We start from the raw sequence: 286,029 nt of genomic DNA, 5'->3' as shown, positions 1-286,029 counted from the left end.
GAGAGAGAGAGAGAGAGAGAGAGCGGAAGAGTTGCCGAGCCCATACGGAAAGGAATGGGAGCGAATTTGATTCTTTTCTTGCAAGACGGGGGATTTGGATCTTCCTGGGCAAATTTTTTTCAACCTTGTCATGGATATTTCAGAGATACCGGTGTATATTTTGTCCCTCTCCGTGGCGGCGCAGTAATATTAGGTTACTCCGCCAAGCTCTCGAGAACTGTCGATAGCCGACTATCAGCTGCCGCGTTGCAAACCTTCATTTCGCCCTGAGAATAGCCTCTCCCGTCCACGGATAGGCTTCATAAGTGGCCACAGCTGTTGCCCCGTATATTCGTCGCGCTATGATATAGGGGATTTCGGTCCTGTAGTTCTCTATCTCTCTCTCGATCGAATGGGGAGGAGTGCAGGGGTGTTCCTTACTCCATCGTGAACGGGGAGACAGAGTGAAGCTAAACACCAGTTTTAGTGGTTTAGGCGCTGTGGAGCTTTGCTGCTGTGTTTCACGGCCTCGGCTTATTACCTCTCCGTTTCCAGTCTCTCGTCGTATTGACTAAAGCTCCGTCCAAGGACGGTTCGATTTCGGTCGTTTGTACGTTCTTGGTTGAACCTCTTACAATTTCTCCCGTCCAAACGGTGCACGACTGTGAAGGCTTACAGATAAATGTCTAATATAGTACATTTCTGACAGTCGTTGTGGCGAAAGTTTCATTTAAAGTTCGATGGCATATCTTGTCTTCCTTCCTGAGGGGCTTTGCGTGCCTGGAGGGTCATAACGTTTCTTGGTATAATTGGATTTTTTCTTTGGTGGTCTTCATTCTGTCTCGTAGATATGGATTGAAAGGAAAGAGCAGTTGGAGGAGGGATATTGACCGAGCGCTTCATGCACGTGGCAATTTTGAATGGACCACCGGCTCTTCCTGGCTTTCCAGTAAAATCTGAAGGTACGCTGAAAGCGAGAATCGTCTCCTCCGTACTGCCGAAGTCTCGTCGGTGGTACATGCACGCAGATCCTGTCCCCTATTTTTTTAAAGAACATATTTGAATCCAACTCTTTCCCAGCGAGATTTGCTGGATCTATTCGAGGTTTGGTATTGTGTAACTAGCAAACACGGGGTCAACATATGCCAGTATGGTGCAATTATTGTTGGCGTAAATTATAGCAGTGTTGATTTCTCATTCGCGTCAAGTTGGTGACCTTTTGGAAGAACTATAAGCCGACAGGTTTCCACGGGCGGTCAGACTTTCGACGAGAGTTAGGCCCGAGAAATTGAGCAACGAGTTACTCATCTGAGTATTGCCAGCACCAGGCGCTGTCGTGTGATTCTCGACGTGTGCGCAGGGCGTGCCGATGTGAATTCTCGAGTGATTTATGGGGGTGAGGCCTTCGCCGTGTGACATTTGCAGCCATGGGAGAATATTGTGGCCAAAGAAAGCCAGAACAAGTCCAAAATAGGAAATCAAAATGAAGTAACAGGAGCACAACTCAATTTTTCAGCTAATTCAATTCAACTTTATTGGCGAAGAAAACTTGATAAAATTCGGGTTACTGTAGCACCTGTATATCTTATGAGAATAATATTTATAACACAATAGCTATAGGTCTATAGGAGAACCCACGTTGGGGAACTTAGCTTTGCGCTACAAAGACATTTATTTGATCGCCCTAAATATACAGGAAAGGTGTCATGTATAAGCCAGGTTGGTTATTGTACCTACACACCAAGCTGTGCACGTAATGCTTGATAAGTCGATTCTGGTGACGGGGGGAAATATTGGCTCAAAAGGTATATATGTCGCCTGACCAAATTTTGTCAGACTTTTATTTTTGCGGTCAGAACCCGCATGTGGATTATACATGTTAAAATAAGAACGAGAAGCAGATTTTTGCGTGTGTCAGTTACCAAATGCAGAAAAAAAATCTCTGGCACCGAGGAATCCGTGAAGTTGGTTATGACACACCAAAAATCGTGCAATCATCAATTGCGCACTGAATCCAAAATCAAATGGTTAAAACCCACGATGAGAGAAGCACGCCCAGGCTGCCCCGCCGTTGTTTTCCCACGTTGCCCCGGGCCCACTTCATTTGTAATTTGTTCACGTCTCTTGACTGGGTAATCAGGGTGAGTCAGTATCAGATTTTGGTCAAAGGCGGGAAACTTCCTCGGGTTGATTAGGAAAAAAATCGTTAACAGGAATCGGCCACTCCGATTACAACTTCAGGACTCCGGGACATAAGTTTAATAATAATCGTCTAGGTACGGGAACGAACAAAGACTGCGGGAGCCATCTTTAGAGAAGTCAGGGTGTTGCCTTCATGACTATTCACTATCTAACATTACCTGGTAGTAATTCATTTAGATCCAAACAATATAGGGGGATCTCGTACATGTGCAACTCTACACTGTATATGCAACTAGTGAGTTTTGAAGTGAAAAACATAATATTTACAAATAGGCCATTTGGGAGACATTTTGTGGTAAATTTTTCAGCATTAGGGAGACATTGGCTTCTAGGGAGACATTTCAGTGTCTCCCTATTTTCAAACTACCAGAAGGAGGCCGAATTGTACATTCCATATTTTGAGAGATGATAGTTTAGGGCCTAAAATGAAAACATACAAAGTTTGGTTCAGATCAGATTAGGGAATATTGAATAATGGGACAGTAAAGTTGGAAAAATTTTGCACATTCTTATGGGAATGTCTCCCTAATGACCCATTAGCGGTAAATAATAAACTGCATGATTATATTTTCCTGAACATGGTATTACCCACACACAGTCATTACTGATGAGGATTCAAATGGGAATTATTGCAAACTTTGTTTCCATTCTTTTGAATAAACTGCATGTCTCTGTTTTTTGGTTTTTTATTATCTGTTTATTTACTTGTTTTGGGACCATTTAATGCAGTACCTGTCACGATCGGATTTAAAATGTGTCATTATCATAACATAGACACTGTCAGATTTAGAGCATTATGAGATTTCACACCAGTTTACAAGTAACAGGACTGAACAAAGACAAAGGACGGCCACATATTGACTTGAACAGCCCGAGACTGAAATATTTGACTTCAATACAACGCTTTATTACTCTGAATTATAATTGAACATAGCATAGCAGATTTCCATTTTGTCCGTCAAAAACCTGCGATCCGTTTTCAAGAATTAAAATAATTAGCACTCTCAACATGTCGCCACTTGGAAAGTTATCCTTTTCATTAAACGTTCCATGATGTTCAATTACAAAAGTCAAACTCAAACTAACAATAACGGGGAAATGCGCCCCCGGGGTAGCGGGCGTTATTATGCCGGCATCACACGGGGGAGAAATCGCCGGTCGCCCTGACCAATCCAGGCGGAACGAGACCCGGACGAGTCAGGTGATATTTTTTAATAAACAAAGATCACGATTTGTTAATAACACAAAAGTCAATCCCGCGGGAGGCAGCCAGGCACACCGTAATCGTTCATTCTGCTCAACGAGTCGGTTGGGAAGTTGGGAAAGAAATGGAGACGCGGTGTTGATGGGAGAAAAGGTAAAAAAAAGTGCACAGGGAAAGGGTGACGACGCTGTGGAGGCGGCAGTGAACTTCATCGCATCCAAACCTTCCAAAAATAACCAATTCTGATCCATATATTAGAAACGATCTTATTTCATAGTCTAAATTTTGTGGAAAGGTGATTTTAACGATTTCATTTTTCTTGTCAAGTTTAAACTTTGTCTTACTGCTATACTCCAAGCTTTAATTTTTCGATTTTGTGGAAACAGGCCTCTTCAGATTTGCACAACTCATAGATACGATCAGTTCTTTTTCCATTGGAGAAAAACTCCCTTCCCAACATAACTTTGTTTAAGGCGGGGGTCGCGCTTTTGCGAGGGAGGGTTATTCAGAATCGCAAACCTTTGGGAACACTTATCTTGAATTGTTAAAAAATTCCGCTTTAAACATGTGGATTATATACATCTGGACAGTTTCCAATGTTTTTGTGTGGCCGGTGTTAGCAGAAGATTTGCAACTGTCTAAACATACAAGTATGACAACTAAATTTCGGCGTGTTTTCCTTCCTCGAGGAGTAACTCTAGCTGCGAAGAGGCTGCAATTCCGGTGAAAGCTTTTAAGGCCGACACTGTACGAGAGAGCAACCTTGCCAAGTGGGGCCTGTGTACAGAAATTGGGACTCTTATGAAATATGGATTCATTGACCGCACTGCGCATGACTTGGTGCGAAGAGCAATGACAACAACTAAAGGAACGGGAGGCTGGAAGCCAGGTATAAGGGGAAAAACGAGCCAGATTATACGGGAGTCGATATCGAATGTGACACCTTCGCTGCAAGACGTTCACGTCAAATTCCGGGCCAGATATTGCACTGCAGTATTGTCCAATGACTCTCGCAAAGTCTCGTGGGATTACAGGTCTCGCGCAAAGTGTAATCGGCTTGATTGTGCTTTGTTTTCAAACTTTGGGAAAGCCAAGGATAGAATCGTCCGTGAACACCAAATTTATTTGTCAGCATGAAGGCTGTTCTTGTCCGTCCAAGATCTTGAGCAGTAGCGACAGTGTTTTTTCTGTTTCTACCGACGATCGACTCGTTTGCCCCCTGTAGTTTTGGCCCACCCACGCTATCGCGATTGAAGCGCTTAGGTGGGCTGGGAAACCAAACAAAACTTTGACGACTGTCAATGTCAAGTTTATAATTTATTTTGGTGACGATTGTGAAGGAAAATCAACAGAAAAAAATACCCCTAATGGTCATCTCAAGTACAGAAGGATAAAATCTGGATAAAATATTCACCCATATTGAATTGAAGATAGATTTTTAGGGTAAGAGCGAGGATTTGGGAGATCAACGGCCTTCAACGTGGACTATATCAATGACAACACTCAAGTCCAAGACAAACTGAGTTGACATTTCGAAAAATCCCCAGGAACGAGGCGAATAGAATGGAATGCATGGGAATCGATGCCATCGACTGCCGGAGATAACTCGCGGTAAAGGCCTACTTATGAAAATCGAGACAAAATATCACGGGAGAAAAAAACACTGTTGCATTTAAACATGAGCAGCCCCGGCGTAACCCTGTCTCCCAAACGCGCGGTAGGATGCATGCTAGCCGCGCTCAGGCCGGACCGACTTCGGCGCGCGAAGACCCCGTGTGATGTATTGCGAAAATCGCACGGGTCCGGCACAGAACATCGATCGGTCCTGATCAATGTTTGCACGCGGGGCTCGGGCGGTGCGAAGAAGTAATAATTCTCTCTCTCTCTCTCCCCTCTCCACGCCACACCGCATCCACACCACAAATTGAGTACTAGTGTCAAATTTGAATTCACCGCCTCGCCAACAACGAAAACACTAGCCTGGCAATTAGGGGAAACAAGATAGCTACGATTTAATATCAACTAGACGCTTGACGAGAGGGCAGTGGACTCGCTTTGGTGGTGATGGATTACCGTTATAGGCAATCGCAGAAACAAACCTCGCGCGCCGATATTACCCTCCTTGTCTTCCAAACCACGAGCCTTGCAGAACCTGACGAAACTGGCAACACCTTGCTCCGGCCCCATCGAGCTGGATAGAGGGAAGATCAAGTTTTGTGGTTGTTGTCTTTGTCATTCAAGGCATGATGACATGAAATGAAAGCCTATACACCCGAGCGGAGCCAGTGACCAACGAGATCCAACAGTTTAAGTTCTTTCTGGGGGGAGTTGTCATCCCATTTCCGCGCCTTCCGCCGGCGTGGCGTTTGTGCACACACGGCGGGTCTGTCGCTCCATCCACTTGCACTCAGCGTTGGTTCTTCGCGCCCCGACTGCAGCGAACACCCACAATAATACTCCCCTATCCCTTCCTCACCTCATCATCAGAGCCGAAAAAGAGAGGGAAACCACTTGAACGCGACAAAAACTGATCGTGCGCCAGACAATACCAATAGGGTTGTTCAGGAAAGCAAACTTAACCAAGGTCTGGAAGCGCCTCCTGGTTTTTTTTTTGTATAGCCGCGTCAATCACCAAACGAAATCCCGCTTGGTTTTTTTTCAATTAGGTGTTCGGCAGGATCCTCTTCAAGTTGAATTCCCGCTCAAGTCTATCCTTTTTTCTCCCATCTCTGTTCCAGCCCCTGTGTTGATCTTACACGAGGAAGACACTTGTGCTATCGATTGGGGGCTCTCCAACTGGCCCAGCTCATCCCGGCTGGGACAAAAACCACCTCATCCCTGCCAGACCAAGGAGGCGGGCCCCGGATGAAATTATATCCAACCGGCAAAGTGCTAATTAAAACCATAAAGAAAGGATACAGCTGGCGTAGTTGACTCTCTGTCACACCGCGGTCCCCAGGTATAAAAGAAAGCTGCACGAATTGGGCTCAACAAATCGTGTCACTCACGCACTTAATCAATTACGTCTGAATATCCTACTATGCGAGGGACAACAAAAACCTTAAAAAAAAAATCTCACTAAAACTTTGAGCCCATGCTGCCCCCCAAATGTTTCAGAAGGAGAAGTGTATACTCTTACATGGGCTGTTGGCCTGTGATTCCAACGACTGATTTTTGCGAAGAGGAAACACTACAATGATATTTCCTTCTTGTTCCTTCGTTTTTCCCCTGTCTTTCAGATATGCAAAGGCTGTTGAAAAAAAAAGTCCACGGGCGGTGGTTATACTCTTGAGTTTGGACAAACTCACGTGAAGATTGTCACCGAGGTGTGGCTTTAATCATTCCAGGTCTCCTTCGGATGAATGCGACTTCTTGGCCAAAATCAGCTCGGCAACATTATTGCCATTCTTTCCCGAGCGAGGGGGAAAAGGAGTGAGGGGAAAAAGACGAGGAAGGGAGGCAAACAAGACATCGTCAGGATGTAAAGCTTGCGCGGTACGAGAGAGAGAGAAAAAAAGGAACGGAGACAGTGGTTGGCACGGACATTCGATCCGCGCCTTCCTCTTCTCCGTCCCCGTCCCGGGCGAAAGCGAACACCACACGGCTCCGGTTCGCACAACAGTCCCGCTGAAGGAGGAAGCCGGGCCGTTGGATACTAACAAGCTATCAGCCCGAAAATCATATATTATTCGGTGTAGACCAAGATTAAGTTCCCCCCCTTTAAAATGAGGGGGGGGGGGACTCCCTTGCTCTGGCAGTTACACATAAGAGGAGGCCAATTTCCTCTCCCGGAGTTGAGAGTAGCCTGCTTGCGATGGTCAAACACGGCTTATGCTTCATTAATTCGCCTCGGAATTACACGACGGGGCAAAAATAAAGGGTGAAGAGTGGTGGAAGTGAAGGGGGGGTGCACAAGATTCGAACGGGGGAGATTGAGCACAAGTGGCCCCTTTCCGTGTACTTTTGTTGGGTGCGAAAGCGCTAGTTAACCGTCGAGTGAACCTGACGATCCGGTGATGAACATCGCTGGCTCCTATGCTGTTGGTAAAAAGACAGACTCAAGTGGGGGGAGGGCAGGGGGTAAAGGGACCCGCGTGGATGTCAAGCACACAATTACCCACTGTTTCAGGAAAAAGTAACACCTAAACTGGAAACGGTATTTGAAAAAAATACCAATGTTAATTACGAAGCTCCTGTGTGACATTACTAGGACATTTGTCGAGCTTAAAGTGAGGAGTCTACACAAAAATGTTCCACACTTTTGCCGAAGTTACCTACACTGTATCACAATGATGTGCCGATAATGCAAAGCTAATTTAATCTCATACAGTTAGAAGCCTATCCTGTCACCTCACAATTTTTTCACATCGCATACACTCAACCCCTCCAGAAAAAAATTTGCCACCTTTGAAACTTCACTGACAAACGAAATTTCCAGCGGACACAAAATGGCATCCAGTTACAATACATCATGGCAGACTCACAATGAAAAGATGAAGGTTGTGTGCGTCCACCCAAACCCACAGAGTCAGGCAGGGACTGAAAACCCCAATCCACATGCTGACCTAGGTGGGATTTGAGCCCGGGCTTGGGAGGCGAGGAAAGAGCCACTACACCAACCTGACTCCCGGGCCAAGTTGAGAATGACAATGAGACCAGTTGAGAATGAAAATGTAAATTCGTTTTAAGATTTGCAATTCTGAAGTTGATTATCAGAATACAGTGTTTAATTATTTCATCATAGTCAGCGGTATTTTGAAGGCGGGATCCATCCCATAGTAGCATTTAATTCGGCATAACTCTTTGAAAAGAGGAAAAATTGATGAGTTTTACATGTTTCAATGACATAGTGTTGCATGGAAATAATCAACTGAGCAATCAATTTTTAATATCCCCAGTGTTACTGTTTTGTGAGGAGAGTCCCATCTTTGGCCCGAGAGCATGTTGGAGAGGGGGTCTTCATGAAAACCAAACACGCCCACGGCCAGGAGTTAACACAGCGTGGCGAAGGGCGACCGATCACGGGCCCCTATAGTAGTCTGTGAGGGGAGGGAGAAAGCCCCAGACAGAATTATATACTCCGTTCACTCCGCGTTGCGATTTAATTGAACAATGTTGCGGGCCCGCCGTTTCCTATGCCAAATTGCCCCGGCATGTTTGTGCTTCAATATAAGGTCGTGTGGCTCATGAGATCATCCAATTTTCCCAAACCTATCAAGTTATATCCCGTCATTTTGTGTGGGTGTGTGTGTTGGGTAAAACCGCCATGGGCAGTAATAATTCTTTTTTTTTTGTCATTTTTATTTTCCAAACTCAGAGGAACTCTTTCTGCTTGATCACTCAACAAGTCGGTGACAGAAGAGCTTGACTAGGCAAGCGAAAGGATGAATTTTACGCTCTTTGGTTGGAGAGGAAATGACTGGGAGCGGTCCACAAGATAACTTAATGACCAAACGTGCCTTTTATTTTTTAAATCAGAAGAAAAAAATGGAAGCACACGCTCTGTTTTTGTTGGCGCTCGCCGCTCTTTTTCATTTCCCCCGATGCCCTCCTTTTTAATAAAATGTTGCTAATCTTTATCTATTTGTTTTTTACCCTCTTCGTCGTCTTCGCTTCCGTCGCGAGGGAGCGAGGCTCTCGCGAGTTTGGCGCGGGCGACGGCTCTATGGGGCTCGACAACTCGTACCGAGAAATTGTACACCGGAGCTGGCTTTGGTTACTGCGCCAATACACGAGACTTGACGGGAAAGGTGAAAACAGAGGGAGAGGGACAGAAATGCGGAGAGGGAGAGCTGGAAACTTCCCCAGGTCCTCATCTCAGGGGCTCGAGCGAGAGGAATTCAGCCGAGCAACTCATCCCCTGGGACCGACTCCCCGCTGAACCTTCTGTCAATCACGCGTGGGGGGAGATGGCGCAGAGTGGTTGGGACATGAAAAAATAACAATAAAAAACAGCAATAAAGTTATCCAGCTATTGTTGTGCTAGCCGAGCCACACAGTGTCCCGCTGCGCGAGCAGCACAAATGTTTGAAGAAAACCCTTCTTTTTTCCAACTTTTTGAGCATCACCTCAAAGGTACGCTGGACTCCTGTGGGAAGATGGCGTTAATTTATTGAAACTTTGTTCAAAGCCCAGGCGACTGGAAGAGATCAAACAGGACAGAACTGATCTAGTAAGGTTGACGAAAGTCAAACAAAATGTGGGAAAACTCCGGACATTGGATAGAACAACAATAACATTGTAGGAATATTAAAAATTGAAGAAAAAAGTCTGTCAGCTTTCAATCCATCTCTTAGATCGGGGATTACTCAAACAGTTGGCGTATTTCAGGTTGACAGGCGATGTAAGCAGAGAGGCAAGTGAGCAAGACAAAAGTTGGGTTTTAATTTGATGAAAGGATTCAGGAATGGGGAAGTTGTGAGTGAAGTGAAAAAATAATTAGACAAGCCACGAAAAGTTTGCCCGATTGATTTGTCCACAAATGTCATTCGGGTAGACAAGTCAGTTTCCCCAACCGCTTCCCGCGTCTTTCTCCCCGTGTACACCTGCTTAGTGAGGAGAGTTACGAGCTTTGGTTTGTGGCGACTGAGGCTTTTCGGAGAAACATTATAAATTCTTGCCGTCGAGAGTTCCAGCTGCCAGTAAAAGTCACTTGTAAATTTCTTCGTCTCAACTATTTTGTGAACCCGTTCCTCAAACTGTCAGGAGTGCTACTTAATTTCAGTAGCCTATCGTGTGAAAAACACCAAAGTCAAAAGGACAGAAGCTGTGGTGGAACTATCGACTGGAACCAAGTCTATAATCCAGTGACACGTATCACCGTCCGTCGTGTCGTTTCCAAAAAATTTCATTCATGTTTTGTAAGTACATGTAACATTTTTAAGGCCTATATTTCGGCCACCCCTAGTGCTCTCGCTTACCAGGTTCCCACGTTAGCCAGGGACCAACGGGGCGGGGTCCAGTTACAGCTGTCGCACCCTGGAAGCCTCAAATCACCACGCTAATGACACGCTAAAAACACAGGACACAGGTAACACGACCGCTCATTGACTGGAATAGCAACATTTAATTGGCCCTCTCGCCATAAGAAAATGGTGTGGTTCCCGTCCATCTGACAGAGCAACTTTGAACCTTAACTGAGTGTATCTATGTACATGTGCATACACAAAATATCGTACTGCGTTCAGAGCCTATCAGTACACCAATCTGCGAACTGAACTCACTTCATAGGCAAACTTGACACCTCTGCTTGAGGGACTTTGTTGACGGGCCTCTGGTGATCAAGAACTTCTACATCAGTTCGCTGATATTTATAGTTATTTACAATTTCATTTCTCTGTACTTGTCAAGCATCACGACACGTACACATTTGACTCTAAGGAGAGAAGAAAAATGCAAGTTATTTCCGTCTAAGGTTTTTTCTAAGAGAGTTGTAATTGACAACTGTATTATTTTAGTGATACCAGTTTTTTTACCGTTACGTTAAACAACGCCAGAGCTTGCCAGAGCAGGGTCAATTTTCACAAAATTAGAGTACCGTTGCATCCTGTTCCAAACAAAGATAAAGCTGCCATTCCTTTAAACACAATCTCCACAAAAATAGCAACACTGTAAAATTACTGATATTAATCGACACAATCACAGTTTCCCCTTTTCAAACACGTGAAATGGAAATTCAGAAACTATCTGCATTATGAGAAATATGACCGCCAACAGTACATTCACTTAAGGAAAATGAGGTTTGTGGTTTCCAGATTACACTTAATAAGAAGGGAATGGCTTCAAAAAGATGCCAATCAAAGCAAGCACGTGCAACAGGTTGCGTACACTACCGTTTCAAACTGCATGCCGGGAAAGGATTACCAGATAACCATGATCAGCAAAGGTATATTAGAAACTAGCCATCAGATCGATGATGTTTTTGTAACTTTGTGATTTGCCAGAACATGCAATACATTTTTAATAGTATAAAAGCCATTTGCTATTTAGTTTTAGTTCCAAGTGAAGCGTAATTAAGAACGGGTCAGCACCGTTACACTTCAGTAACGTTGATCGATGGTGTAAACATCACGGTATGAAGTGAAGACAGACTCATCTGACAAACGTTTGCTTCATAAAGCTGAAAAAAGTATCAAGAAATAAGGAAATGGTTTGGTCGCTTTTATTAAAAAAACTGTAAAATTTTTGGTGGGATTAAACATTACTGAAAATATCGTTTTCATCGACCTGACAATAACATGACCATGATGTTATTTGAAGTGGAAATGGGAGATTTGATGAGACCGACAGAGTCTAGAAGCCGCGCAATGGTTGGAACGAGAAGTTAAACTAAAAGGTGAAACTTTCTTCGGAATTCCTTGAGCGTTCTCAAAGACGGACACCCCGACAATGAGTATATCCTCTTCCAGGAGCATGTGAGGCGCGTGGAACGCATTCAAATGCGAGATGGGGAAAAGGCCCAATACGAAGACGGACGAGTTGAATCCAGACCATTAAAGTATGTCGCTCAATCTCTAACCAAGACGAACCAACCTCCCCCCCCCAAGTCTGACAAGCACTTGAGCCTGGCATACGTAAACTCACACACTCAGAAATAACACTAGGGAGAGAGGTCGATTTTTTTCTTTCTTTCTCCTCTTTTCCTCTTCACTATTTTGTTCCCCACCTAAACCGTTTGCCAGGCCGACAGCATCGGGCCGGAACCACTCTTGAACCGTTTATCACTTCGATTCCTCCGCAAATTGGGTAAAACAACTCTAACGGTCTCACGGGGGGACTTGGCGCTCGCGCCTTTTATATGAAGAGCCACGCGGGAAATGGGGGCTTTTAGAGTGAGCAAGGCTGAGGTTGGAGAGACAGTGTGGACAGGCAAACACTTGACTTGAATCTAAAAACAACGCTAATCCCAATCGTTGTTGAAAATAAGGTCTTCACTTTCGACAATCGCGCCGGGAACTGAAAACGGCCCCTTTACGCCAATTGTGACGCAAAAGTTCAGCATGAAACACGGGTTTATGTTATTTCAAGCTTGTTCATATTTTGTGGTACTCTGAGAAACGTGTGTAGTGAGGTTAACGCTGTACGACTACTGCGGGTCGATAATTCAATTCTACAGCAAACAGCCGTGGGTTGATATTTAAACCGTGGGATGTGTAGACGGCAATTGGATGGCCAAATATTGGAGTTAATAAGTGGTCTCGATATTGTCCGGCAAATCGATTGAGTATTCCTATGGGGAACGGCTTTCAATTGAAAGGGCAAAATAATAATGGATTTTAAATATTTGACAAAATCTTGGGTTTTTTCAAGCAAGAAAACATCGGGACGACTTTGCCCAATATTTTCAAGAGTACGTACATTTTCACATCGGCATTTAAAATAAGACCGGTTAACAACATACTGACAACGTCACATGTGAACTAGTCCAAAAGTATTACTCCAATACTTTAAAAGTGATGTTTTACAACAGAAAATATCATGTTAGTACTCATAAACATCAATATGAACAAATCATTACAATTAAATAGTCAGTGTCTCATTAAATAGTCTTTATTATTCTGAGTCCACAGCGCTGTTGGCTATCGAGCCGTCTGTGGTACCAGACGGGGATTTCTCGGGCTCACTGTGCATGCTGGTCCTGCTACCGGGGCATTGAATGCAGTCTGGGGGACATGTTGCGTAAGGGGCGAAAATCAGACGAGGGTACCCCTCCCCAGCGCTGGGAAACTTCCCCGAAAGGTGGAAGGGATGGAGGGCGGGGAAAGCGAAGCGAGGGGACGCCATGGCCGGGCTGGACATGCTGGAAGAGAGATCCCCGACCGAGGACGGTGCGAAGAGCGGCGTACGTCCTAGAAGTGCCTCAGCGTGGAAAGGGTGGGGCGGTCTCGGGGTGAACAGCAGCGGCACGGACGATCCCGCTGCGCTGGACGGCGGCAGCGGGGTGAACGCGGACTTCATGCTGCCCACCGGGTGCTTCTCGCTGCACAGGGTTGACCGGAAGGCCGCCTGCAGTCCGTGGACGCCGGACTGTCCGAAGCTTTCGTGGCCCACCACGCTGGGCCTCTCCCCGACCACCCCGCGCGAAATGGGGGGCGGGGGCGGAAGGGCGGCCCCGCTGGGGGAGTGCTGATGGGTGTCCTCGCTGGCTGACAGAAAGTGCTCGATGGCTTTGACCAGGTCCCCGTTGCAGCCTTGCAGGACTAGTTCCAGCACGGCCTTCCGCTGGGCCGGGAAGAGCCGGGTCAGAATCTCGATCGGTGTCAGGCGCCCTGGACGGAAGTTGGAGACGAAGCTTGCCGCAAACCCATTGAAGGTGTCCAAGGATTCGCTCTTGCTCTTGCCTGACGAGTGACGGTTGTTATTGTTACGTTCAGACTGGCTGCTAGGGGGCGTGCCGCGGCCATTTTCCTTCTCGTTTGCCGACTCAATCTTCGTTTTCTTCTCTGCATAAGAAAACAAATACAAAACAACGTCTATGGTCGTATGGTACAAATAATGACATAACAAGCAGCCAGCTCTAAAATGACAAAAAGCAGCAGTTATGATTCCTGAGTCAGGGTAAAATGTATTCTTAAGTCAACACAGGTAAAACATCACACGATAAAAAACAGCCGTCTGCTATCATCATGAGAACAGGATTCGAAACCACGACCAAACAGAAGTTGTAGACACTTAAGAACGACCGGTAAATTTGACAGGTCTGTTCAGCTTAATACCGTTTAGCATAATATGTATACCACAATTACATCGTTCAGCGTGTACCTGAATGCGAAATTTGCGATAGGTGCAGTTTAAAGTGGTACCAAAATTAACACATTAGATCTCAGCGTCCTTAGTTTCAGTTAATCATCATACTCTGTTTCCGAAGACTGTTTTGTCAGACAAACAGGTACTCAAACAAGTATGCGTTACACCCATAGCGCCACCAACGGGGGGAGGTTTGTCATTATTTGTCATGGCTTGGGTTGAAACAAATCATTATTGGTTAAAATAGAATTCGGATGGAATCTGCTCCGGACACGACGGGGGGGGGTTAGTGTACCTGAAACCATTGAGCTGTGTGAAATGGTATCTTTAAAAAAAAAAACTTCAGGCGCGTCAAACGGCTTAAGTACTGACATGTACTACAAACATCTAATTGAGCGTGTTAATATGAACAAGCCGAAATACCGTTGTGTTACCAGTGACAGTTTACAATGCGTTCCGTGTGTGTGATTCCATCGTTTGTAACATCCGTTACATCACTGTATGCACACATTCTGATTGAAAATGCAGTCACCGTGCATCGTGGCAAAAATAGATTGACATTTTCTTTATTTGTACAAAAACTGGGTTTTATTCTAGACATATCAAACGTAACGACAGGGCATAAATGTTCCATGCTGTGCCAGCAGATGTTCTGGGCTAAACTAAATAATGTTTCACTTTGACCGAATACTTTTGTCACATACATTGCAACAAGTGTCAACATGGAATTGTAAATATAGATCGCTACTTCACACATTTTAGCTCACTGTGGCAAATTGGAAAGTCTAATTTAAAGGGAAATGTTTTGAAACCATCCGAATGCTAGAATCCTCTCGGTTTACTTGCAATTTATAGATAAATGTCCTTTTCGATGAAATATTCAGATCTTTCATTTGCTGTGTTCGTGACTCAAAATAAAAAAGCTATCTCGTTTAAATGGCAAAATTACATTCCTAAAACATTACTTAAGGGGAAGGTTACTAGTTATCGTAAGATTTTTCAAGCAGCCATTTAACCACGTGATTGACGTCAGGCTGATTTTTCATTTTCACCAGTCGAAAATGTTCTTCTTTTGAAATTTAGTTAAATTTTTTAACAAACAATCTCAATGGATGTATCTGGTCACATTTGCTCATCCTATTTCCCGCCCTTTTTGTTAACAAGCACACGACACAAGGTCGCGCATTATCATTCAGGTCAGGATGTGTACCGTGTCCCAGAGCTCGTGCGTACGACATTATTGGATCCACAGCCGTGCAATCGTCATCGAGCCGCTTGAGTGCCGTTGCACTGTTGGTACAAGGTCAACGGTTTATCCCACGAACAAGATACTCGAATTGAACATATATGTAGGTTGTGTCTCTGCAGAGATGGTAGCGGTGAGCAATCACTGTGTGACAGTAACAAATTGTTGTTCGGTTTGTCTCTTCCCCAAATTCTCAGGCATCAACTTCTGATGGTTTAAAAGAACTACTATCCAAACTATTAGAACCTAATAAATTAGAGAAGATTTAGTTTAAATCAAAGCAGCTGGGGCATTCTTAGTTCTTAACAAATCTTAATAAGCTAACACCGATAATATATGCTAACAACAACACTGTAAAAACGCTGAGCAATTTTTGGACTAACGTTGGGTACCAGGTGAATCGCCTAACTGTTGGGTAAACCGATTACCAAACTGATTCTCTCCTGATATATGGGCAAACTTGTCTCCTTTAATCTTTGTAGAAAATGTTAAAAGTGCAACCAGTTTTTTTAATCCAATGTTATTCTCTTTTTTGCCTAACATTTCAGCAATTCACCTGGTACCCAACGTTGGGCAAAGAAAATGCCCAGCAGTTTTAGTGTTGATGACCGATCCCCAAGGGCTTTTGGCTGCTGGAAAAGTAATTCATCGTATATTACTTCAAATCCTTTAGACTAGAGTCCGAGGGATGATCACTTTCAGAGATCTCTAAAACATGTCTGACATAAGAAGCATTTATGACAAAAACAGGTCACCAGCGAAAATGACCTGTGGTTACCGATATTTTCTCGGCTCGTAAACTACAGTCCAGCAATTCTTGTTTACTTTAATGATAACCTAACACAATTGAGGTCGAATCTTTAGGGAATATCCATCCTGTCTTAAAATTGGTTCACACATCCTTTTTCAGTGAAAAAATGACCCGAAATTCAAGAGTATAGTGTCGGGTCTTGACAGGCCACTTTTATGCACAAGCGGTATTTAAGAGAACGAAAAGGAAGTTAGTTGCACTGTTTCTGGATAGAGAGGAAAAAAACACAGAAATGTTGAAAATGATGTCTGTCACTTGACATGTTTCAATTTGCTGTGGCGCCTGTCCGTGTTTACCAGCGTGCGGCAACAGGTGTGGCGCGCGCGAGGGGTTCTAGCTTTTCCGCACCCGGCGAAGGCCCGAACACACTTCGCTGTTTGCCCGGTTGATGGCAAATCGTTATCGTATACAGACCATCAAGTGCCTCAAAATTATTGAGCAAACCAAGGCAGGAATGGAACAATTTTCTTCCGGTGTACCATGGGACTTGGGAAATTGATTTTTGTCCCCCTTTTTGAGAAGTATTAGGAGAGATTAAATAAGTCGTCCAAAGGCATGTGCTTTTTAATGAAAAAAAAAACTGTGGAAACACGATGCCCGTTTCAGCTGGTTAACAGTTATATTAAACCAGTGGGCTTGGTTACAATTAAGCGAAAATATTGAACCGATAATGCCATGATTGATTGTGCATTTATCTAATATAGTATGAAAACAAACGGCGAAGGTTTGCCAGGCGTTATGGAGTGGGGGGGGGCTTACGGGCTGGACTGTGTGTTTAGCCTATTTTCCCCGTCGAAGCCATGTTTGAGGGAAACCAAATTCCGTTGATGATATTGAGCGACTTGGGGTGGTCTCTGTTCACAAAGAAAACTCGGCAGTAACTCCATTCTCCTGGTTCGATTGGATGTGTGGATGTTTAGATTCAATGCAGTTTCATGGGTGATTCTGCTGGAAAGTAGCATCGATGGGATGAAATAAATCCACCAAAACCACGAAAACTGGGCTTTCTTTGATGAAAGTCTAGCTTCTGAAGCTTTATATGAATTCATGACAGCATTTAGAAGTTTAATATCAACAACAGCGTAATGCATATTGATATACTTTAGGTCCCGAGGCAATCGGAACGGCTTCCATGAGAAAAGTGCAGTAAAATTTGGCCCAAAAAGTATTGATCGCGATTTTCCCGGGGCGAATCCATCAATTTTGTTCCCTTTTGTTGTATTACTCTGTAATATTTTTTCTTTAAAGAAGCGGCGATTTTGGCAAACTAAGGCGAACAGCCATTTAATGGCTTTTAGACTCACAGGAACTGATGTCTGGAGGGAAACAAAAACAAACCACATCCCGGCGCGGGGGTCGGTGACAGGCAAAGGGGGAGGGAATTGGGTGTAAAAAATAAGTGTGTCTTAAGAGTCATCAGTAATTTGGTTGGCTTTAAATTTGTATACACACTCCTGCCCACGTAAGGCTTTGAGTGGCTGTTCAATATAAAGGCTACAGGAAAAAGAAATAGACAGAAAATTCGGATTGCCGCTTTTTGTTTTTAAATTCAATCAAAGTTATTGGCCATGTGATAATGAACGAAAGCCTAACCTTGACAGTGGTTGTTGCTACAAAGAGGTGTGGTGTAGGCTTCGGGTTGAACCCCGTGTGGGCATTCATGAGAGGGCGGGGATTCACTCGCACCCACCTTCCCTTTATGGGGCTGTGTGTGAAGGATGTGCAGGCGTCGCAAAGCCTCGTGGGCAACTTACTACTCCAATCCAGTCGCGCAGGTTCTGTGCGCACGTGTCACGGCGCACTCGGAAGGGCTGATCCGCGCTTTTGTTCAAATGAATTCTACCCAATGAAGATATTCGAAGAAATGATGTCATGCAGCCCAAAGAAATTAACCATCCCCCCCGCAAAAGTGGTGCGGTCGAGTGACACGACAAGACAGGGGGATAACGGAGTCCGGTTGCGAACTGCAATCTTCAAGGGCTTACAACCACAAGAACGGCCAAGAAGAGATGACCTTTAACCATGGAATTGGGGACCATTTTTAAAACTCTTTAAAAAGACCTAAGTGGGCAGTGAATTGAAAAGGTGGCAACTACTTACTCAATCCCCTCATGCCAAGGCACTGCCTCCATGTTATGGTAAATATTCAGCCAATCTTAATAAATGCAAAACGCTTATAAGCATCAAATAAAAACTGAAGACAGATGAAATAAATGATAAAGTCTTACTTTTTAGTCATTTACCTCCAAACATGTGAGGTTTTATAGTCAAAAGGTCACCACAAAGGCAAAAATGAAATCATGCCAATACGGTGAAGTTTAATAGGAGATCTTTACAACCAGTCCTTAAAAAAAAGACCACCGATCTTTAGCTGATATTTCATGACTTATTTCGACCCAAATTGCGAGTGAAATATGAAACTTCACTGCAACAACAACAGTGGCTGACATGATTATTGGACAGAGTTCCAAACAAGAATTGAAAGAAAAAATTATGAGAAGAATACAGGAAAAAACAAACGAGAAGATTGCGCCGCGTGTAAATCGACGACCGCCCGTTTAAACTCATTACATTCCCATCACGTTGTGTTTGCACGGGCCACAATGAAGCGTCTCCCAGTCAGCGCTGCCGCCGCGACCTGTTGCCCGGACTGCCCACGAACAAAGGGCCCCCGCCGCCGCCTACACGCCGTCCCAGCCCCGGAGGCCTCGATCTCCAAGATACTGCACACGTGTGCCTATTAAGGCGCTCTCGCGGTATACACCGACCCACTATATAATATTAGCCTTCCTCCAAAAAATATCAGGGCGAATAATGGCCACAAAATTAGTCTGAGGGAAGTCGGGGAATATCGAAAAGAAGGGAAAAGAAAGGGGAGGTTGCACGTGGAAGCGAAGCCAGTTCGAAACATTTGAATATAATCATTTAGGTATTCCATTAGCCAGCGCGGCTAATAATGTTTGCCGTGCGAAATCGGACGTGACACGCGGAATCGACATTTCCGTAATAAATGCGGTCCGCGCCTAAATGGGCCCGACTCGTCGATGCATTATTATATCAATTGATACTGAAGTATTTCGAATACATAATAATTGCATCAATACTGCGTCCAGACAAAAAAAAATATATGAATACCTGTTTGTCTCGTCCCAAACAGTTTTGTTGTGGATTTTTTGTTTTTCTAAATGTGTGTATATACACGTCGTCGGGCTTTGCGATCGTTACGCACGGTATGATTCGCATATTATTAAGGCAGGGACGATGTCGCTCCGTCATCAGACGCACGGTGGGAACCCAGCCAGCGAATGCGGCATGGCACTGCTGATAAATCGGCCCTCTTGTCCCCCTGCTCGTCATGATTGATTACTCGCTCCAATGTTCCCTCACTAAAGAATAATATTATGATGGCAAACTGATGACTGCGCATTGAGCGGGCAGCGTGCGCCAGTTATTCATCGGTAGAAATGGCTCAAAGTGCTTTAACATTAACACCGAAAGCATTGCACGCAAAGTCGAGGCCATTGTCGGCTCGGGCAAATCAGCTGCGTGCAATGTTCGGCGCTTCTTTAACTTTGCCTCCCCCCCTCAAATCTTCCCCTCCCCCTCATCCATCTTCAGGTTAAGACCCCGGCCACATTTGACTTCTCTCAGGTATTTTTTTCTCTCCAGGTTTTGCCGATTTAAACAACAAGTGCCGAAATGGGTTAACACCTCGGGGGCCTGCCGGTCTCGAGTTGGAATCACACCGAGACAGAGAAGGCACAAAACCGAAGATTAATCAGAGAGGATTAGCGCTATCCACCAATATAGAATTGTAAAAAGAAGAAAAGGTGAGAGGTAAAAATAGAAAAAAAATCTCCACAAAAACTTGGCCGCCTTGTTTTGAACCGGTAGTAGCTTTTTACGCTCAGTTAGCGCACCGTGCTTCGGCCGGCGATGGACCAGAAAATCGAGGCGAATCGAGCGTAAAGAACTGACTAGGTAGACGGCGAGAAAAGGCCGCTGCATTAACTAACCACGCGCGCAGTTGATGAAGAAACGCGCAGCGGTGATATCATGACGACGATGATGATCTCGACGACGGTTCGTTGTTTTTGGCCACCACCAATTGCACTTTTCGGTTGAACCTTTTCCCCCAACCACCATCCTCCTCTGACGCACTCAGCGAGAATAAATTTAATTTTGGTTGATATTGTCATGGTTTTTTATTTGATCGAGCCGTGCGATTAGGGCATCCTTCAGTAAAATCAACTTTGGGACGATAACACAGGCGATTACGTCTACATGAGTGGAGATCGCTCAATTGGAGGAGCCCGTGCCTGATATGTAGAGCTAATTAATGCGTACAACGGTTGCGTTAAATCGAGTAATTCAGTTGAAGAAATCTCAAACGGCACTGGAGATTGTCGTGACACGGCCCTTAATTGTCGGCAGTTCATTGCAGGGTCTTAAGTTGAACATACTGTCGGTTGTAGGAGGGAACAGATTTGGATGGAAGTTTTTGTGGTTGATGTTCCGAGCACTTTGAGGTTATTTAGTGAGAGGAAAACCTCGAACGACACGGCTAACTGTCAGGGCATTTTATTCTCGACATTTCAGATCCACCAACCAGTTGATTCTTAACCCCTTGATCGACGTTCATCACTTTCGACGAATACTATTTGACATAAGAAACAAAACCTCTATAAAGCAGTGGATTAAGTCGATAGCAGACCTAGCAAAGAGAGAGAGAGAATTAAAAAAAAATGGAAAACTTACTTTGAAACGTCACGGAGATGTGATTAAAATATCAGGTACTGTTTTGTATTTTTCCCCTATATCCGACACTTTATGTCAGAGGATTTGCTTTGACTCGAATTACTGATTTGATAAATTCTGTTCCGATAAATTGTCTATCTGATCCTAACTCCAACATCCCCTTATTGTGAATAACAAACCGACTAAGGGCTAGTAGCACGTTAATTTGCCTGCAGGTTTTGTTTCATACGGAAAATCTTATTTCGCGAATCCATATTCAGCTTGAGGTAAGTGCAAGTAAAAGATGACCTCGACGATGGAAATCGTAGAGGAGAAAAAGAACAAATCACCCCAAAGTTCAGGTGACTCGTAGTCTTCAACTTTTCATCAACTGTTGTTTTTTGTTTTGCATCTGTTATAAGTGGAAAGTATGTAGCGAGAGGCCCGATGCGGACGTTTGAAACAAGGGCTGGAACCCCCCCCCCCTTGCGTGTTAGTGATCAATTAACTAGTTTCGTTTTCCTACTCCAGGTAGTGAAAAGTGTTTGTTGTGGGGTTGGCTCTTCTCGCCCTGTCTCCGGGTACGGCTGGCGATGACGACGGCTAGCCAAACAACACGTGTTGCAGAAATGCAACAAGCCAGCAGTAACAATATCTCGTCTAGTCCCAGGATGGTAGACGGCCCCCCCCCAAAAAAAAAATTCAGTACCAACCGCCCGTGGTACTTGTGCTCCAGAAGCGAACATCAATTTCAGTTAAAGAAAAAAATCAGGATTTTTTTCCAGTTAGGAATGGGCTGATTATTTCATTAAAGGAATATCTTTTAAGGGGGTAATTTGTTGGGGAGAGGGAGGAATTAAGAATTTTAAGTGGAAGACGGAAGAGATTAAAAGTACCATTCTACGAGGAGGTATACTTTTATAGGACATAGTTCACGTTCATTCTTAGCGTATTTAATTTTTAAAGGTTTTTTTGGGGGGGGTTAACTGAAGTCACAAGATGACGCTGATTGCTCGGGTGGCAATTCATCTGAAGTCGGAAAACAATTTGGACAAATATGGCGCCGCTCTTTGATCGAAGACTGGTCTGAAGGACACCACGGGGCAGAATACTTCAGTCGGGCCAGTGCACAATTTGTTTTCAGGAGGCAGCAGAAAATGAATTTCCTGCGAAATGAAATGTTCACGAACCGTTACGATACACGTTGTCGCATTGACACATTTGACAGCATGATTCATTCACACGAAGCTGTGGGTGCGTTTCACTGTGTTTGCTCGTGGGAAGTTCGTTTGCTTTATTTCCACACAGGATAAAATTTCTCTCCAAATTGTCTCAGCCTTGATTCAGCGCAATTTTTTCGGCTCCAAAAGCCACTTGGCATTTCACAGTCTAATAAACGAACGCCCGCGCCAGGAAAACTTAGTCTTTCGTTTTCAATCGTAAATTGAATCCATTTATTGGAAAATGAAAGGATGCAACCAAATAGAAACAGTTGTAAAAGTGAAAGGAAAAAAGTGCTGGACGTTCCAGATGTTACTTTAAAGGATTGTGACAACTTTAAAGGCTCACGTCAGTCAAGAAATCCTAACGCACAAACAACCATAAATTAAGCGGTGTCAGAATCAGCTGGCTGCGTCTTGCTGAGGTACACGTGTCTATGGGAAATGGCTGTACAGCCGCTTGCTAGTGGCTCCCAATTAATGCGCGTGTAGTCTCCAGTCGTAGACAAAACGTTCGCACGCAGCCTAAAGGCCGGTTCATACTAAAGGCCACCGCAAAAACGAAGCGAATTTGACGTCAGGAAAAATTTGCAGCGAAATTTCGCCCTAGTTGAAATGTGATCAATTTTTACGAATTCGCATCGTAAATATTTGATCTAACGTCACAAATTCGCGTTCGTGTTCGTTTTCGAGTGAAGTATGAATTGGCCTTAACTTAACCCCGAGACCAGTGACGTCATTATGACACCGTTTAGATAAAAAGTCAGTGACGCCCTTAGCAATACGTTTGCACCAAGACCACACAAAGTCTCGTCCGAAATATGGCCAAGACCCCCCCTCCTTAGACCCAGGACCTTTAAAGGGAATTAAAACGGGGATATCGAAAAATATGGAATTATCAGAGCTGCCATGTCAACAAAATGAATGATATAGCGCAATCATGATACCATCATGGAGAGAATGAATCGGCCGAGGAGATAACTTTCCTGCCGGGCTGTGGCTTATCTTCAGATCTCTAATTATGATGATGAGATAAACCAAACGAAACAAAGTATGACAAAAAGGGGATTCTGCCCCGTAATTTAGGTACAATTAAATAAACCTTCCCTTATGTTCCCTACGCAGAAATTTACGCCGATAATAAAAAAAAAATCGAGCTTGAACATACTGCATTTCCACAGCGAAAACCTTTAAACATCAATAACAGTTGTTTGCTACGGACCTCCCCGATACACTCGTCATAATAAAAGAACCGAAATGAAAGTGATAATAATAAAAATCTCTTATTTCTGTAGCTAGTTCCACAGACTTGATTAACCAGTGTACGTGAACACTATGAAGCAGCGACTACCATTATAATTGCTGTTCAAACCATGCTTTGTAGCACTGAAAGTCCCATGTCTACCTCTTTACAATTCAGGACACTCTATTTGGGACACTCAAAAATCACCGAATTTGAAACCTACGATAGCTGGTAGTGTAACTACACATCGACAACAGTTGGAATATGACTTCTTGTGCGTGATATATGACGCGCCCACAATGTAGTCTGTGCTGTTCGCGTCAGACAAAGTGATGCGTGACAATACATGAGTTTCCCCTTTGTAAATCCGTTTTTATGATTCCAATCATTACATGTAACTTCCGCCAGCCCGCGTCCCTAAGTTGAGAGACATTCTGTGACTGGAAAACGATCATGACATGGGCTCCCCCACGGGGAGGGGGGTTTAAAAAGTATGGAAACATCTAAAACATAAATAAATTTCAATCACGAGAAAGATCTTCCGGACTTATCGCTGGAAATCCTATAGCACACACCACACACCAACAAAATGCCCCCGGTTGGCCATAACATGGCGGTGAATATCCCACTCTCAAATAAAACCACCCATTATAATCCCCTATCCACACGCGACCTCTTGACCGCTGACCAATACATGTATCCTTTAGTCATATCCTTTCGTAACCGAGTTCACCGCCTTTTGTCTCTGGAACGTTTGATTTCTCCTCCCATTTTTTTCAAAACATTTGGTCAATCATCAATCATCGCAGAAATTATCGACTGTCGGGTCCAAAACGGCAACACGTGTTATTTGCACTGACAGTGGTCCCTGTGCGCACGGGTTGGTTTTCTTTTCGTGTGCTGTAGCGGTACAGCGCTTTAGCGGAACCTAGCATGAGACCTCGCCTCCAAATAATAATGGTCAAATTTTCTGATTTCATGTCTTCTGATAAAGAGGAATGCAGTGATCCTTTCCTTTAAACTGGTCCCTCACTCCTCATTGAAAAGTCTTGCTAGTATATTTTAAGTCCTTTAAACATATTTTACTTAAAAAAAATCTCACTTGGTTTGAGTGCTCATTCGAATCGACACAAGCAATTATTTAGGATTACAGACTTTAAAATGTTTATTGATAACTGAAGGAAAGTCGAACGGAAAAAATGCTGATGTGACCTAAACTTCAATCGTCTCAGTATGTTTCAAATCCTGATTACATAATACAGACGTACAAAATAATTCCATTTCAAACGACGTTTTCCTTTTGATTGTCCCTATAAACAATGCCTGTTCCGTGCCTTTGCGCAGGTTGTGTGCATTATGAAATGCTATTTTTAATGTATTCTCTTTCTACTGACATTTAAGTGGGGGCGATCCTTCCGGCACGACTATTCCCTCGTGGCAGGCATGCATTCTTCTTGTAAGCTAACTGCAGCTCTGCCATATTTGGATACAAATGTTGCCAACTTGAACATGACGGGTGGTATTAGAAAGAAAAATGAACTTCACAAAATGGTTTATCGTTTCTTGAAAGAATCGATACAATGAACCCGACGGAGTTGCAAGACAAGCGGATTGCTACAGCTTCATTCCCATCCCAAGCCAATGGTAATAGTATTATGAAATAGAGAAATGATCATTCATCAATATCATCCATGCACAACGCTTTCAAGCCACCGTGGTGTGAGTATTGAAGTTGAAACACAGCGAATCTGTTAGGATGATCCGTTTCCAGTCAATAAAAATGGAACATAAGAATGTTAACCATTATCACGATGTTTGGTTGCTAGTTTCGTGAGTGGTTCAGAAACATCGAGGGCAGCTGTGTCAACGGGGAAACAGAGTGTCGCTTGGACCGGGCGGTGCAAGCGGCCTGTCCCCATTGCCCTGTCAAAGACTGGGGTCCACGAGAGGGAGAGGGTTGTGGGTAAACCGAGCCCCGTGTAACCCTGTCCCCTGATAAGCCCCTAATTAGGAAGCCATTAAAACGCCATCACGACAGGCGTGTCGCTGCGATAAACTGCGGCTCCCCGAGATTGACACGACTGTGGGGGGAGAGAGAGAGAGGCAGAATATAGCTGGCTGGTGCGATGAGCCGACAGAGCCTCGCCGCGGCAGGCAGGGGAGAAAAAGAGCCCGGCACAGCGAGGGGCCTCGTACTACTTTACATCGGGGACGACTTTCCCAAGACCTCGGCTTACAACCCCAACAAGCCGGTGGGTGTTGGAAGTATCGTTGTCTAGACTGTGACAACAACGAAACCGGACGGTATTATGCCAAAATTTTCAGATATAAATGACAAGAAAAACACCAACTTTAGAAGTAGAAAACAAACTCTAATTCCAACTGATTAAGAAGTATTTTATTGCCTGTAGTTGCTCGTTACAGACTTTCACATTCTGACAGAATCTAGTACACGAAGTATGTAAACCTTAAAGGAAAAAAATGCGCAAAAAGTGGCCAAAAAGTCCCACAGCATAAACATATTTATTAAAAGGGTAAAAAAACCAAAAAGTAAATCTGTTGCATGTTTTCAACTCTGACATACTTTCAATTATGCATTTCTTTTACAAAATATTGCTCCGATATTGAGAGAATATAGGTAAAGTAACCCTGGCTCATAATTTTCAGTTAATTCATTCTGCAAAACGTTGAGGTGATGTAATGAACTATGTTAAATTCTCAACTTAAGAATGCAACATTGGAATCGGCAAGTATCAGGTATCAGAGTTTTGGGCTTTTTTCAATATTAACTAATACGTAATGATGACATCATCACGAACAAGGACATACTTTGGTTCGACTTTGTGCACAATCGAATCACATTCTCTGTAACATAGAAAATGCGGGTCTAAGTCCTGATGAGGCGTCAATGAGAAACGTATGAATATTGCTTAACATGCATCTCAAGATATAAATGTAAGTAAATGGATAATGAGAAATTGCCATCTAGCATAGAATTAGAAACCCGAAATGGTTTCAATTTGGGAAGTTTTCCGATTGTTTTCATGAGTGTTCTTGCAAGCAAAAGTTCAGAATAATGATGAGGCGAGCAAACTGACACTTACCGGTGATATCCTGATGGTCGCCGTCCTCGTCCACAATATCCATGGGTCGTGGTGACAGCTCGTCCCCAGAGTCTGAGGAGCCGAAGAGTGGCCCGTTGGCCGACATCATGCCGAAGCTCCCCCCGGTGCCGGGAGAGCAAGCCCGCAGCCCCATGGCGATTGCGTCCTCCGCTGCCTGCTGGCGCTTGAGTGCCACCTGGGCGGCCATGACACGCTGTCGCTCAGCGATCAGGTTGCACTTGGGACAGCGACAGTCCCTGAAACGACAGTGGCGCTTATGTCCCTTCAGCCAGGAGATGACGCCATGGTTGCGGCAGCGGGCGCACTTCGGCTTCCGTGCCCCCTTCTCGGTCAGCGGGCCCCGCAGTAAAGACATGGTTTGCATGTCTATGACAGGTCGCTCCATCATGACTGTTGATTTTTCCTTTTTTAACACTTCGGTCTCGGTGAAAAAAAGGTAGGGCACGGTAAGTCTACACAGGTAAGCTGTAGACAGCGTGAGCAACACACCGACTACTGTTAACTACACCGACGTCTGAACTTCTCTCAACTGACTGGATGTTTGTTGGGTTGGCACAACCAGATTGTGGGCTAAAAGACACCTCCAAGTTCATCTGCGGCCACCCATACAGGTTGTCTGTTTTGTCCTGCCAGCGTTTACGGAACAATTACAGTCAATACACATTTATGACTGAACATCCCCCGATGGAAAAAAAACAGAGAGAAAAGCGAAGAGAGAGAAATGGATGATGAGCAACACAGCCGGTCGCTGATTGGTCGAGGTGAAGAACCAATTAGAATCGTTGTCTATACGCAGCTCGTTAGTCAGTTGTTAGTGTTACCACCACCGCTGCTATATACTACATTGCCTGGCCGTGCATTTGGAAGCCAGGAAGGCAGAGTGTACCATTAAACCACTCACTTAGCGGGGCGAGGACGTAATCCACGCCTGCCTGTAACCCGACGGAGCTTTTCGTCGGCTCGGGCCCGGGTCAAGCGGAAATCTTAGCTTCTCCGGTTTCGCAGCGAACACCGAGCAACAGCTCGTCCCGGCCGTCAGACGAGAGGAACTCGGCTGGGTTTATACTCTTTGAAAAGCTTGGGGTTCATATACATTCAGCTCGCGGTTTCTTCACGGTCTGTCACCCGGCCCCCCTCTGTAACTTTTGTTGGCACACATGGGCTAATTTGTCAGAGAACTCAGCGGCCGTCTAATGGAGGCCCGGTGATTGACGCGCTGGGTGATTGACAAGCGCCCCCCCCCCACCGATATCTGTGGCTGCCATTGGCCGGAGCGGATCCAAGCACGTGGTCTGTCGACGGTGACGTCACGGGTACTCGATGACGGACGAAGAAATGTAACAACTTGAGGGTTTTTTGTTCACCAAGTTGATCAGCCGGTCCGGTTCAAGTGAACAAACCATGCGGCACTGCGGTGTGGTGATTGACAGTTAGCAAATTATTATTGTATTTTGGAAAATAAAAATTTCCTTGGCCTGTGGAGGGGGGGCTCGTAGTGCTGCACATGATCCTCTGAAAAATCACTTTCGACAGTGGCTCGTGTCATCGTTCTGAGCTCACCTCTGTGCCTTCATCAGACCCCGAACTTGACACGCCAAAATGTCACAACATCCCTCTCCCCGCTCTTTTTCCCGGCGAAGTGCCTTCCCATCAAACATGACGACTTGTTTGTTTTTACTTTGTCTATGTACATGACCACAGGGAGCAAGTGAAGTGCGACTGAAATATTGCAGTAGGGTCATTCACACCACATGAAATTCACGTGAAATTTATGATCAAATCGTAACTGCAACTTGACATCGAAACGGTTTTACATAAATTGGGTCCCATGTTATTAAATCTTTGGAGGATATGAACTGGGGCCGGCTTTAAAGTAAACATCAAACCTAAAGGCCTCTTTGATTATAAATTTTCCGTTTTCTCACTAGTTTATACTCCATTGTAACGCAAACTTTCAGCTAAATCAGCCATCAGCTCGATTTTTTTTTCAGATTGAAAGGAAAAAGTGTCAAAATTTCCGTGCTAAAGAAAGAATGATAAATGCTACAAACCCACCCTGCACTATTCTTTTCCTGTAAAGGCTACACGCTTCCATTTTCACATGAATGTTGAAAACACAGAGGTACCCTACCATGTACTTCAAAGTGGGAAAGATTTACAAAAAAAACCATTCGTATAACAAGGTTTTCCTTTTTTGCGCTCGTATGCACGACATTTTTGTGCTTGTAAAAAATGACATTATGAGTGGAAATTGCGTCAACTTTATTTAAGGACAACGCACACACAATTGGCTGATTACAAGACTTAAATAATCAAATTTTGGAATAGCGCCACCAATAACACCGTCAATTAATTCTTTAGGAGCAACAGAGCACGCGCACAAGTCCGTCGACTCGAGCTCTTGAACTTCAGAAATGTTACTTCCTGTTTGCAAGATCTGCATTTAAAACTATCAGTCACTTGAGGCTTTAAATATTACAGGGTTGAAGCGGTTATACACCCGGCCTCGAAGCATTCCGTAGAATAAAAAAAAACCACAGGGTTGACACAAAAGGCCTGTCAGCAGGATTCCTACATAAATATTGACTGTTCGATTGTGACCATTCAAAAAAGCGACCGGCGCACAGTTATCAACCAGTCCACACACGCACACATTGCACAGCCCGAGCCAAAAGAAATCTCTATCACCTCGTGTAGCCACTCACACATTTGGGAATATTATGTTTAGTGATGGAGGACAAATAACAAAGGAACCAGATTTTGTCACAGTAATTTAGTCACAATGCAAACTTGTCACAGGCACAGGTGACAAGGCCGTGTAGCAATGTGACACACGGGGCCGACCCCGGCCCACAATTTGACTGACCGTGGCCGGATAATGCTCAGTCCGTGCCCCTCACAATGGGTACCGTGATCAGGCCAGTCTTACTCCTCTCGTACGCTTGGGAGAGCCCGAGGTGTCGGTGGCGTAACTGGAGCCGTCAGCTGATTTCGATGTTCGGCGAAGGGAGGACGCTGGCAAATTTTGCCGGCCGTGTACTATCAGCCTAACAGTCTATCACTTCCGCTCTCTGCTTAGATAAAATTTTCCCTGAACTTGAGAAAGTTCAAGATGAAGTTACGGACCCCCCCAACAGTCCTCCTCTTACGAGAGATGAAAAAATGCAGCTCTTTGCTCCAAACAATTTTTGTACATCTCGAAACTGAAGTGCGCATGATCAAAAACTGCACCCTGATTAAAATTATCATTAACGAGGGATGTTTATAATTCCCACAAATACCTATATCTATTCCTTTGGATGGTAACCGTGCCTTGCCTAGTAATGTCGTTCAAGCCGATTTCTCTGATTTTCCGGTGTATCTGAGCATGCCAACAGAAGGGAGATGGAATCCAATCTCCATTCTCCCTTCCTGGTGATCATAACATCCTTGTTGAATTCTGAAAAGGGTCAAGCATTTGCATGTCGTGTTGGCTCCGCCAAAATGGCGTTTCATCTTCCCCTGTCAGCCCGCTTGATGATACGGGGCTTGTTGAGAGATGTGTAGGGCCTGGGTAAACACCAAACAAGTTATTCGTGTGAAAACTTGTAGCTTTGTTGGAGAGGGTCGATAACTGAGTTGAGTGAATGACCACTTATCAATTAATTATCGATCGCACTGAACCTGGTGATATATCTCTCGGGCACAAAGAAGTTTATTTCATGAAATCTGAAATGTTTAGATGTATTTTTACAGTTATGTTGTCAGTTTCTCTCACTGCATTCTGCTCCCAGTTCAAGATGGGACAGAACTTATTTAGTGTGCAGCTTGAAATAAATGATAATTTTCAATGTATGGATTTCAAGCTCTCCCAGCCTCGCCGCATCTGTCAGTCACAGCGAGCCTTTTGTGCAAGTAGATACACGGAAAAGGGCGGTTTTCGTGTTTTTCCTTCAACCACTAAACAATCCACGACAGCCTAGAACCGCGCAACAAGTTGGGCCGGAACCGTGCCTCACTAGGCGGCCGAGGGAAGTGCCAGGCTGGCGAAGCGTGTACAGACTCGGGACCGTTGCATGTTATCACTTGAGCAGCGCAGTGGGGCCTTGTTTGCACGGGGCGGTCATGGCCCCCTTGGGTCACCAGAAACGTCTCACTTGGGTGCCTGAGGAATTTTGTCTTTCAAAGCCCTATAGGTCGCGGACCACATGAGCTTTTGACCGGTAATTTGACAACTAAGAGCATGTTAATTAACTGGACAAATTCCCTGTATTCACGAGCTGCGACACAATCATGTCCTTCACTTTTCAAGTATCCACTTGGCCGAGTAGGTTAAATTTAGAGAAGTATTGTGACTCCTCTGGAGATAAAAATATTCAGTTTATTGATTTGACATTAATTCATGGCTTCTTGGCGAAATATCGCTAAAAACAAACAAAAACAAACACAAGAACAAAATAGGTTTTGATTTTTTCACTATCACAATTTCAGCGGGACACACAAACCACTTATGTTTATCGAAGTGAAGCACTGAAGTAAAGGATCTTGGATTAGGCACGCATGTCAGTAATTAACAAATGGTTGATAGAGGGCACAACTCCGGTGTTCACACAAGAAAATTTCACATCAGATCCGTATGGAGGATATGGCTTCATGTTCTTGTGTCAGCGATAACTTGATTAATCAAGATAAGCACAACTGCATGTGTACATTATTGGGAGCTGGTATTACAGAAGTACACGCTGTCTAGTAAAATCCAGTCCAGTTTTGTCGATTGGGACAGGTCCCTTTAACCTTGAACGGGAAGCCGGCTGCCAAAGTGGCCGTGTATTGGTTCAGGTGCGCTTGCCACGTTTGTGTTTAGTGAAGAGACCACCTCATTGAAAGTAACACCGTTTCTAAGCAAACGGCGACCGGTTTAGTCAACCCAGCAAACGATCAAGTCAACATGGAAACAGAAAAACTGGGCTGTGCACACTTGCTTTTGTTTCGTTCAGTTGCGACTGCGCACGGCATGCGGTCACTAAAATGCGAACGGAAACAGGCTGCGGTTATGCATGTACACTTCAAACGAACCAACAACCTTGTTTTGGACGTTTGAACTTGATTGACAAAAATGGTGTAAAATTCGGCGCGTAAAACCGAGTTCGTTTCAAAGATTAGTTTCAACAGACTGTTGAACTGCGCCGTTAGATCAAAACTGATCACGCTGTTAGATTGCCCAGGCGACACAATGACCGGCAGCACTCAAATCCCTCCAAGAATAAATATGACATTTCGGTCACCTAGCAGTCTTACACTGCTACAACATAAGAGGTTGCAGTATGAGATGTTCCAAACTCTGGGAACAACATGGAGGGATGATCCCTCCATGCACAGTGACAATAGGTATTTGCCTGTACGATAGCATCATATCTTCTTATAGGCCTAAGCGATATACATACTTGGCAGCCATCTTTAACCCAAATTTCAGTATGGCAGTCATGGCAGTGAAAAACAAATGATTTCCATTCTTTCCATTATTAACCTATTTTAAACAAAACTTTCTGTGATAAAAACAGAAATTTGAATCGAAATTCTACCATTGTTTTATACATGTATTTTCTCCAATTTTTTTTCATCCAGGTTATCATTTTTTTGATGATTTCATTTCCGTAAAGAAGACAAACGTAGGGTTGGTACATTTTGATTGGCGGTTCTGACAGGTACTTTTACACTATGAAAACTAGTCGACGAATGGTGTTACATGTACATACATTTCAGTGTCTAGTGAGGGCAGTGTTCAGCTATTGCCATCAGAGCTGTGCAAAGTGTTGCAGGCCAGTAAATAGGCTCAAAATTGCCTGCGCCTGCCGAATAGCAATTTGTAGGCTTCAAATTCTCTGTCATTTGAGCATTTTGTGGACCTTGAACTTGATGATTTGTAGGGAAGAAAGGTGAAGGCTAGCCATAGGAATGTCAGCTCGTGTCCGAGTGAATTTTGGATGAAATCAGTGCCCTAAAACGGTCTATTGTGCTATGGAGTGTAGGCATCACTTTTCAAAATGGCTGTGGGCTTCACGACTGTTTTTAGGGGTGATCCTTTGTGAATAAACATATCCGTTAATTTAATCGGATAAGCCACTAAAAATTGAAAGGAACACGAAATATGAGGATATGAGCTTTGATATGCTGTGTGCTTTTGAACACCTAGGAAACTGGTGAGTATTTTTGCGTATTTTGAAGGGAGGGGGGTATTTATCACTGTTGTCTATGGGATTTATTTACTGGTCTGTACCCAAAGGGAGAGTCGCTACATGTCACCACTATTGGAAACAAACTGAAAGGTGTATGAGCCAGTGCACACGGACAACTGTCTATTGTGTACAGTATGCTGTATACCGTACACATAATGAACGGCCATTTTGTTTCCAAAGTCTGGTTACCAGGTCAGCTCTGGTTACCAGTATTTGCATCATTTTGACAGAAGTGCCTGTTGTCGGCCCGGCACGAAGACGAAAAATGTACCCTATAACCTATACATGACATGTATAGGAGCACCTATTTCAGCATTAAAAGATTCCCGCTACAAAAAGTCGTTGCCAAGTGGCCCGTGGTGTTCTTTTACATCGCTACTGCCATGTTGACACGATTTCTTCTAACAGAAGATCAAACCAAGATGTGTAGCAAAGCTGCTTAACCTGGTGTTGGCATTAAGTGACTATGATGGCTCCGTTTTTGTCTGAGTGGAAATTCCAATGTGGGTGCAGCGATGTCTAGTTCCCGGACAAACAGAGGCGTTTTTTGCCGTTAAGACTGTCACACCTACGGCCAAATAACCTGCACTGGAAGGGGCACGGCAGTTATCGACAATAATTAACATTTCTGATTTGAGATCAATTTTTCAATGGCACTGGGGCTGTGGTCCGTCATGCGCTCATTCTTGAGGCGTTGCTTCTCAAGGCCTATACTTCATCCGCACTCCCTGAAAGATTTCAATGTTGAGGCAATTCAGTACAGGGTTGTACATGAAGTACATTCTCAGTACTAGTAATCTTTGTCGAGAAAATGAAAAGCCCATATAGGTCAAACACTTTAAGTAGTTCTCGCATCGAGTACTCACGCTGGTATATACTCGAGAACACGCGATAATCATTAACAATTCAATTTCACTTAAACATATCAACATTGTCGCTTACATAATTGTAAATCCTTGCCTAATGAAAAATGTAAATGATACCCTCATTAAAATCTTCTGTATAAGTAAACCAGATAAACATAACTAACCGCGCGAGTTTAACGCAATTATAGAAATTTGAAATGGAATGTTACAAAGACCTCAAAAATGCGGCACACAAAAAACGCCAGCAGTTGAGGGAAGCGAACTACTTTTATACCATAACCTCTAGACACACGAACACAAACCGGCCACAAAGTAGGGACAACTAGCGGACAAGGCACGGCAACCACGAGTTAATCAGTGGATAATGCTGATGGTATCCCCAGAGTGGTGAACTAAATTGTGCTCACCTGTCTACCCATCAACATTACATACCAATTGGCAGATTTAAGGTAAACTTGCCTCAGAAAACAATCGTTCCAGTTTGTGTCAGACCCGTTTCCCGACTAGACTGCAAATTTGTCTACGGCGGTGAAAATGTAAAATCCTCACATTTACTATAGGCTTATGGCATCCAGACAGTCGTCCAACATGTACAGTCACTATTGTAAATACTCCCCAAAAGAAACGCGTCTGTTATCATCCATTGCATAGATCTCTGCATAGATACGCTATTCGGGTATAAAAGGAGTCAGTGGAGAGATCGCCATAGTTGGCTTTAAACTTTGCCCCAATTCAATTTAGTAAATTCGAAATAATGATGGTCTACGCCCTTACCTAACCGCAACAGCTTGTCTGGTGTGTTGCTGGCTACATTAGATTGCAAAACCCTCGGAATAAATCAGAAGTCAACAATAGAAAGTCCACTAATAACATGAGCAAATTTACGGTGGCATTCTCTGAACGTAATCCAGTTTGACAACGGGAACGAAGGGAACATTTCACGACTCGTAAGGGAACAATGAACAGTCTCCATGCTGTGACCTCAATCAAAATGTTCACTGAACGAAATAATACATCAAAAGTGAAGAAGTTTGGTTATTTCGTTATATTAGTGAACTACTATAGGTTGGGGGATCTGTTCCAGTAATGATCACATGGATATGCCCTGTTACTCGGCCGCCGTTTTCAATGATTGGGAAAGTCACGAGATGGCGCTAGTCTTAATGGCTGACATCTATTCAGCACACGTTAAGATGGCGATAAAAACCTGGGACCCTCACTTGATAAAAATCATATTACCCGGTTCCTTGTTTTAGAGCTCTTTTTCTCAGCTAAAATGATCTGGAACATCAAAAGGCAGCGTCAAGGAAAGCCAAACATTGCACAGAAGTGAGAGTTGTAGATATTCCATTGTTGGACCGTTTCGCTCTAAGACGTTGAGTCAACGTTTCAAGGGATTAAAACTTTAGCACAAGTGGCCAAAGATGGCACTGAGTCAATGTTTTCGAAGCTTAAGCACTGAATGTTTCAGTTGAATAGGGCCGTCACAACGTGCGTTATAGACCGATTTGTTTCTTTTTGTGTTATCCTCTGGCGGCGAGCGGTGGGCAATATTCGTCTATTTACTTTCTGGCGCCAAATGACAGGATGAAGTCGCTATCACTGGCAGAACACACAGCAGACAAAAGGGAATTATCGATTATTGTCTTTAGGGATGACTCAAAACAACACCGAGTTGTTTCTTGTATCAAGGTGTATTCACAAAAAGACTTCAGAGCCAATTTGAGCACGCAAGATGGGTAAACACTTTCTGCCAAAGTTCCATCTGCTAGTTTAGTGCACGGGAGAAACATTTGATTTGAGGGATCTCTTTGCCTCTTGTTAAGTTTTATAAGGGAACAGAATTTTTTGGATACCAAAATGCACGCATTTTGTAAACGAGTCACTATGTACATGTACATTAAGGCTTGTTAAGACTTGAGCGTGAAATTAATTGCCCTATTCCAGCCGTGTATGGGACGCCGGCGCTGCAATTTCCCAATTGAAAATAGAAGTAGCGCCCTCTAGAAAGATGAGCTCCATAATAATAATTCAGCACTTAGCCCGCAGTGGTTTTTAAATTTTTCTTTACTGGTCAAACTGCGGCCGCACCTGAAGCTTATTACTTTTTGAATTGTGCAGAGGACACTTGGTTTTTAATAAGTTCCAGATAAGTGGTGTTGATCCATCAGTGTGATCCTGTTTTCGCCTTAATCATGACTGAGCCCCCAATCAGATACTCCAACCGTAGGGCTGTTTCCATGTAGTCTTTTAACTGTTCCACGTCCCAATAATGAATAGATTATGGCTACCGGTATTTAGTTTACATGTACCTTGTATAAATGACTGTTTGGTTCGAATTTTATATATTAAAACTGTAACGGTTAAACCAACAACATTAATATTGCACTTACGTCGTGCGCTCGTGTCCCCTTCAGTTACGGGCATTTGAGGGCGCTATTTCTATATTCCGCTGGGCTTGAAAATTGGAACATCGTCCTTAACATTTCGTGTATTTGTGATACCCAGAATATTTATTGTTTGTGGACATCAGAAAAACATGAGACATTGCAGATAACTGTAATGTCAAGAATCACTGCGAGGTCTGTGACTGTTGTTAACGAACCGCTTTCCCGAAATGTGAACACCGGCGAGTAGTAATTTACGTGAATGTTGCCTGCATGATAGTAGTCTTGGTTCCAAGACCTCCCTGTGTTATTCTGCAGTCACGATTCACGAACCATCACTGTTAGAGAGCTCCTCTCTATATATCTCCAGATCAACTGCTGGAAGTCAGAAACAAACCCAAGTTTGACTTGACGTATATTCTGACTTGATTAATTTAGGTAAAATGTACTGCAAAGGTCCTGGAACCCAGACTAGTAATACAAATATAAGTAATCTCAAGTAAATTACCACATTTACTGAAAAAGAACAATCTTATCTTTCTGATTCTGGTTGGACACAGCATAACTCCTCAGCAGGGATGTAACACGCAGGTGCAAAGTGACTGAGCATCCTGTGAATGGACCTCCCGCTGTTGTCACAACAACCACACATATGATAACTGTTTCTGTCATCTGATTGCGATTTCCCACGTTTTCAGACCCACCTCGGCATCGTCTACCTGACGAGACTCACAAGACTGATTTGGTGTTGGTCATTCCATTGTGATTATTATGTAACTTGGGAGGGTGCTGTCGTGCAGCTTTGGATTTTTCCGCTTTAGTTATGCATCAGCCCTTGGCTTATACCAGGCACGAAATGGGACAGAGGGGTACCCCCAACAAGTCCAATCCTATACACGCTCCAGCCTATTGTTACTTAGTACATCCCCCCTTGATGTCTGAAAAGAATTCCTGAGATACCAGTACAACAATGTCGAACACAGTGGCGGGGGGGGGGGGTTCTCTCTATCCCATAGTTTGCATTAAATGTCTTGGCTGGCAACCATGCTGAATCCTTGCTTCAGTATGCACTTGTAATGTGAGAAATGGGTCAAATGAGTAACTGGTATTTGGGGGAGGTGTACAGAACTCACGCATGCGTTTTTTCTGAACTGGAATTTGCGGTGTAAGAGTGTGTCTAGCCGGGTTGGGTATTCGCCAAATGGATGGGTGTGGGCTGATTTCTCTGCCTGGGTATGTTTGTTATAGGTTGGCGGGAGTGCTTCTGGGCCTCTCTCATCACAATAACGCCCGACCAAATTCTGCGCCAAGACGAAGCTGAAGGCCTTGTCAGTAAACTGTTACAGCTTGTCGTGATTATAATACACTGTCCCCTTTTGTCAGATGTTAAGATTTCGGCCTGACCTGGACAAATATTGGCCTGAATCATAACCTATACAAACCAATAAGGTTATTTGAAGTATGTTGGACACAACAGGAGGGCGCTATTTGAAGTGAGTACAGCTCTGCAAACACAAAGATTTTACCTAAACCAGATAGCGCCCTCCAATCGTGTCCGCGACAGTGCGTAGAAAACACTGCACACCTACCCCAGAAACATCACAAACAGGGCTTCCAGGATCTCAAATTCTCGTGTGTCCGTGTGTGTGGGGGGAGGGCTAATCCTGTATCGATGCTCAAACAGGACACTTGATGACAACAGCATTAAAACCATAAATGAGGACATAAATCAATGTAAAATGTATGTGACATTTATGTAAGGTCGAGTTTGGGCGGCCTGTTCTTGACACGGGTTTATTGTTCTCGCGCTCGAACAGTGGGAACACGACTCAAGAACATCTCGTCAGGGATTTGAAGCAGAACACACGGAAAAACTCGTGAGATTTTGATTTTTGAACAGCTGCAAAAAAGTAGAGATATGGCTTACAAAGCCAGAGACAACAGGAAGTTTTGCAAAATTAACATCGATTATTTTCCATAACACAGAAAAGAATGTTCCTGTTTAAGTAGAAAAGAATTCAGCACAGTTATCCAAACATTAACTCTCGAATAACTTACATGTGCATGGACACCGCCACATTGCATGTTACTTGCCACTAACTACCAGCGATAACCGGTTGTATGTTCCCGGCGTTCGAGCGGCCGACCCAAGAACAACAATCGAGTTGTTCGTGAACATACGAGAACAAGCTGCACCAACTCAGCCTTTATGTTGCAAAAAACGATGTGTTGCAACAAAATTGCATTGCAAGGTACTACTATCGTCATAGAGGGCGCTCAAGCAGTTAAACGGACCTAATGCAGGTTTGAACGTGATCTTTTCTGCGCATGTATTTTACGCTCTGATGTCATATTTCACCGTTTGTATTGCCGCTTCTTGATAAACTCGAATATAGAGTCATGTTGTCCGCCTAACTTGGTCAAACCATGTAATCATAGTGGCTTGCATTACACTTCCAGAGGTTTTACTTCACTGATGGGGGCGCCGTAAAGGTAGCCCGGACAACATGAAGGCCTACTCTTAGCACTTCCAACGTTGTACTTTTGCCCTCGTGTGTACATGTATACAAGAGCATCGCGTGGACGATCACTTTTCGGGGGGGGGGGTTGTTTTGTGGGAATACTAAAATGTTAACTACAAAAAAGTGAAAAGAAATTGAAAGCTTAGGGAACTTACAATAATTTAATTTGTATTTCGGAAACCTCTGGGATGTTGGTATGCATGTTCTTGGGCCCTGAAAATTGCCAATTTTACACTGTTTTTACATGTAGCCACGGAAAGCTGTTATCTTGAGGCTTTCATTTTGACCGCATTAATTTGTCCGAGTGTATTCTTTTCTCTGTCTTTACTAGCCGGATCAGTAACTTTTGGAAGCAGCTCACTACTCAGTTTAATCATGGAAGATGGTTTAGTGGCATACGGTGTACAATGATCCGCAACACTTGTATCCACACTCTTTGTTCCTCGGATGTATCATTGTCGACTGACACCTTTTTCCGATAGAGGTGTAACATGGGACCCGAAAGCAGCTGACGCGAGAGGTTTTGGTTGAACAACGACTGGCTTCATCGGTGATCGTAGTTTCCAGGCACGCGTTGCATGTCACTATCTTTTAGTTTCTTATGGATTTACAAAACTGATATTGTAAAGTATGTTTGAGATGCTTTCCCCAAGTTGGGGTGAAGAAGTGGAGATTTTTTGAACATTACACATTCCCACCTGCTGAGTTGATCCAGGGAGCAAAAAAAAAAGAAAAAAGCAAACGTAAATATTTATTTTTCCTGCGTGAAAGACAAAAATGAAAGAACTTAAATTCAGCAAGTTGTCATTTCGTGATATGCTGTAGGTCTACAGATAGGGCCTGGTGACTGGCAGTCCATGTACCTAGCGGGGCAAACAGCACTGCCTATCATACGTCACATGGCTGAGATTCAGTAACGAACAAGATAACGCCAGACCTAATTATGAGTTATTTGTTCTGTGTTGTCCGAATATTGGACAAGACTAAGGGTTGGTACCAGCAATCCAAACCACGTCCCCGAAGCAGGTGTTCCATTGCATATGAAATTGTACCCACCCGCCATCTGCAAGGCTTGTTATTATTTTGTCCAGTCCTCTTCATTGTAATGTTTCGATTTCGTCTGGTCTCCAACAAAAGCTGGTCTCCGCTGCCCCCGCCTTATCCCAAGACTCACGGGAGCGATTTCCGTGCGTGGGGGAACGGCGAGCGAGGGCGAGGCCCGGGCCCTGCCGACTCCACCGGTTGTCCTGGTTTGCAGTCGCGTTATGTGGTGGCTGTGATCATATATTTTTTTTTCGGGGGCGCAAGAGGGCCAATTCCCAGTCGGGGGATTGGTAGATTTGCGACGGCAAAGATAGAGGAGAGAAAATCGCTGGTCGTGCCGGCAGCTGCCCAGCAGTCTACTGCAGCCGTGGCCGACTACCTTGACAAAAGCCAGAATTTACGGCAGCATGTCCCTAAGGTGGGGACCCAAAACCGGCCCGAGACTGTCAATCATGTCCACCGGCACAGTCCCGTGGGCCAAGCATTCACGATAAAGAGAGGGGGGTAGAACGGGGCCAAGCCGTTTTGGCAGGGCCAACACCCAGAGCAGTAAAAGAAAGAGGGGGTTTATACCTACGAGACCAACTCGTTCTTGTTTGAATGGGTGGAGAAACCATAAGACCGAGGAGAAAGGAGGAAAAACAGTAGCAGATGACGGGCCATAATGGTTGTCAGCATCCCCCCTTGTTTTGCAGTGTAAACCGCGGCATACGAAACCTATTTTCCGACGGCGGAGAGTTTGGTGGCGCGTTTTGTCCGGCGAGGTTTGCTACAAAGTGCTATATTTATTCGCCCCCGGGCTGGGCTGTGTTCTCCGTCCATCAATGGCAGCTAGGATACGGGTCGCTCCTGCGTTTTCTATTCTCTCCCCCCGTTCTGGGCAACCCAGTGTTGGCTTTTCGCGGGAACGACTGGGATGAATTATGCTCTAGAAAATAACTTGGTTTCAAGAGACGCAATTCAATCTCGAACTGTGTACACCCAAAGAAAACAAAAACCACCCGTGGTGGACAAGCATTGTTCGTGTAGAATTGCCCGGTGTGAATGTAAAAGATACTTCAACTTCGATGCGCGATGTCTCCCATAACCCAGCTCGCTGGAATTAAGAGAGTTCAGTAAGTATCAGTGAAAAACGTACGTGTTCTAGTTTTTATTCTGATTTTTGTAGTCTTCTACACAAATTTATTGTAGAATTTATCATCGCACAACATTAGAAAAGCCGACAACAGAAAAGCTGAAAAAACAGTGTTTCCCAAGATGAAATCACTGCAACAGCACAAAATCAGTACAATTTTTGAAATGATTTTTCATGATTTTTACATTGCATTTCTCAATACACATCACCCAAAAGGGATGTCAGATAGTTCCTCAAGAGGAGAATATAATTACTCAAAAGAAACTTGCATTGCTTGAACTCTGAAAGGCATCCAATAGGCTAGTGCCGGGCAACTTTAGGATTTCGCTATCACGACCCATCTCCTTACTCGCCGGCAGGGATTGACACCGACTGGTACAGTAAACCACCAGTGTTTACTCCGGTTATTCGTACAATTTTATCCTTCGCTCTGTTGATCAAAGCCAAAACAAAACGTTTTCAAGTTTTCTTCCGGTTAAATTTTTGTTCTAGAAGCTACACCTTCCTCTTTTTTCTCTCCTCCTAAAACATGATCTTCACTGGGGTTCTCGGCATGATGGTTGATCCCACACATAGTTGTTGACCCCGAGACCTCACTACCTCAACGGACTCTCTTAGACGAAAGATCACATTATTACTTCAACTAGAGGTATTTTTTGACAAGTGGTACTTTGCGTTAACTCGTAGAAAGGTCAAACAGGGTCAGCGCACCCTGTGAGGCTGGGGTCACAGGTAGACAGCCATTACGTCTCCAAAAATATCGGCCTGGAGCGAGAGGTCCGGACCTCCGATTCGCATACCCCTTGACACCTTTTTTCCCCCCAGGTTGTCGGCCACACATCCAACAAGAGATAAAAAAAAAAAAAACAGGTTGCATGGCGGATGCGCTTCGCCCTAGGTTACCCCGAGTCATGATACCCAGTTTGTTGTTCAGGTTGCAAAGGCAGCTGTGAAAATGGTCTGGGTGTGCACCCCTCAGCGAAGCCTGGGCAAATGTTGCGCCGTGTTCGCGGGCTAGACAGCTATAACGTTGAGAAACTTGACACAAGTTATTTGGATGTGGTTCAGTAGGTGGGGGAGAGAAATGTACGAAATGTTCCCTGTCTCGTTTAATTTTTGGCGCAGGGTGCATGGAGCGCTAATCCATCAGTGTTGAAAACGGTAAAGAGGTTCCTAGGTACTTCTGCTTAAATTATGATCACTCTGATGAGAAAGGTCATTTTATGGCATTCAAATGAAAATTTCACATAGTAATTCCGAGTTTAATGTATACAGGAAATTGCCATGTTCGTACTTAATCATGGTGTTTAAACTCTAAGCCAAGTAGTAATTGGATTGGAACGATTAGGTCAAGACACAAGAAGGAAATAGCTCCAAATTTAGTTAAATCCATAAATTGCAATGATGGACTGAACAGACAACTGCGTGCGGAAGTTGACATTTGCCCTGACGAAGATCAGTTGTTGATGTCTGCTGGTTAGACAACAAAAAATGAAGTGCAGATATAGAGGGAGTCTTCTCCATACACATTGTCCTCAAAGACAATTCGTTGCTGATCAAATTCATTGCTTTTTCTTTGGCGAAAGTGCAAAACGAAGACCGAACGAGCGATTTGGCCACCGAGAATATGCCGAAAGACAATCTTTGACGTGATTCTAGAATGAAGACGCGTCAGAGATATTCGACCTAATGGGCTGCAGATTATGGCATTTTACGATGTGGGACCTAAAATGAGATTATAAGGTAGACAAATGGATCGTTTCGATACAGCTCCTTCCCACAAAGATCTGCATGAATGATGTTTTACACGAGGCAGCCGAGTCAGCGAAACCTAGCCCAGAAGTAGCAATATTTTTGTTCCCCAAAAGTGCATGAAAAGAAGGGGCGCGATGGTTAGCGATCCGCACTGCCCCTCGCCAAAAAATGTGCTGCCGTTCCTTCACCCAGGATGAGGACAGGTGGACCAGCCAACCAGCCAATGCCCAGCTCGGCTCGTCCCGCCGGTCCTACCTCCACATGCGCGGCCGGTCCACACTCGCAGTGAAACACCCCTACATCTCTCCTCGTGCCCGGCCTGAATGGAGAGATTACCCTTCCTAAGTCAATATTTAGACTCGGCAAAAGGACCAGGACAAAACCCTCGGTTTGACGGCCGAGTCCGTTGACTGACAGGCTATTGTTCCGCCACACAATCCGCACACCGGATAATGTTCCCCTAAAATCATGCTTCCCCTCTCGTTTTTTGGAGGGTGAAAGTATAACAGTTCAGTCTTTTTTTCCTCTCCTCGTTTTCGGGGGGGGGGGGTAGCAGAGGGGGAAAAGTGTCCAGGCGATTTCAACAAAGAGTGTACGGTTTCCCAACGTAAAGCTGAGAAAGACCCGCTTTTGTAGCATGCGTCCCTTGCTTGCCACAAGTTTTAATTTTTCTTTGTGAATTCAGTCTAGTCTCTCTGGAATTACGGATATTTCTGTAGGTCTGCATTAAAAGTAGAACAGAAAAAAAAATGCAGCCAGATATGAGTTATACTGAGCTGGAACAAGGAAACAATTTAAGTTTTTGATGCTGGGGGGGGGGCAAAAATCAAAATGTACTTCTACTTTCAATTCCATTCATCTAAAAGTTAATGTGAGATTAACAGAATGCGTGAACACAGTTTTGAGAGCACAAGTGGTAATACTTGGAATCGACGCCTTTGACGTTGATGAAGAGCCGTGAAATCAGTCTATTCACTAATATGTTCCGCCCATCTGAGGAGACAGAAGAAGAAAATTTTCCATTGACAGATACCCCCCGACACCCGCAAATGAAAACCGCGAAGAACTCAGGGCCTCACAAGAAAGAGACATGAGAGAAACAGGTTAACGAGCTTGCTGAAGAACAAAAAGATTCAAAAGGTCCTGAGAGCTCAAACTCCTGGCCAATTTGGAATGATCTAAATCCAATTATAGGGTGTCGCCGTCTGTGCGTATATATCTACCCACATGCACTCTTCTCATGCAGACTATGATGTCAAGCTCGGTCCGGCTATTATTAAGAACGACACATGGTTTACGATTACCCAAATGACGATTAGTTCATCATCAGGCATCTCGTGCCGACAGGGCTCTGCGTCGCAAGAACAACACCGCGTGCCCCCCTGCCCCGGCTGGGGCACCTCCGCGCCTCCAAGCAGGGGTACAATAAACACTGGCTGGCTGCTTGCTTTCTGACGTCTTGGCACGTCTCATGCTGCTTCCGTGGGGCACCCTTGCCCGTCTTATGACGAGTAATTTCATTTTTGGGGGGATATAAAAACCAGAGAGGTGACATTGATTCAACACGATGATCGATGTTTGTTTAACCTTTCGCGCGCACTGTTTAGTTCTCGGCAATCAGCGGTTAGCGAGGGCTGAGCTTGTCACTTTTCATTCAGTGAAGCCGGTTCCCAAGTTAAAGCCCGATAGAGTGTTTGGACTTCGAAATGACAAGATCATTTTGTGGTGTCTCAAAGATAAACAGAGGAAGTCATTTCCATGGAGAAAGAAAGGGCACTGGCAAAGTAAGACACAGATGAGCAAGTTTGGAAGGTTGCTTTTAACATTGAGCTATTAAAAAGGATTCCTCTCGCAGCTCATTTATAGTTATGTCGTACTAATGGTAGAAATCAATCGACAGTTTTCATTCATTTCAAAGCATCAAACGTCACTGGGAACTAGTCAGTCGTCACCTTGCATACCGGTTACCAATCGACTCTGTTGTTCCAAAGCAGCGACGACGTTTTGGCAAATTCCCTAATTAGCAAAACCAACCGGCGGAATAAACGGACCAGCGGGCGCTATTTACGCTGTAATGGACCAGGCATTCGAGCCCTTCAAATGGCATTTGGGCTGATGGGCAGCAGAGCCATCCACTCTGTCCTATCCCAGGTCGCAGTGCACTCTCAAGTGGTGCATTTCTGACTTTCATGTGTCCCCTTTTGGCCCCCGTAGCCGGCTGTGTCAATTTATATTTGAAAGGATAATGTTATAATCCATCATCTTGCAGCGTGATGTCCGGAGTAGTGACGCTCTCTGGCCTCACGCGGAGCCCCGCCGATTAGACCTGCCCAGCGGGCGGCCATTATTGTACTGTGCAACAAGGAATGACCGAGCATGTTGACGGCTGCTTTGTGTCACTGCACGATTTATCAGCACAATGTTTCGTTTTTTTTTCGAATGCCTATAACAAGAGAGCTTTTCACTAATAAATTTATAATTATGCACGCATGCGCTCAAATGGCCTTCGCGGCTGCAGGAAGTGTGAGTGGGCCATTGAAAACGTACAAGGGTGCAGCGATTTTGATCATTTTTCTCTCAGGTTTTCTAGCTTTGTTTCATTTTTTTCTTCAGAAAAACCCTGTTAAATCATTTTTCTGTCAAACAGCACAAAAGGAGACCAGCTTAGATACGGCAGTCTCGTGCGCACAGGAAAAATAACGATTGTAAAGGCTTTTTACAGAGCACTAAAATCCCGCTTAAATTAGAAACTAATTTTTGAACATCTTAGAAATGTAACATTCCTCTTAATAACCGATAACAACATCAGCAAAGAAATATTTCCAATATTTATGCCTCTCGCAGAACAGAATCGTCTTTAATTTTTTTAATATTGAAAGCTTCAATTTTTCTTTTTCAGACTCTGGGACAATCTTCCGCAAACACGAAACAGTCGTCAACAGCGCCTCCAAAACTCAAGGGGCAAATTAGCGGGCTTGTACTGTATAAGATGACCCAATCAGCGGGGTTCTAGCATCACACCGCCGGGGCGCGAACCAGGGATTCGACTGCAATCGAAAAGTGCCCTTGTCAAAGCAACTACCGCCTCGCTCGTCAAGTTGAAGACCAAATATGACAGGTTGGGAAAAATGGAAGGTTTGGAAGTAGAAATGAAGAAAATAACCGGAAGATTTTTGGTTGTGTTTGTCTGAGATGATCATCTTGACAAAAGGGAAAAAAATTACCTTTAAACAGTAGAAGGCGTCATTGTACTGTCAATATTATCGTTAGCTCAGATAGCGACTGTCAACATTGAAAGCTTCACCAAGGAACTTGCATGCATTTCTTGATGGCCTTATCTTTCGAATTCAGTATTGTGCGTTTATGTCCGCAGAGGGCGCTAGATTTACACTCAGAGCAGAGCTGCATAGAGAGAGTTGCGACATCAGTATCTTCATTATTAGAATAAAAATGGTGGATTTTGTGTCAGTGTACATGGACAATTAGTACACAATAGCTTCGTGCTGAATGAACAACCATTTTGGTTCCAAAGTCTGACGTTGGCGCTACTCCATAACACAGTTCTGACTCGGACACCCTGCTTCGCTCCTCCCCAACTGCACTGGTGCCCTCTCAGGGCGCTGGGAACGACAGTTGCCTTTCACAAAATCTCGTCAAGAAAATTATTGATACTGCTTCCGACGTGAAAGCTTTTTACTTGCTGTGCTAATCATAGCATGCGTATTCAGAACACGTGTCATGCGCAAGTGGAAATTTTGACCTGTAGTATTGTTCAAATCAACATTGTCCAGTTTCTTTGCGGGGAAGGGTCGACAAAAGTTACATCATGCACCCCCCAGGGCCCAGTAAGAGCAATAAGGACTACCAAATGGGGGAAGATTGCCGTGCTTATTATTTTCGGACATTCCCGTTAGTGTTCGGAAGAATCTGCAATGTATCATGCACCTTTCTTCACGGATTATTCTGCACGAGTTTGACACGTTTTTGTTTTGTTTTTATACTTTTGTCCTTTTAAAATGCCACTTTATACATGTACACCTTTCGGTAACGGTAACCTTTTCAAAATTAAACCAGAATAAAACAGGAGTAAAGTTTCAATGGTTACTGTGGGAACGAAGTGGAAAACAGAGTAGCCGCTGGGACGAGGTTAACGTAGTTGGGACATCGGGTCTGAAGAAGTTGGTTCAGGAAATATGTCTCTCCAAGACTTTCTAATTTTCTTGTTTTCATGGACATGATGCTGGCAATGAAACAAGTGCATTACTTCAAAATTTCTATTAAAATTAAGAATTAACCAAACACTCAATTTGCCACCTAGGGAGGTTGTAATTAAGGAAGTGTATGTCACTGGTATCGGGAATTGCAAAAATGTTGCTCATGATGAAACACAGTAATTCAAAGACACTGGGAAAGATATTCTTGCAACAAGGATGACTGTATGAAGGACTAATCTGCGCCTGCGCTCATTATGCTTGCAATGCAAAAGCGACAGCGTTGTTATTAATTGAAAATTCCACGGGTAGGGGCTAATGCAATCGAATGCGGGCTCTCCTTGTCATAACTTGGGAGAGAATCAGATGTTATGTTTTCCCCATTCCAATTCTATTCCACCATAGGAGAGCCACAATGCAATGACGTAAATGATCAGGCTCAATTTTCATAGAATCGACTTTTCAATAACGGCAGTTTCCTGTGTTTTTCACACTTGTTAATTTCATTTCTCGATGGTTCATTGAGACTTGACTGCAGAAACGAACGAAATGAAAAGATTCTTTTAGTCGCATGTACATGAGTAAATATGTATTGAAAAACTGTGAATTTTGTAAATTAGAGACAGACGAAAACAGTCTTAGCAGTAAACCGGGCAACCTTTTCCCTCTCACTTTTATTTGTATATTTATTTTGCGTTGTAAATTTGTTATTTTTCCTTCAAAATTTATGCCAAACATACTTTTTGTTTTTGCGCCTGAAGGCCAGGGGTTGGGTGCGACACCTGGCTGAATTTCTTCCGCCCCCGTTATACACCTGTCAGCAATGAGCCCGCCAGCCTTCCGTAAACCAGAAAAACCTGTGGTCCCGACTTGCTCCTCTTTGGCCAATTGAGCACGTTCTGTGTCACGGGGCGCAGGGCGCCTCGGCCGCAGCCTCCCGGTGCAAAGCTGCAGGGGTGCTTCCACTGCCCAGCCCGGCCCGGACCGAGAAAAATATATTCCAGCCGTAGGTTTCAGCTTCATTTCATAACTGTTTTTTGTCCTTAAAAATTTCACACAATTTGGGCGACCATCTCCTGTAGCCAGCATTTGCGAGTCTTCCCGTCAGTTATACCACACTCCTTGGTTGTATATGGAAAGAAAGCCACTGTTTTGAAATAAATACGACTATCATTCGACAATAAGGAACTGTAATTTAATTAGATGAAAAAGTTTGAGTTTCTCACCGTAAAAAACACAGAAGTGAGGTATTGTTGCTGTTCATAACACGTATTAATACATTTTTTCCTACCGTTATTACTTTCTCTTTTATCGGTGGAATTCTCGTAGCCATTTTGGTACATATTTTATAGTCTCAATTAAAAAGAACTATAGTTTGGTACTATTTCTTTAGATTTCAAAACATATCACATAAAAACATGAGAATTTCACTGATAATAGAGAAAAATTTACAAGGAGAACATGAAGTCTTGCCAGATCTCATCTTGGTCTTCGGCTTTTTGTGACTTCAGATATCAATCATGAATTCTTTAGCTCTTTGAAATGAGATGATGCGGCTCACTGCAGCTTCTCTTCTTGTCACAGGAAGATCAAATCACCGAATGTGTGGGACAAGGTTTTTTTTTAGTTTATTTGGTTCTACAAGCACAAAACGTGTGCAGCCCAAGACCAGGCCGAAACTTAACCGAAGCCGGTATTAATTTTTGTCAGACCACGCGCAGATAAAACTAACGTAAGCAGTTCGTGCTGATATGAGACAAAGTGGTCTCACCTTCTCCTTCCTAGACCAATTAGTCTGGGTTAATTGGGTCCTTGGAACCCGCCTCCCCACGACAGGATAACACTGTAACTGACGGGTATCCAGACTGGAATAACCACGTGCAGTGTCGACTAGTATAACCATGGAGCTCCATAGTATAACGCTCTCCACCGGATGTCCCACCGTGTGGAACCTACAACGCCCGATGTAAAACGCCCGATGTATCAAAACACTCCTCTAAAACATCCAAAATCCCCCCCCAAAAAAGAGAGAAATATGTCAGAATGCTTCTGAAAACTTAAAGGCGTGGCGGTTGTGAATGTGTGTGAACTGCATCGGTACGGACCACCGGCTTTGGCGCGGTGAGATATCGACGCTCCGAGCGACGTTTGGCAAAACATGTCTGGCCTGGTTTACGATGACACGGTTGCAGGCGAGACGGCGGGCATACGGGCTACTTTTTGTCCAATGTTACCGCTTGAGAAGTGCAAGATTGTGTCAAAGACCGCTCGGTTTCGCACAAACAAAGATGCGGGGAGTAAGACGAGCGATACTGATAATTCTCTGCTGAGACTACGTTGCAATTTTAGCTTCCGTTTGAGTAACTTCAAGAATTTGAGTGAGGCAATTAAAGTTCATACAAAAAATAGCCATTTTGATTGAAAATTTGAACGGAAGATAATTTGAAATATTATCGCATTACAATGAAAAAGATGCTGTCTCATGTTATTTCACGTAACGACTGTGCACAAATGAACAAACTGATATTAAAATACGTAAAAGGAATTCGTATACCAGGAAATTGTTCTAATGTCTTCCATCTATCCCACTCCAGCGGCCTATTTAGGCGTGCTTCTCCGGGAGCCCATGGGGGCTTAGCCCCCCCCCCCCCGAACTTTTGTCTAGACCTGAACTTTTGTCATTCGCATTCAAGCTTCAGTGGAAACGAACAGGGCACCACACTAATCTACTTTAACACGATCAGTCACCCTCGTCTAGCTTTATCAGTGCAGTACTTGAATTTCGAATTTGGTGTGAAACCGTTGTATTTCAACACATCAGCAGTGTATGTGGAAGCTACATGACCCCCCCAAGAGACTACTACCCCTAATTGTTATCATATTCACTAGTCAAACCATTAACCATAACAGTGCTGAATCCCCCATATGCAATGTAACTTTCTTGCACGTCCTTGAGTATTAGGGTTAATGTGCCCGCCCACTAAATTCTTAGGCAACTCTTTATACCTTATACCAGTACCACGTGTTTTCAATCAATTTTTAGGGTAGCTGCAATTCAATTTTTAGTACAAGCCTTCCAAAATGCAGCGTTGTATCTCAACGAACCTCGCTTTCAGTTTTTATTCCACTATTTTTAGGGTTATTTTTTCTGGCTTTTTGGTTTGTATTTCCACACCAATGAGCAAAATTGTGATGTCAACTGGGGAAGAAAACCTTAAGGTATATTGGTTTACGCACAAGAAATCGTGGATTTTTTTCAAACTTCTGAAGCCCAGAATTGTTTTTCTTGTTGATCAACTATAATTGAAGTACGCAGCTAAAAGCTACGCAACCCTTTCCCAGTAATGTTTTCACAGAGTAAATTCTTGGTTCATAATTTGAACAGAAAAACCTATAATTTGAACCATGTCCTCCCATCGCAGCAACAGCGCCCTCAGCTGTCGAGGAAAGTATGGATACTTTTGAATGTTTAAAAAGTGCACGTTTCGATGCATATAACCTAAAAGGAAGAGCTTCATACACGGAAAAAGAGTATAAAGTTGCATAAAAGAGCGTCAGTGAAAATGTCATTGCTGCTCAATTGAAAACAAAGGTTTTTTAGTCACGGGTTAAACCGTGAGGAATTCCCATTTCATGCTACACCACAAACGCAAGCTTGGTATCTACTGAGATCAAGTAGACCTAGGTCAGGTTAAAAAAAATTCATTTCTTCAAAGCTACCACCCACGGTCTGGCTAGTCATCACCGTGAAACTTTCTCCACCTAAAAATACTAATTCTCGAACAATTCACACCGGATTTATTGTTTACCATTGCCGTACCTCGCCGATACTCGATCTGGGCGCGTGACCTCACCTGTCGGATATTCTGTGTTTACAAAACCCTCACAAAAATGTCGGAATGCGCAGATGATATACCGTAACTCGCCCACCTGGAACTGTTCAGTTTATTCCCCAAAAATGGAACCGAGAAAACAGTCAGTGATACTCTGAAATCAATGTCCCCCGGGACCTTGGTACACCTGGTCTCATTGCAACTATTGCTTTCCGATCGGTAATTCGCCAATGATTAGAAGTCGCCCGGAGCGATCGGTCTCGCATTATCTTCCCAACACGGAGGTGATACAGTTTATATTTGGACTGGATAGAGCGAACTGGATCCCGCCCAAAATTACCGGGGACTGGCGTCGTGGGAAATAAACCTTGAGGAGCGGCAGAGGGGAGTTATTCCTCCATGGTTAAACAAATGGGGCCTACATTTCCCTCCTCATACGCGTTTACAGGTACCGGCGGCTCAGTCATATCGCAGTTTTCAATCACGGGTTTTTATAGGTTTCCTCCATAAAACTCAGAAAAATCTGCAACATTTTAATCCCCTTGTTATTACTTTGAATGGCTTTTCATATAACTTACGAAAGTCACCAGACGGGATAATTTATCCTATATCTTATCAAACAAATTTGGAGATTGTCCATTTTCTGGCCCAAGTTAAAAGGTACAAACGAGAAAAACAAAACATAATGAAAATTCACTAGCAAAGTTCCAAGATGGCAGCCTCCATGTATTACAGAAGTTTACCGATATGACCTCACAGCTTATAAATAAAACCACAGCTACTTTGACACTAACCAGATCCAGATCCAACGTGAGCTACATTTTCACGCATAAGCTATTAAGGTATCAAGAAATTGCAATTGGCCGGCCACTGGCAATCTTTAATGAATATCACGTGACCCGTCAAAAAAGTCCCAAACCCCTGATATTTCACGGGAAGAGAAGCAAGTAAAGAGTGTGCAGATACTACGTTCTTGTTATCGAAGTTCTGAAGTACTTTAAAGCGTCACACATTCCCTTGTTACTTCGGAGATCAGGCGACTTCTTAAGTTATTTTCAACCAGATGCTTCCTGGAAATCGCTCCTCGCCGACACTGCATGGCGCAAATAATGGTAGTTCGACAACCTGCGCATGCGCAAGAAAGAAACAAGCGTTAGCCATGATCTGCCCATTCCTTACCGTATCGATGTGATGTATCTTTACGGACGGCCCTTTCCATAGAAACCCTTACGCAATCCCCCTCGGTGAAATATTAGTGGTAAATGGTGCTTCTGTTAAAACTGGCATGGCGCCAAATCTGTACGCTGGCACCCCGCACGTGGTTAGACCAGTTGACCATGGAGAGGACAGGTGCAGATGTCCATATCTATCGCATCCAAAAAGTAGCTCGCGGGAACTCCACGACTGTTTTCTGTACTAGTTCAAAGTAACAAGGGAACTTTCCTTGATTCCCTGCGACGCCCGTTCAATGACTGTATTTGCCAAGGGGCGAGGTGTGTGTATTACGAAAAGAAATTTTAGAGTAACCTAGTGACAAAAATGACCCAGCAGCCTGCAATCATAGCTGTACTGTCGCGTTTCACTACACTTTACCGAACGAAACAGCCGTCGAAACTGAATTAGCGCCAGTCAACTTGCATTAATATGACCGAACATTCTTTACGTTCTGTGCCATGAAAACGCACACAGTTGCCTGTTACCAGCGAGCCCCTGCCCCTCTAAGCCGATGCACTATTGAGCCGGTCGAGAACGGGCACCAGTTACCGGCTGCAGGATAGGAATGCATGTGGATAATAAAAATGACATTTGCTATCTCCTTGGGATTACCCCTGACTGTTTTGAGTGGCGTAAGGAAAAGAAGAAAAAAAAAAGGAATAAAGCCGTAGCGTAACGCTACACTTATTTCTTGTTTTCACAACGTCAGCTGTGGTTGTCCCTTTTAAGAATTATAATTTAGGTAAGGATTATGTGTTACAGGGTAGTGGGCCTCAAGATCAAAGGCGTCCAATTGGTACACGATGGAAGACCGGACATACTGCCTTCTTTGACCTAGATTTGATTTCTGGCCTAGCTTATGTGTGGTTTGGCAGTCCAAACGGATACCGTTACACAAAATACATTCCCTTCTCGTCATATAGCATTTTTGTTGAAGCCGCATTGTTGCTTAACGTCACAGATACGTTGCACGGACACTGGCTTCGCAACATGAAAGAAATTACGTCATCGTAATCAGCGGCAAACATAATGACCGTCGGTGATAGTCAGAGGAGTGAGTATTAAAGACACTGTGGGAGGCAAACTTTTACTAAATCAAGACACAAATCATCTTTCTCCCAATTACAGTGTGTCAATCATCAACCTTGCCATGATATTGGGAAAATGACGAGGTGCTTACGTATTAACTATAAAGATGTACAATGAATTGACTGGAGCGAGATTTCAACCTGCGACGTACGGGAAACAGTGCCAGCGCCAGCCCACTCAGTTACCCAGCCCTATTTTGGCATTTCTTTCCATTTGTCCATCTTTGGTTTGGGAACTCAGTTGATGTGGTCTGGTGATCCGAAGGTTGCAGGTTCAAATCGCGCTCCAGTCACCGTGACGTTCGTTGTCCATCGTGCAACGTACATGTGTATCGCACATTGTTCATAATCGAGCCCCTCAAAGGCCGAATACAATTACTCAATGAACCCTCCTTTCAGAGTATCCTTGCCAAGTCTGCCGTGAGTGGAATGCGTGAACAGAATTAACTTAATTCGCTAATAGTGTAAGAAGTAATGTCTTGGACAGTTGCTGGCTCTGGATAATGAGCTAAGGAAGGTCTCTGCAACGAGGAAGCTCGACAGGGATATTTTACATTGATTTGTGTATATACATATTTCTTCTGCAACCCAACGCGAACCATTGTCTTGGGAGGGGCGTAGTGAATTTGTTCTGGGTATCGTGTATATATATGTTCCGGTAACACCTTCCCAGTTTTTATCTTTGGTGGGAAGAGACCTCTCTTCTGACACGGAATGCCACCTACTCAAAACATGGTGTGAAAGGGTCAGGTGTAAGCTATTGAAATGAGACAGTAACCTCTCGTTCTTGCCACAGAAACAGCGGTATAGACCCACCCTGTGTATACAGCTGTGGCAGGAGGGGTGGGTGCCAGACCGCGGTACGGATCGTCCACGGGACACTGCATTCCAAAGGACTTCGCAAATGTGTTTTGAATAATTCCCCGAACACTCCATTCAAAGACGGGGTCTTCATGCCTTCACGTCAGCGGAAGGCTGCCATCTTGAGAAGTCCCGCTTTCGAGAGTCGTTTCATAAGTCAGCACCTAATGACGTCAAGACAGCTCAAGTGTAGCAAAGAAAACTCTTGCAAATCAGGAAAAGTGCATCTTTAATGCTTGCCTCACCTGGGATTTTTTTTTATCTCTGGCAGCACGCAGGTAATACCAACCGATAATTGCCGACTTTAATCATTCGCCACCTCAGCGGTATTCAATGACACATCGGCGCATATTGTGGCACACCATGCGGTACTATACCCCTTCAGGGCTAGGCCAGAACTCACCAGCGCGCGCACCGTCTACACGGTCCGCCGTGCCGCTCCGGTGCAACATTCGCTCCGGTGCCCGCTCCCCTGTATCCTCCAGAGTACACGCGGACATCCACCCGTATCATAACAAGGCGAAGGCCCCTTAAACAAACAAATAACCGACCGCATCATAGCCTCCAGATACATTCTGCTAATTAATTGTTTCCACCGAAAGTATTTTGTTCGCGGTCCCCTGCGCTGCCTGCGAGCGACTCGCAACGATAGGTGGTCACATTGGAAGAAAAAAATTGCACAAAACGTAAGCAAACATTTTGGTGATTTTGGTTTCAGTGATGACGAATAATCATTTTCAATACCATATTGTTGAAAAGCAATGAGGCGATTCATTGCTCAAGTTCTTTTCCGAATCTGATTTTTATTTTTTTCATTTCCTTTCCAAAGCAACTAACTACGAATGTGCGGAAGTGATGTGCACATTGCAACCTTTCAAAAGTGACGTTCACGAAGGGTTGCTTCTCTGGCAAGAAACTCAAGTTGTATGAAATTCAGAATTGGCATACCGACAAATTCCAACAAGTTTTCTCCAGCGATTTTTTCAATAGATGTTAAAAAAGAGATCTCTACAGTAATACATTTACTTCAAAAACTGAACGGTTCAGAAGGAGAGGAGATGCAAACATTATCTAAGTGAAGCGAGATCTGAATGGAATTGATCCCGGTGTTCCTCATTGATGTTTCCCTGCTTGAGCATCTCCGAGAAATCTCGCGAGAAACACTGTTTCTTAAAAAGGTCAAGACATCAAAACCAGAATCCTTGCGTACTTCCTTCACACTTCCTTTGTTCATGTACTTCAGCTCTTGCCAGCATGCTATACAAAGTCTGGAATCAAGTCTTTCCCATTCTTTTTTTTTTTGACAGACATCTCACGACAAGGCACATTCCCTCGCACCCTCCCGTGACGGCTGTCAGTCAAGACTGCCGGCGCATGCGCGCCGAGGCCCCGGCTCGGCATGGTGTGCTCTGAGAGTGCCATCGCTTCTCTGCAACTCCGCCCGGCCCTGTGCCGAGGAAAAACATTTCCAGCAGTGCCCAGCGATGGTTGCCGTGCGGGGTGAACGCGGTGGCCATGCGGCGAGGACCGGGGGAATGGGTGTAAGGACGGAGACTTACAGTAACTCCCTGCGCTACAGGCCGATTGACAAAGAAAACATCGGCGTAATCACGCGGAAATAGTTGGGCAAGGTTAAAAAATATTGAACAGATTTTGTTTGGTACACGAATTTACAGAGACGCGCCATGGAGGCACAGTTCAGACATGAATCAAAATGCCCACCACTTGCTTGTCGTCTGATCACAACTTGAGCACCGAACATCGATTGGTTCTCGCTTAACTAGTCCTTCGTGGCGGCATTTACTGACAACTTTTTACCATTTAAGAAAACATAAGGACATCACAAAACTTGTACTGAAAAAGAATCGCAGAAGCTGAGTCCCACCTACACAGGATTCGCCTCGTCTCGGTAAACTTTGGGCACGTGACGTCACCTTGCAACTACTTAGATCAATCTTTCGTAGTTTCAATATCGGGTCCACCTCGGCTCATGTACAATGCTCCCACAGCGGCCCCAGTTAGCCTCTTTAAGCTTCGCTGGATGTCCCGTCATGCCGAAGTGTCCTACCTGTCCCAACCGTTTCGGGTTGACGTTAAAATAGACAGCACGCACACTGGGCCGACAAATTGGCCCGGCTTGGCTTCCCATCAGCCTTCGCGCAGTGAGACGCGCTGGGCCACCACCGCGCAGCCAATTGAAAAGAAACAGCCCAGGCAATGCTCCGGGTCAAAGGTTAAACGGTCGCCAGATCGTTACCATTCTCCCCTGTACGAAAGTACACTCAGAGTACACTTTCCTGAATGGCTTGCTGAGAATTTTTTTCTAACCCGGAATACATGGCTTCTATTAATTCGCTCCAAAGCACGCACCGAAATAAATCTCGGAATTTCTTTTTGAGCCAACAACGCTGACAGTTCCTTTGCAGTCACAGCGACTTTCGTCGGCACTGCAGTCTTTTGTGTCGGCTTGGGAAAAAAAACTTCTTGAAACATTTCATAAAGTAATTCAAGGCCTCCTACACTACATGACTGCGATTTTCTCTTTTTAATCGATATTGTGAGGGTTGAACAACAGTGCAGACACAATGAACATCGAGCTCGATAAAAAAAGACTACTGGAAATGGCTTTAGGTGTCTTCTCTCTTTGTCTCAAAACAAGCGGCTACAGTTTCTAACAAAACCAGAAACCAAGGTCGAAGACGATAAAGAAGCCAAACCTTGAATGGAGAAATTCAATTTACGAGGTACTTCTGCACTTGAACGAATCTTCCAGAGCGCGGAGAAGAAAAATGAAGTCGTCGGCGATTGTACCGATAGGCCTACACGTGTTTGATCCTTTCCGCGGAAAAAAACTACGACCAGAAATTATGGTGAATGATATTTTTTTTTCAACGATGCACGATACGGTAAAAGGAGACTTTCAGCCTGTCACTGCTTGTGAATATTGAATGTGTCTTTTCTAATAGAAATACGTATCAAAAGACTGTGAAAATATACCTAACTGTAAGCCGTCTATTTATCACGCACAAGTCGACTTGAACCAACGACTGACGTAAATGTGCATTGTTAAATTAAGCTTGTCCAAAAGATTTCAACTTTATTTGGTTAGGGAATGAAATTTGAGAATGCTGATAGGCCTTTCAGGATGAAGGGGTATTCATGCCAGCCACTCCGGCCTGCTCAAAGGATTAAGCACAGAAAACCTTAAATATGGAAAACTTTCCTACCATGCAGATCAGTGGCACGATAAATTTCGTCAGGATCCCGTATATATCGGAGTAGCCTCTGCATAAAGATTCTAGAATGCCACCTTGAAATTACTTACGACAACATAGGAAATACACGCAGCTCATTTCGGACCGCTTTGTTATGCGTTGACGCACTAAATTTGGAACCGAATCTTCTGGGAGGTCGGGTTAAGATTTCCAAGCATGAGCTCAACCAGGACATTTATCTTAACTACTGTAATACCCGATCCCTGTCTTATCGTTTTCATTCTAACACTCAAAAGCGACAAAGAGGAATGAATGTCTTTTAAGCAGACGCCTTTACATTGGCTCGCGCGGCCAGCGGTGGCCCACCCTGTCAGCTAGCTGTGTTCGACGACAGCGGTGAGCTACTTTTCAGTCAGTAATCTCGAATCGGCAACTGTTTGCCCCCTAATCTATTGTTGATGCTTCTTGAATCGACGGCTACCGATTTCGGTGGTCATTAGGCTCGCTTTAATAAAGGTGCCGGTGGGCGCCTAGCGCTGCTCGTTATTCCCCAACCGGCGCCAAGCCAAGGTGTAAGGGGACGAGTCGAGGGCCGAATCTTAAACAACTCGGCGCGAAATGATCATGGGACCTTTCACAATGCTGACAAAAGGAGTGGCAGGTAAATTGTTTGATACCTGGAGCGTCCCCGTTGTTGGGTCTGTTTTCATATACCCGGCTGACGGGTCATCCGTGTACTAGGGTAGACTTAATATCAAGTCGGCAGACGATCATGCTTTGTCCATCGTCAGATACATGTATCTACCAGCGGCATTCATCAGCATCTGACGGCCAATTACCGGCTTTAAATCGAGTCTAACGCCGGCTGGAACAATGTGACCCAGCCACGCAGTTAACTTAATGTGACGAGAAACAGGCCGCCCTTGGCTTACGAGGCTCAATACGGTAAAAACGAAAAAGAAACCAGAGTACCACAGCACCATCCAACTGACACAAAACGACCATCAACAACCAACCAACAAACAAAAGGGAATAATGTGAATAAAACAATAACATTCGTCAAACAAGAAACCTACGGCATAATTACAAAGAAGATACCCCCCTCCAAAAAGAAACAACATAGCCACAACTGTGAAAGCACGAGTACGAATTTCACAGTCTCATGCAACAATCCAAATTGTAGTTATCCCAACAGCATTAACTACGGGTAGTAAAAAACCCCAACTACCGATTTGACAACTGAAGCTGCCGCTGTCCCTAGATAGGTAGCAACAACATATACAAAACTTGCACTGCTGCATGCATGTAAATGAGATTCCTCGTAGCTTTATTGAGAAATTTACACGAAACATTTCCAGCACTCTTGTGATACTGAATACCAGACTGACTATTCGACTCCATCCTTACATAACAGCCTCTTAAACTTCAAACTTGTTTCGATTTGTGTACCCTGTCTATTTCCTCATGAAAGGTTCAATGCCGATTGTTTTACACATCGAAGTACACTATCATGATCTTTAATGTACACGGGAGCAAGGTACTTAGACCATATTGACAGTAATACCCAACATACGTCACACAAAAAGGTAGCTCTATTGAGAAAAGTTGAACATTTTCAAAGGAATTTCAGACAGAAAATTACAACAGCAATTTCGGGCAGCAACTGGAGTGCTTGCACTGCACTGGAATATTATTTAACACCCCAAAATGCATATTTGTCACAGCAGTAATTACCCCGAACACAATACAAATCCAATCTCAAGGGCAAGTAGAGAGAGCAATAAGGCAAGTTCATTGGGTTTTTCTTGCACAGCGCTGAATAGACGTACCTGAAAACCAATTACGTGTTGTCGGCAATTACACTTTGTTAGTTGGCAGGATCCCTTTTCCAAAATGCAAAATCGCCACCAATTCTCTACTGCGTTACGGACTCAGCGGGATGTAGTTTGTTGACTAAAGCCAGTTGAATCATATCTTTTTAATGTGGAAGAATACATTTAGGGATACGGTTTACTTAAGGGAAAGAACTGTTATAAAATGTTGTTAAACAGTAATTAAAAAAAAGATGTACACCACGATTTCCTTTACGTTTTTTTGACAATTATTGTAAAAGGTTGGAATATTGGACGATAAACATGCAAATACAGTCAATAAAAGTGAACCCAGTAAAAACTAAAATCAAGCCTCGTTTCTGAACGTATTTAATAACATACAAAAAGTACCCAAACCCCTATAACATCACAAATTTCACAGAAAAAAATCTTTTGAAGATCTCATTTACGATTTTTAGCTATATACATACATGTATGTACAAAATTGTGAAAGAAGACTATAGATATACAAAAAAATTGGTGAAGTACTTTTAAATAATAAAATGTATCTTTGTAATGGCGGGTGACTTCTTTCAAAAATAAAACAAACAACCAACATAAAATCCACAGACCCAAAGAAGTTTAGTTAGGAGAAATCATGTAAGAATTGCCGTCTTCGGTGACATTTCGGCACCTGTGCGTTTGAATCAAACAAGGAATTGACAGTATGTTCCTGCGGCTGATTTCACAAAACCTGGCATAACCTTGCACTATGTGCGTAAACCTTACGCAACACAATTTGTGGCATAGCTGCTCAGTGTGTTTACTGTCGATTTCCCGAAACGTTTCTGAACATCGTGAAGGATTACGATCACAGCTTGTACGACGGGGCCATGAAACAGCCGCTGAATTATTTCATCGGAATAGGGCAGAAAATTTGAAGTTCCCTCACAGGCAAACAAGTTTTACATTACCTCCCGAAACAAAGTTACATATTTCTCGTACGAACAAAACACGAAGTTCAACGATGATGACCCTTAATCGAAATGTGCACTTAATTGTTGAGCAATATTTGATAAAGTTTGGCAGAAGTGATGTTACGCCATAAAAGTTTCGTTAATTTGGCTGCTGGATCATTGCGCTAGACAGCACACAGCGTGTTCCATTTAAAGACACAATCCCTAAAATGACATTTATTTTCTCCAAAAAGAATGGTCAGAAATTGTTGTTTTGGGTATCGCATTAAAACCTATATTGTTTTCTACTTTAAGTGAAAATTTCACTTGAAGTTCGTGTTGCGTTGATAAGATACGCAACTCATTTTGGTTCTGCGAATGGAAGTTTATCTTGCAAGTGTATGCAATCACAGAATTCATTTCCTAAATCAAGAAACAAAATGATTTGGTACTTCACCTCTCAAGATTTTCTTTCTATTTCAAAACTTGACGAAATTGATGTGTATTTCAGAGGACATTAAAAAAATAAATTGTAGAGTTTCAGAGTTCAAATAAGCTTGTCTCGGAGAAAACAATTTCATTCGAACGTGTGCAATTTTACACTTTGTAACAAGGTCTTGATCTTATTTACTTTTGTTAGATTGCATTAACAAGTTGAACCATTTTAACGAACCTGTTTGTTTGTAGATTACACAACAAAACCACTTTAGTTAAGTATACTCATTCTGTTAACCTTTTCAATGATCTCATGTGTTAAAGGGTAATATTATGGGATATTTCGATTTTATTCTTTCATGTAATCGAAATTATCTCCGCGACGCAGGATCAGATTTAAACGAAGTCTTCAGTTTTGAAAATACACTATAAGCTTCAATTTGATACCAAAACCAAACATATTTGACTATAATTTGAGAGAAAACAAATGTTACTTTTGGATTAATTTTTGACACCCTGTATATACCAGCAATTCTACCTCAACTAACGTATTTGAATTTCGAGACACTAAACTCGATTGATTTCTCTAAACTTTTGAACAGCAATGCACCGATTTGCTCGCTGAAAGTCGCAAATATTAAAACAGCCGCAACCTTCCCATCCACTTATGCTTTCTGAAGGATTTGTACACTACACTCAGTATTAAAGGTCCCACAACGATATTAAAGTTTGAAGAGAGAACCAAAAATGAATACCCACTGGTATTGGGGACGTCTACTGATGTGATTCTCAGGACAAATGCCATTAAACCTGCGATACAAAAGTTCGCGGTTTTCCAAGAAGTTCTCTGGGTAATGGTTCATATCAATAATGTAATGAATTTTACGAAATTTAAGGTGCTCACCATGTATTATGACAGCGATATCTATGCTAAAAGATGGTGTTCGTTGTTAATGTGTTTCTGAATGCAAATTGATACTGATAACAACATGTATTTCGGCCAGTGCGGTGCTAAATCAACGCTTTTTTCTCCCTTGAAGTGTAGTGCAGTTTATTCATAAAGGCAGCGTACATTTTGTATACCAAGCCAGTTAACTAAGCACAAATTAGGTGCATGTAATATTTGAATGTAAACGCCACCCTCAGAATGCCGTTCATTTCTGGACCAAAGCGCTGTTGCCCTGAGGAAGAACGTTAGCAATGAAGAATTGAGCCTCTTCGAGAACCGTTATCACCAAGCCAGATCGGTGAAAACAGATCGAAAACTAACAGGGAGTAGCTGTGGACTGACAGCGCGAACTACTGAAAGAATGTCGTGTCCTGGCTAAAAAAGTACAGGAATAAAGGCGGAATTCTTGATGGGAAGAGAATTCTTGTGTGGGGTTCATGTGTCTTTTCTTTTCGATCCAACACATTCACCTGTTGATTCAGAAAAACAGATTAAAAAAATCCTGTTAGGTCTATAGGTTAGTTTTTTTTTGGTGAAAAATGAACAGGCTGGTACCTTCTTTGGGCAGTCTGCCTGTTTAGGTGTACAAATACATCCATCGAGGCTGAAGAGTTTATTTGAGGCACTCTCTTAGTTCAACCTAATGAGACAGTCAAAATTTTTCGTTTATAATAAATCAGTGTTTTTCTAAAGGGTCTCGCTTATTGTAACTGCCTTTTGAGTTGTCAGTCGCAGGTGGCACCTACACCAAAAGCTCCGTTTGGCCTACATTCCTTCCCACTGTGCCCGTTGCTCAGATCACGCATGATCCCACTGAACGTGTAGTCTGCAGCGGTGGCAGGCCGCACCCCGAATGCTGGTATGACGGATGGTGGGTAGGGGTTCCAGAGGGTCAGTCCCCGAGGGTAGGGCGGGTAGGCAAAGCGCATCTGCGGGATGTTGGAGGCCACTACCGTTGGCGGGGTCTTGTCCACGCTGGGCATCGGCATGGCGGTGGTCAGCGGGGAAAAGGCCGACTTCATCCCACCCGGGTTCATGTGGTGATTGTTCGGGAGGTAGGGTCTGTGGGTAATGTAGGCCCCGTGAGAGTCTGTCGTGACGGTAGCTGTCGGTGGGAAGTTAGCCTGTAACGCCGCCGTCACGGGCGTTCCGGTGACCGGTAAGGATGCCGGCATAGACACGGCGGATGACTCGTCTTTTTGGTTGTTAAGGAGCTGCTCGATGGCCTGCGTGATGTCGCCGTTGCACCCTTGCAGGACCAGTTGGAGCACACTGCGCTTCTGCGCGGGGAAAACCCGGCACAAGACATCGACCGGCGGGCGCTGGGGACCCTTCCGACCGTGGAAGCTAAGGAGCTGCGCTGGGGTCAGCTGGTCCGCAAAGTCGCCTCCGTTGTGCTCTCGGTACGCGTCCCTGTCGCCGTACTCCTCCCTTAGCATGCGGCCACTACCCTCGGAGCGCGGGCTGGACGGCACGTCCCCCCGCGGGCTGGGCGTGGGCGAGGTCAGCCTCATGGACGGGGACACCCGCTCTTCAACGTGTCTCTGGGACACTGTCTCGGTGTCTGTCCTGGGGTGTGGCTCGACCGTCAGGCTAGGGGAGGTGGGATTGGGAGGACTCATGGCAGAGCCGCAACTCGCCGACGGACTGCGCGGAGCTCTAATAATCTCCAGTCTGGGCCTTTTAGATTCTGAAATAAGAAAGACAAGACAGAAGAAAACCACTCTTAAAAACTTTCAGACCAGCATATCAAAAGCTTCAATGCCATGCCTTAGGCACAATGAAGGGAAACGACGAAAGAGTTCTCAGTTCAAGTATCGTCCTTGAAGGAATGATGGTGTTTCTATGGTAATAAGCCCGGTTGTGATTACGCATCAATCGGTGCCTGCCTTTCAGGCCAAACTCTCTTTTTCACGTCATCGATTTTGGACCAACAGCGCGATCGAAGCGAGCGCGCCGGCAAATCACAAGGTGGAAATTTCCCCCTACCGCCAGCGAACAGGTGAAATATCCCTGCCGGCCAACAAGACAACAAGATGTGTGCGACAAAATATTAATAACTGATGACCTTAACACACATGTGAACAAATCCATTAGGGCGGATTACACGCCCGTTAATACACAAACCAGCTAATAACAGCGCTCTGATAGCTTCCCATCCGGAAGTGTGGCTATGATATGAAAGGGGAAAAAATCACACACTTCAAAAAACGTCGGTGCCGCCATCACCCACCTCCATCAAACCAAGGGTGAAGAAAAAAAATTACCGATTTTTTTTCATCTTCCCTCGATTTTTTAATAATGGTCAAATAATTTTTGTTTTCTTGCGCGCGTGGATAGTGTGAATGCACATTAGGCCCATTACCGGGGGGAAAAAACATGTATGAAACACGTTGTTAAACCAATTTGCCACCATCGCCATCTTGTTTTTTTTCCGGAAGAATTCACTCTAACTTTTCGGTCTCTGAATTTCCACCCTCGGAGATTTTAATGAAACAGATCATCATCACTTGCTGAGGCACATCAAACACCGCCGCGGTGTCGGTAATCAGGGAGGCACAGAGTGAAAGTCACACGCAACGGTTCCCGTTCTCTTTCCCTTGGATGCGCAAGAGTTGTGGAGCCAATAAAATATCGTAAATCTCTCCTTTTTTTCTTCGAGGGTCCCGACGTGCGCGCCATCGCAGGCCACGCGTAATACTATGTACAGCCATATCATTACGGACACGCCGCCTAGCCTCACCAGTCAGCTGAAAATTAGCGGAAATTATTGTCTAAAAAGAGCGCCGAGTAGAACTGGCCGAATGGAGACATTTACACCATAATTAGCAATTTATTAATTCTGTTGGCGATGAAGCAAGGAGAGGAAGAAACAAAACTGATGGAAGTGAGAAATAAAGAGAATGTTGGTCAAATTAAATTTGCCGCGAGCGAGTGAGGGTTTATCTGACTGACATCACAGACCGAGCCGCGCGCCGCGTTTGCGTCGCTGTTCTGCTTCTGCCGTTTTGTTCCGGCAATTCGGTGTATAACGAAAGTATACTCATTGCGAAATTATATAAACACTGGAAAAAAGTTGAGTTGATGCGATGGTACAATGGACATCTCAATTCGATAAAACCTTCAGATCAAAAGAAAGTCGCTTTTTGTTCACTTCAAGACAAAACTCAAGAATTTGATTATGGCGGATGCCAGACAATAGAGGAAAATGATCGTGGCACTATAAAATATAGGGAATCATTTGCCGCGCGGAAAAAAATTTTCCTGGTATTTTCTTCGATCTGGAAGAAATCTTTACATTCTGTAGGCAGCGTGACTTGCATGCCAAAAAAAAAAGAAATTTGGATACATTATTCTTCCAATGGAAACAATGAAAGACTAGGCAGATGTTGCCAATAACCTCATCCTGCACCGGTAAGAGGAGAGCTCAATTATTCTGGATTTGGCCCCGCGTCGTCTGATATGGATTGTCTGAGACGGAGGCAGAATTATACTTGGCTATGGCCAGTGTAGGATGCGAGTAGCACCCCCGTCAAAAATAAAAACGATCTCACTGACCGTAATGCATTGCGCATAACGTAGAGCACAGAATAATGACAACACGACGAAGTGAGGCTGAGGCTGCATCCGAATCTTTTGTCTAGAGCTCGGTCTAGGTCTTCGCTCCATTGGAAATGCGTGGAGACGCGTAGACGATAGACCTAGCCGAAGCTCTGGAAGCCCGTTTCGGACATGGCCTAAGAGTCCGTGGATTGAAGAAAGTCACTGCGCAAGTTTCATGGGTGTCGGAATTTCGTACGGCATTGGCAATAGATCGACTTCAGCTTCACATTCGCCCTTGTGAATTATATCACCGTTTCCCAAAACCGAATCGGGCAATGCAGAATTAGAACTACGTTTCACAGACTGTGTTGTGCATGTAGTTATGTCTTTCCCTCAGCTATAGAGCTTTTCTCAGTACGTTTCTAGGCAATGTTTGGGGTAACTGTTACCAGGCCTGTTAAGCACCGACATCTATTAACCAATGAAGGAACGAGAATCATTTCCAATGGGTAACAGTGACACATGCTTAGTCTGGTGTTGCCAGGCCGCATTTATGTATCCCAAATGTATTTTTTCCCTTGAAACTGATTTTCTGTCGATTTTTCATTCTTTATTGGGCAAGGGCATAGTTCCCTACAATAAAGAAAAATGACTACCAACGACACATTCTAACTGTCCACTTCCTTTGAATCTCCTTGGCAGGTGTTTAGCGTGATATTTAGTCTGATTCAAATCGCTCGTGTTAGCGGGTACAGTGCTCAAGGGAAGGCACGTTGTCTTTCTCCCCAAATCCCAACCAACAGCAGTTACATTTTTTGGCCACAACTGTTGACGTTGTGAGGAAAGGGTAGCGTGTCCAGTTTTCCTTTTTCTTTTTTTTTTTCAAGGTATTGAGCTGAGTCGCATTTCACGTTAATCCTATGAAGTCAGGCGCCGTGACCAACAAGGAAATGTATCAGCCGTGGCCACGCGCCAGTATACTTGCATGTTTTCGGCAATATCCCCGTCAACGCTCCTACTGTTGCCAAATCACGCCTGTACCTCTCCGAAAGGGGAAAAAGTAATCAGGATAATAATAACATTACTCTCCAGTGTTGTTCTGACCTAAAGACCACGCATATTTCCGCTGACTCCGTAATAAGAAAGGGCCATTATTGCGGCGGGTCCCCACTCGTTGGCCGATTAAGACCCATTTCACGGCACACCGAGCAAGCGATGGGGCCGGGGTCTTTTGGACAGGGGGGCTAATAACAGAAATCCCGGGCATCAAAGGGCCGCGCAGAGCCGGTACCTTCTGTCAACGCCGATGAAATACGCAGATAAGCAACAAGATCTTTAATTTTTTTTTCCCTGGGTGTTGAGCTTGGGACGTCTGGACCGGGATCATGCTCGCCAAGCGAGCCCTAGCCGATACGGCTGCTTCGGTTGTTGCCAGGAACAAGTTCAGGCGACCCTTCCCTCGGCTCTGTCCCCCCGTGTCAGACGGGGGGGGGGAGGTCGGCGTACCCGGAGGTGACTCCAACTGCTTCTTATCCTGGCACCATTTTCTCCCCCTCCTTCTTCTTCCCTTGCTTAATTTTTTACCCTTTCCTCTCGGGGCATTCTCTATTTTGATTTTAATCCGCATTAAATTGTTTTGGTCGAGTCTGTAGGGGCAACTTTGTTGATCGTTGCAAATTTCAGGGTTCAAACGCTGCACTTTTTTCCTGTCCAGTCTGGAACTGAATCGATGTGGGCCTTTTGAAGAATTTTGGTTGGTCGTTTTTCCCCGTTCTTAAATGTTTGGGAGCTTTTCTTTTAAACTAGAGGTACATGATATATAGAGAGAAACGTTTCATGGCTACTAAAGGTTGTCATCTCAGGCAAAAGATTTTATTTTACTCAACAAACAACAAAAATTAAGTTCACTAATTTCTTTACAGGGTGACTTTAAAACAAACTTTTCCAGCAACAGTCGTCGACTTTTTTAAGCACCTTTTTTTTTCTTGTTGAAACGATCGGGAATGGAACCAGACCAAGTACGATCATCGACATTTAATAGGTGAGGAGTGACTAATCAGAGAATGAGGCTGTGGGACCAACTCGAAACTGTTACATGTTCATTTCGCTCATGGCATGAATGTGACTTCTTACTCCAGACTGCCGAACTGATTATACACTATGTTCCATTTAGAACAAACTGAAATGTTCAAGTGTTTTGATGGTGCCCATCAGAGCATCCGCTGCACGCGGGCTTCATAATGGGTTTCTACGGTTCATTTGCAGTCATAGAAACCTTAGATTAAAAACGTGATACAAGCGAACATCTAAAATACCTGTGTCTCATAGTTTAAGAATACAGCTTGAACTGAGAGGGGTGAAAAACTTTTGTTGATGTTTGATCCATTATGATAACTGTAAAAATCACCACTGCTGGAAGGGTCACTTAAACAAAGGTAAACCTTGAACTGTCGTGTGAAAGAAGTTAGCTACAAGTTTTCGGGAAATGCCGAAGCTTCCATTTTGTTAGTCTTGGGTTCAAACCCACACTACAATACAACTCAGTTGAATTCCATACATTTAGAACTGACCCCAGTCTTGTTATTGCTGTCGGTTTTGATTTTTCTCCCTAATATCTATCAGGTGAAACTTGTATTTGACAACAACCACTTTTTAGGCCTCCGTCCATCCGTTCACAAACACATGTTTGGCCGGCTTAACTCTGTTTACGGACCCTAAGAAAATATCTCTGGCATAATGACCGCGATTACCGCACTTGGACAAGTAGTGCCGTGGGGTTAGCGGGGCTGCGGTGTGCAACGGGCCGTGCTCGGGTAGTCTGTACACGGGGACCCACACGGATCAGTTCACAGACACGGAACGGGAGGCGTTTGTCCCCAATGAACGAGAGAGTCCGCAGCCCAACCTCCTTCTTGAAAATCCCTTCCGATTGGGAAGCCGATTTGGCCCGGACCGGGGCTGTTTTCCCACGCTAGCCAAATCCGCTCAAATCCGTCACTTCTGCGCCGGGTCTGAATGGGAGCCGAGTCGTATTAACGATTGTCCCGCCGGCCCGGAGCGCTGGCGAGGCGGGCTGCCAATGTTGTGGGACCTCTGCCTCGACCAGGAAAAAAAAAAGTACGCTTGACTTTGTGGTGTGCGACCAAGCTAATATGGGACGTGAACAATGCCGGTAAAAAATCAAAATATGAGATTAACCGATCTAAAGTGCAAACGACTTTTCGCCGAGTAACAAATACTTGATTCCTAACATGAGTAATTATGTTCCATGTGATGTGCCATGCGTCCATACATTATTCACGTTCTTTCTTCTTTATACCACGTGCTAGTTTTTATGAACAACGCAACAACCAGGGAAAAACAATGTAAACAATTTGAATTGTTTTAATAATAATTTTACCAAACAGTGAGTTTGATGACGAACTGGCCCCGTTTGACTAAAAGAAATTTAGATAGGGCACCTTGGTATAAATGACGTCATTAATACGGCCAAAATTTGCACAGATCGACAGTTTCACTTAAGTTTGGGGAATACTTTTTAAAAAACGACCCACCATTTTATTCCGGGGCGACAGACATGCCACGTTGATAGAAAAAGCGCTTTGTCGTAATGCTCCCACGTATGAAATTAACGGTAACATTATGTCATACATTATCACCAACCTAGGTATCAAAAATTCTGAATTGGCAATAGCTGTGAGTTACTTTAATAAAAAACACGGTATTATGCTCTGTTCAACATGAAATTAATAGTTGAATTAGTAGCAATGCATTGGCAATTATTTTAACAATGTGGTTAGCAGCGGTTCAATGATTTATTTCATTACGAAATTGATAACTTGCCATTCAGATTCCACAAAAAATACACTCGACCCGATTTTCGCATAAAAAAACGGTTAACAATTCGAGCACCTCCACCATATGGCGCCCGGACGTCAGCGGTTTATCTTTGATAATAAACCGAGGTGTTGGCCACACAACCCAATATTGATCTTGCCATCGAGATGGAGAAAGGGGGTGGGAAGAATTGAGAGCGAGATCCGCACAGTTTTGTCGGCTGGAGAGCCGGATCGAGCCGCGGCCGATCGCCTTACACGGCGGCTTGTTTAAAGAACAACAAACTCCACGCCCACGAAGAAGAGTCGCCGGCATAGTTAGGGGCGGATTTTACTGCATGGGATCGAGACAAAATGCGAGACTTCATTTGATATCTCGCCATGCGAGTAATGCAATATGAGAGCGGAAAGTGCCTTAAACGCGCACGATACTGTGCACGGGTTTTTGCGATTCCACTCTGACGATATACAGATGCGACTTGAAGTTGAAGGGCCGCTTGGTGGCAGCAAACAAACAGTGTTTTCCCCATAATTCATAGCGGTCATAGGGGACATGCCTACAGAGAACGAATCAAGTGGCTTTGCAAATAAATCTCTGTTCTGAAATGAAATACACTTATCTATTATATTTTTACTTATTTTCTATCAGATATATAGGAATAACATTCTGAACGGAGCTACACACTCACAAACTTTAACGTGGTACCGTTTTTGAAATTGAGATTTGGCCCAAATTATAAATTGCGTACTTTTTGGAGAGGAAAAAATCAGGTGAGTTTTGAATTAATTGTCCAGTGGAATGAACAGCCCCATTGCTTTCATTCGAATTCTTACCGTGTAAGAGAGTCATTAAAATCAGAAAAGGTTGAACACGTTCAGTCTACAGGTGAACAGTGATATCTGATTGAGGATGATTAACTATACATTAATGAAATCTTTGTTTCATTGTCAGATCTCGATGTGCATGAGTCTAATGTCAATGTACAGTTTATAGTCTTAAAGTCGTCTGTGTAGTTCAGACGGCGTGACGTGTCACGCTCAGACCTAATTCGTTGCATGTGTAGGGCCCACTGGTTCGAACTCTATGTCCGCGGACTGCGGGCTGTTATTGGCAGCACCACCGACCGAGCACCAACCCAGGAGCGACCGGGGCGGGTCACACCTCCTCCCCGCCCCATGACAAGGCTTGGCTGGCTAGCGACCCGCTAAAATCCCCGATATACAGTACCAGTCAGATCGGCAGGCGGCCCGGGGGAAATTCACAAGTATTGTTGTGTTATCCGTAACACACCTGCCCAGTCGTCCGTCACGGTATCCGCTGAGCTCATGCTGTCAAATCGAAGAAAGTCAACGGCTTCAAGTAAGTTAATGTTTACCGGCGCTTGATTTCTTGTCGACGCAAACGTGCCCAAACACCCTTTCAAGAGTAAATGATTTCAAGATGGGGTCAAATGTCACACCCTCGTGAAATTGCCTTTTGAACTGACTGACAGAGGTATAGAAACGGTAGGTTCTCGAGGTTTGCTCGTGCAGATTGTACTTGAAGGTCGAAAAGCGCAAAAGTTTCACAGCAAACACCTACTGAAGAATAACTCGAATTGAAAAAGTGACCCTGCATTATGCATTAGAGGCTAACTGGAAAATAATTGATGCTCTACCGAATTGATAAACAGCTTTCATTGTAGGGAAACCCAGTCAGTCCTAAGTAAGAAAGTAAGATATTCACATCCACGCATTTGTGTAACATGTATAAATAATTCCCTGATCATGACAAATGAGGCCCCCATCGCCAGGGCAAACTCGTCAAAAATGAAGGTAGGCAGTAAATTTCCCAAACTTTCATAACTCTAAGTGTACATTACAATATGAGAAAATTTTCCAGGTCGACAGTTGGAAGAGACAATTACGTTCATTTGAAACGTCTCTCACAGCACCACGAAGTAAACACAAATGTCTAAACCCCGTCCAAATTATATCAGTGACCAGAACGAGCGAAACTAAATCGACCCGAAGCAGACAGATGAGTTTTCAACACCTGCTTCCAAAGAGGTCGGACGTTAAGACTTTCAACAAAGTGGATCTGCTGACTGCTGCAACAGCCAACGGGGGAAAGAATGGTGAGACAGTTGTGTTTTTTTGGAAATCCAGATCAGATAATCAATGACAGTCGAATGTGCCGCATTATCCCATCGAACTGGAGCGCAACGGCAGAACTTTTGAAGGGCGCGGGTGCGTAGAATTAAAATATGGCCTCAGGCGACTGTGACAGCCGCTGCATGATAACAATTTTTGGCAAGCGATGGGAAGAATATCGTTTTTCCGGATGGATGCGTGAATGTTTGATTGTATAAGGCAGAGAAGAAAACATGAAGGGGGACGCGCACCAGACGCATCCTGGCCGCACAAGAGCACCCACAAACCAAAAATCAATGTAACCATAATTGTGTATTTTGCATTTTCGCGTTACCGTCTGCTGAAATGTATGCATATCGCGGCGAGATAAGGCACAACGGTTGATTGAGTCTGAACACATCATCAAAGGGGCAGAAGTCGCCTTTGACGCCCAGCGCCTAATCAATACAATCGTAATTGTGTACTTTGCCATCCTTCTTTGGATTGCCAACTTCGCGTATGGAGTGTTTTTTCGTAAGAGTTAATCGCAGCGAAGATAATACAAAACAGAATTCTAATTGCACTTTCACTATGACCTCTGCTAATTGAATTTCACGTGTGCTCCATAACACAGCGTACAAAGCAGCACTCGCACCTCCGGCTTTTTTTGGCCATTATCTACTTTTCAGGAAGCTGGATGGGCCTATATCGCCATTATTCACGCAATCTTCCCTCTACAAAGAAATCGATTGAGATTTATTGAATTACATAGATGAATACACCAAATTAATGCAAGATGTGAAAACAGTCCTTGGGCCAAACATTAAAATATAACTTTACCAGCAAAAGCATCAAAATCAGAAATTAAATGGTAGACAGAAAGCACGGCAAACAACAAACAACGACCGCGACCAATATAGCAGCGGCAACGACAGCGACGACAACAACAACAACAACAACAACGACAGCGACAACAGCAGCCGAAACGTCTCGGCTTTGATCGCTAAGAACGTCCAGTGCCTCAGTGCCACATCTCCCATCGTTCCCACTGACGATGTTCACCGAACAAAGACAGTTCCCGGCCCAAGGAAAATTTATAATTCATAATTTTCCACCCCACAGATGAAGAGCCGGCAGCCAAACGTTATCTCTTTTGCTGTCCACGGAGTAATTACTTCATACAAGTCAAGCGGGGATATTAAACACAGTATAATTAATAATATACATCCGCCGGCCAGGCAAATCTCTTGGCGGCCCCTGGGTACAAGGGTACACCGCTCTAACAGTTTCCAGGGGGAAATTTTTTTTCTGTCTCTGAAGAGGGACAGGAGAGGTACGGTGGAAAAAAAAATTATTTTGCCTCACAGCCATGCTCCCATCTGGTGTCATAAATCAAGAAATTGGTTGCAACACACGCAACTCGGTTATTAATCCGCACGCTCGAACCGAGACAAGAAGGGCAGCGTCGACGGCCGCGGAAGATTTCAGGGTTCAGTCCTTAAGGAGGACAGTGGGCCACTTTCTGGGTAGAGTCTGTTTTCGTTTGCCATTTCACACGAAGGCCTTAAGAGCTACAAGATGTCTGTGGTCTAATAAGCTTATAGCGATGATTGTGGCACTTTCGTACATAGGACGTGCTTGCATGTTTTTTTTTTCGTAAGACGCAGAGCTACGACGGCTATAACTATTCCGACTACGGAAGATGATTATGCTGTTACGACGGACCAATGTTGACCGACCTGATTCCACAGCACATCGAAATTGTCTGCACTATTAAAGAGAATTTCAAAGAGACGATTTTTAATTTTGATTTTCTCACTCACATGCAATCTTGTCAGACCTCCTCTGTTTTATCAATCGGAACCTCAAACCCTATTCAGATTGGGAAATTTGAATTCCTATTTGGTGTTTTCGAAGGATAAATTTTTTGACTTATGTTTTCTTGCTATTAAGCTGTACACTATTTATAGATGCAAATTCCAAACTCAAATTATTGGGTACGATTATTTTTACAAAAGCAAATACGACATGCAATATAAGTTGCTATGAAAAATCAAATCCTTAGTCTTCACTGTAAGAAATGGAAATTTGAATTCTAGTTTGGTTACAAATTTATTACAATTATTTAACGTTTAGTGACCGCTTATCTAAATCTCTTCATGGCTGATCCTTTTTTTCCAAATTCTTGAACTATTGAAAATATTTTCCAAATTATTTTATTTTTTCCAATAACCTTTATTTTGTCATGATTCATTTTTAACTTTATAATGTACCGTTATGCTTGTTTCATGCTTCTGCTAATTAATAAAACACAGAAAGAGAAAAAAGATTATGTAGCCCACGTAGCCGTCATGCCGACCAAATCACGATTTTGTATGCTCTCAAATGTGCTATTAAAGCATTTTGGGTTTTTTAAACAAGGAATCATTGGAGCCACTAATAGTACTGTTAGTCTGTATTTCCTTGAAATTTGGACCAAGCGGGGCCCTGAAAGTGGCTCTGTTTGCAATGGAATATAATTTTCAAAATCAAAATGGCGATGGGCGTCAGGCCAGTTTATTTCTTTGGGTGTAAATTTCTCAACAAGTGAATGGTTAACTCACTAACGTTGAACACATATAAAAGATGAGGAAATAAGAAATAAATTAATGTATGTCTCAAGCTCCTGAAAGCATTGTGGATTTTTCCTGGAGTTTTTGAAGGTAAGGATTTCATTGTTTTCCGCACAGTGGTATACTTACTTGTCTGTAACATTTAAAGCTTTGTCCTGTCCGGTGTTGTCGTTGCAACAGTAGACCTCCAAAATGTGCCAGACACATTACCCGCACAGTCGCATTCAAAGCGACACAAACGCAGGGCTAGGCTGTGGTAGAAATAGGCTCGACCGACATTCGATATGGGCCTATAAATAGTGGACATGGCTGGTGACGGCACATCATCGGGCCTTGTTAACGCCTACGAAAAATCCCTTCCAAGGTGGACGCGCAATTACCCTGGATTTTGCTAAACACAGGTACGTGCACGTCAACGTGCGGTAGCAACGAACATGGCGGACCGCTCTCATTCAGCGAAGCATGCCCAGTCCAGTGGTGTTAGGGTGTTAGTGAGGTAAGGCCTATGTAGTACGTTTGGCGCATATTTTGTCGATAGCTTGAGCCGTAACGAAGTTAACAGTGGAAAATAGCGGAGGCGTGTCTACTAGGAAGGAAGGGGAGGAAAAGGAGACCCCCCTGGCGAGATTTTCGTGTAATGTAGGGAGAATTAAAAAACCAACTGAACATTTTCAACCAGAGTTATTTTATACAGAAATTCAAACATTTTGGCTTCCCATTATTTTATGCTGTATATGGTTATGACATAAAAATGAAGCCTGTGATTCTACTAATTAATTGTGCATTGCAGAGAAATCAGAGAAACCTACACAAAATGTTATCACTATGGACCAACTCGACCTAGACATACTTTCACGTCTATAATGTTTATCCGACACCACAATCTCACCCGGTCTCCTTATGAATACATCTTTTCACCTGAGGAACTAAAAAACATGGGAAAGTGAACCGAGTCATTTGTACACCTCCTAATTGAAATGGTCTCGCAGCCCGGTTTTCAGAGAGAAAATGGAAACGGATTCTCCCTTGGGATTAAATACTTCGGATCTAACGCACTTGAGGATTACATAAGAAATACGCGCGATAGGAAAACGCATGTTGTCACCCTTATGAACTTACGAACAAACACAAATACAGACAGATCTTATTTTGGTCCGAACGCCACCTTTTTTACTCGGAGATTGCTTTCCGATGCAATCATTTTGCTTCTTGTGATCGGATTTTTGCGCGGGTGGTGCGAGAAACCTGTTTACGCTTGTCACGTGATAGAATTGTTGGGAAGGTGAGGGAATGGCCCGGTGAGCAATTTCCCCAGTCTGGTTTATTACCTTGGCTCTTCGTAACGCGGGTGATGCGGTGCCTAACATCGTTAAGCCCCCCATACAAGCCCACGTGTTGGCGCAACAGTAGGGAAAAGTACCCTCACCTCCCAGGGGCGCGCGTCCGGCCGGGGGGACGAATTGAAGTGGCGTTAGGCCGGCCGCATCGATTCGACACACACATTACACAGCCAAATCGAACTAGTGCTCCGAAGCCAGACAGTTGCAAAACATTTTGCATCATTTTCCCTCGGCCAACCGCGCACTCCTTGTTAGGTCCGCTGTACGCGTTTCAATAGTACCTTGCCCCCTGTGCCCCGATCAGCGGAGCTTATTAAAATACCGGTTAGCTAGACCAGAGTGCACACCAAGCGGACTTTTCTCCCCTCTTGACTGGAAAAAAGAAGGGGTTATGGTCGCTGAGACATTGGTAATTCCCCCTCCTACCTTTTTTCCCTTCATTTTTTTTCAGACAGTCTCCTTGCCACATCGCTGTCAGCGAATCGAAAGCCGAAAATGAAACCGTAATGCTTTTCCGAGTTAACGCAGATTCCAGCCGCCATCAATTATATGCGCGGAATTGGAGGAGGACTTAACTGCCCCGTTGTGTGAAGCGTGCAGTGCGCGTCTAATTACAGTTGATGCGATGGAAAATGGAAAAGGCAAAATCAGGTATGTCTCGAGAAAGGCAGTGACGCAAAGTTTTGCCTACGTACGCCTTAAAACGCCCACAAGGTGCAATCTTATTTTGGAGCATAGTTTGTGCAACTTTCTACTCCTCTAAATGTACGAAAACTACCTAACATTTCATTTTTAATGTACCATATTTTGGTCACCCCCCCCAATCTTTAAACGCTTAAAATCCCCATGACAAATCCTGACGAATAATCCTGACAAATAAGGGCGGTACTTCTACCACGGAGACAGTGTTCAGTTATTTTCCGTTCAAATTTATTTATGGGTAATTCAAGAAATTAGGGGTTTATTTTTTCGTGGCCCTGTCACATCAGGATTTTGTAAGTTCGGAACACATTTTCTAATTTCCAAGAGTGATGAATTAATTAATTAATTACCTGCCAAACACACAGTAACAGTTTGAAATCAATTCCGGCGATATTTCCATGTCAAATAACAAAGGTCAGATGTAAAGGGACACAAAATTGTCGCACTTTTGGACCCCCAATTTCTGGAAAAAATTACCCTACATCTGTTCTTCCAACAGCACATTTAGCGCCAATTACAGGATGAAGTGATAATAAGAAGACAATGAGGAAAGGTTCAGTTTTAGAAGTTGGAGGAAAACCCAAAATGAACATTCCAGGGAAAACCTAGAGAGTCAGACACGGACTGACAACTCAATCCACATGCTGAACTAGGTGGCATTCGAACCCTGGGTCCCAGAGGTGGAAGGCGAGGGCAGAGCCTCTACACCAACCTGACACCCCTGGACCACAAAGTGGCTCATTCTAAATATCTGTTTTTGAAAACTTAGCTCTCTGCCATGGACTATAACAACAAAATCACCAAAGAAAAGTATATTAAAGACAGTAAATATCCAAAGATAATAAGCAGATTCATAAAAGCACCTTGAGTACGTAGTATATAGGACTAAATTAGGGTTAGTGGTTGGTACATAGGTTCTGGGGATGTTAAACGCGCGGTTTTTTGTTTGTTGGTTGGTTTGCAATGAATATATGATGTATTAGAACAGAGGGAAATTAATCGACTTTTTACTTCTTTCTGAAGAAAAGTTAGCGACCAAATGATTTCGATTTCCGCGTATTTGAACACACATTTACACACAAAGAAATTAAACCACAGGGTTCTTCGGAGATCGCCAATTGCATAAGAAGAGTAGGGAGTACTCAGGCTCAGCAGAATGTAGCTGGACAATCATAGACGAATCGTAGAAGCGCGAGGCGACGCGACGCGTCTCGGGTGTCTCCAGAAAAGAGTGAGATAAAAACAAAAGGGAAAGTACGACCGGTGGGAAAGAAGTTACAAAGTGGAGCCATAAAGCAGGAGAAAGGAGCACCCATCGCAAGGGTGGCCCAGCAACTCCGGGTAAGAGTTTCAGCAAACTGGCTGTTACCTCCTATTAGAAGACGCGGCAGGCTGGCCGTGTCAGTTACACGAACATTGGATGGGTGATTAAGCCCTTGTTATTTCACCTGCAGCCGGCTTCAGTGCGTTTTCTGCTGCTTGCGTTTCCAGCTTTGCATGTCATGCAGAGGGTACCGCAGTACATGCATGCATAAGTGTGTGTGCGGGGGGAGGAGGGGAGAACACTAGGCAACTGTAAAAAAAAAATACCATGGAAAAAAAGGCATTTGAACTCAGGTTTATATGGTATAAGGATGTGTGGAGGGGAAGAAAGAGACAAGGAGCTCGTCAATTGAACGCACCACCGTGCGCTGCCGGTCGAGGATCGATTTAGCCGCGGATCAAAAGTGCAGGGTGTCAGCCAGGGGGGTACGCCGGGGACCCCGCTCGCCTGGCTGCACAACTTTTGCGCGGACGCGCCACCCCGGAAAACCTAATTGAGGGTTCGCACTTGCCACACAGACTTGAAAAGGGGCTGGTTTATTTAACACTTTCTTGTGTTTTCTTTGAGAAGATATCTTCTTTTTATATATATATATATTTCTGCTCTTTTTGTCGGAGCTGCCCTTTTCGGCTCAGATCGACAGAAGACCTTGTTATAGACTTATCCACGCACACGTACAGAGCGGCTAAAAAGAATCGTCAGCATTCAGTGTTCACATGACTTGACCGTGGCTTTCGAGACTAGGGGTAGTGAGACGAGGACTAATTGCCACGCATTACTGTGTCTCGCTGCCCCGAAATTGCACTTTTTACTCCGCTTTCTATCCCGGGTATTGTTGGCCGATTGATGGGCCAAACAGCGCGGAAAGGCAACTCCAGCTTGAAGAGGGAAGGGAGTGGGGGGGGGGGAAAGAGAAATCTGGTAAATAATTTCACAACAGGAGAATGGGAAGGTGTTTTTCACTGACGACACCCTTGGGAAATGGGCGTGCTTGTTTCACGTTATTACTCACTCGCAAACACTGTTCCGACACCAGATTATCCGCAAGATGGGTCTGTCTGTCCATCACTTTTTGTTAGAAAACAAAGCCTATTTGTCTGCCGTGTTTTTGTTTGTTGACTGGGTGCCCGTTTGTCCGTTTTGATCATGCTCCGTGAATTTGGCAATGTGCTTTTAAATGGTTGCAACTGGTTGTAAGAAAAAATATAGGTAATGTATGGGGCGGTCTTTGGAAGTCAGGGTTATCTTGATGCGCAGCAGTGGTCCGATAACCCAAGTTGTGACGTCCCATGTATATTTTAAAGCTGTTCTTGCGTGCAACCCGCCCGAATTACATGTATTCCGAACAAACTAGGCCAAAGTCGTCAGACTTCCGGCTTCTAGAACGGAAATCATTTTTTTTTTCATGTAGGCCTACAGATCTTCTCTGTATTCTAAATCTTTGAATAATTCACATGGTTTGATAGTATTGTTAATGTTGTTAAGTACACAGAACACGGTAAGAACATTGGTTGCAAAATGATGGGAAGTAATTCAAAGGCCTGGCAACAGGTCTACAACGCAATTTTCATGTCGCTGCAGCAAGTAGGCACTTTAAAGCCATATCCTTTTTTTGTATTTGCACTGTTTACAGAGATTGTTTGTTTGTCTGTTTACAACGATTATGACCACGATTCCAGGAAAGAGTATTTTTGAAATGTATAGATGCAGTATGGGAAAATATCAAATTTCTTGAGAAACGAGGGTCCATTTTCTTTCCAGAGTGCTACACATGTAATAAATTTACCGTCGAAATACAGCAACAGGCCTTGCACAGGATATGGCAGGAGCAGTATGTAATAAGAGAGGTATATAATGCAGCTCAGGGGGCAGAAATCCCGATCCTTGGTTACATTAAACCCCAGCTGAGTAGCAGGATCTCTCGATCAGTTTACCGGGGAGTCGTCGAGGGAGAAGTGAAGGACTCTAGTCGACCCCACGTCGCCTGAGCACCCCGAGAGACACACCTTGTCACCAAATGTGTGTCCTCAGTTCCCCCAGGGACCCTGACAAGAACCACATTGCACTCAAAAGGATCCAGGTCTTTTTTATGTAAATTGGTTTCTCGCAACCTTGTTCAATAATCTTGGGATCATTAGCTGCGTGTGTATCACTTGCTTTGCACGCTGAGTTATTTTGGTGGCGTCATGGCTGTGCCGCTTGCATGTACATGGAGTTGCTCAATGTTATCTGCCAAATGATTGCCATCTCGAAGGGACGCCCCAAATCGATGCTTCAATCACACGTATTTCTAATTTGTTTACTTTTCTGTTATTTCAATTTTTTTTTCAATCGAAAATGCGAGGCAGCCATACTGTAGCCCTCTGCTCTTCTGCAAACAAGAGGGCAGTGCAAATTAAAAGTTACATCGAACTAAAAATTGCAGAATTTATTCAGAAATTGCCATGCCCGACACATGAGGAACAGACATCTATGCTGACCTGTAATAAACTCCTAAAAATTCAAAACTACATTTTGAAAATTGACAAAGAATTCACAAATCAAAATTTGATCAAGATCTCGAAGAAGTATTTGATTCCATTGTTTTTGATATTCCCTCATGTATACTCTACCCCTTGCCAAACACACCGGATACAGCTCTGTTTACAAAGTGGCATCTTTCTGAAAAGAACACTGTCCACAATTCAGAAGTCCCTCGTCAATGTAAAACTAAAACCCGGAATGCACAGCAACTGTTTCTTCAGGATAGGACCCTACCGTCTCGCAAAACTCAATTTCAAAAGCAGCAGATTATTTTCAACGGGTTGAGACAGGCCAAGACTGCGATCGGTCCAACTGACTGACTAACTGCCTCACCGCGTGTTTGTCTTTCCACATGACGGCAATCCCTAAGTCCTCCACCATCGCGAGCATTAATCCCTTAATCTGCTGTTTTACAACTCTCCCCCTATTCTCGTCGCACCTGTGCCATCCCACCAAGCAATAAGCTGTTATTTCTAGCCCCCAAAAGAAAACACAACTCTCAAAACGCATACTTCCCCAGAAAAAATCATTAACCAGCTTAACAACAAAAGAAAAATAATGAAAAAATTTCCTGTTCCCAAATATTCTTTCTCCTTTTCCTTTTTGTTTAAGCAAACCCCCCCCAAAAAATGGTTGGCTGTATCTAAAAAAAAGGACCCAAATATAGAAAAATAAGAAAACAGTTTTAATTTGAAGTAGGAACGGCGACTGGAGGGTTGGGATCATAATACCTTGGAGCGGTTTCTCGTCCGCCTCGCTTCGCTTAATTGATCCGCTAAAAGTTGGTGTTTTTTGAGGGCGCGAGTTGCCGCACTCCACCATCACGCTCAACTTGGCAGCTTCAAAGTAATTAATAACAATTTCCCCTCGTGGTGGTAGATGCACAGGGGCGCGCTTATAATATCACGGATGCCAATTTCGCGGTCAAAAAAGAGAGTGCCAGCCAAGAAAAAAATGAAAATAATAATGATCATGATAAAAAAAATAACATTCTTGTATATGGAGGTTCAGGCGTACTTTTTGTAACCACTTAAGGTGCTGGAGGGCGTGTAGAGTTGTGAGCCGGTCAGACGGCGTACATGTATTATATATTATATATATGTGTGTACAGAAAGGGGGAAAGTACACCGCACCTGCGAAATCAAGAGTTTTTGCCCCTGGACGAATTTAGCACCTTTTTCACTCCGTTTTTCAAGAGTGTTATTTCCCCCAGACTAGGGCGCTTGGCGTGTGCGCTTGAGTGAGTCGGCAAATGTATGGGACTGGCCGGTTTTCTGAGGGCTGGGGAGGGGTACACGATTTAGGAATTTTTTTTCGCAGAATAAAGGGTCAACCAGAAAAAAGCCGGCGTTTGCAGACCACGATCAATGGTGATTGTGTTTAAAAGTACACTGTCGTGGGACCATGCGGCTTGTTCATGTGCATGTATTATGTGCACCAGTCCAAAGTTCGGTACAGCGGCGACATATCTTTTGTTTCCAGTTCATTGGAAACAAAAGAAAGCCAATAACATTGAGCGAGCACAGACCAACACACTTGGCTGCAGGCATATACGAACTATCACCAGCATGCATGTCTTCATAATCAAGGCTAAGCGTCGAGTAAGATCATTGGATCAACGGGCCCATTCTTTGGATATTCTTGGGCCAACTGAAGTTACTTGTTTCCAGTTTGAAAATGAAAATGTCTACTGATACTTGTTAAAGGTCAATCTTTTGATTTTCAGAAAGCCGGGTTCATTGACGTACACCCTAAAAAGAGACCTTTCAAAGAACTAAGCAGGTCCGATGTAACAACAAAGAAATCAAGGAACAATAAAAACAAACATGCCGTAAACCTAAAAACTACAGTAATCCCAAGAGATTTCCCCACTCTTCACAAGGGACTTTACGGCGTCTCCATGCAAAAGAGGGCAAGGAATTCCTTGGTTCCCGTTTCATACAGTACCAGTTTTCTTGTATATGGAATGGATGACTACCAAATGCAGATTTTACAGGCCAGAAGTACTATAAAAGTAAACATCGTTCACTGTTGATGTATTTTCACCTCCAGTTTCGAAGTACTGACCTTTTAACTAACTTCGGTACACGTCTGTGGATATTTTTATATTTTGATAAGTACAATTACCGCTACTATATCGTTCGGCGGTAGGAAGCTTTTACTAGCTGAGTAAACTAGAAAACGACGCCGACACAAAAGGGTAAAAAAGGAGCTGCCACGTTTTGCCTAATATAGGGTAATTTATTTTTGATCAAGTTAAAGGTAAAAATGAAAAAATCCACAACAATATTTAGAGATAAACCTAAAGCAGATTAAATCTGAATTTAAAGTTTAAAGTACAAACTTTTGGTTATGTTTCAAAAGTACAAAAATCTGTCTTTTTCAATGAATAAAACTTCAAGGCAACGGTGCTGGTTGGTCGGTAAATGCCAATAACTAAGCCCCAAAGACATTCTTCGCAGTCATTTGCTAGAACGTGCTCACCAAGAATTCCCAAGATCACAAAACAATCTTTAACTTGGACACACAAGTCAGTCGCACGAAGCAACAAGAGCCACCAGATAACAGAAGCTGCTAGCCAAAATTGTATATTTCACCGATCTGCCGTTTCCCGCCAAACCAGTCACGAAAAAACGGACGATGCCCCGTCGAGTTACAAGAGAAACGGCACGTTGGATAACAACGTTTATTCGCCGATCATCACCAACGCCCAACTTCCGAGGTAAAACAATTTCCGCAAATTGCGCGTGACGGGCGAGCGAAGAAGCGAGACGAGGCAGCGGCTGCAATAATGGGACATTGATGACCCAGGGCCACGGCAGCATCATCGCCTCGGGAGCCGGCGACAGTTGAAGCGATACCGTAAATTAATTGTTTTAGAGACACGGACGAGCCTGATTGAATTTGTTGCCATTTTCCCTGGTAACCCCTCCGCGCGGCAATATGCATATTAAAGATCGCGAGAGTCTGGGCGGACACGTCGGGAGTCGTCTGCTCAGGCTGTGTGAGCAGGCAAGCCTCACGCCTATGGCGTGTTACTACATGTCCATGAATGGTCCCACCGAGCCGGTCGATCTTCGCCAACTCTACCTTAGCTGCACACAGCGTAGTGAGAAGCAAGAGTCCCTCCAGCGATTTCACTACACCTCATAAGTGCTCTGGTTACACCTTCTTACCTCTGTCTCCGCTATCATCCCTCGTCCTTCCCTTCTTTCATGACTCGATCAGAACATCAGTTTGCCGCAGGCCTCTCTCGCACCCAGTGCCCGTTTTGGACGGCGAGCTAACGAGCCGGAATAGCACTTCTGTTGAGAAAACGTCTGGGCCTACTGGGCACTCACAGACTGTCGTAGTGTCGTGGCACGCGCAATAACCCGGCCACAAACCGAATCAACCTTCGTGGCTTGTGGGAGGTGCTCAACCTTCTATCTTGCTATAAATTATCCCGTTCCTCGCTCGCCCCCTCTTTTTTTTCTTTAAATACTTTTCACTAGCTTCTCAGGGTGAGGCACAGTGTGATTTTCTAGATTGTTTTACCGAGTAAGTGTTTGTTTCTGGTGAAATTTCGCGCGGTCGGCGAAAGAGCGCCGGAAGTGCGCGAGGCTAGCGCGAAGGAAGACGAGTACACTCGGCCGCGGAGGGCGCCGCGCGAGCGCCGGCGAGCGAGGCGCAGGCGGGTTAGCAAACACGGCTCGTCCCGTCGGACATTGTCTGGCCAAACAGCGCCGTCTCCGGTTCGCCTTGCTCACGGGCCTGTTGATATTTCCATCGTCAGACTTGTTTTTAATTGTTACATGATAACAGTTTAACAAGGCGGCGGCAATGTAAGCACTTTTAGGGACGATACCTGCGACGGGCATTGTATTGGATCGGGATATTGTTACAGAGGGTTATTGTGTATACGGCAGCGGCATCGAATCGCGAGGCGGGTCACTAAACGATTGAGTGGAATGTTTCTTGATGCGAGTGCCAAAAAAAATGTGACATGAGACTGAAAAAACCTCAGACTCAAGCACTGGAAAAGGCAACAAATTTTGGCACGGCGTGGAAGACAACTTGATAACTTCAGTATTTTACCTGTCATGCGAGTACCGTCCCTGACGCCGAAATTTGGCATGAATTTTTTCTGCAAACTTTAGCCTTTGCTTAGTTTAAGAAATGAGTTACGGGTGGTCTAAGATATTTTGAGCAAGGAAAGGTTTTGATTTTAAACAGTAGTTTAAGGAATGAGTAAAGTACATTACGAACATATCCATACATCCTGATAAATCAAACACAATATTGTTGTTGCTTGGTTAACTTGTAGACATGAAACTTTACGCATCCAGTCCAAAATGCATCATTGTTCAACTCTAAACATACTTAGTTTAGAAAAGTGTTTAATGTTGAAAACAATTTTTGCTGTGTCGGACTGTGTTGGAGAAAACGTGGAAACACATTAGTCGTATACCTTTAGGCCTATATGATTTAATTTGCAGACAGAGGTTTGTGACGTCTGTACGAAATAAAGTGAAGAAAGGTGGTACCATTCGCGAATTGGTATTAACAATCATGACCCCGTGACCCAGAATAGCACTATATAAATGCCATAAATGCAGTTACTCGATGTAAAAAGGATCAAAAGAAAAACACGTTTCGACAATAAGCCCAACATCTCAAACTGGACCAAATAAATGCCACAAAAGGGAATGATGCCCATCATATCCGTTACAAGGAGATTGTTATCCCAACAAACCGATCATCTGATCATGATACTTTGTCAGGCCAGGGGAGAGGAAAGAAAGAAAAAACCGCACAAAGGGAACCTAATTTACTGGACCGCACGAGAGGAGTTTTGTTGCGGGGGCCAGACGGGGAGGGCCACAACGGGCCCGATGTAATCCCATGACGGCGCACAATCGCCGGTGATTATCACCGAGGGATGATCCTCGGTTTGTTACCCTGGCGAGGACGTTGCCTCCACCGCACGGTATTTTAGCCTCTGTTCCAGACCCTATAGTTCCGGAGAGGAAAAAAGAAGAATACCTTTGTTTTGTGCAGTAGAATCCAGGTGTTAGCTCGCCCAACAAAGGGAGCCGTATGTGGCTTGAGAAAACAACTGTGATTTGCGACTGTAATTCTTGTTATTGACGGAACACCGACACAATCTAATCTCGATTATTAGCGAGGAGGATTTTGGTCTCTTGGGTGCAATAAGGCAGCGGATCAGGCCGGCTCATTAATTACTTTTTTCGCCCCGTCTACGGGGAATGAATGGACGGGGCAATCTTCACGGGCCAATGGGCAGTACTGTAGCAACTTCGGGAAGGAAAAGCACCTTTACTCCCCACCCGAATGATCGCTGCGGACCCCCTCTGTATCGGACAGGTCACCGTGTGTCGGTTCGGCAAGATATGAAGGAAACGAGATTGCTGAGGCGATTGTGTGGTAAACATCCCAATAAGAATGATGAAACTACGACCCTATCGACGTCTCACTCATCCCTACAATATATAGCAAATGCCAACTTATTCAAGATTAACATCTCATTATTTTTGATATGATTTGATCACGTTGGCAAACCCCTTGATTACACAGTATAGGAAATCGACCCTAAACGCATACAGCCGAAGAAACCCGAGATAGACTCAAGTCCAAGGTTGATCGAGGTAAGAAACAGGAACCCAAGACTGTTGGCTTACATGAATGGGCATCCCCACTATTCTCCCACCAAGCGTATACCCCGCTGACCTCAAACGTTTGTTATAAGAAAACTTCCATTATTTTCATGATTGGCAACTGCTCTGTTGCGAACTACATGCTGTCTTTCTAGTTATTCCCAAGCCCCTTTAAGTTGGTTCCTAATGGGTATTTTTCGGCTTCCGCTTCGGTTTTCCTTTACAATGAAACAACAGAGATATTTTATCTACAGTTCCAGCCTCCATATTTTGTCGATCCAAAAAACTAACAAACAAAGCAAATTAACTCCATCGCTCTTTCTTTTAGGCACAAGAAAGTGATCTTGCAGCAGGAATCCGGTACGAGTTTTATCTATGCAGTTTTGTTTAAAAACTGACGAGGTAATGACAGACGTCGCCACGCACAGCTCAGTTCTTGACGCGAAGGGAAAAACTCCCGCGCCGATAACGTCCCACCAGCGTTGCAAACAAATCTAATTAACAATCAAATTTAGAATCTCCTCCGTTTTCATTTACATTTGAGCTTCGTAATTCGATGCTTTTAATGAAGTACCGACAGTATTTCAAATCAAAACACGTTCTTTTTGAAAGATTTATGATTATTGAATTGTCAACTTATTACGTAAAGGTGTTTCTATGATGAAAGCCATGGCTACTCCTCAGTAAAATACAGCTATACTTTTGCTTAAAAAACTACTCTTCACCAGTATGATTACTCCAAACAACAACATAGTTACGGAGACTCTGCATCTTAGTCCGTCTTGGTTGGGTTCAAACAATGGAGACGAGAGGTGTACTGACATGTAGAAGACAAGCGGGAAATTTTGCCACCATCGTGGCGATCCCGATTGGACAAAAGTAAAACAAACTTCAATATGTTTGCCTGCAGCTTTCCCTTGGCGGAAACTGCAAGTCGAAGCAAATAGCTGTGAGGTTGCAAAGAGCCCAACATTCACCTATCCAGGCTGAAATTTCAGTGGGAGGCCAGAACAACCCGAAGACCCCGGAGTTCCCGGCAGCCTGGACGAGCGGAGTTTGTAGACCATGTACGCCTGCTAAAAACTTCCGATTCCAATTTCGGGACAAGAGAGAATCGCTTTCCTGATCAAGTTGTCAACTGCCCTGCGTGCGACAGCGTCGCAAGGAGGGGTCGAGCTTTGAAGTTGTGTGCTATTCACCAGTGCCACATAAAAAATGAAATAATTTATAAACACAGTAAACATGACTTGTGTCCACAAGTTGTATATGGTATGCTCAGGTCACACGCCAGTCTCAAAACAATACAGTACACACTTGAAAACAAAAACTCCATGATCTCCGATCTCAAAAGATCTCCGTGTATTAAACTTAAATATGGGGAAGGAAAAGAGAGAGTGTAAAAAATGTTTCAAATTCAATCGCTTTTGATTATGTACTCCATTCATTTCTATTTTTCATTCTACTGATGAATCAATGATTTCTAAACGTGACAAGCGCTGTTGCTTGAAGGAAATGAAAGATAGAAAGACTTTTGTCAGCCCATCAACGGTGGCTCTACTCTGCTGTAACCATTTTTGATCTTCTAAATGCTTTGAAAAAGATTACTGACCATCGATCGTAAGTATTACTGACCATCGTAAGTATTATCTATTACCGGCAACTATTGTTGCTTTATTTTCAGAAGAGCACCAAGGGGAAGCGGTTCACAATTGTTGCACTGAATATGTATAAGTCGACAAATAAAATTCAAAATGCAAAAAAAAAAAAAAAATCCACCTCATCGTTCACGAAAGTTCTCAGCTTCGTCTTTTACTGCTGTCAGAAATACCTTATCCTCTTGTAATTTTTATTCCCGTGTTTCCACGACACAGTTTGATGGAACTATAATTGCCCTTATCGCCATTTTGAGGAAAACAGATACCGGTATCAGGCAAACCGTCTTCTGAACCACCCCCCTCGCGCCTTGCCCTGCAATAACCTTATGAAGTCGTTCATTTTCGGATACTGACATTTTTGCCGGGGTCATGGGTGGGGTGTGAATACGCGACTGAATTGGGTAATGTACAGAAAATTAAGGCTTGTAATGAGCGTCGAAAGTGGAATTGAAATATTTCGGTGATACGAAATGATGGTGATATTGGGGAAACTTAATGCGTGTGTTGTCTAATTTCTCATCTTGATATGAAGTTCAAGCTCGTCAAACTGGTATCGTCGCAGGGGAAAAGTACTGGCCTCGACCCTGAAACATCGAGATGGTCATAGCAGGTCATGGAAACAACTCCACACAAAAGAACTAAGAGGTGTTCTCTCTTTTTTTTTGAAAAATACCCGTGTGCATTTTCCCCTTTGAAATAATACAAGCTACTTTTTCTTGTTTGAAGCTTTGGTCTGATTATGGCGGAAGAAAAAAAACACAAAGACCGCTAAAAAAAAAAAAGGTGTGAAAATTTGGACCCGACGGAAACGTCGATATTATTATAGTTGTACATCAACCAGGATTGGGAGTTACACCGATTGGTTGCATACTGTAGCTCGTAAAAATAAATGAACAGACTTTGCAAATTTCGTGAAAAATCTCTCACTGATGTTCTGAGGTGGTCCACAAGATCACGAGGCACTCACTGTTGACGGGATAGGGCCTAGAGGAAGAGCGTCTTCTGGAAACTGGGGGACTGTCACTGAACTTTGCTGCTTAACGTGATGTGAAATATCAACAGTCTAAACTATCAGACAAAAAGGGACATTTCACTTAAATTGAAACTGCTGTGATTTCAAATTGATGGTCGATCATGATATTACAGTCCAACTTTCCTTTTTCCAAATCCATATCCAGGATATAACATTAATCTGTTACAGCCGCCATTCACAAAGCCACGAGAATAGCCGATGACCTCTGCTGGAAACTCCTCGGAAACCTCCTCGTTATAGTCGGCGCAGAATGTTGAAGAGGGATGCCATACCCAAACACACACGTGAAAAGTCACCATCAACGTCATACCCCTTGCCTCGGAAGCCCACCAAAAACCAACACAGGGAGGCGACACAATTCTCCAGTGGTCACGCTAAACTGGAAACTTTTTATAGACATTAAACCCAAGCCGTCCCACAATGCAATGAGCCAACCACCGCCACATGTAATTTTCGTAAGGTGATGACTTACAGTCAACATAACCACTCTAGGAATCGGTAGCGAGCTCACATTTTGCCAAAAAGTCAGCTGAAACGTCGACTGCTTATAATTTAGGGCGCTTTTTTGAATTAATAAACAATTGGGGTGATTTTTTAAAAATCATCTGTCCCTTAGAATATCATTGCTTAACATTGTTTTTAACCTAAACTGTTTCTCACGGTTGTCGATGACACAACATAATAATGCAGAAAGGAAACTCCCACTGATGTGGTAGATTTGCGATTCCATATTCTCCTCGAGTTTAAAAAAAATTCCCGCAGTAATGATGCATTCGATTGAACACGTCCCCTTGTTATGTTGCTATACACTGTGCGTGCAAACACAAGAGAACCCAACAATTTGAACGGATTTTATCCCTACACCACTACAAAACAGAATCAAGAAGAATTCCACGGCAGTCACAACAATTTAATCCCCTCTCTTTGAACTAACCTTTGGCGATTAATAATGTTTTCGAGGTATCAGCGTTTGGACAAGAAGTTCGACACTCACGGTCGCTTTCATCATCGATACGGAGAAGCGCTTAATCCAACAATGCGCGTGTGCAATCAATAATCTCAATACGTCTATTGCGGTATCATTCTTAACCATCTGATTGAAATTAGGAGCCCATCTGAGCAGGGGGATCTGCCTGTAAGACAGTTCTTCCTGTAGAGTAGATAATTTATACTGAGATCTATTCATGGAACGATTTCTTCAAAATGAGGGGGAATTGATGTTCGATATTGAACGCTTTCATAGTGTTTATAAGGGAAATGGAAATAAAATGTGATGATTTCTTGCCACACATTTCCTTTGTGAAGTTCTTCGAAGATCCAGCTTTCGAGACTCTACACGACTTTCTTATTACGACAGGACAAAACCTGAAAACAATTAAGTTCTCGTTATCAAAGCTCATGTTACCGGGAGGTTATTTGGGGGGAAAAGTGATGACGTCAAGTTGTCTCTGGTGGCAGTGTCGTTGAGGGTCGACGCGCCAGTTTGCCAGACACCAAATGTGTGATCGAGTTGCTCGGCAGTATGGCTCATCGTTATTTTCTAATCCTTGCTCTTCAGACGAACTGAACGGAAATACGAGATACCAATGGTGAGATGGAGTCGTGCACTGGAGTCCTTAAGACAAGCTTGTGACTCGAAACCAGTAGTCGACGTGAAGACAGTTTGACACGCGCGTATTAAATCGACGCATGCAGTATAAGTGTAATTCGACGATGTATCATTTTGTATAGAAAAAAAATGTGCACGGATAATGTTTCCAAATATTCCGCATAATGGATTTACACTGGTATATTTGACGAGGAAAGCGTATTTGGGCAAATTTCTATGGACCGTAAGCCCAATACGGGCGAGTATTACAGATGAAACATGTCCGAAACACCCCGGAGGTTACTTGGGTTTAAAAGTACTGAACTGCGACTGCACATGCAGAGAAAACGGTCACCAGAGCTCAGCACCCATTAATGGTACAGCGTTGACCGCAAACCTATACCGTTTGACCTTGGCGGTGACCGATATCGATTTTTTTAAGCGTGTTACAATTTATAGTTTGGACTTTGTCGTGGCTGGGCTCTAGATCGCTTTGCGGTGGTGTGCACTAGAGGTCGTTATGGTCTGACATTGCACTCGATACTTTTTCATTATGAAACCGAAACTGAATTAATTCAATATAAGTGTGTTTTATATGATTAACGGATCATTCATTTTGAAATATACCAGATACAATACACGTTAGATTAAACAATTGGATACCGGTAATTCTTTGTTGAAGGGAGTAAGTTAGAATAGGGTCTCACCTGGGCTGGTACTTCCGTGGTACTGATCGTAGGGCTTGTGCGTCTGGACAGCCACCCCGTTCATGGCGTAGATGGCCCCGTCGCTCGTCTCGTAGTACAGCCCCAGCTCCTTGGCCTCGTTCTCTTCCTGGGCCTGCTGTCTCCGCAGAGCCACCTGGGCGGCCATGACTCGCTGGCGCTCGGCGATCAGCGTGCATTTGGCGCACACGCAGTCCCTCCACCGGCAGTAACGCTTGTGGCCCTTGAGCGCCGACACCACGCCATGGTTACGGCACCGGGCGCACTTGGGCGTCCGCGGGTAGGGCTTCTCGGCGCGGAGCAGTAGCGTGGGGGGCGGATGGTGGTGGTGCAGACTGGTCGGAGGATGGTGCGCGGAGGCCGGCAAGTCCGAGTTCTGCTGCGGTTCGATGGATCCTCCAGACAGATTCATGGCACACACGCACGCTCTCCGAGCCAACACAAAAACGGAATCACACTATCGATGAAAGCAAAGCTTCTCACTTATAACTTCCGCTGGTCATTAAAAGAAATAAAAGAAATGCTACGAAGTACCACGGTCAGTCCAGGAGTATAGCGTGTGCCTCAACCGCGGGCACGACCTAGAGTCTTACCGAACCCGGTGCGTGAGTGATGTGTGTCATTGCTCGGCCTCAGCATTACTGTGTTGGCAGTCACAGGTCGTTCCGTCCACGCGATACAGTACTCAATGCTAGCCGGGCCTGCCACGCCAGCGTCTCACCACTGTACTACACCGAGGGGATATCAACCGCGCGACCCGGCGGTGTTGAGTGACAGCCCACCGCTCCGCTCGATCCGCCCTCCTTTGACTGCGTGCGGTTTATTTGTTTTGTCCAGTTGAGACTATACCTTCAACGATACAAGTAACGGTGACACCTGATTGGCCGCGGACCGCGCCTCCGGGCCCTGGTTCTGCGTGACGTCACCTCTCTTTTTTCAATAAACACTTCGATAAAAAAAATACCTGTTTTTAGGTAGGTTCACATTATCAACCTGAGGGCGAAGCTCGCAATTAAAAGCTCATTTCTGAAGGAACGAGTGGTATGTACCAACAACTCGATACAATTTACCAGAAATTTCAGAAATGACGAGGGATAGGCAAGAACAGATAAAAATGCAGATAATGGAAGACAGAGCAAGGTGCATGACTTTCTACCGAACACCTGTCAATAATCAGACCAAGGCAAGCACATTTCATGCAAATAACTTCGCTGAACGAATGAAATTAGCGAGTGGCTTTGTACAATGTGACAAAAGGAATCATCCACACTAGGCCTATGCAGATATTTGACTCAAAGAGAGGGACGCCAAACGATAAAGACATTTGCGTAAATTTTGATAACAATAACTTTCAAAGGGTTGAAAAGTGGCGACACCTGATCGAAGAGATAGTAGCTACACCATTAATCCCACGATAAAGCCTTCTGCAGACCTTTAGTCAAGAAGAACATTGATACAGGGGAAAAATACAAGAAGGCAACAATGAAGAAACAATAAGCAACGTTCGATCAGCCTGACAGACAGGCAGACAGACAGACCATGAAGGAAATACCAACAGATCGGATGGTTTTTCTGGCCTCGTGTGATCTGGCTTTAACCATGTCGGAGAGTGATTAAGTGCGTGAGGGACTGGAGGAATCCCAACGTAATACGTGCTGCGCATCTACCGGGCGTAAGTTTTTGAGACTTTTGGAGCCCAAAAGGGCGCACTGCACAATGTAGCGTGTCTAAAGGCTTTGTACGCGCTACGTGACGTTGTAAGGGCAGATCTAGAGCAAGGGCGAATCCGGGAGGCCCAACGGGGACCATACCCAAAATGGAGCTAAAAATATTTTTCGTGGGGGTGGGGATAATGAGAGATAGGCGACGTTTGGTCTGTTTCATACCTCGTCTTTCAAAACGCACGTAATAAAAGTTCCAAATGTAACTGGCTCGCACCTCAGTAAGGCTTTAAAGGTCACGCTAAAAACCCAAATAATAGCCCGAACAACAAGCCCCCCCCAAAAAAAATTGGTTTCCAGATTTCCCCTTGTACAATGTAAAAACTCAGCCTCATACAAGTTCATCTCTTCAAATTATTCCTCTAAGTGAAAATGCGGGCCCTTTTCTTCTACTTTTTTTTTACTATTTCAAATTAATGCAATGTCTGTCAACGTAAGGGGGTTACTTCTCAATTCTGCTGAAAGCAGACGAGGTCCACGCTTTTCTGCTTGGCTCAAACAGTTCCATAGTTGCTACCATGCTATCTTGGTTTCCCGCGAGCTGATCTATCTATCTGCGAGCATACCTGTGCCGCGTTGTATTGTAACATGTTGTGCTGTACTGCCCATGCACTTACTGATTCCAGATCGAAAGGTGATGTTTGCGAGAAGGCTCGTCACTTCCGGGCCACCGTAAGCTGGATCATTCTCAACGACTGTTCCCAAGATGCCAAAGTTGAGGAAATTTCTGTAGTAGTTCTTCCGGTAAACATGGGCCGGTCCTTGATTGCAAGGGCGATTCTGAGCGGCACCATGCGTTGATGGTTGCCTTACACCGAGGACTCTTTCTTCAAACTACCGCCCACCCCGGAGTCATTCACGCCCCGCGACACTCTCGAGTAGGAATTGTTTCATTCTCTGTTGGTTCCCTCCAAATGGGAGTCTCTCGCCAATTAGATAGATACCTCTCACAAACACCTGCGCCATTGAAGGCGCCCCCTGTCAGAATTGATGGCTCTCCGCTTTTGTGAGGGCGAACTTTGTTGAATGTATCAAAAAGGAAACTTACCCCTTGGATAGTGTTGTTTTCATCGAATGCCTCAAAACACCGCCAGGACGACGGAGAGACACTCTCCACCCGAGCAGAAGCGAGCCGTGAAAAGGTAGTTGACTTTTTTCGGAGCGGTCTTTCTTTTTGCCGAACGTTCTCCAACTAAGGAGTAAATTGCGACATCGCATGCCAGACCTTGCCATGTGAAAATACCAAAAGATTAAAAAAAAAATTGTCATGATCTAATGGATCATGCTTAAAGTCCGAAAGTTGAGCAGTCCACCGAACGAGACAAAATTATGGAGCTCACTTAGGGTTTCGACAGTACAGAGTTTGGGTATACAGCAATACATGGTTATCGTGAAAAAAAAGAAGATTTTTTTACATTTTCAGTAAGAAAAGCACCTAAGCTATCTAATCAGCATCAATCAGCATAATCGAACCTGCAGTCACCCAATGAAAATTATCAACGCTTCCTGTGGATATTTTCTATCATGGGTGAAATTGGAGGGCCCTAAAATGCTAGCACTCTAAAAATCATTCTCGGTTCAGATTGACCAAGCATCTGTTACAAGGTTTTCAAGATCAAAAATTCCCTTTTCTGGGTCCATTGACCCATAACAAGTCATTCTGACATGGAAAAGTGTCGCTATTGTCCCGAAATAGCTAATTCAGAATCACATCCTGAGTCAACCTGACCTGAGAGTTTCCACAATGCACAATCAGTACGGTTAGCCATTATCGTTTCAGTTTTAGACAGCTCTCTTTGGGTACCGTAAGTAGCAACATCTCCCCCTTCTTCCTAAACATACAAAGAAAATCCCGTTTTTCTCAGGAAAGAAACGCTAAAAAACATAATATGTTATCTTCTACGGCTGTAACCGCTAAGCATGACTTTCTTCCCCTGATAGCTTTGAGTTAAACAGCGGTTGTCACTTAGAAAAAAAATCTCCTTCCTTCTGTCAATCTCCAGATTTTCCCCTCCAACGGGGTGTCTGTTTTTTGTCTGAGAGCAGCGGCTTTTGGGCTTCATTCCGTCAACAGGTTTTGTCTGAAGGTGTCAACCAGTAGTTGGTCGTTTTCTTTCAGGATTGGAGTGCCGGGTCGCTGGACCGTGGAGGCCCCAGAATGTGCCAGTGGGCGGGTAAACGAGCACATTGGTGGGGCAACAAACACCCAATCATCGGCTCTGCTTCTTAAGAGCCGCCGACGTACCCGTTTGCTCTGCCGGTCTTTGTCTGGTTGTCTTTTTGTCGAGACAAATGTTGTTTGTTATGGACACGAGCTTCGCCACACCCAGACCTTTTCCAGTTGTACATTCCATACCCCTTTTTCGGATGGGAACGAATTTATGGGGAACTCTGAAGCGGGAAAGTATTATGCGGCACAGAGGTCCGGAAAAATTTTGGAGGACATTTTCAATCCGTTTGGAGGAATCTTCCGCAGACACTGCCGTTTTTTTTCCGGGGCGCTCACTGACATTGACGTGAAATAGAAACCAGCTCAATTCTTTTAAAAATTCAATGGAAATATATCTTGCCGTGTTATCAGATTAGTTGAATGCTCACCTTCTTTTTAATTACGTTGCAAGGCGGGTTGGTGCTGGGGGGGGGAATTGTTCCATGCACTCAGAATTATAAGAAGGCAAACACGATCCGTTTAATGGTCAACGCTAGTTAGTTCCGCACCCCTTTAAACTAGACCCCCGTTTTCGCCACAGGCTGAGGACAAAACTCTTCAGGCGACCATTGTCTGACATGTCGGATGTAACGATCAGTTTGCAATCCCGTACTTAAGAAACACACGTCTGACTCTTCCAAGTATTTAACGAGAAACACATCTCGATGTGCAAGGAGATCTATTTTCAGTCCATAGATCCAACCGGTGCGACATTTTCAATCAGCGGGGAAATTTCTCTTCTCCGGGATGTGATTTGGCGCGGCTGCGCGGCCGGGCGGACAATCAAATCGCGGGCCACTCCATTTGACTGAAATTTCACTTTGCTGGTGTGGGAGAGAATCGGGGAAAGGTGGAAGGTAAGAAAATGCATTTTTGATCGAAAAGGGGCAACCTGCTAAAAAGGCCGCTGATGTAATTGTCGCGGCCTTAATTCGTTTTTTCAGTGTCGCAAACGCAAAGACTCAAACCCTACTTTCATCGAAGTGCTCGTTAGCCACCTCAACTCACGCGTGCATAATTCTTACTTGAGTGAAAGAAACCAGGCGAAGCAGGTTGGTGGACTATAGGAATAAGAAATAACATCCAGGCTACATACATGAGGCAAGTTGGAACAGTTTTATAAAATCCCGCATAGCGGTAATTAAACATGACAGAATTGTCAGCATTCCAGCAACCTTATTTCTGTTGTCAGGACGGTTAATACGGAAAATGAGGTCCACTGAAGGTTATTCGATAATGTTTTCGAATATGCTACAGCAAACTGTTAAGGGGCCATTGGAAATCTTTCTTAAAATCAATTATCATTATCTTGGTTTCGTGCGTGGTTGTCACATTTTACACATTCATTGACTGATTTGGCCTGTTCTTATTTCTCTGTATGTTCATGATCAAATACACCTAGGTGTAAATGAACACCCTTCCTGCAGTAGCGTATTTAGGGATAAATGTCGGGGAGGGCGGGGTGCACTCATTCTTTTTTTTCAAGGAGGTAACACAAGAAAATAGGCTGCAGCTGCATAGCTATATAAACTGTAGGGAAATTATCTACAGATTTCAAAGGGGGGTAGGGCATCCGCCAGTTACACTGCCCTCCTGCAATGGACATTTTTCTCCTTAAACAAACGAGAATTGAGTTTGTTATGTTCTTCTGCTGCTATACTTCTTTGGCTAACGTGGATGCTGCGGTCGTTGCTGCTGTAGCTGACTATACTGCTGTTGTTGATAGTGAGAGTGTTGTTGCTGGTGCTTATGCTGCTGTTGATGTTGCCGTTTTTTGCTGTTGTTTCTACTGTTGATGTTGCTGCAGTTGTTGCTGGTGCTGCTGTTGATGTTACTGTTGTTTCTGCTGTTGTTGCTGGTGCTTGTGCTACTGCTGATGTTGCTGTTGTTTCTGCTGTTGTTGCTGGTGCTTATGCTGCTGTTGCGGTTGTTGCTGCTGTTGATGTTGCTGCAGTTGTTGCTGATGTTTGTGCTGCTGTCGATGTTGCTGCTGTTACTGTTGTTACTGCCGTTGACGTTGTTGCTAGTGCCGATGCTGATGTTGATGTTACTGTTGCTGCTGTTGTTTTCTACTGTTGATGTTGCTGCTGTTGTTGATGGTTCTTGTGCTGCTGTTGATGTTGTTGCTGTTACTGTTGTTACTACTGTTGATGTTGTTGCCGGTGCTGATGCTGATGTTGGTACTGCTGTTGCTGGTGTTGCTGCCATTACTAATGTTTCTGTTACTGGTGCTAATGTTGTTGCTGCTGTTGTTGATGCCGATGTTGGTTCTACTCCAGCTGTTGATGCTGTTGCTGCTGTTGTTGATGCCGATGTTGGTTCTACTCCAGCTGTTGCTGCTGTTGTTGATGCCGATGTTGGTTCTACTCCAGCTGTTGATGCTGTTGCTGCTGTTGTTGATGCCGATGTTGGTTCTACTCCAGCTGTTGATGCTGTTGCTGCTGTTGTTGATGCCGATGTTGGTTCTACTCCAGCTGTTGCTGCTGTTGTTGATGCCGATGTTGGTTCTACTCCAGCTGTTGATGCTGTTGCTGCTGTTGTTGATGCCGATGTTGGTTCTACTCCAGCTGTTGATGCTGTTGCTGCTGTTGTTGATGCCGATGTTGGTTCTACTCCAGCTGTTGATGCTGTTGCTGCTGTTGTTGATGCCGATGTTGGTTCTACTCCAGCTGTTGATGCTGTTGCTGCTGTTGTTGATGCCGATGTTGGTTCTACTCCAGCTGTTGATGCTGTTGCTGCTGTTGTTGATGCCGATGTTGGTTCTACTCCAGCTGTTGATGCTGTTGCTGCTGTTGTTGATGCCGATTTTGCTATTGTTCCTCCTGCTACTGCTATCGCTGCTGTTGCCGTTGTTGCTGCTATTACTGTTAGATGCTATTGATGTTGCGTGTGATCTTTGCAGGCCGACGCTATTATTACTTTACAGTAATAATAATTTACAGATGATTTTTAAAAAACCCGTCCAGAAAGTGGAGGCTGGTCAAGAACCAGGATAAAAGCCAATTCTTTTCGACAACTTGTCTCCTGCTGAAAACACTAAATGTCTTTTTGTTTACGCCAATTAGATGCCGGCATAGAGAAATGCTGAATGTAACTCATAGTGCGACTGTCACAAAACGTGACAAAATTGCCAGGACCACCCTGTGACGATGGCAGTCTTGGGGGGTAGCCAGGCGTGGACTTAATTACGCCAAAAAGTCGGGCACAAACACTCACCACCAGCTAAGATCATGGACCGTGTCCAACCGTACAATGACCGGGCACTTGAGGAAGAGAATACGGCGGAGTCGACAATCTCTGCGGCGGTGGACCTAAAGAGCCAGATTAGGAGTAGAGAGAAGGGTGGGGAGAGTACCCGTGCAAAGGGTCGGTAAATGGGCAGTTGTAGACGCCAGAAATAAAAAGCACAAGATTTTCAGATTGTGGAGAAATGGCAGGCGGGTGGCCGTTCTCTGCGACTTTTCCCGGCATTTCGCTCAAGTAGCTTAGCACAGTGCTACTCAGTAATATTTCAGTCTGCGGGAATTTCGGAAAGTGTCTGTTCACAAAATATTCGAAATTTAAAAGAAACCAAACCGACAGGGTATTTGTGGCCTTCACAAATTAATAAGCTGAATGAAAAAAAAATGAACCCCTCACCAATATCGATACTAAATTTGAAGAACGAAATGTGACAGGAACATCACGAGCAGTCATGTTGCTCTCTCAGGGGCATGCTGGGTAAATTCAATCTACCATTAATCCCTCGTGATGCAACCATCCAAGCACAACGTGCGTGCCTCAGTGAAGAGAAGCGGGGTGGCAGAGTTTAAATCAGCAGAGCAGGGACCGGGACAAACCCAGCCAATTTGCCCAAGAAGGCCCTTGCATACAAATTTCCCCTCTCGGTCCATAAACAAACAGTCCGGGGGAATTACCCTGGGTCTCCTGTGCCGTGGTCCCGCCCTTGTCGCTCCCCGGCACAACCCATCTGTCCGTCCCGTCAGCCACTCCTCGCTTTGTGCTGCCTTAGCCTCCGTTCCTTTATAACTGTGCCGGGGAGGAAAACGTCTCCCACAGCTAGCTCCTGCGGATGTCTCGTCGATGAGGACTTTAACTTTATACGTGACACTCGTTTATATAACCTTACAGACAGCTGACAGATTCAGCGAGGATTCATGAAGACATGAAAGAATTAATACACGAGAAGGCGAACAGCGGCTCAACCAAGACACTCAGTAATGTTTAGTACAAAGCCCCAAATAATTCTGGGAGTGCACTCCCACTTGGGGCCGGTGTTTTGACCATGTGCAGTGTCGTGTGGGGTTTCAAATTGGCTGGTGCCAGTTTCGAGAATGAGCTCGAACTAAGCAAAGCTCTGGTTTCAAGGGGACTCTTTTAGAATCAAATGCAGAGGTCTCCGATATCGGGTCATTTGCGGCGTTCATTAATGTTTACTCGCATCAACAGAGGGCGCCCTTGCCATCGTTAGGCCAGAGCTGTTTACGGAGAGAGCAGCGCCAGCTTTGGACTTCGAAACCGATGTGGCTGCTCATTACGTCTGCAGTAAAGCATACAGCTATTGTGTGCCAATTGCCCATGTGCACTAACGCATAATCCACCATTTTGGTTGCGACTATTGAGACACTCACATCGCAATTGTCTCCATAAACAGCTCTGCATTAAGCCAGAGCGGTGTATGGAAAAACCTGCGACATGAGCGTCACCATTCTTGAAAAACAAACTGGCAAGGCGCTGACCTTACATGCCTAGTGTGGACTTGTGAACTTCCCGAAAAAATGTCAACACGATGCAGGAAGGGAAGACGTTCTGTGGACTTACCCATGTCCACAGAACGTTTCCCCTTCTCTTAAAAAGAAGTTTAGAGGCATTTCAGAGTTAGAGTCATCTGTCATAAAAGGAACAGTTAAGGAAACATTTTACAAAAATCCAACTTAAAATCATGTTCCCGGTTCAAGAAAAATTAGTATTTTCACCGAGTTTTCTTAACTGCACGAAAATAAAGGAATGTCCAATTTAGGTGTAACGTAAGTGGGTGTCTTTATGCGCCAATGTATACAATAGCAGCACGCACCGCTAGTCTGCGCACTTCACATAATGAACAGCCATTTTGTTTCCAAAATCTGAAGCTGACGCTTCTTTCTCTATGTACAGCTCTGCATTCATAGCGTCTAAGGAGAGTAACTACAGCGGTACGTGGGCAGGTTTTTATTTCGAGCGCTGAATGGCGTGTCTACATTTTATTAGACTGGATACACTATCTATGGGTGTGAGTGTGTTTTGAGGTATTGTCCATAATAGAACAGATTAAGAACAACGTTCTTTGTTCAACTGTTTCTGACCATCTCGAAATGTAAGGAACTGTTGTGAGTGTTTTGTATTGTGGGGCAGTATCCACTTGAAAAATTTGGATTTAAACCCGTGAATTCCCTCCTCTGACAAGATACCGCTGTTTGGTTGGACCCCACTAACCCCGTCCCATAATTCCTTGCAGAGTCGCTACTGCTCCGAACCCTACCTCGTCCTGTTTGTAAACCAACGCCCGCAATCACCTGCAACTTCTCTCTCCCGAAAGTGCAACACCAATATGAAGCCAACTGTCAACAGTTACCTTCGAGACAGCCCCCCCCCCTTAAAAAAAACTCCTGAAAATAAAGCCTATCCCATGCAGAGGCCAGCATCTCCCATTGTTCGTTGCGCGAAAACAGTGTAAATTTGAAATGAGAGCCTAGGGCAAATCTCTCAAAGAGGCCAGCCGAGCGTGGAATGAGATTAGGGTGAGCCCTCGGTACAAGGTAAAAAAAAAGTTTCGGCATTGCCGGGCAGACTGAATGATTTTAGGATTTTCCCTCGGGGACTCTGAGCAGATTGTTCCTGGGCTGTGGTGTGCCTCTCTCCATCCGTCTCCCGGTCTACAGTACTTGCCTGCTGCCTGTCTGATGATGAATTTCTGCTCTTGAGTTGGGGTCGATCATTTTATCCCTGGTACACAGAGAAGCCTCCGCCTTGAGAAACGACCAATGCCTCTACTAGAATAGTCTACCGCGGAGGTTTTAGTTTAAAAATAGCTGTGAGGAAGTAACTGTTACCATGGGTCACGGTTGTCACGTGTCCTTGGACTGAAATCGACGCCTTTTGTCCTAAAAACAGAAACACTCTCGTGTTGGTAAATGAAAGACGTTTTCTAAATTCAGTATTCGACGACTGCCATAGAAGATATAAACCAATAACATTATAGGTGCTAAACTGGGGCAGTGATCAAAATTAGGAAAGACATTTTCGAGAGCAGGTAGAGAACAGAGGGGGACACCGAAAGCGCCAGACGGAGAAAAAGGTAGGGAGGCTCACCGATAAATATAGACGCAAGCATGACGGGTGGCTTTTTCCAATTCACAAGATCTGTTGACACTATGTAGATTATTCATACAGAATCGGATATCACAATTTTTTTCCTTACTGTGGTTTCTAATGTTCGATTTTCGGTGCTCGATTTTCGGCGAAAAGGTTAGCGTCTTCTTACACAACCTGAAAGACACACTAAACAAACAAACAAACAAAACCAGAGAAACAGGCACACACAACCGTAAAAGGAGCGCTCTTTTTGTGGTGAAAAATGCAGTTCTTCTGAAAGGAGCATGGAACGAATTGAAAAATCAAAGCGCTTGACCTTTGGGGGGGGCAGACTGTGGTGTCTGGAAGAGATACATCTTCGAGCCAAAAGGACTGTCTCACTAGTTGGCTAAATTTGAAAGTAGGTACAGGTGCACCCCCCCTTTTTTGCTGCGAAACTTGAGTTTAGCAATTTAACACAACTAAACACTTCTCGGTATTAGTCCGTATGTTATCGTAAATATCGAACATGTTTAGACTACTGATAATTGTTATTATCAATTAAACATTAGAGTTTGGGAACTTGACACAAAAGTACAACTTCCAAACATTTCAGCAAATGATAGCGAGACAGTTTTTTTTTACAGATAGAATTAATGTTGGCTCAATCCACCATCCACATAAACAAGATTACCCCCAAACCCCAAAACGGCTGAATTTGGTACAAAGTATTAAACAGATTCCGAAAAATACAGAAAGCTCCCAGCCAACATCCTGGTCGTCCAGCGGTTGACCCCATCAGGGAATCACCTACCAGAGCTGGTCCCGCACCTGTGCCTCGTTGTCCCCACACAGCCCGTAATCCCAGTGATGTTTGCGTGTGATTTGGGGGCCTGATGGGGCAAACACGAGTAAAGAAAAAAAATGGAGACAAAAGAAAAAAATCATAAACGCATGAAAACACAAAAGACACTACAATGGCCTAATCCAGTTAATAACGTGCACGAAAAGCAGATTCGCTAACCGGATTAAAAAAATCGCCACCAGACGTCAACGTACTTTTCAAAATATGATTCCATTTCATGTGTTTCTTTTTCTGTCGACTTTTTGTGGGGTGAAAATTTTCGTCATTGATTGTAAGATTGTAAGACCGCTGATTTAACCTTCCGAACAAAAAAAGAGAACGAGTTCGCTTTTTGTGTAATTTGGTTTCAGATTTTAATATTTTTCGTCTTTTGTGTACAGCTTTGGCCATCGAGTTATTTCATGAAAGGATTGCTTTCCAAATGGCGTATTTTTAGCATGGTTCACAGTTTCGATTTTTGCTGCATTGGCAACATAATGAAGGACTCTCCTTCTATCCAATATATTACAGAAAAATATATTATTTAGTTTTGAGGGCTTGGCTTTGTAAACCGCCAAAGACGATTGTAATCTCTGCCCTCGCCGATTTGCCAAGATTTCGGCTTTTATGTTTGTCATTTTCTGGCGTTTTTATTCGGGGATTTTCTGCAAATCGGTGCGTGCACGCAAGCGATAGTTCTTTTTGAGTGTAACCCAGCGTGCTTAACACAGACATAAAAGGCCGCCCGAATATGTGTTGGAGTCGCCCGCTTGCACTTTTCTGGTGGGGTTGTCCCCGTGCCCCGTTCTGTCACGTGACACTCAGGTTCCAGACACCATATTTCCATGACATGTCGAGATGAATATTCCTCAATCGAATTCAATCTCTTTTGGGGACTGATTTTTCCACTCTGAGCGTAAATAGCTATGGACAAGAAATGCTTATTTTTTTTGTTCTGGTTGAAATTATTTCGGTGACAGGACGGCTCTTGAACCATGAGCAATTCAGACACCAAAACGGCATCGGCAGTTTGTTAAAACTATTAGACTCATGCATTTCTAGAGGCATGAGTCTAATAGTCTAGTCTATTTTTCCAAAGACAGTGAGCGGAACGTCAATTATTGTTTTGCGTTTGTTTCTATAGAATCTTATTTTTTGAACAGGATGATGTGACCATCACTGGCGTTTTGTGCGGATGAGCGCTAGTCCTTCGGATTACTTCACGGTTTCGACAAAATTACACGCGCCCTTATAATAAGATTGTACACGCGTAATAGACTTGCTCGCATTCTTTTTTGGCTCGTTGTAAGCACAAAGCTCACGTGATGAGCAGATTCGAAAATCTGGGGCCTCCTGCTCATCCCTCAGGGCTTGTCAACCACGACAAATTTTGCTTAGTGGGCAATCGGCAACTGGGCCCTCGCCCTAGACGGTCAGAACTGATGAATCGGCATTGAGTCGTGTATCGAACCACACGCCAAGCTACACCCTGCAACCTGTACACGGAAGAAAGTACGTCAGCACAGAGCTAGAGCACTTGCCTGGCAAACACCGGGCAGCAGGTTCAACCAAACTTGCCGCTAGCCTCAGGCCGCCCGTACCATACCTTGCCCAACAAACTAAAGCTGTGGTTTTCCCTCTGTCATAATCCCCTTCTATTTTTCTGGCGAATAATTATGATTTGACATGACCGCTGTAACAGCCACGATAAAGGCCCGAAGCCTTCTCCCCCCCCTTTTTCAAGTGATTTTTGTCAGGACAGAATTAACGACAAGGCAGACAGTTTTTCTTTCATACGTCCAGGAGTTCAGCGATTATCATGATTAGTGGCCCTAAGTCGCAGGGCCGAACAACGCTGAACCGGAAACCCGGAGCACTTGTGGTTGTGGGGATTAACAAATCTTTGGGTCACTTTCGGATGTTTTTGTTGACTGGAAAGTCATATTTTGCTAACCTTAAAAGTGCAGCCGATCTGTCCCCAGTCACGTGGCCTGCATTGTTCAACTGTGAGCGGCGCTTTGAAGAGAAGCGGTAACTATGTTACAAACTAACAAACAACTCCGGCGATGACAGAAAAATAACAGCCGGCTAGTAGTCTGTCTAGATGCATCAGACAAACAGTACATTCACACTTGTGGTTCGAGTGATTAAAACTAACTGTTATTTACTCTGTTAGCTCAGCCCAAATTCTATGTCTAAATTCCGGCTTTTTTCTCAATTATTTGGTAAAATAAAGCATTCTGTGGTAAAATAACCGGATATCTCAAAACTTGTGGGACTCACTGGATTACATTTTGCACACAAACCAAAATCGAAAAACACCAATGACAGAGCCGAATTCCACAATAACACGAGCAGGATCGACGGATGAGAAATTACATCTCTCCAACGCATTACTTGTGGTACTATTTGTTTCCATTTTCAGACTTCAATATTTTTCTGGCGACACTTAGCATAAGTAAATCCTAGAATTTGTTGAACTTTCATAGGTATGTATTGTCGATCACTCAAGTTTCCCGTTGAGTGTGTTTGTCAACATTTCTACTGGTAAAGGAAATAACTTCAACAGGAAACCCAAAAAGCCACCCTCACACGCAAATAAAGTGTTTCATAATTTCATATAGATAGAAAATGCCCAATTCAAGTGTCCGCTTCGTTGAATTATGTTTCAGAAATCAAAGCTTTTTAAAACGTGTTGTCAAACATAATCTCATTAATTATTAAAATACAAATCTTGTGCACGACATTAATATTCGTACGCTGGTGGCAAGTCGTTACTTGAAGTAATTAAACCATTTTGGGGCATGCCAGATGATTGTGTATGCTTGCCATTGTACATGCAAGCGGCTTGGATATCCCGTGCGCCAATTAAGGCCTACACTGATACTCCTGTCAAAATACACGAATACTACATGAAAATACACAAGTCGGCGACCGTGGCGTTGATTGGGCCGAGTGCCGGATTACTGGCCGCGAGCTCAACCGCCCGGGCAGGCCCGTTTATCAAGTGTTTACCCGCTGGTCGCTTCATTCGTCGCAGGAAACCCCCGGTCCCGTGTAACATCAGAATCCGCGGGAGTCGCAGTTGTCGTCATTTCGCTCGGTTTCAACGGCCGGGTTCCTATCTTCTCTCTGCCCCCCCCCATCCCTTGGCTATCCCTTGAGCGCGTAAACACGCTACAAAACTAACATCTTTGGAGTCTCTTAGACTTGGAGGAGGGGTGCTTTGGTGCTGAATGGGCAGTACGGAATGGAGGAAATTGTCTTTAGGTGGTGATGACTTGAGGAAGAAGAAACGTGGGTGATGACGACAGTAATGCAAGTGCTTGGTGGTTATTGTGTCAATAGTTTTGCAGGTGGTATGGTTGTGAAAGTGAGCAAAACGAACGCGAGGACGGTACTAAGTGTCACTATGATGGTGAAAATGCCAACAACGGTAAAGTGGACCGTGAAACAATGTTAACTTCAAGAAGACAGTGAATGTATCCTTCGTAATTTTGTTTTCTTTTTTCAAAACCGATAAGCCTCCGCCAGTTCTCAAATTGAAAAGCACACAAGTGGTGCTCTCTTAATAGCAAGCAATACACTTTGAATAGAAACGTTGAGTAATTTTATCCATGCACATGGAACTCCGTTGCGCTGTCTTTTCTCGGTGTAAGTACAGCTGGAGGGGAAAAAAGAGAAGAAATCAAGACACGTCAATGAAAAAAAAAACATCCATCTTAGAGAAAAGCCAATTCCGTTCTTCATTTTTAGTCCTTTCCTGTTTAGCTTGTTTGCCCAAGCAAGTATCGGCAGTTACTCAAATAGCCGAAGGTAGGCCTGGATATGCGTGTATACACTAACGGTTCAGTTTTCTCTACGATTGTTGACAGAACTCGGGACATCGACACCCGCCCAAGTGTGCCCAAATAAACTCCGACGAAACTCCGATTTTCGGCTGCGATTTCAAGGATTCTTCTGGCGGGACAGGACCGACAGTTCTTGGGCAGTTCTCAGGGTGTCGGCTGGCGAGGAGCGTATTTGGCCGTGAGCGCGTAAACCACACGCGGGATACTGTATCAGAGTGGCTTTAGCTTCTACGTAGCATTTTCCCCTGTACGCTAAAATCAACTAGGCTTGAGTTGAAAAGGGAAGCTTATGAAAATTTTGAAAGTCTGGAAGACCGTTAAGTCTCACTTACTTATAGTCTTTCACCAATGTAAACTTGGTTCAAAATTGATTGTGGAGTGCATTTTTCAAACCACACAGACGTTCGGTGGCATTTTTAGCAGCATAATAATCGTTGTCATGCATATAATTATGTTTATCTAATATTTTTAAGGAGCCGAATTTTGAAAATGGTCTTTTATGGCTTCACCGCAACCTCAACGGGAAGGAATTCACAATCAAATCCGTGTACGTGTATGTGTTTCCATAGAATCACAACATGATGATCTTTGAGGCTTAACACTGGCTTTATTTTGTGTACTGCGCTCTCAACATTCCCGTTTGCCCAAGCCCCAGGAGCTGTCAGCGAGCGGTGGCCGAGGCAGACGCGGGTGAAAAGAACCAGTTGCCCCCGTCTGTCCGAAGGGGGGATGGGCGTAAATCGTTTAACACCATGAAGTAATACGCTGTGAGTTTATGAGGGTATAGTATTTCATCCGCCCCCGTGGATTTGTGTTTAAACTTGAGGATCGAGGGCCCCCGTAGGGGCATAGTTTCACATCCGTCGGTTTTGTTATGCTTTGTTTTGTTTTCAACAACAATTTTCTGATGCAAGGGGAAAACAGTGACCTTCTGATCGGCCAGAGATAAGCAGACTCCCACCATGGACGAAGCTGACACGTTTATTCGCCACAAACTGAAAAGAAAACGAAGCGTTAAAATCCTTTCGCTCATAACATTCCGTTTTCTGTTATGAGCAGGTGCTGCGGCGCATGCGTCGTGAAGATTTTTAAGAGGGACTGCCCACACTTTCGGATAGTTCGTATTCCTTAGCCGATCCCGGGAGCGGGGTTTGGAGGGGCGGCCGGAATGTTTGGAAGAGGTTTGGTGTTTCTGTTCGCCCGCTCAATCGTTTTTTATCTTTATTAACATTTCGACTGTTTCAGACAGCTAATTGTTGAATGCACGTGTAGAAATCGTGGGTAAACTGAAACTCGAATTGACATCCAAAAGTTAACGCAGTACGCGTGGTAATTATCGGAAAAAGACATAGCGCCACCTAGTGCTAGAAAAGCGTAAGTTTCTCACCCACCACCGTAAGTAATCATCTCCTATCAACAGCCTCATTGTATTTTCATCTCAAAACTCTTTTGTGGACTGTTGCGAAGGTAATCTACACCAGTATCGCAGCGGCTTACTCTCTGGGGACTAGAAGTCTTAGGGTAAAAATCACTCTTGAAATAGTTTGAAAATAAAGCTCTTCCAGTGGAAACTCGAGTAAAATCTCGATCTATTGGCGTGAAAAAATTTCCCTCGAATTGAGAAACTTCAGTGCTCACAGAATGCACGTGACTGCCTTTACATAGTCCAGATGAATTCTGAACTTGTCGTTGCTCAAAGCTATCACTGAACACACTGCATGCTAAAGACCGGATACCAAGTGATTTAGAGCCTAACCAGGCTGAGGTTCCAACCTCTAGCCAACCGCTTCCCTCGTAAAAACGATGGCATGTACGGATAATATACGGCCGCGGCATCTGAGGTACATAGCACGCCAAAAGGTATTGGGGGAAGGGGGGCTTTTCCTGGGGTCGTCGAGTCCGGAAGGTTAACTGGCCACAGCACCTGATCCTGTCAGATCGGTTGACGGGTACAGCTCCCAGGCAGACCACCGTCCCTGGCGGGTAGTAAAGAGGGCGAGAAAGTGGCAAACATGTCGCACTGTTGCCATTGCGTGTTTGACGATAACACCCCCTTTTTGCCCAGCAGGACGGCCGGCCAGCGGTTGATGATCTTACCGGAAAACCTTCCCAGGACAAACATGTCGACGAAGCAGTAAATCAGAACAGTTAAGGACTTGGACTTGTTCTTAACCTCTTGGCAAAACGGTCTTTCCCGTTTTGATGATCTTTAACTTTTCCACGCTTCACTCTCCCTTTGTTTTTGTCTTGGAGTAGTATACCCAAGGAACCTACACGCTGTGTGAGATGAAAGCACGTAGTGAAGTCACCTCCCCTCTTTTCATGCCGTTCTTTCTGAACTATAGACTGCCTTGTCTTGCTACTGCGCATCTTGTACTGGGCTGTCCTTTTTGTGTTTGGGTAGGTTGGGGAATGAAAAGTGGGCGTAGCTTAACTCAAAGAGGAAGGGGTTACATACACGTCAACACCTAAACAAACGATGTTTATGCAAGTAACACCCTGTGGTAAGATTTATTCTTCAGTCTTGTTCGTTGGTTCATGCGGTCGCAGGGTGCCCAGTTGTTTCCTTCTTTGTCAAACCATGGGTCGAACCGTCTGCTGATATACTTTGCTCCCACAGGGCGAGGCACGAAGGCAGGTGAACATTAACTCCTCTATAATGGATCTCATTCACTCTACCGTTTTAGAGTGATGATCCCACGCACCACATTAAGACTCATCACTTTGCACGTGCATAAATTTCTCAAGTTCAATGCCGACATATCAATTCCTTTGAGGGGAGGTTCACCCCTCGGCCGAGCGCGATGCAATTAGTCGGTCTCGATCTCGGCGATTTTATGGGGCTCACCCAACAAAGCACCTGGCCGTCGTACCGATTAGATCCCCCGTGGGGCCCACCCCTCAGGATCCGGAGACAGTTTCACACCTTGGCAGGGACACCCCCCCCCGCTCACTTTAATATGTCTTTGAGGATGTCTTTTTGATTCCAATCTCTTCCTTCTGTTGGCGTTTCTTGCTTTCGTCGGCAACAGTTTAACTTTCAAAGGGGGGCCGAGATTTACGAGCCGCGGACGGTTTGATGCGTTCTCAAGGAAGCCGCCGCAGTGCTCGAGTGCCGAGCAGGTTAGGGTCCGGGGTGATCTCAGCGTCTGTACATTATCCAGAAGTTTCTCATCTTTCTTATTTTTTGTCTCTGAAGAGCTCCCGAGTTCCCTGACCAATTAGCAGCTATGACGCAGTGATATATCTGTGACACTGACCTGTGAGACAGGGTCAAAATCATGAACTGGGGCTCGCTCATACCGACGCGGCCTATTGGGCCTAAACATTGGTGGCGCTAGTTCTAGAACTTTCAGCTGAGGTAATCGTGTGTACGACTTACATCTCGTGTACGAGTTGGACAAGGAGAATTTTGTACCATATCCCTACTACGGCTTATTAGGGATATGGTGAGCTAATACCGGTTCTTTTCAGAACCACCACTCTTATTGAAGAGACCGATTTTATGTGGTGTACCCGCAAAACTTCGTTCTCCATACAGCTTCGTGGTGGAGTATTTCCTTCAAAAAAGTTTGAGAAAGGCATTTTGCCCTTCCCAGTGCCAGTATGGGCGGTCAGGACGGACGACCACGGGGGGGGGGGACTTTTGGATGCAAAACTGGGATGGGCTTGCACATACCCCGCCTAGCGCCCTTGCATAATGGAACTTTAACATGGGAAATCATTTGTTGTCCAGCACTTAGGTAGGCCGGCCTCGCCGATAAACAGACTACATGTATTGCTGAGTTGAAATTTAACAAATGCAAGCAGTAGTTATTACAAACAGGCCTCTACTAAAAGTGAAGCTAAACATCTGTTCCAACTTTTCATCACCCTCTTCTGTGTAATCAATTTAAAAATTGCGTACAATCACATTCTCCTTGACGCTGTCCTCACAAGATCGGTAAGCCTGTTGTCTGGAGCTGGTCACAACAGTTCAAAGACTGTCTCAAGAAACACTGTCTTCATTCTCATATCTTTCCAGACTTTGTTTTTACTTGAAAGTGAATCGATTATACTTGATTTACTCTCAGAAGCCCCACCCCAACACTTAACAGTAACTATCCCCCAAAAGGAGAACAAGTCAATTTCAACTTCTTTTTTACTTCCAACTATTCATGTTGATCAATGATTCTAATCTAATATACAAAAAAGGTCCAGTGACACAATGTTGCAGCCATGTGACAGATAACATACAATTCAAACTGTCTTACACTAATATGAATACTCTTCATAAAGTTCAAATACAATGTAATACATACCCAATGATTGTAACTCTGCATTACATAAGTATCAAAAATCACATATACTATTACACACACACTTTAAACTTCCTGTTCCTCGACCTGTAAAGCGCTCTTGAATGTTACTACAGTCATTTGCAAAAGTTTAAGACCACCTTGAATTTTATTGGTATTTCTGTCACTGGGCCTGCATTACACTGTCTCATTGAATGATTACTTAACATGATTTTACAGTGGTGCATAACATCAGTGTAGTGCTATATACCCATTTGAATGAAATTTTTTGCAAAGGCAGGTTTTGTATGACATTTTGTCGGCAAGGCAGCATGGGTAAAAAAAGCCAGTCTAAGTAATCCGAAATAAGGGATGGCACACGGAATATTAGACGGTTAACATCTCAAATCATGGAAAGTAGTCAAAAATGTTCAACCAAGGTACCAACGTTACACATTGAAAATAAACATCAGTTGCCATGATTGATTGGTTTAAGTTTGTTTTTTTCCTTCAGGTCAATGCATTTTCTACGGGTGGTCCTAAACTTTTGCAAATGACTGTACAAGTAACAAATAATGTATTAACACAACTTGTTGCCGAATGCTTCAAAATATTTTTCAGTCCGACAAAAAAAGTACCTATGCATGCCTACAAAACAGCTTCGTATCCACTTCAACCTGTTTCAACAAGATCCCTGAAACTAAGGTAAGGTACGTCTGCTACAAGTGTACAACTGATTAAGTTGTAACTAATGAATGAAATAAATGAGAAAAAAAAAAAGAATTTCCTCCATTAAACAATAATGCACAACAGCTGTAAATGTTCAAATATAATTCAGATAAATCTTCCGTATCCGTAAGTTCTAGAGATGTCTTTGTGGCGTGACAGTTACGTTTCTATTCTATGACATCGAACTGATAAACTTGAATCTTTGTCAGCTTCAAGTACAAGTGATATATGCTAGAGGAAATGTAATGTACAACCTTATCACTGTTATGTTTCATGACCAATTTCCGCTGTTGGAGTCAACATGGTCAGCGATTAAGGACAATTTGTAAGCTCTGTGATTTATTGACAGACAGGAGGGCTTTAAATGTTGGTAATAGTTATTATAATTATTAATCTCAAACCAGGATGCACATGTTAATCGCACCACAAGATCTCCTTTGATTTCATATTTCAATATCATCAAACAAGGCAAGAAGCCATACTGTTGTGGTATAATATCTTATTCTTGTGCTGCTTTTCTTACATATATCGACACAGCTTACAGGAAATGTTAACATTGATCAAGCCTTTACCACCCACTTAAAACTGAAATTTTAAGATCAGTTATCCAATTGTTCAGGATTCTGCAATAAATTTGATAAATTAATAGAGATGATCACCATATACAGAAAACAAATCTGTTAAGGAATAAATAGCACGAACAGGTGCACTTTCAGTGACACCATAATTATGTTCAATAAAAATATTAAAAAGAGACTATAAAGATTATATGCAGAAGATGGCAGTTAAGATTGTAAATGGGAAGGGTTGAGGAAAGCCCCCCCACCAATAAAGTTGGCTGTGTCAGCTTAAGTTGTCTCCGAGCAATCAGCCTCGGGTTGAAGTGCACCCTCAACGGCAAAGAAGATACGGCCTGATGGGAAGTTTTCTGAACAATCTCCTGCACACGCCTGGTGCAAAGACCGCACATGCCAATCGCAGACGCCTCAACTTGAAAGTTAAGACGCCTCAACTTGAAAGTTAAGACGTCTATTCCAACAGAAATTGGTTGTGCCTCCTCAGTGCATCTCACACCAAACACGCCCCAACAAAGGGCCATGTAAGCGCACTGAGTTTCCATCATAGGCCATCTCTGTCATGTAAAAACACGCTCGGTGTGGATAGGGGAAATAACTTCATTTGCTTTGCATATGCTACAGCCCTCTTGTGTTGAAAGGACATCCACTGATGGAAGCTTCTTGACTATGGCTGTGCTCAGATAAACTGGCTGTGGCCGTGAACAGCATATGCGTTGTGTGTTATTTCCAGCCACAGCTGCTACATTGGGACACAGTCAAATTAGACTGGAGACCTGATCTGAAGGGGACATCTATGATTTCATGGGTTGCAATGCACCATGGCAACCCTTCCTTCCCTGTGGGTGACCTTAGGGGCCAGAGGTTATCACAGCAGGTAGCTGCCTCACGGAGGCTTTGCACCTGTGATGTTCTCATCCACACTCTCAGAGAGGGTGTGAGTACAAAGGGTTCCCTTACGTGCGTTCTGATGGTTCAACAGGCTGGTGTTGGCATCACTGCACAAGGTCATTCACCAACAATCCAAGGCCTTTCTGAACAACCCCTTACATGGGGCTTATTTGCTTCTGCCTGCAGTATGAGACTAGTAGAGACTTCCATGTCATGTATATACAAACATCCCAAACCCAACTTTTGAGTGGACGAATCTGGTGACCTTGGCAACACCATCACTGGTCATGTGCAGTGGCCCCCCCACCAAAGTTGGTAAGCAATATTATAACTATTTTATGCAGCCACTGTACTGAGATAGTCACTCAGTACAAGATGTGGAACAGCTGCATTCAAGATCTTTAGCTTAGTGTTCAACTTTTGATACAACTATTATGAACGGCAATTGTAAGAGACCTCACATTTCAAAGTTACACTTTATCCATAAAAGCCAAGTCACTGAAAGCTCAATGTACGTAATGCATAGAAACGTGGAATTTTACAAATCAATCAAAACAAATAATGAAAAGCTATTTCAGGCAAGGTCAACGACCCCGGCAGCGATCAGTTGCCGGGACAACCAGTCCAGCCCCTCCAGCAGCCCGGCTCCGGTCTGGGCGTCGCTAGGCTGAATGCACCAGTTGCGGCCACAGCAGAGCTTGTGCAGGCCAAGACGCTCAGAGATGGTGTCGACGCTGAGAGCTTGCGGGTTATCCTGCAATGAGGACAGACAATCGTCCAATCACATCTTGACCAGGGGAGGGGGAGGTGGCCAATTTCAGGCTCTATCCTACAGACTCTGAGCAAAAGTGACCTTCTCAATGGTGACAATAAAGGGAAGTGGAGGGTACTTGTACATCAGTGCCATCACATGCTCACACTCATACGTGTTATGCTAGGCTCCTCTGGGATTTGTGCACATTCAAATGAAAACTGCTCGTGAGTGGTTCATGTGTCTGATGCCTAGCACCGGCATATAGTGGTGTCCTTCACGCAGCGGCTCTTCTGCATAGGTACACTGGCACCATTTGCTGTTCCAACACCGGATTCATATTACAAACTCGTTAGACATGGTATTTTTCAAGTTTGGATTTAGGTGGTGTGATGAAATTTAGGGGTGTAAATAGACATTTTGGCTAATGAACAAGTTAAGACTTCAACCTGTGGACAAAAACTTGAGAACTGTGATAACAGAGTCTCCCTTTCTCTCATGTGATCTAGCAGGTGTCACAATTGTTAATCAATCTTGTGGACTTAAAACTTGGTGCGTCATCAATCTGCCTCACTTGTTTGTTGGCAAAGATGAGGAGCAGCGAATCCTTGAGCTGTTTCTCCGACATGAGCGCCGCCAACTCGTCAGAGACCTCGTCCAGTCTCTCTGTGTCCGTCGAGTCAATCACAAACAGCAGAGCTGCGAATGGGGGGGGGACAGAAAGGGACAAAGTTGGTTTCACTTGGAACTGACCTGTGCTAACAAAACCTCCCTGGGCAGAGACCTTCCTAAAATCTCCCAGAGCCACCCCTGCCCAGCAAATCAACACCACCATTCTTTCTATTTTAAAGACCATCAAAGTCATGTACAGGATACTAGGGCTGGCCTCTAACGGTAAAGGATCTTCCAAGACATTTGAGTACATGTTGCAGGATCTTGGGGTTGGAAGGTTTTAACAAATCTAATTTTCTCTGTGTGAAAAAAATCTATGCAGATGAGGCTTTGTAACATGCTCGAATAGTTTGACTTTTCCAACAGCCTGTCTGAAAAGTGTTACCAGTTTCAAGGGTATAAATGATTCTCGCAGGCGTCCACCATTCCACCAGTTAGTTTCAAATTCAATTCCACTTAGTTCAATTCAAATTAGTTTTGAGTCAAGTATTTTTATTTATTCATCAAGAAAGGGGATTAAAAATAGGCTGAAATGCATGACTGAGTAATTGTGACCACACATCGTCAACGCACACGCAGCCTTAGGGATGTGAACCAGCCAACTGAGGTGCAGCATTCCGCAAGTCCCAGGTTCTGACCCCACTCCAGTCATTACAAACTCCCTTGAACTCCTTGCTTCAGCAGCGGGAACAAACTAATCCAAGGACAGATGCCAACATCCCAATGCTGTGGCAACCACACTCAGGTGTATATTGCAAGTAATCTTAAGTTTGAGGTGTGCATATATCATTGAGAGGCCACAATTCCCTAATAGTCAATGAAGTTCTCTAACATGAGTGCACAGCAGGTGCATGAATATATAAAAACTCAACTGACAGCCTCTGATGGTGGCTGGTTTAGTCTACGTCTGCCAGGCTAAAATCGAAACCATGTTTATTTCATTCTGCCTTGCAATTCAGTTCCGGATGTGTATCAGTCGCAAGCCTTAAACCTCACCCTGCGTGTTGAAGTAGTAGTGTTTCCACAACGGTCTCAGTTTGGTGTCTCCCCCGACGTCCCAAATGGTGAACTTCACATTCTTATACTCGACTGTTTCCACATTGAAACCTGTCAATCAGTATACAGCATTGACATTAGCAATCGCATTCCAAAAACAAGACAAAACCCCCCCAAAATAAGGATAATAATAGTAACTGAAAAAAAAAAAAAGACACAGCATGTATTTCATTCACTGTTAGTAATTTCCCTGAATTGGTGGAAGTTTTCTTTGAGCTATCATAATGTTTCTGCCTAGCAACCAAACAATGAAATGACGGAAAGAAAACTTGATAAGCACTAATGAAGTCTATTCTGAATAAACATGTATGCAGATAACAAATTTCTGAATCAATATCTGCAGGCTTCGCTGTTAACTTTGTTACGGGACGCTCCAAATTCCCCTTGAAAACATCGGTGGAATCCTTCCGGTGAGTAAGCTTCCTCTGCAATTCAATTCGACACAATATTCTTGGTGGCAAACTTGATCAGTCACGAACACAGATGCAGAAAAAGGGTCTTTCTGCCTTTCTCCTTGTTCCTTTTTTTCATTCACTTTCTTCTTTGATCTCACGGCGGCAGAGGGAAAAATGCAAAAATTTATCAGTTTTGTGATATAATTTTTCGACTTCCTTCTTTTCCCTCATCAGTAATTTCATTTGGCATGCTCCACAAACACACGCCGCAAGAACGCCAAAGTGAGACTCTGTTTTTTATTTCTATCTCTCTTTTTTTTTCTCTCTCTCTTTTGTGATACATTATTGTCTGTGTTGACTAACAATACCCGAGGCTTTGAGTGCACTGGAGACGTGGATGCCATGGTGGGGGTGGGTGGGTGTGGGGGGGGGATTGAAGAGCTGATAAGTAGGGTAGGGGTGAGGGTGAGAGACACAGGTTTTGCACAATGTAACAGGACACCATTTACCAGAAGTGCTTCAGTTTTATACTATACATTGTTTCTTGCAGGATGTGGGGCCCACAAAGGCCACAAATAACCCACTCAGTAAATAATGCTTGATAAAATTTGGCAGTGGTCCTGACAACGCTTTGAATTCTGTTACCATGAACCACAAACCCCAGATGCGCAAACAGGCATAATGTGGTACATGAATGGAGACAGCAAGGGCAAATAGCCCTGAATCTGTCTGCATGGCACCCTGTCATAGCGAACCAAATTTACGGCCAGCCCGACAGTCCTGCTACTGCCATGGCTCGGAGCTTCGCAGCACAGGCCATGGGAGAGCTGCATATCCCAAACCAAGCAGATGGCAATGGTTGGCATGAGGTGTCCCCAGGAAGTCGATGCATAGTACAAGAGGCCAAGTTAACCCAAATGCATTGGATTATCAAATGCACTCGCTGCAGTTTGACACAATGAATTGGAACCCTGGAAATGGCCACAGAGAGCGACCACCGTGAACTCAACAAAAAGCTTGCATATCTCCATTCTGTTTTTTTGTGTGGGGGGGGGAACTTGAGATTTGAAGCTTTTCATGGTGGAGGTTAGCAAGTAAACTAGATAGATTTGCGGTAGCGCCAAGGATATATATCTTTTTTTGAGTATGTGCGGTTCTGAAAGAACTGGTGGTACCAGTACTCAACGTTTCGGACAGTATGCTCGTTCTGTCCATCGTCAGGAGACTGCAGAGGGTCCAATGACGAGGCCGGAGGGGGGGGGAACTTCCTGAGGTATACACGACATTTTGTACATACTCAGTCCCATTTCTTTCAGATGCATGTCTCTTCCTTCAAAACTCTCGACCTAATATCAGAAATATTCACTCCAACTGCGACACAAGTCTTCAAAATCAAATTCAGAGTTCAAGTAAACAAAATGATGCCCCCCCCCCACAAATAACACATCCTCGTATCTTCATGTACAAGTAATTGCTCTCATTTGAAATTTTCTCGGCAAGAAGCTTTCTCATGAGACAGAAGCGGGGACAAAAAATGAGCTTATGGTAAGTCACGCATTCCTTTTGCCTTCAAATTGTGAATTTCAAGCATCTTGTTTACAATTCTGAACAAAAAAAACATGTCTAATTAATCATCGCCTTATCCACAGAAATGAAAACAACATTTTGCCGAGATCTACTGACTGCAAGTACTATTTTCTTTAAAAACATATTACATGCACCTCTAATAAATATTGTTAAAGGATGTAAGTTGGTTTGTTTTTTTTCAAGAATTTTTAGGACCTTTGAAAAACTGGCCATCGAGCCAAACCCTGCAAAAACAACCAGGCTTCTACAATGAAGAATTAAAATCCAATATCTACAAACATGTCAGGAAAACACTATCCCTATCCTGGATTCTGGTGGATCAAGGACACTCACAACTCGCAGATGATTCTAAAGCAGTCTGAAATTAATACACAAGATAGTGTACGGAAATTCACACGCAGCTGCGATAACTTTTGCCTGATGCTAATGGAGCAGAGATTATAACAGCATTCTATTTGAATGTAGTGCTTTTTTTACATGGGTGAGTGCACCGATGCAGGTATTACAATCACAGAAGTGTATGTACCCACTCTAAGACAAATATCAACGAAGTTGACAAGAAAGTACAAGTGGACCTCCAACACAAGGTGAACGTACAATTTGCAATCCCCCTTCCTCAAAACAAATTCCTAGCCACACAGAACAAATAATCCTTTTACGCACTGTTGACAATGGACACCACGCACATCGTCACAGCGGTTGATCTTTGTCTGGGCTTATTAACAACTGTTTTCACTGGTGGCCACTACGGCCAGCTAATGATTCCAATAACCATTACTGAGATGGTGGAGATGGTGGGGAAGGGGGGGCGGAGGAATTGACACTGGACAGGATGAAAAGTACTTATTATGTGGAGAGAAACCCTTGAAGGATACCAGAACTTTCACAGCCTTACACTGTTTCCAAATGACCACTTTTTTTTGCAGTGCATATTCCGTGGACAGCAGTGTGTTCATTATTGTGTTCACACCCTTCGGACCATGATAGACACCATTAATGACATCACCCCCAATCAACGTGCACTCTCTCTCTCTCTTTTTCGCTTGCTTGCACGCTGCAATCGCGGTACCGGTCATTCAATTATTTAACCCCCCCCCCACACACACTCAAAGGAATCTACCGCTTGTTGTGCCAGCAAGTGATCCGACGTCGCTAATCAAATTGAACACTTCCCTTCGTGAAATTGTAACTTAATTTCATTAGGGGCCCCATCATTTTACACAAATTGATGATCAAGTGCATATAATAACAACTTAATCATATGCGATTATTCTACCCCCCCCCTCTCTCTCTCTCTCCCTAGTCTAACATTCTCTCTTTCGGGGGCACTGGTCACTGGATGCACTTTGGAGTATAAGGCAAGGCTAAGTGTTGTGATAACATACGCCGGCTATGACATCTGATGTCGCGGCGTACAAGGCGAGGCAAAGCTCTTTCGGGGCCCAGTGTGTTTTGCCCCGTAGCGTCCCGGGGGAGAAAGTACACAACTAGAAAAGAAAAAAAAAAAAATAAAATAAAAAGGAAAGTGCGGTCACCGGCTAAAATTTGCACGGTGTTTTGTTGTGCACAAGAGTATTTCGCACTTCAGCAAATTGAAAAGGCTAGTAATTGCAATTTAATTACAATGAGCCTGTGCATTAGAGTCACCAGCACTCACACTGAACGGCCGCGCATCAACACTGCTTCTGTTCCCTTGTCTTCTAGGTCTCTGTCTTGGTTTTCTCTCTTTTTTTCCCCCTTTTTCGTGGCTGGATGTTCTGCTGTTATTATTATCATTAGGAAACAGCAGCGGCGGTACTGCCGTTTACCATGCAGAAACTATTTGAGGAGATGAAAATGTTTAGCTGGAAGTTGTCACTAGTAAAAGCAACCAAGAGGGTTTCAATGGGGCAGAGGAAAACGTGACAACACAGTGCTTGAAACTAAGTGGAAATATCAACCCTGTTCACAAAAGAACAAAGACAAAAAGTCCTGTTCAGGCAACCAATGTGATCTCCACTCTCCCGAAAAAAACAAAGAGAGAACAAGAACAGGCATCGACACAAAACTTGCAAAGTTTCCAATTTGAAAAATTGATGACAAGAATTTCTATTGTAAGTGAAGATATTCAAAAAATTCAAACATTTTGAATAGACGAAAGTGAAGTTAGCCCTGTGTGACTTGCCAGTTTCCCAATGTGTGATGTGTATGCCATTTTCTCTTACACATCTCCACACACAAGGGAGATCGTTTCCTTGTGGCATATGATGAAATTTATTTGTCTCCTCATTGGAGGTGTTTTTGTTTGTTTGATGACCCCTTGTCAAGTATGCATTTAGCTGTCTAGAATTTTACTTATATTTTCTTGAAATATTCTTTTAGAATGCTATTTCGAAAACAAAAAACATGTATTTGAATTTCGTTCCTTTTTCATTTCATAAAATTTCACCCTCCAATATTCAAGTTTGCAGTAATATTCAAATATTCAATTAATGACTGTACTAGTACATGATCTACACAGACCTAGACCCAAGATCAACTCCTTTGCAGCACATGCACATCAAGTGCACACTGATCATGGCAGTTGAGCTACCCACATTGCTTGGCAACATCTGCACTTCCTTGTCAAAAATTCTGTGACTGAGGCTGCGACCAGCAGTTGTGGCCATAGGTGGAAACAGCACATATGCAGTTAAGCAAGCCACTGGCTAGCAGCTATGGCCACTGCTCATAGTAGAACATGTAAATGCAGAGGCACATATTAATGCCAAGCCATAGCCAGTTAATTTGGACATGACTATGGATATGTAGCATTTGGCACATTCAAAGCTCTACCAGCGCGTGTGATCCCAGAGTAAAGAGCAGTGCCTCCCCATCTAAGTGCTCTTTCACCCTGGTTATCGGATCATTCGCATACTGGTACATACGCTATTGAAGAATAGTCTGGTGCCCAACTGTGCTTTAAGCCTCTGTTAAATTAGTATCCCTTGTATAAAGGCATAGTCAATTCTACATGACATGCAACAATCTGCACTCAACAGCGCCCTCTGATCATCAGAGTACATGTACATGTATGTATACAAAGCCCCTCGGTGTGGTGATTATGTTATTGTCAGTAGACAGGGCCAGGATGCTGGGATCAGGTGGAGACACGCTGAAGACCTAAAGCATGTGTGCAGCAGTGCACGCAGAAGTCTCTGTCTTTCTTGGGTGTCTGCAAGTTTGGGTACCATTTCCACAAATTTCTCTATTCGGGGAGTCTGTGTTCTAGATGTCAGTTGTGACAGTCACCAAATGGCAAAGACATGCATGTACACATTTGGGTCATAAGCGAGCAATTGGCAAGAAGAGGAATAGCAAAGGAATGGTGTTGACTGAAGAGGTGTGCATGCAGCTACCAAACTGTGGCTAAACTATGCAACTGGAATCTTGGAGGCGTAGTAGTCTAAATGTCCTACATGTATATATGCCTCCTTTCTTTGGGTTGAGTCTTAAATGGTCAGTGCAATAGAGGTCATGCAAAAGGTTTAGTCTAGCCTATCCCGGTAAATTCTTGCCTCCGGAGGACGTGTTAAAACACATAACCTCTGCACAACTTTTTAACTACAGTGCAAGAAAACATACCTTTGTGGTTTCAGTCATTTAAAAAAATGTTTGCTCTGCTACATGTTTGTTAAAAGGTATTTCATACCTCTTTGATTACATTGTACATTTCCATATTCAAGAGTAATGTGGTTATGTCATCCCACAGAGAAAACCTCAATGTTGCACTGATTTGTTCACAAAAAATACATTTGTTGTTATAATTTCCTTTGCTTTGGTGACTCATCGTTGTTTTGAATGAATCACAATAAACCAACAAGTAACCGTTTCTCAGAAACAGTATTTCCACTGAGCAAATTTTAAACATAAAAACCCCTGAATTAAGCAGTGTCTTCCCAGACTGTCATCACATCAACAGCCCCCTGTTGTCCGAAGAATGCTTGAAACAGTGCACTTTACAATACGCTTGACCCCTTGACCTAGTTGCAGCTGTTAATGGCCAAATCTCATGCAAACATACATGTATTAAAATAAAATACCTGACAACTATTCCAAGCCATTTCTACAATAAATTCACATTCAGAGTTGTGGTTTGGATTCTGTATTTTCAGCTCCCCATACCCTCTACTATTGGAGGTGGAGGAGAGAAATATCACTGGAGAGTCGGAAATGACAATTCATCAATTTCTTGACAAAGAAATGACAGTGGGTTCATTTGAATGAAATAACACCACATTAGAATATTCATAGTGGGAGGGTACGTGTGACCTCAAATTCATCGGAGGAGCCAAAGCTGATTGGTGTGATTGCATCATCCAGTCTATGGCTGCATCCGAATCTGTTGTCTAGAGCTGGGTCTAGGTCTTCCCTCCATTGGAAATGTGCGGAGATGCGTAGACATTAGACCTAGCCGTAGCTCTGGAAGCCCGTTTCAGACGTGGACTATGCTTCATTATTAAAAGCAGTATTAAATACAACAGACCACAACAATGGCCAAAACTTGTTGTAAAAGTGTTGCCCACTGCATAGCCTGATATTGTATAGGCTAGTGTTTATTCAGTGCAGAGCAGAGTGCCCCAATATCTAAACTGTTGCAGTCTGTTGCATTTTGTTGCAACAAAGCAAGGATCTCATTTCAGCTGTGTTGGATTCTGTTGAGCCCTGGCAGGCTGCCCGCAGGGAACCCAGTGGCAGTTTAGGGCTACGCCTCCAGCTGAATTCCCGTAATACACGGCAGTAACACGGTTTCACATACATATCAAACCAATGAGCACGGGGGATGATTTGATCTGGCCAAGCATGCGGTCTCCTGATGTTCGGTTACAACTACCTGCAACCAAAGTTCTTTTTTTTTTTCACTGTGCATGACTTACCGATGGTGGGTATGGTTTGGATGAATTCGTTCTGCTTCAGTTTGAAGAGAATGGTTGTTTTGCCGGCATTGTCCAACCCCAGGACCACCACTCTCATCTCCATCTTGGGACCAATGTGTACCCTGTTATCCTGTGTGGAAACCAAAGAAAAAAATGACCGGCTGGCGATACTACGATTCGGTCACACATTGCTAAACTGACAAATATACTGGTGAACCTGGATGTTGAGGATTTTGAGTTTTTACTGAATTGTTGTAGTAAACTGTTCGTTCACAAATGCATGTAAACTGCTACGCCGAGGTCAATAGGGTCGCTCTTGTCACAGGGGCCAAGACCACCGACCCTAGACAATCTTTAGAAATCATACTGGTGGATTATAGAGGGTGCTGTCCCCCCGACCTGAATCATCTTTGATATCTAAATCATTTAAGGATCATGCGCTGAACAAACAGCCTATTTACATATATCGAAATTTTTACTGTTTAGTCTCGAGAACAATGAAATTAAATCCCCAAAGAGTCTTCCATGTTAGTAACACCTTACAGGTGTATATCAAAAAAACTAACAAGATTTGCAATGTAGCGCAGAACAATTCAATCATGCAATCTACAATGTACCCCGAGTTGAAGTGCGCCCTCACAAGTTAAGATGAGACAGGCTGGTGAGACTTTTTTCTCTGGGCTCATACATGTGAGGACCGTACACTCAAAACTGAAATTGGTCACACATGTGCAGCAAATCCTGCACAAACAAGCATAAACCTGTGTGCATGCGGTGACTTTCAACATAAGGACAAGCACTGCTATGTAGAAATACATGTACACCTTCTCTTGTTACCGCTTGGAGCGGATAGATAGACGCCATCCACCATTGCTTCTCATGAGTGCTGGTTGCTAGTAACTTTCAACAAGGCATGATTTCACAGAGCTACTAAGCACCAATTAATTCTCAGCAAATTCATGTGTTAAGCCCCCCCCCAAAAAGCCAAGAATTAGTCGCCATTAATATGCAATTCATAACATTTAGGATGGTAACCAGCTTTTGCTAAGCAAAATTTCTGGACGTAGCAAATTTGTGAACAGATCCCACAAAATGAGTCTTAAGGCCACATTTGCAGTAATCCTGCTTTATTTTGCACAAGGAAAAGCAAATTTCAGCTCTTGGTTGTGACGTTTCACCAGGCATCCTGAGAACGAGTGAAGAATATTGAAGACTCCCATTGATTTACCCAACACAAGATCCTTTTTGAAGGACTTTTTTTTCCTTCCAAAGAGCCCTGGCGACTTGTGACTCACTTTTGTTCCACTGGGTCACTTTTCCATTTGCCAGGTCTGAGAACTGGCCCAGGCTGATTACCCTAAAAATTCTCCAGTGCGCTGGAAACCAATCGATCTGAGCATCATCCATTGCTGAACTGTGGCTCCAAACCAGATCTGATGTATGTAAATATGCAAATTTTATGCCATCCTACCAACAAGGCTGGCATACTGTGTTAGATCTGTTGATCAGGTTGGGGCACCCTCCACATAAGAGTGTGTCTTAAGAGCATTTCAGACTTGCGAAATGCGTTCTTCTGCTGTTCAGGATGGCAAATATATGCACAGAAATGTGAACCGACTTCAGCCCAACTACACGCATTATGGCTTAACCGGTGTGCATGCACATCGCACATGCATGGAGCTGGAAATTGATTCCTGTGTGCCATGTTTTCCTTTACCTCCTGGAGCTTACAATGGCTGAAAGCCCACAATACATGTCTGCTGATTGATCAAACTCTAGAGGTCAGGCAGGTGTCAGCTTGTATAATTAATCAGTAAACGTGCACCGACATCAGACACTTACACTGTACACCAATGGCACCTACATTGCAAACTTTCACAGCGCACTGATCCACATGTAAAATACTGGTACCAGTGGCTGGGACCTCCTATGTCCCCAATCCCACAGAAACCGTCAAAAACTTTAAAGGATAAACATTCACCACATTAAGGGGACAATTTCTTTGTCAGGCAAATTTGGACCGAGTTGTGGGGACATTTCTTTGTCCCCAGAACGTTTTTGGTCCTCACAAAGTAGGTGGAATATCAAGTGAATGTCCCGACAATTACGGAGCAAGAAGCAGTGGACTTTTCAGAGTGAAGCTTGTAATCCCAAACCTCAACACAGACTTCAACCGACCATCCTCAACAACGGTGGTCTGCTCACCTTGGTGAACGTGACTGGGATGCTGGCGTCCAGCTGCAGGTGCTCTTGCAGGTCGCCAAACTGCTGCTGCTGGCTCTGCAGCGTCTCCTGCAAGGCGGTCAACTGCTGCTGGGCACCGATCACCCTGGCATCGTCCTGGGCAAGACAGCGCGGAAGGGGAGAAAAGGTGATAATAAGTGAATGAATGAAATACTGACCAGGAGAGCCACTCCCAAAGCTCTGGAAATAGGTCTGCCTGGATTTGATTGGTCGTTTTAATTCACTTTTATATTGTGTCTGCGTTTTGATTTAGTGTTTTACGAATTGACATCTTTTTAATTTTAACGTTGTAGTATGATTATAACCTGAAGTCAACTTTCACATTTTTATCAATGCGAAGAATAACAAATTGGATTGAATTGATGGTTTTCATTTCATTTATATATGACTGTAAAAGTCATGGTGGATGTCAATGAAATTCAGGAAAAAGTTTCCAATTTGAAGTGAGTACAACGCTTTACAAACTTTGGATAACACCATAGTTTACAGTATGATGCATGTCCATCTCCTTTCTCAATGGATTACAAAACCTTGCAAAATGCAGGCTTGGTTAAGATGACTTGCCTCATAGACATATGTGCATTTACCTACGTGTACTGCATATTTGCCTTAGGTATGAGTTGTCATACCAAAGAAGGATGAATACCGTAGTGCTATTTAGTGACAACCAGAAATGAAGACCAACAAACAGACCGACCCTCTGCATGTAACACACGCACTCCACACACATGCTGTTGGTGGTGGTCATAAGCAAGTCATACAGACACTCTGAGTGACCGACCGACCACACATGCAGGACAAATGGACCACACAGCTGCACATAGTGCAAATAGTGTATACACTCACTGTTGACAGAGGTCAGCGTGACATGTAAAATTGCTATGAGTGACCAACCAGACATGCAGACAAACAGAGACAAGCCTTCCTGCTTCATAAAGCGTTCCACTCCACACGCGCTGTATGACCATTCAGACAGGGTGACCAACAGACAAACCTACCTACTGCACGCAGCACTCACACTCCACACACATGCTGTTGATGGTGGTCAGCGAGACATACATGTACAGATACTAATGAACATTCAGACATACTGACCAACAAACAAGCCTACCTGCTGCACACAGCGCTCACACTCCACACACATGCTGTTGATGGTGGTCAGCATGACAGCCAGGTTCTCCTGCTGCTGTCGGAGCAGGTACAGCTTCTCCCTCACGTGGGCGTCCACCACGTTCATTGCCACCTCCTCCTGGTGCTGAAGCGTCTCGTGCAGCTCCTGGAAGTAGTGGTGGACCTTGGCTCGCGACATTTGGGCCGTGCCGGGGATCTGAAAGTTTCACGCCAGTACCACATGGTTCTACTGCTACATGCAAACTTGAACAAGGGGTAGCTTGAGGTTTTACCTTGGCACCCCACAAAACGTTGTTAAACCACTTGCTGCCCGGGGCAGTTATCAATGTTGATGATGCTGGTCCGGGATAGTTATAATTTTTCCTGTTTTCAAAATTCTTTAAAAATTCCTGTCTTCATTTATTGGACACTTACAAATACGTGAAGGACTGTCTGGTGTCCACTTTGGCCTGAAAGACAAAAATCTATTGACGCCTGATTATTTCAGCCAGGCCTGCAGCCTTGTAAAAAGAGCCCAGATTGTGCGGTGTTATATAACTCTCTTTTGTTCATGAACCTGGCTCAGTGCGCTGCTGACATCTTTTCAATAGGGGTCAGATTAGCATGCAGCGGTGCTGTGTGGCTCATCGCTGCAGTGGTGCAGCGATTTTGTCCCTGGTGGTAATCCGCTCACTCTAAATGCCCCAAACCGTGGTATACTGTTTCAAAACAAGGCTGGATTATCTCCACTTTATATGCATATAAAGCATACGTGTCTGGATCCGGAATCCCCGCCAGGAAGTGGTTAAACCTCGTAAAAAAAGCGAAACAAACCTTACGATACCACCAGGTTCATTTTGCATTCTACTCTTCTGTTTACCGCAATAAAATAAAATAAGATTGTTCAGAATGCCACGGTGCATTGCCATGTATGCAGGACACAAGATATGTCCTAACTATGATTTTTAGTTCCCTATTCAAGTTTATCATTGGTAAATTTGTGATTTGTTTTTAGTTATAGTTTTGATTTACCAAAGGCCGATTTAACTGTGCTAGGGTAGAGTCATTTCCAAAAATCTTGGTCCATCAGGACAACAACAGAGGTCAAACAGCATTCACATCATCAAAATGGAAATTTTACAGCACAGTGACCATCCCAATGGGACTTTCCAGTGACATAAAATTAATAATGTCATTCTTTCACAACCCGGTTGGCTCTGTCAAACTTGATGCTGTGGAGGATAAAAGCTGACGACCAACTATTGACACTTGACAATACTGACAGTTTACTGGCTGTCCAGAGAGGATTTAATCTTGTCAAATTGACAAGAGTCTCTTTAAGTTCACCCAAAAAGAGTCCAATGTGAATGCAGGTACATGTAATGTTGGTGGTTTTATTTCGAGGCAAACTGTTCTCAGGCTCTTGCGCTGTACTGAACAGGCACGGTGCCTACTGCATAACATGACCCTGTAGATGGCAACACTCACGTGTCTGGGCTCAGCGATTCCATCCAGGTCTTCCACCACCTGCACGCCTCCTTCAATCTGCTGGATGACCTCCGACAGCCGCCGCCCCACCTCCGACACCTCCTCTGTGAAGGGTCGCACCCGCTGGGCCACCTCAATGATGGCGCTGCGACGTCCCTCTGCCTCCTGCTGGAGTAGAGCGTGCTGCGTGGGTCCACAGGAAAAGAGAAGAAAATTACCAGAAAGTAAGATGCAAAGACAGCGGAATTAGTCAGGATCTAACAGATCAGCGGGTGATTTCATGAAAGTATATGCAATGGTGGAACTTTATTCATATCACATTTTATTGCACAAGTTGTGAAGCAAATTAAACACACTTTTCCCAAAAAGTATGCGCAGCTTAAATCCACAACTCACAGAACAGTTTTCCTTAAACAGAAAAACAGGGTGCTCAGGTTGCTGCATTTACATGTACACAAAACTGCAGGATACCGTATCCATACCCACACAGCCTTCAAACTGTAAACCTCGGAATGAATACTTCGGCTTCTGTGACTAGCAAATGAATGGTCAGGGGTTCAAATCCAATTGGATGCATTCTGTAAGTGTGGGCTAGGCATTCCACTCCTATTCACCGCTCTGTCCTTTCTACCACATATACATGTACATACCGTTAACTTGAGGAAACAGAAAACGTCATGTCAAGGGAACCTAAATTTAGTAACTGGGTATAAACCACTGATACCAAAAATGCCAAAGTTGAGAAGGTTACACGTATGGAAAGTTTGCCAATGTGGATAACAAAGACCGCCGGCCTTGTGCAACAATGACACTGTTTGTGTGAGTTCAGTACCTCCTTGCTTTGCCACGTGAAAATCCCCCTAGCACTGGAAAATGACTTGTTACAATATGTTCACACCATCTGCTCTATCAAAGTTACAACTGTCTGGACGATACCATTGTAACATTCTCGCCTTCATTGCTGAGAGCAGAGTTTAGCTTCATGTATGTCATTTTCACCCCTAACTACAGCATGTTGTTTTGTACAAGTAAGGGGAATCGCGTTGGCGTAGTGGTTCTTTCCTCGCCTTCCACCTCTGTGTTCCGGGTTCAAATCCCGGCCCGGTCCACATGTGGATTGGGTTTTCAGTCCCAAAATAATTCTGTGGGTTTCACCCAGAATATTCCTCTGGGGTTTTCCTCCTACCTCTAAAACTGTAACTGCTTCTCACTGTCTCCTCTCTACAGGTTTCTTCAGGTTTGCCAGCTAAAGTATCTACGGTGCTTACGGTGAGGAATCTTTGGTGTCATCCCCAGAAATTATTAATAATATAAACACAAATTAAATGGGATTCAGTGACAAACTACTGGTGTGTATCCAGTTTGTAAGTCTCATTTTTCTCAAGCGTAAGGAGCAAATAACCTGTGCTGTTGCTATCAACTCTGAATGCAACTTTTTCCCATGAATAAAAGGAAAACATGGAGAGGAAAGTCCGGACCTTGTGACCCCTGTGGGTACCGTACTCTTTGCACACAAAGCACATGAGGGGGTTAGCCTGGCACCCGGCCTCCTTGCACACAAACTCGACCAGGTGCGGCTGGTGGTGGGGGCAGCTGGGCCGCTCACGGGGTTTCTCTGACAGAGGGATGCGCTTGTGCTTGGCCAGGGTGCGTGTGGAGTGGGTGGCACGGGCGCACTCGCCGCACAGGTGGGTGCTGCAAACGGTGCAGTAGATAGACGCGATGTGGTCCTCGTTCTCGTCACAGGGGATCAGGTTCTGCAGGAATCAGAAGAAATGGGACCCAGTCAACTGCGAAGTATTGTACATGTAACTCCCACCAAGATGCAGGCCTTTGGACCTGAAATCTGCACATCTTGTGACTTGAGACGGGACAATTACATGTGCTGGCGTGAATGGCTTGTGACTGACTTGTGAGAGTTTGTGACAGGCTTGCCAGGGGCTTGCTAGGGCCTTTAATTGGACTGTAATCATGAGTGAGGGGTGATAATAGGCCAAAGAGGACCCGTCATTTGCTTGCGATGACTCGTGAAGACCTGTGATTGGCAGGTCAGAAGGGAAGGCAAAATCAAAGGAGCCAATTTCTTTACTTTTAATTCTCAGATGTTAGTTTTATATTCTCAAACGTAATGAAATCAAGCATAAACGTTTCGCCAATGCAGGACACACACGGCCTGTAAAAAGCTATTTATTCACTTGATCTGCGGACACATTTTGCAATTGTAACCACAGGCAGATGAGATACATTTTGTAAAGCAAACAGATAAAGAAAACTTATGTTGGAGATGTGAAGATCACACTGTCTGGGATTTGCTCCATAGAAATAAGCATGATTGACGACCATGGTTCTCAACTCCTGGTCAGTCAATTGCACATATGTCTGTTGGGCGAATCCTACCAAAAGAGATCACGGCTTTGCTAAATGGTGCTTGAGTATAGGTAAATTGAAGGATCAATTTGATGACTTGCCTTCAACCCTGAGGACTGCCTGCTGTCCGGCCACACTACGGCCCCGCACGGTCCGTCCCGGGCCAGCTGTAGTCTCTCCAGCAGCTCCAGCAGGGCAAAGTTCTTCTTCAGCCCCCATACCCCGGAGTCGCCCAGCTCGGTTGGCTGGCGGTCAAAGGGGCAGAGGAGGGTGCGGCCGTGGGGGGAGAGGCGTGTCAGGCACTCGTGGCAGAGGGTGTGGCCACAGAGGAGAAGGCGGGGGACCTTCTCGCCCTGCAGGCTGAAGACGTCCTCACACACGCTGCATTCCAGAACCTACAGGGAATGTGAAATGGCAAGTCAGGGCATAAGAAATGCACAACTCCAGTGTTGACCCTCAGTGGTCGTTTGTTTGAGATTTTGGCAACATTTCTCAACGTAGCATCACTTTTTTAAAAACTCCCAAGACAATGTCATGGAGCAGTGTTTGCTATAAAGCTCAGCCATGACCCACAGCCAGTGGAGGGCTCCCCAAGACATGTGCATATGCTCAACCTCCACGGAATAGTCCAACCTGCTCCGTCAGTGTGTGTACAAACTCAATGAAAGTCGCTCAAGCGAGGGGACAAGTATAAACCTCATCCAGTGTTGTACAAAAATTCACGTTTAAACAGAAAGTTACATGAACCAGGAAACCCTACATGTCATTCAGGATGAAGTGGCTAAAAAGGCCTCCTTTGGGGCATTAAGTCAACCACTGTGCTATCTTAAAGCACACCTTCCTATCCTTCCATCATCAGCAAAATCACTTTTTCTTTCCATAAATTCACAGTTCCTGGCCTCAAAATAGTACTAGCCTGGCATACAAATTCTAGCAAAAAATGCTGCGGGCTACCTAAACTTGCTTCCTTGGTTGCCCAGTGGGCTAGTGAAAAATTCAGAATAAGCCTACCTGTTAAAATTTAGATCAAAATAAATAATGCTTTTTGTGATAATAAATACAAGATTGCAAAAACTGAGTCATTGCGGATGTGTTTTTACTTGAGTTTTTGAAATGTGATTCTCGCGTGACAGGGCGATAAGCGACTGTGAATGCCATGAACAGAGTAGACTGGTGGGTTGTAGTACTGGTATAGCATAGCACATGGTACAGTGCTATACCACACGTGCACACTATTCTCGTCTACTGTTTAGGCCACTTCTGCTTCCGATTACATGTCTCTCAAATACAGTATCGGTCGGTTGGAATTTTGTTTGGTCAATTTTTTTTGTGCTGATGTAATAGCCTGAATGGGGATGAAAGCTTCCAAAAATTGTCTCAAACAGTGATAAAAACATGTCTTAATATATATATATGTAAAAATTTCTGTAGTTGACAATTCATAAGAGTTACAGACAAATCACACAATGCTAGTCAGGTAATCACGACAGCAACCTGGCCAGCAATGCCCGTGTATTGTGAGGTAAGCCTCCATGATGCATACAGATGAGCGGGCGATAAACCATGTGCCGTGGCAGGAACTGGTGAGCACAGAAAATAAATTCATAAACTTAGAGACCAAGTTCTGTCAATTAACTTGCAGAAATCCTCTTGCAACATCAATGTTTTTTTGACCTGCAGCTGTATGGCTGCATGTGTGTACGACACTGATGTAGTTTTAATCAACTGGGATGTAAAGACTGATTAGCACATTTCCATCACACGTTCTTTTGCATGGGTGCAGCGTGGTGGGAACCAACGCAGCTATGCTTTCATGTATTGCGCTTTGCGCACATGTTTTCACCACTGTGACAGCGAAATGCGAGAGGAACTTGTGAAAATGACCGAAGTTTCTTTTCAAAAATTGCAAATGTAAGTAGGAAAACATATAAAATCAAGCGTTTTAACATGAGAGGGGGTTGTTGAAAGGTGTTTTGTGAAGACAAAAAAGACATCAGCATTAATTTATATATATTTTTTTATTAATTTTGGAAATTTGTTTTTCTAACTTGCCGATAAAAATTTTAGGGTCGCGCCGAAAAATTAGGGTCGGTTTGGAAACTGAAGCCAGAAGTATTTTTTTTTTTTGGCCTGATCAATTTTTCTGACCTTAACTGACCACAGCTAGCTATACTGGGTTTGATAAGAAGTCTACACAAAGCCACGTGCAAACAGCACCCTCTTCTGATTGGAAACAAGTATTCTCTCCTTCACCGCGCACATTCAAAGGTCGGAAAGTAAGCAAAAAGTGGCAATTTTTGCCAAACATAAGGAACCCAAATGACAGGAAAGACGGAGCAAAGAGATGATTTTGATCCTGGCTCCGTGACCAGTGACTCCAGTGACTTTTACTGACATACATGCCTCTTTATTATTTATACCATGAGCCTTTTATTTTCCGAAATGACAAATTCTGCATTGGTAAGCTGATGACAAATTTTGGGTTTAAAAAATTTTTTATATACGGGCTGGTAAAATATCCAGTTTACTAACCCAGTGGGTTAGCCAGGAAAAATAAGTTAGAGCAAGGCCTGCAGTTCTGGCAGATTATTTTGATAAGGGGAAGTAAAAATTGACACTCAAACTGATGCATCCCAATGCAAATCACCATCTTCGCTTCGCTTGTTGTTTCTATGTGTAATACGCTTACTCTCCCCTCGTTCATCTAGTACAGTCAGAAATTGGCTCTAGTGGACATGGTGGAGCTTTTCACCAATCAACCATGCTAATCTACAATGTCTAACCAAACCAGCTTGGACAGTGTAACCATTCATATTTTCAGTTTTTCTTTTCATCCCGTAATTTTCCTCAAAAATCAGCATGATCAGATTCAAAGCCCTGCCCTCTTTTCACCAAATTAATAAATTAATACGATGTATGCACTATATCCTAGCATAACCAGACCACACACCATGCTCAAATTTGGAAGTACAGCGCCGGCTAGCCCAGGTTGGACATTGTATTCATTTCAGGGAGTCCATCTGGGCTAAACGCCGGCCAAACATGTAAGTAATTTTCTCACACTATTATAATTTGGAAACAAGGTCTGCAAAATGCAAGGCCAGTTTTATTACTCTATGCATGAGGGCCTACATCGTACATCATACGGTTCATGACCCACGTCACCTCAAATGTCACTCAGTCATGTTAGTGTAAGGCAAATCTCTCCGCCCAATAAACAACTATTCAACAACCATTAACAGTACATTTCGTCCATCTCCAGGTCCAAGGAAATGGTACCCGTATACCACTGATAAATATTTGTGACAAATCGACCCTTACATTCGTGTTTCCAGGCCTTCTTTTCTTGACAACTTTCGCACTGCTTCCAGCTTCACCGCTTGCCGTGGCCATGTTTACATTTTGTCACCAGCCAATTTGACAGAGGGCGCCCTTAAGATTGTTTACATGCAATTTCTTTGCCCACTCGATATTCGATTTCGAAGTTGGACGAAATTCGTGGCAATTTAAATCAGGGTTATTGTGAAATCCCGAAAGCTTCTTAACACGAGACCATGTACTGAGGTGAGAATCACTTTAAATCGTTCAGTAACCTCGAATAAGCGTGTTTTAGTGAGGATTTCTTTAATTTTTGGTCATTCAGTCAGTGATGATGCCAGTTGTTGGTCATGTTGGTCTAACTATCCAGGAGACTACCCCGGCCCCCAGAACTGTGGGGTCCGACGTCCGCCCTGCTCCCACGAAAGTTCTGGGGGTAACGGTCACGCACGGTACATGTACTGCAGAAAGCACACGTATCATTTAATGTCAGTCATTGCTCCATAGTGCCTTAGCTTACTATATAACTGTTCAGGAAGTATGATTAGCTTACTGTGGGGTTTGTCATCCACCATGCTCCCATGAATTGGAAGCGCAGTGGACTACAAACCTCACACAGTTCTGGGGGTATGCTGTGGTCTAGCCATCTGAAAGCAATAAACTGTCCCCAAAAGTCCAATTCACTGGAAGAAATATAAAGAAAAAACAATTTTTCAGACCTGTCGTGTAGGGTTTGTGCATAAGTTATCAAGCGTTGTCCATACATCATAAAATATATCATATTCATGATCTTTCCAACAAGGCAATGGCCTAATGGAAGAATTGTCAACTAATCATAAGAGCAGCGATCGACCGACTGTGCCTAACATATCCCCAGAACTACACGTATTATCCCTAGTCAGTGGGGTTCGTTGCAAGCTTTGCTCTGCTACATTGCTAGGCAAAGTATGGTGAGCGTGATAAACTCCATACATGTATGCATAGTTCAGGGGTAACAGTGTTACAGCATGACTACGATCAGTCAACGTGGTCAGCTGATGACTGTTCATTTTCGGAGAGTTTTAACACCTCCCTGGTTTCAGCCAGGGGAAAACATGTATTTGTAGGTCAACTTTGGTCCACCTTGGCTAAGGGAACAGGTTCAAAGAGTCAACATGATGGGGTTTATGACACTTGAAAATCATGACGGTCTGATACGAAATTCTTTCTTTGGTAATAGACTGGAGTTTGCAGATTTTTGGGGGTTTATCAGATTTTTACAAGCAACACAATTTTTTGCAGAATCTTTGCCATATTTTAAAGTCATGTGATCATAATCAAGATATATTGCAGGCTGAAATTTTAAAGTACATCTTTCATGGTACCAGAACAACATACAGGTATGTTTCAATATTTGGCTGGTTTTTGAAGACATATAGTGTTACCTCTCAAGAATTGTACATATGCTTTGAACTTCTATCCTTTACTCAGTGGGCATAATGCAAAGGAGATTCTCCAATCAACCATCGGCGCTTGACAGAGCGCAACAGCATCTACAGGGCAAGAGGCTCTCTGCCCCCACGGGCCCAAACCGAGGACAGGCTGCAAGTGCGGAACGAAAGAAAGATGACGATGATCTCAACGTAAGTGTTTCTGTATGTGTTGGGTGCAATCAGCCAATCAGCATTTTTGAACGATGTGTCGTTCCATCATTCATTCCTGTGTGGAATCCCCAACTTTACATCCCGTGTTTGAAACGGTCTTCCACATCCGTGAGTTAGAAAGAAGAGGCAATTGGCTGGTGGCAGGATTATCAGCAAATCATGAACTAAGATTGACAGATCCTTGTGCCAAGGTTGCATGATCATACAGATTGACCGATTGCATCCAACATGCACATCGTAGATCAAGTAACTGGGGTACTTCTGCTTCATTTTGGGAATTTTAACGCCAGCAGCAAGACTACGACTGCATATACAATGCCAACAGGTGTTTGCATGTGAGGTGTGCAAATTTATGCTCTGCACGCTCGGTTGATCAAAACATCTCAAGATACGGTGCACCTAATGTGCATCACAAAAGTTTGAAGTCTAAAATCAATGCCTGTGTCAATCTGTGGGAAGTGATGTCATTTGAGAGAGACCTGTTCACACAAAGTTCAAGCCTAGCCTGCAGTTTGCTTTGTTGTACAAGTTTGTTATACCGGTATATGCACAAAAAGGCAGTCCTGATTTGCTGTTTACTTCAAGAACCAACATGGCATCATGTAGGAACGAATTAGAACAGTCATGTTCCGGTAGTTCATTTTTCTATTTGCCTACTTGTTCACATCAAGAGTTATTTGATAAACCTTGTACTACTTCTCATGTAAATGACCATACAAGAAAATACTTGACTGAAAGACACATGTATGTAGATCAGTTCACAGGCGTAAAGCATTGTGCTTTTGTTTTGGAAAGAAAGCTAAACTCGGACAAACTTTCAGAAAATTAAAGTACACCTGGTTAGATTACTGTTTTTTTCTGTCACAGGCCTACTTGAGCAAGCTCAACCGTAAAGTCTCCCAGGCCACTGGCAAGTTGACGGAGGGCGCCCTCAGTGATGACCTCAGTGACCTCAGCCTCTCCAGTGATGAGCTGGGAGGTCGTGGCGGGCGGCCCAGCCTGTCAGCAAGCCGCTTTGTCAAGACGAGCCGCAGTCAAACCCTTGAGAACAGTGATACCTTACGCCGGAAGCAAGAGACACTCTCAGGGGGCAGCCCCGCTGCCTCCTCCCTTAAGAAATCCGCCACCATGCCCGGCCTCCTGAACAGGTCTGTACCCGTCTATGCCTCAGCCGCCCTGCAGAAGGCAGCGCGGCTGGGTGCCAAGTTTGCCGAGCAGAGGCGGAGTGCCGAGAACCTGCGGGACACTGAGAGCGACCTGGACATTTTGCTGAGCGATGACAGCGGTAAGGATTGCCGGCCCCTCGAGGGCGGAGCAAGCAGAGGTGTCAGCAGGGGGGGAGGTAAAGCAAAGTTGCCCACCGGCAACACTGACAAAGCTACCCCACTTGGCCACCAGCTCAGCAGCGACAACGGCGAGCCCAAGAGGGCTACCAGTAAGTTCTTGAAGAAGTCGGCCAGGCCTTCATTCTACGTCGGCGAGAGTGACGACCAAGATGACAGCGACTTTGGCCGGGATGGAAACAAATTCCTCAAGAAGTCGGCTGCATTGAGACAGCCCAGCAACAACCAGTCAAAAACAGATGCAGAAGAGGGAACGGGAAGTCGTTTCCTGAAGAAACCTGCCAAGCAGGGGCAGCCAGATGATGCAAAGTCCACTACGACCAAGATGAGGGCAAACGATGACACGTCTTTGCCCAGGGGACGACGGGGTGACTTTATGACATCGACACCGAAGAAAAACGGCATAACAGGAGCGTCAAAGCTGTCACGGACAGCACCCTCAGCATTTGGACTGGACAGTGATGAAGAAGACCTGCAAGACTTTATCATGAATCTCTCACCAACAAGCTCCCCAGAAATCCCTCCGATCAGAGATAATCAACCACGCAAAAGATCCAAGGACACTAAGGTACAGGTAGGATTGTTACACCTTCTAAAATGAAGTGTCACATCTATCAGGTTGTTGACTCGAAGTATAGGCTGTGCTTTAAGTAATTACCTTTTCAACAGCAGGGAAAACCACACCCAAACAATATTCACACCCTCCAATATTGAAGCTAAAAAGCATGTTTCATCGTGAAGATCAAAGTACATGTATTTTTGTTGACATTCTCTGAATTGCTTTGATTGTTGTAACTACTAACACTTTTCAATTTTACATCCAGACCCTGACTTTACAGTGTGACCAGAAGTTTCATTTCATCTATGTCATTTGCTTCGTTCCTTCAAGACAGACTATTTTATTGTTAAGTCTTATCCCATTTAAACCGAGATCAGTACTGCCAAAAAACAAATGAGAGTGGACAAATTATGCAATGGGGTGCTGAATCACTGTGTTTTTATGGGAACCTAAATTATACAACTGTATGTAAGAACTGTTTTTTAAAAACTGTATCTCAATGAAATAGCTCATTATGGCCAATCAGTGGTCTCAGTAGGTATGATACCATAGACTGACTGGCACAATCGAGCACTTCCTTCTTGTGCCTTTGATTCACCCTACGGGGGGAGGGGGCACCATCAACACTGTGGAGGGTCAGTGCTAAATGATTTCCGTCTTGTGTAAACATAACATTTCATGCTGGATACCAGTTTCTGTGATTTAGTTATAATTGTCACTCATCCATATCAATGGGCTCTTACTCGCAGTCATTTGTTAGGACCTGGCTTACCCTGAACACGGGGCATACATTGCATGTCAATGTGTCTGTACATTTCAGGAAAACCAGCCACCATCGGCTGTGAAATCCACGCCAGTGCCAAGGCCGGCCACCCCAGCTGCCAAAACAGTAACTGCATCGAGAGACGCCGATTCTCTGTCCGCAGATAGTGTGGTAGCTGATGAGTCAGTACCTTCCGTTGCTGAAAGCATAGATGATGAAGGGGAAGGTAACCTTTTTAGTGGTAGGTTGGGTTGCTGTCGCTCCGGTGTCGAAAAAATCCTGGCCATCCAGACTTAGTGAAATTGGTAACTCGCAGTTATTCATATAACCAGTATGTTCAGTTCAGATGTGCCCTTTTCGCTTTGACATCAGGCATAAATTGTATTCACATCAGCCCTTGGAAACACCGTTTCAACATCACCTCGAAACATTATACCACCACCCCACCTGCTTACTATTAAGTGCCTTTCAGTGCAATGAGTGGTGGCATAATTTTCACATTTTTCTTGCTTTATTGTCATTACGAAGTCAGTTGACAAAAGGAGCTGTTTCAATTATCGTACAAATTTAAGAAACACTGAATTTGCCCAATTCCTCTGGAGATAAGAGAGATAAATGCCTGCTTATTGTTGGACACTGCAACATTTTCAGAAACCTAAACCTTCTTTTATATTAATGTCACTTGTGGTCAATTCTTAATTTATTCACTTGTGGTAATTTCTTAATTTATTCACTTGTGGTAAATTCTTAATTTATTCACTTGTGATAATTTCTTAATTTATTCACTTGTGATAAATTCTGAATTTGTTCAGGAATACACGCTAACATCATGCAGCTGGAAGATTTGGAGTCAATTGGAAATGCGGCAACCCTTACAAGTAGTCCTGCATCAAAAACCAAACCATCAGCTGGGGAAAAGTACGACAGCATCTCTGATGAAATATCTGAGCATAGCTCGTTCAAGGAGGACATCTTCGCTGGTTTGCAGACGGTCGATGACCTTCTGTTCCGGGAGATGACCCCAAAACGTGATGGAAAACATCGCACGGGGAAGGACAGTGAGCATGTCAGTGCCGATGAGATTGACACTGAGGGCGAATATTCCATTTCGGAGGTCCTCTCCGAAGGAACTTTGAGGAGATCCGGGAGCAAAACCCCGGGGGAGGTTTACGCCGACGACACTTTCGTCTCAGGGACAGAATCACCGTCCGCGGCCGGGACGAGCACGAGAACCGTGCCGGATTCCCACTCAGAGGTCACCAGTGAGGAAGATACCAGGCGGCAGATGTCTATTCACAGCCAGCAGCCGGACTCTGTGACGCGTTCCACTGCGACAAAAACAAGCCGGAGCTACAGTGATGATTTTCACTCCCATGGCACGGACTCGGACATGGAGGATTTCTCAACAGACGAGGACAGCAGGACTCGGACGGAGTCGGTAACCCACAGCCAAAGCTTCACGTCTTACACGGAGAGCAGGACAGTGACAAGAAGCGAGAGGACCCCTAGAAAAGGGCGGAGAAAAGAAAGACGGAAAGAGAGGAGTAAGGATGCAGCAGTTCAAGCAGACGGAGCAACGTCTGCCACACATCGCTGGCTCAGAGGTGCACATACAAACACTAATTAGAACTTGTGTTGCATTTTACCAGTTTAAATAATTATTAAAGTCATTTCATGCTTTTTTGAAAACCTTTTGTGGCCCAAGTGCTCGTGGATTTATGCATAAATGCGGTGTGAACAATCAAAGTAAGGAATTCTTTTGTCAAATCCATGAGACAGTGAGCACTGATGTCACAAGAAACTTGAATGACCTTGCCAAGGTGCAACCATCCTTGAGTTAGGTCCTGTCATAACCCCTGTGGACAATATATTTCAACAAATGGTCAGGCATGTTGTCTGTGGTGTATGCATACATACACACATGTGTTTGCTGAAACCAGTGTGCTCATGCAATGTGTCCTCTCTTGAGAGAGTAGTCCACAGACCAGTTGATACCAGTGCTCATTCTGAGGGAAAAAAAGGATGGACATAAATGTGTGTGTGTTTGCATCTTCATTCAGTCAAAGCGCTTGACACTGTGGTTGGATTTTCTATGCCTACTCTTACTGATGAAAGCAATGCAGCAGTTGTTACATTGTGCCTCAGTGCCTTATGTAAAGCAGGCATGACTGTAGCCAACCCCAAGAAAATTAAAGATGGGGTTGTACGTCTGCTCTTGGTGCACGTATATTAACGTTTGCCTGCTTTGTTGACTTCTTTACATGTATTCAGATCTTGATTTGAGTGCCCTAGGCACAGTGACAGGTGTTGATCCCCTGCCAGTAGCCATGCACATCATCAACCCTCAGGCGCTTGAAGGTAAGAAGAGCGTTCATGATAGGCAGGAAGAAGTCTGAAAAGTTTGAGTAAAAGTGTGTTTACTGGGAGTCCAAGTTTTACTGTGATATCCAAAGTGCAGCAATTAAAATGGTTTTGCATTTTAATTGCAATGCATTTTATATTTTCAGTACAGCCCTTCAAAATGTGCCCAGAGATGTGTCTCAGGTAACCAGTGTTGTAGTTGAGTCCATCACGAAACCAGACACAAGATCAGACACAAGACAATGCACAAGACCAGGCACAAGAGCAGACACAAGACCAGACACATGGGCAGACACAAGACCAGACACAAGAGCAGACATAAGACCAGACACAAGATCAGGCGCAAGACCATGCACAAGACCAGACCTAAGACCATGCACAAGACCAGACACAAGACAATGCACAAGACCAGACACAAGAGCAGACACAAGACCAGACACAAGAGCAGACACAAGACCAGACACAAGAGCAGACACAAGAGCAGACACAAGAGCAGACACGAGCAGACACAAGACCAGGCACAAGAGCAGACACAAGACCAGACACAAGAGCAGACACAAGACCAGACACAAGACCAGACACAAGACCAGACACAAGACCAGACACAAGATCAGGCACAAGATCAGGCACAAGACCAGACCTAAGACCATGCACAAGACCAGACCCAAGACCATGCACAAGTGACAGGGTGAATAGTGACAAAGGAATGCTTTTGTTGCAGTTTATTTGAATATAGGTAGTGACATAAATTCAGACTGGAGGTCTTGTGTGGTCTTGTGAAGGTCTTTAGTGCTCTTGACAACAAGACTGCAGGCAACCTTATTTCAATTTTCTTTTGCAATTTTGAACGTTTAGTGCATTTGGGGTAATTATGCTAATGAGTATTTCCATATTCATAAGCAAAACCATGATGTCATTCCTGGGAAGAAAACCTCATTGTTACACTGATTTGTGCACAAAATTTGCTTAAATTGTTTAATAGTTTGCTGGCCAAATTTCTGTTTCTTTGATGATGCATTGTCGTGTGCGTACATGCACATGGCAATAAATGGATAAGCAACCCTTTCTCAGATATGCTTTCATGAGATTACAGCAACAATGCTCCCAGTTGTCTGGAAAAGTATGGAATATTTGAAATGTTTAAAATTTAACCATAGACCCAAAGGATGTCAAATTCTTTTCATAAAAAAAGGAGGAGTATAAACTTATCTTAAAAGACGTGTCTAAGAAAAATTTCTCACCAAGACACTTTATACATGTATGCCCTAGTGGCCACTGTTTGTAGTTGAAATCCAAATGGATCTGATCAACTTGTTAATAAAACTCATCACTGAGTGACACAAATTCAAACTTACATCAAACCAATATTTTACTAGAGTCCATCACAAGTCCTTTCACAAGACTAGTAATACATGTAAGCACGGGGTGAACAGGGACGAAGGAATGCTTTGGCACAGTTCATTTCAGGCATCGGATTAGCTGATCTTGTAGTCTTGTAACGATATGAATTTCATCATTTTTTGCCAAAAACCAAGTTGCATGCCTGTCATTTGAATAGCGCTTGCAACTTGGTTTCAGGCCGAGTGACTTGTGACAAGCTTGTGATGGACTTGACCACAACACCGCTTCAAAATTGTGCAAAAATGTAGTAGCTTCATAGTCTTCCACAAAAGAAGTACTGTTTTGGACTGTGAATGTAAGCTTCTTTGCACATTACGCTGCAAAAAAACTGCCTGCTCACGACTCTCAGGTAATAATACATGTGCATGTGATGGCGTATAGTGTAGTGCATCTTTTCCACACCAAGCTTAAGCCACAGCCCAGTGCCTGTTGTTAAGTTTTTAATCTCGATATTCTTTGTACAAATATAGTAATAATAAGTGTAGACAGTGTCTGTCAGTCAGGTGCAGATTGAAATAAAACAATAAAAAAGAGAGTGATAAAAAATTACAACTTTCAGACGTCTGATTTACAATATTTGGCATCCTCTTTTGCAGCTCTCACGTCTTACAGTCCAAGTATCCTTGCCATGAATGAGACATTACTGTCTCAGCTGAGACACACTCGTGAGTCCATAAACTCCACTCTTCGACTGCATCAGTCGCTCGCCGAGAGCATTGAGACAGACTACAGCTACACAACACTGGAAGACACAAAAGAGGTTTGCCAAAAGAAACCCTGGCAACTTTTCTTGAATGATATTACCAAGAGCAGATTGAATTTCTAACTTCGGTTGCCGTGGTTGAACACACTGTGTAAAAAAAAAATACAGTCAGAAGGAAAAGATGAATAATTTCATGCTCTTTTGGGGCATAGAACATTGTGACCTTCAAGCATTTTACGCCAAATAGGGTGGTCTGAAGATGACCGTGTCCGACAGAATCGGACTGAGGTTTAATATCCATACTGAAGAATCAGATAAAGTGGGAAACAAAAGAATATACGATGGAGCATTATACCTCATAAACGCAAGGCGTAGAGGAATTGAAATAGAAAGGGAATAATGTTATCGATTCGTATTTTTTCTCACAGTATATCCATCGTCACAGACGACCAAAGCTAACTATGGAGCAAGCCTTAGCAGAAGTCCGACAAGAGATGGAGGAGGGGTACAGATAACAGGATCCACTGAAGAGGTCGCCTGCTTGATCTTGAGATTGTCTGGCCATGAGTGGAGATGGGGCTCGAGTGATTTGCAGATGACTTAGATGACTGGAGCTTAGGAGTCAGGCCAGAGATGGTAGAGAGGAGTTTGTAAAAAGAGTCACCTGGGAGATGCTGTCATCTGATGTGCCTTGGGGTTAGGTTGACCGTGAGCGAGGAGGGGTACGGGTAATTGGAGTCACCTGGGAAGGTGATGGAAACTTAACAGACATGGAGCAGATAAGATGACAGGAACCAGAATGTCTAGCCAGAGATGGTTGAGAGAAATGGGTAAAGAGAGTCAGCTGGGTGGGTCTGTGTTGCAGTATGTCTGAAGGTTAGGCTCAGGCTGACTGCGGGTGAGCAAGGGCATGTGTGATCCAGTTCACTTGAGAAGGTGACGGAAACCTCACAAAAACAGGAGCTCACAAATCTGGGATCACTGGAAGTCAGTTTTGAGGCGGATGATGATTACATTCTTTTAAGATCACCAGGGATGCGACAGCATCCTTGTGTAGACTCAGAAGTATACAGACTTCAGGAGTTGACAAGTCAAGATGAGAAAAGGATATAGGCATGTAACAGAGGAGAGCAGCCTGGATAAATCTTGAGGACAAATACAAAGAGGGATATAGATAGCAAAAAGCTCAAACTTTCGGCCAGAAATGGTTGAGGGAAGCAGGTGTCTGAGAGATAAGGATATCCTGGTAATTCTTGAGGGCACTGGAGTAAATCAAGAAGACTTGGAGGTATGCGAATAATAGTAACTCCTCTGGTAGCTTTTATTGCTTCATTGCGTGACATGAAGGGCAAAAGGTTTATGAAGAACGTGAGACAGAAATGACTAATCATGAGTAATGACTACCATGAGTAACTTTGGCAACCCAATAAGTTTAGAATTTGTTGGATAACAGATAGACACTGGCTGATCCAGGGTGGGAGTGATTTTCAAACGGGGGGGGGCACTTGTTAGACCATTGGGCATCAACTATTTAGGACTTAATCCATTGAGCCCCACTCAATTATAGGACCTGCAAAAAGTGGGCGGCCAGGCCTCCCAGTCGAAAAAGTGGGGGCCACTGGCCCCCTTGCCCCCCCTGCTTCCACCACTGTTGGGTGCCAATGCCTCCATCAAACTATTTATTCAATAATAAAAGACATTTTTTATCTATTTCATCTCCCTTCCAAAAGCTCAGAAAAAGTCCCAAAATGTAGCCTCGCCACTAAAGGAACGCCTAAAAAGGTTACATGAAAACTATCCGTATTTTCTGGGTATTAAAAAACAATTCCCCCCGTCCAAATGAAGAATGTTGGTACTTGTGAAAAAAAAAGTTCGGAAGATATCATTTGTTCACACTTCAGTGAAAAAAATATAAATGCTGCCAAGGATGTCGAATTCGAGATACATGAAAAGGTCTTTGATGTCCCCCTCGTTTTCTCTACATCAAGGAAAGGCACTGGGAATGCACAAGGACTTTCAAACCCCAGTGATTGTACATCTATTAATTTTTAAAACCTAGTAATACTGGGTTGAATATGTTGCGGTTGAAAAGTAACTCACAAAGCTTCACAAGTTTGGCGACACAGACATCGGGTATTTGGGAACGATCGCAAACCTTCAACAGAATCTCAATGGGTTTATGTAGCCGATTTTCTCGAGTGTGGCAGTTCCAACTTTTAATCATGGTTTGAAGTGGAGTGCTACGAAAATGGAATTCCCCAGACATGCCTGGCGTACGGGACAGGTTAACAAGCGTGAAGCCGATCTTTATCAAAGCAGCTTATAGCTTACAACATTTATTTTAAAGATAATGTCAAGCTCTCAGTATTTGTGCGGCTCGTGCGTAGAGTGTGGTTGTTTATTTTATTCGTCATGTATATGTACGTGTCATCACTCACCAACGAGGCATCCATAGCCTCTATGATCCGCGACGCACCCTGAAACTACATTAAATAATCAAGTTTTAAAGGGAAGATTAACTTAAATGGATGAACTCACACATAAAAAAATTAACGTGTACATGTACGTGTACGATTACACCTGCTTTCGTTGTTTATGCATTACATTATGCAATACATTAATACAATGCGCTTCGATCTTCTACTTTTGTTTATGTGTATTTATCTTGGTCGGTTGAAACACGGTCACGTGGGGTCACAATATGCACCGTACTACAGCATGAAATTAGCGTACGTCATCGGAATTCAACGCGCGTGTGAAGCATTTATGAGTTTACCGTTGATTTTAAAAAGTTAAGTTGTAAGACTCTGAGTGTTGTGGGTTTTTTTTGGGAGGGGGGCTCTTTTCGTTTTCATTTTTGGACTGAGGTTACACAAAACACGTTATGGACCCGCATAATTCGGTCACTCGTGCATGTCCATGCCACCTCGGGCCTAACTGTATGCTACGAGCATGCTGCGAGTGACCAAAGAGTTTCTACTTGTGCACTGAACATGTACATGTACATGTATTTCTAATTCTCTTGTCCTTTGGCACCGGGAAATAAGACGCTGGTCTCGCTCTGTGCATGTGAAACGTGGACAGTGACCTCATTAAAAGTCTATAAGAAAAATAAAATGCCAACAAGCTGTGGACTATCGTGCTTCCTTGCGCATATTCAACCATCTGAACTGGTGACCTTGTCAGAGCCAGCGTGATACTAGTACATGTACATGTACATGTAGCAATAATCCGGCACTGACAAGAAGGCATTTCCTGGTCTTGTGGGAGTTGTGTTTTCTGTCAACGTCAACTGTACTAGCCGCGCATACATGAACTTCCGTGCGAGGCTCATGCAATAATTATTACTAGAAAGATACAGTATAATTACAACCGGAGAAGCTACACTTCGGATAATTTCATGCTGACGTCACTGAATCGTTAGACGCTAGAGTGTCGTGTTAATGACGCCTGAAATCATATGCAGCAAGGTATGAGACGGAGAGAACCCCCCATGCTTTGTGTTGGTCATTGTCTCGCAGGAATCTGGGGAATTCCTTTCAGACATCTTGGGGGGGATGTGTTAAGTAACAATAGTCTGGAATGTGTATAGGGATTGGACATGTTGGGGGGGTACCCCTCGGTCTCATTTCTTGCTGGGTATACCTGAAATTCCTCCCCTCCCCAAGCAGGTGACGTAGGCATAATTCATCATAAGTTTAGCTTCCACCGGTTGTGACACCACACCTGCTATAATATTACACATGCATAATGCATAAGGATGTAAATTGCAATAAAGGAACCGTGGACGCGCCCTAACTCGGCGCCCTCCTTGCGGCCGCGTCCAAATTACTTGGCTACGGCTAGCAACAACATGTGCACCCATGGATGCCACTGGTAAGCGGCTAGACCCACTCCCAATATTGTTGCGCACGTTGCTATCCTGGCCGCATCCAGTGGCTTTTGAAGATACAGTACCTAAGCGAAGCAAGTCTTAGCTCTGCGGGCCGGCCACGGTTCACTGCGCCCTTTTTTCACATTCTCGGGCCTCCGTGTACTAGTAAGCGACTCGTGGAGTGTTTGAAGCATTTCCGACACCCACTGCCAGCCATGAGGACTGCGGTTTGTTTCGAACAGTGTTAACAAAAGAGAGCAGCCCACATGCACAATAGCCCTGCACAGAGCCATAGGAATTACCATCGTGGTTGAAAGTCCAGTGTACTGTACAGTACATTGTATTGATATACACTGTACACTGTACATGTACTGTACATTGTGAAACCAGCGGCACGTCCTCTCCATCAGCCGAGTTCATGAGAAGAGAAGTTTCTTCCACATTCCGCCAACTGCAGACTCCCACCCGGGTCAGCCAACCATGCTGAGGGGGAGACGAAGGACTTTCCTGTATTTTCTGTCCTGTTTTCTGATCTTGATGATCTTCGTGACGCTCCGGGGAGGGAACCACGGCGGCCCGCCCCGAACCTCGCCTCCTCGAGGCGGCAGAACGCGGGATGCCAAACGCTCGGCGGATAGCCGTGGTGCTCCCAATCCGTACAAATACAGAGTCTTCGAGAACTACAGCGAAGCTGAGCAAGAAGACGATCCGTATAAGGACGGACAGAATGGGTATGTATAACGGGAATTTATATATCTCAATGATCAATGCACCTGCCCCCCAGCCCTGGATTTGACGTCCAACTTTCTCCTCCCGCCTTCTCTGACTCGACATTGTCTCCGTCCAAAAAAATTGTCCATCTCTCCGACCGTTCCCTTCCAGGATGGCCATTGGGGGTTTGGTTTCGACCCCTACAGCTAATGAAAAATAAAACATGACAGGATGCACTGGTCATGTCACAAGGTTTCGTTATGCGTGTAGTGTATCATTGCAAAATCGTCATTCTTGAAGTACGTGGGCCGGGCAGGCGTGACTAAGTGCGTTACTCGATTCCTCCATTGTCGGGCTATCGTGACCTGGTATTTTCCACACATCTCATGCACTGTGATGTTTTTCACCGACCCGGCCCGGTGGAAAAAAGGTCGGTTTTGAGTTCCCAAATGGAATGGATAACCCTTCGCATTATTCATGCGGTGATTTGTCAAGACGATGATGCATTTTTGTCTGACTGGGTGGGCCTGGCAAAATAACACAAGTGTTGTTCCATTTCAGATTTTGTAGAACAGTTATCATTGGTGGTTTTTGAAAATGCATACGGATCTAGTGGTGAATTTTGCGGCTGACAAAACATGGCTTTTTTCCGCGTATTTGGTGTGCACATTGACCTTGATGTGTGGTGGTGTTTTTTGGGGTAATTTCATGGTTGGGTTGGTTGTTTTTCAAAGGATTTCGCCTGCTGCCGCATATGCCTCATTAGTGTGCAACTCAAACCCACTTTAATCATGTTGGCACACGAGGACTACATCAACTTCGTCCTTGTATTATGCATAATCAATAATTTTATTTGCAGTGCATAATATTATTACAGAAAGTCTACGTACGAACTGTCTCGACGTATGAAGAATTCAACATCATAGTCTTTACACATCTAAAGTTTGTTTGGCCCAGATTGTTTTTTCGTGACAGGTTACGGTAACAATGTCAAACCAAAAACCACGATTCAGATAACAGTATGGATTGGCCTAACATCGGGCAGCAGTGGGTCGCTATATGGGACCGCAAGGTTGCCCAGTGTTATGTAAATATCAGCCCAAACGCTTACTTGTCAATCGATCGTGAGGCCTCATTCAGATGTAAATTTGTCTCAACACACTTTAAGCTTTTTGTTGCTATGGCGGGCAACAGTCGGCCTGTGTGTAAGTAGCTAGCAACAAAGCCTCGAAGTATACGTTTGGGACATGACTGCTGACCTTCCCGAATGAAGCACGTGCGCACACGCCACGATAATTCTGTTCCTAAATTTCACTTTAGAACAAACGGCTCCAAATTCGTAGTGTTTGAGCTCCAAATCTCGGGGCGCCCCCGAAGTCTCGATTATATTTGTCATGTGATCCCAGACTTCATTTCCCTGTATAGTTTGATGCCTTTGTCATGTGTCTGGTTTGTTGATAATAAGTCGTCTGTCTAGGACAAACAAGTTCACTTCAGTCATAAATTTCATGCATGGGTTGGAGTCACCAAAGACAGCCGATTTCGTTCAACCTCTCTTCCAATGTGATGATGAAGACTGTGTATGTATGCCGAGTATCTCTGTTGGCGAGAACAAAGAATCGGTTACGAATTACCACATTAATGACTGCGTTATTTGGGCCAAATACTGAAGTGCAGTGCGCTCACTCGTTATGTACACAAATTATCAAGTCGCGAGTGAACCTTGGACTCGAACAATTTGAATTCGTATTTCATTCAAAACAAACAGCAGGTCAAAAATTGACAGCATTGCTACCGGCAACCTTTTAGTTTTCCTTTCAGTTTTGAGTCCTGTATACTTAAGTTTGCAACATCAACAAACCTTTCTCTTTTTTTTTTTAAAGTCTGTGACCTCTTTGAGACAGGATTCACCAATGCCACCCAACAGTATACATAATTATTAACGTGCTGTCAACATTGACACTTTAGGCCAGCCGTCATGTTGATTTAAGTGTAGTCTTCGTGTCCCCGAACTCGCCATTGACGTGGTCATGTTTGTTTTGCTCGGGACATTTTTATAAGAGCTGATGAAAGCTGAAGACAAATTTCAATCCCAAAGATTTCAAGTGCTCTGTGTGTCTAATAGGGTTGTATTGACCACCGAAATATTGATTAACGTGGCCCATATAGTCTGTGTATCAGTTAGTTTATTCCGGGCCGCATTGTCTTAATTGTGCAGCGATCCTTACTTCAATCATACACAATACTAGACTATGCACAAGCAACCCCCTTTATAAATATTTCTTTCTGAGTGGTCTTTTGGGAGCACCGAAATATTGCCATATCATACGTGGCCTCTATATTAGCAATTTATTTATTCTCAATTATGCATATAGGTCCTTAATAATTCAATCATGTTTCGTTTATACCCAATACTATGAACAATCCTTGTCGAATTTCTCCCGTCTTTGTCACGTTGTCCGTGGCGACTACGTAGGGACCCAGATGAACGATAATTACGTGGCAATATCATTCCCCCTGTAGTCGGAATCCTTTGGTCCGGTAACAAAACTTAGCCCTGGCTTATTGGAGTGGTTTGTTTTGATGCCTGTTAAGGTTCATTTGTTATGAACGCTTGTTGGAAGTCAGTTCACCGTTGTCCGAATGAATATATTTCCCAGCCAATTTCAGAAAAAAAAGGAACTTACAGTTCAGTTTCATCACCACACGTTCACAGTCGTGCATGATGCTCAATCTTGTTCACACTAGGGTCTCCTTTTCACAACTGTCGCATTCATTTTCGTTTTCCTATGAACAAGTTCGTGTTTTGGTCAGTCTATTTCGATAGGCATTTTCACCACTCTTATTGGTTAAATTTTACCGACTTATACGACTTGGTGCGATCAAGTCAAGATAAACCGAAACGCAAAGGATTTTAAATCTTTTGCGTTGTTTCCATTTTCGTGTATAAACAATTTATTTCAAACTTCAAGCGTTCAATTCAAATGCCATGCATCTGTATGGCTCAATTGAGTAGGTGTTTGTTTCATCTTAAATGCTCTTTAAGAGCCTGAAGGGATAGGGTTAATGATATACATCCACAAACACTTTTTGCTTGTACAGAATCTCTTATTGTGACAGTGTTTTGTGTAAATAGGCTGTCTCAAGTTGACTTCATATGGAATCGATACAGGTTATCTTTTCTTGTGATTGCGCGTATAATTATTTTGCGTTCTTTCTTTTCGTCTAGAATTCTGATTATTCAAAATGAAAAGCAAAAGTTAACAAAAATAGAAATATTATCAATCACGACCGTCGTTCCAGCATAAAAACAAACTTGGTTTCTTTGGCTGCGATTTATGTACATTTCTCTTCCTTCATGGAAAATGCACTGACATGTGATGTAATCCGCCTCGAGCTGAAGCACCCCCTCATCGGTTGAAAAGAGCCATTTTGGTCGGGAGTGCTCATTTTGTTGGTAGCGATGCGACCGTAACTCGTGCATTTCCTAGTCGTTTGTAAACCAACGAAGTGCAGTTCCTATCAGAGGGGTCCTCGTTGCATGGAAAATTGCGCCCCCTTTTGGTCCAGCTCGGGGCTCATATACGCAACTGGAAACATTAGGCCCAAGGCAACGAATGATTTTAATTGTTCTAACATGACAACATAGGTTGTGCTTGCCTCCCCCTTAGTATTCACAACTATTTCTGTTTTTTCCACTCCAAGAAAATCCTCTTTGATCATTGCAAATAATGAATCAGGATGCGTAATGTGTCACATAGACGAATTTGAACGGAATCATGTCGAACTTGTTTGCTAGTTCATTAAATAGAATTCTCGCGCACCTCTCCCGAAGTCTTCAAACAACTTTGAATCAACAATTTGAATTTGAATCAACAAAGTCATTTAATGAAGGAGTACTTGAACAATGAATTTGCATGACCTCTATGATGTGGACATAAAGTAGCATTCAATTATAATGAATTTGAATGGACCTCGCATCAGATTGGACGATTAGTTCATGAAATTGGTCAAGAAAACCTATCATATGTGAAAAGAGATTTTTTTTGTAATAAGAACATACCTCTGGCTTCATAGATTTGTAAACAGTCCTGCTCCCGTTGCAAGTAATTTGCTGCTGCCACATTTTCGGCAACTGAGAAGAAAATGTATATGAGAAAAATGGACTATGCTTTTATCTATGCAGGGGACTACTCGACCTTTATCTGTATTGCAGCCGATACTGTCGAGACGTTTGATCATTATGTTGACATGTCTGTGCATTTCAATATTTAAGTGTCTCTTTTCTGCCTTGCTCATTGGTTGAAGGAAATCCCAGGCTAGGCTTGGCTTGACTGGACAGTGTTGCGATTGGTACGGGGAATCCCAATCTTCGATACTCTAGACATGGTTATCTTGACTGAATGTGCCCGGTGACGTACCTACATTCTGATTCCATTGTGTAGACTCAACCAATCCTGAGCCACGTTCTTAATTTAATGGAAAGACTAGGCCTAATGGCTTTGTTCGCCACGCCGCATGGTGGATGTGATTTACGCATAAAGTGAATATCAATTTTTCTACCGACGTCGAGCACAGAAAGTGAGCGTTCAACTGATGTTTATATACAGACGGTACGAAATGACACAAAATTATGGCATTTGGAATTTACAAGGAAAAGGGGCTTTCAAAACAATGGCTGTGGATCGGAAACCCGACAATGGACGAACCAGGCTCCACTGCGATTAATATTTCGACGCATCGCCCACGTCGAAATATAGCGCCTCTTATTCAATGCTGTCATGGGTGTTCTAACAGTGTATATGTATTACTTGGGGCCCTTGCCCTTTCGCAGTAAGAACTCTACCCTCACAGGGACAACAAACAAAAGTAAAAAATGGTATACGACGTGTTGGCATGGAAAGTTAGGCACAGACCTATTGTCCGGAGTAATGGACTTGGCTTCGGCTTGTAACCACACACAACTTTATGAAAAGTAGCTGCAGCCACAATTACGGCCTCGTATGTAATTTGACACGGCCTTATACACATGTACCGCCGTAATTCCCGACGACGACACGTGTAAATGAACCACCATCCTTGGCTTTATTTTGCGTTATTATTCTTGTGTTTATTCATTTCCTTCCTTTTTGAACTCCTGAAATAACCAAAGTCATTGAAATATGAAACATTATGTACTTGTGCAATCCAAAGGAGCATGACCTTCAGAAGCTGACAAAGGCAAATGTATGCTAATTTTCTGGAGGCATATTATGGTCACAGTTTTAAGCAATGCGTTTTTTTTCTCTTCGGGATTCTGGGGTGCAGAGGTCAAATTCTTTAGTGGGAACCCTGCACCCTCACGACCCGCTAGCGATTTATGCATTCGCCACAGATCTATTCGTTAACTTTTGCAAGGGACGTTGACATCAATTTTTTTCTCAGGAATTTTTTTTTTTAATTTTGTTTTGTTTGTTCCCCCGGCAGATGCCCCATACGATGCTTAAACGACCTCGGTGCTTTAGTCGGATATAAGTCGTTTGCTTCCCTTTTGCCTTCATAATCTCTGCGTGTCATTGCGATGGAAATGAGGGACGTAGCGCGCAGCGAAGCGATTAACATAAACATGGCGAGGCGGCCCGGCCCGCTAAATGTGCGCGTAGTGCGGAATTTAGTTAAAAACCACAATCAACCTTTCTTCCCAGTGCGCTATGGTTTGCTAACAGGCGGCGTTAGAAAGCGTAATCGGCTGTTATTGTGCCCGTTTATCGGCAAGATTTTCAACATTAAAGAGACGCATGCCACTCTTTTGATACCAATTCCAACTTACAGTGTACATGTATATTTGTTGTAACTGAGTCCTTCACTGCAAATGTGTTTTTATAACGAATTGCAGGTTCAGCAACCAAAATATTATTTAGTGAGTGGAAAGATAATTTTCTGAAACTGTGCATAGGGGCCTACAGACAGTGCATACTAAATCACAGGAGAAGAAAAAACAAACAAACAAAACAAAAACGAGGCAACATTGAGGGTTATTCCGTGTGAACCAAAGTATCACTTTCGATTTGGAATAACGGCTTTTCGGGTTTGTGCCACCTATAGGGCCTATGCTTTAGCTACTATAAACGTGTAGCGTCACCACCGACTGATTACCCCCCCCCCAAGTCTGCAGGAAACAAAATGAGAAAGTAACCGAAAGATCTATCGGTTGCCATTTCCGTTGAAAACGGCAACCAGTGCATGGTTGATCGATTCATCCTGATTTAAATCAACGATTTACATTGCGAATTCGGTGAATGGGTTTTTTTGTATTCATTAATATACATAACAAAGGTAAACATTCCTGGAATGCGCCATATTTTCCCCCAGTTTTTCAACCGATTGAATTTTTTCCCCAAGTTCTTTACATTTTAAATGGCAAATACACTCCTCTGAGCACTTCACTACCTTCATGTGTCCGTATGTAACAAGCAGTCTGGGTTGGAAGAGATGCATGTTTTGCTCAATTTAAGCCTGGCCCACTTCATTTGGCATTGGTTTAATCAACTAATCCGTCCTCTCCATTTGATTGGACTCAGAAATGCTGGTCATTATGCAGTGAGACAAAGAAGCAGTACACGTTTATCTACAAAAACGGTCCCTTCATTGTTTAGCTCTAGACTCTCAGCAAATATTATGAACAAAACTGTTTTTCACAAACACTGCAGCCTAGTAAAATACCAGCATTTTGCATTTGACACCTACTTTGCACAGTGATGGGGTTGATTGCGTTTTCATTCTCTCTCTCACTGGCCCCATTGCTTTGCAATTCAATATCAGGCCATGGTTTACCTTGACACTTGTTTCCGTCATCTCTACATGCACAAGCACGCGTGCCGTACCACATGTGCATTTGTTGCATTGTAGACTTGGACAGTTTTATGTGAAATTAAAAGTTGCAGGTGGGTGGTGATCGCTTTTAACTGATTTTTAATAAAACTTCTTGATTCAGATCTCGTAAGTTACGATTTATTCGATTTTGTGATGAAAGAAATAAATAATTTGAACTAATGCACATACAGCCGAAGTTGCTAATTTGGGAATAATTAGACCTTAATCGACTATAACCTCAAGTCTACACAAAAAATCTGATTAAACAAAGTCTAATTGGAATTTTGAATATTTAAACGAGAATGAATAAAGTCGCCAACCCAGATTCCTTGTAACAGAAAATTGTGTGCTTGAATGTTTGAAATACACTTTCTTGTTTAGCTCTGTCACCTGCACGTACACTCCCTGTCTGTGTATTTATTGTCAAGCGATTCAGGCCCCGCAAGCAACCGGTCGTGCAGATCGACTGGTGGGGCGGAACGGTCATTTCTGAGGGTGCCCTTGTCTATTCCTTGCGGGGTTTTTTATGTTAATAAGAATTAGCCTGTACTGGCTTTAACACTATTGAGAATCGTCCTATCCATGAGCTGACACTGTGATTTTTTATTTCAGGCAGAAGCTGCACTTTTTGCAGCCACCTCGGAGTTGCTTGTGTTAGAATTTAATGTCCATTTGCTTTGATTCTTCTTGCTTTCTGGGAGGGAATGCTTCATATGGAAGCTGTAAAGATAAAAGCTTGCACTTTCAGGTTCCTAAAACGCGCAAACTGAGGAATGTGTGTCGAAGGTGGGCTGTACCAACTCTCTCCCGAAAAAAAAGGGGGAAATATTGTCATCACTTTGCACGTTTATGCAAATTACATTTTGGTGGAGGGCTCGTACACAAATTCGAGCATAATTTAACTTCAAACAATTTAGACAACAGCTGCAGTGGCGCGGTTGTTTGATTTTTGCTTCATCGATTTACAACACAAATTAAAATTCGGATAAAATCAATGTTAAGGTGTATTCAGTCCCCCAGCCCGTAATATGATGATTGTTCATGCTGCCTCTCCTTTGTGATGCTGCGTCAATTCGAATTATTGATTACATGTACTCGAATATTCGACTTGCCATTTCATCGAACCAACACAGGTCTTCACCCAAATTGAAAAAAAAGAGTTCTGAGGAAAAGTCAATTTTGACCTGATTTTTGGGCATATGCATTCATCTGCCTTTAAAGGATCGAGGCGACGAATGTTTCCGAGTCTCATATATTTGTACATCTTTATAATTCTCCCACAGTTACTTGTATATATAAAAACTGTGTCACATCCATTTGGAAATAAGAGCGCCGAAAATTTAAGTAGGCCTACACCTTTTTAAACGCACGGACGTATATAAAAAAAAACCTGGACTTGCAACGCCTTTGTATGAAAAAGAAGCCAACCAGCGGCCATTTTACCGAGCCGAATACAAAGGCGTGGGTTGGCTCCCTACTATTGACGTCAGGAAGAACAAAGGCGGGCATTACCAGGAAAGCTTTGTATTCGGCTCGGTAAAATGGCTGCGAGTGGATTCAATGACTCTATAAGCTGATTAAGGGCATTGCGAGCCCAGATTTTATTATACACGTCCGTGTTTAAACGTGGAAAAATTGTCCATGCTTTTTTTTAGACAACTGATGGCGCTGTCTGGTATCAATTAGGCAAGACATTGTTCAGATCACGTTTTTTCTTTTCTAATTGTGAACCAACAACTTGCTTTTTTGTAGTGACATGTTCTTACATTACCCTGCATTTCAAAAAAATGTAGACCGGGAAGATTTCAATATCAGGATTGTTTTTTCTTGCACAAATCAATTCAACGTTGAGGTTTTCTTGCTCGAATAATAGCAAATTGTGGCTTATGATATGGAAATTGGTATCGGCATAAAACCCCAAATGCGCCGTTTAAAATAACACTGACTGTATAAATTCAAACTCATAGAAACACTAAGGTGTATTTGCAAGGGTTGTAGAAAAGGATGTGCTCCATACGGAACCTGTACTAAGTCTACCCAGAACGTCTTGAATTTTGGTTTTAGATTGCAGTTTCGTGTAACGAAATAATTAATTTCTTTCCACTTTTTAGTTCATTTTTATTTCATCTGAAGTCAGATATCCGAATATGTTTATAATCAGCGCAGCCCTACGCCTGATCAAGGTTGATTTAAATCCGTTCTCTTAATTTAGTCAAATTAACGCAGTAGGATTAAGGTTTGGCTTAAGTTTTGAAGGCTTTTACTTTGAACAAATAAAAACCCGCCGTGTAAATTGTAAGTGTTGACATTGCATGCGATTTCACCGTTGCGGTTATCTTCGATTGTGCACATGCGCGTCCATAATGCCGACCTGCCAACCAGTCACACTTCCTGAGGTCAGGCAATACCACACAATAGATTAATAGGTATTTAGATGAACCCTCAGTTCATTTAAAATGCTAATCTGTTATGTGGTGATACCTGACCTCAGGAAGGAGAGCGACTGGTTAGCAGGTATGATAATGCCAGGAGAAACATGTAGGCCTATACCCTCTAACGCAGTTTCTGTGGATTGTTGCCTAACCTTGGGTCGAGTATTAATGATGATGCCAGAGATAATGGGGCGACCTGGAAAAGGTCTGGATGGCGTCCCAGTACAATAATCATGGGCGCTGGTAGCCGGACTCGTTTCGTTCATGTTTGCATTCATGTGTTTACCCGCCTTCTTAACCATTTACATTACGCCTGAGATTGACGCTGTAGGGGATGGGCAAAATGCCAGTGTATCCATGGATACGTGCTACGTGATGCAGTGGATTCAAATCGAAAAGAATCAGGCAGGGACATGCATCTGTAATCACATTATTTGGCGTTAAATGTCTGTATATAGTTCAGTTTCTCAATTGATAAAAGGCGCAGTGAACTGTGCTTGTCACTCAAAAACTTCTCTGGTTCTAACTTTCAGGTTATTTTACAACCTCCTGAAAAATGCACTTTTTTCAGACGAATTTCGCTGCCATTGTAGGGAAGTTTTTTTGCTCCTTTCTTTCGACACAAATGCTTTTAGCCCACTTCTGTCATCGCATCTTTTGTTATGTACACGTATCTTTCAAAAGCCTGTTCTTTGGAAATGTCGTTGAATTCGTACACCTCACCTGAGTGTCGACGCGGTTATTTATTTTCAACTTCAACAGTTGATCTATCGCGGTAGAATTGCGTCAACACAGCTTGTGAAAATATTGTCCAATTACATGATATACAAAATGGACGCGGGGCGCGCAAATTCTGAGACACGCAAAAGTGAGAGGGTTGTCTAATGGGCGTGGCTAAGTCGCTAACGGCAATATTCAGATGTTTTGCGCGTCTTTTAGCCACTTCATGTTTACATATTACTCTATGCCATGTACACTTACCGGTACAATTTATATTAGCATGGGCTTGCGATTTATTACATGAGAATGGAATTCATTTTCTGAATTTTTTTCCGAGTTCTTCTCTGGGTTTGTCGTTATTTCTAAATAATCATCAATTCAATAAACTGCATCATATTCCATATTTTATCCTTTATTTATCGAGAATACCTGTGCTCTGTTCTGTTCTCTCCACCCCTCAGAACCGGCACAGATCCTTTGGACATTCGGATATTCCCGAGTACCAACGATCAGCTATTGTATTTGTATAACAAGGTATTATCCGCCCCATGGATGCCCAACTACAAGAATTTAGCCTCATTCAGGTGAGAATTGTTCATTAACTCTCCTGCTGGAAACAGGAGAGGGCGATATGGAGCTGCCTCCAACTCTTTTCTCGGGTTTATTCCGCGTGTCCAGCAGTGGCTCCAGGCATGAGCTTTTCCGTCTCAGTAGATTGATACCTAATATCCGCTGATGGAAACATTTGCCGCTTCCATAATTTAGCCCAATATTTAGAGTCTTTCCATGTGCCAGAGACCAAGGCAAGTCATACAAGAATCATTAAGTTTAGAACAGTCCAATTAAGAGTGTGCTTTGGACCCTGCCCTTCCGAAAATACTCGCCCTCTTCGCCATAAAGTCCGTGTCCGAATACATGGCTATATACGGCCTGGAATTACCCACGAGTCTGTAGTAGTGGCTGAAGTCAGTTTACATAGAGTCGTGTGTAACTCGAAGCCGTAGCCAAGTGATTCAGACGCCGCCATGATTTTGAAATTTGGTTTTTGGTGTATGACATTGGTGTTGCCGTTTATATAAGGTATTAAAAAATCCCAAATGGAGAGATACCATAATATCCGAAGTGGATACATTGTACCAACAAGCAACAAGGAAAAACTGGTTTTACGTTCATGATGGCCGTGGCCCCCATCGACCATTCTGGAACCGCCAGAGGTCGCATTGCATACCGTAAGAAATTGTTCCTTTGAAAAACAGAAAGGAGCTGTTGTTGGCGTTAATAAGCGTCTTTGTGTATGCAGGAAACGGTTTTTATTAAATTGTGTCCTTTACATGTAAAGGTATTTTTGTCTTTTGATACACAGGGATGTGTTTTTTAGGCGAACCAAAAATATGACGACTCAGGATGAAGTGATTTTAAATCATCGAAACGTCCGCCTTGGGGACAGTCTTCCTTACGCATTCACCAACACAATGAGCAAAGACGGCGTCAAGTATTACTTCAATGTTACGCAGGAAATTCTGGACGAGATACCAGTGGTAAAGAACAAAGAACGAACATTTAATCGGGCATTTTGTGATAATAATTCCCAGCTCGATATTTCAGCAAGGCTAGGTCATTCGGGATAAAAGCGCTTGACGTCACGCCACCTGGATGGAGAATGTTTAGCGCTGGAGTCGGCGCGCTTCGGCGCTGATTGGACCGATCCCTAGCGCGCGTTATGATCATGAACTGCGCACGTGCTGTTGGAACACTGATCTGATTGACTCATACATGTGCGTGTATTGTACGATAAAACTGTAACCATTATAAAGGGGTCATTTTCATGCAATAAGGCTCTTCAAGTTGATGAAACAAATGAAAATAACGCGTGCTTGTTTGTATTTATGCAATGAAAACTATTAAAAGAGAGGCCGAGGCAGCAAAAACAATTTCACTTGAAAAATGCATGGAACTTAACCGTCCATTAAAATCCCTTCAGCAATCAAGTAAAGGGTGAAGAAATAACAACATTTTATGTATCATTTTCCCTTCTGTAGGCGTCGCCATTATCAGGAAAGGCGTTTCGACGGTGTAGCGTCGTCGGAAATAGTGGCATTCTTCAGGACAGTAAATGTGGAAAAGAAATTGACAGCGCGGAATTTGTTTTCAGGTACATTTTCTGACCCCCCCTTCAATATGTTTTGCGGACAAGTTAAAAGCTTGGAAAGCACCCTTTTTAATTAACTCTCTTTTAAAAATTATGACCCAACAGATCAAACGTTCCACCTCTTCGGCCGTTTGTTGTCGACGCCGGAAGGAAATCTAACCTATCAACAATGAACCCCAGTGTAGTTCATAAAAGGTAGGCCATTCGGTCAGGTTCAGCGTGTTGTGCGACATTAGCAACTATTGTGTCGGAATTCTGCGCACTTTAAAGTGGAGGGAATGCAAAAACACGAACACTGCCGCGTGCGTGCATTACACTGCAAAAAAACTTCGGTGTTAATTCAACACCCTGGGTGTTATCAGAGGACAATGCCAAACTTTACCTAACCGTTAAGGTTAGGGTAAACACCGATAACACCGAGGATGTTAAATTAACACCAATCTCACACCACAGTTTTTCCAGTGTAGTACTACGCCGGCTGGTCGAGGGTGGGGGCTCTCCCCTCAAACTCTGTCAGGCATACATGAGGAAAGCCACTGTCATAGAAGCGTAAACATTACCTTTCTCACGACAGACAATTGTCACTGATATGTACACCGAAGAAAGTGTTGATTCCCGGAGGGGGGACATTAATGACCACAAAATACAATTTCCTGGAGTCGGTTCCAACTATGAAGTCCGAAGGGGTGCCCTAGCAGAGAGAGCGGTAAAAGACAAGACGGTGTTTTGGTGTAGAACCGTGTTAACTTTTATAAACGAAAGTATAGTGAGAAAAGCCGGACTCCAGGGGTTCTTTTTTGATACTGCTTCTGCCGTTCTTCTGTTCTCGGAGAGTGTTTGTGATTTGTTCATTCTTCAAACCAAAATCAACCCAGGTATTTCATTGACTATTCTGAAAGTTTCTATACACTGTAAAAACATGTGTAAATGTTTTAACACCTTTTAAACGTCTACCTGGTAGCACTCTGAACGTGCTGTGGTGTTACTAATCCAAACCTAATCACGTTGTGGTGGTAATTTTGTGAACAGTGTGTTCATAAATCTAGACAAATGACACATTTGGGTGTTAATAACAAGACACAAAAACACCGTGGGAACACCTTCTGAACACCAAACCACGTTCATTTCCAAAAACTGTTTAATTTTAAACGGTTACACGTTTACAACGCAGAGACGCGTTTATAATGGGGTTAGTTTTCACAGTGAACTGTCAAACGTAAACGTTGGGTGTTAGTTGGTTTATCGTTTCCACAGCGATACTGCATTGCAACCTTAGTTGTAAATGCGTTGTACGTGTTACATCCGATAACCGTAGTTGTTTTCATACCAAAATGTGAACGAAAATAGTGATAAAAACAGCTTGGAGGTATCACAATTTTCGCAGGAAATTTTGGGAAATTCCTGCAGGTCGTCTGCCAAAACAATAATTAAGAGCCATGACTGTAACGGGCTTCTCTGAACCCAAGACCAGACCATTACTCTAGACAACCGATTCGGATGCAGCTGAAGTATGTATTTTGTTAAACAGAGGCAATCGGTGATACTGTCCTTTTCCTGCAGTGCAATTTACTCCATGGTTTTTTTTTCATTGTGGTCGTAGATATCGCCGCTTAAAGGACATTTCCGACCACGAGAAATTCGCTAAGGATATCGGCGAGTACAACGGCATGCTGTGGCTACCGTGCGTGGGGTCCGTCAAGATGGTGGATATCTGCCTCCAGGCCAAACGGTCGCTGGACTTCCACGGCAGCGGCAACCCCCGGCCTGCCATCTCTAACCCGAATCACTACATCGCCGTGCAGCACTTCTGGGGTCAAAGGAACCTGACGCAGTTCATGTCGACTGGTAAGTTAGCTCATGCCGCCCTCTGTCGCTGAGGCCAATCTATCGCGTTTGTTCACCCGTCCTTGGCCACGTCAGAATACTTGTCTGTGGTTTGAAGCCACACATGACGCTATTTGGAAATTGCTACAGCCTATGGCGTAGACTCGTGTAATTTCAAGCCATAGCCAAGTAAACCAAACACGGCCACGATCGCCACAGATTACTAGCACCGTACTTTCGCAAAACAGGAACCCTTCTCAACTCCGGTGACTTTCGCTGCAAATGCCAAAATTTGTGATTACTTTCCCACCGTGTATAGTAACCTGCTCTCGCAATGACGGTCGTCGAAGTAGGCCGGCTAATTCGTCCTGATTGAAAGGATATGTTTAACTTTGCATTGACATCACAGATTATTTTGTGCTCGCGTTCGCGCGCCTTGGTCGAACTGGCCTTGGGAACGGTGCCAACTGCAAAAAAAAAAAAAAATTCGATAAAGATCGACGTGATTGGTATGTTTTGCAGGTGGAACACGCAAAGGAATGAACCTTTGTACAGTTTTTAAGTTCACTATTTTGATGCCACGGGCCATTTCTCTACAAACTGAAACATTTTACTTGGCCTTAACTTTTTTGAAAGCAATAGTAGCTATCGGTATACCCAGCAAGATATGGGACGGAGGCGTTCCCCTCCTACATGTCCAATCCCTATACACACTCTAGACTATTACCTAACACATCCCCCTAGATGTCTGTAAAGAGTTCCTGAGATTATGAGATTACGATGGAACAATGAGCAACAAAATTGTGTGTGGGGGGATGCTGTCCATCCCATATCTTGCTTCATATGGCTATCGTGTACAGTCTGAATGAATTCGATTTGAATTACCCCTACGGCTGGCACATCTTACATGAACATGGAGGCAACACCGGTGTTGTCTAGTGTTTCCTGGGAACCTGGCCGTGTGAACGGGGATACTTCAGCATGTGTTTTGACTGACCGAGATTTATATTTTTCCCACATCCACGTCTTGTGTCATCTGGTTTGGCCCTTTGATCTCTTTCTCTTTTGAAAGAAAAAAAAAGACCAACACGAAATCTGCGAATCGAAAACTCACACCAGGATATTTAAATAAAAATACAGCCTTCGGCTTTTAAACCGTTTGACAAGACATAACTTGGGAAATTACAAACCCCAACACCCATATAAACGCGTCTATGCGTTAATTGTAAGCGTGTAACCGTTCAAAATTAAGCAGCCTTTTGGAAATAAACGTGTTTCGGTGTTCAGAAAGGGTTACCACCTATTTTTTTGTGTCTTGTTATTAACACCCAAATGTGTCATTTGTCTAGATTTATGAACTCGCTGTTTAAAAATAACCACCACAACGTGATTAGGTTTGGATTACCAACACCGCAGCACGTTCATAGAGTGCTACCAGGAGGACGTTTAAAAGGCGTTTAGCATTAAAGCCTGTAGTCACCGTGAAGATATTTGAAATGAGAAACTTGTGTTCAGTTTCATGTATGTGCCAATTATTAAATCCAGGTATCTCCAATGTTTCTTATCATTTTAATGCATGTGTACTTGTATCGTCCACAAGGTCGGTCGTTCTCGTTCCTTGCATCTTCTGGGAGGCCTCATCAATTCTTCCCTTTTATTTGCGATCCTTGACAGGTTTTTATGTGACCCACCTGTCGTTAGCCTTGTGCGATGAGACCCACTTGTACGGCTTCTGGCCTTTTGGTAGCACGGTGGAGGACAGTCCCGTCGACGTCGCCAACAGCAACAACACGATATCGTTCCACACGAGAAAAGTCCGCTACCACTACTTCGACAACCTACCGGGACCCAACGGCGCCCACGCCATGCAGGATGAGTTTGGCGTCCTGGTGCAGATGCACAAGCTGGGCATGCTGAAAATGCACGTCAGTAGGTGCAGAGACTGAAATTCTTCCACCACTACCTCCCGTCCCTCCTGTTTTTGTTTTTTGATGTTGAATATTCCCTCTCACCCGATATATACTGCAACACCGCGTGGGTGTCTAAACCCGCAACGAGCGACCCGTCCGTGATCAGCGACTTGGCGACAACGCCCTCTGCCTGCCTTGAGAGCCGAAGGCTGGTCTAAGTCACCAAGAGTGGGCGCCACTTACGCGGTCCGGTCGTGCGATTTTTGGCTCATCTCTTGGGCGACGTTTTCACGGCTAAACGTGTTTACGGTGGTCGACAAGAGCTTTCCACATTGCAAGGTTGAAACGCCGGCGCCTCAGAGCCAAAGGACTGCCCCAATCAAGCAGCTGTTTGCGTAGAAATATCACAAAGGTTGTGTCACTATTGCCGTTTTAAGCTCACGTTGCAGCAAAGCAACGTTTAGCAGTGCTTTGAAGTTCGGTCCAGCGACTGAATGTTACAAGCAGAACATGTCATGAAAACACGCCTTTCCATATGACGACGGAGTTTCTGTTTGCCAAATACCCTGTCTGATCGGAAGGTTTAAACGCCATGATTTTTCCTTCGTTTCTGATTATTACTTGTACATAACGTCCCCGTTCTTAGCTATACATGTATGTACACATTTTACTGCCTCACTATGTAGTGTGTGAGACTTAAATTTCTGCACAAGAAAAAGTGGCCTGTATTTTTGAAACAGTCCATGTAGTATTTGCAAATCCCCCGTCTGGCGTGGGAATTACTCTCTGGTATTAAGTCACGTCGTTGTTTGCGTTCTGTTCATTTCTTGAGCACCTGTTCTCTCTTTATCTCCATTAAGAATAGTGTTTTGTATATGTCAGTATTTATTGGTATTATAAAGCAAGTTTCAACGTTTTTTTTGGGGGGGAGGGGATGTTGCTTGTCTGGTAGGAGGTTTGAGGCTACAGTACTGCATTACGTGACAACGTTTTTTAAGTATTGACGTAAAATGTTCGATGGTGTAGTGCTTTGATTTTTTTCGTGCATTTGTTGTCTTGTTTTTACAAAGTCTATGTGTTTCAATGTTGTGGTGTTGTTCCAAAGTTTATGCCGACATCAGTACTGGCACGGTACCCTTTATACGTGTGTTGCTGCGACGTCACAAGTCGTGTGTCAAGGGGGAAACCCCGGGGAATTTCCAACAGAGTGTGCTATAGGGTTTCTTCAGTTGGCTTCGTGCCTTGTTTTCCCGTACTTAGAAAAGCCTGATCGGCGTTTTCTTCGGAGACGGGGCACTTAAGAAATCGGCTTCCTGTCTGTCCAAGAGTGGGAGCCCCTTGTCCTCAAAAGTGTCCAAAACTTAACTCTGCTGATTCCGTCTCCCAGGTTTCTGGCCCGTGTTTTGTGGACGTCAGCGAAGAGGCTGACGGCCAAAGAAAGGGCCCACTTGTGGTCGTAAATAGGGCTGGTATTATCGGGTGAAGTCGCGTGTGATGTAAAAGTGTGTGTTTTGCTTTTATTGTGTGTGGCCACAAAGGCACAAATTAAAGTGTTTTAGGATTTTTAAGTGCTGTTGAATGCCTCTTTGTATTATCGCAGGTTAAGATAAACCAATCATGGTATAAATCTTCAACTAGTGCATTGCAATGGTGCCAAACCAGGTATAAATGTATAGTTAGAGACACGGCGTAAAAAGTTGTATAGTTGGCTTTGTTTATACGTTGACAAAAAACCTTAAACCGGGGGACTTTCAGGACGGGGTATTTCTAGTGATTGGAATCAACGTGTAGGCCTATGTTTCAAAAGAAACCGGGAAGAAATTCATGTTTTTATAAACCAAGAGCTCAGACGAAACTTCCTTCTAGGATGAGCATTAACGCCAAGCCATAGTTAGAGACATTTCATGATTCTTGTTGGAAAGCGTTTATGGACTGCTTATGTCCGAATTGCTGTTAATCTGTGAATGCTTTTTAATCACGTTGTCCTCTTGGACCTGTTTATGTAGCACGACGGGAGCGGCAATTTACGCTTTGTTGCTGTTAACAGCATACTTCCATAAGCAATACGCAGAAATCCTAGGGTACTACGAGGTATCCTTAGGTGAGGCTGTTCTCATTTGAAGCGGGGATATCCGGCCGCCCCCGTAACAATGCCCTGAGTATGATTCGGAGCTGATACAACTTCACCTTTTGTGGGAAACAAGCGCCACCATAGTTACAGGCACGTCTCGACTCGCGCTTACGGAGCTTCAGAAGTGCCATCCGACTTGTTGAGATGCCGACACATTTTGGTGGGCAACACATCGACATCCCGAAACAACTTAAGGGGATGACGTCCCATCGAGATAGAATTTTGACACCCTGCCGTAAATCGCCGTAATTACTATTTAATGAGGACGACATCCTGAGAAGTTGGATTTGGACTTCACGAGATGATCACAGAATGAAGACATCCCAAGATTGGGATGTTGAGAACCGGTATTAGTTATCGACGTCCATAGATGATTTATTACTGCATGGTATCCCCAAAGCAAGTGATACCTAGGGGTGTCGAATTCCTACTCTGAGGATGTTAACTTGTGATCTGATAAGCCTTTTGCAAGTTAAATTTGAAGAAAATCTATTAGGTTATCTGATTACACATAAACATAACCATTTGAATTCCTCAGACTAGAGACGCTGTTGATATACCTCGTAATTCGGGGCATGGCTTTTGCATCGCGACCACCACTTGTGGAATGGACTGGATCCTTTGTGCCCTTCTTATCCATTGAGAACAGTGTATTGGTGCAAGGTGTCTCTTATGTAACTAAGCAAAAGCTTGCCCCGAATCACGAGGTATAGCAACAGTGTGTTTAGTATGGAGAATTCAAGTTATGTTCACGTGAATTATTATCCCAGGACATCTACCATCATAAAATTATCCGAAGATATCGAAATCTCGCCGCTGATTAAGTTGTCATCCCATATAGTAAATATGTCAGTTTCTCAAGTCGGATGGCATTTCCAGAGCTCCTTCCGTGCTCAGCTTACGTTAGGAAAGCATATGCTTCTGTCTGCACCACGAACGGGCCTTCGGTATCCGTCGTTACCTTGCTTGGATGCCGTGTGGCTTGACCTATCCTGCCAAGGACCCGTTTTTCAATGGTTTTTCACTCATCAATTTTGCTCTTTTACGAGAAAAGTGGCATGCCGTCCCAAATACCACGAGTAGTGAATAGTGGCTGGTTCTGTGCTGCCGTTCTTTTTCCATCAAGAAACTGAGCACCCGCGAAATTAGCTTGTTAGATAAATTATGTATATATATACATGGACAACATTTGTGATACCCAACTGTTGTTATCGTAATGTGCATAGTTATTGGTGCAATAAAATTGTAATGTTTTATTTCATTGGGGAAGACCACTGCCGAAAAGCGATACACATAGTGGTTTTTTTAGAGGTGCACCCTGTGACAAAAAAGAGTTGGTCCAACTATAAAGAAATGTGTGCATTAGAAGCGTTTCAGACAAAGGGCACTCGGCCAGCTCTCTTCCGAAATGGGGTTCTTCCAGAAAGTGTAGTTGACACACAAGATCATCTCGTCATTTCCTAAAGTTATGCGATCAGTGCTTTAAAATGAAAATGTAGTTCGTACTTCATTGCAGTTCTGCACTTCCAACAGGAAGTTTGAAACCAAACCTTTCTTGAAGAAATGTGACAAATGCGTCATTTTTTATGTACGTTAAAGTGGTAATTTTTTTCTCCGTCAGTACTATGATCTATCTGTCGGGTGTACATGTATCGTGTTGCCTGAACTGTAGAAAGACCTTTTTGTATAGTGATTGAAAGTGTTTGTTGAATTTGTATTTAGGATTTTCTGTCTGGCTGTGATCACATTTAGGCTTTTATAATATAAACTTGTAATCCTTTTGCCTGAGGGCAGTTGTTGTTATTATTATTATTATTTGGACACAATTCTTCGGTATTAAAATACAATATGATAAGAAAACTAGTTTGAATCTGTCTTTTTTAAAAAGGAATTTCTCCCTTCTGGCCCTGTGATTTTGAAATGATAGGGAAAGGTTTTGGAAATTCAACCATGGGTACTGTTAAATTCAGTGATCCTGTACATGGTTGGATGTTTTGTTTGGATACGCGCAAAGCGTATACCATGAACTTGTAGGCCTATTATCCAAAATTTGATTGCAAAAACATTGTGTTTTATTTCCTTTTAATTAATTACCAAACCGGACAGATTGCAAAAACTGTCGATAGGTGGCACATGTTGACAGCCATTGAAGCCAACGGTATACAAGCGTTGGTTGTGAAGCCTTAACCCTAACACTCCCAAATCCTCCAATTTCAATACGATTTTATATACACCCTAGGGGGTTAGGGTTAAGGTAAAGGTATACGAATTCGCGAATGTACAAGTTGGAAAATATCTGATACAGGCAGGAGTTGGTGCCAAGGCTTCGTTAAGGTCCAAGTTGATCTTTCTCCGTGGAGTCGTTTGTTCCCACCTCCATTTTCTCTTTTGGTTTGTTCCTTTCCCATCGTAGAGAGGAGCAATTATTCAGGTAGGCCTATGCGTGTGTAGTGCACGTGTACATCGTTGCGCAATATACCGTCTGCACTGAGCCGCAACGTTCGCATTCGGAACAGGAAATGCAGAGCCGAAAACAAGTCGGAATAGACCACTTTCTGGGGGAAATTAATGCGCCAGTCGTTTGCAATCCTTTTCGTTTGAATTCTTGGAAAAAATCTGTCCGCTTCGTCAAGGGACACAGTGTGCGTGCAGATATATATCAACTCCTCCACTATACTTTCCGCACAACTAAGCAGACGATGAACTTGCAAGCTATTGGTCCCTCGAGCAAGCTCACATTGATTTTGGTGTGACAAAATCCGTTGCAATCGCCTTTTAAAGCCGAACCTCTTTAATTTAAGTGTGGACGTTCGTGTAATGGCAGACTGATCAACAGGTTTTATCAAGGAGTTCCACTTATACACTGCACCAATCTTTTGAGGTTAATGAGTTGTAAAGATAATTTGTTACCCGGCGGCTCTTCGAAAGGTATTACAACCGACTGCTCTGCCGCCGACACGCAGTTCATTCATACCACCTAGCAAACGTCAGACTCACAAGTGTACGTCAGAAACGCGAGTTCTCGTTTCAACACCGTGGTTTTAATGAAAACGGTTAGCCGCTACAAACAGTACACCGTCATCCTTGGGTCTGGTCCCCAGAGTGATAGAGGTGAAAATCTTCGGGTAATCCGCATTGTGGGACCGTAACCAGTCACACAGCGTCCTCCCATTGATTGGTTACTTTGGTGAAATCCGTGCACTGATCTCTGCCATGTATCTTGACATAGGGGAAATCGTCGCTTGGAAAGCGTGAAGGTTTCCTATTGGGAGTGCTATCTACCGTTTTGTACGCAGGCATGTTGCCGTCATGTGCTTCGAGGTTTTCATAAAACGGACAGCGCACCGTACCGACGTATAACCATTCGTCTGTGGTGCCACAGGATGGGCCTGTATCAAGCCTTGTTGATGTTTGCCAGATTTTTTCCGATCGTAAGCGGCGGCGGTTTGATCCGTAAGTATCCATTTGCTCAGAAATCTCGCCATGTCGGGATATGGATGTCGTAATCTGCAGCCCTCATATTTTTGTGATGATAATCGGGAACCGAACCTGCCGCTTTTAAGCGGTTGCTGAGCGCTGAAAGTTGACTGCATCCCAGTGTTGTAATCGAGACCTTTATGTCCGAGACCGAGACCAAGGCATCCGAGACCAAGACCGAGACCAGTTCTTTCAAGACCGAGACCAGAACTTCGAGACCGAAACTTTTTCAGTTCGAGACCGAGACCAAGATGACCGAGACCGATACCTTGCACAACATATACAATATATAGGCCTACACGTAGTTCATTGATGGAAAACGTGGTGGACAATTGGCATTAAACGGCAAAATAAAGTGCAAATTTTACATGTAAATCACACATATTCAATATTCCATGAAAGAGTTTTATTTGAACTCTGGGAAAAAACACAGTTATTTTGACCATGAAGGCATGGACTGCCGATGCTATAGAATTTTGTATAGAGTATACGGCATAATCGTACATGAAACATGTACATGTACAGAGTTTTTGTGTTCCATATGTATAGAAAAATTAACGTGGGCGGGCCATGTCCAAATGTTTAAAAAGGCAAAACGTGGGGTCTGGGTTGCTCGGACTATGCCAAAAGGTGTGCATGAGTTCAGTTTATGAGTTATACTCTGTAATGATCAATGGACAGGCTAGAAGGGTCACACAACATCGTGGGCAGTTCCCTATTAAAAGTACATGTACATGTATGCACACACAAATGACGTATGTGAAAGAGGTACTGCACGCAGGGTACCAGTGCTCCGGGCTGAGAATATGCATTAGTCTCCATTCCAGCTTTGATTTCATTCTTTATCGTGAATACCATGTCGTACATGTTCCAAGCATACATGCGGAATTGCGTGCAGTTCGGAACTAGACTCATTCGGAGGTAAACTTGCGCTGCAAGTAGCACTGCTATACACATGTACATAATTATGTGTGCTGTATGTACCGTATGATCCGGGTACGTTATTTTGCCGCAGCCGAGCGTGAATTGTTGTCGCACATTTTCTGCATTTCTGCCATGGTCTCGGCAGGTCTCGGGTGGGAGACCCGAGACCTCGGCATCCAAGACCGAGACCAAGACTGAGACCAACCCTCCCGAGACCGAGACTCTTGTAGGCCGAGACCAAGACCGAGACCGAGACCTCAAAAAAAGGTCTCGAGACGGTCTCGAGATCGGCCCGAGACCAGGTCTCGAGACCTCCAACACTGCTGCATCCGTTCAGTTATGCGTGCAAACTTTGATCTTCAGATTAGTGGCATTTGTGTCCCGGAAATTTGAACATAATACGCAAGAAAGGAATGTACACAGAGAGAGAGATAATACAGTTTAACGTGTACCTTTTTAGCGCTTACCAAAAATTTACAGGTGTCGCTTTAAAAGAGGACGAATTCAAACCAGAAACGATGTTGCACACGTTAAATGTGGGAAGAGTTATCCTTGTTGAATTTCCATATGGTAGGTTTAATTTCAGATTAAAAATGTCCGCGCGCTAATTTTCTGTTCACCGTGTCAGTCTTTCTCTCTGCAGCAAGGTCACCTTTTCTTAAATTCCCAAATTCTTAGTGACCTGTTTCATCTTAGTGGTCAAATTGTATGATGCTTATTTGGGAATCGTTCGGTTAACATCGATTTTAAATTGAAAGTAAAAAAAATGGATTACATTCATTATTCCTGTTGTCAGCAACACTGGCGTCCCCAAATGTAGGTTTCCCCCAGTGTTGCCAACTTGCCACAGTAATCTGAGATGATTAGGAAAACTTGTAAATCATTTCTGATCGTTAAGGTTCACAAAATTTATCTCAACACAGTGGATGTAACACCAACACGAGACAACAAAAATTGAATGGGAAAATTATATTCATCTCAAAAGTGTTTCTTATGTCCTTTCGAAATTTTACGTTTTTAAACGTCTCTGGATTTTTGAAGGGTGACATTTGGACATTATTTTGGTTGCGCCTGCTAAGCTACGCGACCTGATAGCGGGTGCAAACTCAGCAAAGTGTGTTATAAAAATGTTTACCAAAAAAAAGCCAATTATCTGGACGTTACTCAGCACGTCATTAGTCTCAGCACTGTTCCGATTGTCGGCTTTGTTTGTTTTTTGGTACCGTAATTAATACTTGTAACACACTTTACAGTTGGAGGGCGTAATGTTTGCTGATGGTTAATATCCACTTGTGGGCCACGCGACTTAAGAGGCAAACGAATGAGTAAATTTGTCCTGTCATTTTGCGCGCTGAGTCTTTTCTGTCCGAGTTTAATTAAAGCGAATTGTAGCGGCAGAAAAAACGCCTGATTAAACTCTAGAAAAATTAAATCACATTTCAGTGGTGACACCGAAGGAACGACCGGAAACAAGTCCAGATATCCTTGATGCCCTCTGTTGTTCACCGGCATGTTCGACGTGCCCTGGACCTCAAGGCAAGGCAGTGGATCGTATCCGAACGAAGATAGGCCCCCTTTGCAAATGTGATTCGCTCTGTGTCAGTTATGGGGACTGCTGCCCCGGCTATTCTGATCGATGCCTGTTCGGTATTGGAGACCGCTCAACGCCCTGGGATGAGCTTGAATGTGTTAGGACGTCGAACGCGTTGACCCAATTATACAAGGATAAATACGGTTTCTACATGGTATCAAAATGCCCGTGGTCGAAGGATTGGGGAGCGTATAACGAGCTCTGTCGAGCTAATCGCTCAAACTTTACAAAGATCGCTGTTCGAGAGGTCAATGACATTATGGGGATGCTGCCAGTTGCAAGCAAGATAACGGGATTGCACTACAAAAACATTCACTGCGCGCTGTGCAATGGAGTGCCGGCAGACAGTCTGGTTCCTTGGGTTGCCCGCTCCGACGAACGCGTGGAAAGTGAAAGTGAAGAGCACATTCGGTTCTGGTTTGAACCCCCTGATGCGCCCTCTCTCGGCAATATAACTTACCCTCGAGATTGCAGCACTGGTGTCGATGTATCCGATGCTGATTCACAAAACAGTTCCGTGGCCCAGAGGTGTTCTGAATGGACAAACGTGTTGGACAGCGATATGTGTCTAACCTGCTCACGAATTGCAGATACGCCCAGGTGTTACCTTCCTCCCTCGTCTTGGTTTGATGTTGATGTGCCATCGTTCAAAATTCCATTCAACTTTCCATCATTCGTTCAAAACACTGTGCAACCCTATCCCTGCCCTGACAGTTTTTCCTTTGACCCAGATCAGCGGAAGTGCGCTCGCAACGCCGACTCGATAGGCATGACCCGATCGACCAAAGAATTGCTCTGTTTGCCACTCCATTCCGAACTCCGTTTGGTCTGGTTACGCTTGCAGTTCTCATCCCTTCTCGGGCCATCCCCACTAGAGGTCATACACCAAGACGTCAGGTCGGCTTTCCGCGAAACTTTTGCCGCTGCTGACCCTTGCGTGGAAACCGATTCCTTGCTTCATCGTCGCTGGAGCTGGCTAATACCAACCGAAGAGAGCGGAGCTATCTCCTTTAAGGTTCAGCTCACTCTCAACGCATCCACTGAACATTTACTTGGCGCCACAGCAGAAGATCTCTTAGCAAACCTTGGAGTGAATCGGTCTTACCTCGCGTCGGCGATAGAGTATATGTTACCGTGCGGTAAATACGCCATAGAGCAATGTGACCCCGAGTCTGGTTTAACTGAAGTTCAGGATGATGACATCACACTGTCTAACGGTACCTTAATTTTGAACATGACGAAAAAAGAGCTCCAATTCAGCACATTGTTGAAGAAAGTGGGTTATGATTTAAAGAAATCAGAAGGTGGAAATGTTGTTTCTGAGACAATTCAATTGTTCATCTGCAACATTAAAGGTCACACCAAGTCCGGACAGGCACAACAGTTGCTGTATCTAATTGGCACCGTGGTTTCATTGGTGGGACTTCTGCTGACGTTTATCACTTACGCCATCTTGCCTGGACTTCGCACGGTCCCCGGCCTGGGCACTATGAATCTGATAGCGGCGACGTTTATGGCTCAGCTGGGACTGCTGGTAGCCGGCCAAGCAGCGAGCATCGTCCATCCCGTATTGTGTACTGCTTTGGCGGCGTTCCTACATTATGTTTGGTTGGCATCGTTCTCCTGGACCTCGTGTCTCGCTTTGGGTTTGAGTCAAGCGTTTGGCAGCCCGATCGGCATGAAGCGGCAACAACGAAGCAGGGTGTCCACCGCGAAACTAAACGCCCTCTATGGCTGGGGAACACCTGGGCTCATCGTGGCCGCCTGCTTGGCCGTCCACTTCGCTGGTCACCAGAGCGGGGCTCTGTTGGTTTACGGCGGGGATATAACGTGCTGGATTCATCCTAAGAAGGCTAATCTGGTTGTCTTCGGGGTACCAGTGATGTTGTCCCTCATGGCCAATATTGGTATGTTTGCTAGGGCTGTGAGAGGGGTTCGAGCGTCCAAGGCGACTACGAAGTGCTTGAAAGCAGACGTCTCCTTCGCTCAACGTGCCAGACAGGAAATGGTCATTTATGTCAAGGTGAGAACGCGGTGTTCATTACTTTCTCGCATCCACATCCACGAAACTTACCCCCCGGTAGTATTTAAGGCAAATTCTACCAACATCTTTATGCAAATGCTATGAATTTGAGGGATAATTCCAAATTTTATTCAAGTTCCAAATTTACTCCGTCTTTGCTGTCTCTGTAGAAAGTACTGTATTTTATTCGACGTGACCCTTTGGTTGGATTGTTGTAAAGGTTATGAGGCTCAAATAAAAAGAATTCCCCTCAAGAGTTTCTAGGTCGAATCTTGCCGACAGCTTGTATCACAAGTGGGACAAGACAGTGGGTTTTGAGTCTGCTTTATAAAAATCCCTGCTGTGGCAAGGAGTGAAATGTTTGCCCCAAAGGGAAATAATGTCAAATACATTTATGTAGATTTGATTATGAGATCTAAATGACTGTCGATTTGACTATGCCTCGATAACAAAATGTGAACGAGGACAGTGGCGCACCCGGAGAGGTGGCTCGAGGAGGTTTCACCCACAGAGAAGTTTTCAATTTCCTAGAATACGAAGACACAGTAGACATCTTGATGATAAAAGCTATAGATATCTCAGTCCCCTATGGCCAAACGGGGAGGAGAGCATGAGCTACTGTTGGGGATAAATTCTGCTCCGAACGCTCCCTCGACAAACCCTGGGTGCGCCGCTCAGTGAACAAAAACGCTACAGAGACGGCGCCGGTGCATAGTGTCCATTTTTCCTCTCCGTTTCAGGTCTCCTTGTTGATGGGTTTCTCGTGGTTGTGGGCACTTCTCGGTTCGTTCACCAACATCGACGCCTTCTGGTTCGTCTTCATCATCTTCAATTCCTTCCAGGGCGCCTACATCTTCGTGGCTTTCGTCTGCAACTCCAGGGTGCTGCGTATACTCCGGGCGAGGCTCCGCGGTAGTAGACTTGACCAACCACGAGCTGTCCGTAAGACGACCCGACGGGAACGGAACGGAAGGCGAATGCCGTCTTCGTCCAATAAGACTCGCAGTTCGAATGGTTCGTAATATCCTAGCTTGTTGCAAGAACTCATGGCTGTCCCATTGTACACAATCATGGGAGCGTGGTTGTAGACATCGCGCACACGTTGTACACAAGGAGGGAGGGAGCGGTTCGAAAAAATGCGTTTAATAATAAATTTGTTTTTAACAAATTATCCTGGACTCACTTTTTCCATGTTATACCTTTCAACAATTGAAAATCGGCACAACACATTACCTTTCACTTATACCGTATGTATCTAACTAGTATCAGTGCCTTTTATCTGATAAGTCAAAGAGCAGTGAGGAACAAGGCTTGTTCCCCGACGTATCATTAATATTGCAGGTAGGTAGCTGTTACCGTAAAGATAGAGTATGACGTAGTGCGTAGGACGCCTCCATCTATTTTGAGATACAGCGCGCACACATCCGTTTGTTTTATTAAACAGTAAACATAAATTGGAAATCTTTGCGTAAAATAATAAACAGGGGAATTGAGAAGCTTAATCTAATTGTAATGCATATGTAAGGGAATCTGTAAAGAAAAGCTATTTCTATGCAGGAACCCCCTCGCGAATGCTGACTACTTGGAGATCAACGAATAGGATTGGTATATTTCAGCCAATTTCGGAAACTTTAGGGAACAGAGTCACGTGATTATGGTGGCTACTGGACCTAAGACATATCTCGAACTAGTCGGTACCTCAAGACCAGACTGAATATGGAAACACTGCGAGTTGTGCCATGCGAACGGGGAGGGTCTAAAAACGTCAGCATTTTGTGGTACCTATAGGGACAGCCCATATACATTGATAAAGGCTTTTCTGTGTCTGTATGTATAAAACATTTGCATTATGAAGTATAAAATTTTCTGCATTAATTTGCTGACGAAACATCAATGTTCCTTTCCTGCGATGGCTCATGTCCTCAACCCCAGTTTCATAGAAAATCATAAATGTTCCACCGGAACAGCAGCAAGAATTGTCAGGCGTCATTTCCCGGCCGTATTCAGGAATACTGATGGCAGTAGTGTAATTGAATAGAATGTTGACCAAGATTCAAACGACATCACTGTATCATTTATTTCTGATGATGTTCTCAAAACGTCAAGATTGTGGTTTTAAACGGCGTCATGGCTTAGCTCACTTTACACGTTGTACACAGTTAACTTTCACATGGGGACATGTGCATAGTTCTGAAACAACAAACAAACTTGTGCTCTCATCCTGTGCATGATAACATTGATAGCATCAACAGCTTCTGTTCGCATTCCAGAGTAATTTCCAATCAAATTCTCTTTCATATCCTTATTTGTGTGATTGGCAGATATGAAATATGTAATATTTTCTTTGATGTGCATGCTGGTTATTGTTATACTGTCTTGTAGAATGATTAAGAAGGCTTGTCATATTTGTATCACATCATTGACATTTAATATACTGTGTGCCAGTTTAGTGCTTAATATACGGAAATAGGTATTCAGTTTTGACTTGAAAGCCGACTTGATCCAACAATAACACTGAACAGCTGCAGAAATCCCACTGCGAGAAAATGAGAATATTTTCCTTCAAATTTTTTAATGCATGGGAGAGATCGGAGACGGACTGTCTCACTAACAGGATTTATTTCCGAACCAGTATATTCAACGCAGACCTTTTGGTTGCCGTTTATGTTATTTGAAACCATTGTGTTCAACACCCATGGGCAATGCGAGGGGGTCAAGGGAAGATGCCCCCCCCCAAAAAAAAGGGGGGCTTAGATAGTAAAGGGGAAAGGAGGGGCAAACAGAGGAGCGAATGGGGGAAAGATACGAAAAATAATGATAATCAGCAATTTGCTTGAAAAAAATCTCAAAACTGATTCCTCTCCCACTGATAGTTGTTAACTGGTCCGCAATAGATGATTGCTTTGCCCCCCCCCCCGAAACTCCTGGCAGCGCCCATATCTACTCCCGCGTTTATTACATCGGGTCACGAGTACAGATTGTACTAACTACATTACTATTTTTCGCGGGGGAGGGGGCGGAATTTGGAATCTTTAATGAGGGACGAGGCTACACTGAGGTGGTTTTTATACATTTCTAGAAGGAGAGGCAATCAAATTGAATATAAAGTCGCCTTTCTCTCATTATTTGAACCAAATTTACTGGGGTGCATTATTCTCCGTTGTTCCCTCAGGTTTGCCAGTAAGGTGAAAGTACTTTTTGCTAGCAAAAAGCGAGATAGCAGGTAATATCACCTACGTGATTGGGACCACGTATGCTTACCTTTCACTTGGTTAATTGATATCCGACGATATCACCTTCAAGTCCTGTGTAAAGGGAGCTAGACCGAAAGTGGTGGTTGACTGAGAGAGTAAACGACGAAAACGCGTTGCATCGGTCCCAGTCTTGAGTGCGATGTATTCATTTAGCACGCCTGCTGCATGACGTATCCAGCGTGCAAGTGGGACATGGCAGACGACTCGATCTCTGGGCCGACGTTTTACCTTTTGCAAAAGTGGAAGCCATGGCGGTTGCGACACATCAGAAGAGAGGTAGCGGCCGTTCAGGCTACCAACCATAGCAAAATGAGAACCAGCGAGATACAAACCAGTTTTCGTTGGCAAACTACTTGCACCGTTGTTAACCTGCATTCTGCACGTCATTGAGAAATATTTAATTAAGCAACAGAAAGTGTTGAGCAGTTAAGTTTTTTGTGATTGGAATGATGAGAGACGTATGCTCATTCACCTTTCAAACTGCATCAACACCCCTAAAACCTTTCAGACAACAACGATTAATGAGAAATTACATTTTCTTGCGCTAAATCTTAGGGGAAAGGGCCGTGTATCCTCAGCCGAAAATTCGGCTTGCAATATAAAACGGAAAAAATAATTAGGGAACAGTGAATTACCCCTACCACTGATCCCTACGTCAATTTGTGATATGCTTGTAACCTTGCATTGAAACACAACATTCATGAGCCAGGAACCTGTTCTAAATGTTGAAATGTAGCCGCATGGATTTTTGGGACCCGATCGTTCTTTAACTGTATACTTTTTTCAATGTATAAAAACTATTTCTTATCCTAGGTAGGCAAAATGCGTTGAAAAGTACACTTTCTAAAAATACCTTTTAAAATCGTCCATGCTTTTCTGGATAAAATTAACTTACGAGAACGCTTTAGCTGTGTTGTCATCCATGGAAGACATAGCTCAGTGGACAGGTTTTATTGTTCCAAATACAAACCTAGAATTTAATCGCTAAAAGCATTTAGAGGGGTTGATTGGCTGCTTACTATAGCGTGCACTTACACGCCGATGACTCGCAAAGAAAAATGAGTCCATTGAAATCTTTAGAAATGTGGGAGTTCTTATGTACAAACCAATGTAACATCGTGGCTTTATTCCTGCATTGGATGACATCACATTTTTGCTAGTGAAATAAGGAAATACTCATTAGCATAAACACCAACAAGGCAGTTAATATCCTTTGAAACTAGGAAACAAAAACTGAAAACGAGGTTACCTAAGAGATAAAAGGTAACCTTTTAAGATTTTTCAAAATCTCCAATGCAGCTACCCATTAAAACGAACACGTCCGTGGTAGTAACTTTTAAGTTTTCATTGTTTCATAATATTCAAAATCACGTTAATAATATCTGCTACGGTCTGTAATATCTCAACGAATTTAAATTTGCGATTCCTTATTTGATGCGTCGCAATGTTCGTTTCGCAACTTGACATAAGAGGTTGCTTGCGCTCCAAGAGAATAAACAGGGTCAAATGTACTGATTCGCAGGCCCTATAGGCACCGTTGTCTATAGGCCCTACTCCGCCAAAAATAGTTCAACAAGAAATATTTCAATGACACTGGTAAGCGAGGGATTGGCCCTTCCCATTTTGTGTTGATGCAAAGCCTCTGTCGACAAGCCGTGTACTACCGGTACACAGTTTGAACTGTGAACTCATAATTTTTTCGATAGATGGTTGATAATTGGCTTTTTACCGTGAATTTACTGAACAGTGATTTACCATTGAAAAGAAAAAAAATTCAAAATAGAAAAATATCAAAAACTCATGAACAAATCAGTGAAACATGGAGCTTTCTCCCTGGAATATGACAGTTTTGCTCGTGAATAATTTGCATATCGTAAAAACCCCAAAGCACCAAATTACCATAAATATAGCAAAACATAAATTAAAAATAAGGTTACACTTTAAAAACTGTGTTTAGTAAGGAATCATTATCTTGGTTTCATGTCGTCAACATGTTTAGATGCTATAGACATTAAATTTTAGTCCCCAGTTCCTGAAGATCAATATTTAATGGCTAAACACTATCGATAATGTCTCTAACTCGTTTAGCATGAATATAGCAATGAACTGATAGCAAGAAAGTTGTTAGAAAAATGTTTAATGGCTCAACAAAATGTTGCAAGTGTAACTGAAATACATATACATATGAGTACAGGTGCTTTAATGGGCTGGAGTGTAAAACCCAGCGCCCATTGTAAACATGTGACCATTTAAAATTAAAAGTCTTTTTGGAAATGAACGTGTTTTGGTGTTCAGAAGGGGTTACCACCCGACAACCGTGTTTTGTGTCTTGTTATTAACACTCACATATTCACTGTGTCTATTTTATTAACATATCAACACGTATTATTGTATTTGTTTAAAAAATAACCACAACAACGTTATTAGGTTTAGATTACCAACAACGCAACACGTTCATAGAGTGCTACTAGGAAGACGCTTAAAAGGTGTTAAAATATTTACACACGTTTTTAAAGTGTGCCGAAAAAATGCATTGCTTAGCCTACATTGATACAAGAAAGCCAAGTAACACAGTACCAGGCCTTTCCGCGCGTGATTCAAACATTAACGATAACAATTAATGATTCTGTAATCAGAGACGATACCGAAGGTTTGGAGAGAATGATCGTTTGTCCCTTTTCACTCAAACAGGTACACCCCCTCCTGCAGGAACGATGGTCACTGGTGACCGAGACAGCGCTGACAGCACATTGTCTGATCGGCGCGCCATTTGCTCGTCCATTTCCCGTCTGCCAGCCAATTACTGAACTAGACCGGGGACAAACACATTGCTGAGTGGCTAGCACACCCTCTCCTCTTGGTTGCCACATTCCACTGGAACTTTGAGTAAATAAGAAAATCATTCCTCGTGGACTTAATCAAGTCTGCAATGTGAAGGGGAATCCGAGAATTCGGTGATTTCTCTCGTATGACTGACGACGACTAATCGAGACCTGTGGCATACTGAACTGTTTTACTGTTATGGCCGACTATTTCACCAGCACGGCGTGCCGCATTAAGGCTGTTTTGATCAATGACATCATTTGGATCAAAGGCCAAAACTGACTCGGTTTTAGGCATTTGAGAACACACAGTCTGTTTTTCCTGTTCACTTGTATGGCAAACGCACGGAAACACACCCAGACCTACATCAATATTCTTCTTATGCCGGGGCATTACTTTGACCTCACACTTAGTACAACTCCTGCATAATGTCGGGCGCCTAAATGTCCGTACCATCAACGACATTTTGCAACGTTTGAAAAAATCTCACAGGGCACCAATGATACCTACAAGTCACCGAAAGCGATGCCGTGTATTTTATATTAAAGAAAGATGTTGTACACGTTTTATACGTCCAAACATTCAGCGCGTCTGCCGTCAGGTACCGGTATACATTTACAAACCAGCTAGATGGCGTGGCTGTAACGTGGCGGGGAAAGCATCCCTCTACATAGGGGGTGAACACTTCCTTGACTGATGATTGATTGCATTTATCTTACCAGCAGAAAGAACGGACGCAGTGGTAGAGTGCCTTTCATTAGAATAGTTTACATTCGTACAGAAATGGCAAGCAACAAACAAACCCGAAAACCAAACAAAATCGAACTATGAAGAAGAAAGATTTCTGTGTGCAGTTCAACTGGTTCCAATCCCACCCGAGCCACTATGAATACCTAACGCGTGGTATTTGCCTAAAATGAAGAAATTCTCAACACCTAAAACTGGCCTTTCTTTCAACTTTCTTTCAACAGAGTCTTGGCCATATTACAGTAGCCTACATAATGATAAAATTTACTTTGAAGGCGCATTGCCCAACAATTACAAAAAAAGAAGAAAAGAAAGAAAAAAATGGGTTACTACTCTCACGCCTTCCTCCTGAACTGAGAACACACTGTCAGGGTTTTCGTAAACTTCATCTAAGGCTTCACTTCATCTTTTAGTCTCTAACTTTGAAGCTGTCCATTAATATCTTAGACAGTGCCGGATCCGAGCATCGAACTGGGGCCTACATCCAACAGATTTAAATATTAGGTTTTTTTTCAATTAAATTCAAACACTGTAGGCCCAAACTGATCCTACCGATGAAGCCTGAGACGGAACGTAATGGAAACCATCCCGTCACTGTAAACAAGATTTTATGGAAATACACGGTAGACTGCTGTCTGAGGGCGCTGTGTGCGGGGGTGTTCATAGCCTTTCGTCAAGGCCTTCGTGGCCGTATATGTGTGTAATCGCAAAGCGACTGGACAGGAGACCAGGCGAGTGGCTTAGCCGCTCGTGCATGTGGTCTGCTGTCCAGTCGCTTTGCGGTTACACACACACAGCCATGAATGCCTCAACAAGATGTTTGACTTATGTTGTGCCGCTGAGGCTCTAAACCCAGAACTGGGGATCGTAGGACATTATGAAGTAGACTACGGCTTTTTAGAAACAAATATACAACTTAGTATTGAACTAGATTGTTTCAAGAATACACAAATTTCCATTCAAAATCACCACACACCCGTTTGGCAAAACCTTCAGGTAAGGTGACTTCTTTATACCACTGATGCTCTTAAAGTCAGTGTTTTGGCAAGTTACAAGTCACTGATAAGTATACTTCCTGGATAAGGCACTTCAGATTCTTGCTTGAACACAAATATTTCGGCCTTGGTGGATATTTACAGTTTCTCCCACAGCTTCCCGATGTCGATCCTGTTCTGTGGATCGTCGACTGGCTCGTGCCTCGTCCCGTCCGCGGCCTGCATGTCGCCCACTTCCGAGCGGCCGGTGTGCCGCCTGAAGGCGGGCGAGCAAGCCTCAATGTGCAGCCGCAGCACGCCCGCCTTGTGTAGGCGGGTCAGCAGCTCGAACTCGGAGTGCATGTCGTGGACGCGCACCATGTGGGTGTTGTCGAAGTAGTGGTACTTGACCGGGTGCGTGGTGACGTGGGCCATGGAGGAGTCCAGGAAGGGCCAGAAACCGTACAGATGCAACTCGTCGCAGAGTGCGATGGCGGCCGTTGCCAGGTACAAGCCTGGCCAATGGGAGAAAACGATGAACAGTGCAGGTTAATGTGTCAGGCAATAATTCATTTGGATGCAACATCAGGTGCTACATATTAAACGTGAACTTGTTTGCAAGCTGATCTGTCGTTGTCGTCAATAAAAATAAATGAATAAATTAAAAAAAGGTCTGACGTATAGAGCTTACTCGACAGAATCTTTCTCAAAAGGCGAAAATCGGCAAGCAGTCTTGAAGCAACTTTTTCCTTGCATTTAGTTCCGTGAATTTGATGAGAGCACCGTGTACTTTCCTAGTATTTTGTCATCTAAAAATGATTCACGGGTTGCTGAAATCCTTTCTATAAAGCTTTCATTAAAATACTTCCGCAGTGGAAATCACCTTAAGCCTTTTATTAAATAGTGCCTTTAGTTAAAGGTATTATACATGTAATACTCAGTTTTCTCTAAGAATAACCAGCTGATTCAATTTGGCCTGAGGAAAAGAACCAAGAAAAAAATACTGTATTTCATGTTATCTCTCTTCATGGTTTCTCGGATTTAAAAACAGAGCTTGTAAGTCTCTGCAGAGAGAGCTGAACTTGAAGCATATTTGTGATTGTCTTTCATTCATTCTTTGAATACTGACCGGTAGAGGGATATTTGGACAGCCCCTTAGTGGCCCAGTAATCCCTGATGAGGGAGAACTGGTCCGGATCCCCGAAGGCGACGCCCAGTGACTCCTTCGGTGTCAGCCGGAGCAGGGCCCGGTTGCATATCGGTACCCAAGCGTCGTCGCTGAAACACGGCAGCATCAGCAAACCCTGGAACTGAGACACATCCTTATTGAACTTGTCGGTGAGTTGCGTGTTGGCAAAATAATTATACCTGGGAGAAGGAGAACGACCAGAGGTGTTGTGAAGTAAAGAACAGTTTTGACAAAAGCACCGTCCTAGGGCTCAGGGCAAACTGTGTTAAGGGATATAAAAGGACAGAACTAATTGATGCACACTACAAAAACTGTGTTGTTAAAATTGGTGTTATTTAACGCCTTTGGTGTTAACATAGGATAACACCCAGTTAAATTAACACAACAAGTTTTGCAGCGAACGGGGAAGACATGGTTGTTATGAAGAAAATGTCAAAATTCTGCATTTCATCGCATACTTACTTTCGCTTAAAAATGCTAGGATTCAGCGTGGTAAAATTGGTCTTGTATCCGACGTCCTCAATATATGGGTCCATTTCTGGTACATTAATCCTGAAGAAAAAAATCCAATCGGTATCGGGCTAATTGTGATTTACAAACCACAAAGGCTAGCACTGTAAACTTCCCCAACGCATTTTTGTCGAAGATTGTCAGTATCAAAGAAATCGTCTGGTTCTCTCTTTTCCTCCGACAAATTTTGAAAAAGAGCTCCACCCACCGGCATGTCTTTACCTGAAGACGTAGTCGGCGCTATCTATTGCGGGACCGCATGCACTGTTCATCAGAAGGCCGCTGTTGCCAACCACGCTGCATTTTTTGAAGGTTATACCAAGAAAGGGAGAGACCTGGACAAAAAAAAGGAAAAAGGGAACCGTGACGCCATGGCAACCAAACAAGCGCATGCCATTTATCAAAGCAACACTGGTCGTATACACGTATTTTACCAACTAAATAAATATAATAATTATATGACATCTCTTTATTCATATCTATCACATCCTCAAGTAGCAAACGTGGCAAGAAATGGTCCTAAATCAGACACAAATAAGTTCACGATTCAAGAGCTATACGTTTTCACTCTTCGGGACTCGACCACAAACGTAAGGCCAACACAAGGTTTACACTAGATCAGTTCGCCCCAGACTTACCTCAGGTTGATACCTCGCGAACGTACTGGTGAACGTAACGTTGTTCCTCGACAGGTAAGCAGTTAACTTACTGCCTACTTTGTGGGTTGCGTTGGATGTCAAGAAGCGCCTTTGGACGTCTACTCTGGCAGCTCTTAGTTCGTTCCTGTGTTGGAGGATCGTTAGGCAAGAAATAAGGCTAACTATCCTGAGGAATTTCTCCACGGCAGGGCTTAGTTTAGGTCAGACAAGCGAGAAAAATACGTTCACAAAGGCTTCTTGTGTTTTTCGTTATGCCTCAAAATTATAGACCTACCGGTTGGTTCACGATGAAAGTCACTTTCATGAACGGCTGCTCAAGGATGCATGTGCACCTTTACAATTGGCTAACTTTGACTTAAAGAATAAAGTTTATGGTTTACACCGACCTGAAGCTAGTGATGTTTCTGCGACTTAGTCTCCACGTCCAGTCGGTGATATTCTTCTCATACTCCCTAAAGTTGACCTCGTCTGTCACAGGTCTGTCTTTCAAGGTGATGACCTTAGCGTTGACCTGTCTGAGGTGGAGTCAGATCGTTGATAGAGTAACTACCCCATAGAAACTCACCAATTACTCCTACTGACAGGCTTCGGTTCCAAGCTGATTGTTTGCTTGACACAGTGCAAAAATGGTAGTGTGCAGGTTGGGGCTAATTTAACACCCTTGAAATCTATACTGGCCAACGCCGTAACTGGTGGACGCAAATAAACAGGGTGTTAAAGTAACACCATCGCTTTTGCAGAGTACAAAGATTTTCTGATTTGTTCCAGTTTTGGGTCTGGAAAGACCAAAATTCATACTGCACAAAAGGAAATGAAAGTTCTCTCCTGGCAATAACGTTTGTGGCTTACTTCTTGACTGCCAGGTCCGGTCTGTGCTCGTCTTTGTCTCCTATTCCCCACCGCCTCTCGGCGTCCAGGTCCCGCTCCTTCATCTCACCAGACTCGGCCTGAAGTAACTTGTCTCTCTCTAAGACCTTCCTGATCTTGGCTTGTTCTCCCCCTAGCCTGAAGGAGGTTCGCTGGTTTATCCCGTGACTATGAAATACAGGAAAAATTAAGATATTTTCAACCAGGAGCAAACCTGCAGTGTGTGGAGCTTATAGTCAGACGAAATCATATAAAGGTATATTCTCATCAGGTGGGAACTAGTCACACGTACATGTACAAGTATGCACAGCATATATAAAAGGTAGCCAAATATGCTCCTATAGCCATTTCGAATCCGTTAGTGTGCGTAGCACCTAAGAATTTTTATGTTTTCAATGGCGATATTAAAAAACGTTTCTCATGCCGGCAAGGCATCCCAAAGCTCTGTACAATTGTAGAGTATGACCAAAAGAAAAAAAGACCAAAAAAAAAAAAGAAAAGAAAAGAAAAAAAGCAAACACGGACGCGACATTTTGACTTCAGATCAAATCTTCATGTTACAACATTGCAGTAGTTGCACATTTAAATTTATGCACATTCCGCTGCCATGTTTCGTGATGCCAACTTGGTTCACTGTTGCATCGAACTTATTAATTAACTACATACATTCACATGCTGACTAAAAAGATAAATTTCAAGACATGCAGGTTTAGAACAAAAATTCAAAAGTAGCAACAGATGGTATTGTTACCGGTAATCCATTCCATAGACGAGGAGCGTAATCGTAGGAGAGACTCGTCACAGTGGTAGACAGTTCACCAATTGACTACATAAATACAATTTGGCACCAGAAGTCGACAGCGGGCCGTTTTGTGTCAAACGGCATAATTCTCCCATAATTATTTGAGAAGCTGCGCTGACTCAAATGACAAGGATTCGTTAACTGCTGGCCAGACCACTGTTTATTTTGCTAGGAAGAATGGGTGTGATTTTTCTTTTGAACCAAACACTTTTTTTTCAGCCAAACTAATTCAGACACGAGTTCTGGAGGCCTGTAAAAACGAAAGATATATTTTTAGTCGAATCCGCTGTATCCCGATACCCTGGTTGACTCAGTCAATGGGCCTATTACTTGTAAAAAACAACCACGAAACAAGATTGCTTTTTTTACATCCGACCAGTTTAAACGTTGATTTTTTATGCCTCAAATATCCACGCGTGCAATACACATTTCACAGCCAAAAAATGTCAAGAAATCTTTGCCGCACAACTTATGGTAGACTTATCATAAAGTTTTTCCTCAGCGCTTCAAATTTTCTGCTACATTGATCCCTTTTTCAGATAATCACTTGTTGATCATTATAAAAAATCCGTTACGTAAAGAAAACGTGATGCTTACCTGCCGAAAAGGTTTGTCACGCGTACCCCGGTGAGTGTGGCAAACGCGAAGACGACTAACGCTAGCACGACGAGAGCCCGCTTGGCTCGTTGAATCATCTTAGCCGACTGTGGATCTGGAACGAATGAGACACAAACTTTCTGCCCTAACTGAACTGAAGAACAGTAGTGAACTGAACTGAATAGTATCACTCAGCTGAACGATACTGTTGATTAAACTACTCGGATTCCACTCTCCAGCGTATCAGAAGATTGTCTTGGATAAAAAAAACATGTTATACCAAAAAGTGCGAGTTAGGAAAGGCGGATACATGTACTTCTTTGCTGATATGAAGGCTCCACCTCACAAAATAAATCGACTCCTTCCCGTCTAATTTTCCTTTTTAGGCAGCAAAATGATTTTCCTGCCACTGCACTGTACAGAGTAATTACAATCTAAAATCCTACTGTTAATGCCTGCGTTGGAATTGAATGATGGTTCCCCGCTGTATAGCTTGACCTATATTATAGTACAATATTGTGCAAGTCGAAGCACCATAACCACCGCCAACACTGCATTGTCAAATGAACACTGTGATTGTCTGCAACAAAGCGTTAGAATTAATGTCACACACTGCATGTTATGTACATGCATAATGTCCGTTCAAACTAGTAAGTCTGCCAACCGGGTGTTGTATGTAACAAACGATTTTTCGACATTTTAAAGATGCACTGAATTTTGTTGCTGTTCAGGATTGCATAGTGTTTACTAAGAACCCTGAACAGGCCGTGAGTAATGGGCAAAAGGAGAGTAGGATCTACAGCCTCGAAGATGACTGGAAAGTGACTGAATTCAGAAACAGTTCAATTAAAGACTGCTATAAAATGTAAAATCTATCTGCGAAGAATGCATACTTTCCTGCGCTGTTCTCGTCAACATTTCATGCTGGTCTTTCAACTTCAGCTCCCTCTACCGACGGGTAACTCAAGGACCGGATCACTTAACTGCTGTTGGTCGTGCCTCCGTTCACGGGAAATCGTGTGACATCGTTCCTCCAACTACTCAGTCTCTTCAAAACCAAAGACAACTAGTCAGGTTGATTTAAAATGGCGCCAGCGATCAAGAAACGCGAAATGCAAGTGCTCGCAGCATGTTTACTGTGTCGGGTCCAGAGTCCGTGACTGCTGTGTTTGCATCGGACACACCACTCGCTTGTGCAAACAAGGCCATATTTATCGCGCTGAAAATGAGCTTTAAACTATGGAACTCAATTTTCGTATCTAAATGTAATATTTTTTGGATAGGGAGTTATAATCAAATTTAGTAATTAAGCCTGTGTAGCTTTCTTATATCAGATTTGACACAGGTTCTGCACATTGCACATTTATTGCACACTTTAATGCAGACGCCAAAGATCCTACCAGAAATACTAAATTCGCTCGTCGCCTATGCAGCCCCGGACGGGGCGCTGGGAAGGGCTGATGGTACAGGTAAAGTGTCGGCTATATTGTAAAACATGGCCTTGGTACGGTCACAGTGTGGTAATTTATCGTTTCACTAAGTAGGCCCTATCCCTGACTGCGTGTCTTTTGGCGATATACTTCAAATCATTGGTTGTCTTGATCAATTTAGGATGAAGAAATAGTGTAGTGAGAATATGTTCAGCAATGAGGAAAAATAAAAAAAAATATTGAACTGATGACAGCCGTTTGTGTAACGCATTAAGCGAGTTCGCGTGCCTGGCAGAAATTTACACACAATGCTCTGCACTTCGTTAGCTGTGACCTCGTGTGGCGCATTTCCTTCACTAACATCTATGCAAGGCCATCAACCCTTTCCAGCGCCCTGTTCGGGCGCGGGGCAACGGGCAAAAAATACTAAAAGTGAAGAAAAAATCTCACCTGTATCCACTCAGGAAACTGTAGGACGACCTCTTGCGATGTAGGATAAATATTTTCAGGAAATAACAAGGAAAGAATTTGTCCCTTGACAAATACTGTTTGTCAAGGGACTGTTTTTCTTTGGCCTATAGTTGGACCCATTTTCTGAAACAGGTACACAAATCTAAATAATTTTTTTTAAGTGAATGTGAGACTGGGCACTGTTTAAAACTTTTCATTTTGATTTCTCTGAATCTCTCTGGTTGCATTTGTCAACTTCGTTCCTATCTACTTCGTCCTCAGAGCGTTCCATGTGCTGTCGCCGATGGGGCAATATTCAATCAGAACGCATTTCGTTCCCAAAGCACGTAGGCTAACTAATTCGATTGCAGGCTGCGCTTCAATCCCAACGCAAATTAGAAACTCAGGTATCGAATCTCCCGGTGATCTGTTACGAAGCGTGTCCTTATGCACCTGGCTGATGAAGCTGTTTTGAGAAGCATGACGTAATGTCTGCCGAGCACTCATTGGATAGAGTTCATTTAAACGGATTAACATTTCGTTAGCGTGTGACATGTGTTTTTGAATATGCATGCATTGATAAGGGTACGGCGGCCAGTGTCGAACCACAGTGCTTTATGCGCCTGTAGCTGTGACATACTTCTTTCACAAAATTCTGAACTCGCATTAGCCTTCCGGTGCCCTGTATAAGGGTGGCTAGCCTTTAGTCAAGGCGCCCGTGGCACCGGTACACCATGGATGCTTGGCTGATAACATGAACTTGAAAAGACCGGTGCGAGTGGCGAAGTCTTCGTCATGCCAGCAGCCGACGTGCCTGTGGTGTCTACAGGTAGCCACAAGCGCCTTGATTAGAGGCTAAAGGGCGGCGAGAAGAGCGACGAAGCGTGCTCGTCGGATACAGTGTCATGTACCTGACTAATTCTATTTATGTTATGTATTTAGGCCGTAAATATATGAATACTCACTTCGACCGCGTCACGACCCTCTCGAGTGGCGTAGAGTGCACACCAACCTAATGACGAGAGGTCTACCTTTAATATTCCATGTATAGAGTGTACATGTAACTACAATAACCAGTCCATTTTCGTCCATATCTGCTAAGTACATGTTTTGATTAGTTAAGTCATGACTAATTATTGGAAACTGATGTCACGTTCCGTTTGATCTTTTGGTGGAGAATCTGATGGTTGTCGGCTTCCTTGGAGATAATTCCACTACATTATCGATATCATTAACTACTTAGTTCTGTTAACCATCCGTGGTCTGTATTTGGCTTGCTCCAAAAGTCCCGGTGCGTATTTTTCCCAATGCTTTTCTGTGCGAAGTAAAAGGAGAGAAGTAATTTTTCCGACGACTGATAATGGAAACGTGGGGAAAACGAGACGTTACTACCGAATGCACCAAATTTCTCGAGGGATGAAAAATTCGGAGATGGATTTGTGGGTTTGGCAGGTGATGAACTGCACATGCGCTCTGGGCTCTCCTCCGCGACGGGAGAAATGTGTGCGAAACGTGGAATTACAATGAGGGGAAATATTATCGATCAGTTGAAGCAAAAATGCATTCAAAAACTTAAACAGCAAATGAAACTGCGGCTTGTTATGCACATTTGGTCAACTTTCTGTTACCGATCGATTATCGATTCCTGGGCAGTGTGCATGCTTACCACGCACAAGCGCACCAAACAGCCGCCAGGCGCTGTATCGACACTGAGTGCAGCTTACGTCTCCAGTGTTGCGTTGATATTGGCCGTGACAGGTATAGGTAGCCTACACATTAGTACGCCTTCGCTGGCTCAGGGTTCGTGTTTTGTATGGAGTCTAAATTTAGGTCACTGAATTGAAGCCGGCACGACACGACAACTCTTTGATGGACTTGGAGCGACTGAACTCTATTGTGGGATGGATGCTGCGAAAAAGAGGGAGGCCTCGGTACGATGGCACGCCTTAGGAGAAAAGTGAATTTTAATGAGGCGTGGACGAGGTGGCGAATCGGAAACAGGTTGTCGGGCTCCAGGCAAATTGGTCGTTTTAAGCTCGAACAGGACACCTGCTCCACGTGACTCAGGAATTTAGAGCGCTCGGAGAATACAGAAATTCATCAGATTTCGTGGCTCTCCAACACCTCACTGCCGACGCTTGGGATCATTTTCTTAGAAAATTCTCGTCATCTTTTTTCAATCGCGGCAATTTTAGTTACAGCATGTTCATCGGCCACCTCTGAACCCTTCCACAATCAGTGACTGCAAATGATTGGGCCATTTTCGTCATTTTTGTCCAGCGAGTATCCAAGCCGTCGTAGACAATAATTATGGGCTTAGTGGAGATCGCCAGAGCCAGACGAAGTCGTTTCTAAGATACAATGCATGCACTGCAACCAAACGGGCTGACCAACGTGACACCCCCCCCTTAGTTTTGTTGCTGGCGAAGATATCGTCGTCTCACTTTCAAAAACTCGAAGATTATTTGTTTAGGGCGAAGTGGCGTGGGTTTCAATGGGTAGATACGATCGTATGCCTGACTTTCCGCATGGTTCATCATTACCCATAAATCGGACTTTGAGATGCTCTCATCATTGTGTCCACCCCGCACTGCCTGCTCCCTACCGGACCTGATGGTGTGTTGCGAAGCAGGGCGAGAGCTTGCTGGAGTACCATCGCCGGGAGTGTGCAGCATCAATTCATTCCGAGTTCAATCATTAATGGGACTAGACGGCGGCTATCCCTCAGCCTCGGCACTTGCAAGATCGTTTGGGTGGTTAGCTCGGAAGACAAAACTCGCTACTGAGTAATGCTGTGCTAGAAACAGGATGTATGTGGATTTCTGTGGACAATCCCGAACATGGCGTCTGCTGAATCCTCGCCCACATCTCCGGTGAACTCGACTAAAGTGCAACATTTTACGATCCCTGGCGAATTTGTCGCGGCGTTTGTTGGGGTGTACTCACCCTTGATTCTGGCTATCTTGTTCGGCAACTCGCTGGTCTTGCTTGCCGTGTACAAGGAGAAGGGCCTGCGCAAGCGAGGCAATTCCTTCATCGTCAGCCTGTCCGTGGCCGACTTCTTGACGGGCCTGGTCGGGGTGCCCACGGCGATCCTTGGCCGACTGCTCCAGAACAAGGTCACCTGTTCCACGGCCACTCGTATGGTGTTCTTCACCGCTGCGTTCACTTTCTCAGCGGTGTCCATCTTCCAGCTGCTGGCCATCACCGTCGAACGGTACTTGGCCATCATGACGCCGCTGGTCTACCACACCACCATGTCGCCACGCCGGTACTCTTACATAATCGCCTGCGTGTGGGTGTCCGGGTTGGCAGTTGGGATCATCCCCAATTTTGGCTCAAGCGAGGACAAGGACGTGTGCAACGCCAACTACGAGCCCTCGCACGCCGTCCAGCTCTTCATGCTCATCTTTGCCCTGGGCATCCCGACTGTGCTGGCCTCCATGGGGCTCATGTACTTCCACATATTCCGGAAGGCCCGGCTGCAGGCCAACCGCATCGCCGCGCTGCGCCGGGCCCTGCACCGCGTGGAGGAGCACCGGACGGCACAGGAGCATTCGGCCCAAATGAAGGCCACCAAGACTACGGCCATCATTCTGGGCGGCTTTGCCGCCTGCTGGATACCCATGTCGCTCAAATTCTTCCTGGAGGTGTTCATCGACATGGACGCCTACACCATCCTGATCCTGCAGACGGTACTGGAGTTCTCGGCGTACGCAAACTCGGCCATCAATCCCGTTATCTACTGCTACCGCAACGCAGAGTTCCGGACGGCGTTCTGTAAAATTTTGGCACCGCTGAAAATCTGCTCGACAAGGACGAGACCAGTGCGGGTAACCCCCGTTGTGCCGCTCCGGGAGAGCAGTGTGTCGTCACTGGAAAACTGCAGAATCGAAGGATCTCATGCAGTAGGGGTTATAAACATAACATAACATGTTGAAGCTAAGGAGATGTTGCCCAAGAAGGAACACTGTTGGTGTAATGACAACATACGGCATATTGACACGTATCATTAATTTCACCCTTTATGTGACAACTCACTCTTGAGCCGCTCTTCAATGTTTTCAAACAGTGTTTCAGTGATCAATGTATTTGTCTGGAAAATGTCAAATGAATTGGTTATCATTTTTAATACTTGTGCTGCTCTATATATCGCGGTCCAAATTGTTTCAAAGATGACCGTCATGGAAGCAAGGAAAGGGAGATCGAATGGGTTTCCCGTCTCTGAATACGGCAACGACAGGCAGACACAGTGTTGTTCGGACCCACGTCACACCCATCGTCGCAGGCGACAAACAGAGGTACTTGTGGCGCTCTTTCTTGAAATGGCTACATAATACACGTGACTCCTGTGATGATGCATTAAAATATGAATTCGAAAGTTACCTACAGTCGTCACTTTTGTTGTCTTTTTCATGAATTGACACTTTCATGTAAAGTTAGATACTATTTTGCATTTGGGGGGGGATCTTCCAATCTGACCTGAATAAGCAGAAGGGTCGATGTATTGAGCTATGTAATTCAAGAAAAGGAAAATTTCGCAAGTTTTCTGAAATTATGTGGTGCTGTGTAGAACAAATGTACATCCATACAAACACCTGTACATAAGTAAGTAAATCAGTAAGTAGAAAGTAACCCTTTTGAGCAAGTTGTGACTTCGGCCCTGAAATTGAGAATCAGACAACCGTGCATTTTATTTGTTACCATGGCAATGCCCTTTCCTTCGACCCAAACATTTATGAGTTTCTCCAGTAATTGCCGGAGGAATTATTGTGGCCAGTTTAACCGCGATAAGACTTGCCGTACGGAAGTAGGCCCCAAAAGCGACTTTCCCCCACTGACACGGGTTAGTAAAATAGGGGCCGAAACGCACGAACGCATTATTATAAATTATCGTGGCAAAAAAAGCCTTTAAATCGTGTCCAGTTGGACTGAAACTTCACAGAATGGATACCTTTATACTCCTATAACGTTTTGAAAAATAAAATTGCCATGAAACAGCATGGACTTAAAGGTAAACGAATGTGTTCTACCGCCATTGACTATGAAAAGATTTTTAAAACAGAAAAGGGCAGTTTCACTTAAAACTGCACGGGAAAATTTTTGAAAATGACCAATGCCCCAAATTACATCGTCCACGAATCAACTGGGCCCTAAGACTTTATCCTTTACATGTACATCTTGACAAGGATGTATTTAAAAAGGATACCACTGTGTCATGTTGTAGTCATTTTTTTTTAAACAATGAGGCTCTTTACAATATTTACCTAGACGTTTCCCCAGGTTATCGTGTTTCAGTAAGGGAATCAACATCAAATCGTGTTTTCAAAGGTCGAAAATGACTGGCGTGTTTTGGGTTTTTGTTTAAGGCAGAGGAAGTAAGCGACATCGTCAATTTGGAAAAAATATTAACTCATCTAAAATAATTGCGGACATTGGCTCGTGTAGGTCGCGAGTATAAGTCAACGGGCGACTAAAGTACACGTCCCCGTGTGTTGTCCGGAAGCGTGTCGGAAGAGGACAGTGAAGGCTATAAAATGAAAGCGTCTTGTGCATTTTCTGCCTGTCGATCAAGATGTCAAATTCTAATTTCGAACAAACACAAACTGGGAGATAGGAATCGTGTTCTCTCCCTCCTGGAAAAGCAAAATTCATCCTTGAGGAATATGTAAGTGAGCAGACAAAAAGGGTATCACTTGTCAAAGCATGGTTAATGACAGACACCGTATACGACTCTTTAGTATGAAATTTCCTTGAGATGAAATTAAACACTTTCTACAAGGCTCGTCTGTCTTTAATTCCCTTCGGAGCTGAGATTTAGACAGAGAATAAAGAGGATTCCATTTCACGAGACTCTCTTCTTGCCTATGACAGACATAATCCCCTGACAATGAATTATTCTTTGTGGGGACTTAGCGTTGACAAGGCTTGCAACTGTTAGGTTCAGACGTTGCGAGATTCTCTGAACCAAATGATTCTGATTTTTTTTTAGAGAATCTTTAGGTCCGGTAGGCGCTAAAACCACTGTTCCGCAAATTTCCGAAACTGCTGTTTGCTAGACCAGTGTTGCCGTTTCTCGGAAACTGTCGTTAATATTTGGAAATATGTAAATTTATGCATAAATCATGTGATCTCCTTATGCCACACGATTCTAACAACTTTCCCCAATTTCCTTGTGTTTTTTATTCTTGTAACTACTTTTGAATATTAGTGAATTTTTAAAAACTGACAGACGTGAGCACCAGTATCCCAGAAATTAATGTCTATTCCCTTTTTTGGTCAGTGATGGCTACCAGACCTACAATTTATACACTTCAGTTGGTATTGTAACGTCCGGGAACCAGACCGAGAACCAGACTACACGTATGTCTCTGATTCCTGATTTCATGAGATAAAAGAATGAAGGTCTAGACGCCTTTTCAAAACAAGACATCCCGATTTTTATCTGAAAAAAACCTCGCCAGTAAGTCGGCTGTCATTGTCACGGATTTACTCTTTGCGTTATAAATTCATCCATGGAAAAGAAAAAAAAAGGAAAAGAAAAAAAAATCACTTGAATAGTAAGTAGCCACCTTTACTTTGAAGGTCATGGTGACGATTTGGGGGCATAAAATACAGACAAGTTTTGGCTAAATTGTTTCAACAATAACTGTAACTACTACGCAGTGGCGTGAATTTGTGCCAGAAATTGGGGGGAAGGGGTGGGAACGGTAGGGGATGACTTACCTCACCATGAAAATTTTCAAGCGGGGGGTGTGACACCATATGACTCTATAAGAGGTCAGTGTATATGATATTGATGTACATCTGAAATGCGTATACCAAATGGCATATTTATGGCTTTTCAAAAGTGTTTTCCTTTTTTGAGTGATATTGAATGCATTTAATCATTGGAAGTCTAAAAGATTCATCACAACTTGCTTAAATGTTTTGCTCTCCAGAAAAAGGGGGCGGGGGACGATTCAGTAGCCCCTTCCTCAAAAAGTGGGGGATTATGCCCCAATCCCCCGGGATTTACGCCCATGCTGTCACAAAGCCTGTCCTGTTCGTGTTTTGCATTCTGGAAAATGTAGATGTTTAAAAAAATTCAGAAAGAGGAGGTTTCCTTTGGGAATGCGAATTTGCTTGCACCAAGTTCTTCCACGGTTAATTAACCGAATTGGCGAAGCACGGGTGGCAAGGGCATAGGCCCTATGACGTGAAAAATTAACGAATCACGAGATGTTATGATCGGCAGTAACACTGTCGCTTAAAAAGTCCGAAAAGGCAGCTCAAATCCAGCACTGAAAACTTTTCAAATTTAATTTAACCCATTCATTTTCAAAGTAATATGACCTTATTATACGAAAAGTTGGCTCTATACCCCGAATGCCGGTAATATGGATGAAGAGAAATTTGCTGTAACCGGTTGTTCCCATTATTAAATTATCACCGCTGCCAATACACTACCGGTAGGCTTTTAAAGCAGGCAGTATATTATTGCACAATGTGATATAGGTGTCATGCACTCTGGCAAGTGAGACTAAGTTGATAACGCATTTTCCTTAACGAAATTACTGTAGCTTGGAAATCCACACGATAGCATATAATATTAGTTATCACACGAGCACGATGGAACACGGAATAATGTAGTGCGTCTGTGTCCCGTATGCCACGAGGCCTAAGGCAAACTACATTACAGTGCGGGCACGATAAGGAATTTATCTTCAAGTAAACTTGACGTAGATAATGATTATAGAGAAACTGTTGGGAGTACGTGTACTGAAGACAATGATGTAATATTTGGAAAAGTGGTGAGAATCAAGAAACAGTTAACACGCAGTAAGGAAAATAAAGGGGCATATACGCGCTTTACATAAAAAAGAAGACAAACGATATCATACGGCGCACAGCAAAAACAGTAACACCGATGTACCACAATAATTCTGCAATTTTATCTAGGGGGCGTGGGAATTATTACAATAACGACAGGGCTTACACTAAAAACGGAAATAGAATTGTACGTGCATTGAACACGTGACAGTCAACACGGGCAAAAACACCACTTTTGAATTTACAGTCATGCAGATGTTCGTTAGCGTTTAGGGTAAAAAATAACGAATGCGTTGAGTTCGAACAGCGCATTACGCAGGGTTTGATCTGAACCGTGCAATACGGCTATAATATCACACTGTGATATGTGGCCATGTGGCCATGGATCGACCAATCAGAACTGAGAATTCAAGTTGGCAGATACTGTCGGATGACTCTTCGCCTTCGAACGCTGCGATATTATCCTTGTAACATTTTAAACCATTTCATGGATAAAAGTTGTGAAGTTTGGAATCTTGCAAAACTTGTCTTTGGAACAGTGTGGTTGTCACTGCATATTCCTCTCGTACATCTTTGGAGATATTTTAACCACGGCTAATAGCATTTTTGCTACGTGATGACTTGTTCACACTTTTTTCATCGCGCACTATCAACTTCTAAAAGAACACAGCCAGGTAAAAAATTCCCAGCGTTTGTTATGGAAACAAAATACCCAGTTGTTGGGAGTGTCTCTGAAGAGGCCATGTTCTGGTTCCGGCGCTGATACAGGCAGAAATTGATTAGCCTTGCAGGTGAAGAACAGTAATAATATTCCTTACTCTTAACTAGTGAAACCTGTAGCCGTCTGTTGCTGTCGACAATAACTGCGCCGTGTATTGATTCTCGAAGGAATCAATACAGGGTCCTATACATTCGGCCTTTTGGCCTGTACCTCGTTGATTTTGACGCGAGGATGAAAACGTTTTCTTCATTGATCAGGGCTGATAATCATACCTTGCCCGCTCTTTGCCTCTTTTGCCTCCCGCGTTTGGTGGAAACATGACGGGATAGACGCTTAGCATTCCCTCACCTGGTGGCAGTTAAAGGAAAATCCCCCTCCCTTCAATTGCTTGCGACAAAAAGATTTTTGTTGTAAAAATTCTTCCGTTTTCCCATTAGGAATGGCGGTAGTATATGGAATGAAATGAAGTCATACAAATGAATAGAATTATAAAGAAATAATGATTAACTTTTTTCATTTTAAGAAAACGAAGCTAGTGCCTTTGGATGCATTTTCATTGTAGAATAAGATATCACCACTTTAACAACGGTCCATCAGTCTGAATGGAGAATAAGCATTCCATAATGCCTTTATGTTATCTGCATTCGTCATAAGACCACCCCTCTTTCGGTTCAAAATACACTATTTAGGCCTATATAGCATTATTTATCTCTCAAGACGCTGATCTTCATGGTGATTCTTAATTAAGTGCATGAGTTTTTTTTTCGAATGGAAAAGATGAAATAAATTTCAGATTACACAGTTTGTCTAGCCCAGACAAGACGCATTAGGAACTCTAAAAAAATGCAGAAAACCACACTGTGACGCCATGTGGTTTCTATACACTGTATGGTATAGCCAGGCAAATGACATTCCAGAATTGCTGCAAATATAAACCTCATCTCGTTAAAAGATCTGTTGAATAAATTGAAGAAAAAAATCGACCAGTAAGAACACATGACTTACTAAAGTAAACAGCATTTCAGAATAACCAGCTGTACCCAAATTATCATTTTCCAGTGCATTGACAGTGTATGCATGTTTTGCATGTACAAAATACTGTGGTAAAAATAATTTTCTGGCTCGTGTGGCCGACGTATTGACGAGGTAAGCCTCGACGTGATTGGTCAAAGACGCAAACACGAGCGGCTTTGTGTTTATCATTATTAATTCGTCGTGTTCATGAATTATCTGTTAGTAAAGTGCGAAAGTGCAAAAATGACAGTTAAACTGACCTGGCAAATCTAACGAAATTTGTTGTGAATTGGAGAAAATCTTAAGACTGGTTTAGAGCCTGACAGTTGACCCCTGGTGGCGCGCTTTCGGAACCCTTGGATAGGAAAATTAACGTACAAAGATTTTCGAATTTGTAGCATTTTTTCGTTCAGTTTCTTCTTAATTATAAAAAATCCAATTTGGAAAAGGGGCTTGGAAAATATTTGCTCGTATATCAATTTATAGAAACTGAAAAATTACCTGATCTAAAAGAGAAATATCCTGCCAAAAATTGACCCATCACTTCAGAAATCTAAAATACATGAAGAACAGTCCAATGCAGGGGTTTTGTTCGCAGATGAATTTACGGTTTGAAATTTGTTGGTAGTCTGTTGGTAACAGCTGAAACAAAAACAGATCAAAATATTTTACGAACTGTTTCGATTTAATGTAATAAAATGAAAGCAATAATCTACATTTACGAAAGATTCTAATAGTTTGTTAATTAACCTTTGCTGACAACCACTGCGTTATGTCAAATCAACTGAACGTGGAACCCATCGACTACAGGTAGGTAGGTATTTGCAACGTTTTACAATTTCGTTTTCCCTTAAGCACGTGGAGTGAAAACAAATGTGCATGAACAAGAAGATCCAGAAACAATATCGCCGCAGGAGAAAGGTCGTTGAAGAAATTTGTTTTTTACTCATCTCCAGGTGACTTTTCCTAAATATTACCCGAGGAAGACTAGGGTAAAATTCCAACATGAGTGTTTCATGCGTGTCCTTTTACTTTCAGGCTCTATTTTATACTGATCAAAGGAAAATGAAAGTTTAGGGAGAATTTCTCCTGGTACAGGGCCCAATGATCCAATAGGAACATAGGCATACCGCCTTGAGCAGAAGCACCCCCTCACTGGTTGAAAAGAGCCATGTTGGTCGGGAGTGTTCATTGTGCAACACGGAGTAACACGTGCATTTCATAGACGATTGTGAATCAGCGAAGTGCAGTTCCCACTCAAGGAGCCTGTGTGGTTGGAAAATTGCACCCTCTCTTGGTCCAGCTCGGGGCCCACGGAAAATTCGAGCGGCTAAGAAATTACCATATTGGTTTCATAAAACACAAACACCAATAGGGGGCCTAAACATACCCACAAGAGATAAATTCTCTAGCTCTGTGGGACTGCATTTTTTGGGAGAAAGCTCATAGCTTCAGTGCTCACCAGCACTATGAAATCGGTGTTTTTTTCCCTTATGCTGAGAAGGAACTACGAAGGACTGGTGTATGCCTAGTGCACACGGAACACTTAATCTTGCCCAGCCTTGGTTTTTTGTCCATATTTGCTTGTGACGATAGGTGAGCGAATGCCGTGTTGGCATAATTCAGCCGTGGCGCCTAACCAAACTGCTCCGCCTGCCTGCAGATCACAAAGTCAAGGAGGAAAAAAGTAACGAATTGATCGTGACAAGGCCGTTGTTGTGAGCCAGGGGAGGCCGCAATTTACAAGAGCGGGCGATCAGAATGACGTCACGGGAGACGTCCCTTTTGTCATCACCATGGTGAATGTGTCACAAACCATACCGCGTTGCCACGAAAACGGGGGTCATGCAGGCACCAGACGTGACATGATAGGGAAATGGAAGAACGCCGACGACTGTTGACAAAAATATTGTGGAATGAGCAATGCCTCTCTTGTGAAACGAACGCATTCTCTATGTTGACATTTTCTTCATGGACAGTGATGATGATCAGGCTTTTGTACGGTAACTACAAAACACACTATCATTTTGTTTGTAAACTATAGAAGTGTGAAAACAGTTGCCGCTTTATAAAGGGATTGAGCGGTAAATCATTAACCTCGGCCATGTACAGCCTTTGCATGGGATACCACAAGAGTAAAGTTCCCAATAGCGTATTGGGGGAAAATATTCCTATTCCATTAATATTTACGTAAACATGTAGCTGGCACATCAGTAAAAGTCCCTCAATCATATACGGAATATTTTGAAGTATGCGATTATCAGGGCTTGGGAAAAAGCATTTAATGCTCTTTGGACTTCATTTAGAAGGGATATAATTTCGGAATAGGTCCACTCCGTTTGCCGATTTTTAATTCAAATCATTCACATTGCAGAATTTACACATTATTTTTTGAGACATAAGTAGTGTCCAAGTAAGGATGCTTGTCATGGGAAAAATGTTAATCGCGTCATCGGTGCCCAGCTATCCTAGGGGTATACTTCCATTCTTACTTTAAAAAAAAATTCACTCTCTTTTAGAATTGTGGGGGTAATTGTTAATGTAGGCTACCTGTAGGGTTGAGATAAAATGGAGGATCATTTGGCGCGTTCAAAAAATTCCAAAAAATGTCTTTTACACCTTCACTGTTCGACGACTTTGACAACAACAAATTTCTCCTCCTCATACGACTTTGACTTCTTCAGGCTTTGTATTCCGCTTATGGAAAACTTCACGCGATCGGATGTCTTAAACATGTTCAGTATGAAAAAGCTGATTTAGTGAATATGAATGTGAGGGTTTTTCTAAATTCCGAAATAAAAGTTTGGTGTGTTTGTCTGGAACGGGGACATTTTAAACTTGGAAGGGCTTTCCGTTAGTTTTCCGTTCCGTTCGTTACACCGCAGCACAATACATGCACATGATGCACGCGGTGCCCCCCCCCCCATATCATCAGTCTGGGATTTGCTAGATCTCGAGTTGGAGGCAAAGACTCGCCGGACCTCAAAAGACAGCAAGGAACGGGGATTTGAGATTTAAGAATCGGTCAGAAAAGTAAGAGGATTCCCATTGGAAAAGAGGCAGCTATAGGGCTCAACTAGGATATGATGCAAATTTTGTCGTCACAGAAAAAGATAGAGGCACATTTTCTTCCGAACGTGCCTCTTTGATACCACCATTCGAATATTTGCCGAATTGGCCATGCGTTAACATATTAGGCAGGGATTTTAAAAACTTAAACCCTTAAACCACGATTAAACTGACAACAAGTTTACTATCTAAGAAGTCAACACCTAGTTGTCCACTGAGTTCGCGTGTCTTTCCCCGGCTTTTCAAGATACTGAAAGTCTGCAGGCTGATAATCTTTTTTCCTCTGTGCGTTTGATACCATTGATACGGAGGCCCATTATTTCCAGGTATAATATATTTTATATTGCATTATTTCGGAAAACTATTGCGTTGTGGGCTACCATACATAAACAAGGTAAAAATATACCATTCTCCAGAGATCACCACTGATCGTCAGAGTAGCACTTGGTTTTACAGAAATGTGCACTTAGTATGCCATTGAAACGATACCAAGAATGTATATGTACGTCAGCTGGCGTTTTCGCACGCGTTGTTATTGGCGGCCTCCATTTTTCGTTGCACCCTGACAATGCAACCAATATCGAGTCGAAAGAGACGTCATGCGCAGGTGCTTACGTAGACACGTGTGTTGTTCGCTTGTGGGCAGGCAATTAAAGCTCAGTGTTTCACCATTTTGCCCGTTATGTCCGTGAGGTCTGTGACACTTACTGAAAGTGCGAACACATTCGTTTGTTCGAGCAGTTTATAGTGAAGCGGGTATCTTGAGAAAGCCAGGAAACTTGGTTTTTCATTGGCTTTGCAATGGCGTAACTAGGTCATTTTTTTCAAGGGGGCACCTCAAGAAAATGAGCTGTGGCCGCATTTCAGGGGAGATTTTTCACAGATTTCAAATGGGAGGGGGCACGGGCTTCGGGGGGGGCATCCCCCTCATAGTTTCACCTTTTGGGCTTCGGGATATTTCCCTTAATTTTAAGAGGTAATTTTTTGAAATTGTGGAAGGCGAACTCTACCAAAAAGTTTGAGGAGAGTTGGTTCTAACATCATGAAACAATTCGTCTAAAATGGGGGAAAATAAAAAAAAAAGAACATTTCCTCCGTCACGTAGACGTGAACAGTTATGATGAAAAATGTTGAACAAAGACAGAAAAGGAAACAAAAGAAGAAACGTCTCAAACAGTACATTTACACTGACAATACATAAAAATACTTTCCCATAAAGCAATATATGTGATATAAAGTAACTCATTATAACAAAAGTACGCCCCGTCCAGAAGCCTCCTATAGTGCTCATCACTCTAAAGATGATGTCATCATACACAATGACAACTTATTAGCTTGGCAGAGCTGACTGTTGGATCGATAATAGACGAATGAGTTTTGTTACCAACACCATACTGTCACTGAACCGTGGGTGCATGGCTCCTTTCTTATTAATGTATTTCCAACTTACAAACGCAATGAGTCCTAAGGGTTCATCCACCCATCCTTACATATGTATACTTGTTGGGTCATTTCCTTTGTTCTCGTGTACAAAACGCCCACACAAGACTGAAAAAAATTCCAAGTCACTGCCATTTCAACCAAATTCAGTTTCCTGAGTTGAAATTTTGACCGTGTGTCCCTTATATGAAACACTTCAATTTGCGACGGATGAATGACACTTGAAAATTCCTCCTTTTTGCCAGTGAGTAAATTTGAAATGTCTACTTCGTGAAATTCTTGTGGGGTACCACTTTAGTACCCCACAAGGATCAAAACTGGCCTTATGGGGTCCCTTCCATTGTTCCGGTACCCCACAAGGCACCATGTACAAGCGCAATGATTTTTTTGCTACCAGCCTATACACCTTTGTGTTTCAATCATCCTTGTTTGATTTTCATACTATTTCAAAAGGTGCTTTGATGTCTTTTTGCTGTTTAAAATAATGCAAAGTTCCATATTCGTGAGCAAAACTGTGATTATCCTTTCAGAGAGAACACTTTATGTTCAAAGTGTTTTCAATGAGTAAATTTCAGTTGGATATCTCAGTTTAGAAGCCTATAAACTATTGGATGTGGGAAGGGCAAATGCTTTATTCAAATTTTTGCTAAGGAACTACGTTATGGCTTCGGACACGCACGGTATTGTGGGTCATGTTGCTATTCTTATTCATATATGTACTGTACACCACTGTATACGTGCCATAATGCACCGAGTACCCTTGCTCTTCTCTTCCCTAGCGCTATCGTGAAGCCCCCAGCCTCGTTCCCATGGTGTAGAGCAATGTACCTCCATGGCTACCTCGAGCAACCAATGAAAATGAAGTTTTTCGTGCCTTTTTGTTAACATGTGTGAGTTAACTTAAAGGTTTTCCGGTGAAAGAAATCGGCAAAATTAAATTTCTTTATTTTTCATTTGCGTCGTGTCGACCTAATTCAACACCGCGTCGCTAGATGTTTGACCAGAACTAGCTACGTGCACGCGATCTCAAAACAAATAGGCAACATACAAAAAGTTACAGCGCCCTCGCGCGGTTACCGTCAGCATAGTGGTAGTATCAGTCAGTCAACATGGCGGCTTGTCCACCACTGGCGAAGTCACGAATCGATCTCCGTCCCCCCGCCGGTACGAAGCCACAAGTTCCGGCCTGGGCCCAAAATGACCACGTCTTGAAGAACTGGATCAAAGAGGAGAGGTTGAGACGGAGGACATTCTTGGCTGACCAGGTTTTAGAGTCGTACGAACCGCGGCCCGACCCTGTTAAACCGAACAGGTTATGGAGGGCGATACGGCAACCGTTTTGGAATCTGCTTTGGCCGCTCAACGAAGCCACGGTCAGTACGGCGAAAGTTGGCTGTCCATGTTTATCGTTAAATGTATTTGAGTAATCGTTGTTTCATATATAGATTAAAGATGCCACGGAAAGGGGGATTAATTTTGGGACCCTGTTCCTAGAAGGGAGAGCTACATTTTAGTTTTGGATTCACCTTCGGAGATATGACTAGGGGCCTATAATTTATAAAGTTTGCTCCACTGAGTGGAGCGTTAGTATTCCTTTTTTACGATTTAGGATGGGATCATCATACTAACGCTCCACGCACGTTCATTTTGTAAGATAAACGATTCTCAAAAATTCCAAAGACTTACCAAAAATACCTCTATCCCCACCTACTGGTTTCCATAAATGAAAGGGTTTGGGCTTCAATGCTATTTCTGACTTCAACATCTAACTAGTGTAGGTTAGGATTAATATTGTGAAAAGAGGGCAGGGTTTTGAGGGAAATTATGAGGGAAAACTGTGAGTGTTTTAACACATGGTTGGTTTATCAGTAAGAAAGTCATATTTTCTCACAATTGACAATTTGAAATTTCCTAAAAAAATAGGGTCTGCGAAATAAGAAAAGTGTTGCCGGGGGGGGGAGGCTTACTAGTTTTGCTAGATTAAAATGACAAAAAACTCGGGGGGGGCCCAAGTATACAATCCCCATGCAAAGAATGTTCTATTTTGCCTGCACTTTTTAGGCTTAGGCTACTTCAAGAAATCAAAGTCACTTCCCCCTGCTCTGTCATATCCCATGTGACTTTGAGCCAACACAGTTTACATGGTGTTGTGACGCTATGGGGTTTTGGAATCGAATTTTTGTGTTGAAACGGTTCATAGGTGCAAGAAAGCTATTACACTGTAAATCAAATTTTCCCCTGTCACTGACAGGGGAAAACCTGAAAACAATGAAAACAATACAAGATGTCATCCTCTGCCGCCAAAAATTGTCGAACCAAGATGCAGAGTAAGCGCAGTCATTGGTGGGCTCAACGCATGCGCAGGCTGATAAACACGAATGGCATGAACGGAGCGACAGTCAACGGGTGGAAGCGAGAAATTGGTGAGCAAAAATCTCATTACAAAAAAATACTCCATCTCATGCTCTGAAACTTCGTTATCCCATTTTTTAAGAGGTGTACATGTAGATTGATCAGGTTTACTTACTGGGGAAAATTTGATTTAATAGCTTTCTTACACCTGTGAACCATTTCACCACAAAACTTGATTCCAAAACCACATAGCGTTATGACACCATGTAAACCGTGTTGGCTGAAGTCAAAGTCACATGGAGTATGACGGAGTGGTGACTTTGAGTTCTCAAAGTAGGCCTAGTCTACATGTAGGCTAGCCCCAGACTGGGGCCAGTCTACTGGACTCCTTCAGTATCCTTGGCCCCACAACGGTCAATCCAATAAGTGGAGACTCCGCGAAAACGCCTTCTATGAAATCCCTTTTGCGTGTATGGATTACTGTATGGATCAATTTGGGGATTGTGTATTTGAGGACCCCCCCATTTTTTTGTCATTCTAATCTTGTAAAACTGGTCAGTCCCCCAAAACCAAAGACTGCACTCTCTTTATTGCGCTGACCCTATTTATTGGAAATTTGAATTAATTGTGAGAAAATGTGAGTTTCTTACTGATAAACCAGCCCTGCAAATTTGAATCCACCACGTGTCATGTGTTAAAACACAGTTTCCCATCACAATTTCCCTCAAAACTCAAAACCCTGCCCTCTTTTCCCAACATCCACCCTACAGATCCTTCAAATCCAAATCTTTAACCCTACATGATACTAAAAATTACCACTTAGTGGTAAAATGTAGCATACAGCGCTCTCGCTTGTATGAGGATATGACGTTGTTCTTTGAAGCCATAAAATACAATAGATAACACAATGTACCATACAGTGCTGTGGCACTATGAATACACGGTTTTCTTGTTCTCTGTACGAGTAACAATGGAAGTGCCCTAGCCAGAAGTAGTAATTTGTAGGGCTAGGTCCTTCAGGCTCAGACTACTACATGTACATGTACGTATTTTGTAATACTGAGTCCAGTAAGCCAAATGATATGCCAGGCTGTTCTAAAAGGTTTTACGAATGGGGTCCTCACAATCCCAGTAAATTCCACAGGGTACTGAGATGGTAGGCCTAGGCCCATTTAGAATGTTTCGTGGGTCAAGTGAGCAGGGGGTAGTGGAAAACACTTTGATCTTAGTTTAAAGAGCTACGTGTATAACAGTCCCAAATCCTCCGATTTCAGTATGACTTTTCATACACCCTGGGGGTAAGGGTTGAAAATTGTCTGGTCAGTCATAGCCATTGCAGAAATGCTAAAAAAAACATGAGTTTAAGACAGAGAAAAGTTAGAAGTTATGCATTGGTTTGTTGGTGTCTTGTTACTTTGTCGAATTACAAGTCATAACCCTGTGTGACTTGCACTATGCAGCCATCTTGGTTTACACAGGATAGCAGTGCTACATGTATATGTTTTTTTAATCTGGCCTCTGAGGTAAATTACTGGTTACGCAAATTCTACTTTTTAATTGAATTTTCCTGTGAGAGCAACCTTGAGGTACCTACAATGTACATGATGTATACATGGAGCTCTTGAAAACAGGGTAACAGTGGTTTTTAGATCATAAAACTGACCATTTCTTGAAAACACTGAATTTTTACTCACCAATCTCCCATTTTCTATCTGAGGGCAGTTGTACCATACCATACACTTTGTTTGCACCACAAGGTGTACATGCAACATTGGCCACAGGCCAGTGGGTGAGCTAGCTCCGCATGTCGATTTGACCACTTTCTGAGGCAGAGGGTGTAGCCACACCGCTACAGCTAGCGCAGTGCATGTCGCGCGTCCTAGCGGTATCAGTCCAGTCACACAGCTAGGCTGGTTGTGCGATAAAAACAAGATTCCAACCCCCCCTCGAAAATGGTCAAGATCGGTGAGTAAAACTCAGATTTTTCAAAAACGATGGGTTTAAAAACCACCGTTACACCATTTTCAAGAGGTATAGGTACCTCACAGCTGCTCTCATGGGAAAAATTGATTGAAAATTGATTGGAATTTGCATGTCTGGTAATTTACCTCAGAGGCCCGATTCCAAAAAACAGATAGCGTCACGACCCTGTGTAAACACAAATGACCACATGTCAAGCGGAGTAGTGACTTGCAGTTCAGCAAGTAGTGTCTTGGAGGTTGCTCTTTATTTGAATATCTTCCAGCCACTACATTTCTTCAAGGAAGATGGTGGATACGTGTACATTGTCCAGGACCAGTGACTGACCATCACTGAGGCTATGTAAAAGGGGTGGCATTAAAGATGTTGCATATTTTGAAACTGTTTTTGGTCCAACTGTTTCCTTTTTGTTTGTCTTCATTTTACAGGGTTACAGGCTATTCTACGGGATCTTCAAGATGAAACGTATATTTACTGTCATAGTCCTACCCGCATGGGTCGTGCATTATGTCGTCAAGTATCACGTTGCTGTAAGTGTCGGTAGGCAGAGAACAATAATGCTCAATGTACAAAGTACACACCGTGCGTTCTCCAATCTTTATATTAGGCAATTGTTTACAAGAAAGGAATATGGCTAGAGGGGTGTTTGTTGAAACTGAGTTAAAACTGTTGAACCGTTAGAAAAACTGTTTGAACTTTATAACTGTTTTCCAACGTGTTTGTACTTTGCGACTCAAAAGGTGTTTATTTATGGGAATAACTGTGCTGTGGCCAGCTTTCTATGAACGTTTAAGACCGACACAGGAGACTGGATGCTATCAATGTCCCTCTCTTTTAAAGGCATTGTCAGCATCAGTTCTTTTGACCCGGTCTGAAACGAACATCTAAGACTGGCCAAGCATCTTCCTTTATGAAGAGTCATGTAAAGCATTACATGCACTGACCGCTACATGTGCATGTACATGTGCACCTTCCCTACTCATGCAACATCCATCAACACCCTCGGATGGATTATGAAAGATGTGGGAGCCTGAGGGTGAAGGCCACTAGCAGCACGCACCGCGATTCCTCTCCTCAAAGCTTCCGTTTTCTGAGCTTTTCTGGCATGCAACCCATTGAATTTAGTGTGTCAACTCAGTCCTGCACTTGGCCACGGCCAATCCAATTTTCATCAAAGGAAATAAACATTGACCGAAACTTGTACAATCAACTCTTGTTGTAACAACTCTTTGTTATAACAAAGTTGCAGGGTGACATCCATGGCTTTGTTATAAGAGCAGTGGAAAACCTTAAGAATTCAAGAAATTAGGATTCTTGAAATTTTATTTTTGACAGGATTTTTTTCTAACAGTGTTCTTTTGTAACAGTGATTAGACTGTGGGTAATTCCAGAAATTATGACATGGGATTTTATAAGTTCAGAACACATTTTATAATATCCAAGAGTAATGATTTAATGCAAATTACCTGCCAAACAAATATTAATAGTCTGAAATCTATTCTGGTATTTCCATGTCAAATAACAAAGGTCAGACATAACAGGGACACAAAAATGTCACACTTTTGGACCCCCTAATTTCTGGAAGTACTGCTGTGCAAATAGAAGTAAGGATTAAACTGCAGTTAGTGGAGGCTCTAGCAGTGTTGGTTAAACTCTTGTATACAACTTAAATGTACTTAAAGCTGTTTTTTCTTCTTCTCACAGGCTGTCCCAGGGAGGATTTGTTCGTCCAAGAGACCAGTTTATCCGGTAAGAATGGGGTTTTTGTATTTCCGGTGTTTTCAGGCAGTAAATTCACCTTCATGGTTTTTTTTTTCTCTTCAAGACATTCTACCAAGCTTCCTTTAGAAGATTTTCAGGCAGTAATTAATATCAGTCAATTTGAGGGGTCTGCTTTGAATTTGAAGGCGGTCGAATTCAAGGGCAGTGAAACGACACCATTTGGGGGCTGGTTGCATACATGCACATGAAAGCAAAGTTAATGAAACAAGTTGGTATGTCGCTACAATATGAAAATTCTACTGCCCTCAATTGTCTGCAAATTTGCTTCAGTGAATGTAATATTTCTGCTGTTGAATCGTCCAAACTGCAACATAACAGTTCCCCCCCCCTCACTTGATACCTTGATTGTGCTGAACTTTATGAGATTCAACAGTGAGAAACACTTGTTTTATGCAGTTAATTTCATCAGAGAGCCAAAAATACTTTGTCTGTGTGATGGCCAGGCTACCGTAGTTCTCAGTTCAGCTTGCTTAGAGCTCTGGTATTGTTGAATGCAGCAGACTATTAATAGGGAAGAGTTGAAGGCTTGCGGATTCATTTTCACATCATTTTTTGTAACAAGGCCCGAAACAGTGGCACAGATTTTGGGACAGTGATTGGACAGTTTTCAGCCACAAATTGACCAAAGTCAATTTGTGGCATACCACAATTACTATTTATAGGCATTGAACGCACATTGAAAAGACTTGAAGTGAAATTTGGCTCTAGGGAATGGGACTATTTGTTGTGCATCACTGAGTTGCTAAAATAAGCCATTTGCGAGTTAAATTTGAATAAAATCTGGTGCACTGAGTTATTTGATTGCACACAAACATAAAAATTTTAATTCCCCAGACTAAAGACGCTGTTGCTATACCTCGTGATTCGGGGCAAGCTTTTGCATAGCGACCAGCATCTCTGGATGGACTGGTTCCTTTGTGCCCTTCTTATCCATTGGGAATAGTGTATTGTTGCAAGGCGTCTCTTATGTAACTAAGCTAAAGCTTCCCCCGAATCACAAGGTATGGCAACAGTGTTTTTAGGAGAATTCAAATTGTTATGTTCCCATGAATTTAAAGAACTCAGTGTACCAGATTTTATTCAAAGGTTACTCACAAAAGGCTTATTGGACAAGGACAATTCACGTCTGAATACCAAACTCCATAAAGTAAAACAAAAGTCGCATTTCATAGGAAGTTGAATTTTGTATGATGTTCCCTCTTTTGTTTTTGAATTTTCAGGGTGATGAAGAGAAAGCAGAAAGCTAGAACATCATTGGTTTCCATCTACTTTCTCCAGTTTTTGCATGTTAGTTATTTGGGGACCGTGATGTTTGTATGGAGATCAGTCTCCCAATTGATGAATAACATATCACAGAGTTTGGATTTCATAAGGACTTTTTAAAAACATAACGGCATTATTGCTTTGTAGATACCCTTGATATATATAATACATGTAAAAGTTGACCTCAGCTGTCCCAGCTTCCTTTTTGGTTAATTGGAGTTGCTGGACACAAGATGGATGCTACTTGCAATACACTGTAACCAGTAGGTTGTACCTTTTCACAGAATGCATACATTAGGTGCTGTTTACTTGAAGCCATTTAGTGTCCTTATGCACATGTAACAAGTTCTTACACCTCCATTGACAGCTGTTGTTTTCATTACCCAAGTTGAAAAATCCATCAGGAAAGCAGTTTCCTTGAAAATATCTGTGACGTCCAAAACTGTGTACAACCTGGTTATGTACATGTACAATGTAACATGGGATGCATTTTCCCCCCCGAGAAACTTTGTGATAAATGCATGAAGAAGTCTAATTTTGATCCAAATGGACATTTAAGCTGTATTGAATTTTGAGAGATTATACATGTAGAAATTGTAAAATACAATGTAGTTGTGTCATAAAAAACAAACCCGGGCAAGAATTATTTTGGCCTATACTATGAGTTCCAAGACTCATCAGCAAATTGTTTAATAGTTTTCACTTGAAAAACAAGTGGGTGAATTCAATTTAGGCGGTGTTCTCAAGCAGTTACATTTTACATCCAATTAAAAAAAAATTCAAATGTTTGATCTAAACTATTGCAAAGAAATGGTTTACTTGAATATTTACGTTTTTAGTCATGATTGTGTGGAGTTCTCGTTTGGTGAGATTAAAATAATTTAGTTCAGAAATACTTGAAAGATTTCTTTCATTTGTCCACAGTTTGCACGAGTGGATTTGCTATTTTCTGAAATTCAGATTGTTGATAAATTTCTGAGGTCACTTCTGTGATTCGGTGTAGTCCGTGGTTTTATCTATTTCATATTTATATGTAATCGCTCTTCGCACTCATTACAATGAGAACGCATAATGCTATTATTACTCTGTCATATAAAGGTATTCTTTATTCACACAATATTTACAATGAACAAGCAGAATCGTTATATAAAACCCATCCAAATGTGATCCACTATCCCAAAACCAGGCTCAAGGTGGTGGTTATTTTTTCATAGCACTATCACAAGTATTGCTTATGACAATTATTTACATGTAATGCAGGAAAATGGATTTCTGTGCAGAACGTTAAAACAGTCACAGATATTGACTTTTGGTAGTGTGCTAAGCTTTCACCAGAAGCCACGTTGACATCTGCCAGTGTTTTGGATGGTGGGTTACAAAAATCTCGACGTCATGTTAAATGACATGTATGCATGCATTTCAAAATCACAGAGAGGCACTTTTTATTAAAACCGTCAGATTGTCTTCAACAACGTATTAACACATGAATAACTAATGGACAGAATTTACATGTTTAGTGTCAAAAACTTTGTAAAAAAAGATGGCAAACGGACGGAACTGGAATATATAATGATGGTAATATTGCCAGGGCTGCCATGGCTGGTGACACTGACTCAAATAGTGAATGACAATTCTGCTGATGCAAGGCACTTAGGGTATGATGCCTATCTGTCGACCATCAGTCTTGATATTCTCAAGAGTGGAAACACATTTCAACTGGCTGCTAAAAGATGGGTCCAGATAGTATTCACAGCAGTGTTCAATTGCAAAACAGAAATGGTTTTTCTAGGCTAACAGAGAAGGAAGAGTTCATTGCTAAGATCACAGGAGGACGTTAGTTAGAGCCTGATGATGAGAGTAGGGCTTGCAGTGTGTCGCATGCCCTCTGCTGTAGACTTGACAGCCCTGCATTGTAACTGTCATGGTATTGTACACCGCTGTGTATTCCGAGAATCTTGAAATCTTATGACAAGGCATTCCTCCAGAAAATTTGCCGCAGGAGTCTGTCCTTTAACTCTTTGGTGATGTGAAACATGCCAGCTTTATGGCCTTGAATGATGAAAACGTAGCTGTGTTGAGGCAATACCATAGCTGTCTAAGGTTGCAAGAGCAAGCTGACACAATGTCACACAATCAGAATGTTGATGCATTTGCTTCCCAATGTCCCTTTAGCGAGTGTCCAAAATGGTCTGGCACCTTAAACTAATGTTTGACCACAAAAACAAAAGGAACTAGACCAAGATGGCTACCATGTGAGAGGCCCCTCCAGTCCATGTTGGTCTCACCTCTTAGACTGGAGTTCGCTGTCCAGGGTTTGTTTGATCAGGTCTTCCAACTTCTCTTTCTGTGGAGAGAGCGAAGGAAAAAAGTTGATCATCTGTGTTACTTTTTGTCAGTCTCCTTACACAAAGGCGAAATCAGCCCCAATTCCCAAGACATTGTCTCTAGGAACCTTTCTGAATCTTGCAAAGTTCTCTACAGAACAGGACTTCCAAGACTGCTTACTGGATGATGCTTTACCTGGTTGTCTTCCACTGGTGGCATGTTCCTAAGTTGGTATACTGACACCTGGCCATCGCTGTCGCCCACAAGGATGCACTGTGAACAAGATTAAATCTTTAAGTCATTGATGCACTGACCATCAATGAAAGAGCTACTCATTCAAATATAAGTGATCATCTTTGTTGAGTAACAATTTTTACTGCTCCACTTGTAAAAGGCAAAGTGGGCAGAGACTAGCATTCTTACATGCACGTCACAAATGGACATGCTGCACACAGTGCAAAAGGGGCAATCATTTTTTATCAATGTAATGCCACAATAACAGCACAGAAGTTACGAGAGCATGCTCACGTCTGAGTTGAGGGCAAACTTGAGGCAGGACAGTTTGACCCCTGGCGCTGGTACATTGACGATGATTGGGTCCAACCTACATAAAGAGGAGGAGGAAACTCAGGAGTCAAGACTTCCTATGTGCATAAACAATCACCAATTGTGAAGGAATGTTGATGTCACTTCAAATACTTGTGACGTGACTTCAAATTTGCAAAGTGAATTGTGATAGACCTGTGAGAGCTGTATGCTTCTGACTGGCTTGTGATTGACCTGTGATTGGCTTGTGATTGACCTGTGATAGACTTTTGACTAACTTGTGATAATTATTAGGAACAAGTCTGTTTCTTTCAACCTGCTTGACCATCATGCACGCACACTCACATGTTGGTGCCAAGATCCCATATCTCCACAGCGCCCTCGTTAACACATCCAAACACAGTGGCTGATGTGGGGGACCACGACACATCCATGACAGCTTTCTGTAATCCAACAGGTGAGGCATGTAAAAGTCACTGACTGTGACATAACAAAGGTTTAGCTCACATGTAACCAAAACTCCATTAACTACCTCCTTTATGGATTCTAAGTGCATATATATCCCCAATGGTGACAAATAACATTAGGAGTCAATAACTGAAGAAAAATTAAGTACCATGTGCCTAAAGTACAACTGTCGCATGTATTAAATGCCAAGGGTTTGTGTACGTCTCAACAGGTCTACGTACAGATGACGTTACACATTTTTCACGTTCCTAAGGAGCCAGTGGGGTGGACATGGTCCACTGAACACCACTGGAAAGCACATATGTAAGCAAGGTGTGGCATCATCAGTACACAGGTCTATCTGCTGTGCATAATTAGCACACTTTCCTTGCACTATGGAAAGCCACTAACTAGTGGCTGAAGCCTTTTCCCACAGATAAGCATGTGTTTAACAGTCTTAGCCAGTTGATTTTCAAAACATGTCCTTTGCATCTCATGGGTCGTCTGAATACCAACTAGCACTCTACAATTCCTGTATGGCATCTTTCACAGGGGAAAAATTCTTGAAATTCAGAGCAGCTGGTTATATGTACTCACAGTTGAGGAGAAGAAGTTCAACACAGGCTTCTGCCGGTCTTGTACCCAGAGTCGTATGCTCCAGTCGGCACTGGCGCTGATGAAAACATCTGGTAGGAACGGTGACCATTCAATTCTATAGACTGGTCCCTGGAACAGAATAGTAAACTCAAATGATCAGTTGACATGTGAGGATACAAATCATCATTACTCAAAGTGTCAGGTTTTTGCTTTTTAACCTGTGAAATTTGGAAAAATTTAAATTTGAACGAAAACTTTCAAGAAAATTCCTTTTTTCCAATTAAAAGAGGTAGGTACTTTTAGAAATTAATTCAAATATTATCGGTAAAACAAAGATTTCAAATTTCTATTCAAACTGAGAAATAAGAAGCAAGGTCTTCATGGATAAACTCACTGTGTGTCCAAAGAAGCTATCCAGGTATTGCTCATTGTAGGAGCAAGAACACTTGTGGATATGACCTTCCTCTGTGCCTGCCAAATATCTGATGTCAAATTAAAAGCAAGCAAACATCTTAAAAAATAATCTGGACTTGTTACACTCATGCAACTGACTTCAGTTCTGGAGAATCTGACAGTCTGACAAATTTGACAGTTGGTGGAGAACTGACTATGTGGAGATTGTGACATCCGCGGAATTTGACAGGTAAATTTGACACTATATGGCAATCTCATATGACAATCTCAAGGATTTACAAGCCTGAGGAATTTGTTGGCCAAGAAATATGACAATAGGAGGAATCAGTCAGTTGAGGAATGTCAATTCTGAAGAATTTGACACTTTTTAGATTCTGACATTATCAGGAATTCTGACAGTATCAGCAATGTCAGGGCTGAAGCATTTGACGTCTCAGGAATTTGACAGTCTAAGGAACACAACAATAACAAAATTCTGATGAACCAAGATCTTTTGACAGCCCTTCGGTTTTTCTACAGCTTGTACCCACTGTCGTTTTAATCATGTCTTGATCACTCACATGTTGAGGTCTTTTGGGCTGAAGTCAAAGCACATCCCTGAGGCTTGGCGTGAGATGAAGCCCTCGCTCTTGGTCTCCTTGCCTTCCTTCTGCTTCTTAGTAGCCTTGGCTACCCTCTTGAGCTTCATAAGATCTGCGCACTCAAAGCCCTGCATCGACATCCCAGACAGATTGCAACAAACCATTCTGTACAGTGCCTTGAAACTGTACCACGCATACCTCCATATATCTTCGCCAAGGCTTGAGGAAAGTCAAGTCGCATGCAAACATATGTGCAACCTTAATCTCTATTGCTAGTTAGCTGTATGGTGGCCACTTATACTACTACAAGGTGAAATGGTCACAATTTGTCTTTGGTCTGTCAGCAGAGGTCATTCAAGGCCAATTTGACCCTCACACTCTCTAGGCTGGCAAATGGGTTGATCGGAGTGTCTCTGAGCATTACTGGAGTTTATAAAGTTGCACTTTTTGAAGTCTTGCTGCAGGGAAGTACAACCAATTACACACTGAATTTGTGCTAAGTCCAAATTTTTTCATATCACAGAGTGCACCACAGAAACAGTTCCCACCTGATCAGGAGTCCCTCACATTAACAGCAAATTCCACCATTATAGGTCCCACCTAAACACTGCAATGTTTTTGCAGTGTGACCTCCCAAAACGGGGACGGTCAGTGTTAAGAAGATTCTAGTAGCAGCTCCAATGTTTAAGTAGGTCTACTGATTAGATTCCCCACCTTTCTGATCTGCCACTGTGTGACCCGGCCGTCCGTGGAGATGGATATAAGCAACTCCCCTCTTTCTTCTGGCGATGCCCCCTTCTCCTTGTCGATCCACTTCAGCTGCCAGACGGGGGCCGAGTGCTTACCATGGCTCTCACTGAAGCGACACAAAATCACACCATAAAGTCTGTCTTATGAGGCAACACTGCTTCAAATACTCAATGAATCGAGGCATTATGATCAAAACTTGACTAAATAATGCATTTGTTGCATACTTACTAGCTATCCAGCACTGGCGTGTTGTTATTTCCTCTCACATTATAGATGGCGACCATGCCACTATACATACCAATCTGCAGAAACAGGACAAAAAACTACTTCATAAAAACATACTGGACCTTACATCTTTTTTTTTTTTACAACTAAATCCCTCGGCTGAGTTACTGCATCTGTTTCAAGTCCATATCAAGTTAAAGCCTTAGAGAATTACTTCACCTCTTCTTTTAAGTACGCCTTGATTGAGAATTACAATTTGATACGAGTCGCTTGCTCTGACTCCAACAACTCATGAAGTAAGTTTTTCTTAGACTGCATTCGAATCTGTTGTCTAGAGCTAGGTCTAGGTCTTCACTCCATTGAAAGTACGTGGAGACACGTAGACAATAGACCTAGCTCTGGAAGCCCGTTTCGGACACGGCCTTAGACTGCAGGAATTATTTAAAGTTTTACACACTGGGCCACAATGCTGGCCCAACTTCATTAGTAAAGCCAGAACTTACAAAGTGGATCCAACCATTTTTTTTTTACATCTAGCTCTGAGAATGCCTCGCGATAAACACAGGGCGACACTGATACTTCGCAGGGATACTCCCATGTAACATGGGCAAGGGAACAGACACCACACAGTAACTGAAAAAGACGGCCATACCGCGAGGAGATTTGGATTGGTTGCCGAGAAGTCCATGGCGGTCACTCCAGACTCACAGTGAAAGACTCTCTCAGGAAACTGAATGGAGAAACACAGCCAAATTGTACATGGTAATTGCCCTGAATGTAGTTGAAGATTGCGAGCAGTAACTTCATAATCCATGACAATGACCTGCCTGAGAACATGAAGGAACACACGGATACATTTCAAGTATAGAGGATGACTTTGGGACCAAGATCTGACAAAACGTTCGTAAATTTAACACTGAATGTTAATGAAGAATATGTATAGCTAATGTCGCAATTGGTCTTTTTTTCTTCTTTTTGTTGGCAATTGGTCTGTTATTGCTAGTAGAGCATCTATGGGGTTGATTAAGGTGATGTAATGTATTAAGAATTTCTTTTAAAACTTCTTCAAAGAGTCTTTGTTAAACATAATTCCCTGCTAACAATGATTGCGATGGTAGCTTGTGCCATCAGGATATTTAAAGGATCAAACGGGGCTGATTAACTTGAATCGGGGCCTGTATGGTAGGTCCCTAACCACTTGCTGCCGGGTGGATTTTTCTTGAGCAGGACAAGATGCCGGCTCATTTTCAAGATTTTCCGTTTTCAAAATTCTTCAAAAATTCACCATTTCATTTAATGGCCGTTTATACCAAAATGAAGGACTCTTTGGGCACCATTCTAAAGCTGACAGGTAAAATTCATTGACTCCTGAATATTTCAGCCAGGCCTGCAGCCTTGGAAAAAGGGTCCAGATTGTGCAGTGTTGCGAAAGATTCTTTTGCTCCTGAAACCGGCACAGTGCACTGCTGACCTCTTTTCAATAGGGGCCAGATTAGCGTACAGCAGTGCTATGTGGCTCATCGCTGCAGCGGTGGAGAGCTTTTGTCCCTGGTGGTAATCTGCTCGCTCGAAATGCCTCAAACCATGGTATACTGTTTCAAAACAAGGCTGGATTATCTCCACTATTGAGAGGGAAAAAATGTCGGTAATGCCCAGCAGCTAAGTCTTTTGTGCTGAGCACGGTCTTTTGTCATGAGGCCGAACTCTTTCGTCCCAGTTCCGGGCTCCCGGGCTCTGCATATAAAGCCTATGTACTCGAAAAAGGGTCGCCCGGCAGGGAGTGGTTAATGATGTGCACCATAGAAAAAAGCAGCCTAGTGACTGTTTCTTTCTGTCATCAACTACCAAGGTTTATTTTCAATAAAGCACATTTGGCGGACATTTTCCACCAACCTCTGGGTTTTTCAGTGACCAGCAGCAGGCCAGACCTCCCTTCTGCTCGGTGAAGCCAAACTGACCATAGCCAACAGCTAGAAGATCCTGAGGAGAAAGACAACACTAAAAGCTGAAGGTGGAAACAACATGCATGCCTAGTTACAAAAATTATCCGTAACAAACCACTTCATTTTTAATATAAAACTACAGTCTCCTTTTTCTGTTACTTGTGAGAATCACAAAAGACTCCCTCTGACAATTCATTGTTGTGTGAGGGCGCAATACAAATCAAGCAATGTCAACTGTGGGATGGCGTATCTGCAATACTACATGCTTTACAATCTTATTCTCCAATGCAGATGTACACGTTGTTGGCTTTACAGGTCGTTTTTTTTGGGGGGGGAGGGTTGAAGAAAGAAAAATGTACGTTGAAGACAGACAAAAACTCTTTCTGCTTTATTTGCCTTGTTATGCCTTCATTTTGTGATCTCAACTTTGGACTTGTGAAGCTAACAGATTTTTTTTTACAGTTTTCCATTCAGCATTGTAAAACTTCGAATACTGTGCCTCGTCCACTTATTATGCCCGGTAATTCTGTCAAAATGAACACGATCGCAGCTGTTGAGATCATTGCCATGGTCAAACCCAACATTTCTGTGTCTCTCCCATGGGTAAACTAAGGGTAAACAAAGATCAAACTGTTGAGTGCAAGGTGCAAGAGGTCAAAGGACCAAAGCGGACCTTGTTGAGCTTGTTCCAGGACATGGAGCTGACATTACGGCCTTTGGTCAAACTGCAGTTGTAAGCCCAGAGCCGGTCCAGGTTTGGTCCAAGCTGGGCGATGTTGACGGCACCGGAGGTTGAGCTGCCTTCCGCAGGGTCTTCTTCAACAATGCGGTCAATATCTACAAGGGATGAGACAGAAAAATAGACACTGTAATTAAATGGATTCACCGCCCCAGTGGAAGTAAAAATATACAATTATTGATGCAGAGTAAAACACAAAGGGAAACATTTCCATATAACAGAAAATGCTTGAACCAAATACCAAATACATGTACCTGTAAATGACCTGGCAAGAAATTCTTTCTGAAGTTAAACTTATCCAAGTAAATTCTATAATATCTCTATTACAGGCGACCCGGCGTCACGGCCTGGTCACAGTTTCCAATCATGAGAATCAGGACAAATCTTAATTGTCTTAATCTGAGAGAAGTGACGTCATTTATGTCTGTTGTGGGGTAGCCTGGAGCAGCAGGACTGGGGACAACAATGAACAGATACAAGAGGTACGAGACCTTTCAGAGGTTTCAAACTCACCAGGCAGAATGGGCAGCCCTCTATATGACGCTTGCTTAGGCTGGAAGTTGTTGAGGGTGACCACTCTCTCCATCACAAACAGGTCTTTCTTCAAGGCTTCCGACTGGAGTAAAGATCGAATCACGGGTCATTTGGAGACATCTGGCACACCCCTTCACATATTTTGTTTATTGAGTATCAGTGATTTTTTTATTCATATCACATCAAGCAGTCAGGTTGGCAAAGTAATTCTTTCCTTGGCCTCCACCCGTGTGGCCTGGGTTTGGGTCCCGGTTCAGTCCACGTGTGAACTGGGTTTTCAGTCCCTACCTTAATATTCCATGGGTTTAACACAGAAATTTATTCTCTGGGTTTTTTGTCCAACCTCTAAAACTGTAACTGCTTCTTCTTGTCTCCTCTTTACAGATGTGGGTGGATGTGGGTCATTTGGTGGCTGCCCGAGGCACCCTTGTATGCCACTGGCTCGACCACGTTTAATGTCTTCATTGTACAATGCATTTGAACAACGAGCCCAGATGAAGAAGACCAAGCAGTCATCTATTTCTTTGTTAAAATCCACAAGACCTCAAGCCAAGGCAACCATTAGCTTTTTGTCGGACAATGAGGAGAGTGCAGGGTCATTGCACAAGAGGTTTGTCCGAGTTTGATTTGAAGTTTTGACAGAGAAGACAAAATTTTAAAAATGCAAATAATATATCATTTTAAGTAAGAGTAAGGGTTTTCTCTAGCTTTAACCTTTAAAAAAAAGCCATCCTGAAGCAGGCCTTAGTTTTAGGAGGAGCATCTAAATAGACAACATTTGATGTTGCCTTTTCTCTCTTACTGTGTAAGTGCAAGGATCTTTAGTAATGGTGTCGTTTGTTGTGCTGATACATGTATATATGAGATTTGCACTTTATAAATGAATAAATTATTATTGTAATTATTATTTTCTTTGATAAGCCAATGTCAGCCTTTCAGGGGTTTGGTTGATGTTTCCCCCCAAATCAGGCATGTTTGCACCAGACATAAGAGAACTCAGGAGAATGTCTCACAACTCTCACTTTATAAGTCACGCTACCTTTCCAAATCTCATGAAACTGTCGTTACCTGTAGGATGGCTGTGTCAGCAATGACTAGGCTCACTTCCCCGGACCCTCCAGCGTCTCTCTTGACCTCAGAGTCAACATCAGACTCGGCAATGGAGCTGGCCATTAGACTGGACCGGCTGTCAACTATTTAAACAAATGGAGATTTGTGATCAACTAGGCAGACTAGAGACTTGGAATAGGGTGAACTTGTTAAACTTTCTGTGGACCACAACTAACGATTTTAGGACAGACTCCACATATAAATGTACGAAAAGCTACAACAATTTCCATATAATAAGACATATTCAGCTTCTCCTGCACAACTGGGCTCAGTGTTCATCGGAATCGCATTTTGTGGAGTCCAAGGAGCTTTTTACATTTAACCAAAGTGTTGCGGCCATGCTGCCAGGGCAGTTATAAGGACCAGAGCTGGAGCTGGAAAACAGTAAGGCATTTTTTGAGGTATGACACAGGTTTCACATTCCAAGAAACAGGAGAAATCTCAGCCCTATCCAAACTTTTCCGGGGGCTTCTTTCAGATCAACTTTGGACTACCATGGCCGACAGGCTTACACTTGCAACAAGTTTCCACCCACCGTCTCGTCCAGCTGTAGCTGCGCGCTTCTTCTGCTCTGACACGGACAGGGTGCTTGCTGCTGTGCTGAGCGGACGATCTTCGGACACCTCCTCCGGAATGATGTCTTCCTCTTCCGCTGAAAAATGGAAAACAGGGATAATCAAGGAGAAAAAAGGAGCTTGGATCAAGTATTCCTGATGATTGAAGATTAAATAAACAAGTTTAATTTTGCCCATTCTTTTGTTCTTTCCATCTGTTTTATTAAGACCAAAAAATGTCCGACACGATTAAAATTTTGCACTCCAAATATCCGGGCTCAACTGATGCATGAGTATACACACAACATACCAGTTTAATCATAAGGGAGTAGCCTGCATGAAGATCTATCTAGTGCCGAGTTGATTCATGACCATTTGCCAACTAATAGCTGGTTCTGTCCGGTATCATAACCTTCCCACAAAACCTCCTGAATACTAGAAAGCATCAACCAGTCGTTGACAAATAGTTGCTGCATCTCCAATGTGGGATTCCACTTGAACTTGCATGTTTTTCTCAAGATATGTAAAAACAACAAACCTTTCCTTATTTCAGCTTGAATTTCTTCGTATGTGTCGTACATGTCCCAAGTTGTGGCAGTGATGCCGGTATCCTGAAAAACACAAAGGAAACAGCATTTTGAGTGATGTAGATAATGGATGTATCAACTCTGAATGCTGATTTGGTGTCCTGATGCCCGATCGCAGGAAGCACGAAAAATATTAATTCCGAAAAAAAAATGAGCGGAACAGCTACTGTGATGACAAACTTTCAACACAAATACCTCAAGTGACTCAGTGTTTATTTCAAAGATAAACATAGCTCTTCATACAACCCACTGGGAAAAAGCCCACACTAGCCCATGCATTACAAAAGCACAAATCTCATGGCTTACATTGTGAGTGATCTTCATTGTCTGTACGTCCTTATTCTTGGGATGCTCATTGAATGTCTGCATGCCACGTTCAGCGTATCGGTCATTACCATCCCGACTCTTGCACAGCTGAAGGGAAGAGAAATGATGCAAACTTGTCAAACCTTGCAAGGGGTGTAGAAAAATTCACCTCCAATAACCCAATGAATATAAGGCGAGATTTTTTAAAGACAAATTTATAAGGAGGACGGGACCAAAAAAAACCCCGAAATAAAAGTATTTTCTATGGTCACAAGAAAAACAAATGCTTTACAACTAGCACTGGCTGCTGAGGACTAAAGCTTACAAAATTGAAATCGGGGACTTTGTTGTCAGTCAGACAGCGGAGCAAAAAATAATTTTCTTTTACATTAATATCAGTAAATTGTTGGTTGGCGGATTTAAGACTTCTCAAAATTAAAAAAAAAAAATTAACTTTTTCCAGATCTGAATCTAGAAGGTCAGTTGATCCAAACACCAACTTAAAAAACTCTCTCCTAACAAGGCCTGAAACCAAAGCTATCATCCATGTCTTATCACAGTTAGTCTGGTTGGGATGGTTGCACAGTCCGCGTCTTCAACCTCAGTTTACCTGGGGTTCAAATCCCATCCAGGCTGATGTGGATTGGGTTTTTAGTCTGATTCTGTGGGATCCCCTGGATTATGATTTTCCTCCAACCTCTAAAACTGAACCTTTCTTCATTGTCTTCTCCCCAAGGGCCCCCGAGGAGGACAGTTTGTAACTAACAGGGTTTTACCGTAGTCACATAAGGAATCGTTCCTCAAAATTTGACACCTCCACTGTGTCCAAAATGCCTGTAACACAAAAGGAGCTTGGATGACTTCTGAGTCTTTGTCAGGTTGGATGGCAAATGGTAACCACCTTGACTGTACATCCACAATTCATTTTACATCAATTTCGACGAAGTTTCAATTTCATGCCTCTAATTACAATTCTTATTTGACATCAGCTTATGGAGTGCCACGCTGTGGCCAAAACAGGCATACGGTTCCCGTGCATTTGCAAACAGAAAACTATATGTACATGTAGCTCTGGCACAAGATTAGGGCAAGGCTGTAATGTCTCAGTCAGTTCACCTCTTTGTATTTCTCGTTGCGTTCCTTGACCTTGACTGCCTCGTCACTCTCCGCCGACAGACAGATAGCCGGAAGGTCCAGCATCCAGATGGTGTCCGTCTCGGTCAGCTGGACTGTCACCACCTTGTCCAAGTCCTCCTCGGTCAGGACTTCCTTCTCGATCTGCCTCTCCGTTTGGACATCTACGAGGGTTAAAAAAATACCCACTCTATTCAATGAGCCATATCAATCTGTGACCATTTGTTGGTGCGATAACAATACATTTTAAATTTAAAACTGTAACCTACTCTCACATGGTTCCATGTATAAAAAATGTCTTAAAATAAGTAAATTACTAGGTCAGGTTATTGGAAAACAAGAATATAACCTTTTGGAATTAGGTAAACAATTCTGAACAATTTCATGTTTACTGAGTAAGCTCGTGGATGTAATTGCCTCTTTCTCATGTCCGGAGTTCCTGAGACTTTTCTGTAAGTCTCTTCTTTCATTTAAGGCCTGGGCTTAAAAATGAATCCGCCAACTGTCCGCAAACTTTCGCAAACATCTGGCCATTGCTATGGGCCAAACTAGTTCCGAACTTCACAGTGCTACTCATCCACGCATGGACAAGTTAATGAGGCAGTCCTGTGCCTTTGTTAATGTAATGATCCTCCTGAATAATTCATGACGTTTGGACATCTTCTTAGAATAACAAGTCGTGGGCAAACTTGAATTGTGTGTCTAGCATTATTCCAGTGAATGTTTACGACCTGTGGCGAAAAGTAGCATGTAAAATGTCAGTTTTGTTGAATGCAGAAATCACTCTAAATCCAGACCGGACGCTTAGATAACATTCTGACAGGTATCCTAAAATAAAAGTGCAACAGCTCGCCGCTAGAAAATGCAATTGAAGGAGACATGATTGCCCCAAAAAACAAACGTAAATCTATAGAGAGAAGAATTCAAATTGAATTCAGCTGTTCAACTGGCATCATCAGGAAATCTGATTGCAGCTACCCTCTAAGCTTTGAATAACTCTTAAAACTGGCCACACTGGGCAATCAGCATACCTCCCAGACCAGTGGTGATATCGGTGGCGGCGGCAGGTTCAGCAAATTCATCCGTGAAGGACTCGGCCGATCGACTGGACTGGGTCATACTGGTTCCAAACACCGATCTACAAACACCAGAAAAACAGCCCAGAGAAATTTCATTTCAACCAGTTGCCACGGTCACCACAGACATAAAAAAAAAGGGCTTTGGTACCAAACTGATCTTTGGTCAAATGCAGTTGAAGAGTCAAAATTCACTGTGACAGGCACAAGTACGCTTATAGGGCCAATATTGAAATATCAAATGGGGGTCACAGTTCTGACAGGGCCAATAGTCTTGAAAACATTTCCAAATAATACATTCACAAAGGCTACCCTTTTCTTTCATATCATGATGTACATGATACCATGCTCCTAGGTGTTACTTTGAAATATGAAGCATACCTTGTGAATGGCCCAGCAAAGCTGGTGTTGCCAGTCTGGTAGATTGATGCCTGAGACATCAGGTCTGTGGGCTACAAACAACAAACTCAAACAGTTCAAGACAACATTACCGGCCGGTGGTCACAGGAAAAATGCCATTTCAGCTACAAGAGCTGACGTACATGTACTAGGGTGCAATGCGGTACTTGTACAAATACTCATTGAAATTCTTTTCTTTCTCCAAAGGATACAAATGAAATTGTGTCTTAACTTGCTCTCAGGAGTTTATATTACTCCTTCAACTTAACCCCTGTATAAATAAATAGACTCTCTGAAGGGATTTAATCATGCAGAAACTAAGGAGGTCAGATGCATGAAATTAGAGCAGAGAGTACTTTGTTAAAACACTGTGAGGAATGGACTGACAGGTTTGATAAAGATGATGAGATTGGTAAAACAGAAGATGCAATGAGTCAGTTGGTTTTTAAAACTTCATTTGTTGAAGTGACATGGGCACAACTTGTTTAAAGAGTAAACACAAGAATTGACATAGGTTGAATCAGGTCAAGATAGTAATCAAGGTATACATGTTGACAGATGAACTTTAACCCCTTCTCACCGGGAAGCGGTAAAAGCCGCTGTAAAAATTGAGATCCCGCAGCCCACTTTTCAGCTGTTATTCTCGGCCCACGCTCGAGCGAACACAGTGAAAGAAGGCATACCCTGGCTCTTGTATATATGGTAATTGGCCTTTGTGTGTTGCCAAGTAATGAAAAGGCCGATTTTGCATCATAATCACCAGCTTCGCAATAGTCCCCACTTTGAAAAGAGGCAACGGGAATGTGGAAGCGTGAGTAGAGCCGCATACCACTGAACAATGAGCCTTTTCACTGTGTAAATAAAAATGTACAGAGCACACAGGGCCACAAACCGAGAATTTGGCAGGTGGCCTTTGTGGTCAAGCGAGGCTAGAATTCTCGGAGTCGGCTTTCAGAAAAAAAGTCCCGACTTCAAGGGGTTAAATTTGTACCCATGCAGGTGTAAACTTTTTTCAGCATGAACAGATGTGAATCATTCCAACATTACTGCCCCTGTGCACTGGTCAGAAAAATTCTACATCAGGTTTGTTTGAATGGGCACAGCTTATGCCCGGCTTGATCCTGAAAACATCAATCAGCGACTGCTCCGTGTGGTCCTATGATCTACCCAGGTTCAGCCTAGCTGAAAGACCTCTGTCAGGGGCCCACAAGCTTACCGTGCCACCGCTGGAGTCTCCACCACTGCCGAAGATTTTACTCTGGTTGTGTTTGACGGTGTTGGGGTCGACGATGAGCAGAGGCTGGGGGGTGACATCATTGCCTCCCTCGTCAAAAACCTGATGCACAAGAAAAACAGAGAATTGAAAAGAGTGCTGAAATGGGTCACGAGTGAAAATTCAAATCAAGAATAAGCTTATTCAAAAGAATAAATGACCATCATATGTACCTTCCTGATTTATATTGGTTGATCTTTAAGGAATTGATAGAAAATAAACAAAACGTTTACCGTTTAACAAAACATGATGTCATTACAACTTAGGTCTACAAGGGTTCCAAACATTGCTTTTATGGGAGGTTAATTAGAAAATCAATGAAAAACATTTATTAACCCTTATCCCCAAGGGTGTATGTAAGAATCGTATTGAAATTGGAGGATTTGGGACTGTTAGGGTTCATGAAGAATACTGATTAACCCTGATTAATTAGAAATAATGCAAATGCAAAATACTTTTATAAGGAAATAATATCAAAATTGGTTGTGCATGTTGCTATTAAAAAGGTCAATTTTTATACCTTTTAACTTCTGAGATGGATTGGCAGGATAACACTAACTTCCCCAGGAAAGGGCAATGGACTTGCATGGTCACATGAGGCCGCAGAGGATCAGCATCAAATTGGTGTAGTGATCCTGGGTGAAATCTGACACCTACATGTACACATGTGATACATTTACCCTGTCGGTCCTGCCTCACCTGAATCATGGCGTTGATCTTCCCTCCGAGACGCTGCTCGGTCTTGCTGTCCAGGGCCAGCTGGCTTTTGCGGCTAGAGGAGGTCAGCGTGGTGCGGGAGGCCCCACCCACCGCCAAGCTGCGGTCCTTGCTGGCAGGGTTGATCAGCCGGCTCTGGCTGGCCTGGCTGGTTAGCTTGCTGCGGTTGGCCGCAGCAGGGGGTGGACCAGGCAGCTTCAGTACGCTGGGAGTAAAAAGATCATTAAAAAAATGACCAAATTATCTGTCCTGGAGCAAAAAACCATACATCCTGTTTCAGACTTAATGTCTGGTGTACATTTTTGCATGGTATAAATCCTACATACAGTACTTATGTTTATGAACTGACTTATCACTGGCCCATTTATCATCACTTGCCAGTTGCTGATGAATGGAAGCCTGCAGCCGCACCTGGAAATGAAGCCAAAGTTTGGGACACACCCAAGCATGAAGTTGATATCAACTTGTGACAAGCACAGGCAATGCAGGGCTATACTGTACTTACCAATAGAGGTTCTCAAAAACTCTACGACAAAACTATGACAAGATATTAGACAAATTCCTGGCAAAATCTACTCGATTACTATATTGTGTATGCCCACTATGGTGAGTATTTTAATGTTTGTTCATGGGTGCCTTGCAACAGAGGACTGATCAAATTACATATAGGCCCACTGGCCACAACTATACAAAGAACTCCTCCAGAAAGGTTTGGCTACACAACCGTCCAAACACCTGGCTTATTCTGATATGATAGCAGAATCCATTAACCTACATTGCTGTACATATCGCATATGCACCAAAAAGAAAACACACTCAGTTTGACCTATTTTTCTTCCTGGCCAAGGATATTACACCAAAGTTGACAGACTGTCCCGACTATTTGCATATGCATCTGCCGCCACAAAGGGGACCTTGGACAACCGTGACTAGATCAAACACAGCGGGAGTTTCACATTACAAACAAAATATCACAGTCCCGGGGGCATTTGTTTGTACTACAAGATTTCAAAAAGAACTGGGGCTAGATAAGTGACGTGAAACTTCAAAACAAATTAAAGATGTGTAAATAAAACAAACATGTACTTTAATGCGCCATCTGTCTACTTGAATTGGAGAGCAAATGGGGGTAAATGCATTAAATCATAAGGACAGGTCACATTTGAAGGGTTAGGGTTCCTATCACTGCAAATTTACACCACAGCACCACAGATCTCAGATGAATACTGTATTCCCCCCTATTTAAACCAGCCTCAAGCTGGTGACCCTTTGTGCGTGATTTCAGTCAGATTCTTGAACCCAAGCTGACAGAAGATGAAAAGCAAATGACTGCCATGATGTGGAAGATTTTATTTCTTGCCTGTATCAAATTTTAATGCTTAGTAAAAGGCACTAAATTAATTTTTCAAGAGTTCTGATGGTTGTTCCCAAGTGAGATTGAGATGTATGAAACTTTTTACTTCATTCTTGTTATCAGATTTTAAAGTAAAAAAGTCCAAAAAAGTCATTTTTGTTAAGTATGCCATTTAACTACAAAACTTTTGTGGTAAGGTTTCTCATTTCAACACAGTCACATTCCAATATTGGGTATAACTTAAGGTGACCAAAGTCGGGGAACACAATAAGAACAAGTATTTGAAATCCTTTCCAAAGAGCTGGAAAAGAGAAAAATATCAGGCAGGTCAAACTTTTTTGGCAGCAGATAGACATGTATCATCATCACCATCTTCCTGTACTGTGCAAAACCATCCACAGGAATATGCTCGCACATTGGTTCAGGTGCAGACAAGCAGGTGTAAACAGAACACAGAGTTCATACACGCATAAAAAGACAAATGCATGGAAGTAAAAAAAAACCACAACAATACAAAACTACACGTACAGAACACGTACAAGAAATGGCAAGTAAAAACCAAAATGCTACAATTTAAGTTTATATGTTTAAAACTGGCCTTTTCAAAAGGTTTAAAACTTTAAAATGTTTTAAAAGCTTAAAACTTTTGTTACATTAACCATGTCAACAATACAATAATTTAAGAATGGCCTTGCCCTCAAAGCTGGTGAACTGATTTCATGCTTGTAATTATAAACACTGTTAATGATTTGATAGGCCTAGGCCTACCTGTAGTCAACTTTGGGCCAGCTCTCACATTTCTAGAGATATTACATGTAGATCTTTGCATTAACACAAGCACAAATGAAATGCGTAACTAGGGCCTAAGCCTTTGCATGTCAGAGGGCAAAGTGCTCTGAACAATAAAACATTGGGGGTAGACCCGTCAACACAGACCTTCTTATATTCCTCTGTATTGACGGAGGAGTATAGGCCCTTTACATTCTCTTCCATATCGATTTAGGGATATTTAGGGATGATTAGTCATTATTCCCTACAGTGACCTATTAAAATCAGAAAGCAAAAACATGTCGAGAAAAGTTCAATTTAGAAGGGAAAAAACATTTACTTCTTAAACACTTCAAATTTTCCAGACCAGTTTTAAAGGGTTTGTGTACATGGTGTCAAGTGGCGTCCATATAAGTGTAAATGGAACTCTTTCCAGATGAATTCTGTATTGGACCATCGCAATTTAAGTGTCATTCATTAACACAAAATTGTTTGAATGGGGGCAGATTTTATTTTTAGTGGGGTTTTAAACAAGGAAAGGAGCTCAGCAACTGGGGGTCCTACCTGTGAGTTTAAAATGAAGGATAAATTTTTTGTTGTCAGCCCCATTTTTTGTCTTTAAAGTTAGGCCCCTTAATTGTTGAAATTTCTTTCCGCATTTTTCTTTCTGATTAGCCCTAGGCCTAACAACTTTAGGCCTAGCACGCCTAGGCCTATTTTTAATTTAGGATTTCTTACCCTATCGTCTTATCGATAGGCCTACATGATCGAGGGTCTAGATTGATATTAAAATAGAATCCCTCTGACAGTTTTCAACGGGAGAGAGAAGGAGTGGGGCCGGCAGTAGGAAAAAATCATTAGCCTTTCTCCATTAGGCCTAGGGCCTATTGATATTTACGATATGCGCAGGCCTAACGAATATTCCACGTCATGGGTCATGATGATGACTGCGTGTTCTGTCCGCGAATTCGCTATCAACCATGTCTGCTGACGGGGACACATGCACAGTGCTGCACACAGTCATGGCAGTCATGGCAGTGCGGACCAATTAACGCTTTACCCTTTTTACGCTTACCCTGGTTTTGCTTTTCCAGTTGACATGATTTACAGCTAACTTTCACTACCAAAAAGTCAGAGAAAGAATTATCATGACAATGTAGTTGATCACATTAAACTGTAACTCAGTTCTCAATCTTTAGATTTAAGCACACCGCAAAATGTCACTTTGTTGCTATGACATTTTGCACCGCTTCACTGTACCAACTCATGAAAGATAAAGAATCTGATTGGTCAAATAATTGTTTGATTTTCTCAATATTGAAGGTAAATTGACATTTATATCCCATAATATCCAAATTAAAATATTGAAATACAGAATTAATTTAACTTTAAAGTGTTAAATTGCAAATATATTAAATTGAATGGTAAAATGAATGATAAAATTTTAATCCAGCTGAACCAATCAAATATCACGCCCCACAATGCCCATATTGAGAGTCATGAACGGAACTATAGATGGCGCTATGCTCACGGAACGTTTTCCATGCATGAAACTTGGATATGTTAGGATCAGCATTAAACACGTATTTTTAAGTTACGCGGAGCTACCTTTGATTTCAAGATTCAATCTCATTTGGATTCTTAATTTTGCCGAGAGCTGCCCTGAGGCCACCGCTATAGCAATGAAAGAAAAATCAAAACACATTTTTTTATAAACTAAGTAACACATTAGGAAGCCAAACGTAGCAGTGACGAGAACCATGGCATGGGGGGCATGGAGATGGACAAAAACAAGGCGCGGAAACTGGAGCATTCTCTTCCCATAGGCCTAGAGCTAAAAAAGGCTATTCCCAACAATCTCTCGCGATCATGCTGAGAGAGAACTGGAGATTTATAGCTTGGGAGGTTTTCTGTAGAATAGTTCTGATGGAATTATTCTCCAGCAAGCATTTTAGGGTCTAGGTTGAAGGGGAGGGGGTTAGATTTGTAGACACCCGATCTTGGGAATTCTGCAATGTGCCTTATTTTCTTGAAAACTGCAGCAAAGTATAATTTGAAGTCACTTAATACTAAATGCTTTAGGCCCATTGAATTTTGAATTAATGTGGAATGCATTAAGAGTTGCACAAAGTAATTTCATCAATCCATGCTAAACAACGACTCGGCTGCTTTGAATGCAGAGATCTTTATTCTCTTATTTTCATTTGCGGCATGCTTGAGTTCCACTTGAAAACAGTTGCATTACAATAGTCCCCTTTAAGCAAGTGGACATAAAATATACAAATACAAACTTTTTACATGTATAAAATATATGTTAAAATCGTTAAAACAAGATTACCTCTGCTGGATTATTTTGCAACTAACAGCAAAGACATCACACAAAAGATCAAACATGATAACATGCAGATATGAAGTTGATCAGACTGCTGCTATTTTAATGCAGCATTTTGTGAGTGGGCAAATAGGGACCATCTGAATTTTGAAATAAAAAAATGTTCTAAAACAGCGGATTCAGTGGAGGCCAGTGTGTGCTAAAGATACATGTATGATGTAGCTTACACAACAACCATTTAAGGGGGCAAGTCCAAAATCAGAACACATATTTGATCAGTACAATACTTTTTGTCTTTTTCGGGGGGGGGGATGCTCCAAGTAATCTAATGTAAAACATGGATTTCATTTGACTTAGGTTTCAAAAAAGCAGCTAGTTCAGGTAGCTTGGTGTGAAATTTGACCCTAACGTCATGAATGAGGAGACGCTACAGACTACAAGCCAGAGTACTCCTGGTTGAGAGAGTGTCACTGGGGTGGGGTTACAATTCTTCCCTGTTTTCTGATTGGCCAGGCTCACAACTGAGCACAGATGCAGCATGCACTTCCTCGTGGGCATCTTGGGGGTCCAGGAGGGGGGAGCACTCCCCCTCCAAAAAAAAATGAGGAATAAAAAATTGGGGAAAAAGACGAGATGCTCAGAGAAGCAGGAACAAGGAAGGGAAGTGGAGGAAAAGGACAAATTTTCTTGAAAACACCTTGACCCCTTTCCACTGTTTATGGTTTGTCAGTTTGCTGTTGATAAGTGTTAAACCCTCCTCACCAAAATAAAAATCCTAACAAAACCCCCATGCACTTCCTCCATGAGAATGTCAGATTTTGATATTAAATTGGCCTTCTTGTCGTACTTCATGAAGCGAATCTTGTTTGATGAATTAGCCACTGTCTAGTATCTGACTCTGTATCTGTGCTTGGGGTGGTATCCAGACTACAAAGAAACAGTTTCAGGAACGAGTGATGGACTTGGTCGCAGTTGAGAACTGCAACTATTGTCCTGAGATGTGTCGGTCTCCTTCACATTAATGTTGCACTCTTTATTGAAGCCCCTCTTCAGAAAGTGCTCGTTTGGCACAAATGATTCGGCATACTTCTCGAAGACTGACTGGCTTTCCAGTTGAGCCTCCAAGACGGCCTGCTCCAGCGCCGACTGCCTGAATGTGTTGAAATTAGCATTGCGTCTCCACAGAGTTCCACTGTCGAGTTCTGACGCTTGGGGAGCCTTGGTTTCGAAGGAGCTGACACCAGTGGACGTCAGATCGCTCAGATCTTCCATCTCAACATCGGAGTCGGAGAGATCTCCTCTCACAAAATGAATGGTTTTCTTCTTCTTCTTGGGTGATTTCTTCTTTGGTGGGGGCTTGGGCGGTTTCCTGGATGGTTCTGCGAGGAAAATTTCGTCCAGGAAGGTCATGCTGCCTTCTCCATGTCTGAGACTTGGAGAGAGAGCTGACCTGAAGTTCAGTTCCGTGCTGGGGCTTTCTGATGAGGCGTCGTTACCCACACATGCATTCTCATCTTCAGTCTGGTGCTGAAGTTGACGGGACTGGTCTGCTTTCTTGCAGCAGTTCGAATCTCCCAACCATTCCTCATCGGAACTATGCATGCGTTTAGACATCCCCTTGTGAGATTTCTCAGTTCTGACAGATTCTTTTGGTGGTTTGCTATTTGGGCTCTTTCTTTGGTGTTCCTTGGGTTGTGTTCTTGTCCGACTTCCCTGTTTACCAGGACTAGTTCTGAATGTCCGGCTTCTTCCAGTACTTGTGACAATTGTTTCTCCCTTGGCATCAGAGCCATTATTGAGGACACGCATCTCAGTTCCACATCTTTTGGCATTCCTTCGGTTCCCATCTGTCCTTGTTCCTATGTCATCAAATTCGCTGTCCTCACTCAGACTTTCAAAATGGCCAACCCCGCCTGCATGCCTAGCCCTGGTGCCACATGCCCTGCCAGATGACTTCCCCCGTCCTGGTTTGGACTTTCCTGTCGATTGTGCCTTGGCTGGCCCATCCTGGAGTATGTCTCCTGCTTCCGGGGGCTCTGCAGGTTGGTAAAACTTTGCCACCTCCAACTGTGGATGCCTGGCTGTGTAGTACTCCTGCAGCAAGTTGGCATACTGCTCTTGTGGTAAGGATAAGATATGTTTGGCAAAATCTCTCACAGATGAGTGCTTCATGGTCTTCGCCATGGCTTCAAAATGGTGTCTGAAAAAAGAGACAAAAATATAATTGAGCCAAATAATTAACAAGAAGGACTAATAATGTTATGTGAATGGCAAATGGGGCCCATGTCAACCTTCAACCTAATTATTCACTATGGTTGAACTTTTACAAGACTTTGTAATGGGAAGGCCCATTCAATAGATTGTATTCACGAGGTAACCAATTTCAGCCATATTCCTGAACATATTGCATACATTTGAAACCCCTAATGGGATAGTATCCAATGATTTTGGGGGTTGGAGTGAAATCGTAGAAGAGTCTGGTTCTTTAAATTTAACGTTTTCAAATGAATACGCTACGTTGGGGAATCTGCCTGAAATTGGGTTCCCCGTGAAAAGGGTCTATTAAACTTCTGTACCTGAAGAACAAGATACTTTTTTTTTAATGTTACTTTGTAAAAGTTTGCAAAGGATAACAAAAAATCCTTCACAGTCTTTTGAAGTCTTGCTTCAAAATGGGGACTTGGAATGTTGGACATAATTGGTGCCATACCTTTTTATGCCTCTTGGTGTTTGACCAAACAAGACAGTTGTCCCATTGATTCTATGAGACGCCTGCTGTGATTGGGCGAGCAGTGATGCAGGTAACGGCTTCTGTGATTGAACAGAATCCTTCTCTTGGCTTGAGCTGCTGTTGGACATAGACTGGAAAGGAAAGAAAAGACATTTGAAACCTGCCAAAATATCTTGTGAACCCATGTGGAGGAAAGTTCCAAGTGACCTAAATTAGAGCAAAAATGGACAAAGTTGATTTGAGAAGTTTTGCAACACTGACATATATCTCTGTAAAGTCTCTGTGGTTTTCCGAAAGAATTCAATGGTCTGCACTCTGCTTTACTCATCTTCAGAGAACTTTCCAAACACCTGAAATGGAAGATGGCTATGCACATTTTAGCACAGGAATCCTTTAAAATTTGCCACAGTGTAACAAAAAGTTTTGCACTTCAACTTGCAAGCGACATCAAGTAAAGTAAAAGAGGCTGGACTCTACCTTCCTCAATCCTACAAAATCTTCCCAGACCCCTTGGTGGAGTTTGAAGGGATCTGCCAGGGTTAAAGTTAGATCATCTAGGTACCTACCTCTTGTAGTGTTGGCACATTGTAATTCGCTGGCTGCTGTGAGTACAGTCCGAGGTCGTACACATCTCGCACGGCAATGTTGGAGACATGGTCTTCCACCCGGCTGCCTCCCACTATCTTTGCATTAGAATGGATAAAAGACACTCCACATTCCCCTGGCAAAAGATGAAACGGGGCCATCCAAATGACTTTTTACAACTGGCAGAACTGTCTTTTAACTTTGCCCTCAAAAAGAGCTTAGTATTTTGGGCCATATTTTTTAAAAGGTAAATTGGAATTTTTGATTGAAAACACCTGGGTATAGATCCGAACAATTGCCTTTCTCGATTTGACACATTAAAAGCGCAGGTGACTGTGTGTATATGTATACACAAGGGCTGTGGTCAAGTCGGTCACAAGTCCATGCGAGTTCCCGCAAGTCCATTACACTCGAGCCAAGTTACAAGCTATTCAAATGAAGTGAGACAAAAATATTCCTTCATCATTGCTCACCCTTTTACTTGGGACTGGACTTGTGATGAACCCAAATACAGGCATGACATACATGCGTGCAATTCTGTAAATGAGTCAGGTCATTACAAAGTGCTCAAGGCATTCTACCATCGCCTACACCTCTTTCTTTGTCAATGATGAAGGGGAACTTCATCACAGAGCCCATACCGCCCCTGTGTCTCCTAAATATCTTCGGTGCCATATGATTTGAACACTTACTGAATACATCATCCACAGCATTAGCGGGAACCTTGCTCTTTTCCTTTGTGAGGTTGCGCTTCCTTCCTGTCGACTTAAGGCCCTTTTTCACGGTTGCTGTGACCTTTAACTCCTTGCCTTGGCTGGTGTGACCCTTGGCCCTAGGGTTTAGAGTGCTGCGCTTTGGTTGAGCTGTGGCAGTGCCCTTGACACGGCGCTCGATCCGTCCGTCCTTGTGAAGGATGGCTTTCCCGCGAGTGGCCCTACGATCCACCGGCTCGTCCTCCCCTGAACTCAAGTCGGTTGCAATCTGTGCTCGGTTGCGCTGCCTCTTCAAAGTTGGTCTGGCAGCAGGGTTGGCAGTGCGCCCTTTGTGGCCATTCTCCGCCGTTGTTTTCCCGGGGAGCTTTGTCAATTTGGACACGTCTTTTCCTGTTTCGGTGAAAGCTTCTTTGATGGTTGGCTTCTCTGGGTCACACCTCATCTCTTCCTCACAATAGTCGCTGAAATCAGTGTCACTAAGGAACTGCGATGCCACACCATGATCATCCGCAGCACTGGCATCCCTACGGTTGCCATGGGAACTGTCACTGTCTCTGTCACTATCTGTCAAGGCCTCTTCTCTGGAGATCTGTACCACAATGCATACATGTATATACAGGAAGAGATTTTTTTCACAAATCTGGTTCATGGCACAAGATTAAATCTTCCATTTTATGTCACATATTTCATGACTTAAAATTACTGAGAAATCTTTGCAGTACTGGGACAAAATGGCATGTTGTCATAGTAGGGAGAGTCCTCCTCAAGTTCAGTAACGTATTACATGCTTTCTAGACGGGTAAGGTATCACTGTGACTGAAAAGATTAGCATAAGCTTACTCATGTCAACGACTAAAATGTGATGTCAACTGTTTATTTCTAAAATAACTGGGGGAGGAGGATAGGGCTGGTGTCACTTCCAAACTTTGGGCACTGTGTACATCTGTTACGTTTTGCCGTGGGTGTCATGTATCCCCAACCCTAAGAAATGTTGAACACATCAACACTTGGCAGGCCAATATCGGACGTACAAGTCACTGCCAGGGTGTAGCATGCACATAATGATGTGCTCTATCTCAAGGAGGGAATGTGAATTACCTGATCAGCATCCGATTGGGTGGGTGGAGGCGGTATGTACTTGGCCAAGGTGATACCCTGCTCAGTCTTACCGTGGCGCTGAAATGGAAGAAAACAATCATCCAGTGGACTTGGTTTCCCTGATTATCAAGCGTTTTCTCAGCTCTTCTGTGAAAATGACACTGATGTGTCTCAAGCTGTTTTGAGTTTTATTTGGTAAGTTTGATTAACTTACCAAAAAAACTCAAAACAGCTTGTACCCGAAAACGGGTCGCCTAGCAGGAAGTGGTTCTTCCTGCCAGGCAACCCGTTTTCGGGTACATAGGCTTTATATGCAGAGCCAGGGAGCCTGGAACTGGGACAAAAGAGTTGGGCCTTATAACAAAAGACCGTGCTCAGCACAAAAGACTGAGCTGCTGGGCATTACCGACATTTTTTTGCTCTCAATAGTGGAGATAATCCAGCCTTGTTTTGAAGCAGTATACCACGGTTTGAGGCATTTAGAGTGAGCGGATTATCACCGGGGACAAAAGCTCTCCACCACCGCAGCGATTAGCCACACAGCACTGCTGTACGCTAATCTGGCCCCTATTGAAAAGAGGTCAGCAGTGCACTATGCCGGTTTCGGGAACAAAAGAATCTTACATAACACTGCACACTCTAGGCTCTTTTTCCAAGGCTGCAGGCCTGGCTGAAATATTCAGGAGTCAATGAAGTTTACCTGTCAGCTTAGGAGTAGTGCCCAAAGAGCCCTTCATGTGGGTATAAACGGCCATTAAATGAAATGAGGAATTTTTGAAGAATTTTGAAAACGAAAAATCTTGAAAAGGACCCGGCATCTTGTCTTGCTCAAGAAAAAGCCACTCGGCAGCAAGTAGTTAAAGATGAAGAATTCTTAGATTTTCCTTTTATTCATTTGTTGTTGATTTTACACAGTGCGATGATTATCCCTTTAAATACATAGCCAGAAGACAATAGGATTCTTGGTTGGCCTCTTGAGTTCACTACATGGAAGTTGATAAACTGGTAACTTGTTTCTATTATAGGAAAGAATTGAAACCTCTTGCTATTGTTTCAGTCTTTTTTTGTGAAAACATGCCTGATAAAAGCTTTTTTGGATGATTATGCCGCTATTGCTGACTTGTATTTTTTGTTGTTCTTGTACTGTCTGTGACTGCCATGAAGAACAAAAGACAGATTTCAAATTGCAAGTCAAGTTTTTCATTTCATACGCACGTGCTATTGGTTGTACACATTCAACTGAAATATGATTGCTAGTTCACTGCCCCTGTACAGCGTGCGAACCCGAACTTCTCACATAATGTGTCCTTCCATGACTTTTCTGAGGTCATACAGCTCCCTCTGCAGGCCATGCACAGACCAAATAGGCCTGAGGGATCACAGGTGAGATGACTTTGCGGTGTGTAATAGACTCATGTACTGCCCCCACCTGAATGAGATCTCTAGTGAGGCAGGAGGTGTCGGCTCTCAGGGCAAACATGTTGTGCAAACCGAACAGCTCTCCTTGTTGTTTCTGATCGCCCGCCACGGCAGTGAAGTATCGCATGGGGTTCTCGGACGTGACTGCCGCACTCGCTAGTTGCTGTTGGACCAATAAAAACCATCATATACAAATTACATGCCACTGGCTTATGACCGGGGCCGTTGCAAATATGCACAGATGTTTGGAGCTATATATTTCTGAAGCATGTTGTACAGTGTAAAAGGTCAGTGCTATTATGTGAGCTTGACCAACTAAACAGCGCTTGTCAAGGACGAGAAGCTGTCCTGAAGCACTAGTTAATCTTGGGACAGACTGAGGCAGTTACTGGACAAAGCGCTCGCGCTCACTGACCTGCTTGTAAACCTGCCTCAGGTACATGTTCTCCTCGATGGACCCCGTGGAGATCAGCCGGTACACTCGGACGTCACGGTGCTGGCCAATACGGTAGGCCCTGTCTTGGGCCTGGAGGTCGTAGGTCGGGTTCCAGTTGGGGTCAAATATGACGACCACATTGGCGCCGGTCAGGTTTAGCCCCAAGCCTCCAGCTCTAATCCAACCAAATGTTGACAGTGAAAGTTAAAGCATACGCTCGAATTGAAAAGAAGAGAAAATCCAGGCTATGAATCAAGATTTTGGTGGAAATCCACATCCTATGATATCAGGAAAAAGTGTAAGGATAAAGCAGTTCATTCCACTAAGATCAGCAATATGAACCACACACAAGCTACATCACGCCAAAATGACTCTAATAATAATAATAATATAGATTTATATAGCGCACTTATCCAGACAACCGATCGAAGCACAATTCCATTATAATTATTACCCCTGCTCACTGGGCCCATGAAACATTCCAAATACCATCTCAGCTCCCTGGGGAGAATACAGCTCGATGCTGCCATTTTCGGCGCAACGCAGCTAAATCAACCACAATAACCATCTCTACCTCACAGGCACCCACACTACCACAAACCACTCCAAATTTGTCACTCACTTAGTGGATATGAGAAAGAGGAATATATTGGGGTCCCTGTTGAACTCGTGGACGAACTTCTGTCGGTCCTGGGCTGGCGTCTTGCCGTCCAGTCGGCGGTAGACGTAATCGGTCGTCTTGAGGTACATCTCAATGATGTTGAGGAGTTGAGTGTAGTAGGAGAAGAGGAGAACCTTGCTGCCCTCCTGCTTGAAAACTCCCAAGAGCTTCTCCAGTATCTTGGAAATTGTAAGAGCCATCAGGACAACACTGCTTAATATATTCTCTTGTGCAAACTTGTGACTGTCGGGAGCTTAACAATATTCAGAGTTTTTCAAAGTTGGGCAATGATATAACATTAGACTGCACCACATACTTAGAGATAATTACTTGGCAAAATATTTGATTAATGCATGCATTCTTTGATCCAATGATCCTGAACCAGATAGTTGCTTCAATCCCCTCCAAGCACCCTCCCCTTTATTTGCAAGCCACACCCACCAATATTTAAACCAAGGACCCTGTGACGCAGGTTGAAAATTAATGGTGAGTGTCGGTCATACCTAAGGGGGCTGATTAAGCTCACTGAACACACAGTGGAAAGCATTTTGTGTACACATGTACACACAGATAGAGACCAAGAATCCATACATGCACAAACAAAGGAGAGAAATTTTGAACATGTCCATATGGGGAGCATCCTGTTTGGTGGGAAATTCCAGAAACAGGTAGGCCTGGCAGTTCTCCAGGTCAGGGGTCAACCCAGCAGTGAAGTTCGTTGACCTTGTACTTTAGAAAACGGTAACCAAAAACAAACAGCTAAGTACAGAACTGGGGTGTGTGTGGAGAGTTAACCCCTTCGCTTCGGGAGACGGCAAGAGACGCGGCTTTGTGTGAGGATTAGTGCATACCACACATGCAGTCTATTCACCATGCAGCTGCTGGTTCAATGGGGCCTGCTGCTGGACAACGCCCTCCATTCAGGGCAAACTACAGCCCAGCAGTCAGGGTCAAAGGAATTACCGGCGCGAAGGGCTTCAGCATTACCATGTCCTAACTTATACCAGGTTGGGGTTAGAGTACGAGAAATGATAAGTTTGGAAAGAGACTACCTGCATCTTCCCACAGTAAGATGGGTCGGAGAGAGTACAGAACCGCGCCTCTCGGCTCAGCGTCACAAACTGCGGGTGGCGGGCAAATGCGATGTCGCAGTACTTCTGTGCTCGCCGCCGCTGCTGGTCGGACATGGTGACGTCTGGCGTGAGCAAGGCGACATGATTGGCCACTTTGATCAACAGGCTCATGAACGTCATTGTTAGGGCTTTCACTTTTTCACCATCAGGGTTGTACTGCGGAACCAGCAAGGAGAGGCAGATATCAAAACTTCACTTTTACCCGAATAATTTATTCACATCTACTTAGCCGTCAAATAGCATAGAAAGAATTTATCTCAAATAAAACGCATAGCGAAAAATCTAATCAGATCTAATCCAGTCAGGTTGGCATTGTGGGTCTTTCCTTGCCATTCACTCCTGCAGACACATTTGACTCTTGGGTTCGGTCCTTGTGTGGATTGGGTTTTCCGTTCCTACCTGATGCCGTGGATTTTACCCAGACTATTTTGGGGTTCCCCCTGCCCCTAACACTGCTTTTCACTGTCTCCTCTCTACCGGTTTCTTCAGGCTTGTGAGCTACAGTGCCTAAGGTGCTTTGAGGAATCCTTGGTTTCATTAACAATAATAATAAAATTGTTACTATCTGAGGAAATTTATCTATAAACTTAAGGTCAAATAACAGTTCAATTTTAGCAGAATCACTGCTGCTTACAAACTTGACACAGGTATAGAATTATCTGAAGCAGTGTTAAACATCTCAGTACTTTAATTCTTCAGGCAGAGGAAAAACATCTGTTCTGGTTTTACGAAAAAATGGCACCTGTGAGGGATGAGTTACTTAATAGAGCAAAAACACCTGAAATCAATTTCGTTTTGCAAAGTAGTCATTGAACTTGAGCCTCATTTTGACAGATCAAGTTACTTATTTTCTAGATTGCCTTCAATGCACTGACCTTATAGCAACACTGTATGCGTGTGCCTCCACTCCCGCAGTCACACAAGTCCTTCTGTTTGAGGACTAACTGCATGTCCTCAGATTCCAGCAGTGCCTTGTATATGCTCACTTGCAGTTCGGTCAGTTTGCAAAACACCACCTTCTCATCTGCCCAGAATATAAACACCAAGTGACACTGAAAGTCTCAAAGATGTCAATATCAAGACTGCCGTACTCAAACACCTGTTCAACCTCACAAAATCACTTCACTTCAGTTCTGATAGCCAGAATCTGTCTCTTGAAGACAAACTAATGAACCATTTTAGGTTTGTGCGATTTAGTGACCGTCCCAATGAAACGTGAGCTAATAGTTACGGTCAACGGTAATAAAGCCTATTTCCTCAGAGCCTGGACTATCTGTGGATGTCTACGTGGCTTGGCAACTTGTTCAATCTACCTTTGGTGGGTAGTTGGTGACTGATCAATGCCTTGGTGCGTCTGATCATCCAGTGGTCTCGCAGCTCAGCAAACTGAGTTGATACTACAAACCCAACACAAAGCAAAACTTGAATCAAGGAAAAGAAATATGCCGATGCATTGGTCACTCGCAATGGCATTCAATAACTGTTCCAACCCACCAGAAAATGCATAGTTATAGCTCAGAACGACAGTTTATTTGACTTTGTCCACTGTTCAAGTTAAGACCCCATTAGGACCATTCCAACACTCTCAAAACACCAACATAAGACATCCATTCTGTACTCCAGTCACAAACTATTCAAAGGAACAGTAACAAAAACATTCCTTTTCACTGTTGTTTATGACTTCTGTTACGTATGGCTGGTCTTGGAACTGGTTTTGTGACTAGTCTTGTGACTGGTCTTGTCTCATGTCTTGGTCTTGATTACAACACTGCCTCTGTCCAAGTATTAAATGTGGTAATATGAAATCTGTGCATTAGGGTGCTCTCACCAAGGGTATGTGTACATGTGTAATCTCTTGATGTAACCTTAACTTAATTAATGTGGGGCCGCTTCTAGACAAGCTTTGCTTTTTAGCGACCCCCGTCCACCCTAATGATATAATCAATCTTAATAATGTGTATTTACCCTATCTTTTGTGGCGGTAAATAAAGTAAGACTGAAGTAAGTAAGTATGGGTAAAAATACAAAACAGTGCTCTTAAGACACATCTGAGTGCTTAGTTAGAGTGGGAAATGACACATGCACATCTGTGGGGAAATTGGTGTCACTGCTATCCAGTAGAGAATCTTGCCAGGCAAATTCAAAGGCTAAGCAAAAATGAGCCGAGCACCAATTGCAATATGCAAGCAATATGTACAACATGATTTTTTTAGCTGGTAATCCGTCTTTGCCGAGCAAACACTTTCTGTGTTGAGCACACTTCCCATCTTATCTGTGTAAACAGCCCTGAAATAAATTAACCAATCCTGCACCCTTTCTACTCTTGGCGAGTTCTCGCTTGCTGGCATGGAACTTTTGGCCCTTGGAGATGGGATCCTCAAAGCGGAGCTTGAACTTGGCCAGGGAGCCCAGGCAGTCGGGATTGGCCCTGAGGTTAAGAGGAAAGGACAATTCAACCAATGGCGGACGAGATTTGGTACTTTTCAGAGTTCAAACAATGAATTATGGAAGGTGTGAGGTAACAGCTTATAAAAGTGGACTACGATGTGAAAACCACATACGTTTTCATGTCATGTTCTTCCAAAGGTCAGGATTTTTGTCCCAACTGGAGTTTCAGACTTAGATTTTATGTTCATAAGACTTTTCTATTTTTTTATGGATATTGCCTGACACAAGGTCCGAAATCAACTCATGGTGCAGGCTACAAAAGGCAAGCAAAGACAAAATTAAAAGGGGATAGAGGATACACAATTTTACAATGACTACAGATGGAATGAAAACAGGCTAGGAGGAAGAAAGTTCCAGAGAGAATGCACGATAGACAAAATTTGAAGAGTCTCTGCAGAGAACCAAGACCCTAACTTGAGGTACTGAAGAGTCAAATTCAAGATATCTAAAACTACTTCTTTAAACATAACTTGGTTTGAATACGAAACAACGTAAGAATGAATTTCCATCCTTCTTTTCTTACTGGTTGTCAAGGACTTACCAGTCCAACACGCACCACAGCTCTGAGAGTTTGTTCTGCAGTGCCGTCCCCGTCAAACCGTAGCGCCGTTTTGTGTTCACTTCTCTCAAGGCTTGCGTGATCTGGGACCCCGGCTCCTGTTACCAAAAACATGCACAATGAAAGTGGAGGGGGACATCTTCGGTAATGCTGGCAGAGCTCCTTTTCCACAAGTTAGGTTCTCTATCCAACTATTTAGTCTGTTTTAAAGACAATGTGGGGATTCCCAGAACTGAAGTACACAAGTTTGCAGCTTTAACAAATTAACTTTTAGCTGAAGCCAGTTTTCGTTGAATCGCCTGAATGTGATTTCCCTATTAATTCCTTTTCAGTTGAAAGAATACTGATTGACATGGGGTTTGACCCAATGGCCTGTGCAATGCTACACTAGTGCTCCACCACTTTAGCTACCAAAACATATAGCTGGCTGTCTCCTCACTGGCCAGTGTCTACTCATGGCATGCTAGTTGGAGGTAATGAATCCAATACGTGCCACAGGACAAGGGTTCCTTCTTAACCCTAACACTCCTCAGTCCTCCAACAGGTGAAGGATTCAGGAGGGTTAGGGTTAATGTTATGTTGCCAGCAACATTAGCACAGAGCAGTGTTGCAGTCAAGTATTTTTCAGGTATCAATTTCACTGTCAAATATTGAACTGCTCAGGAGGGAACAAAGGTCAAGAACATGGGTGTTGGACAATAAATTCACCAAGGTGAAATTACAAAATAAAATGATGACTTCGGCCCATCGCCGTTTAATATAACAAAAAGGCCTGATAGGTACTCAGTCAAGTACTTTTCCAGTACTTTTCTCATTAAAACTTATTATGTACAAAATTGGGAAAGTCTGAAGTCTTAAGTTAAATATCTTTTGGTAATGTCACCACTGTGTATTTACCATCAAATGTCCACATTCTTGAGCTTTGTTCCCTCCTAACCAATTCAATATTAGGCACTGAACTTGAAACTTCAAAAGTACTCGACCACAACACTAGCATGGTGCCAACTTGGGATCACTCAGAGATGCTACAGTTTCATTTCAGTCCATCCAATTTACCACAAGACGAAATATCACTTGGAGCACAATGGAATTAAATTTGGGGGCTGATAGAAGAAAACTGATCATAACAGGTTTTGAGCCTGCCACCTTCGGAGCTTCTCCTGTTGTTTATTTGAAGACCTGTGGCTCTAATTGGTCACTTCGTTATACCCACCTTGATTTTGTGAACCTCGTCTGCTATGACTCCTGCCCATTGAACTTTCAACAGTGAATCCTGCAAACAAAATTTGGCGACACACACAGTACAAAAGAAGATCACAAAAGGAAAGTAAAACTTGCCCGACTGCTTAAATTGTGGTAAACTTTTCCGGCAGTACACAGAGCTCTTGATCATAGTCTGGCAGAATTTTAACCCTCCTATGCTGAAGTCACTCTTTGGGTCACTTGGTAAACGCCTCAAAGAAGCACAGCTGTGTCGTGTTGTGCAATGCACCGACTGTCCCTCACAGGAATATCAGATTGCACTTTTGTGCTGCCCAACAACTGTGCTTCAATGTTTCATGTGCATAATTGTTCATTAAACCAAATGCAGTGAAGAGGACTGCACAAAAGACCCTAGGTCATTTTGTGCTGGCAACCTACTGTGTACACACTGAACCTGTGCATGTTTGAGTTCCATATAGAAAACACATGCAAGACAGTGACTGTGGGCACTTGTGCATATTTGTGCCGTAAAACCAAAGGAGGGTTAATAGATTTTAAAGTGAAACCACTGTTAAATCATGGATGTCATGTGCTTGTGAGCAATCTGGGTTTTATGTAAATTTACCAAACTACATCAACCCAAATGAATCTCACCATATAGATCCTGTAGGTTTCGTAGCTCGTTATTACAACATCAAGTTTGCCCTTCATGGCTTTCCATAGTGTTTCTTGTCTCTCCCGACCATGGTACTTCCTTGAGGTGAAAGCAAAGTAACGGTCAGCAGATGAAGGTAAATTATAAGAAAGTGTCAAGTCTGTCATTAGAAAGCCCTTTGCTGTTCTGTTTCATGAAACAGATCAACGCTCTCGAAACAATGGGCCTTATTCACGGGGAAGCCATTTTGAATCCTGTTCCCTGAATCTATCATATTTGGTGTAATCTGTTAAATGGCGTAGGGTCTGACCATTTGGGGTTCCAAGCCCCTCTTTCGTATTTTCCTTTAAATGTGGCTTAAAGCATTCAGATACAATTCTCACAGGTATTAAATTGTTTTTAACACAAACTGACATGAATATACAAGGAACTTTTATTTTGTTGCAGTTATTTTTTCTCTTGGGTCCCTCAAATGAAAAGTTAACCTGTTTTTCAATTCAAGATGGCCGACAAATGAATACAGTCTGTTGATTTCAATTGTCCTTGTGTGCCCTTAACAACAACTCCCAGTCCTATTAAGAGCGGTAAGAAAGTAATATTTACTGACCCGACCGTACAGTAGGTCCAGGTGTCAAACTCATCCAGCCAGTTGTAGAGCACCGAGTTGGGGCATATGATCAGGAACACCTCCGATGACCGGCCGCGCACTGTCTTCAGTTTCTGTTGGCACCGGACAGATCGCACAAAACTGTCAGGGAGATACCATCAATGTCGGGCACGTCACGGGTACCCAATGACTAGGAGCAGTGACTTCAGAGCACGCAAACCAGGGGGGCTTGTACTTTTTTCATGACCAGTTTGGCCATTCTCCTTTCGGAGATGAGCAAACAATAAAGGAACAATGTCTTGTCTTGTTAACAGGGTGCCTTTTTTCATCCTTGTGCAACGCCTATACCCGTAACTCAGTAACAACCATGACTGTGTGCTGTTACCAACAAAGCAGAGTGTAAATTGTTTGTGTTGATATTTTCTATGCATGGTTATACAGACTTTAAAACTGCAAAGTTCCTGATTTTAGACAAAGATCTTAAAGTCGTCACGCCTGTCTAACCTTTTGTAAGAACTCTGGCAGACGCCTCTGACAGTCTTCTCTGGTCCCTGTTTTTCCGAGTACGGCACACAAAAAGGCCAGGACCTGTGAAAGGAAAAGAATCGATACCGAAACTCCTCGTACCATTTATCTCAGCAGGTATTCAAAACAGACAGGACCAGCTCCCAGCAGATAACTACATTTTACCATCTTCCTCCTGGCAATTTTTGACCACTGTTGACGGTTGTAATAAGGTCCATGTGTACTGCCCACAATGGGCCCGAGCTGGACAGAGAGGGCGCAATTTTCCTAGCAACGAAAGCTGCTTTGGTAGTAACTGAGCATCGCTGGTTCACGAACGACTATGGAACACAAGCGTTGCAGTCACATCGCTACCTACAAAATGAACCTCCTGACCAACATGGCTCTTTTCAACCGATGAGGGGGTGCTTCAGCTCCTGGCGGATAGACACATGTTACTCCACATCCTCAAAACTAAATGAGTCAGATGTACAATGCTGTGAGAGCTTTCGTTTAATATAGAAAAAATTCACTGAAACAAACCATGTGATGCTGCCTGTGTGACGAAACTGACATTACAAGACAAGTGACGTAAAGCCGACTTCCTTTTTTTAACAGCTTGACTTACAACACTTACTGCCCTAGACTAATCAACTCACAGTATCTGAGACACAATTTGGCATGGTTTCGACACCCGCTCACCTGCACGGTTTTACCCAATCCCATGTCGTCGCCCAATATGCCGCCTTCTCCCTTCCGATACTGCTGATACAGGAACCTCACCCCCTCCCTCTGGTAATCCCTCAAGTATCGGTTTACAGTTGCCGGGACCTGAGAGTACATGTACACAGAGACTCAATCTTCTACCACTGGCCTGAAACTATCCTGAATGCTGGAAATGTACTCTAGACAAGGTACATTCAATATTTGGTGGTACACTATTTTGCCTGCATTACTTTCATTTTCCTGAGGTGCTTGAAAGACAAATAATGATTAACAACATTTGGTGCTGAGCAAATATCAGCTTAGAGTCTGTCCTGAACAACATACTTGGCACAGTCAGGAAGATTTGTGGTAAAAGAAACTCTGGCAATGTCCAACATGAACAACAATTAATGACACATCTTTGAACGAGGGTGACTTGCCTGAACGACTGACTCTGAGCCTTCTTGGGATAAGACCAGGGGGACCTTGGCGCTGGCGGAGGACACGCCGGGGAAGAATGGTTTCTCCATCTCCTCACAGCTGAAGCCTGGAGGATTGACAACAACACACGATGAGTAAATCCGCCGCAGGTGTGGAAATGGACGACAACTTTTTCCGGTTTTCAGTATTCAAATCAAATATTTGTTTTCAGAAGTTAGGCAAGGTCAACAGGTCTCTTGGCAAACTGAGAAATTTAAGATTTTGTGCCGATTCAAGAGCTTGGTTAAGCTTTCCACTGCCAAAACAAGAAAACTGTTTAAAGAATTTTTCAGAACGTACACTGAGCTACAATTTCAACAGAGCTGGGCTTCACGCATGCAAGAAATAGAAAGAATGTGAACAATTTTGAAAATTTGGATAGCCATGAAAAAGTGGCAACATTAGCAAGAGTGCAAACATACTGTAGTCTAGTTTCTTAACAGCCCTACTACGGAGAAGAGTTAAGTAATACTGACTTAGTGCACCACACATCCCCGGCGATGGATCAAACTTCATGCATAATGAATGAATCGGCCATTTGAAGTTAACGAGTTTACCCAGTCGCTCTGTAAGGACAACTTATCGCAGGTTACTCGGTGAGTACTTGGTGAGTAGTTAATCCATGGAAGGTTTGCTATTGAAATCACTTCCACAGTTCCTCGTCTGCTTGTTGTTCGTTGATACAAATATATCAACAAACTGCTTTAGTGTTGACAGCAAAAAAGACGACCAACCCATAGTCGGTAGCCACCACGCTAACTACAGCATGATCCAACTTTACTGTGCCCACGCAGATCTTTGACCTCAATTACATAATCACTTCGCTGATGCACTGTACCCAGAATGAATTTTAAAACCTTGAACTGTGAGTCATCCCTATTTTGTTATTATGCGGTACCTTCATCAAGAAACCCGAATGAATCCTTCTCGCTTGGTTGTCTGTCAAGTAAACTCGGAGGCACATCAGGAGACGCAGGCCATCTAATAATAATAAAAATGACAATTTGCAAGAACCTGTTGTCAATCACGGGCCAACTTCTCCTTCCAAGATGAAATGTACAAAACAGAAACACCTCCCCCTCAAAAAGACCAACAAACCAAAATCGAAAACAAAGAAATCTTTGACTGCTTTCATCTCGGCCTTGAGCTGACATGAAAACTTGCATGACTCGTAAATTGATAAATATGTGTCCTAGATGCACAATCCTCCACAAGGATAGACCTACTCCTCCTTCATTAGGGGTGTGGCTAGAATTTGATGAATACGTATCTTCATCTTCAGGTGGAATGGTGACAATGCATTTACTGAAATTTGCATATTTTTAACTACAGTGTCTGATCATGAGTGAGAAACTTGTTCTTTTATCCCTTTGCAATGCAGGCAATTCTTGAAATCTGTGTGAAAACCGTCTGAACAAAGGCTTCCTTCATACAGTTGAGCACAAACTTTTTTGGTGGTGCCGCATCTTCGGTTCCTTTCCTGAGCTCCCCTCCCACAGCAACGGGGATCTTTCTCTTCTGGTTGCTACTCGAGGCAAGTCTTGATGATGACAACGATGATGATGATGATGATGATGTTGCGACGGGGGAATGAGATGAACTTTCCGGCTTGTTCGTCTTGGCACCAGTCCAACCATTGTCGTCACCGTCGTCAAACAGGTCTGCATATTTGGTCCTAAACAGTTTACATATCATACAAATATATCAAGACTTATCACCTATGAACTAATCACTCTTTCTTTGGCTCAGATGTTTGTCTACATACAAACAAGAAAGATACAGTTGCTTAATTCTGGGATAGCCCACAAAAGCCAATTACACAGGCTTATTTCCATTGGGGTCCCACCTTAGCAAGGCAAATGTACCAGAATATAAATACAAGTATACAAGACAGCAAAGACTGATAAATTATCTTACCTTAATCTATCCTCCTCAGTCATGTATTTCAAAGGACTTGACACAGATGGAGCAGAAACTGAGCTGGAACTACCTGCAAAGCATTGAAGAAACAACAGATGCCAAGTCGTATCAGTCCAGACAATGTACTCCAGCAAAGTATAAAGATGTCTTTGAAACTCTCCATGTTACCTAGCGAATTTTCTGGCAACCAGTCACAAAAACGCTTAACAGTGTACACAATATCTCTTGGCTTGTTGGCTTACACCGACCTACATAATGGGGTCTCATTACCGCAAATAAACAGAATGCCAACAATCGCTACCAGAGTCAGTGTGAGAGCCAGTCTTGTTTCGGGAAACCCTGGCAGGTCGCTTCTTGAGATGTCAGACATCGACAATCTCATCTTCCTCTTCCGTGAAGCCGCTGAATCGCACAGATGCCATCACTCGTCCTTGCAGCTTCTTGGTCAACGTCTTAATGCAAGCCCGGTAGTGCAGACCGTCCCCCGAATAAGGAGCCATGCACTTGTCGCCAACTTGCCATTGCTCTGTGAGTGAAAGAAAAACCACAGTTAAAGTTAAGGAGCCATACAACAATGATTTTTGTAACGTAAATTTTTGAAATGTAGTTTTTATGAAAGGTACCTTTAATTTATCCTGCCACTAAAAGGGTGTTTCAGGCTCTTCTAAAATTCCCATATTCTATGTTTTCATAGTCATATATCAGTGATATATTATACAGAACTAATTTTATCATTCAACGACAATATTTCCACCGATGCAAAATTTAAACATTAACAAAAACGTTTCAAAACTTGTTAAGTTGCGGCAGTATGATTTCCTACCTTATGATTTAAGTCACGGTTAGTAGGTCTATACAACAATCACAACAGGGAAGGGATTTTTTAAAGAGTAGTTATATAGCAGGCCTAGGCCATGTAGGCCCTAAAACTTTTTAGAATTATTTACAACGGGAGAAATTCTGATGAAGTACGTTACCCATGCTGCCTTCTTTTATGGCTTAATCTCCAAGGCTGCCAAATCAATCTCCTTACACAGCAGCCATGGCGCGGACAGTGCATGTGCACATGATCCTGATGATCTGGTCATGTGTGTGGGATGACTTGACTTGCTGAAAATACAGCAAATAACACTTAACTCAAAGTGAGTCAAACTTGTCAAAGCAAAGCAATGCAGAAAATCTTCTGGAATTTAATTTCTACTGGAAAGCATTCCATTTATATACGGACAACACCAATTTTCCCTAAAAACCATCAGAGAGTGATAACATCATGTCCAAAACAAGCTAAAAATTGACAAATAGCTTAGAAAATGGTCTCATGAGCAGTGAGTTTGTGAAGCACAGCATCAAGCGTTGACCGTCCGCATATGGAAGTCTTTCCAATCTTCTTATCGTTAATAAGTTTATTATAAATTGGGTTTCCGCAACGTTGTTCTACGCGTAAGTTCACTTACTCATTACGATGGGATGCGTGAATGTGAACTTGTGAGGTACTTGCAGCAGAAAGTACGGCGCTAAGGAAGGGTAGACACATATACGTACAATGTATGCACATACAGTACATATCATGCATGTATACGGGTAGCTCCCTCAATCGAGTTTTTACTTGTAGGTTTCAATTGAGGGCGCTAATTTGTGTCGTTTGGTCAACAGTGCTGTTTGTGCATTTCACACAATGATCTCTAAGTTTTCTATTATTACATTATAGAGATTATCAGTGATTTCACGCCGGAAAAAGTGAGTATAATTTCCGTTCACATATTTTTTTGCAAAAGACAAAGACTCGCACAAAGACGAAGACTTGGAACTTATAGCTTATGAAGTTCCTATGAGCAGGGATGAGCTCTGTTGCTTGCCATGCCCTGTATCGCTAATTGGTGGTCGTGTGTCCCCGCTGGGTACCATACGGCGACGGGCGGGCTGAGCATTTTGCAGGAACACACTCCATGCGCTCTGTACGTGTAGGCCACCGAGTGAAGTTCGAGCATAAACGTCGGCATGGTTAGCCTAAATGAATAGAGACCAAATTTTCACCCTGTACTGCTGGGCTTTAGTTTTATGAGAGAGAGAAACAACTTTTTTCATAAACTTGTTTTTCTCCAACATGTCCAATTCCAAAAAGAAAGCCTTGCCTTTTTCCTATTAACCCCTTCATGCCGGGATGCGTTACAACACGCCGTAAAAAATTGAGATCCTCAGCCCACTTTTCAGCTATTATTCTTGGCCCACGCTCGAGCGAACACGGTGAAAGAAGGCAGACCCTGGCTCTTGTGTATTTGGTCTTTGTGTGTAGCCCGGAAATGAAAAGACCGAATTTGCATCATAGTCACCAGCTTCACAAAAGTCTCCACTTTGAAAAGAGGCAACAGGAATGTGGAAGCTTGAGTAGAGCCCCATGCCACCGAACAATCAACCTTTTCACTGTGTAATTCAAAGCGTGCAGAGCATGCTGGGCCACAAACTGAGAATTTGCGGTTTGGCAGGTGGCCTTCGTGGTGAAGCAAGGCTGGAATTCTTGGAGTTGGCTTTCAGAAAGAAATTCCCGTCGAGAAGGGATTAACAAAAAATAAAAAAAAAAGAAATGGCACAGATTTTCAGTTAACTTTGACTGTAAAATACTGGGAAATTTCGTGGGCTAGCACTGGAAAAATGCACAGATCCTGTGAAACCCAATTTATTGGGGGTAGGGGGGAGGGAGTGGCAAGCCTCTCCCCCCAATACTTGCTGGTCATTCTTGGTCATCATGAGCCGCTAACACAGCTTTACGCTACTGGGGAGGTTACAGAAAGATCAACATGATTGTTTTACTAATTTAATTTTTATTAATGATGTATTAAAAAAATAAAACTGTGGATGGCCATGTTGGTCTGTATTAGGTACAAGGGCAAACGGGAGGCAGCACTTTATAGACTAACTAGGGAAGCGAAAAAACTGCTTGAGCTTTGGTAGCAACAACTACAGTGTACATGTAGGATGGGTTACTCTTTTATCGCGGTAGTCATCACATTTCCCGATTGAAATAAAGATTGCTTGCTCGCCTTCCTATCCGTGCTGTTATTTAACTCTTGATTTTTAACTTTATTCATAAAAATTCGTTTGTGTTTCGTTTATTTATTTTCCTGTATGATAGCTCAGAAACTTTGTGTGTGCACCGTATGCAAGTGAAGATGGAGTTTCTATTATCGCGGTATCCAGGAATGGTTTCAACGATGGCCTTTAAAGCACTTTGTTTATGAATAAATAAAGATATAAAGAATGATTTTGTTTTCAGAGAAAAACAAAATAGCCTCATTTTGTGATAATGTTCCATTTTACCTGTAATTGACTCCATATTTCCAGTCTCTTCCTTATAGATGCCAAACGCTAAGAGAACACGATGGGAACAATTGCACTGCATCACCTTACACTTAGTAATCTGGAAAGAAATGACTTCTTTTATTTCACCAGAACTTGTTTACTCCAATCTTAAATGTAGCTACAACTTTGACATTTATCTTATTATTTAGATTGGTGTTTTGCCCAAGGAATAATTATTCATGTTGGTGTTGCAAACTTCATTTTTTCTGGTGGACTCATTTTTTTGTCAATGTCTGAAACTATTGTTAAAAATGTCTTCCTTCTGAGTTCTTATTTTCCCCGAGAATTATAACCATCTCATTAGACCTGAACTATTTTATTCAAAATTTATGTTACAAATTCTAAATATCCATTGCAAATTCTTCAAGTTGTATAAGAAAAGCAAAAAAAAGCGACACGCTTTACGCATGCAAAATGTTTTTCAGCGCAGAAGCCGTTATTTTGACTCCAAAAAAAGCGGGGCGTTTTGGCAGTTAAAATGAACTTTTAGACACTTTTGTCATTTTGAAACTGACATATGGGAACCCAGCAACGGATATCCAAGGGCAGGGTGGCGTCAGAAATAACTGTTAAAGAGAAAGACAGTAGGTAATGACAGACACAGTCAAGGAGAATTAACAAATTTCAGAAAAAAGTGCATCTTTTGTTAAAAATTATCAAAGCTTATGAAAATATGCAGAATGTCTCTCTCTGTTTTAATAAAACTTATCAGGCCATAAATTATTGAATACCTGGGCGAGTGTTGCCGATTGGGAACTCACTGGGAACGCAAAATTCAAAATTTCGGATACCGCGATAATAGAGTTACTGCGATGATATAGGAACCGAGTATACTTCTTCAGCTGCAATGAGCTGCAATTTTGGCAGTGAGGTATCGATAGAAACCAAGCTGGAGATGGCTGGGAAGATTTATCCTGGTAGGGTGAAAGGAAGCCACTTTAAAAAATAGGATTTGATCCATCCCACCATGATCAAAGGTGTATAGCTGTGCAAAGGCTTTGATAAGTGAACACTTCAATATTAATCAGCCATCTTGACTCTCAAATTTCAGATTGTTAACATCGTTTCAAGCCGAGACGAATCCACCATGACAGATCTGACTGAGAGAATTAATGTCTTCATATCAGATCTTAAGAAGGGGTGAGTCAGTGTTGGGATTGCAGTTGTTTCTTTATTCATGTTTATTCAGCGTTCTGTCATTTTCAACAGTCATCATGAAAACCAGTGTGATGTCAAATCTATTTTTCCTGATAAATACTGCATATGCACTTCTTTGCCGAACCCGAGCAAGCTTGTGGGTTTTTCACAAGCCTTCAGACAATAATGAACCTACAGAGTTTGTAAATGTATGTCAGTGCATGGCAAAACACCCAATATAAAAAATTAACCCTATTTTAATCTGACCTCTCCCCCATAACTTACCCTTTCCCTTATCTCCACCTACCCCACCCAACCAAGAAGGTTCTGCCAATATTCAATAATAATCACTCTTCAAATTGTAAATTTTGTACTTTCTTCTGTTTCTTTTATCTTGTTTTAATAGAAGGGTAAAAGGTTCCTATGACGTGGCCCACCAGACCCTGTCCCTTCTCCGTCGGGTCATCGCCCAGACACGGTGGGGCAGCGCGGCCGAGCTGATGGCCCGCATCCGGCAGGAAGGGCTGAGGATGATGGGGGCTCAGCCAGCTGAGTCGGCCGTGGGCAACATGGTCCGGCGGGTCATCAAGATCATCCGGGAAGAATTCGCTGCGTGAGTGTGATGAACCCACCCTTGGAGAAAATACAAAAAAGCACCCTTAACAAATTTTTCTGCCTGGAGGACGTTTTCGTTGTTGGTTTTCCGTGCAGAGAAACCACCACCACATTGGTACATGTATTGCTCAGTGTGTGTGATATTAAATTTTAGGAGCATGTGTGTAATTTGGCCAGTTGCTGCACCCTTTTACTTAAATACCTACAGATGCTTTGCATAGTAGCCATCTTGTAGGGCAGTTCTTTTCTTCCATAGGGAACATTCCTTTTTGCATGCCCTGTGGAATAAAAGCACGGGCCTCCAAGATGGCAGCCATGCAAGCCCTCAATTAACATGCCCTTACAGCCTATGTGCAAGCATGGTGCCATTGCAGAAGTTACTTCCAATTCTGCCGGCAGGATTTGTCTCTCCGCCCCAAGCGGGACTAAAAGAGGGCGTGCTTTTACATGTAAACTTCAGTCCTTTGGAGGGTACTCACTGTGGAGCACGTCAGTGCATTTGTCACTGGCCAAATTGAGCAAGGCACAACCAATTTAAAATGAAATGCATGGTTTTCGCGCGTGCACTGGGCACATGCATGAGCTCAGTTGAAAAACTTCCCACGAGCCTGTTTCTCCTTTGCCCTTGAGGGCGCATTCAACTCAGGGCAGATAACCAGTGCCTCGTTGTTGATGAATAACAATTAGCCTGCTCTCAAGCATTAGTCGGATGGATTCCTCACACACTGAGACAACATGGATCTGCACTGTGGGTCTTTTCTTGATCGATCACTAACCTGATTTCATTACCCCGTCAGAATAATCAAGGGGCAGAGCGTGGATTCTGCCGACCAACAGGAGTCGTTGCATGTGAGTCAAGACTTTTAAATATACACATGCATTTTTGTAAATGTTTATGCGCTCCTTCAGCATGATGGAATATGATCTGTATTGACATAAATGCTAGACTTGCGCAGACGCTCAACCACTCAACCGAATTTGTTGGGGTCAGGTGGCTGGTTTGAAACACAGGTAGATAACTTGTGTGCTATGTGTAGCGAGAGCAGTATTGAACTGCAGTAAAGGTGACGAAACCATAAGGTCAAGGTGTGGAAGAATTCTCCACGAGCCATTTCTCCAGAACAGTACTTGACCACTGCATCAGTGTCAATGTTGTTTTCTTTTTTCCTCTAGCCATTTGCCGTAACATTTTCCCAAAATCAGTCAAAAATTGCTACGTCGTGTTTTGGAAGATTTTGAGGGATTTGGTAGCACAAAATTCAGAAAGTGTTATTGTTCATGGGGCAGGCTCCAAGTTTCTGGTCTTAGTAAAAGAGGAGGTACAATTGATGTCATGCACAGGTGCGAGATGTCTTAGAATAAATGACCTTTCTGGGTCAACAAGATGATTTTTTTTATTGGTTTAGGTATTTTAAATTAGTCATTAAGTTTTTTGGGGGGAATTAGCTGTTTTCATGAAGTATTTGAAGTTATTTCTCTCATTTTATGACAGAAAATGCTGGTGGCTGAAGGTCAAGTTGATGACTTCAGCATCCCAACTCCCAGCCTCAAGGTATACGTTATGATAATGCCAACCTGTCATTGAGTGTACATTTATATCAGCAGCTTGCTGGACTGCCCCACAACACCACTCGAGCGAGGAGCAAATTGACTGCAAATACGGCATTTCTGTTGCCCTACACAAGGTTATTCAAACTGCAGTCGTTACCACTAGTCCACGCTTACTTTCCAGGTGCGCGTCATTGAGAGTATCAACGAGCTGTTCACGGAACTCGAGAGCAGCGCCGACAACATTGCCATGCAAGCACTGGAGCACATCCACTCCAACGAAGTCATCATGACCATGGGCAAATCGCGCACAGTACAAGCATTCCTGCTGGTAGGCTTTCCAATTTTCACGATTCACTTTTAAACATGCATTTCAGGTTGAATACAACTCACTAACAAGCCTGAACCACAAAGACATAAGTTTGTACTGATATCACGTCAAATGGGAAAATAAATTTCCACTTGAATTTTAAATTGACAGAAATTACCAGACTATAAATAGCTGCATACTGCAGTGAAACAAATCTTTTAGATGGAAGGTTCACTTTGTCTCGTACCTGGAATACCTGCACACCTCTGGAAATCAGATTATCTTGAAGTAAAAAACCTGAAAACGTTTACATCACCACTAAACACTTTATCTAGGAATACAAGTGTCTTGTATCACCGAAGGGTTTCTGGATAAAATTTAACATCAAAACTCTTGGTGTGCTTAAATCTTGTGATTGATGTGTTTTATCATAGCTTTTTCTCATTGACATTAGAATGCAGCTCGGAAACGCAAGTTTCATGTGATAGTCGCTGAAGGAGCACCATCCTATCAGGTTCGTCTGTTGGAAGCACTGAACAGTTAGCAAGCCAGATTCATTTTGTCTGTTCATTTGTTGTCATTGGTCTCTTTGTTTTTGTGTGTTTTTTCCATTTTCCAGTAAGTTCCATTGATATATTGGACCATGTTTGAGTGAAAGCCTCCAAGCAAAAACTGCGGCCAGATTTAATGATTCAAATACTGTGTATTTGACAATTAAGGGTCAGAAATTGGCAACAAGGCTGGCCGAAGAGAAGATACAAACGACGGTCATCACCGACTCAGCCGTCTTTGCCATCATGTCAAGGGTCAACAAGGTCATCATTGGTACTCACACAGTCATGGCCAATGGCGGGTAATTATAGGCATTGCTCAAGGTTTTCGTTGTCATAATCTGTCTGGGAATTGGACACTACACAATTTGCGAAAAGTCTCCATATGTCCAGTCTTGTATGTCCATAGACTTGATTTTTGAATCCATTACAGACTGCATACACTTTCTGCTTTCTCTTTGCCTCTAAGGTTGAAAGCTGTGAGCGGGAGCTATGCATTAGCACTGGCGGCCAAGCACCACTCGGTCCCTGTGAGTAGATACTATTTTCAAGCATGTCCGGTATGAAAACCAAGGATTCCTCAAAAGAATTCTAGACACCATAGCTTTTAAGCCTGAAGAATCCTGTACACAGGAGATAGTGAAAAGCAGGTACTGTTTCAGAGGTAATTCTGAGTAAAATCTCCATGCAATCAGAGAAGGCCCCATCCACATGTGGACATAAAACCCAGCCTGAAGAGGTGACCAACCCGACTGATGTTGGCTGTAGGTATTGACTTCAAGCCAGCTCCTTCCCAACATGTATGAGAAGCCAGTTTAGTGTCGGGAATGTTCTCGGTTTACTGACTCTCATTGCAATGTGGTCATGTTTCAGCTAATCGTTTGCGCTCCAATGTTCAAGCTGTCGCCTCAACATCTATGCTCATATGATCAGGTAAGTCACTACCTAAAAACATGATTAGAAACATCAACATGTCATAGACGTAAATGATGCTACGTTTACCACGCATTCAAGAAGCCAGATGGGTTTAACCTGAGCATACACTACGGGAGGCATCCAGCTGTTTCAGTATCTGCCTTGTTTCTTGTCTTGCAGGACGGCTTCAATAAGTTTGAGTCGCCCCAAGATGTGATGAGGTTTGCCGAGGGCGACGTCCTCTCCAAGGTGCAGATACACAATCCCGTGTTTGACTACGTCCCACCAGAGCTAGTCACCCTCTATCTGTCCAACATGTAAGCTCAAAATACATTTTCCTTGGGGCTTGTTGTAACTTGTAAGAAGTGACTCATCTGCTGTTAGACTGGTCTAATGCTTTTTCAGATGACTGAACTGCTTTGAGTGTTTACAAATTGGAGCATTCAACTCAACCTCGAGTGTATCTATGTTGAATGTTGATCAGGATATTCGATGAAAAATCTATACTTATGTATCCATAGAAGTAGGGTTTTAATTTAGTCTGATGAGTGTATTTTTAATTTGCCATCATTTTAGCTTTCCTGTTTGTAATTTGTCTTTTGTGAAGGCCAAGTGAATTTCCCCAGTTTTGGATAATAAATGATAATCTGATCGGATCTCTAATCACAATATGGAGTATGGTTGTATTGGTTCTGTACATGAACTAAAGAGGACACCCTTTGCTAACAGTCTCTATTTTAATAGAGATGTTGCCCGTCTTCATTGAAGAGTAGTTCTTACAAACAGTTCTGAACCCTTGCTTTTTTTTCGAAACAAAGTCTTCCTGAATCCTCCAAAATCCTTCAACCTTAGGAAACTAATGCTTCTGAAGAGTAGTTCTTACAAACAGTTCTGAACCCTTGCTTTTTTTTCGAAACAAAGTCTTCCTGAATCCTCCAAAATCCTTCAACCTTAGGAAACTAATGCTTCGTACTTCAAATCTCAAGGAACCTCAAGCCCCATGTTAAGTGGTAGTGGCTGAGCTTTACCTTCCTTAACCCCACAAAACCCTCCAAAATCACACCATTCAAGGGAACTTGTTTCCTTCCCTTTGCAGAGGTGGCAACGCACCATCTTACGTCTACCGGTTACTCAGCGAGTTGTACCATCCCGATGATCATAACCTCACCACTTGTTAGTGGCTGGTCTTCGTATCATCCAGAACTCCATGAAACTGACAGCAGGCAAGTGTGAACATCCTTGAACATCTTATATTGCCTGGCCTGGTTCCCCCACTCTGTCTTCAGCTAGCCTGAATGGGTCGTGAATCTGGAGTACTGACTGGAAACAACAAAGTCATCTGAGAACTTTCACAGCCAAATGGATGGATGTTTAATGCATCAGCTGTCTTGACCCTTCTTGCCTCTCTGTATGCCATAATTGGATGGACACAAGTGGACAACCATCCTACGGGCAACACTAGGTCATGCCCTGAAATATTTCCACTGTGAGCCTCCCAAAGATGAGTTGATATCGTGTTTCACAAGCCTCCCAAAGGCGAGTTGATATTGTTTCACAAGCCTCAGAGGCAAGTGCCAGTGAGACTTCCCAAGCACTGTGGGATTTAAGCGACTCCAAACATAGTGGCCAGTGTCCTTGACCAATGAGGCATTCCCATCAGGCATTCTCAAATGGGCTCATCTCTTTTGTTTGAGCGCACCCTGCTTAAAACGACTGGATATATCCCTGCTTACTGTAGAGAATTCTGTGTTTACAGGATATGCATGTACCGGTTAGTAAGGACTCTTGCTTCGGTAGCACAACATTTCTGTGCTGGAGATTTAGGCACAGAATGGTGATTACAAACATACAAGTGGTTGGATTCTGTGGTTGGCAAAGCCATGGACTTGCACCCCAACTTCTTATATACTTCCAAAACAAAATCTAATGTTAACATCATGGTGAATTCTCCTTTGTGAGGGGGGTGCACCAAAAGGTTAGATAACTGAATAAAAATGCCAATAATAATACAAAGCGAACTTGACAAGGGGACTTACATAGATGGTTTATTGTAAGGCACTTTCTGAAGTTCCAGTACAGTTTATTCACAGATTACCACTTTACAAAAATTGGTTTAGTATAATTGGTCAGTATTGACATAATTTGAGGTATAAAAGGGGACAAAAATAGCCAATTTGTTCTACTTCTCTTAACAACAGTTACATATAATACTTGGTTACTGGTTGACAGTCAGAACACCTCCAAGTGATTTATCACTATTTCATGTTAAAAATGCCATAATGTATCATTGCAACTATTTGATGTATACAAAGAAGATGCATTGTTTCATCATTTGTTTCACCGAATTATTCTGAAAATTCCTTGCTATCTTGTTCTTATATTATTATGTGTATTTCAAATGCTCAATGATCATTTCTCATTAAATTTACATGGCAGTCGTCTAGTTTGCCCCACGCGCATAATCAGCACTGATGGGTTCACCAAATTACAAACCTGTCACTTTAAAGGCATGCAACAAACTAAAGAAGTCTGACATGTCTGATGAAAATGCTAAAATGTCAGAACTGGGCCTGTAAGCTGTAAGCACAATGAAAGGCACGCTTACCTTGGGGGAAAAATTTGCTTAACAAAGTGACAAAATAATGGAAATCCCTACTGAAAGTGCAAGCATAAGCACAACCAAGCCAAGCACTGCCATGGAATAGTGCTTACAGTGAGCAAAAATTTCTGCCACAGGAAAGCACAACTTTCCTGCTAACTTATTAAGCAGTGCCATGAAATTGGACTGTTGTGCAAGACAGACAGTAAGCCAGTATTCCAACAGTGCATGCCCAAAATAAAGCATGTCCAAGGTCATTCAAGATCAGCAATAATACACACCCCAGCTCTGCCCTATCAGTACCGCAGTATGCCAACTAGCATGTGTGCTTTGTTCTTGAAAGGCCTGGCCTTTTTGAAAACCCACCTGGCTCATTAGGAAGGGGGACTGCAGGGTTTACACATTAACCCTAACCCCCTACGGTGTATGGAAACTCATACTGAAATCGGAGGATTTGGGACTGTAAGGGCTATCTGAAGCATACGGTTTAAGAATGCAGTCCACAATTATTGTATGCTGTACACGTATGTACAACGCTCCTCATTCTCTGCTGAGACTACATCATTTCAATGCTAGAAAATTCGTGGAGTACCTTTGAGCACGGACAAAATGAAACATGACCTCTTGCAAACTGGGTATGCCTAATTTCCAAGATGCACATGAATGATTCTAGTAGATGGCCCAAAATGGTTTTAAAAAAACCCCAAAATAAAAACTACTCTCCTGCAAGCCTACAGGTAGGCGTATGATTGCACATGATTAACAACTTCAGTTTTGCTAGATCTCAATCAAAAATACGCTCAGCTACATTCTTATCTACAATTTATCAACCCTTGTTCCCAGTGGAATGTGCCAGCAAATATAAAACCAAAGGGATTTTATAGTTGTAATTTCTATGTACTTTCTTTTATTCAATTACATTATGGGTATGTAAAAAAAAAAGGAAACCTACTTTTTCGTCACCCTCTAAACTTTACTCACTGTATAACAACGGCCATACAATCATTTGCATTTAGCACGCTGCCTTGGTATAAAAATCCGCACAACGCCACCGGCAGTTAGCTGTCAAAGGACTTGGACTACAATGTTAATATTTGCTTCAATTCATCCTTGTCGAAGTTTGTCGTCACCTAAACTGATTCTGTGAAGATTTGTCAAAGGGGATGTCTTTGCTTGTCACAGATCTTAATAACAGTGCTAGTTATCAACCTCCCTCAAAGTGCGATTGGCCAGAAAATGATACTTTACACCTTGGTTGAGTACGAACCTGTTGTTAAACGCAAACATACATGATTTAGTACGAGTGAGTGCCTATATGTAAGTAAAATAAACATATTCAGTGCCATTTACACGTGTTGCCAGGCACAAGCCGACATGAAGGCAAACTTGCTATGTGCGTGTAGAAGCAAAACAAAACTGTTAAGCCAAAACAACGTAGACTGCATTTGAAGTTCATGTCTCTGTACCTTACAGGTGATTACCGACAAAAATTGAGACCGTGATCCAATGTGACATTGCATGAAATTGATTGGCAGAAGTGATGGAATTTGAAGTCTTGGTCTGAACTGATATCTGTGACACCCATGGGATATTGTCACTAATAACCAGCAAGGGCTCATAGTATCGATGACTGATTCTCTCACCTGATATCAACCTCCACACTGAAACTGACGCATGTGGAAGCTCCATTTGTTTTGTTTTTAACAGCTCCTCAGACTAGATGCATGTACGTGTTACGACATGGATCTCAGACAATCTGTGATAAGGTCTCTGCATTCCTAATGACTTCAAGCAAGCCCAGTGCTTAAGCGACTTCAACCCAGGGAAGAAACAAAATAATTCTGTGTTGTGGAGTTTCAAAAATGTGCATAACATCCTTGTGTGTCTCTCCCATAATAATTCTACAAAAATTTCAATACTCTACGCTTGCATCATTTCAAAACTGCTGTTAATGGAGTTTAAAAAATGCTATTCATCCCTTTATACCGGGAGCCATCCACAGCCGCGACTTTGTGTGAGGATTAGTGCATGTCACACATACAGTCTATTCACCATGCAGCTGCTGGTTCAATGGGGCCTGCTGCTGGAACAAGCTTTGCATATTGGACACACCACAGCCCAGCAGTCACGGTCAAAAGAGCCCCGGCGTGAAGGGGTTAAGATTCAGTATAAAAAATTACACTTGAAATTACATAATATAAAACATGTACATATTTGTGTTTTGCATGAGATCACAGAAATATATGCTAAATAACAGTGTGCATGAATGTTAAGTTTGAGCAACAAAAGTAATATTTGTTACAATGATTATCAATGAAAGTCTATATACACATTGCTACCGTTATGTGAAAATGGTGCACTTGGTAAACTGAAACCTGAATATTAAGAAAAAAGGTTGAAATCATCACATTAGTCATCATGTGGATGTGATTTCAAACAACTCAAGAGAGAAAGTCCTCTGAAAAGTCAATTTCAAATAACGAGATAACCTATCACATATCGCACATCACTAGCTGCAAGCATGCAGATCGAGGAGCAAGTGCTTGCGACAATTTCATGAAAAATATCTTAATGAAAAACAGAAGATAAATTGACTTCACAATTCTTGCCTGTATCTGAATAACATGGGAAAATGTGCAAGCGTGTGATGCGTATGACGCACATACGCGTAAGTACCACTGCCGAATTTTCAAATACTTTAAATGAAGCACTGAAGAAATGTCAGAACCGCATCTTTTCAAACAAAACACCGTATTAAAGTTGTATAAAATGATTCCAATTTGCTGAACACTCATTCTTTCAATGTCACGGTGGCCTTTCACAAGTGTGCAGTTTCCAGTGAGTGTGAGATGTAAACTAAAAATACCTCCAATACCTACAGACGATAAAATTAACCGTAATTTTTTGCTCCAAGGATATGAAAATAACTGAAAGTGACACTTTCCATGGGAGAAAAAAATGGCTGTTTACAGAATATATATATTTAAAATCAAAATGTCCTGGATCTGTGAAGAATGCTTTTTCGCAGCATGTGAAGAAAAACTGTCACAAAACAAAGCGATTGTTTCAACCCTTATCGCCCCTCTGTGTATGATTACCATAAATTACAAATTAGCATAGAGATAACTATACGCAGCATAAAGAGCCAACGCATACGTACCCGTCGTGGGGTCAGGGGTCACTCAATGATGTAGAACACCAGCTCCATGATGACCGGTCCCCCCTCGTGCTGCGACACGGCACTGTGCAAGACCGGTATCAGCTCGTTGTCCAGTTCATTCATGTAAACTGGTGGCAGGAGCTCGCCTTTTGACCCAGCCTCGTAGCCAACCTGCCCGAACAAAGAGACAGATTTACAAGCAGGTGGATAAGTCAAAATCACTAAAATCCTGTCACAGGGCCAGAATGAATGGTGTGTACATTACAACGTCTACAGAGATGGAAAATGTCTGTTCCACGAGTGTTATTCTGGTGTCTACTTCATAAAACCAACTTGTTGCATCCCATGATAATGGAACTAAAATCGCTCAAAATCTTACGCTGTCAGAGTCCACAGTCACCCGCAGCGCCAGTTTGACCATGCTGGCATCCCGTAGCTGGTCTAGCTGGCCTGTCATGGCGGCGCAGAACGCCGATGACAACATCTCGGCCAAGCGGCTCTGGTCCACTGGCGACTCCTCGTTCTCTAGGAAGAACACCTCGGTCCAGCGGAGAGAGAGGTTGGAGCGGCCGCCCCGGAAGTCGTTGCCGTGGTGGATGCGGATGCTGTCCACGCCCTCCAGGGAGCGGCCATCAATGGGGCTCAAAACACTGCAGCCAAGAGTAAATTTATACGGATTAAAAAGTCTGAACCATAGCAGTGCTCTGTAAACAAAAATATGCCCATCTACAAATCTGCAAGAGGTCTTATCCCCTAGGAAAACCCACACCCTTCTTCAAAAACTCAATTAGCCCCTTTTGCACAAAAATATTTTCCTGAGATTTCATCACAAAGCATTACCAATTTCCATATTGCTCTACTTTTCTTACCCTTGACTGAATTTTTTAGAAATGTAAAATATGCTATGTTTAAAAATAAGGATTCCATTAGCATGGAATGTTTCTGCTGTATTGATTTCCAAAATGCTTTCATAGACTTTACCTAAACTCATTTCTTTTCCAGAATTTTCAACATTTTTACAAAATTTTTTTGGGTCAAAGAGCAGGCCTAGGAAGTCATGTGCTTCTCTTTCAATTTCCTGTTGGCATTTAAGGTTTCAAAATAAATATGGAAGGTGTAAGAAAGCAAGGGGTGGGAAAAACTGATTTGTCACCCACCCCACGTTGACAGTCTTGTCATCGTCCACCCACTTGACCGTGACCGTTTCGTCGGGTCGCTCGGCCTGCGTGGCACCGCAGGGAATGGGTAGGTCCAGCATGTCCCGCAGGGCCTGGCGGAGGGCGGCCATGGTCTCGGGGAGGATCTGGATCATCAGGCCATCCTCCACGATACTGGACTTGGCCGTCAGGCCCGAGGTGGTCTTCAGGGCGCCGTTGAAGACCACGAAACTGGCCCCGGTGACTGGGGTTGGCAGAGGAGGAGAAAAAAGAAAATTAAGAGAACAGATCAGAAAGATGTCATGTATTCAAAAAGTGTTAAAAGCTTGTGTGTGTTTGGGGGGGCGACTAGATGATACAAAGTGTTATGAAAACTGATGACAGTGGAAAGGATGGTACAAACTAACATAACATAGGTTGGAATACTGGTTGTTTCCTCGTCATTCACCTCTGTGACCCAGGTTCGATTCCTGGCACAGTCCAAAATGTGGACTCAGTTCTCAGTCCCTGCCTGATTCCTTGAGGTTTTCACTCAGAACTTTTTTTCTGGGTTTTCCTCCCAGCTCTAAAACTGTTACTGCTTCTCCCTTCTCCTCTCTACAGATTTCATTCAGGATTATGAGCCACAACGCCAAGGACGTTTTTGAGGAGTCCTTGGTTTTATAAACGTTTAATAATAATAACAAGAACATCAGCCGATCACGCCATGGGTGTAAATACATAATATAAAAGTAATTTCGTTAGCTTCCATCTACATGAGAACCAATTCCAATGAATTCCTCTCTCAGTTTTGGGGGATTTCAAATAAAACAGATTGTTAAACTTAACCCCTGCGGGTATTTTGGCAATAAGTCTTCCTGAATCCACTGAAATCAATAACATACAGCCTATAACTAAGTATACCCTCTGTCTTTTTCCTGACAAAAACAGGTAGCGTCTTGAACTTTGCGCAAGTTCACAATGGGTTAACTTTTCAGTTGTATTTCCATCCAAAACTGAGCCAGACCTCAGCCTCGTCACCGAGCTTCATCTCAGAGTGGCTCAACATGGGAGTACTAAATACGCGAACATGACCACCCGAGCTGCGAGTTTGAAACAGAAAGCCCAAGCCACAGGACGACTGGTCTGGTACCCACCCTTCCGGGGCTTGTTCTGTATGCTGATCGCCTGGGTCTGGTAGGTGCCTTCGTCGTTCTGGATGCACACCAGGTGGGAGTCGGCCTCGGTGCTGAAGTTGGCAGCGATGGCCATCACGTGTTCGTTGGAGTTGTTCACCACCTTCATGACCTGTGGAAATCAGATACCAAGAAAAAAAACTCATCACCGATGAACTTGCCACAAACCTGTAGAACCCAGACATGGATGCTTTTCCAGTCACTGCTCACAGGTTCAAAGCTTGCTCGTCAATTTCTTTGTTTCTCTTTACAACTAATACGTAAAGCACATCGTCAGTCTCCCTAAGCGGTCCATTTGATGACAGGATAAGTACACCTATTATACAAGAATCACGAGCTACCGAGCGACAGATGTCAACGTACCTCATTGTACCTGTTCCGTGGTATCTGGATCAATGTCTCCCTCTCTTGCATGTGAATGACTATGCCAGGGATGACCGGTAGTTTGTACTGGTAGTTCTTGAAATCCTGCAGAGAGAGAGAGAGAAAAGACTCTTCCTGAAGACGGACAGAGAGAGTTCCGATCCAGACACGGAGTGTCTGCCTGAGAGCTTTTCTCAGAAGTTTACTCACACCAATCTAATGAGATCTTTCCATCAAAGTGCGACTATAGACTTGACATTATTTTCTCAACTTTTAATGATTTTCTCAACTTACTCTTGACAAGTTATACGCTGTGTGTTCTACAGTTCACTACTCTGTTCCAAAAAACTTTTAAAGAACTACGCATTTCTGACAGTGGAAAGATTTTTGAGGGTTAATCCATGGACCAGTGACCTGCATAGTTGGCATTTGTGGAGGAGGTAAACTTACAGCAAGAAGGTTCATGATGGTGTGTCCTATCTCACCAAAGACAGGCTTACGGAAACGCACGCTCATCAACGGACAAGGATAGTCTGTTGAGAAATGAAAAGGGTTACATATTAGTATCAGAGTGGGAAAAAATTGTTTGTGAATCGGGCTCTGTTGACTGAAGGTACGTATACACCAAAATCTCTAGTAGAGGCAATTATGGTTTGCATATATCTACTAGCAATAAGGACAATAAGGACACCTGTTATTAAATGCAATTATCTCCCTGAGGCAAAGTGCATCTTGAAAGGGTTCACGGTACCCACTGCTTCATCTGAGTCGGACCGGCAAGCTGACACCAGCCAGCTAGGTGGTCAAGTGGTAAAGACGTCTGCACTGGTATAAGCAGGAGGTTGTGATTTTGAGTCCCATCGGATCCAGCTTGTGAATTTTCCATAAGCTCACAAACAAGTACTGAGTATACAGTGTTTATGAATATACTTCTGTGTCAGGGCAAAACCTGAAATTCAGTTTAACATCTCCCCAATGCAAAGTACGTCTTGAAAGACATGAGCTCATGTTTAACCTCCTGCTGCCAGGGGACACATTTTCGAGCACCTAGGCTTTATACATGAAGCCGGGGAGCCCTAAACTGGATAAAAGAACTGGGCTTTGTAACAAAAGACCATACTCGGCACAAAAGTACTCAGCTGTTGGGAATTGCCAACATTTTTTCGGTTGTCAATACCGGAGGAAATGTTTTGAAAGATTATACCACTATTTGTGGTATTCAGCACAAGCGGATTACCACTGGGGACAAAAGCGCTCCAGCGCTGAGCGATACAATACCGCTGCACACTAATCTGACCCCTATTGAAAAGACGCCAGTCGTGCATTGTGCCAGTTTCGGGAACAAAAGAGTTTTTTTCTCAGCCCTTTTTACAAGGCTGCAGGCCTGGCTGATGTACTCGGGTGTCAATAGATTTTGTCTGTCAGACTAAAGTGGCCACAAGACAGTCATTCGTGTGGGTGTAAACGTCCATTCAATGAAATGGTGAATTTTTGAAGAATTTTGAAAACTGAAAATCTTGAAAATCGCCTGCATGTGTGCACTGCATTTTTCAAACCACACGGCAGCGAGTGGTTAATAAAACACCCAAACAATTTGTCAATAATACTGCAACAGGAGAAACATTTGATGATGGAAGTCTATCGCAATTCATGTTTATCTCCCACAGTTGCCTTGCTTAAAGTTTGAGAACGTGTGATACCCCAGAGGCAGGAATAGGAGTGGAGGGGGGAAATGGGAGGGGGGAAATGGGAGGGGGCGACATAGAGATGGAAGAGACACAGAACAAGTACTGCATCTTGACAGGGTTGTTCTCTGGTACTTTGAAACCAAGAACACACATCTTTGGAATATTGCTGGTGGATGGGGATGGGGGGTATGGAATGAGGGATTGGGGAATGGGCGTGGCCAGGATTTTTTCCAGGAGTGGGAAGTGCTTAACAGCGGTAGACAAATCAGTAATGGTGGAAGAAAGTCAGTTTTGAGGTATTTTTTATAAACAAATTAGTGATTATCATCCCCTTTCATCCTTTTTTTTTGTATTTCTTTCACTCATTTCTGCCCCCTCTGCTTTTAATTTTTTTCCGGGAGGGGGTAGGGGGTAAGTGTCCCTCTTTGCCCCTCCCCACCCGTGACCCCCATGGGTTGGGGTACAACACTTCTGATAAATAACATTACACTGGTATTTTTTTTTCTTCATACACTCACATCTAAATTCGGCCCCCAGTCTGAGCAGGAGCCGCAGGGGGAAGACTTTTGCCCAGGGCGTCTCCCACTTCTGCAGGAGGACGGCGAAGAGGTAAGGGGGCTCCGGCAGCAGCAGCTTGCTGAGACACTGGAAGGAGGGCCTGAGGTAGAGGAAGCCGCCGTGCTCCCGACCGCCCAGGAAACTCTGGCTGAAGAGACTGTGCCCCATGTGGGAGACTGTCACACCTGACATAAAAAAATAGCATTTTTCAACCAAAATCCTCGAAAATGCACTTTTTGCTATTCATCTTATCTCCTCAGTTTTTTTTTCCATTTTGAAGGGTACATTGGTGTCTCCTTAGTTTTTATGCAGAATATTTCCATATTCATGAGCAAAACTGGATGTTGTCCCGGGAAGAAACCCTCAGTAATGCACCGATTTACGGACAAAAACTACTGGAACTATTTAAATTTTGCTTTCTCTTCAATATATGCGAGTTCATGACTTTTCACCTCTGTTCTTAGTATGCAACTGTGTCAAATCAAAACCATTTTCCTGACTGCATTACTTTTACTGGTGCCTTTGAATTACAGACACTGCGAGACACTGTGCACCTTATAAAATGCTTTGATATTGTTATTATTATTATTTTAGGGGATGTGTTAGGTAACAATAGTCTAGAGTGTGTATAGCGACTGGACATGTTGGGGGGGTACCCCTCAGTCTCATTTCTTGCTGGGTATAAGTTGGTAACCTCTTTTTGATAAGCAGGAAGCTACACTAGTAACTCTACAAAGTTGGTTCTTTGGACTGGATAAAAAAATTAACCAAAATTTCCAAACAGCCAGTGGCACATTCATTGTCTTTTACATTTCAACGACCACCAAGCCCAATGAACCAGTTTGGTATTCCAACAGCGCATGCCCAGCACGAGACTATTCGGGAAAAGCTACATGCGAGTGCAATAGTCTGTCCTATCAGCGCAGCCATATGGTGACTCACGTGGGTGCTTTGTTCCTGAAAGACCTTGGCTTTCTGAACTACCAAACTGGCTCATTATGAAATACAAATGGCTGGGCTCTACCTTCCTCAAGCCTCCAGCATCCTCCCAAAACCTGCTGGCAGACTGCTGCTACTCTGGGAGGCTTGAGGGGTGACTTACCTCTGGACGCTTGCTCGTACAGCGACTGAAGGTGGCGGAAGATGTCCTTGGGGACGGTCTTCTCATCGGTGAGGCACTCCAGGACAATGACAATCTCATCCTGGCCCACCGTGGCCATGCCCTTGGTGGAGAAACACCAGCACGTCCTGTTCACGCAGCAATTTACTATCAGGCAATAAAGGTCAAGACACATGCACTTCATTTTTTTCTTTCGAAACAACTCTCAAAAATCCACCTTTAGCTCCTAATCAAAGTTATTTTCAATATGTATTCATGCTAATTAAAGGGTGTTTTGGTGCCTTTTTTGTCTTTTTTTGTGTCTCAGGCTTCAAAAGGATGAAAGGCAATGAAACAGACAATAGCACAAATCAATACTTACAATCCAAGATCTTGATTCTGACGATCAGGTTTCTATTTAAAGCAAAGGCCACAGGGGGTGCACTAGGATCTGGAAGAGGTATAAGAAAACGTATAAGAAAAGTAACAACTTTTCAATGGTATCCGCTTCGAGCGGCAACAAAAGAGGGCGTGTTTTTAAATGAGAACTATTTGCTACCACAACAGGCCATACACAGGGGCTGAATTAGAGTTCAAAGGAAGGTCTCCCTGACTGTGTGTGAGCACGCAACAAATGGAGGAACAGAAGTTCTGGACATCGGCCAGAGGTGAGTCAAGGTGTAGCTGAAGTTTTAACTTGTAAGCAATGCCCGTGCATAGATAGCTGGATTATGTTTACATGTTTTTACATGTTGTATTGTTAAATTGAGGACTCATTTGCCTGTTATTATCAAAACCGCTTCACTGGCATCTGAAGTTTTCCTAAAACTCATCACACTACATGGTACCGTGATTGTGACTGAAGTTGAAGAATATACTCACTTTTCATTTCTTGAATAAGCTCCTCTTCTACCAGATTCTGCCTTACATGGTATTCTGAAAGGCCAAGAAAAGGAAATGCAGACACCTTTCATGGATTTCATCTTCAACACAAGAGGTACACACCTGACACAGTCTTCTCCTATCAGAGCACTGCTATTGTTTTGACGACATGTCTTGGACAGTGCAGCAGCTCAACCCCCCTTGCAATGTGGCAGGTATTGTGAGTCCAAAGAAAAAAAAATTTCTGATGGGCATTTTTTTCAGGGCATTAAATGTGGAAGTGTTCAGAGGATTCCGACTGGGTTTCTGTTGGCATTTTGTGTGACAAGTTCTGACCTCCTCCTGTTTCCACGGCAACGACGACAGGCGGTAACCCTTCCTCATTCCCTGGGATGAGGCTAGATCCTGTGACGTCCCCGAGCCCCCTGGGCCTGCCTTCCACTGTGCACGGCACGTTGCCGACATCTATTCCAGCCGGAACTGTGCCTCCGACGCCCATGCCATCGTGGGGGTTCTGCTCCACCCCCGGGTTGACGCCGTCGGAGAAACGGACCTTGCGTGTCTCCCTAGGACGAGAGCCTGTGACAGAAACAACAGCATGCTTGCCCTCAAAGGTAGTTTCACGACAGGTGCAAGCGATGTAATCATCATAAATGCTTCGTGTACAGAACAAATTCATAGACATTTAGACATTGACATTGAGGTCTTTATCAGAACTGGTCTGCCCATTTTTTTGAGAGTTCTCTACATCCATGCCAAGTGGGAACAGGAGCGGGCATGTTTTTACATGGCAATGGCTATCGTTTGGTGGAAACTCATCGCGTGAGCGCGCCGGCTTATTTGCATTTGGAGTGGGCCACAGTGAGTACACGCAACCAATTCATATGGTCTTAGCATGAGCGCGAGGCCAGTGCAGGAGCTCGGTCAAAAACTTTCAACAAGCCTGTCACTCCTTTACCAGTGAGGGTGCACTTCAGCTCAGGGAGGATTGAAAGGTATGAGCGAACAATGATTACATTACAGAAAAAATGTAATATGTTGTGCAATCTGTGATACTTTTTCACATGGTAGAATTTTTGGCTCATACTGAAGTTTCTCCATACCTGACATGCCCCACGATAAATTTCAGACTGAATTCTTGCTAGAAACTGCCTTCTGTACAATCCTCATCAACCCAGACCAAAATGTGGTGACCATTAGGCCAAAACGCACAAAATGTTTGGACGCGCTCTTTCTGACTTTCAGCACGTGTCGAGTTGCTAGCACATCCCACTAACATATGTGCGTGGTACGGGCATATCTCAAAAGTTGGGAACATTTGCATACTACTGGGTCATTCCCACTGGAATGCTAGTGTGCCATCACAATGGAAAGCAGGAATGCTCTGAGGTGAGGAAGCATTCCAGTACAAACACTCCACTTGAAATGTTCCCACCATTCTGAATTACGAGACGCTCCCTAAAAGCAGCCTTTGTCCCTGATTTGGTCTTAAACTCTGTCACGCAAAGGCACGGACTAAGGACTGTCCCCCCGCCCCCTTTACCGTCATTGCTCGGTCGGCGTAGCGAGGATCTGTTCCCAGCATTCCCGGCAGGCATGCCTTCACTTGTGTTGCTAATGTTACTCAGGTTGTCCTGGTCGGGGGGTGGGGTGGGCTCAGGTTGGTTCTCAGCCTGGGTGCGCTGGAGAGCTTGAGCTGAATTCAATAGGAAACCACATCAGTCAATGTACAGCAATTCGTAAAGGTGCTGATGTCAGCAATTTCTTACTGTGCATTTACTGTCGTATTTTAGCAAGTTACTGGCTTTTATTTCTTTTGCACTCCTACCTAGCTTTATCATTTCCACTCTTACAGTTATGGTGGTGGATATGTGTGGATTTGCATATGGGCATTATTCTGGAGATATTGGATTATACTCCCCAAATGCACTTTATTTGTTGAACGCTTGGGTATAGGAAAGAGCCCGACTATTTTTGCTGTAATTATATGAACAGCCCACACTTTGAAAAATATTTTTCATTCGAACAACAAATACAAGGCAACATGACTTTATCAATAATATGGAGCCATCCACTAGAGTCTACGGCCTTACTCAAGGCACGCGTGGCACCTTGGATGCTTACATGTACATTCCACACAACAAAAGACTAATACAAGTGGCGAAGCCAAGTGCCTTTATCATCTCATGATGCTTATCAATATTTACATTTATTCAAGTTAAAAGTGCTGTAGCATGTTCAAATGCCGCCACTTTGCGCCTTTTGTTTCAGTGCCTACATATAGCACCTGCACGCAAACCTGTCCCAAGATTCCCAATCATCATTCGGTGCACGCAGGGCAGTGTTGACCCAGTTTCCAATGAAAACTCAAAGATATCAGCGTTCCCCAGCACCTTCTTATTGAGCGTGTATTGTGAGTAAGTAAGTCTGCAGTTTTATTTGTCAATATCCACATCAAGTCACGCATTATGCATGAGAATTCTCTACCAAATCGGTGAGCAAATGTAAACAAAAACATAAGCCTTCTCCACAAGACAGTGAAAGCGCTCATGACCTCGCCACTCACACTGGTCTTTTTTCTGGTTAACAGAGTACGAGTATCCAGGGTGCCATGCACGCCTTGACTAAAGGCTGTTGAGTACAAAGATGGTATCTGTCCATCTGCATAGTCTTTATTCCCACATATGTATTACATTTTTCCCCAAATTTTCACAGAGTCTGCCTTGCTGCCATTTAAGGAAGCAGACTCACAGTTTTTCTTTGAAAGACAATGCTTAACAAAATAAAGTGTCCAAAATGGCCGAGAGGATGGCTTACTGATGCCCAGACACTCCTCTGGCCATGAGCTAGGTACAAAATGATGTGTCCTGAGTTTCAGAACATTGGAGAATCTTGGAGGATCCAGTGAAAGAATCTTAAGGAGTTAGGGTTTTCTGTTGTGAATTTGTGTCCTGTGATGGACTGCGAGATGTCTCACCTCTGAGGATGACGTTAAGACAGCTGATGCACACCCTAGCCTCCTTGCTCTCCATGTACTTCAACTTCAGCCGCATAGAGCAGCACTTGGCACAGAAGACCTGCAACCGAAACATATCCACCCTCTGTTCATTGTTTCTGTCCGCCAAACTTCACACTTTAAACTGCCGTATTTTCAACAGCAATGAACTAAAAATTGTATGGTACACTATTATGAGAAACAAATGCCACTGAGCAGTGCAGATGGTGACACTCGTGATCCACAACCAACAGACAGGGCTTAAGTAGGCAATTTCTGTTTTTGAAATGTAAGTTCCACTTTTAACAAGGCACGCTTGATACAAAGGAACCTCCAACCATTACCTTCAAGCATTATCGAAGCTGAGGTAATAGTGGACAATGGGGCACGTGGGCTTTGTCTTGGCTACATGTAGGTGTTCTAAATTCAGTAAAGAATAAGCAGAATCAGCCATTCAGATGACTCTGGCTTGCTTTTAGGAGAGATATGCTGAAACTCTACCAGGGCGGCTTCAGCACAAAAGGTGCCCAACATTGAGAACAGTTGATGTCTTCGCAGAACTTTACAACGAACTACTGTATGAGTATGCCCAAACTCCACAGTCCTGCACATGTACTGTACAACATTGGGTCCAACTTAATGAGAGGATCACTCATGAAGAATTTTGCACTCTTTTTGTAAGTAGGTGAATTAGCATTCCATTGCCACTTCAACTTGACAGAGGTTTGACTTCTACATTTACATACCTGTACTGGTAGAAGAGTGAAATGATATTTTTTTCCGACTTACTTTGCCGCAAGCTCTACAGTGATGTCTCCTCTTCCGAAAGGTGAACTTCTGTTGGCAGTTCATACAGTTGAGAGCTTCTGAGTCTGGCACCCAGACTGGGGCCACTGCCCCCAGCTGCATGGCTCCCTCTGAGTAGTCGATCACTCGCCGGTTGAAATCCCCCTGTTCAGAGTCTGTCTCGTTGGATGTGGTGACTGAGTCGTTATCGGCGAACAGGTTGTTTTGGGCGACAGCGTTGGGAGCTGCGACAAGGGTTGGCGGAATGGCGTCGACCAGGGTTTGCTGCGTCTGGGGAGGAGTTTGGAATGACTGCTGGGTGGCATCCGCCCGGTTTAGATGCAGGCTCTCGGAAGCAGAGCCCTGTTCGGGCACTCGGAATGCATCCTCTCTTCCCTGGACATCCTCGATGATGGGGCTTGGGGGCAGGGCCTGGGCCAACTTTCGTGGGCCTGGTTGGTCAAAGTTCAGGGTCAGCCCCTGACGTAGGCCCTCCGGTCTTCGGTCTCCCTCCCCGCCCATTGAATTCCGGACATCTTGGTAGCTCGGTGGATCAGCTGGCATAAAGGGAGGGGCTGGCACACTTCCATGGGACTGCCGTTGATCCGTGGAACTCCTGGTGCTTGGCGAAGCAGGAAACCCTGCAGGATGAGCCAAGCCTCTTGGTTGGCTGATCATAGTGTTACTGTTCTTGGAGATTGGGTCCAAAGAACTGACGTCAGAGTGATGTTGCGGTTGACCCCCTTGTGTTCCTGATGGTGCAGACACTGCTGGAGGTATTCCTTGGGGAGGGGCTGGCGAGGAACTAGGCACCTGCCCTCCGCTAACTGCAACATTGGGCACCCGGATTTGCGAGTTGCTGTTGTTTACAGATGATGGGTCCTTTGTCTGTCTACTTCCGTATGGCTGCCCACTGGGAAATGCCTGATTATTTCGCAGTAGGTTCTTAGCATTCTTGCTGAGCACGTCATTGGGGAGAGCTGGGTCTTTGGCTGAACTGGTAGTTTGCACGGAGGGGGCTTCCACCGGTACTGCTGTCAGGGAAGGGCTCAAGAGAGGGACCCCCGACTGGGGCACAGGAGATGAGTCCAGCAGACTTGTGCTGTGGACAGTGGGACCCAGGGTGTCCTGTCTGGATGCTGAGACATTCTTACTGAAGAAGGGGTCCAAGCCAGCCAGTTCATTGCCCCGTTGCAAGGTGGGCTCCTGTTGCAGCGACTCCGTGTATTGTTCATTGAGTAGTTTAGACACAGGACTCACACGGTCTCCCGGAGTGTTTAAGTCCTCAATGCTCAGATGAGTTGAATTGGGTTGAGGTTGGTGTACTGGCTGGGCGACAGGTTTACCTTTCTCCTTCAATGGCATGATGCCAACTTCTTGTTCCAGTGCTTCTAGATCAGCCTCTGTCACCTTGACATTCTTGACGCTACTGAATCCGACAGGGGGCTTGGGCTGGACGACTCCTTTGCTGGGTTTTGAAGGGGACATTGTTTCATTGGCAGCCTTTGCTGGACTCTCTGGGGTTTTGATGCTGGAGATGATCTTCGGTCTTGCACCTTGCTTGACATACTCGTGCATCAGTTCAGGACGTAGTGGGGCGGGGGTCAAATTTTTGCTGAGGGGTTTGACCTCTAGGACATCCTTGGATTCTGTCAGACTAGGCCGGGAATCCTGCTGAAGGTCAGGTGCCGGTCTTTTGCCTGGCTCTTTTTGGCTGTCTTCTTCCTTCCCAGGTAGCTGGTTGACGCTCAGTGGGTTGACTGGCACAAGAGGAGTTACCTGTCCTGTGCCAGTGTGTAATGGTTGGCTTACCACTGTGGGTCCAACTCCAGTTAAATCAGGATTTCCAACATTTAAAGTTGCACTGGGGAAACCATGAGACGGCGAGCTGGAACGAACCTGATTAGAATTTCCCACAACATGTGGCTCTGCGGTTGACAGCCCAAGCGATCCTGTGACTTGAGTTGTACTTGAGGAAGTAACACCTGCAACCAGCGTGGAGCTTTCTGACAGAGGGGCAGCAGTGGCTGTCTTATTCATGTGAGAGAAAAGTTCCCCAGAGGAGTCGGTCCGACTTGTGTGGGTGGGCGGCCCCGAATTCACTGCATCCAAACCAGACAGCCTGCTGGCAGAACTTTGCACCGTGTCGCCAGACATTGGCTGGTACGGCTCCGACTTGATCCCCAGGGAATTCAGAGATAAGGTCTGAGGGGCCGCAGGTGCAAAGTCAGCCTCCGAGAGGTCAAGCAGGAAGCTGCGTGACTTTGGCTCATGCTGTGGTGTAGTCTGACTGCTGCTTTGCGTTCTGTTATCAACAGAGCCATACCCACTGGTCTCCTGGCTTGTGGAGTAGGAGCTGCCACCGTTGACAACCTGAGTTGAATCAGGAGTCTGGTAGGGATATATCGTCGACTTGTTGACAGCAACAGGCTCGGGTTGTAACACACTGGTTGAGTCTTTAAACAGGAAAGAAGTTCAAATATTCCATCAGTAAGCTGCAAATTAAAATGTCCTGCCCAAATAAAACAAAGATCAAAGCAACTTGACTTACGCACCCAATCTCTATTTCCAAGGATGGATTCGTGCCAGAGAGATGCTAATTAATTTTGGATTGTTGTCCTGCCCAACGTGTATTATAACACTGTATACTCAGTGTTTGCCTCCGAGGGCTTGTGGAAAAAACCCAAAGCGTAATCGGGTGGGACTCGAACCCACGACTTCCTGCTTACTAGTGCAGACGTCTAGACCATTCGACCACCGAGCTTGCTGGTGTCAGCTGGCTGGTTCGAGTCAGATGTAGCAGCGGGTACTGCGAACAACTATTTCCAAGGACGGATTGGCGCTGGGATATGTTAATTAGTTTTGGATTTTTGCCCTGCCCGACATGTATTATAACACTGTATACTCAGTATACTCGAACGATTAAGACGTCTGCACTAGTAAGTAGAAGTCATGGGTTCGAGTCCCACCCGGGTATACTTGTGGTTTTTTCACAAGTCTTCGGGGACAAACACCGAGTATACAGTGTTATTATACACTTGGGCAGGGCAAAAAATCCAAAATTAATCAACATCTCCCTGGCACAAATCCATCCTTGGAAATAGTTCTTCGCATTACCCGCTGCTACTGTACTTCTGACTTGTACCAGCCAGCTGACACTGGCAAGTACATGTAAGCAGAAGTCGTAGGTTTGAGTCCCACCCGGGTATGCATGTGGTTCTTTTCATAAGCCTTCAGGGGCAAACACTGAGTATACAGTGTTATAATACACGTCAGACAGGGCAAAAATCCAAAATTAATTACCACCCAAACTCATTCAGTAGTTGTGTGAGGGCCGCCCACTTCTTGATTGACATTACTGTGGGGCCCCATTAAAGTCCCCAATCCTACATTTTATAACAAACTATCCCCCTGAAGCAGTGTTGGCCAGGGCACTTGCTGGGCCTCTTAAGCTTCGGGGGGAACTATGTGAGCACAGTCTTTTCACTTTTCACCTGCCTTCGTATAGCCCAAGTGATCAGACTAGAGGATGCAAATAAGCTTTTGCCTTCAGGACTGATTTTTTTTGTTTTGTCACCCTTACCTCCACATAATGTTTCATGGGTTTTTGATTTGTTTCCAAGCTGTTCTGAATTTGCTGAAAACTGTAGTAAGTACACTGCACAGTGATTTTATTTACCCTTCAAAGGGAGAGAAACCGCCTTTGGGTTCAAAGATAATTGAGTCAACCTACAAGTAAGTGTATTAGCATTATACTGTTCATTTGCTTGACAATATTTCTAAAAAATTCTCAATAGTTGGTTTTAAACACAAACATCATAACACCACATACGGCTAGGTACAGAATATGTACAACTGAAGTACATGTATGCATCGTGTGCCTGTCATTAGCATCTCATTGGAATAATCTTCTAAACACCTGTCTTCAGTTCTCAATTACTAGCTTACTGATGCATGAAGTGTGACAATACAGTAGGCCTGCTGAGGGTCCCAGCACCAACAGGCTGCTATTAGCAGGCAAAAGTCTGAAACACCAGCATCCAGCCACAGACGCGCACCTATTTATTAAACGTGGTGTACCGTACACCCTTAGTAAAATCCCGAAAATCGGACTACCATATATTTCTGAAATATCTTAACTGAAAAAAGTAAACAACAGTCTCAATCAATCAGTAAAATATTTCCACCCAGAATTCTGTAGTTTTCGAGAAAACAAATATTTTGTTCTCTTTTATTACGATGGTCAGCCGACCAGCTTAATAGAGTTAAATTCACTTCGCACATCACATCCTTTAACAGGCACCAAATTTCTTATAAGTAGTGTTTCACAATAGCAGATGTTGTGGGAATCTTTATTAATGGATGGATAAACCTGAAAGCAGCTAAAAATATACACTGATATTCTTTCACCAAAAACACTGTGAAATGAAATTCTAGAAACCTGAGTGTTAGGCGTAAAGTAGAAAATAAATTGGATCCGTGTGAAGTTGAATTTTATTGAAGGAAAGGGTTTTTTAATGGGAAACTTTGCAAATTCAAAATCACCCCTAGATAATAATAGAATGATCGAATATGGAGGCTGTTTCCGAGCACAATGATTTTCGTCAACAAAAAGTATGATTTCCACACGTTAACCACTTGCTGCAAGGGGACCCATTTTCGAGCACGTAGGCTTTATACACGGAGCTGGGGAACCTGAAATTGGACAAAGGGAACTGGGCCTTGTAGCAAAAGACCGTACTTGGAACAAAAGACCAGGTTGCTGGGCATTACCGACATTTTTTCACTCTCAGTAGTGGAGATAATCCAGCCTTGTTTTGAAACAGTGTACCACTGTTTCGGACATTTAGAGCAAGCAGATTACCACCGGGGACAAAAGTGCTCCACTACCGTAGTGACGAGCCACACAGCACCGCTGAGCGCTAATCTGGTCCCTATAGAAAAGAGGACAGCAGCGCACTGTGCCACGTTCGTTAACAAAAGGAAGTCATATAACACTGCACAATCTGGGCTCTTTTTACAAGACTGCAGGCTTGGCTGAAATACTCGGGTGTCAATAGATTTTGTCTGTCAGACTAGAGTGGCCACCAGACAGTAATTCGTGTGGGTGTAAACGTCCATTAATTGAAATGATGAATTTTTGAAGAATTTTGAAAACTGAAAATCTTGGAAAAGTTCAGATTATGTACACTGCATTTTTCAAACCACACGGCAGTAAGTGGTTAATCCTCCTTTGTTTGAGACATAATTCTTTTTTACTTGTAATTATTAATGACTCAACTATGAATGGTGTTTCAGACTTTCCTTGACATGTGAACTGACAGGAAGTGCTGTTATAAACACGATCATGCGCGCATGTGTATTATCATATAGGCCTACTCGCTTCGATGTCACGGACAGGACTCGACTGCTGTGTTCCTGGATAAAATTTTTCCATGAATCGGCAATGCTACATTGTTGAGGAGGCGCATTACTCCAAGGTAAATTCACTTATTACTCTTAGCCGTTAAAAACTGCTCCTTTTTAAGGGAATGAGACCCTGTCATGCTTGTTTCCCACCCTGACCAAGCGGACGATGTTCACTTGTACTACGAACACTTTATAATCCATAGATTTTACGCAAGGTAAACTACAAGACCTTCAGTTTAAGCGTTGAAAATGCTGTGCTGTTTTTCTCCATTTTTCACAAAGCACTTGACTCAATCATGAAACAAGTGAGTGGAATGTAAGTTGCAGTGAACATTTCATGCCATAATCAGCCAATCTTGTAAAATTACGACAAAAAACCAATGGTGTACACCACCCGTAACTACCGGTAGCATGATTAAATTGTGCTTTACTGCGGCATTCTAGGGAAAATTTGAATTTGGTGAAGATCTGTATTGTAGTTTTGACTGGTCAAATACATGTATCCACATCTACACTCCTTTCTTAAGTACATGTAGTCACTCAAAAATTGAACACCATGAGGGTCAGCTGCGGGGCTTGGTTTGCAAAACAATCAGCCTCAGCAGAAATTTTACAGTTTGGGTTATGAAACTGAAATAAAGGGATCCATGTTCAACTTATTAACCTATGCCCTTTGGCATTCAATGTGGCAATACAGGCGACTCCCAATAGTATGCCACCAAGAGTTTGCAATGCATTGGCCAATCACACTGTGTGAAGTGTGTCGACCCTTTCCAACGCACTGCCGGTCAACACGTCCGGACAGATCAACCCATTCAAACACGCATTGCATGCAGTGGCCACCACGTTGCAAACTCTTGGCGGTGCATTATTGGAAATTGCTCCTATGGTTCTGGACTTTATTTTTAAGTTTATTTTTTTGGCCTCTTAAATCCTCGTGTACCACATTATTTATAAGCATGTACGACTACAATCAGGACAATGCTAAGGGCTGCAAGGAGAATGCTCAGACAAGTACACTGACCTTCGTCTCGCTCAAACTGGTCCAGAATGCTGTCCAGGTCAGATGCTGCAGCCATGAAAGAATCCATCTTGCACACTACATGTACCCGTAATGCTGCCAAATGTCCTACTGTGGAGTAACCGAAAATGGGTCACAAAAAGACAGCTGTTAAGCTTGCCAAGAATACATATCTGTACGTGCACAGTGGACCAAAGGAAACAAAGAACAGAACTGCTGGAAATGAGTCTTAATGCATTGTACCAGTACATGTGTATACCACAAAGCCAATCGCTTACGGTGAAGCAAATGTCTATTTTCTGGTTACGCTACATGTACATGTACATTCTGTTCAAATGCTGTTGGCTTTGATGTCTTCATTTTCTTTTCATGACAATGTGCAAAACAATTCACAGCATGCATAAACAATGACTAAACCTTTACTCCTTTAACCACATCTTCTATTGTACAATGTACAGGAAACCAACGGCACATTCTTAGCACTTGAACTTTTAACATTTGGCATTGAGCCAAAGTGGCTAGGCTCTGCCTTCCTCAAGCTTGTAAAGAAACTTCCTGGTCAATTTAGATGGATCCAGGATATTTTGGGTTACTACAGTCGCTTGGAAAGGTTTAAGACCACCTGGAATTTTGTTGGTATTTCTGTCCCTGGGCCTGCAATTGCATTGTTTCACTGTATGATTATATACGATGTTTTTTACGGTGGTGATAACATCAGAGTTGTGCTATGAGCACATTTGCAAGAATTTCGTTGCAAAGGCAAGTCTTATATGGCATTTTTTATGTAAGACAGCATGGATAAAAAAAAGACAGTCTAAGTAATCACAAGTAAAGGAGGACACACTAAATTTTAGAATGTTAATCACTTCCCACCAGGGTGCCTGGTTTCGGGCACCGTGTGTTTATACGTAGAGCCAGGGTGCCCAGTTTTGGACAAAAGAGCTGGTCTGTGTTACAAAAGACTGTACTCGGAACAAAGGACCAGCTGCTGGGAATTGCCATCATTTTGAAATAGTATACCACTGTTTTGGGCATAGTGCGCCCTGCGGATTAGCACCAGCAGGTTAGCACTGCGGACAAAATTGCTCCTGGGCCCCATTGATGAGCAACATACATGTAGCACTGCTGCTTGCTAATCCAGCTGCATATGAAGAGATGCTACTGGCATTCACCGGAACGAAGGAAATTACATGTAAGCAACACCTCACAATTCTGGGCGTCAATGAAGGCTGCCTGTCAGATTAGAGTAGCCACCAGACAGTCGTTCATGTGGGTGAAAACGGAAAAGCTTGAAAAGGTCCCGTCATCTCATCTCACTCAAGAAAAATCCACCTGGCAGGAAGTGGTTAACATTTCAAATCATGGAAACAGAGTCAAATACCAGCAAATGCTAAACCAAGATACTAAGGTTACACATTGATTAAAAAAAAACATAAGTTGCCATGATTGATTGGTTTAAGTCTGGTTTTTCTTCAGGTTAATGCATTTTGTTTGGGTGGTCCTAAACTTTTGCAAATGACTGCACCGGTACTTGCTAGATGCTGCCACAAATGCACACGTGCAGTCAACTCTTTTTGCTACCAAAATACATATTTTTGCTGAATGCTGACTTTCCCCTTCACAATACTAGCGACTGCATGTGCATTGTGGCTCCCACAGTATAATTAAGCACCACATTCACCGTGATTGTGTTCAGGGGAAAATACAAAAATGTAGGCAACAAAATTGCTACATGTAAATTCATCGAGACTAAAACTTGCACATGAACTGCAAATGAAGTTGAACTACAAGTACAGTATCAATAAAAAAAATATGAAAACTGTAACCACCAGAATCAGAAGAACTACATGTACATGTACCGGTAGGTGCCAAAACTGCACTGAATCTGTGTGTAGAAATTCAGCCACGTGGAGAGCCAACTTCAGACATGTCAGAGGCAGAGGAAGGAGGGCGTATTCAACCATTCTTTTTGGAAATTCAATTCTACTGGCTAATTTTATTGGAATGGGTTGGGACAGGTGATACAAATCTGGTTCTGTTTTGGCATTTTTTAACCACTTTGCTACACTGATGAATCAGTTTGGTCTTAAGAGATATGTTCATGCCTTGACAACAATAGCGCTCCACGCTGTGTGCATGGCATTACCGTGTTGTATGTACACGTCCTATTTTATCACATTGTGGATCTTGGCACCATACTGTGGTATCCACATCCTACATGTACATCCACAGACATAAGCCAACAAATGAAGGCTTTAAGCACGTAAGCACAACTTGTCTTCAAAACAGGTTCAGTGTACAGTTGTAAATGGGTTGTAAATAATGCTTTTTCCCCACCACCAGGTCAATGCCATTGGTGTCATTACCAAAACTTGGTGTCATCTGCGTTTGTTTTAAGCAAATGTTTCCTCACAAACTTACATACACAATTCAGTCAGGCTGATGAGTTTTCTTTGTTCTTGCCGACATTTTGTCTTGACCGTGTTCGTGCTAAAGAGATCAACATTACATGTTTTCTATTTACTTGTACACAAAGGGGCCTTTTTAAACCCTTGCTCTTTGGTCTGAGTTTGGGCACGTCAGCCATATGTGTTTTGCTACATGATCTCCACTGCTGCGAAGCCTCAACCGTAAAGCACGGAACAGTCATGGAAAGGGAATTAATGAAGTGATTTGGATGATGCAATAGAGTAAAGGTTGAAGGGAGAGAGCTACATGTACATGAATCCGACATCCAATCAATGTCATGGGGCACTCGGTACGATGACACAGGAACCAGGCAATGGACGCTGTGCAATAGTTGCGGAGGGATGTGGCTGTGCACTGCCTTACAAGAGCCAGTCTGCGCAGGACACCTCAAATGCACTACTGGAGTGGCTTACACGTACATATAGCGCAGATTGCTCTCCAGCTAATTCCTCTCTGTATTTGCAAAGATCTGTAGTATCTTCACCTAGCTGGCCAATGCAATATCAAATGGCCTTCAAGTGCCAGCCCTACATGTATATGTATACATGCCCGCATATCTCTCAGAGGCCGTTCAGAAGGGTACATGTATGTCTGCCGAGAGTCAAACAAATGGCGTTTCTGAATTTGTGTACATTCAAATGAAAACCAGTGCGCCTGCATACATGTACCTTGTTACAAACCACAGCACCGCTTAGCATTACACATGCATACACCTTCTTTTGTGCACGAGGTACATACCTGTGCCATCAGATGCTTCTTACAAAGTAGTTCAAATGCTGTGAAGTCATTATTGCCGGGGTACATTCTTCACGGAGGTATCCATACAGTAAGCACACTTCATATTGGCTGGTGGCTACCTGTGAAAACAGAGGATGAAACAAGGGAGCCATGTTGGTCGGGAGTGTTCACTTTGCTGGTAGTGACGCACTCGTAAGTTGCGCATTTCGTAGTTGTTTGAGAACCAGCGAAGTGCAGTTCTGACCAAGGGAGCCTCTGTTTCCAGGAAAATTACACCCTCTCTTGGTCCAGCTTGGGGCTCATACTGTATCTTTTGCATGTTACGTCTAACTGACAAGTTAAATTGTCACCTGATATCAGGCCAATGAAACATCCATGGCCTCCATCTTCACTTCATTTATATTTCAGAGAATTTTATTCGTCTCAGGGTTGGTGAAGTGGGCCTGATTTTTTTATTTGGCCTGTTCCTTGGCACCACAGGTCTCAATAGATGTATGTGGTTGTTGTTGGCCATAGTGAGAACACAGGTGCTAGAAAATGTGTAAATCTCCATAAGATTAATGTTACTCACTCCTAAACCAACAACATTCTCAAAAATTTCCCACAGAACAAAACCAGGTTCAGAGTACCGTATTTCTCTTGCTAAGCTGGATACCTCCATTCAAAGATTAAAAGAGGGTTTTCTCCAACTTTTGTGACATACGTGTAGAGTATCTTCTTTACCTCTCCAACTCATGGTACTGCGTTATCCCACAGCCCAAGTTTCCGGCCTCAATGACTGCCATGTTTCATGAACACAACAAGTTTAAAAGGGATACCTTTCAGTTGGGGGAAATATCTGCAAGGAAAGGTGGTTCAGTCCCTTAGGGAACAGCACGAGTACCATTTCCAGCCCCTTATATAACTTTTCAGTACTCATGAAACTCAAAAATTGTGGAGACCAGATACGGGACTCTAAGTTTAGGTCTACAGTGCAAAATGTCTCTCAAATTGTCAGACTAGACACGCACACTGTACTACATGTAAATCCAAAGATATCCCCAAATGGCTAGCTACATGTACTGTAGACAACTGTACCGGTAGACTGAGTTTGTGCATTTTGTTGATTTGCGTTAGGCTGACAGATACATACACACATGTACATACATGTGGCACCTATTATTTCATTGTGAATTCATAGAATTGGAGGTACAGTACATGTACATGGGGAGTCAATCATTTGCCATTAGCCAAAAAGTAACTGAAGAAATTATTAGTGAAAAGCTTGTTTCGTTCAATGATGGTTTATGGCAATATACATTTGGTGAAAATATTCTCTCTGGCAAGCTGTCATTTTGAAGAAACAGTGTTAGAAGGCCATTTCCAATGATAAAAGACACATTTTTGGAAAATTGCAATTAGAAGTTTTTGCAAGCATTGGCACTACACACATGCATTGCCGTTACAGTGCTATAATGCATTAATTCAGTGTGTGACATCACATACATGTACATGAACACTCTGCATTCAAATGAACATGAGAATGTGTCCTAGGCACTCAATTCAGGCGCAATTTAAAATGTAACAGAGTAAAATTTTGATCTGAAATCAAAATCCTTAACTTCGTCAGGTTTGCTCTTTAGATTTTGAGTAATTTTGTACTTCTGAGGCAATAAAATTACTAAAAATCGGAAGGAACATTTTCAAACGACATATGATGGACTGTAGGCTCTCTTTGAAATGACAAGCAAGCACTGCTGCAAGCAGTTTGACACCAAGGTTGATAAAAGTAATTTCAAAGGAAACTTGAGAGGGCCTAGTATCAACATACATGTAATTCCAGAATTGTGAGGCACTCACTGTGTGCCTCACAGATGCAACTTTACATTGCTTTGTAACACTATGGGATTCTGAATGTGCCCGTTTACTCTGTCTAAAGCTGCATTTTTAATCAAATCTTTCCCCAAAAAGCCATCCACACTAACTAAAAAATAACTCATTAACCAATGGCCGCGATGGTTTGATTGTCTATGTGCTATTTTGGGCAAAATTCAGACCTTTTACTTACGTTCTTGCCTTTCTTTAACAAACAATCATGTCCGAATTGAACAGAAGACTGGTTCCTATTACATGTATATCCTGCCCTTCGAACATACAGTATGGTATGCAATACCCTAACAGGCACGACAGGAGAAAATTTTTCTCCCCAGACACTTTGATCTTTGCCAATTTTTCTAACCTTTGACAGGGATTCTGCTGGTATGAAAACATTAAGCCCCCTTTCCACTGTCCCGTGTAGAGTGTACCTCCCAGTTCTGGGAGTATGCCACGACGTTTGGGACCGTGCCACGTTAGGCCAATGAAAGTTGATCTCAAGGTGCTCGTCAGCCACTCCTGGAAAAGTCATGAGGGTTTTTCATCATCTTTCATCAGCAAATTTCTCCAGAAATTTGACAAGGAATTTTCCTTAAAGTTCATCACACTCACACTGTGCATAAAGGTTGAACTCATTTCAAAGGCTATTGTCTTGACTGTGAAAAAAGATTTGAATTGCAGAGAGAATAGAATTTCAAAAGTCAACAGGACAAACAACTGTAATTTATTGACCAAAAAAAAAAATTCATACATTCCTTTTTAATGCATGAGTCGACAGCAAGAATCACTGTGGCTTTGGAAAACTTGCGGTACCACTCCATTGGATGATCCAAAGTAAATCCGGATGTGGTATTTGAACAGTGTGGATTTCAACTACTGCCAAATGATGCATATCACCTCGGGCGCATGCAATGTGCCAGTTTCCTGCCACGCACCATGCGCCATCATATGCAAAATGTGTTTTAGCCCATTCCGGCAACAGCGCGCTGATTGTCTATCAAAATTGACTCTTCCCTTTTTTCTGTTGGTGACTCAAATGTACGCGGACTAGCGTACCACAGGTACATGTGTTTTTCAAAAAAATGCCTCTACTCCCTCAATTTATTATTGCATTCTAAACGTACAAAGAGACACAACTGTGACCAATTTGTACAAATAAATGCATTTCCAAAACAACAAGTGCATTTGACGTATTGGCAAAGATGTCAATTCAATACAACAGTGCTAGTGTTCAGTTTTTAGACTGACGATCTTCATGATCTTGACGCCGTTTTTAAAAAAAATGAAGGGTGAACTCTTTTGACGTGGGCCAAATTTGCACGTGGGTGCTGACGTGAGGAGAACTGTGAAATCAGATGTGGCTTTAGGCACATCAGGAAAAAGATGAACTTTTTGATGCAGGCTGAAAATTCCATACGGGCAGTGACGAGAACCATGAAATCAACTTTCAGCAGCCTTAGTTAGGGCAGTAGGCATGTAGGGTAGGCACGGTAGGTAGGATTACGACATCGGTTTCCAGTCAACTCTGACTCAAGTTGACCTGATCCAATGACGTAGGCCTAGGCCTCGCATTATAGCCAGTAGGCCTAATACTATAGTAGTACATAGGCCTAGCGCTAGGCTCAACTCAAGTCAAATGTAGGCCTGTTACGCCCCAACTATTGCATCAGTCCCAACTATAGTTGGGCCGTCCCAACTAGAGTGTTACAGTTGGGCCGGCCCAACTACAGCAGAGAGGTCCTGTGTGCATGATGTGCCCAGCATGTGCCAAAGTCATATTGTTTACAAATGTCATGTCATTGGTCATAGGGCAGTAAATGCCACATTTTTGATGAATTGTGTCAAGTGTGAGACACATTGACTTAGATAATGTTGAGACATTTCCCCCAGACATTGGTCAACAATACAATAGTTGGGCCAGCCCAACTGCAGCACTACAGTTGGGACTGTCCCAACAATAGTTGAGACTTATGCTATAGTTGGGGCGTAACAGGCCTACGCTCGTACTTTCGTCAGTTGAACTTGGAGTAGGAGACGTACGCCAGGCCCCACTCAGTTATGTCAGTACTAGTAAGTACTAGTGCTGCTAGGCCTAATCTCACCTGCTCAATTTTTTCATGTTTTACCGGAATCTTTCCCCACATCGACTGAGTACATACAAATACGGCACTATGGCATGTAGGCTACATGTAACCATTCATATTCATCAAAAAGCTGCTGAGTGCTGGCACGGTCACGGTCCGCCTCACGGTCCAGTCCACGTACTATGACATCATTATTACCGTGAAGTACCATACCATACCAGCTGCATGAATAATATCTGCAAGCAGAAGGTACACGTACTACGTAGACAGTCGACTGTGCTCTTCGTAATACTCGTACTGTACATGTATATACATGTACACTGGGTACACGACATTCACGGATGAATACCTACTTTGATTCGATTCTACACACTGTTCGATTCTGTTCACAACTGCTCCAATATTATATAGTAGGGTCATTTCGATTCCTTGATATGTCGACGGAATAGAAGCTGATTAAATAGAGTCGATTCATGTCCGCAAAAAAGTTTTTAACCCGTTTGTGCATTTCAAGCGGTGTGTCCTTTGATAAAGTTTAACCTTTCCTCTCATAGAAACAAATGTAAGAATTGTCTTCCTTGTAACAAAAAAGCGAAAAAGCTCAAAAATTATTGCAGCAACACTTTACATGTTGCCAATGCTGCAATGATTTTTTTCTGAGACATCTTGCAATGCTGAAATGTTTTTTTTCTGAGACATGTTTTTTCCAGCAACTTTCGGTGTCCTCTACTCCGATGTATGAAACCCTTTGCTGACAACAGACGTGACGTAGCCAAGGCCGTTTTCCAATACTCAACTTTGTCTCCGTCTCAGGCTTCGTCCCCGAAACCAATCCCCGATTGTGGGCCTGAAGTGTTTAAATCAAAATGGATTACGTTAGGTTTTTGCTCTCTTGCTTCTTATATGATGTTTTATGGCACTATTAGACTAATTAGTGCGCGTACAGCTTCAAAGTCAGGCAGTATAAAAACAGTTGAAGCCTGAGACGGAGCTGAAGTTGAGTATTGGAAAACTGCCCAAATCAGCTTTGAACACGGGTTCAGATTTTATCTGAGGTCGGTACCAGTAATACCATACGCCAAATGCCACACTCGAATTCTTGGTACTATATAACAATTTTGAGAACGTGAAAGCGGATATGGTGTACTATAAAGGCCATATTACGCAGTGCGGTGAGCGTTGTTGAGCAGCGCGGTGATACATGGTTAGCAGAGTTGTAAAGTGCCGTTCCCGCAATAATATATATCATTTCCAGCTTGGTTTCCAATATTTTGAGGACCAAAAACTAGTTTTTGCCTTCCTCTTCAAGCATTTCTGATAAAATGCTCGACGACTAAGGAATAAAATGCTGGTCTTTTATAATGGGGGCACTGCGTATTAGTTGGATGAGATTTTAACTTCAATTATAATTATGCGTACATGCAAATAAATGGTCATATTGTTTATGGGGCAAAAAGCGCGGGGGCGACCCATTGAAAATGTACTGCATGGGCATTTGCTTACAGATTTTCCGCTGCTAAACAACAATGAACCTCGTTCCCATGGGTACAATCTTGCCGCGCCATGTTGGTTCCCACCATGCCTTGCGCGATCTAACCTCTGGTGTTGTAAAATTTAAATATCCCATATTTGGGAGATTTAAATTAGAACTGTGATAAAATTTGTTTGCGCGTAATGCAGATTTATCTATGTGTGGCATGCACGAGGGTAGGAGGGCACGAGAGTGTAGCTTAAAAGAGAAATACGTGTGTGTGATTCACCCTAAACAGCCAGTCAGCGTTATTTTTGTGTTCTATACGACCAGGGGCTAGTGAAGGAACGTGCAAGCAGCCCATGGTGTTGAGCTTACAGAAGCTGACTCCCGCTATTAAACACTGTCCAGTTCGAAAGTGTTTCGTCACTTCAGTTAAAACCACGCCCACTGCATATGCACCGCACATATAGAGTTAAATACAATGATAGTACTACAGTACTATTGCCGTCTATACGTGGAACCATGGAACCGGAAGTTAGCACGCAACTTCAGCGATCGCCCAACAGGAGCCTGCAAATCGTGGCGCGCCCACCTTTGTGACGAAGTCACTTACGAAGCGGGTAGAGCCTGAAAGTAAAAGGTCACGCAGCGAGTTTCCGGAACCTTTGCGCGGTTGGCCTGTGGGAATTTTACGTTGTTCGTCCTATCGCGTACGATAATTTTTTGAATATTGGAATTTCACCTCTGTCTTCCTCCAGTTATATTTAGGAAAAGTCACCTGAAGATGGGTAAAAACGAATTTTATTAACGTGCAGCATTCAGGCCCCCCGGCGTGCGGGACATGCGCCTGGTGTCCACGAATCAGATCTCCAGCTCGGCGAATAGTTCCACTGCCTTGTGGATGGGTCGGGAGAATCAAAGGCTAAAGGAGTTAACCTCTACAGATAATCCGGAGTGGGCCCCTGAGGCGGTTTGCTGCCATACTTGTCACTTTCCGGCAGCCCCAGCATCCTGCCGTGCACGTTCCCAGCTGTCTTGACCCTGTCTTGCCACTGAACCCGGACGCAACAGGACGAGAGAGTGAGACCGACTTTGCGTAAATCCAACTCACGCGCAAGTCACGACATCAACCCACCCACCCCTTCCACGCCCTATGGCGATGGGCAAGCGGCGAAGCAGTAGGTGCAGATACACACTGGGAGCTGTAGTCGCAAACCTGCACACGGCGGCTCAGGATATCAGGTCGCTCTCTACTGGACCCCGAAGCAGAAGTGGAGTTCGGCAGCCCCCCCGAGTGACCAGGAAGCCCTATTTAGGATCACTCTGCTTGCCTTCCAGCTTGAGGACGGGGCTGGAAAAGGTGCTTTAAAATAGCCTGCCTCACTACAACCTGGCCAGCATACCGCGTCTGGAGGGATCC

General features: G+C 43.3%; 13 protein-coding genes across 24 annotated transcripts; 6 read left to right on the top strand and 7 right to left on the bottom strand.

The window, feature by feature from the left end:
• Positions 1-10,428: 10,428 nt before the first annotated feature.
• LOC110978514 (doublesex- and mab-3-related transcription factor A2-like) lies at positions 10,429-27,723 on the bottom strand. Its single transcript, XM_022233571.2, has 2 exons — positions 26,493-27,723; positions 10,429-13,827 (listed from the first exon to the last, which is right to left on the bottom strand). Exons 1-2 carry the CDS (start codon positions 26,899-26,901, stop codon positions 12,938-12,940), a joined length of 1,299 nt encoding a protein of 432 aa, XP_022089263.1. The 5' UTR covers positions 26,902-27,723; the 3' UTR covers positions 10,429-12,937.
• A 30,447-nt stretch (positions 27,724-58,170) lies between these two features.
• Positions 58,171-90,521, bottom strand: dmrta2 (DMRT like family A2). Its single transcript, XM_022233570.2, has 2 exons — positions 89,644-90,521; positions 58,171-62,701 (listed from the first exon to the last, which is right to left on the bottom strand). Exons 1-2 carry the CDS (start codon positions 90,071-90,073, stop codon positions 61,737-61,739), a joined length of 1,395 nt encoding a protein of 464 aa, XP_022089262.1. The 5' UTR covers positions 90,074-90,521; the 3' UTR covers positions 58,171-61,736.
• Positions 90,522-108,619: 18,098 nt separating this feature from the next.
• Positions 108,620-131,091, bottom strand: trim23 (tripartite motif containing 23). Of its 2 annotated transcripts, XM_022233485.2 has the most exons (10): positions 130,975-131,091; positions 127,755-128,048; positions 126,765-127,043; positions 125,287-125,469; positions 123,800-124,015; positions 122,650-122,784; positions 120,445-120,574; positions 113,508-113,618; positions 112,414-112,538; positions 108,620-111,842 (listed from the first exon to the last, which is right to left on the bottom strand). In XM_022233485.2, exons 1-10 carry the CDS (start codon positions 131,044-131,046, stop codon positions 111,663-111,665), a joined length of 1,725 nt encoding a protein of 574 aa, XP_022089177.1. In that variant the 5' UTR covers positions 131,047-131,091; the 3' UTR covers positions 108,620-111,662. The 2 variants fall into 2 exon arrangements, with proteins under 2 accessions (XP_022089177.1, XP_087000675.1); XM_087144549.1 differs by lacking the exons at positions 108,620-111,842; positions 112,414-112,538; positions 113,508-113,618 and adding an exon at positions 114,993-117,036.
• Positions 131,043-142,378, top strand: LOC110978462 (uncharacterized). Of its 3 annotated transcripts, none has more exons than XM_022233482.2 (8): positions 131,043-131,217; positions 132,442-132,593; positions 133,482-134,531; positions 135,337-135,520; positions 136,092-136,883; positions 137,551-137,637; positions 139,638-139,801; positions 140,173-142,378. In XM_022233482.2, the coding sequence occupies exons 2-8, from the start codon at positions 132,450-132,452 to the stop codon at positions 140,257-140,259; spliced, it is 2,508 nt and encodes an 835-aa protein (XP_022089174.2). In that variant the 5' UTR covers positions 131,043-131,217; positions 132,442-132,449; the 3' UTR covers positions 140,260-142,378. The 3 variants fall into 3 exon arrangements, with proteins under 3 accessions (XP_022089174.2, XP_022089176.2, XP_022089175.2); XM_022233484.2 differs by having other exon boundaries at positions 131,044-131,217; positions 135,337-135,505; XM_022233483.2 differs by having other exon boundaries at positions 131,046-131,217; positions 133,482-134,525.
• Positions 142,379-143,548: 1,170 nt separating this feature from the next.
• LOC110978477 (alpha-N-acetylneuraminide alpha-2,8-sialyltransferase-like) lies at positions 143,549-164,207 on the top strand. Its single transcript, XM_022233502.2, has 7 exons — positions 143,549-144,349; positions 154,795-154,917; positions 155,697-155,871; positions 156,373-156,485; positions 156,588-156,677; positions 158,083-158,327; positions 159,981-164,207. Exons 1-7 carry the CDS (start codon positions 144,099-144,101, stop codon positions 160,250-160,252), a joined length of 1,269 nt encoding a protein of 422 aa, XP_022089194.1. The 5' UTR covers positions 143,549-144,098; the 3' UTR covers positions 160,253-164,207.
• Positions 164,208-168,176: 3,969 nt separating this feature from the next.
• Positions 168,177-172,898, top strand: LOC110978471 (uncharacterized). Its single transcript, XM_087144577.1, has 2 exons — positions 168,177-170,362; positions 171,103-172,898. Exons 1-2 carry the CDS (start codon positions 168,491-168,493, stop codon positions 171,382-171,384), a joined length of 2,154 nt encoding a protein of 717 aa, XP_087000703.1. The 5' UTR covers positions 168,177-168,490; the 3' UTR covers positions 171,385-172,898.
• A 4,278-nt stretch (positions 172,899-177,176) lies between these two features.
• On the bottom strand, positions 177,177-183,908 carry LOC110978526 (CMP-N-acetylneuraminate-poly-alpha-2,8-sialyltransferase-like). Of its 2 annotated transcripts, none has more exons than XM_022233589.2 (9): positions 183,769-183,908; positions 182,785-182,899; positions 181,368-181,553; positions 180,905-181,033; positions 180,498-180,642; positions 180,082-180,194; positions 179,812-179,901; positions 179,290-179,528; positions 177,177-178,675 (listed from the first exon to the last, which is right to left on the bottom strand). In XM_022233589.2, exons 2-9 carry the CDS (start codon positions 182,880-182,882, stop codon positions 178,320-178,322), a joined length of 1,356 nt encoding a protein of 451 aa, XP_022089281.2. In that variant the 5' UTR covers positions 182,883-182,899; positions 183,769-183,908; the 3' UTR covers positions 177,177-178,319. The 2 variants fall into 2 exon arrangements, with proteins under 2 accessions (XP_022089281.2, XP_087000448.1); XM_087144322.1 differs by having other exon boundaries at positions 183,678-183,907.
• Positions 183,909-185,282: 1,374 nt separating this feature from the next.
• Positions 185,283-189,683, top strand: LOC110978449 (adenosine receptor A1-like). Its single transcript, XM_022233462.2, has one exon. It carries the CDS (start codon positions 187,505-187,507, stop codon positions 188,594-188,596), a length of 1,092 nt encoding a protein of 363 aa, XP_022089154.2. The 5' UTR covers positions 185,283-187,504; the 3' UTR covers positions 188,597-189,683.
• Positions 189,684-199,796: 10,113 nt separating this feature from the next.
• On the top strand, positions 199,797-206,990 carry LOC110978489 (NADH dehydrogenase [ubiquinone] 1 beta subcomplex subunit 6-like). Its single transcript, XM_022233526.2, has 4 exons — positions 199,797-200,093; positions 203,481-203,582; positions 204,757-204,801; positions 206,055-206,990. Exons 1-4 carry the CDS (start codon positions 199,830-199,832, stop codon positions 206,079-206,081), a joined length of 438 nt encoding a protein of 145 aa, XP_022089218.1. The 5' UTR covers positions 199,797-199,829; the 3' UTR covers positions 206,082-206,990.
• A 184-nt stretch (positions 206,991-207,174) lies between these two features.
• Positions 207,175-225,712, bottom strand: wdr78 (WD repeat domain 78). Of its 3 annotated transcripts, none has more exons than XM_022233525.2 (23): positions 225,552-225,712; positions 222,337-222,559; positions 221,581-221,700; positions 220,347-220,417; positions 219,921-220,027; positions 218,872-219,053; positions 217,756-217,863; positions 217,401-217,473; positions 216,844-216,960; positions 216,267-216,391; positions 215,178-215,280; positions 214,599-214,762; positions 213,876-213,962; positions 212,635-212,712; positions 211,986-212,059; positions 211,722-211,863; positions 210,987-211,135; positions 210,407-210,494; positions 210,013-210,141; positions 209,314-209,411; positions 208,951-209,026; positions 208,618-208,695; positions 207,175-208,441 (listed from the first exon to the last, which is right to left on the bottom strand). In XM_022233525.2, the coding sequence occupies exons 1-23, from the start codon at positions 225,575-225,577 to the stop codon at positions 208,379-208,381; spliced, it is 2,481 nt and encodes an 826-aa protein (XP_022089217.2). In that variant the 5' UTR covers positions 225,578-225,712; the 3' UTR covers positions 207,175-208,378. The 3 variants fall into 3 exon arrangements, with proteins under 3 accessions (XP_022089217.2, XP_087000674.1, XP_087000672.1); XM_087144548.1 differs by lacking the exon at positions 225,552-225,712 and adding an exon at positions 222,860-223,084; XM_087144546.1 differs by lacking the exon at positions 225,552-225,712 and adding an exon at positions 222,733-222,849.
• Positions 225,713-226,637: 925 nt separating this feature from the next.
• Positions 226,638-245,103, bottom strand: LOC110978508 (DNA excision repair protein ERCC-6-like 2). The gene is made up of 23 exons (XM_087143883.1): positions 244,967-245,103; positions 244,663-244,735; positions 244,193-244,420; positions 243,644-243,726; positions 242,706-242,812; positions 242,263-242,391; positions 241,561-241,644; positions 241,057-241,169; positions 240,449-240,548; positions 239,805-239,864; positions 238,574-238,689; positions 237,897-238,012; positions 236,898-236,981; positions 236,460-236,608; positions 235,504-235,740; positions 234,413-234,630; positions 233,770-233,965; positions 233,365-233,517; positions 231,936-232,013; positions 230,817-231,426; positions 230,106-230,260; positions 229,519-229,670; positions 226,638-229,008 (listed from the first exon to the last, which is right to left on the bottom strand). The coding sequence occupies exons 2-23, from the start codon at positions 244,683-244,685 to the stop codon at positions 227,736-227,738; spliced, it is 4,464 nt and encodes a 1,487-aa protein (XP_087000009.1). The 5' UTR covers positions 244,686-244,735; positions 244,967-245,103; the 3' UTR covers positions 226,638-227,735.
• Positions 245,104-246,357: 1,254 nt separating this feature from the next.
• On the top strand, positions 246,358-255,539 carry eif2b2 (eukaryotic translation initiation factor 2B subunit beta). Its single transcript, XM_022233567.2, has 12 exons — positions 246,358-246,402; positions 249,074-249,162; positions 249,566-249,772; positions 250,572-250,623; positions 251,267-251,326; positions 251,507-251,653; positions 252,087-252,146; positions 252,352-252,485; positions 252,653-252,713; positions 253,057-253,116; positions 253,279-253,415; positions 254,195-255,539. Exons 2-12 carry the CDS (start codon positions 249,110-249,112, stop codon positions 254,274-254,276), a joined length of 1,053 nt encoding a protein of 350 aa, XP_022089259.1. The 5' UTR covers positions 246,358-246,402; positions 249,074-249,109; the 3' UTR covers positions 254,277-255,539.
• Positions 248,077-283,366, bottom strand: LOC110978509 (uncharacterized). Of its 6 annotated transcripts, none has more exons than XM_087143878.1 (18): positions 283,154-283,366; positions 279,198-279,316; positions 275,994-276,101; positions 269,564-272,016; positions 268,757-268,856; positions 267,323-267,475; positions 266,116-266,358; positions 265,780-265,833; positions 265,280-265,348; positions 264,901-265,065; positions 263,759-263,983; positions 262,003-262,085; positions 261,553-261,657; positions 261,151-261,301; positions 260,015-260,258; positions 259,237-259,507; positions 258,858-259,028; positions 248,077-249,792 (listed from the first exon to the last, which is right to left on the bottom strand). In XM_087143878.1, exons 3-17 carry the CDS (start codon positions 276,058-276,060, stop codon positions 258,876-258,878), a joined length of 4,536 nt encoding a protein of 1,511 aa, XP_087000004.1. In that variant the 5' UTR covers positions 276,061-276,101; positions 279,198-279,316; positions 283,154-283,366; the 3' UTR covers positions 248,077-249,792; positions 258,858-258,875. The 6 variants fall into 6 exon arrangements, with proteins under 6 accessions (XP_087000004.1, XP_087000005.1, XP_087000007.1 ...); XM_087143879.1 differs by lacking the exon at positions 248,077-249,792 and adding an exon at positions 281,416-281,570 and having other exon boundaries at positions 255,118-259,028; XM_087143881.1 differs by lacking the exon at positions 248,077-249,792 and adding an exon at positions 277,181-277,322 and having other exon boundaries at positions 255,118-259,028.
• Positions 283,367-286,029: the final 2,663 nt, after the last annotated feature.

This window comes from Acanthaster planci, linkage group LG12 (assembly GCF_054643075.1).
Source record: "Acanthaster planci isolate LZ-2023a linkage group LG12, COTS_SCS, whole genome shotgun sequence".
Classification (NCBI taxonomy): domain Eukaryota; kingdom Metazoa; phylum Echinodermata; class Asteroidea; order Valvatida; family Acanthasteridae; genus Acanthaster; species Acanthaster planci.
The sequence above is the reverse complement of the archived record's forward strand: the minus strand, read 5'-3'. Positions and strand labels throughout refer to the sequence as shown.

Coding starts and splice junctions, on each gene's coding strand:
- LOC110978449 (XM_022233462.2), top strand. CDS start 187,505: ATGGCGTCTGCTGAATCCTCGCCCACATCTCCGGTGAACTCGACTAAA.
- LOC110978526 (XM_087144322.1), bottom strand. CDS start 183,702: ATGTTGACGAGAACAGCGCAGGAAA. Junction 181,554..182,784: donor GTGACAAACCTTTTCGGCAG/GTAAGCATCACG, acceptor TGTATTTCATAG/TCACGGGATAAACCAGCGAA. Junction 178,676..179,289: donor GTCCAAATATCCCTCTACCG/GTCAGTATTCAA, acceptor CCCATTGGCCAG/GCTTGTACCTGGCAACGGCC.
- LOC110978514 (XM_022233571.2), bottom strand. CDS start 26,901: ATGATGGAGCGACCTGTCATAGACATGCAAACCATGTCTTTACTGCGG. Junction 13,828..26,492: donor CGACCATCAGGATATCACCG/GTAAGTGTCAGT, acceptor TTTCTTATGCAG/AGAAGAAAACGAAGATTGAG.
- eif2b2 (XM_022233567.2), top strand. CDS start 249,110: ATGACAGATCTGACTGAGAGAATTAATGTCTTCATATCAGATCTTAAG. Junction 250,624..251,266: donor ACCAACAGGAGTCGTTGCAT/GTGAGTCAAGAC, acceptor ATTTTATGACAG/AAAATGCTGGTGGCTGAAGG. Junction 251,327..251,506: donor TCCCAACTCCCAGCCTCAAG/GTATACGTTATG, acceptor CTTACTTTCCAG/GTGCGCGTCATTGAGAGTAT.
- dmrta2 (XM_022233570.2), bottom strand. CDS start 90,073: ATGAATCTGTCTGGAGGATCCATCGAACCGCAGCAGAACTCGGACTTG. Junction 62,702..89,643: donor CCACGGAAGTACCAGCCCAG/GTGAGACCCTAT, acceptor TTCTTATTTCAG/AATCTAAAAGGCCCAGACTG.
- LOC110978508 (XM_087143883.1), bottom strand. CDS start 244,685: ATGACTGAGGAGGATAGATTAAG. Junction 243,727..244,192: donor GATGCGGCACCACCAAAAAA/GTTTGTGCTCAA, acceptor TATTATTATTAG/ATGGCCTGCGTCTCCTGATG. Junction 242,813..243,643: donor ATTCGGGTTTCTTGATGAAG/GTACCGCATAAT, acceptor TCAATCCTCCAG/GCTTCAGCTGTGAGGAGATG.
- LOC110978509 (XM_087143878.1), bottom strand. CDS start 276,060: ATGGATTCTTTCATGGCTGCAGCATCTGACCTGGACAGCATTCTGGAC. Junction 265,066..265,279: donor CAGAATCAAGATCTTGGATT/GTAAGTATTGAT, acceptor ATTGCCTGATAG/TAAATTGCTGCGTGAACAGG. Junction 263,984..264,900: donor GTACGAGCAAGCGTCCAGAG/GTAAGTCACCCC, acceptor TTTTTATGTCAG/GTGTGACAGTCTCCCACATG.
- LOC110978462 (XM_022233482.2), top strand. CDS start 132,450: ATGCAAAGGAGATTCTCCAATCAACCATCGGCGCTTGACAGAGCGCAA. Junction 132,594..133,481: donor AAGATGACGATGATCTCAAC/GTAAGTGTTTCT, acceptor TTTCTGTCACAG/GCCTACTTGAGCAAGCTCAA. Junction 135,521..136,091: donor GGAAGGTAACCTTTTTAGTG/GTAGGTTGGGTT, acceptor GAATTTGTTCAG/GAATACACGCTAACATCATG.
- LOC110978489 (XM_022233526.2), top strand. CDS start 199,830: ATGGCGGCTTGTCCACCACTGGCGAAGTCACGAATCGATCTCCGTCCC. Junction 200,094..203,480: donor GGCCGCTCAACGAAGCCACG/GTCAGTACGGCG, acceptor TTCATTTTACAG/GGTTACAGGCTATTCTACGG. Junction 204,802..206,054: donor CCAAGAGACCAGTTTATCCG/GTAAGAATGGGG, acceptor TTGAATTTTCAG/GGTGATGAAGAGAAAGCAGA.
- LOC110978477 (XM_022233502.2), top strand. CDS start 144,099: ATGCTGAGGGGGAGACGAAGGACTTTCCTGTATTTTCTGTCCTGTTTT. Junction 155,872..156,372: donor TTCTGGACGAGATACCAGTG/GTAAAGAACAAA, acceptor TCCCTTCTGTAG/GCGTCGCCATTATCAGGAAA. Junction 156,486..156,587: donor AGCGCGGAATTTGTTTTCAG/GTACATTTTCTG, acceptor ATGACCCAACAG/ATCAAACGTTCCACCTCTTC.
- wdr78 (XM_087144546.1), bottom strand. CDS start 222,803: ATGCTTGGGTGTGTCCCAAACTTTGGCTTCATTTCCAGGTGCGGCTGC. Junction 210,495..210,986: donor AGCCCAAAAGACCTCAACAT/GTGAGTGATCAA, acceptor ATTTGACATCAG/ATATTTGGCAGGCACAGAGG. Junction 210,142..210,406: donor ATAGCTTCTTTGGACACACA/GTGAGTTTATCC, acceptor ATTCTGTTCCAG/GGACCAGTCTATAGAATTGA.
- LOC110978471 (XM_087144577.1), top strand. CDS start 168,491: ATGGTATCAAAATGCCCGTGGTCGAAGGATTGGGGAGCGTATAACGAG. Junction 170,363..171,102: donor AAATGGTCATTTATGTCAAG/GTGAGAACGCGG, acceptor TCTCCGTTTCAG/GTCTCCTTGTTGATGGGTTT.
- trim23 (XM_022233485.2), bottom strand. CDS start 131,046: ATGGCCACGGCAAGCGGTGAAGCTGGAAGCAGTGCGAAAGTTGTCAAG. Junction 125,470..126,764: donor GTACCCACAGGGGTCACAAG/GTCCGGACTTTC, acceptor GGACCCACGCAG/CACGCTCTACTCCAGCAGGA. Junction 124,016..125,286: donor GAATCGCTGAGCCCAGACAC/GTGAGTGTTGCC, acceptor TGAAACTTTCAG/ATCCCCGGCACGGCCCAAAT.